The sequence below is a fragment of the Bidens hawaiensis genome, unplaced genomic scaffold (genome assembly GCF_021521415.1).
Source record: "Bidens hawaiensis isolate Kalapana, Puna unplaced genomic scaffold, B.hawaiensis_p1.1 tig00016935_1, whole genome shotgun sequence".
In the NCBI taxonomy this organism is placed as follows: Eukaryota; Viridiplantae; Streptophyta; class Magnoliopsida; order Asterales; family Asteraceae; genus Bidens; species Bidens hawaiensis.
This window is the reverse complement of record NW_027492562.1, coordinates 93,239-381,596: the sequence shown is the minus strand read 5'-3', so window position 1 is coordinate 381,596 and position 288,358 is coordinate 93,239. Positions and strand designations below refer to the sequence as shown.

Genomic DNA, 288,358 nt, shown 5'->3' with positions numbered 1-288,358 from the left:
GGTGTTGAAAGAAAGGAAGACCTAAAGTGTTGATGGAACCATGGTTAGGTTAACTTTATGTCTTTGTGTGTATGTGTGTGTTGAAAGAAAGGAAGACCTACATTGTTTACGCCATGCTTGCGGTGCGCGCATATAATGTATATATGTGTGAACCCTCGGGTGGGCAAAAGTAAAATTGCACTAATTTTGACGTTATTTTACTAATCTCGTGAAAATAACGTTAAAAGTGGCGGAAGTTTAATCAGGCATCATGTGGTGGCGTTGATAGCCGAAAGACAATGGCACATGCACCGATCAGCCGGTGTCCCGATGATTGAGTGCTATGTGCCTTATGTCCAAGGCTTGATGCAAAACTACTATCGAGCCGGGGGTCTCATCAGAAGCAGCCTCTCTATCCCTATGGGATAGAGGTAAGGCTGTCTACATCTTACCCTCCTCAGATCCTACCATAGCATTGCTATTGGTGGGATATACTGAGTACGATGATGACGACGACGACGATGGTGTGTGTGTGTTCACAAAAGTCCAAAAGTTGGACTAAGCTTTGACTATTATTTTCACTTTTCTTAATATGATGCTAATATTAATAGGAAAAAAAATTTAATATGACTCGATCTTGTTTCTTTTCAAGATTTCATAAATTCTTTTCAAAATTCATCGGTGCAAACAAGTTTTGAATCAAATCCGTTTATTTCGGTGAGATAGTTTGAGCCAATCAAAACCATTCACTTGTTTCAAATACGTCTAAGTCGATGAATTTTGAACGAAATCTATATTGGACGACAATTTTTTAACCAAACTTAGTTATTCTCTTTTTTTATATTTAGTTTTTATAATTAATCTTACTCATATTTAGTTTGTCTTTTATAACTTTTAAAATATTATAAGATTTTAAAAACATTCGAATGTCGTTGAGACGAACATATTTATATATACGTGTCGATAAAAATTTTTACTCAAAATCAAGTTAGGTCAGATTTATGTTGAAGCATTCAATAAAAACTTGAGCCAACTGGATTTTGAATAAAATTTATGTCGGCACGCATATAAAAGTAAGGTATATTCGAAATTTTATAAAACTTTATATTTCAAAATTATAAAAGAAAAACAAAATACAAATAAAACTAATTATTATAATATAATATTAAAATAAAACTTTTGAAAAGTCTTGTTGGAATTTGAATTTGGTTCAAAAGTTATTGTTTAAGACTGATTTCGTTCAATACTTGTCTTCGCTAACTTTTATTGGAATTTGAATTTGGTTCAAAAGTTGTTTTCCAAGGCAGGTCTCGTTTAAAACTTGTCGACGAAGACGGATTTGAAACAAGTTGTTGGTTTTGATTGGCTCAAACGAATTTGGTTCAAAACTTGTCTCCGCTGACGGGTTTTGAAGGGACTTTATGAAAATGTAAAAAAAAACAGGGTTATTTTGAGAAAATCTCTCCTTAAATGGACTATTTTTGAGAATTTTCCTATAATATTCATAATAATATTAGGTGTATTTGTGTTTTTCGACCTTGTATCAAACACTAACATGTTACACATGACATGATATCTTTGTTAGAGTCTTGGAGAAAATTAAATTCATTTGTAAATTCTATAAGTATTGTTATAAATTCGTTTGTAAATTCTATACTGCAATATAATTACTCTAGTTGTTTTTTATGATATAGTGTAATATGTTTTTTAACATAATTACCAAAATGCCACCACATAGTTTTGCTTTTCAAGTCGTATAGTTCGCACGGGCTTGTGAGTTTGCACGCTAAAAACTACTTACCCTAACAAAGCGATCCCAAAACATTATTCGTTACAAATGACTACATAAAATAGTAAAATACGACATTAGGGTTTTTTTAAACAACCAATTTTATTAAAAACAAAAAGACTAGCAAGAAACTAGCCAACCAAACACCAAAACACCCGCAAACAACACACCCGATAAATACAACATTAGGTACCCCAGTATCCCTTGTGAAACTATTTTATTACCCATATAAAAACCAAATTATAATACAGACAAAATCTATACGTATTCAGTTTAAACACAAATTCTTTTGTTAGGCTGTGTAGGGTACGGATAATTTGGTCAAGTGTTTTGAAATGTATGCAAGCAAATGATTCAACAAGACAAATTACAAGTCAAACAAAAATAAACAAATACAAGTTAAAAATAATATCTTTTCCGCACAAATTCAGTTTAAGAATATAAACATACAAAATGAGTTTTTATATTTAACGATGAATATATACCACTAAAATCCAACTAATGTCAAATTTTTGGGGCTTAAACCCGTAGAATAAATACTTTCAATTTATGTCTTTTGTTTAAAGTTGATTTTGGAAATGCTTGTGACGCTATCATAGAAGTTTATTTAAGATTACAAAACAAATGAACTTCGCCCGTGAGTAGAGCATCGGATTTTAGGGCACCTCCAATCGGGTGTGCCTCTATGCGTGTTAGTTCTCCAACTTTCGAATTTTAAATTAAAATATTAGTAAGACAAGATAATAAGCTTCTCCATTTATAGTCATCTTAAAATTGGAATGTCACAGTGGTTCTTTACCGTCGCATGTTATAGAGGCTCATATTTACACAAGTTTGGTTCTCTCCAATAGTGGTCCTTTTAACCGTCCATGTTAGGGTTGTGGACGATATTATCGTCATAGGAAAAGCTCTTATTCTATTTTGTGTAACCCCACTAACATTCTTAGGTGCTTTCATATTGTAACAGGTCTTTAGGTGATAAAGATCTGAGATGTTTATCGATAAAGAGGTGATAAGGATTTTTTTTATTATTATTAAAAATAAGAGGTGATAAAGAGATTATTATTGACCACTTTTATAAAATTAAATTAACGCAATATTTTAAAATAAACTTTAGGGGCCGTGACTATATGTAAAATAAAAAATTGAAGTAAAATGGAAAAATTCAAAAACAAACGACGCCTGAGAGATTCGAACTCTCGCGGGGAAACCCCATGTACTTAGCAGGCACACGCCTTAACCACTCGGCCAAAGCGTCGTTGTTGTTTCCACACATAAATTATTCTTTTAATTATCTCTGTTTTTTATTTATTTCAACATCAATGCAGTACCGAGTCAGTTTATTTATATCATCTAGGATAAACATAGTCAAATAGATACAGTCTTATTTTTCTCAACTTTTAGTGTTTTTTATTCGGTGGAAATGAACAACGTTAGCGTCTACCACGATTGCAGTAAGTATTCACGACTTAAAAGATGTTGGATCAGTTCGGTTTCATGTTGATCAAGTTTTGACCAATTGGCATATTGCCTAATAACTGGACCAAATAAGATTTCGGGGTCTTCGGGTTTGGTTGGTTTCGGCCTTTCAAGCTCAATAAAGTAACCTATATAAGTGAATGGGCTCGATAAAGTAACCTATATAAGTGAATGGGCTACAATACAATATGTAACAAGGCACACATAATCACATTGATGATTGAACCACAAACTTAATGGGCTAAACATTTCATTATATCCTTGTATCATTATCTTGGCATAAGCCATAATCCATTGTTTTGCTTAAAGTTTAGAAAAAAAAACAAGTAAATACATATGCTCTGCCTTGGGAACTAACCTTGAGGAAGCTTGAATATTTTTTATTTTTTAACTCTTGATTAAACACGAATGACAATATTATTGAGAAAAGTACAAACATTTAATCGACAACCGTCGTATGTGCGCAAGTACATAGCATATTTACCTATTTCACGGTTTCACCTCATCATAGTATTGATACCAACCATACTTAAAAAAAAATACCGTGTCAGCGTGTCTGTAGTCACAAACTGTGCATACTGGATACAAGTGGCGTGATCACAGTATCGACTCCAACTGCTTTAAGTTCGGATCTAAGTTTTCCGGTGGATAATCTTCTTCCGGAGTATTGTATGCATCAGCTATAGCCTTCCCCTTTTCCAGTACATCAGTTGGAACGGTCTGAAGTAAGCTGCATTTTTTTAAAAATGCCAATCAAACAGTTTAAAGACACGGATCACAAATCACATTTTTTTTTCAATTGCATAATTAAAAAAAAAAGAAGCAAACCTGTTTAATGCATCAACAGCTATGCCGATGTTTGACTTCATTGACTTAACCGAAGCTCCGGGCTCATTTCTTGATGCGTGTAGCAATAGTGAGTCAAGTTCTTCCAACGCTCTTCAAGGAAGAAATCCATTAGTCGGGGAAAAAGTGTGAAAATTATATATACATTAATAAATTTATGATAAAACTGGTACCTGAGACATTGATCCACATCATTGGAAGCTTTTTGATCATTGCCAACTTCATTTGCATACTGTGCTACCTTTACATTCATTACACACAAACACATAATCATCCACATAGTATTTGAATTTATTTATTGAATTATTTGTTGGTTCACAAAGGTTTTGACATACAGCTCGAATGTTCATACGCAGTGATGCTGCTGGGCCCGCACGTAGCAGACTCCTGCATGCAGCGAACTCAGGACGATCTGTTTCCAGCGTTTTGCCTATAAAGTATACAATAAGAAGGCTTTTTTTCTTATAAATATTGGTGCAGTATCAATACAATCAAAATTATACTAACATTCAAGTGTCTAACATTAAGTCAAATGTCTAGTATACGCTTCCTAGGATGACATGATAGGGAAATATTGTTGAGTAGATTCAATGAAGCTAATATTATGTTATGATCAAACCATGAAGAAAGGTAACGTGTAAGTTAACTTGGAACATTTATAATAAAACAATGTACCAATTCCTCTAGGGAATGCTAAACTTATTGTCAGTCGTATACACGATTACAGAAATTATATTATATAACTTCACTATTAATAATTAATATAGTCTTTTCAATCAATCAATCAATCATGCCCAGTAAAATCCCACCGACAGCAAAGCTATAAGTAGGGTCTGGGGAGGGTGGGATGTAGGCACACCGTACCTCTATCCAAAGGAATAAAGAGGTTGCTTCCAGAGAGACCCTCGGCTCTAAGTACATGTGTATGAAGCAAAATAAAGGAAATCAAAGTTTAACAGTTATATAAAAACTACTACTAATTATAATAATATTAATAATAAGATCACAGTTTAACAGCTATATAAAAGCTAATAATAATAATAATAATAATAATAATAATAATAATAATAATAATATATGTAAGGGAAATACCATTATGGTATGTGACCTAAATAAGTTAAGTCTAAGCCCTAAGGTATTCAATTCTCTCTAAAAATCCTTAACTTTAATTCAACTTCTCCACAAATTCCTATCCTCAACCATGTCCTCGGAGAGGTTTAGGTCTATCAAATCATGCCTAATCCTCTCATCCCAAGTCAATTTCGGTCGTCCTCTACCCCTCCTCCCCTCTATAGTAATGTTTTCTACGGATCTAACAGGATTCGTCGTCTGTCTTCTCTTTACATGTCCAAACCATCTCAGGATTCGTCGTCTGTCTTCTCTTTATTCGTCGTCTGTCTTCTCTTTTTAAATTTGTAATATAGTCTTTTGAATAATATAATTTAGGAGGTCAATATACTAAATTTCACCTTGGACGATTTTCAGCCTGTTTTATTAAACCCATTTTAGAAAAACATAACCTAACTCGAAAAGGCCCATTCATAAGCTGAAGACAACTAACTAACATTACCTAATTCTTTAATCTGCAATTCTGTCAAGATGATAGCCGGCACGTATGACTCCAACGGTTCAAGCCTTTTTCTGGTTAACATATATTACAGAAATGATTAATATCAAACATAATTATTCAATTGCACACAATAAAGGTGAAAAATTGACTGTGTCAGTCGGGATTGAAATGAGTCAAACAGGTCATCTTTAAACGCAGGACGCCCAAGAAACCTTTTAGTTATATTTTCTTTATTAACTTAAAAATGTTAATAGGCGAAACATGATTACAAATTTAAAAAAAACTATCTACTACAGTTAGGGATGTGCAAGAAACTGAAAAAACCGAAAAATCCAAACCGAAACAAAAACCGACGATTTGGTTTTATGTTTTTGTAAAATCCGCACCAACGGTTCGGATTTGGTTTTGCATGTAAAAAAACCGAAAAAAACCGAACAAATTCCAAAATTTTTTTGTTTTTTTATATTTTTTATTAAGTATTTTATATAAATTTATTAAATATGTAACTCCAATATTTTTGATTAAATGTTTAACCGTCTATTTTACAATTAACAAAATTATTTATACCTAAATCAATTATTTTTTGCCAACTTTTTTTCAACCTAAAATTTTCAAGCTCAAATGGCAAAAACCGAAATAGAAACGTAACCAAATGACCCGTATTCGTTTAAGTTAATCTTTTGAGATTTTAACCTGTTTGACCATTTAAAATTGTAACCCAACCCATTTATAGGAAAACAGTCAAATAATATACATATAGCATAACCACATCCATCATAAACCTATACATATATTTCTTAATTATGTAATTTTGAAATTCACATCATATTAGTTACTAACTTACTACTATTGATTTTTAGGTATTTGACCAAAGTCAAAATCAATGTCCATTATTACCTTTTAACATACTTATCAAACGGACTGGCCACAGCATCTGCATCCAAATCCAAATTCAAATTCAAATTCAAATTCACATCTCAATTCAAATACTAGCTAACGATCAAATGTTGAGTACCTTTAGGGATTGATAAACAATGAAAGAGAACAAGAGAGAATGAAACCAATCGCCTGCTTTGCCTCTGTTCATCGGAGAACACGGTACACCTCACCGTTAACGCGTTCAGCTTCCTCGCCGGCGTTAACTGCCGCCGGTGAAACCTGTGGCTGGTGCTAAAATGCGCCTGGGTGGTGGTTGTTGTCGTCATCTCGTTCGCTCACTTTTCGCGGGAGTGATGCTCGATCTCTTATCCGTTTCTTCACTGTTGTGTGAAATTATAGTTTTACCCTTGGGAGTATTTGCATAGTATCCCATACCCCTTCTACCCGAGTCCTATACGGCTATACCCAACTCATTACCGGGTGTACATTTTATTTATCATTATAACTTTTATACCTTTTATTTATATAAAATTACTAATAATATATATATATATATATAAGTGTTACAATAAATAAGTAATATGATCATAATTTATATGTAAATTTTTATATGTGTATTTCGCAACCTACAAAATACAAAGAATATCAATAACTACATATTCCATAAAATTATTTTTTAAATCTATTTACCTATTAAAATGAAGGAAAAATATCATAAAAAACCAACATATTTTCTGTTTTTTTTAACAAAAGTCGCTCAATAATTTTTTCACATAAAATTCTCTGTACATGCTAGTTTTGAACACAATCATGAAAAAATATATATTATAAACTTAAACAAAACGTTAGAGAAATAATTTAATAACCAACTGACATATTGAGTATTGATTGATCGGCAAATTCGGAATCGAATAACCTGCTATAGAACCATATTTTTAACTCTAATGTTTCACAAGATTATAAATAGATATAAAAGCGGGTATATAACATCTCTTAGTTAATAATGTATTATATTGTATAATTTCAAAATTAGCTTATGTGGTATGATTAATATGTGTTTATTAACACATCGCAAAATCAATTTCTGCAGCATACTTTGTTCATACTAACAAATCGTGATTGAATAAGAACACATGTTTGCTTCATATATTCTTTTTGTTTGTTACTTATTTGATTCATTCTAATTTTAGCTGCATTTTATATTTTAGAATGATGTTTGATCATACATAATTAATCTCTTTTTATAACTTTGTGAAACATTGGAGTGGAATGAATATGTTTCTATAGCAGGTATTCCGATTTTAGAATTTGCCATCAATCAATATTCAATATGTTTGTTGGTTCTTAAACTAAGTCTCTAACGTTTTGTTCAACTTTATAAATTTCTTTTCATTATTGTGTTTAAAATTAACATGTATAGGGACTTTTTATGCAAAAAATTGTTGAGAGACTGTTATGAGAATAAACACAAAGTTTGTTGGTTTTTTTTTATGGTATTTGCCCTAAAATGAAGCATTAATAGTAGACAAGGGTTAGAAGGAAATAAAAATTAAAATAAAAAAATTTTCTGGAATATGGTTCGGGTAAACGGTAATGTGGTTTCGGGTAATCCGCCTGATATCATCTAATCACATACTCGCGAAAAGTTTTAAAGCATAATCTCATACCCGGCCCATGCCTGTAAGGTTTTGGGTATAACCGCCGAACTTGTGAGCATATAATCCATTAACAAAAGAACTAATTTAACTTATGTTTGGCTTATTTTTTTTTGTTGGCTGGGTTTTTCACTTCAGCTTTGGTTATTTACACAGCCACAAAACTGGTTTAACCGAACCAATCTGTTTCGTGAGATTAAATGGGAAAAGGGAACCGTATCGAATATGAAAAGTATGGAATTTGAGTTAGAGCAAATTGTTGGTGAAAACACGCTTAGAAGTTAGATCCAAATGATTATTAAGGAGAAAAGGTGTGGTAGATTTTAAATTTTGAAAATCGAGTGTATAATTGTTCATGAAATTTGTTAGGGTGAGCAAAACCGAACCATTACTGAATAAAACCGATGGTTAAGGTTAAGCAAGTATGATTAACAGACCATTCGGTTATGTTTACTATTAATGTGTCTCCATTAAACAATTTTTAATTTTAACAGAACCGAACCAAACCAAATCTAGCTTATATTTTTCCAAAAATTATATCTCCATTACAATCTTTTATACCTCTTTATCCAACTTCGAACATTTAAATTTGTGTTCTATAATATCGTTTGGAACCAACATATTTCAGATTCGAAACTTCATAATTGAGCTTGGAACACCATAACCGAACCAATTTCAACTAGAGCAAAGAAAGAAGAGCATAAAGATACATTGGAAAATTAACCGAAACCAACCCATGTCCGACAGTTAACCGACCATTCGGTTATGGTTAAGCAATCTTCCATAACCGATTACCCAAATATAAATTTGAAATATGTGACGTCCATAACATTTCCATTTGTACTATAGTGAATGCTATACCGTTTTCAAATTGATCGGTTAATGGATAACCTAAACCAACTTATCATAATACATATGTTTGTGGGTATTCAGATTTCAGACTATAGACTGATATGAATAAGAAAAGATCAAGAAATAAACATAACATAACATATAATAAACTTGATTATAAAACTAAACAATATATTAAATAGTTTTGATATGCTTAAATAACCATTATTGATAAAATACCATTGATTCGTAGCGAACTTGATCTATTATTGTTTTGATGAGTTGTGAAATTGGTTTATAGATGTGTCTAAGCTTCATTCATTAATATAAAAACTAATAACCATATACACGGAATTTTACAAGGAATACACGACACGTTTTGGGCTATCATTTGAACTCATACGCAGAACGCACATTTATCTACGAACACACGCAAAGAAAATGTTTTACACTATAGTAGTTTTGTGTAAGATATAAATTTAAGTAGAAGCTTCACTTAATACACTACAGAAAGTGAGTTTTTAGAGTGTTGGTTTCTATCTAGGAACTTGGTTTGTAATTGTTACATTGTTGTTAGAAACTTGTGTTTGCATGCTTGATGAACTTGCAGGTCCAAATTGACCATCTTGTGTAAAAAACCCTGGACGTTTCGGTTGCGGCAAACAACACTCACTGTTCAACATCATAACCACCATACACATGTCTGGTCTATCTTCTGGGATGCTTTGAACACATAGCAACGCCACATGGATTGATCGTGCCACTTCTTGTGTGAGGAGTGACTCGATCAATGACTCGTCAACTAGTTCCAAACTCTTTCCCTCCTTATAAAGTATCCACGCCTAACGACCAATAGTTAAAACTTAGAACCAACGCATCAAGACTATTAACTAAGGAACTAATTAACTTGATACTTAACATGTAAAGTATTTGCTTATCTTACATGACCAAGAAGGTTGTGATTGTGAGCATGACAAAAGAATTGTCTATTCTTTTTCCCACTCATAATCTCCAAAACTAAAACACCAAAGCTGAATATGTCTGACATCGTGGAGATGATTCCTTTTCCTGCGTACTCTGGTGACATGTATCCACTGCATTAAAAACGTAGTTAAGTAACTTAAGTGTAACATATTATATTGATAAAGATATAATTATGATAAAAGGGTGCTTGTAATGCAATCTTACTGTGTCCCAAGCACTCTTTTTGCTTTTGTCTGGGTCTCATTTCCACCGAAGCTTCTTGCAATGCCGAAATCTGATATCTTAGGATTCATGTCGTGGTCAAGTAAAATGTTGGCAGGCTTGAGATCTCGATGGATGATTCGTAGAATAGAATCTTGATGAAGATAAAGTAGACCCCGAGCAACTCCCTTAATGATGTGAAATCTTTGTGGCCAACTAAGTAAATGTTTCTCCGTTTCACCTGAAAAAGTCTCATTTGATCACTAGTTCAAAAGTTCATTCGATTTGCTTGGATTATGTTATGGAGCAACAAATATGATATTCCGTATTACATGAAATTAGATCTTACGAAATAGAAATATGTCGAGCGCTTTGTTAGGCATCCATTCGTAAACCAATAGCTTTTCTTCCCCTTGGATGCTGCATCCTAGAATCTTGACAAGATTCCGATGTTGAAGCTTAGAAGTGAAGATAACCTCGTTCTTGAACTCCTCAACTCCTTGTGTTGATTTCCTCGAAAGCCGCTTCACTGCAACCTCTCTTCCATCCTCAAGAAGCCCCTTAAACATTCACATACATGTTTACAATCATTATCCTACAACCATTGTAAGCAAAACTAGCAAGACGCTAGCACAACAAAACATAGTTGATACTTGTTCACTTTTGAGTCTTAAATTTAATTACCTTGTAGACCGGCCCAAAACCACCCTCCCCTATCTTGTTATTGTCTGAGAAGTTGTCGGTTGCCCTAAACAATGTCGGCAAATCAAATAATGGTAGGTCTGGAACGTTATCTTCCCGAAGTGGAACAAGCCCCCCTATAAAACAACAACAATGGATGGAGTTAAACGATCGATGAAACCCAAATGAAACTAAAGGCTAGGATAAAAGATTATCACCTTTTGCCTTTAAGCAATGTCCTAACAAAATGGCTAATCCGAGAATAAAGACAACGATGATGATCAAGACAACGATAAAGGTTATCACCATTTTCTTGCTTTTATAGACCCTTTCATGATCTTTTTCTATCAATGTAAACATACATCACCATAGTTAGAAATAAGTATACGACCATGTATACAGCGTATAGAAAATATTATGATTTTTTACGTACCTATTTTAATAGTAGCTATTCGTACATATAAATCTTGTCCATTGTCAGGAAATGTGTGAATATCGATCAATTCATTGTACACTAACAAACACCCGGTATCATATTTGATGTCCAAAGTCGTAAAAGCTGTACAATTACACTCCTTTCTACACTTAGCCGCACATTGCTTTAAGGTCATGTTCGTGTCAAACCATGACTGTCGCGTGACTGGTAGTTTTAGAGACGAATACTTTCGAAACCCTTCCCCTACACCACAATCCAACGGTGTATTTCTTTGCTCGAAGGTATGATCTGCTAGTGCATAGAAAGGAATAAAACAACACATGATGAAGAATATGGGAAATGCCTCCATTGATGGTGATAGTGTTCCTAAGGCCCCGTTTGTTTTTTTAGAGATTTAAGTCTGAATCTGAATACCACATCTGAATGTTAAGAAGTGGTTCAAATGTCTGAAATCTGAATCATTAAGAGGTGGAGGCTAGAGACGAACCTCTAGTCGTCGGAGATGGAGCCTAGTCTCCGGGTTAGAAGTTAATGGAGGCCGGAGACAAACGTATGTTTTTTTTGGGTTAAGAGGTTTTCAGACCCACTAAAAGCTCTTACTGGTTCAGATGCTATTAAGACACTGAACCTCTTAATGCCAGAAAAAAAACAAACAGCCCCACGTCTGATTACGTCTGACCGAATCAGACGTTTTCCTCTATTCAGAGAAAATAGACAAAAACAAACAGGGCCTAAGTGTTTGGATGATGGTTGGAGTACCAACATATTAGATTTGTTTTTATAGTTAAGGGACTGTCAAGAGTACCTTAAGAAAACATTTGATAATTTTAAGGTAGACATGTTCATGTATTCAGTGACAATGAAAATAAAAAACTGCTGAAATCATGGGATTAATATTGTAGTTTTTTGGTCAAAGATTTGATCCTTACCATTTCATTTACAATGAATCAACATTAGTACTTAACTAAAACTAGTCATTATTCTAAATTATTCGTATGCAATAAATCGTAAATGTGATTTTACAAAATAATACTACTTATTATTAGACAGAGTGTAGTGGTGGGGTGAACCCCCCCCCCCCCCCCAACACACACACACACTTACTTCTTGATTATTGGTTGGAAGTATGGTTGACCAAAGTCAAACCCACATTGACGCTTTCCACGAAACGTCCAAGACACATTTAGCCTTCAAAGCGCCCCACAAAACATCATCATCATCATCATCGTACTCAGTATATCCCACCAATAGCAAAGCTATGGTAGGGTCTGAGGAGGGTAAGATGTAGACAGCCTTACCTCTACCCCATAGGGATAGAGAGGCTGCTTCCGGTGAGACCCCCGGCTCGATAGTAGTTTGCATCAAGCCTTGGACACAAGGCACATAGAACTCAATCATCGGCTGATCGGTGCATGTACCCTTGTCTTTCGGCTATCAACGCCACCACATGATGCCTGATTAACCTTCCGCTATTTTTAACGTTATTTTCACGAGTTTAGTAAAATAACGTCAAAATTAGTGCAATTTCACTTTTGCCCACCCGAGGGTTCACATATATATACATTATATGCGCGCACCGCAAGCAGGGCTTAAAGCGCCCCACAAAACGTCGTAGACTAAATTTAGTGTGGAAGTACAACTATAGAAAGTTTCTAAAATAGTCAATTTGACCAAATAAATCTCTTTACATGGAATTTTCATTTTTTTAAGACTAGTCATTATCAATATAAGCCAATCATATATAGACACATAAGCTGGCCATTACTGCACAAATGGTCAAAGGCGATCGAATTTCGTGACCGAGATTAAAATTACTGCAAAATTAGCGGCCTAAACAAAATCGGTTAGGAAGGTAGCAACTGGGTTTTTTTCAGTCGTAAAACAGTTGCAGATTTAGCGATACACCTGTTATTTAGATGCCAATAAATACCACTATATATGTCTTTGTTATTGTGGGAGTCGAAGAAGACAACTACTTGAGGAAAGGCGAGGTTGTAAGTTTATCAGGTGTTTTGTTTAACGTTAATTTGGAATTATCCAAGTTAGCAGTTCTAATATGAAATGTCAATCGCCTATATTGATTTTGACGTTTCTTGCCTGACTCACTCGGGAACACTATCAAGAAGGAAACTCACTACTCTGTAAAAGCCTCATTGAGTCAGGTTTCGAATATGAGACCATAAAAATCCCAAGACTCAATACTATTATTTGTCAAAACTATTATTAAACCCAAAAATGCATAAGAAATTCAACATTCAACGTACGTACTTGGTGATTATCATGTCAACACATGTTTTAAAACCTATAGTTTTCCGTTATTTCTTATCAAAAATTGTCGGGGGGAAATACAACATTTTATAAAAACTGTTATTATCATACGACTTATGTTAATAAATATTTTAATATTATAACTTGTCTGAGAAAGGCACGACATTTATTTGGATGTTTCATAGTCATGCAAACCTGTTTGTAATCTGATGGTGACTTTAGTAGTAATAATCTTTTAAAGTTATGTATCAAATAATAATATTTACATATTTTGATCACTAATATATATTTGTTGCAAGAACGAAAAAAAAATTTAATAAATAATCCATTTTCTCAATTTAAAAGAAAAAATAAAATACAAGAAGACGGTTGAAATGTGATTTTATTCATTTCCTTTAACATTCTAAAAAATATATAAACAAAGTTCGTTTAATTAAGAACCTATATATGTGTAAATCATGTGTATGTTATTTCCTACACGCCTACACAACCTCGTACATGTTGTAGTTTAAAGTTTTTTCTTTAAGTACACAATGCAAACGTACGTAAGAAGTAAAGTTTTAAAAATATAAACCAATGATAGAGAAAAAAAAAGATTTAGGATTTCTGTTTTTTGTTCTCGCAAAAATTCAAGATTAGAAATGGAGAAGACCCATCGGTGTTGAAGAAAAGAGCGGAGGGGCAAAGTTGTCTTTTTAGTATTTTAAGTTTTTAACTCTCCAATTTGATTCACAAAATTACCAACCAAACACATTATTAATTTTAAATGATTTCATACCGATTTCAATTTTTTTTAAAAACATCATGCTAATCAAACAACCCCTTGTCTTGTCAAATTCCATTTAAGACTTTTAAGAGTAGAATGAGTTCGGCCGTTCGGGTAATCAGGAAGCTTTGGGTGATCGGTCAATATGAGTTCTGAGTAAAATGAGTTCGGGTAAAAACATTTCGTTTCAAAAACGTAACAATTTGGTGTGGAAGGTGACTTCAACTTCACAAAATACAAAATCAAAAAATATCATACACCAAAAACACAAACAGAAATAATCAACTCAATAGTTCATATATAGTTGTATCATGCATCTAGTTGTTCAACACTTTATCCATGCTTTACTCATCACTTCCTGAGCCCGTTGACCTTTTTGTACCGAATCTTTTCATCCATTTCTCTTGGGACGAAGTAAGACTCGATATTGAAGTATGAAACAACGAGCCCGTTTGGCCCGTTTGAGATAACGGGCCTTTTTGAGACGATTCTGTAGACGGAAGCTCAGCAGGAAGTGCAGAAGCAGTGCTAGTTAACGCGTTCAGCACAAGAAACGCAAGTATCGGAGAAAGATCCAATGTACCTCCAAGTGGCGGAATGACCCCACGAAAGATATTTAAGTACGGGTCACATAAAGTACCGCAGAACAAAGAAAACATTATAATCCAAAAAGATTGTAGCTTGATTAAATCAACTCGTGTTTAACAATTGTTATTATACCTGAGGGGATTAACAATGGCCGGAGGTGAGTTCGGGAACCAGGTGAGAACTAGTCTCACAACCAATAATGTGTTGTAGATGTTTAAAAAATTTAGAACACCATTAGAGACCACAAGCCCTGCAACTGAATCACCGGGAATAATGGCTGCAAAATTATGGTTTGGTAGAAGCCTTGAATTCTTTTGATTTCGGTAGTTAATCTGAAACAGTGAAGTTTAGGCATAAATGGGTTTGTTAGGTTTATGTTCGATCTGTAACGGGTCAAATGGATAAAACTATAAATGTTTTATTACAAATGAAATTGGTCGATCGGGTCAAAACTTTCGCGAAACGTGTATTCAAATGCATACAACCTCCTAATACAAATAGCTCAAACAAAAACTTATAAATTTAAAAACTGATAGGAATGTAAATGAACCAAACGTTCAGTGAACCGTTCGGTGAGAAGTTCGTTTAATAAATGAATGGACATGAACAAGAAACTCCATTCGATTAGCTAAATTAAAGAACATTAACAAAGTCGAGCTCATTTAATCATTTTTGTGAACATTCTCTAATGTGTTAGCTCGTTTATGTTTGTTAATGTTCGTTCATTTACAGTCGTTAATGTTTGTGCGTTTACATTCGTTCATGTCCGTTTGTTTATGTTTGGTCCTTAAAGATTTTATTAATTTTTAGTTTATAATATTAAGTTTAAGGGGGTGTTTGGGATTCCTTATTTTACCTCCTTATAACTTTTCAATTGGTTAATAACTTATTAACTTTTCTCTCTCACACTAAAAGCAACCCCAAACACCTTATTACTTTTCAAAAAATTAATAAGTCGTAAGTTGGTGAAAATAAGCAATCCCAAACACCCCCTAAGAATTTACAAATAAAATGAACAAAAACGAACATAAATATTTAACAAAATCCATCATGTTATGTGTTCATGTACCACCTGGTTGTCTGATAAATATTTGAAGTATAGGATCTTCACACACACTCGCCTATACGACTTGTATAGAGCTATACGGGCCATATATGACCTGAGTTGTTGAAGACCTATACGGCTTAATTGGGCTATACGGGCGGGCCGTATAGGCCGAAAAAGCTTCTTTTTTCTTGTGTCCCCTCCGTACACTTGTCAGTCATGCATGGTCTATACGACCTGCATAACCCTATACGAGCAGTGCAGTCACTATGGGGGTGGTGTGTGAAGATCACAATACATATTTAACAAAAATGAACAAGGTCTCGTCCAGTTCGGTTCGGTTAGGTTCGCTTACAGCCCTAAAAATCTGACATAAAAGTGATGGAGGGGCAATCCAATCGAAACTGTCATTGACCCGTTATCCAACCCGCCCACCCGACCCTCATATTTTGAACTAATTTGGGCATTAAATTACTAAAAATGAAGCCATAATTTAACAGAGACACAATGAACTAAAACTGCCCTAAATTATTACTAACTAATCCAACTTAAAGTGGTTAAATTGTAAATAAATTAACAGAAGCACAGGTAAAATAATAGTAATAATATTATTATTATTACCTGACAGAAGTTGTGGTATTCTGAGTGAAGTGAGTGCAATTTGGTAATAAAAGGGTTTTGGGAAGCAAAAATATGCAGAAAGTTGATGCATTTATGAATGTTGGAAATCAAAGTGTTGGAAGACTCAGTTACTAATTTTTGGATGTGATTTGTGGTTGTGGGTTTGAAGATTGATAGAGAGGAAAGTAGTAGACTTATTATGGATATATTATTGGTGGGCTTGACATTATTATTATTATTATTATTATTATTATTATTATTATTATTATTATTATTATTATATGGATCCTCTGTTGTTGAAGATGAAGAATGCACTGTGGTATGTTTCTTGTGTTATTGTTTGTGTTTTTTTTCTGGAGATTGGGAGATTGAAGATAGGATATGGTTGGAGCCAAAGTTGCACACAATCACATACAAATGAATTAAAAAATTAAAAAAATAAAAAGAAAGGAAAATTCATTGAATATTAAAAATAAGAGCATTTTCGTAGGATCAAATAGAAAACATATTTTTTTGGAATGATAAGTAGAATCAATTAGAATTCAGTTAAGAACTTAATTAAAATGGTAATTGTCATCGATCCTATTTTCATGGAAGAATTCGTATGCCCAGTTTTTGTTATCTTAATTCCTATTTTCATGCATCAATTAAACAATTAGTATCAAAAATCAAAGCATCACATTTATTATCCTTCTGCCATTCTTCAAACGTTTGATTTGTTAATCGAATGGATGAATAACTTTGCGTGGAATTCTTTATTAGTTATTGTAATTGAATTGTCGTGTTATGCTATATAGATTTATTTCACATGATTCAATTTTTCGAGTTTGTAACAACGGATGAAACAATGTTATAACAACACACACTCCAGTAAGAAATAATTAAATATATAACAACACCTAATTTATAAGCAAATGTTGCATAACAACACATATCAGTAGTAGTAGGAAATGAAAGGAATTAACAACACATAGGTGAATGATATAAAAGCAACACAAACAAATGCCTATAACAGCACCGAAAAAATCAACACATTAAGGTTTATTAACAACACATTTTAAAACAGCACCAAAAATGGTGGATTTAAGCGAACTAGTACCAATAACAATGAAAAAATAAATTCAAACAACATAAAACCAGAGCATTTGGACTTTAAACGTGTAAACGATTTCAGGTTGATCTTGAATTTGGAAGTCCGATAATTATTCCATTGTTTCTATTGTGACTGACGTAGAATTCGGATGGATTAATGGAGGTTTCTGAATTTAAAAAACATATTTCGACGATTATGTCAGGGGAAAACATAAATAGTCAATAATGCTTAGTTGGCACATATTTAACCGCTAGATCAAATAATGTGTGGCTTGGATTTATTTCTATCATTCTCACCCAAAACTTGTTTTCTACCGGATCCATCCTCTTCTAAGCATTCCCAACAAACTTAAAAAACAAAATTATATTATAAAATAATCTAATTAAAACAAAATTAATCGTGTGTTAGATAAAAGCATATATCCAACAATATAAATAACAATATAATTTGTTTGATCTAAGGTCTGAACTGAGTAAATCATTTAACTGGGTCCGTGTTATAGTGGTAATCTCGTTACATTATTATTGGTGTTTATGATACACAACGAGCTATTTTAAATTATACACATATACTAGCCTTAGAACATTTGTGATGCATGGGATGCTTAAAAATAATAAAACTAAGCAATAAAAATTAAGTGGTTAAATTAAAAAAAAAACTATATTTTATCAAATTAAATGATTTTTTAAGTTTAAATTATATTTTCTAATGGAATACTCATACGAATACGTGGTGTATTCTCACACAATTTCTTCAAAATAATGAAATAAATACACTTACTGGTTTTACAGGTTGTAATTATATCTTTTAATGAAATAGCGAATTTTAACAAAAAAAAATGATAAGATGTTTTATTATGAATAACATAAAAAAAAAGAACCATCATATATAAAATAACATGAACAAAACATGATTTTGTATTACACTTTCGAAAGAGATTTATTAAAACTCCACTGATCCATTAGCAATTTCTTCTTGGATTTATCATCTTATATTTTTACCATATTCATCTCCTACATTCAAAAAGTGTCTTTAAATATTTTGATTATATTTACATAAATACCCGCATATTTTTAATCCATATATATTAAGTAATTAGTTATTTAATTAAAAAATATATTGATATGCTTTAATTAACTAACATAAATATGTTTTCATTAAAAGTAGAAAAATAGTTTGGGCGTGAAAATTATGTCAGGAATGAATCTACAAATGACATGTGTCTCGGTTTCTTTTTTATTTTTTATTATAGAAGTTATCTTCTTTCTTTGCACCGTTTCGTCTCTACTCAAACAAACCATGTAAAACAATCATAAGGGTCGGTGTCAAAATTAAATCGTACATACAACAAGAAATACGAAAAATTAATGTGGTGCAGGCGACCTTTATGCGGACCACTTAGGCATGCCCTTGTTTTCAAGTCCTTTTGATTAAATGAGTAGGGATGTTTATTGTTTTGGGTTAAGTCCTGCAAGTTTAGTTGGCCTTATTTATGTAAAAGGAAATAACACTTAAATCCAAATTTCTATATGAAAACGACACCCCTGCCAACCCTCTTCGTCGATCATAAAACACATGGTGTAGTTTGTCCCTGCCATCAGTTTATATGAAGTTTTATGGTAACTCTTTTGTCCTCTTTCATGGTAGCTACTCCTTTTCCTCTTTGATATTAGGTTTTGTCCGTCCAAATGTTGTTGCTTGTGAAATATGAACTTAAATTTGAGTGGAATGATGATACGTTTAAGGAGTTTATTAATGTGTGCTTGCTTGAACATAGAAAAGCGAATAGACCCGACACTCACTTTAATAGGGTTGGGTGGGAAAGCACAACGATGCGTAAGACATAATGAAATTGCGAAGAGGAATGTAGTATGACATTATTTTATTATTATTGTGCATTTTGTTTTTTTAGTAATCTGAACGTAATATTATTATGGTCTAGTCAAAAATTATAAAATATGTAAACGAATTTTATGTTATATATTTCGTAATTTCTTTTTTCAATATGCAGAGATGACAAAAGGTATTAATAGCATAAATAAATAATCTCAAACACTTTTTAAAAGACAACTTATTGACTTATTAATGATTATTAATTTTGGTCATCTTACATGCATAAGCTAAGCCAAACACTTTTTAAACTTATTGACTCATTTGCTTATAAGTAAATCCAACCATTTTTTTAAAAACTCTATTTTTTTTTTGGTAAAGTTAGTTATAAGTCATTTTCACATAAAGCCCTTTTGGACTTTAAATAATCAAATCCCAAACACCCCTTTAATATGTGTTGTGTTCAGCCATTAAACGACATTGTCTACTCTCTATTTCTTATTTCCACCCTCCCTTTATTTCTTATTATATCTTATTCATCTATGAAGATCTTAGATCTGAGACTTAATTACACCATAATTGGGTGGCCGGAGATGGTGTGTTGTATTACAGTTGATATTTTTTTAAAATTTTTTTAAGTATAACAGAAGAGTTTAACCTTTTCTAAATGTGTTATTCTTTTTACAGTTTTGTCTTCATTTAAAGACACGCAAAATATAAGAATTCATGGTGGTTCTATGATAGTTGAATTTGTTGGAATGAGTGGTCTCGGAAGGAAATTTATAAGGTAACATTTTGTTCATTTTTATTATTTTCAGTTGACTTCATATTCACTACCACTATATCGTTACAACTTCATTGTATAATTTATTGACACAAACCAAGCTAGATTATGGTAGTTTATAAACATTCTTAGAGAGTGTTTGACTAAGCTTTTAGAAAGTGTTTATTTATTTACTGGCTTTTCAAAATTCCAATAAGCCCAATAAGCTATTAGGTATCATAAAAAGTGATTTCGTTTGTGCTTTTTGTTATGGGATAAAAAGTGGTTTTTGAGAAGCCACAAATCTTGGCTTTTATTTTTGTCTTGAACTTTAAGAATACCAAATTACATATATATCCACACTAATCTTTGCTTTCATTACTCACCACTTTACTTTTTGTCATTTAACAAACATGTAACTCAACCTAAATGTTTAATTATTAATTAGGGTTGAATGAAAGTCTTACTGGATTCCTCAATACTGGCAAACGATAACGACACTTACGGGGCACACACGTATGGTATTTTCTACTTAAAATACCTCCTTCGAGCGGGCGACAAGAAATGACCGCTAGCCCAGGTTCCTTTCATGTGTCCCGGTAGTTGGAATTCATCTACAAGTAAATATCAACAACTATATGAGTATCTCAATGATAGATTCATAAATAAATGTAAAAATAAAATAAATTATTCCACTATTTGATTGAATAAAATGCAAGGGACTACAACCATGAACGGTTTCATTAATTTCAGTTCATTGGCTACTCGACAGGGAGGCCTGTATAAAGAGAGGCCGTTGTCGATGATATTATTCATTGTCGGGACAGTCTCCTCAACCAACATCACCGACTTGCCCATTAAATGGCTAGGAAAAATCACATACCAGCATATCGACGAGTCCACATTAAGCCGATCTAGCGATGCTTTTGCATATTCTAGAACAAATTTTCTAGAAAAAATTGTAAAGATCTATACGCCTCATTAGTGATGAGCTCCATAGACACCCAGTTTGCAATGACGACATCCAAGCGTTTTCAGCAAAGCTTTCAATGTTTCGCCAAGAAGCGTTTAAGCCTCTCCATTGTAGTGTTCGATACCTGTATGTAAAAATTTGCAACATTATTGTTTCACGGTATGTAAAAATAACATATGAGTTACCGCAACCAAAAATGTTGCAAGTTAAACATATTTTTATTAAGTTTTGTTTTATACCTGTATGTAAGAATAACATATAAGTCCTTAATAATTTTATTAAATTCGATACATGTATGTAAGAATAACATATAAGTAACTATCAATTGCCACAACCTATAATGTTGCAAGTTAAACATATTTTTTCTCACTGCTCTTATTTCACCATTTTCTCCTTTGTAATATAACTTTACAACTTGCAAAATTAAAAATAATTTTCTTTATTTAACAATTTCTCTATTCAACCCGTGTAACATACTGGTTTCTAACTTGGTTACATATATATTCGCATTTCCCCCTTAGTTAAATACTTTCATCTCTAAAATAGGGATGTCAATGAAACCTGAACCCGATGGGAAAACCCGAAACCCGACATAAATGGGACGGGTAATACCCGACCCATTAGGGTTTGGGACGGGTTTGGGATTAGTTTTAAAATTTTTCGCGGGTTAGGGATTTCTAATATACCCGATTACCCGACCCTTTTACCCAATAACATAAACCCATTTGCCCGATTATATACCCGATGTACCAAATATAGCTTATTGTATTATATTATAGGGTGCAGTTACTGTACGCTAATGCCTTAACGTACGCTAGGTACACGAGACGCTCAAAGACAAAAACCTAAAACGCTCACAAAACTTAAACGCTCATCAAACGCTCAAAAAACGGTCTTCGTGAAAAAGTGAAAAATTGATTAATTAACCATCCAAAACTATTTTTTCGGTGAACAAGTGATTGATTAGATATGTATTGACGATTCCGAGATGTTTGGATGTGTTTTTATGGATCGATTCGTGAAAAAATGCATTCGCGTACGTAATGTACGTTAAGGCATTAGTGTATTGGATCTTTCCACTTATATTATATATACATATATATATATATATACTATATTCCAAATATATTATTTGTCGAAACTTGTTTGTGTTAATTATTTGAGATATTTTATCTTTATGGTAACCATCTTTTAAATCGATTAGTTATATTTTGTCAAAACCCGGCGGGTTTTGTGCCGGGTATACCGGACGGGTATTTTATCAAAACCCAATAGAAAACCCGAAACCCGATGGGAAAACCCGAAGCCCGACGGGTAATTACCCGATTAAAACCCGACGGGTTTGGGATGGATTTTAATAACCGGGTATGGGTTTGAAAATACCTAAACCCGACCCATTGTCATCCTTACTCTAAAATAGGTAGAAAAACATATAGTTTTTCACTTATGTAACTTTCACATCTCATTCTTCATATGCATTAGAGAGTGTAAGAAGAATGATTTCTAGGAAGCTTTTGTTATTGAAAGTTGAGAAGATAACTTCCAAGTTAGGGTATTATGTTGTGGATAACTTTGATCAATATGCATTGGAGATAAAGCTAAATAAATAAAAAAAGAATACCATTTAACAACGAAGCAATACATAAACTTCTTGGTATGCTTGTGGAGGTATAAAATTAGGTGAGGTTGGTAAGCCTAAGGAATGTGATCGAATACTAAACCGATGGAAAAATAGATATCCGAGTGTTCAAATAGCTCATTCTCATATTTTTAAAATTGATTCACCAAAATAAATATGTGGAGAGAATAATGCTTAAAGTAGATTTTTTATGTTGTTTTTATTACTATGGTTGAGAGTACTTTAAATGGTAAATGTTTTAACTGTAAAGATACTAAATTAGAAGCGTGGTGATAAAATTTGAAACATCGTTTACAAGTTAAATTTTGACCTCTAATCGAACCACAATGCTACATCCTCATTCATAATTTGATTGTTAAGTAATAGTTGAATGATTTTTGTTGGGTGTTCATAAATTGATACTTGTATAATTAGGAAATACGTACTTTACCATGCAATGTTGATGACAACTTTATTTTTGGTTACTTCTCACGCGTTTGTGGTCTTGTATATACACGGGTAACGTAATTAAAAATATTAACTAATAACTTATGGAAAAACATAAATTATTGATAAAAATGTAGTCCAATCTTTTAAGTTACTGTAAAAGCTATATTATATAAATCTACATCTCCTATAAAAAATCAAATTTAAAGTTACTGTAAAAATGCTATATGTACAAGAAAAATACTAGTAACAAATCAATTTTTTTTATATAGTTAGAAAACTAAAAAAAATTTAATAAAATAAAACAATATATATATATATATATATATATGTATCTCAAAAAATTACATATATGTACATTGTATGAGTTATATGTATGTAACTTCGTGAGCTAGGTATTTTTTTTTAATCTTTTTTACAATTTTCTTTTTGTTTCTTTAAATTTTAAGGTTAGAAATTTAATAAAAAAATAATAAAATATGTAACTATGTAGCTCACCAAGTATTTATAGTGCATTCCAGGTCAGGCAAATATTATTACAAGATCTAACATCTACAAGGTGCATATTCATAATTGAGTGAAAGTTGAAAATTTATGTGTACACATGATCTGCTTTTTACAAAAAGAGATTTATCATTTATGGTGTATTCCAGCTTTTTTGCAGGGTAGTAAATGTTTTTACACTTTGTTTGTATTCAGAAGCAGGTAGGAAATTAGTGTAACATGCTTCATACATATTGTTCAATGATCTGGACATGGGTCCATAGTTACCATACAAACATAAGGATGTATTTGTATTCATCATTGAATATTTGAATGCATGATTTATTATTCAAAATTTATAGTTAAATTATTGATTAAAAAAAAGGTTTATTGGTTTTGAATATCCCAACTATCACATTTTGGTCTCGGTCTCAACTAACGAAATGTTTGATTACGACGGTCCACGACTAACGGAAGCGTAAATCCGTTAGTCTTCGATCACCGGAAAAACGTTTTTCGCTGGAAAACTCAACATGAACACCACTAATCACCACCACTATCTGAACACCACCATCGACGGCAGTTATAGGGTTCTAGAGACCTTAATAATTGGGGCTTTTACTAAAATTGTTTCTAAATGTCCGGTCTAAGGTTACAAATAGGTTTAGGACGGAAAAGTTGAGTTTTCTGGAAAAAAAAGAGTTTTCCGGCGACCACCGACGACCTCAATAATTGAGGTTTTTAATAGAAAAAGGTTTCTAAAGATCCAATCTAAGGATTTAAAGAGGTTAGGGATGAAATATTGAGTTTTCTGGCGAAAAACGTTTTTCCAGAGACCGGAGACCAATGGAGTTACGCTTCCGTTAGTCATGGACCGTTGGAAGCAAACATGTTAAAAGGTGAGACTGTTACCAACCATTTCATTAGTTGGGACCGACATCAACAAAAGCATGACAATTGGGATCGATTATTTAAAATCAATATACCTAAAAAAAATAGTTATTACGCGACATAGAATCACAACGCAGCAATAACTCGAGCTGTACAACACCATAAAACAGTAAAACACATTACAAGATTAACTCATACAATGGTTTTAAAAAAACTATCTTGATGTGATTATATATTCATATATGGCTTTAAAAGTGACTACAAATCTTGGATAACATATCTAAGTTGTTTCATAACATACATATATATGCCTGCCTCATGAAGTGTGCAGGAGATTCTAAATGCAAAAAAAACAGCTTCAAAACATAGAATCCAAGCTACAAGATGAGACCTTTAATCACGTTTTTCGTGCTATTATTTGGTGGGCCCGGTTATTGTTTCCGGATGATGCAGATGAACCTCTTGGGGAAGAAGATTGCATTTGATCTTGAGCTCTTCAAATACTTTCTTCAGCTCCAAAACCAGTTCACTTCTCCTCACATTTTTTTCACCAAAATTTTGAAAATTCATCGTGTGCGTGAAATACATCGCCATAATTATCTTGTTCACGTTTTCAATCCCCTTTACAATGAAACTGTGACCCGAATACCATAATTGAGGATTCTTCTCCAAATACCTAACCATAAGTAACAATATTATTATTATTATTATTATTATTATTATTATTATTATTATTATTATTATTCATGTTCATATGATCATTCAAGTATGAATGTATGATGTATTTAAAGTGCAAACTATTGCATGTTAAACTTACACTTTCATCTTTTCTTTCATTTGCGCAATCTGACTGGCGGTTGTTGCAAAATCAATAGAGAATTCCACACCATCTCCCATATCCGGGCTTCTACGGAAATTGCTAATGGGCTTTGTCGACAAAACCGAATTCGGGTAATATATCTTCTCATTATCATATCTCAAGAAAACCGTCGTTAAGATATTCATCTCTTCAACTATCAACTGTCAAGTAACAAATAGTCCAACATTTAAATCAAATAAGAAATATAGTACATACGGGACTCCAAATGGAAATAAAAGGCACGGTTCTTACGTGAACGCCATCAATGACACAACGATCACCAACATCGAACGGATGCATAATGAAAACGAAGACAATAGCTTCAAAGATAGTCTTGCAAGTGTTTCCGAATATAAAAGCAGCTACAACAAGCTGCGATGACATTAAAACGAGTACTTTGGTTGTCGCAATTTCTGTTAGAAGAAGCCACACAACGAAAACTACAACAATCAACACAGCTGTAACAAGCTTGTCCAACTGTTTTACTGCTGTTTTTGTATCGCTTAACGCATGTGCCAATGCTTTTCGGCCATTGTGAACCTTTACCTGCATAAAGTAACAAAGTAACATGAATCTCATGTGGGATTTGTGAAAGTTTGTACTAATTTTATATCTTTTTTTCGGTCGTATAAATGAGATAAAGATTCTTACCACCCATTCTGTTAAAGTTTTCTTGTTAACTTTTCCTTTATCAGCGACGTCGATCAGTGGAAACACAATATCCACCTCTTCCTTAATCATAAATCTCCTTAAATCCTCTTCTTCAATGTACCTACATTGTAAACAGACAACGCTAATTAACAAATTTCCAACAAACTAAACATATCTAAAGATCTTGCCGATGTAGACGCTCTTACGTGAAACCGGGCTGAGCAACATTATTAAAAATTTTAATAGCAGCATGGATTGCTTGCATCTCGGTAGAAATTTGCTTATCTGCAGATTCACTTGGCCTATCATAAGCACTTTCTTCAAGCTCACCAGAAAACGTTGTGAGCCCGGAATTCGATACCACATCAACCAACATTTTCATAGTCCAAGCAGACACTTTTTCCTTTTTCATTTGATGAAGTTTGCCTACATCGATCACTTCTTTTGTCTTTGCGTCTTTCCCATTTCTCTTCACCTGTAAACTCAAACGGCTTGTGCTTGTACTCGCACCAACAGCCTGTGCAGATTCCATAAGTGGCGGGCCCGACAGGGTTAAAAGAACATACTGTTCAAAGAACGATTGTTGAATCCGATCAAAGAAATTGCTGACGTGGAACGACGTCGCCAAGATTTTAAGCAACAAAGTCTTTAATACCCACAGAAACGAACCAACCAATAAGGAAACAATAGTCCAAGTAATATAGTCCAAAACCCGAGTGGCGGTTTTTGATCTTTCAACATGTTGGCCGTTAAACAACGACGTCCAAGTAACAAGAACAACACTCAACCAAATGAATACTTGAACACTCTTCTTTAACCCGTGAACGAAATACAACACCTTTTTTCTCAATAAGAAGTTTAATTCGATCAACAGCACGATAAAATGCATAAGCTTTTTCGTGACGAGCATACCGCAAATGATGACCGTTACAAGCACGAGCCATTTCCATAACTCCAAACTCCAGATTTTGTATAGCTTCAAGTCTTCAACCGTGAAACTAGCAACTACACAACTTAACAGGAATAGAAACACCATCCATTCAAATAAAACTTTCATCTTTACTCTCCTAATCTTCATTTCATTCCTTATATTCACCTTCTTGTAAATCTCTTCATCCTCATCAACTCCCCCTGAATCTGCACCCAAACCGAACATTCATGAACTATTCGGCAGGAAGTTTGTCTATGTTCGTTTATTTAATACACAAACGAACATGAAGACGATTTTTTTCATTCATTAATCAACGAACGAACATGAACACGCCTTTTGTTCGTTCGTTTAAACTTTAACAAATGCATAAGTAGTTTTAGTTACATAAATATAAATATATATAATCGGGATCATGTGAGAACTATTTTGAAATTGAGAACCATTCTAGACCACAAAAAACCCAAAAACTAAAAAAAATCATAAAACATAAAAAAATGAAAAAAAGTAATAAAACCAAAATTCTTATTTATCATCCCGGTTTCATAAAAAAAACCCGTCTCGGTTTAGCTAAATTATACACATATGTATAATATGTACATGCATGTTTTTTTATACACATATGTACAATTTAAGGTAAATGATAATATACATATGTGTACATTACGTAACTAAATATTAAATGAAATTATACACATTTGTATAATACGAAGTTTTTTTTTTGTGAAACCGGAATGAAATATAAGAATTTTGGTTTTTTTACATTTTAAAATTTTTTTTTTGTTTTATATTTTTTTAGAGATTTTTTTATGGCTCAAAATGGTTATCAAAGTTCTCAATTTCCAAACGGTTCTCTTATGATCCTTACCCTATATATATATATATATATATATATATATATATATATATATATATATAAATTTAAGCCAGTACTTTAGATGTGATTTTTGGCTGATTTGTGATGTATCAAACTTGTTCGTTTATGTTCATTTACGTTCGTCAACTGCTCGTTTAGGTTTTAACCGAACAAACACGAACAGTAAACATCAACAAATAAATTCGTTCCATTAAATATTTGTTTTCATGTTCGCTTATAAATAAATAAATGAACACGAATATAACCCCATTTGTGTCCGTTTACACGCCTACCTCCGGGTGATGCCATGAACGGAGTTTTCGGAGTCATGGAAATCGTCCTTGGCGTCTCCTTAAACGATGTACCATTTGGAGACGCGGTAGTGTTACTAGCCACCCTCGGTGAGGCCCGGCTCGAGTTCGAAGCCTGGGCGGCTGGTTCAAGCATTTCATCGAGCAGTTGGTGGTCAATCAAAGACGGTTCACCAAACCTTGATTTCGGCTTCGAGTAAACCGATCTTGCCAAGGATTTACGTCTTGTTAGTGTTTCTGGATTGGGTATTCTTGGTGGCCGGTTAGGACTCGGCATAAAAGCTGCATTTTCTGAATGTGAGTCAACCGATTTCCGGTGAGGTGACTCAGTCACGGCGGCGCGTGTACTTTTAAAGTCTTTTTCTTCGCCGGAGATTGTGACTGCCACGTCAGCACCTCTGTTGGTATCCGTCATGCATGTCTTCAAAGTCAAAAGTCAATGTCCTAGAATTTACAGTGTACAGTCAACGTTTGACTTTTCAAACAAATTGAAGCAGATAATATTTCAAGCTCAACTGGTTTTGACTTACAACAGCTCGAGCTCAAGCTAGGCTTGTTTCAGGCACCTTTTTAAAAAAGTTTGAGCTTAGCTGGTGAGTCGTTTTTTCAAGCTTTGCGCTCGACTCGTTTATTAATTATGAATTAATTATACATTGTATTAATATTAATTTGAAAGTTTTTAATTATTTCATATGATGAGAAAAACTTTAAACGAGTGTAAGCTCGGCTCAAGCTCGTGTAGTCGTGTGCAGTACCTTAAGCAAGCCAAAGCTCGGTTGTGGAGTGTAAGTTAATGCACAGAAGTTCAAAAGAGTTAAAACTTACATCAACTTGAGCTCAATGTCGGCTTCTTTCGAGCACTTTCAATGAAGTTCGAGCTCAGCTAGAGAGTCGTTTTTCAAACTTTGTGCTCAACTCGTTTATTATTTATTAATCAACTTACATACACTTTTTATTATTTTCATATGTTGAGAAAAACTTTAAACGAGTGTAAGTTCGGCTCGAGCTCGGGCGCATACCTTAAGCAAGCCAAAGCTCGGCTCAAGCTCGGTTGTGAAGTGTAAAATAATACATAAAAGTCCAAAAGAGTTAAAAACTTAAAACATACACTAGGCTCAAGTTCGGGATCGATAACTAAATGAGCTTTTATTTGAGACTCGGGCTCAATATATAAGGCTCGAGTCATTTAGAGCTTTTTATCAATCCGATCTCTAACCGAAAGTTTTCATCAAACACACACAAATTTAAAATGACAAGAAACATGAAGTGGATAATGGATTACCTGAAGGTGAGTTGAGCTTATTGTTTCTAGAGAGAAAGAGAAAATAAGCAGCTTTTAGTTTGTGCGATTCATTTATTTATTAAGTAAGTAGAATATCAAGTGACTAAACAAAAGCATCTAGAAAGTGTTTTTAATAATAATAATAATAATAATAATAAAATGAGAGTGGCAGCCTTATGAAAAAGCAGACGCACGTGAAGAACTCCGGTATAATGTGGTGGCCGGAGAAAACTCCGGCGACAGAGAGAATCTTGAATGTTTTAAGAACAAAAAGCGGTGTTTGCCAGTGTTTGTGTTTGTTTCAATTAAATAAGGAGAAAGTTATCAGACTTTTATCAACGTACCATGAAACAAAGTGATGATATATATATCTTTGATTCGTTTTTATAATCCACCTTCATAATAATTTATATAAAACTAGTGGTCTTCCCGGCTCGTTGCGTCGGGCAAGTCGGTAAAACCGAGCGATGGTAAAACCCAGACGCGGATGCAGTAAGTCGACACGAGTTCAGTCAATTTCGGTTACGTGTGTCTTTGTATCGGAACTAAGACAAAACTACTATAAAAATTGGGATGGACCAATGACGTAGCGTCGGTAGGTAAAGCACAGTCATTGATAAAACCCAACCGTTATTCTCGGACATTGAGGCAGTGAGTCAACGCAAATTCGTCAGTTTTCGTCATGTTCGTTATGGTACTGGAACTAAAACAAAATGCGGTTAGTCTCGGCGAATTCAGTCGGTTTTCTTCACGTTCGTTACGGTACCGTAACTAAAACAAAAATAATAAAAGGAACAAAAAGAAAATTGACATTCGGTCAGTTATCATTTGTTAATTACAGACCGAAACTAAAAAAAACAAAAAAGTTCCACCAATTTGGTGCCGCAAAGTGGCCCAATGGAAACCTTGCAACACCAAAGTTGTAAATGTTATATATAATAATAATGGTATCCGGTGAAAGTTGAGGCTTAACATCTTTTCTAGTCCTGGAACGATTGACATCCTGTTTCATGATACTTTGATTTTTCACATATACAAATACATATATGTTTATATAATCAAATGCAAAGATTGTATCAGTGTGAAAACATTAAGCTTTTATAAAAGGATATATATGATCATCATTTTGTTTGAGACAAAATAAGTATGTGTGATAGAACTTTTAAATAAAATAAATAGATTTAAACCAGCATTTTATTGTTTATAAGAAAAGGACATTCCTTGAAACAGAAAGTCCCATATAAGTGAGAGGTGGGCCACCTACTTTTTAATTTTGCTTATGTATTGTTGAAACATTATTTTTTTTATTATTTAAAAATGCCCTTGAAAAGAGTTTTTTTTAAATATTATTTGAAGCATGTTAAAACAAAAAACAATGTACTGATGGATTGGTTGGGTTCTTTGCGTTTCAAAGTTGACGAAAAATACATATAAATACAATAATTAAGTTATTCGTCTCTCATACTTGTCAGCTACAAACAAGTGGATCTACGAAAACCACAACCGAAGCATGATCTTAAAGCTATATGAAAGTGTAAATGTTATGAATTATGATAAACAACATTGAAGAATAATAAGAAAATGTCAAAATATATAAGCATTTATGGGTAAAAGCCTAAAAGGCAACTTCCAAACTTGCAATCCATGGATTATTTGGCCATCAATGAAGTAGGTAGTATATATTGAGAAACAAACAATTTAGGCATACAATCAATTGTCTAGTACAGTAGCACTCTAGTTTCAGATGAATTTAATAACTGTAACATGCCCTTTGTAATTTGTATGGTCTGAACAACAAGTCAATAAGTTAAATTCATAACATGTTTATGCAAGGCAATGTCATTATTATGATACATCATTGTTTACTCACTACCATTAAATTGCGATAGTTTGGTATAATAGTTATGATGGTGCATAAAGGCAGGGTGACTGGTGTAATACCTTACCCGTAGCCAGTGGCGGACCCAGGATTTTCATCCAATTGGGTCCCTTTTTTTCGGTGTACATTTTTCACCACCCAACATTATAATTTTTGAGGCAGTCGTCATTCCGGTTGGTTGAGAGAATATTGTTAAAAGAATATAAAGACTCAAACTTTCTTTCTAACTTATCTAAGTTTTCGTTAAATTGTTTGTTGATTTCTATAATATTATCTTTGATGAATTGTTTTTAAACCAAATAAAACCTTAAGTTTAAATTAGAATTTAATAAAAAAAAACACAAAAAAGAATTGCTTTTAAACCAAATAAAACCCTTAGTTTTAATTAGAATTTAGAAATCTCAATAAAAATGTAGAAAAACGAAAAAGAATATTTGCTTTTAAACCAAACAAAACACTATGTTGAAAAACAAAATAAAAATGTTGAAACCACCCTTAAAAACACTATGTTTAAATAAAAATTAGAAATACAAAATAAAAATGTTAAACCCACCCTTAGTGAGGCTTGAACTTGTGACCTTTAAGTTGGAAGAGAAAAGGTATGCCACTACACCAAAGAAAGCTTTGATACAATGGGTTCCACCTAAGTATTTTTATGGGGTCCTTTAAAAAAGTAACCTATTGTCTCTACTATATTTTTAAAAAAGATTGGTGTCCCGGGACCCCGATCTCACTAAGATGGGTCCGCCCCTGCCCGTAGCTTGCGGGAAATAGATATCAAGTGCGGCGCCAAGTAGAAACACTACCAATAGCAGCCATACGAATTGCCTTCCCACTCGTGGAGAATTCCCCATAAATCCTTTCCATGTTATTAATACCATGAGAAGATTTCATTATTTCATTGTCGTATTTGTGGTGTTCTAGTCGTAGTGTTAAATTTTTTGTTGTATGGACTGAGTGGATTAAAATCCTCTTCTTTACATACAAACGTTTTTGTTTTATCCCGAGCTACTAAGTTAGCTTTTGACTAACATGATTTGTAATCTTGTTGACTTTAAAAAAAAATACCATGTGAGGAAAGTAGTATAATAAGTGGAGTGACTAACATGTGAAATGGTGTAAAAATTTGTTAATCAAATTTTATGAGAAAAAAGTGTATGTTGCCTTTTGATACGTAAAAGATTCTTAATTAAGAAATTTTTTTGAAAAAAAAACAGAATGTGTATTAGTTCTTTATAGTATTTTTTCTATTATATTTCGTTAAATACAACACTAATTGATTTTGAGTTCACTGAATGTATCTTTGTAGTTTAGCATTTTAAAAAATAAAATAAAATAAAGGCACTATATTTTGCTCTATTTTTGCTTTCTATTCTTAAAACATAAAAATAAATTATTTGAGAAATGACGATGTATACAGATTGAATTTTATGAAAGTTATTAGAGAATAGGTTAAAAATGCAATTAAAATAAATGCTATGTGATCATCTAAAAGCTTAACCAATCAATTAATATAAACATAGTCCTTTTTAAGAATGTTTCTATGATAAGTTTTTAATTTATTTTATATTAAATCTACACCAAAACCACTAAAATAAAATATTCTAAAAATGATTGTTAACTTATGAAATTATGAAACATAAGTAGCCTGTGACTTTTAAATTCCAACTAGCCAGGTAGACCTTGACACCTTGTAGTTATTTTGACTCTCAATTCGTTAATAACATTGTGTGGCCTTTATTTAGAAATCATTAGAATACAAAATGTCAAACCTCACAATCAGAAGATTTTAAAGAGGTGATGTGTATATTATAAAACTAATTTATACATTATCAAAATACTTGATTATCACACATGCCACTTAATCGCATTAAAATGACTACACATGAGCCTATGTTTAATTTCAAACAACTTTATTGATGATCTATAGGTTAGCTTGCTATCAAATATGAAATATCTTAGCTTTAGTGGGTATAATATTCGTGACGTTATGGCATTTGTAGATGATTTTTTTGTATTTAGGTTCCCGCTGGTATTTGTATTAATTAATTTTTGACATTATTTTCAAATAAATTGGTTAAAGTATTATCGAGGCTTATAGAAATACAAGTTCCCCTTTCACAAACAACATACTTGAATCTAACTAAATGTTCCCGTTTTATTGGCTCCTTGCGTCTACTATCCGAATAAGCACAACTCGGTTTAATTTTTAAACGATTATAACATTTTCACACGTTAATTTTTCATTTTTTATAATTCAAACCACAAAATCAAGAATTATGTTCTCTTTAATTTAAGTATTTATTGCTACAATCTTACATGAATATCAATGTTTGTGTTTCCCGTCACGACGTGCCCACCACTCTAGTAATAGACTAATAGTATTACAATCCCACTGCCAAAAATAGAAAACAAAATATATATATATATATATATATATATATATATATAAACTAATTTGGGCAGAATTATTATTGTTATTTCTTTTTTCTGGTGGGTCACGAGTATTAAAATTGGCCCATGTATAGGAGGCATTAAGCATTTGATCGAATAGCATGCGAGCGTACGGTAGAACAAACACTTGGGAGTAGTCTTCACCACTAACTTAAGCAATCCTACCGACACCAATAACACCACTATTCCAGTGAATGGCTCACCACCCATAGTAGTGCATGTGCCATCCAAAAGAGTTTGCCGGTTTAAGAGGAGAAGCAGCAATTATGGGTATAACTCATGCACCGGTTAATCATGCATTGTCACGTCATTTGTATATTCAAGTACTCATAAACCATAAAATCATTGGCAGCACATACCCACAGCTCCACAAGTACATAATAACATTTTGTTATTTTTTAAAATTTAAAATTAAATTAAACACAAAGTAAACGTAGGTTGGTTAAGTGGCAAAGGTTTATCATATAGGTTTGAAACCATGCATATCCACATAGGTACCTACAATGTTACCACATGGGCTTGAAGCTTGCCGTGGGGTGCCCCGTCCCCTCTAATGCCCCAAATAAATTTTTAACAGTTGTATACACACACATCGATCCGACTATCCCTATGCCTATATCCAAACTAAATCTACTCTAATGTCAAGTTTTGAACCCTGCTGTTCACTATCAAATGTAAACGCAGACAGTGTCCCAAATACGTTATCTGATCGAATTGTGTGATGGGTGCCAGTTTTCTATAGCCATTATATAGAAAATAAATATTTTCAAGAAACATAAAAATTAGAAATAAGTTATGTGTTACTAACTACACAAATAAATTACTTGGGTGTAGCCCAATAATAAGTTAAAAAAAAGGTGTGTTTTTTTTTCTTAAGAAAAGGTGGTGTTTTCAAAACAATGCATAGTTTATTGAGTTTTTTTTTCTTTAGAACGGGTAAGAACTGGTTGTTGGGTGATTTCAAAAGGCTTACCGCCCGCATACAACCCACATTACCCGAGTTCGAATCCGCTTTACAGTGACGTCTATATTTTAGAACGTGCACATGAGTCATGAATCGAACTTGGGACCTTCCGGACATAAATCCCACATGGCGGCATGAGTGGATCAACCTTCCCGCCTCACACAAGTTGGACTGGACATCATTGGCATGCGTTTATTAAGTGGAATTGTACTTCTATTCAAAATGTGTGGGGTGAGATGTAAGTCTAATAATAATGTGGTCTCTAGAAGTGGTATTTCAAAAATAACGAATCTGTTATATTGCACCATACGTTTATTAAGTGGAATTGCTTTGCATCAGTACTAGTACTGTTATAAATGGCCAATGGGAATTTTATGAAAGAAACATATATGGCTAAATATAGAACTTAGCGAATGAGCATATTTACTAGTCACTTTTATATAAAATAATAATATACTAACATAAAAAGTTTTGGTACTTTCGTATGCTTTTTTTTTTCTTTTTAATAAGACATGAGTAATCTAATCGGCTGGATCGCATATGAACTATTCGTAAGGGTCACAATTAACTAAAGTCTCGTAAGACCTAGCATATAATGAAGGTAAACTGAATTTTAATAATTCAAACTATGAGCTATTTACCGATAATAATTCGTACTTACAATTTGACCATGAACACTCGTAACTTCACTTTCGCTACCAACAATAATCGCACTAGCATAATTATCATTTTATCGGAGATTTATACTCGATTTCGCTTGTATGTTTCTCCATTTTGTTCAAAATAATTATTAATAGAGACGTTGAGTGGAATCATGTATAAATTCATGCTAAGTATATTAATGGGATTGTTCGTGACAATACAAATTAAAGTTATGAATGCCATAAATTAAACTAAAGGTTGAATTATTAAAACTAGTTTTGTTATATTAGTTGATAGATGATGTTAACAAACCACAATAACAAAGAGTGACTTAGGTTGTGTTTGTTTTTGTTTATAAGGTCTGTAAGAAGCATATGTCTGTGGACGCGTAAACATAAGCTTTTGAAGACTGTTTAACAAAAAAAAAGATCTAAAAACTCCTTTTATGGTCTTAAAAAATAAGGTAATATCTCTATCTTTATAATTCTTCACACTTCTTAACATCATACCAACAACCAATGTCCAACACCACCACCACCCACTGTCCGCCACCGCCACCACCGCCACCCACTGTCCGCCACCACCACCGTCAACCACTCACCACCACCACTGTCAACCACCCACCACCACCCCCGTCGGCCACAACCACCGTCAACTACCACCACCACCCACCGTCCGTCGCCACCACCATCCACCACCACCTACCACCGCCACCACCCACCATTCGCTGCCACCACCACCACCACCCCGCTACCACCACCCACCGTCCGCCGCCACCACCACCCGCCACAACCATCCACCACAACCATAGTCCACCACCCACCACCACCGTTCATCACCACCACCACCCATTGTAGGCCACCATCACCGTCCACCACCCACCACCACCAACCGTCCATGACCACCACCCACCGTTCACCGCCTACCACAATCGTCTACCACCACCCGCTTTCATAGTTCGTACACCACTACCAATTATTTTAGCAGTCTACAAACGTGAAATGAATTCTATCTAACTGTAATATATATTATAGGTAACTAATTTTCAGCTTATGCAGACGATATACAGTTTATAAAACAAACAGTATTATATTTTCAGATTGCAGACCTTCAAATCATATCTTCAGTTGCAGATATTAAATCAGATGAAATCAGATTGCAGACAATTTTTGTCTTAAAAAACAAACAACACCTTAGCCACCGAGGATATCTTTTTCAATCACGTGTGTTTTTTTTGGTATGCTTTTGTCCTAGGGGCGTATTATAGTCAAATTACTTTATCGAGATTAATGTTTTCCTATAGGTTACCTTTATGTAGCATATAAATAATACCGAAAGTAGTGCATTCATAATCAATTATTATAAAATTATAAAATATATCCCGTGGGGTGCTCAATTTTTAATGATTAATGTACAAATTATAATTATATAGGCACTTATAATTTTTAATTATTAAAGCGCTCGGGTAATTCAGGTTTTCGGTACATGGTCTCAAACCAATGGGGTAGTGCAATTGGGAAAATATTTTGGGTTCATGAACCTGAGTTGTTTGCCGAAGAGTGATGTTGTGTAAGGGCTTTATATACGTTGGATATTGTCGTTACGCTTTATTTTTTTAAATAATAAAACATCTTCATCTAGTGAAGTGTTTCTTGTTTAAACTGATTGTCGAATAACTAGATGAACACGTGCAATCAAAAAGATTAGCACAAAGTGAATGGACAATATTTTTGTCATGTGCCGTGTACATGTGCTTATTCAATAGAAAAAAGCAACGTCATTGAGCTCTGAGACGAAACTAACAAGATTTAGCATAGGAAGCAATTCAATGGCAATTAGTCTAAATTCGAAAAAAAAAACATTTTACTTCAATTTTAATAATGATATAAAAACAAATGAACATAAGACCATTCATCCAATCCGGATGAAATTAATTAGGAATTTAGGACTGGTGATATGCTATAAATTTATTATATACTAAAATAAGCTAGCTCACTAGCCGAGCTAACATGTCCATGCTCGGCTTGTTTACAAACATAACCGGGCTGACACCACTAATCTAGAACCAAACTAATTTTGAGCGAGCTTTTGAAGCACCGATACTGCAAAACTACAAGCTATTTGGCCATTAGTTACATGATATCATTCGAACCTCATGTAAATGTTGTTATTTCAATAACTTTTTTTTCTTTAATTAACCCACGTACGTGTCAAATCTACTATACTCATTTTATTATAATTTAATAAATTGCATGTAGTTAAATAAGAAATAGACTTCTTTTTTTACCCTTATTATTATAATATTAATCTAGTATTATTCAAGTAAAGCTAAAATAAAATAGACACGTACTGAAGAAACACTAATCGACTCCGGGCAGATCACGAATAATCTGGGGGTTAAATAGATGTTTCCCACAAGGGTTAGGTCCGGCAAGATGGTTATTCTTCTGATGACCTGCAAAACAGACACTGTGAGCTCGTCACTGAGAAGGGGGGGTACCTCCTTGTGACCACCCTCCGGCGTGAGAATCAGACTAGATTGCTCTTGAATATAAGTGTATATTAAGAGAAATGACTAGAGCAGATATCAGATAATATATGAAGATATAAGATAATGATACCGTTCCAAGGTGTTGGAGTATTTATAGCCGAATGTAGGTTTCCAAGCAGGTACAGCCGGCTGAATAGTATTCCTTTTCGACCAACTGTGGGCTACGCACATGCCATGCTAGTGGTTGGTGGGTAGGCAGCGGCTGATAGTGACATGGCCGGCTGTGTACTATTCCTTTTCCACCAACTGCAGGCTATGCACGTGCCACGACAGGGGTTGGTGAGTAGGCAGCGGCTGATAGTGACATTAAGTACTAGAGCGTGCTGTTCGTCGTACTGTTGTCAGTGAGCTGTCGCAGCTTTGGTCAGATCTTTTGTCCATATCTTGGCAGGTATAGTACAAAAGATCCTCCAGTAGCGTACGGACTGGCTCATTTGGGCGGGAGTTTTCCCGGCTTTGGGCGGGAGTATTCCCGGCTTGCTCATTCCCTCTTCAGGTGACATTACTGAATTATTTGAGAGTTAGTGCCTTGTGCGTGTAGCCTTGCTGTGCGGGTAGCCTTCCCTGATGGCTAGTATCCATAGCTGCGGGAACAGGCGGAGTACGTCACCATTGGGAGGCTTTTCCTGCGGGAACAGCTTGCGTACTGCGCGTAAGGACGTCGCGTCTCTGAGCATGGTTGGTCATGCGGATCCAGTTGGTCTTTGCGCAGACGTCCCTCTAAGGTGTCTTGCGAGTTCAACTGCGCAGACGTCTCTCTTCGAGGTGAGTCTTGCGGGTCCAACTGCGCAGACGTCCCTGTTTAAGGTGAGTCTTGCGGGTCCAACCGCGCAGACGTCCCTGTTCAAGGTGAGTCTTGCGGGTCCAACTGGGCTCTGCTGGGACCTACCTCTTCAAGTCCCCCCAGTCCAATGTTCTTCTCATGAATTGTTAATAAGTGAGGTGAACTTTTGGACTTAAGCAAGGGGTTTTGAAAAGGGTTTAGTTTTAAGGTTTTCCATGGGGATTCTTCCCGCGGAAGTCCTAATGTCACGTGCAGAAATTCCCGACTTTTCTGCTTGATCTTTGGGTATGATGCGGGTAGGTCTGTAACCTCCTCGCAAGTCAGGAGCGTTGAGTTCCACTTGTGTAGATTCTCCATGAGGTTTTGGTAGTTTTAAACATAGTGATCAATTATGTTAAACAACCAATTCCATCTTGGAGCTTCAAACAATCTAGTTCTCAGCGTTCCCGCTATGCGAAGATGTTATTTCCGTTTCCGCAAGCATGGCCCAGAAGATCCTTCTTGGTTTCAATTCCCTGCGGAGTGCTAAGTATGTGAAGGGTTTTGCCTTGACACTGTACCCGCACTCGTCTTATAGTTACTTTACTTCCAAGGTATTCCTGGCGTCAATTCCCTGCAGGTGCTAAGTATGTGAAGGGTTTTGCCTTGACACTGTACCCGCACCCGTCTTATAGTTACTTGGTTGCCGAGGTATTCTTGGCTTCAATTCCCTGCAGGTGCTAAGTATGTGAAGGGTTTTGCCTTGACACTGTACCCACACCTGTCTTATAGTTACTTGGTTGCCAAGGTAAGGGGGTAAAGTCCCACTTACTTTTGAATCTTTTTGAATCTTTTTTAAATTCGAAGAGTTGGTGAAAGGATAAGAACGGTCCAACTGTTGAAGGGACGTCAGCGTGGTCTGACGGTTTCTTCTGACAGTTTCAGGACGTGCATGAAGTTATGGCGACGTGACAGTATATGGTCATTCCAGACGCTTTTTCAGGCGCGTGGGCGCGAGTTTTCGGGCGCGTGGCCGCGAAGTTTATGGCGCGCGTCCTGTCGACAGTTGTTGACAGCTTGCATATTCCACGTGTCATAGTTTCATTACACCTGTGCTTTTCCGTCTCTCCCGCATTAAATTCATCGCATTCATTGCGATGAGTATATAAAGGGAGTAGAGGATGCATCTCAACTCACAGTTTCACTTATTCTTCTAAGCGATTTCCGGCGAATACTCTAACTTTTGTCGAGCATTCTCCTGAAATCGTTCTTTCCATCTTCCAAATCATGTCTTCCATTCGTGATCCTGAGGCTATTGCCGAGGAGTCCGAAGTATACACCGAGAATCCGATGTCCGCGTCTGATAAGGATGATAAGAGTACTGCTGGCGAGTGCCAGTGTGCTATTTCCGTCGACCTGTACCAGTACATCGTCAAGAAGTTCATGCTCGAGCCTTTCGAGCCTGAGTTTCCTGAGTTTCACCAGACGGTGTATGATGCCCCCAAGGGCAAGATAGGGGTGTATGCTGCATTCTTCGTCTATGGGAATCTGAGGTTCCCATTGACGAAGTTTGTGTACCGTGTTTTGGAGAGACACGGTGTACACCTAACGGAGGTGCACCCGATGGCGATCGCAAAGGTTCGCCATTTTGAACGGGTGTGCCATATTCTGGGCGTTGAGCCCCGCGTCGACCGCCTGATGACCTTCTATTCCTGGAGGTGCATCCAGGGCTGGTATACCTTGGTCAATCGGATCAAGGGTTTGAAGATCTGCGCTACCGAGCGCAGTCTTCGTTCTTGGAAGCGGGAGTTTTTCTATGTCTCCGCTCGCGTCGTCCCCATTGCGATGACGTTTAAGAACGGGAGGGCGCTCCATAGCCTTCACGCCTCCAATTACCAAGAGGCGGAATGGTTCGCCAAGATCTCCCAGATCCAGACTCCGGTTTACCGCTTTGCGGAGTCTGGGATGAGCCGGGTATGGAAGGATGCTGGGGCAGAGGCGCCACAAATTCCCATCGTCCTCGAATACGGTTTGAACTCTATCCCTTACGGTATGCTTCATATCTTTTTGCTGAGTTAGGGTTTTTCTTCTAACTGCTTTTCTGTTTATTTTCAGAGGGGAACAATTTGCAGTCGCTTCTGCAACCGCGTGAGAGCGGTGGTCCCGCTCGGCTGGGTACTCGTGCTCTCGACGATAACGAGTTGCCCATCTTGGAGCAAACGGCCGATAGGTTTGTGGAGGTCTACCCGCCGGGCCACGAGATTTTGAGCGCCACGCGGCCAGGTAAGGGTTTCTTTAACCCCCGTCCCCTCCATGCTCAAACCTCTGCTGGAATTCCTCTAATTTTGTCATCTTCTGATGAGGAATCTTGTAGGTTCCCAGCCGGATCTACACGAGATAGCTTGTTCTACGTAGGTGCGGAATCCCTACGTAAGACGTTACGAGCGTAGAAGATGATACGATTAAACACACGTTACAATAAACACAAACACGTTGTATTGCAACCGGAAACACGTGATACAATGATCACTGATTACACAAACTCTCTGACTCGTTACACGTAAACTGAAACTCGTTGAATAATGAAAACTTAAGCCGTAACCTAAGTTTATATAATCACGACAACTTCGCCTGGCATGTTCAGGCGAAGTTGTCACTAACTTCGCTTAGTTCACAAGTTCGCCTGTATCAACGAACTTGTGAGCTAACCTCGCTTACATACAAAAACACAAATCTAACAAACTCGATTACAGACACTTGACACTGAACTACTGACATCATGTACCAACAGACTCCCCCTTGGCAGTAGCTTCATATCTTTATCTTCAAACACGTGTCTTGTAATCTTCAAGAATCTTGAATCTTCATCTTTAAGCATGAACTCCTTCACGTACACAAACTGATACAATTCTTTGATATTTCTTCGCTTCGTCTTTCCAAGCAGGAATATAAAATATTTTCTTCTCATTCAGCACCTGCAGATCAGCTTGCGACAAGTTCACTAGATGCATCGGATCATAGACTCTCAGCAGCTCTTGTTCATCTTCGTCTTCCATCACTGCTTCAGCTGTCTCACAATCTACATACCACCACTTCAACTCTTTGAGAACATCCTTGGGCATTTGTTTCATCGGCACTTCTTTCAAGCACCGGATCGGCTTATACTTCATAATCATCCAAGGCTTGCCATCTGCTCTCAATCCTCTATCTTTGTCTTCGATAAGTTTTCCCTTCTGTGGTTTCAACAGCTCGAACTTCTTTTCCTTTATACTCTCCTTCCATACTATCTTCCCGATGACTCTAGCCATATTATCATCACTTCGGTTTATCAATCCCAATCTGGCTAAGTCTTTCACCTCACATTCTGGCAATGTATTCAATGATCTCAACAATCTTTTGAAGTACTGAACGCCATCATATCTCTTAATCACAAAGAACCTCAACTGCTCATCATATATCCAGCAAATAATCCCCTTTCTCGCTTCAGCATAGCCTCTAATGTTGTAACTCTTCTTGAACATTGTAGGGACCGCCGGTTTCTTCGTTTTTACAAACCATTGAGCATAGCCTTCTTTCCATCTAGGCTGCTCTTCCCATTCAGTCTCATCATTCCCAATCTCTTGACTCATATCTACGTTCTCGACTTGCGGTATCTCATGCTCCACATTCTCCTCTACTATCTCTCCCTCTTCAATATCATTATCAATCACTATCTCTGCACCAATCTTCTCTATCTCATCCACCGGTAATACATCATCATCACCTATATAGTCATCATCCATCTCCTCAACCTCCACAACCACCACATCATCACCACCAGCTGCACTTGTCGACTCCCCCTGAGTTGTGGAAGTCCCAAGAGCTTGTACAGTTCTTGGCAACTCACCACCTGCACCTTTCGATGCATTGGGATCATCGTCTCTATCATTACGCTTCTTCGTCCTCAACTCATCGCCTTTACAGCTCGTCTCCCCCTGAGATGCCAAGAACTCCTTCAAAGCATCTATGATTTTGCCATGTTCTACCAGCAGGGACGACTGCATCTGATTCTCTGCAACTAGGCGTTGAATAGCCTGGGTCTGGATAAGATTTATCCTTGATTGTTCTGCCACGACCCGTTCAAGTGGTACTATTCGTTCTGAGTCTGATAAGGTTGCATCGAAATCAAACCTCAGATGTGATATATCTTGAGTGTACTGAGGAGGGATTTCCGATGTAACCGGGACCTCAGAAGTAGGCAAAGACGTAACCGCAGGTGGTATCGTCACCGATAACCCTGCAGTGGCCACAACCGTCGACTCAATAAAATGTGCCACGACCTCCGTTGGAGTAAGAGTTGGAGGTGGCAACGATACGATTTCCGGAGCCGAAAGTTGGAAAGTAGTTGGTGGGAGGCCAAAAGATGATGAGGTAGCCACCACGGGAACGTCCGTGGCGCTTGGCCTTGTAACCTGTAATGATGAGGGAACACTAGTCATACCGGACAGTGCGGGTGGGGTGAAACGTACCACCCTCGAGCTCTCACCAGCTCCCGATCCTTCACCTGCCCGTTCCCTTCTTGATCGACGAATCAACTGTTGCACTTCTTCTTCATAGTCTGACTCGCTGTCATCATCAGCTCTCTTTCTTTTCCCATGAGTCCGTTCATGTGTTACCAAAATCCGTCTTGCTTCGGCCAATTCATCATCAGAATCTGAGTCAGCCACTGTTGTAGCTGCCCTAGTAACATTCACACCCGAAGCTCGTTCAACCGAGACCTGTACATTCTCCTCTGGATCAACCCTATCCATGTCAAAAAATCCTTGACCGCCAAACTCTGCGTCAAGGTCAACGTTCTCCTCCGGTGACACAACAGGAGCAGCAGGTATAGCTTGAGGTGCTCCTGCCTGTTGTGGTGCCGGGTCCCGAAACTCGTCCCCTCGAGCAGGCACATACCCCGGGTTGATCAAGTACCCGAATAGTGGAGTATGTCGAGGACGGAGCTCAGGTTTGCTCCTCGCACTGGAGGATCTGCATTGGGCGAAGATCCTTTTGCTCACACTTTCTACGTATCTGATTGGGCGGCGCTGAGGTAGCGTTGGAGCAACATGATTCAAGATCATCTGAATGAATCTTGGATACATGATAAATCTCTCACGCGCCACCGCTCTTCTTTGTCGATCTATCTCGTAGAAGACCTTCTGACTAAAGCTGTAACGCTTATTATAAGTCAGAGCAGTCATCGTCGACTGCATGGTCGCGCCCATGCCATCAGTGCCCACCTTTCTCCCTGACATGCATACAATCATGACATGCATGAGAAAGCGCCACTGGTCAAGTAAAAACCCTTTCCTTCTCTGAGTATCTCCCAGGGGACCAGAGTATCCCATCCTCAGAAACGCTCCATCACGGAAAGGAGCCACAAAATCTGTCGGGTCATCCCTCGTCTCATCTCCAAGTCGTAAAGCCGCCCGGATCTGTTCAGATGAGAACTGAACAATATGATTGTTGACTGTTGCTCGCATCACCGGGGGCTCGACCCTACAGTCATATTCGTCTGTCAAAAATCCTCAATGTTTGGCAAGGATATTGGCAGTGTTGTCGTAATCGCGTGGAATATACGCGAGCGTAGTAAGAATGTGATGATTTCACGGAAATCATCAACTCCGCTCGCCTCCGGGTCTAATGTTATATACATGTTGTGACCCGGGAAGAACTGTCTTTGGTTGTCTCCACTGTCATCACCGCCTGCACCACCTACAGCAGCCATATCTGCATCAAACAGACTAAGTTAGATAAACGTCAAAGCAAATCACAAGGTTGCCTGTTACCATGAGCGAAGTTGTGATTTATTCTGTATAGGCGAAGTTAGAGGTGGGGCGAAGTTGGGAACAACTTCGCCTCAACTTGAACTTCGTCTGTTAACTGTTAAGTAAAAAGGTCCAGGCGAAGTTAATGATAACTTCGCCTAACCACAACATCGCCTCATATACTGTAACCTAATTAATTGTCAGGCGAAGTTATGGATAACTTCGCCTAAACTGTAAGTTCGCCTGAATATGAATCGGCAACAGATAGACGAATCAATCGACGTGTTGTTGGTGAAATTGGAGATTAAGGCCTCCGTAAAACATGTTTTTACGAAGTTCTAGACGACCAAATTGATTACGACCACGTAATAACAAGTTTGAAATCGGGTGTTTAATGTTTCGAAAGACGAGGTCGAGAATCGGGTCAATACGACCTATGATTAACACCCTATGACAAAGATTATACGATATATAGAACCCTACACACCTTTAATCGGATTAGAATCGAAGAAAGAAAACTCAGATGAATCGAGATCGATAAGTTCGCTTAGGGATTCGAAGATAAGTTCGCTGGTTTTGAAATAATGAACATGTCTGACCTTAAAACTTCTTTATATAGGGTTAAAATTTGACAGGCGAAGTTATGGATAACTTCGCCTATTGCAGGCGAAGTTATGGATAAGTTCGCCTATATATGAAAATTTTCAAAACAAACCCCTATAATTGAACAATTTGCAATTAAGTTTTAAAACAACCTTTAAAGAATTAAATGATACGATCAAGACCAAGTAACCAGGTATAAAATCAAACAACTACATAAGCAGAAAAATTTTAGAAATAAAATACACGGGATCAAATTTCAGTCTCGATAGGGACTACCATGTTTTAGAAAAGATCCGAACATGAATCATACTAACTATGTGACTGTCACACAGATCCGTGTTTAGCTGTATTATGACATAAAGAAACAGGTTGTAAGCAGGTAAATAACTTAGAATGGTTTTCATCGTTTCTGTGATACAGGTTAGGTTCAATTAAGCTCAAAATTTAAATGGGCAACAACTCAGAGATTATGATACCTCCTATCTATTCTCAAAGCGTATTTGGCTTTCCCCAAGTCACCCCGAGTTGACCTCGACCCGTAGTGTCTGATTAAATAGTAAGTACTCTTCGATCTTTAAATTTTGCTTCCCGTTTTCTTTCTTACACCTTGATTGAGAAGTATAAATATTATGAACTCTAGAATGTCTCAAATTTTTCTTTTCTTTTTTTTTTTAAGTATTTACACAACTTCAGATAAACTACTGCAAGTCCCGAATCTGGATCACTGCAGTTTCTTGACACGCTATCTTCACGGGAATCAGAACACTCACGGGCTCGTGTATGACTGGGTAATCGCTTTTCTGCCTATCATTCGGAAAGATATATATGGAGACATGCACAACTCATAAGAAGTTTCCACATAAAATCGAGTAGATTTAGTTAGTATCACTTCTACTTTTACGCACCATAAAAAGCTACCATGACATACAATGACTGTTCTAAAGTCTTTTAGACCTGATAACTTCACTAGTTAAGCACACAGAATCAGTATATCTATCACTTTCCAAGGTTGGATCAATTTTCTGTTAAACATAGTAAAGGAACTTCTTACGAAGTAGTAGACTTGAAAAATAATTTCATCTCCCGTAAAAAAATTTTAACTTCAATCTCCCCGATCAAGTCAAAGTCTTCAGGTAAACAGCTATCCTGAAGATCCCATGGATCAGCTGGACCGACCACATAAAAGTATGCGTCCTTCTAACTAAGTATGATCGACTAATTTTCAGCGAAAGAATAAAAACACATCATAAACTGCCCCGGTCACTTTCAGTCATCTGGTTAATGGCTATCCTCATATTCTACAAGAAGAAATGAGGACCAAACATATCCGAAGACATGTCCTTCAAACTGAGGCAACCGGCATAATTCTAAGCGATAGTGACGTTTTTTTTTTTTTAACACTAAGACAAAAAGCAGGGTTACTCGGGATTGATCATCCAATTCAGCTCAACAAGGTTTTGAAATCTAGTTTTGTCAAACTCTTTCGTAAACATGTCAGCGAAATTATCTAGCGTATCAACCTTTTCGAGCACAATCAGTTTCTTCTCAGCACAATCCCGTATAAAATGATGACGGATGTCAATATGTTTAGTTTTACTGTGTTTTACGGGATTGTTAGTTACTGAGATAGCAGCAGTGTTATCAATGCAAATAGGAGTATGAGTGAAATTCAGACCGTAATCGCACAACTGTTGTTGAATCCAAAGAACCTGGGATCAGCAGTTAGATGCTGTCATGTATTCTGCTTCACAGGTTGAAATGGCGACTGAGGTCTGCTTCTTGCATTGCCATGACACTAATCTACCACCAAGAAACTGACATCCACCTGTTGTTGACTTCCGACTCTGATTGCACCCTCCATAATCAGAATCTGTGTAGGCGACCAACTCCAAGTCTCCTCCTCTCGTGTACCACAACCCCAGCTTAGGCTTGCCTTTGAGATACCGTAGAATCCTCTTCGCACCCTTCAAGTGAGATTCCTTTGGGTTTGCCTGAAAGCGAGCACAAAGACAAACTGCAAACATTATATCAGGCCTAGAAGCAGTTAAGTACATTAAAGAACCTATTATTACCCGATATTGGGTTGGGTCCACGTCTGCATCGTTGTCTGAATCAGCACCCAATTTGTGGTTGACGCAGACTGGAGTATCGAATGGAGTGCTGTCCTCCATCTTGAAGCGTTTGAGAACATCATGGACATACTTAGTCTGATGAATGAACATCCCATGTTTCTTCTGATCAACCTGCAGTCCTAAAAAGAAAGTTAGTTCACCCATAGCACTCATTTCAAATCTCTTCTTCATGACGGCCTCAAACTTCTGACACATGGCGACTTTTGATGCAGCAAAGATGATGTCGTCCACGTAGACTTGCACCAGTAGAAAGTCGCTCCCTTTTCTCTTGAAGAACAAAGTGCTATCACTCTTTCCCCGTTCAAACTCATTCTCAAGCAAGTAGTCGGATAGTGTGGAATACCAGGCACGAGGGGCCTGATGTAGCCCATACAGTGCTTTACTTAGCTTGTATACGTGATCAGGAAAGTCTGGGTCGGGAAAACCCGGAGGTTGCTCAACGTACACAACCTCATCGACTTTACCGTTAAGGAAAGCACTCTTCACATCCAACTGAAAAACCTTCATCTCCTTATGTGCAGCAAATGCCAAAAACAAACGAATGGCTTCCAATCTTGCCACAGGAGCAAACACCTCATTGTAATCAATCCTCTCTTGCTGATTAAAACCTTTTACAACCAGCCTCGCCTTGTTCCTGATAATAATCCCTTTCTCATCTCTCTTGCATTTGAAGACCCATTTTGTGCCAATCGCATGCACATTCTTTGGTTTTGCAACCAAGTTCCATACCTCCATCTTCTTAAACTGGGCTAATTCTTCTTGCATGGCTTCGACCCACGAGTTGTCCTTGAGAGCCATTTGATAGTTCTTTGGTTCAATCTGGCTGATGAAGCAGGTGTACCAGCATTCGTTGATTATGCCTGAATCTTTAATGCTTGTATAAACACAGGTGTGCTCATTCAAGCTTTGTCTTGTTTGTACACCGTCGGACAGATCACTTATCACATTCTCCAATGGGTGATTTTTGTGAACTCTCGTAGTCGGAACCGCACTGACTTGCAGATTGTCTTTCAGATTCGAAGATAGCTCATCAATGGGTGATTGTTGTTGAGAGTGAAACGGATTGAAAAATTCCTCTTCAGTAGAGGCAGCAGGGGTATCGACAGCATTTGAAGAGGAAAGCTGACATTCATCATATTTCGGTCGTTGCACATAATTGTCTTCCTCATAAAAAATCATCTTCGAAGCAATTCTTTCATCTACTTCTGCACAATCCAAGTAAGGTATGTTAAAAGATTTAAAAAGTCTATCATAGTCGAAAACCCCAGCGGGACCCGTGCTTGGTTTTGGTGATTTGTAACTTGTGATATCAGTGTTACACACCACCTCAACCTTGCTGGTCGATGTATTAAAGACACGTCTGTTGGGAGTCCCAACAACATATCCGACTAAAATTCCTTCGTCGGCTACTTCACCAAATTTAGAATTTGTCTTTAATATCGAACACGGGGACCCGAATGATTCTATACCACTCAAGTTGGGCTTTCTCCCATGCATAAGTTCATAACATGTTTTATTTAATCTTTTAACGGTTAACACTCGATTAAGGATATAACAGGCTGTTGCAACAGCTTCAGCCCAGAACACCACAGGAAGTTTCGAATCAGCCAGCATGGTTCTGGCTCCTTCAATTAACGTTCTGTTCTTCCTCTCAGCCACTCCATTTTGTTGCGGAGTATACGGAGCGCTGTACTGGTGTTCGATTCCTTTCTGTAAGCAGAAGAGCTCCATCTGATAGTTCTTGAACTCAGTCCCATTGTCACTCCTGATGTATTTAACTCTTTTTCCCATAATGTTCTCAACTTTGGTAATCAAATTTATTACCATCTGAACCGTTTCATCCTTTGACTTCAGGAAATATACCCAAGAGTATCGAGAGAAATCATCAGTGATCACCAAGCAGTACGATGTTCCCCCTAGACTTTTTACATTCACGGGACCGAAGAGATCCATGTGAAGTAGGTCCAGGGTACTGACTATTGAGTTAACCTTCTTGGTGTGATGGGATTTTTTGTGTTGCTTTCCCTTTTTGCATGATAAGCATTGGTCTTCAAAGTTGAAATTCTTCAAGGGAACACCCAGCACAAGCCCATTCTTGACAATGTAGTTCATTTTCCGAAGATGAATATGCCCCATTCTCCTATGCCATAATTCGGACTCCGATTCAGTTGCTTTTGACAGAAGACAAGATTCTTCTGTTGCCATTTCAGTCGACCTCATGTCCATTATATACGTATTCTTTTCTCTTGGAGCCTTCATAACAATCCAATCCTCTGGTATCTTGAAACCAGGATATAGCACGATTGCTTCATTCTTGGTAAAATGTACGGTGTAATCTTTGTCACAGATCTGCGAAACACTCAGCAGATTGTGCTTCAGTTCTTCAACAAAATTTACTTTCTCTAACGTCATCTTTCTGTTAGTCACAGTCCCAATTCCTGTGATCCTTCCACCGCTCTCTCCAGCGAAACTCACTCTTCCTCCTTGAACAGGTTTCCATTCGTGTAACAAGTTCTTGTTACCCGTCATGTGCCGGGAACAACCGCTATCCACAACCCATAGATTGTTTGCAGCCCTGTTCAACTGTTCCTGCACGATTAAAGCAAATGATTAAAATCTGGGGACCCAAGACCTATTGGTCTTGGGTCGATACATCCCGTACCTTGGCTGTCCAAAGTTAATATCAGAATAATTTCTGTAAGTCCTAAAAGGATAACTTCTTGGAGATTGACTATGAGGCCATCCAAACCTTCGTGAATTAAATGAATTATTACTTATGGTTTGGTTGTTAGCAGTGAAAAACTGAGATCTTTTTCTTTGAAAACCTGAATTAGTCCAATTTCTGAACTTTGATGAGTTTTCAGTTTTACCACTATTGTAGTTACTATTAGTTATGTTTTCAGTTTTTGAAGGCCTCAAACCTCTGAATCTCTGCTTCAGAGGGCAATCAGCAATTAGGTGTCCTAATTGATTACATCTGAAACAACTCCCGTGTTCAACTTTCTTTTCAATAGTTGTTTTAGATGATGAGGCTGCATTACTGCCCGTTTGTCTCACATATGGTGGTACATACGGGTTTAGTGGAGATTTCTTTTCAGTTGTTTTATGTTTATCTCCACTTTTTGGTAACACTGCCTTTTCTTTTGTCTCACTCGACTCGGATGACTTGTCCGAGTTTGATGAGACAGGACTAGGAACAGAAATCTTCACATTAGACACAGGTTTACTCGTTTCGCCTTTACTAACTTCTGGATCTTTAATAGTTACCTTAACCGGAACTGTCTGACTATAATCAACATCAACAGATTTCTGATTACTAGGATCATAAGTGTAATTATGATTGTAAGGTGGTGGAACTTCATGATATCCAATTCCTGCCCTTTTAACTGGGGAACCTTGATCACTAACAAGGTGATCAAGTATAGCGGTGGAATTTCTGAATTTCTCAAGTTTCCTGTTCAGTTCCATCACTTTCACCTGGTGATCACCTATCTGTTTATCCCTTTCAGCTATTAGTTTGGTTTTCTCTTCTAACACTTCATAGCTAAGATCAATTACTTGAATTTTCTCAGCTAGATTTGCTTTAAGACTTCTAATATCTTTTTCACTAGCTTTTATTTTTACCTTGTAACTATTTTCTCTAGCTTTAGTAAAATGATGATCTTCTTTTAAGGTTTTAAATTGAGCATCCAAACTAACAAACTGATCAGTTATAGTTGTCAATTGTTCAGACAGATTTTCACATTTAGTGCAAGGGAGTTTAGTACTTACCTCGGTGAGCTGGTCTTTCACATCTGCCATGTAAGCTTCATTTTGAGCTTCTGCCATGTAAGCTTCACTTTCGCCAGTCTCTTTCTCAGTATCTGCAGTTTCGATGTTCGCCAAATTGGCCTGTTCGAACACTTCTTCAACATGCAGATTCCAGTTATACTCCCCGTTTTGTCTGGAAATCATGGCTCTATTCTCATTTCCACCCCCACTCTGTTGTGTAGACCTGTTTTGACTGCGTTCTACACGTTCATTTGTGCACTCCTTCGCAAAGTGGCCATTCTGTTGACAGTTGTAACACCTGACCTTCGACTTATCGAACCCTGGTCTTTCACCAACAAACTTTCTACCTGTCTTTTTCATAAACCTCCTAACCCTTCTCACAATCATCGCCATCTGCCACTTCAGATCCATCTCTTCCAAATCATCAGCATCGATCTGATCATAATCTTCATCCAAAGCTGCAGGATCAACAATCTTACCCTGAATGTAATCTTCATACGAGGCAATGAAAGATGCATAGAGAGCAAACTGCTGTTCAGCAGATTTATCACTCATGGGCATCTTCGTGTAGTTGTTGTTTGAAACACCTGGGGAAAAAATTCCCTTGGTCGCTTGAGGTTTAGAAGCATTTGATCCTCCAGCTACAAAGCACACATCACCATTCATGTTGAGAGATACATGACCTTCATGTGTTGAGTTAGCGCCCGACTCTCCCTTTGAGTAGTAAGCAGACGAATCAGACTTCGAACTTGAACTTGTATTAACCTTTGCACCATACATTCCTGGATCTTAAACCTGATCAGTAGGTGTCTCTTTTCGAACCATGTTTAGTTCAAAAGTTCGTAGCTTGTTAACTGCTGTTTCCAGGTCATAGTCGGCAAAGTCTTTGTCTTCTCTCATCAACACAGTGTACATCTCCCATTTCGGTGGGAGAGCATCAAGAAGCTTTTCAACGATCTCATCTTCTTTGTAAGTAATGGAATAGTTATTGAGTTCGGTCATCAGATGATAATATCTAGTGATGATATCATCAAGTGATTCATTCTTCAAGTACTTGAAGACCGAGAACTGGGTTTTAAGTAGTTTAATCTTTGAAGCACGAATTCCCACATTACCCTCAAAACGATTTTCAAGCGCTTCCCAAAGCTCTCTAGCAGTTTTATACTTTATGAAGGTGTGTAGAATCTCTTGTGGAAGAGCCATCGTTATCGCTGCATGAGCTTTGCTTTCAGCCTCATACATTTTCTTTTCTTCTTCTTCCATCTCTTTGTATTTCTTAATCTGATCACGACCCTCATACTCAGCAGTTGGCGGAATGTAACCATTTTAAATGCACACCCACATTTTAGCGTCTTGGTACTTGACATATTGTTCAAACCGATCTTTCCACGCTACATAATCGGTTTTCTTAAGCATCTTCGGTGCCTTTGTAGCTGAACCCGCTTCCACTTCCATCTTTACCAGTTCCGTAATATTGATTGAAGACATCTTTAACGAAACACAAAGAAACCCGAAAAAATAAAAATTTTATTTTTAACAGTACTGTAGGCGAAGTTGTGGATAACTTCGCTTAAGTCAGAACTTCGCTGATTCTGAACTTCGCTTCCTTTTTAAATTCGTCTGATTCGGCGAAGTTGTAGATAACTTCGCTTGAGATAAGCGAACTTGTGAAGTAGGCGAAGTTATGGGTAACTTTGCTTGAGATAAGCGAACTTGAGAAGGTAAGCGAAGTTGTGGATAACTTCGCTTAACCTTATATCTTCGCCGAAACCCTACGAACAGTGACAGCAACTTCGCCTGATGAACACGAAGTTTTTGCAGGTTTGATTTCTGGATTTTACGAGGTTTGTGAAGGTGTAATGGGTTGTTTATGATGGTAGGAGGTGAGTATAACACAAAAACTCGATAAACACATCCCGCGAATAGTCGAACGGAACGATTTCTACACCCGCGTGATAATCCCGAACCACACAATCACGAGCAAATGCTCTGATACCAATTGTAGGTTCCCAGCCGGATCTACACGAGATATCTCGTTCTACGTAGGTGCGGAATCCCTACGTAAGACGTTACGAGCGTAGAAGATGATACGATTAAACACACGTTACAATAAACACAAACACGTTGTATTGCAACCGGAAACACGTGATACAATGATCACTGATTACACAAACTCTCTGACTCGTTACACGTAAACTGAAACTCGTTGAATAATGAAAACTTAAGCCGTAACCTAAGTTTATATAATCACGACAACTTCACCTGGCATGTTCAGGCGAAGTTGTCACTAACTTCGCTTAGTTCACAAGTTCGCCTGTATCAGCGAACTTGTGAGCTAACCTCGCTTACATACAAAAACACAAATCTAACAAACTCGATTACAGACACTTGACACTGAACTACTGACATCATGTACCAACAAATCCGCAAACGGTCCTTTCTTCGTGAGGAAGAAGGCAGCTGGCGCGAAGGGCAAGGCGAAGGTTGCCTCCACCGCCGATCAGGGGAACCGGTCTGACTCGGAGACCGAAAGTGAGGAGGTGGCGGGGAACCCTGGTGGTGGTGAGACAACTGTCTCGGAGGTTGAGACAGCTGTCACCTCCGATCCGCCCCGTACGACGACGGTGACCGGCGTGAAGAGGCCGGCTCCATTGGGTTCGTCCCCGCCTGTCAGAACCTTCAAGCTCAAGAAAACTCATAAGTGTAAATTAATCTTACCCGCAATTCTTTCCGCCATTGTTTTTAATATCTCGTCTTCATGCAGGCGTGGATGCTACCGCATTCCAGAGTGGAGCGGGGAGGAGCGTCTCTCGACCCATGACGGTAGGTTTGGTCAACCTACCCGAGGCGATGACCCAGGCGGCCGCGCCTGTTTCAAGTGTTGGTTCAGTTGCTCACCGGTTGAGGCAACTGTTCCAATTGTGACGTCATCTCCGCCGGTTGTCAGTGCCATCTTCACTGCATCATTTACTGAGTCGGCGGTGATTTTTTCTGCGGGCTCCTCCGCAACGGCGGCCACGGTTGTGAGTTCACCTCCCGTGAGTTCACCTCCGATGGTCTCTACCGCGGAGGCTTCAACCGTGCCTCCGGCACCAGTGACTACCTCGTCTCCCGCCGGTTCAGCAGGTATGTTTGGGGCTTCTAGCCAATCTCTGTCTCCTTCCCATCTGCCTGACCTCTTGGATGGATATCCCTTAGGTTCGGGTGATGGGTTCGGCGGCTACCAGCCTGTTGTCGACCCTACAGGTGCGTAGGGTTATTTTGGCCTCTTTTTTTTTTTTTTTATATCATCTTTTCCTAACTGTTTTTTGTTTTTGCAGTGTCGGATTCGAATGAGGTGTATGTTCCACGGTGGAACATCCGCCGGGGAACGACCCTTCGGACGGCTGTGGACTGCGTCGAGTGGGCGCGTCACGCGGCCCCAAGTGGCGCGTTGGGGGAAGCCATGTCTAGCTACCAGGAGGGTAGGCTGACAAATGAGCTTCGGATTCTCCTTGCCCATATGCAGCCGCGCGTCGAGTTGCTTTGTCGTGAAAACGACAAGTTAAAGGCTGCGCGTATCCAAGAAGTGGCTCAGGCGCGGGCTATCCGGGAGGAGAACAGGAGACTTTCCGCAATTGCTGCGGAGAAGGAAAAGGCCTTCAAGGCCCTCGAGGTTGAAGTGCAGGCCCTGCTCGAGGCCCGTTCCAAGGCTACCCAAGCTGTTAACGAACAGCTTCGGTTGGCTAAGAAAACTGCGCGGAACGCGACCGAGAGGGCCACCAAGGCTGAAGCCGTTGCTGAACCTCTGCGCGCCGAAAATGAGGAGCTTAAAGCCAAACTAGAGGGGCTTCAGCAGGCTCATGATGCTTTAGCTATGGAAGACGCCAATAAGCTTCAAGAGATCTTGGATCAGAGGGGTATGCTTGACCACACTAAGCGTAAGCTAAAGGGCGTTGAAGAGGCTGCTGCTAAGAAAGTGTTGCTTGCCAACCTTAACAAAAATGAAGCCGAACGCGCCCGTAACCAAGCTCAAGCTGCCCTCCAGGAGGCTTTGATCACCAAGGAATGGCTTCTACGAGAAGCGTTGTCGCAGGTATGCGTAGCTTCATAATATCTTTACGCTTTTCTTTGTACTTAGAAAAGGTTTTGATGCTTTGTATTTTTTCTTGTTGTAGGTTGTGCATCGGATCTTCACGAACACATCTTATGACGATGCCATGAGCGCAGCCCTCAACGCTTCCCATGAGGATGGGGAAAAGACTGGTTTTCTGCTTGGTCTGGGGTTTGTTGAGAAGGGCATCCCGCCTTCCAACTTCCCTCTTTATGATGTGGACACCGAAGCTGCCTATGACCAAGCAGTGAACCAGTATGCTGCCTTCCCGCATCCGGTGGTGGAGAAGGTGAACGAAATTGCTGCTGCTGATGATGGGCTAACCATTCTCAAGACTTTCCTTGAACCGCCACAGCCAACTGATGGTGCGGGTACAAGTGGGTTTGGAGGGAGTGGTCCTGAAGTTTGAACCTTGAGATCCTTTCCCACCGTTAGGATAGATTTATATTTCTGTGGGCGGATAGATACCCGGCCATTCTTGTAATGTTTGAATTTTTTATGAAATATAAATGTTTGTGCGGGTAGGACCGCCAATTTCACTGGATGACTTGCTTTATAAACGTTATATGACTTGCTCATGCATATTATAGCTTAATTTGGCACTTGTTTTGCCGCATAAACAATATATGATTCGCTCGTGCATACTTTAGTTTAACAGCAATTTTCCAAGTGTTTTGAATAAGTTAACCGTTCGACGCGCGGTTGTCAGTAGGTTAGTGTTCAGTTTCCTCTATCATGATTGTGCGGGTAGGACCGTCACTTTCATTTAGTGGGATGACCAGTCTTCACCTATAACTGACCTGCGTGAAGGTTTGCCGTTTTTTGTGTTTATGCGGGTTTTGCCGCCGTCCACACGCAACGACGTCTCCACTTATTTATGCGGTGAATACCGGCATATCAGTGTTTTGAATAAGTTAACCGTTCGACGCGCGGTTGTTAATAGGTTAGTGTTCAGTTTCCTCTATCATGGTTGTGCGGGTAGGACCGTCACTTTCATCTATTGGGATGACCAAACTTTACCTATAACTGACCTGCGGGAAGGTTGTCCTTATTTCTTAGAAATTTTTGCCGTTTTTTGTGTTTATGCGGGTTTTGCCGCCGTCCACACGCAACGACTTCCTTTCACACTTATTTATGCGGTGAATACCGGCATATCAGTGTAGAAAGTTCATAAGTATAAATGTAAGACCATCAGCGTCAATGTGATAAGGAGAATCATTTCCATTAGAAGTGGCTCTGGGCCTTTTCTTAACAAGTTTAGAATTGATCTACATGCAACCTGTGTAATTGAACTCCCTTCCATGTTCTTGGGATGGGGGTGTCATCGAGCCTTTCGAGCCGATATTCACCTGGTTCGGAATCTCGTTGTTTACGCAGTATGTAGTCTCCAACATTGAAGCTGCAGTTTCATTCGTGTTTTCCCCAACTGGGGTTCTACACGCATTAGCCTGCTCAGCGTTCATTACGCCACGAGGTGCGTGAGCGTTCCTTGGTTTGAAGGTTTCTTCGAAATTCCTTTTCAGTTGGAAGTCCGCTTCCTTACGCTTCCCTTTCGCCCTATGGCGAGGGTTTGCGTCGGTGTCGGATTCCTCCGAGTACTCGCACTCACTACTCATGTTGAGCTGTTGAGTGCTTCCAAATTCGTCAGCCTGTTGGATGGAACGTAAGCGTTCGTCCAACTCAGCTTGGAATTCCTTCTGACGTGCTTCCGCCCACGCTTTAACTTGTTCAAGTGTTTGGCGGGGGAACCTCGTCTGTTGTCTTTCCACCTGGGTATCAATGAATCCCAGGGGATGATTGTTTACTGCACTTGCCCCGGCTTGGGTAACCAGGGTAGTGTTCGTAAAATTTACTGCACTTGCCCCGGCTTGAGTAACCGGGGTAGTGTTCGTAAAATTTGTGTACTCGCCGGTGTTCCTCCCAGTAGCTGGGGATGTGATTACCGGGGTTTCTTGGTCACTCGCTGGCCTTGGGACCGGAGTAACGTTAACCATCTTTCCAGAAGTTTTGAAAAAAACTGAAAAAGATTCAAGTTCTAGCTTTTATGCACGGATGGCGCCAATGAAGAAACACTAATCGACCCCGGGCAGATCACGAATAATCTGGGGGTTAAATAGATGTTTCCCACAAGGGTTAGGTCCGGCAAGATGGTTATTCTTTTGATGACCTGCAAAACAGACACCGTGAGCTCGTCACTGAGAAGGGGGGGTACCTCCTTGTGACCACCCTCCGGCGTGAGAATCAGACTAGATTGCTCTTGAATATAAGTGTATATTAAGAGAAATGACTAGAGCAGATATCAGATAATATATGAAGATATAAGATAATGATACCGTTCCAATGTGTTGGAGTATTTATAGCCGAAGGTAGGTTTCCAAGCAGGTACAGCCGGCTGAATAGTATTCCTTTTCGACCAACTGTGGGCTACGCACATGCCATGCTAGTGGTTGGTGGGTAGGCAGCGGCTGATATTGACATGGCCGGCTGTGTACTATTCCTTTTCCACCAACCGCAGGCTATGCACGTGCCACGACAGGGGTTGGTGAGTAGGCAGCGGCTGATAGTGACATTAAGTAGTAGAGCGTGCTGTTCGTCGTACTGTTGTCAGTGAGCTGTCGCAGCTTTGGTCAGATCTTTTGTCCATACCTTGGCAGGTATAGTACAAAAGATCCTCCAGTAGCGTACGGACTGGCTCATTTTGGCGGGAGTTTTCCCGGCTTTGGGCGGGAGTATTCCCGGCTTGCTCATTCCCTCTTCAGGTGACATTACTGAATTATTTGAGAGTTAGTGCCTTGTGCGTGTAGCCTTGCTGTGCGGGTAGCCTTCCCTGATGGCTAGTATCCGTAGCTGCGGGAACAGGCGGAGTACGTCACCATTAGGAGGCTTTTCCTGCGGGAACAGCTTGCGTACTGCGCGTAAGGACGTCGCGTCTCTGAGCATGGTTGGTCCTGCGGATCCAGTTGGTCTTTGCGCAGACGTCCCTCTAAGGTGTCTTGCGAGTTCAACTGCGCATACGTCTCTCTTCGAGGTGAGTCTTGCGGGTCCAACTGCGCAGACGTCCCTGTTTAAGGTGAGTCTTGCGGGTCCAACCGCGCAGACGTCCCTGTTCAAGGTGAGTCTTGCGGGTCCAACTGGGCTCTGCTGGGACCTACCTCTTCAAGACTCACCTTGAACAGGGACGTCTGCGCGAATAATCTGGGGGTTAAATAGATGTTTCCCACGTACCTATCTATTTTAACTTAGTAACTAGGCCATCAAGACTATATTGTTTTTTAACAATAGATCAAAAATTTATAATGAAATCAATCATGTGTCTATTCTTTTCTATATAACATTAGCATACATATGGAAACCATTATGCAATAACATTATGATGTGCAAAGCCCATTATATGACTGAAAAGTCTGATATGAAAGCAAGTACAACTTCGTGACAGCAAATACACCTTCATAACATCATGCAATTGGAGTCTTTATACATTCTTTTTCTATAAATCCAAATATCTCCCACTCACTCAAATTAACATATCATCAAGAGTTTATAGCCCCACTCAGCATATAGTATACTGCCTCGAAAAAGACTAGGGCGGCGTATGAACCGACGTAGCGCACTAGGGATGAGCGTATAGACGTGAAAACTGACATATTGTACAACATTTATAATGACATTTAGGAGACCTGTGATTAATATAAAACTTTGGAGGCAAAGCAAGTATTAAAAATGGGGCCTTAAGTAAAAAAGATCACATATCGACGATAATTGTGATTAATATAAAATTTGACATATTGTTCTACCAGCTATGTGTACCAAAACAATGAAACACAAATATAATTAGACATGTATAACCTACTTTTAATAATTTGACATTTAAAAACGTGATAAAGTTGATGACTACTTTAGGAAATTTTAACTTTTTTTATTTTTGTTTCAACAACAAGAATTTAAAATTAAAGGCTTGGAAATATAAAAGAAATAAATAGGTTTAGACAAAATAAAATTTGTTTTGGTCCTTTTGGACCTTTTTCATTTGGACCATAATTGAGGGGGGCCTTTCCCACACTAGTTTTGTTTTGAGACCAACTTTTGTTATGAAAATGAAAAGTTAATTTAAAAAACTGGTGATGCCAAGCATATCCATCTGAAAGACATCACTAGGATTTTATTATTTGGTTTGCATATTATATATATTTATTCTTTTTATACATATATTTCAGAAACTTCAAGCCCCACCAAAATGGGCCCGGCCCCTACACGACGGCCCACCCAGCAGAGCCCAACATTTGACGCAACTCATAATTCAAGTGTAGTTTCAAGTTTCAATGTAACACAACTCAAGAACACCTTTGAATTGAACATTTGCATGTATGTCATATATACAACAGCTCTAATTTTTGTTAGTAATAAGCTAATGTAGTCACATCCTCAAATTTGATATTATTATCTATTATTATTTATCTGGTTCTTCACATTGTTACTATTCCTTTATTTTTTGTTTAATTTGATTTTATCATATGCTTCTTTAATATATACTTGGAAGTTGGATGTCGTTCATTTGGATTGTACATATTCACAGTTAATTTACAAGCTTTTATTGCATGCTATGCTATGTATTTTAATTTTCTTGCTTATAGTATTAATAAAAGTATAAAATGACACTACGGTTTACTTTTAATTTTAGTAAACCCTATACTTCATATATTTATTTAACCATTATTATTATTATTATTATTAATTCCAACATGCTTTAACAATGTTTTTTAGCGTTTTGACTTTGCTATCCTTTTCTACGACCATATTTAACAATCGGTCTAAATTTTGCCAGTTAACACAACGCAACGCCATGCCTTGTCTAACGTTTTTACGTCTATTCTTTGGTCAGTCTAACTGTCCGCCACACACAATTTATATCATTTCCTGTAAACCGTCAATTCATCACTACGCTTCGTTTTAATATTAGCTTATTAACGCGCGTACATAGTCCAAAATATTTACATCTACTTTTAGTTCGGTTATTAGTCCCTTTGCAACACTATCCCTTCTTTTCATTTGCGTATTGAGTAGTATTAAGATTTTCATATAATAACGCGCACGTTATAAAAAGAAACTCATCTTATGTTATTATTTTATAATCATTTGCCCGGTTAATAATTTGTCATAATAACAATAATAATAAGAAGCTGGCCGTTTTCACATCTTTACTTTCCATGCAAATATTCAAATTTTAGGTACGTACGTACGTCAATGGCGATATCGATCATGCATATATGAATTTATAGGTACAAATAATTTTCTCCTCTATTTACATTCTTCTTCGTAGATTCGCAATCACGTTTCTCGCTGATTATGAATCCGTAAATTGTTGTTCTTCAAATCTCCATTGAGGTTATAGTAATTTCTCTCGATCTACATTTACGTGCTATTGTTGAAATATTAAATTAGGTTATATGCAATTTCTATGTGGAATTGAATTTATCGTATAATATTAGGTTTAGCGAAAATTAAACATGATGAATGTTTGGAAATTAGCAAATCTGCATCAATTGTTTGTGATATGCAAATGATTAATGTGTCAATGCATGTCACAATTTGGCTCAAACAAATTGTTGTTCCGTGAAAACCTCGTTTGGAACTATAATTCTAAAGCTTCAGCTTGGCTCGTTTAATATTTATTTATTAATATATATATATATATATATATATTTATAATTATATAGTTATCATTATTATACATATTATAACAGTTAAATGAATAGTTATTAAATATTATAGATAAAAGTTATATCAATCAAGGGCTCGTTTAGGTTCGCGAGCTGGCTCGAGGTGCAGCTCTGGCTCATTTAGTAAACAAGCTTATTTTTAGGCTCGAACTCGGCTCGTGAATAGTTTTTCAAGTTGGAGCTTGGATCGGGCTCGTTTGTTATCTATTAATTAACTTATATATATATATATTTATAACTGTTTTTAGGTATAATTTATATTTATAACTTTGTATAAAACACAAATTTATTATTTATTGTTATCATAATTTATATATAATAATTATTATTAGATAAATAGGAATTCAATATAAGTGAAGCTTGGGCTCGCTTATTAAGCAAGCTTATTTTTAGGCTCGAGCTCGTTTAAGCAAGCATCAATTTGAGCTTTTTACGAAGCTCGCGAGCAGCTTAACTCATTTACACCCCTACCTACAAAATCATATGTACATGCATATGTCCTATATAAGACATTGCTGGCTTGCAGCATTTTATAAGTAATTTTCTGCCTGTTGCAAAATGCTGAAAAATATTTTGATACATTTTTTTTTATCAGGATAACTTCAATTGATCATGGAACCACCTGTAGCAGCAGAAGTAGAAACCAAATCAGAGAAAACAGATGAAACAAAACAAGCTAAAACCTATGATTGTGGACTTTGTGACACTGAAGTTGTCTACAAAATAGCCCAAGAACTCCTTCCAGGATTAGCCGAAACATGTGTCGACACCACGACTGGTGGCATCTTCAAAACTGCCGGCTCGGTAGTTGTTGATATGAGAAATGAAATGACTGATTATCTAACACAAAGAAGCGAGACGTACGTGGCTGAATTCTTATTATCGAAAAACGCTGCAAATTCAGAGTTATCCGAACACCCTTATGATATAATATTAAATCTCATTGATGACTTTTCATCCTCCAAAACAAATATGTTCAGTCGCGTTTCTGAGTTGGTTTTAACCGACAGAAGAGAAGATAGGATCGACGATTTCGTTCAAGAAATGGAAATTAACGGTTTTTGGTTGTTAGATCGAAGAGAATGTGTTGCGTCGATGCTGCTAAAGAATGTGGATTACAAGAACTTATTTCATTGTAACATGGTATGTAACTCCGAGGAAGAACTCGCTAAACATAGATCAGAATGCAAGTTTAGACCAATGGATTGCACTAATGAGGGGTGCACAACTACACATTGTGCAGCTCAAAAAGAACATCATGAAGCGGTTTGTCCTTTTACGATACTACCATGTGAACAACAATGTTCGGATGCTGTTATGAGGCGTGAAATGGATAGACATTGTGTTACCGTTTGTCCAACGAAGCTTGTACATTGTGCTTTTTATACAGTGGGATGTGAATCTTGTATACCGAGGTGCGATGTTCAACAACATAATATTGATAGTCTTGATTCGCATTTGCTGTATATTATCAAAACCGCTTATAAAGAAGCGAGCGATGAAGATCTTAAACAAAGGGTTAATCAAATCAAAAGTGTGAGTTTTTATTATTATTTATTTCTTCTCTTTTATTTTCATATCAAGGAGCAACTTCTAAATTTGGTTTTTGACAGCTGTCAAACATCGAAAAGCTGGCAAGGGCACGGGATACTCGAGCTTTGACATACTTGATCAAGGATGCTGAAGCACAGCTTGGACCGTTGGATGTCAAAACCGAGCTGCATGCTGAGTCAGCTAGCCTCATGGGCTCAACCACAAAAACCGAGCCATCAGTGGTCAAAGACGAGGTTGACCCGAACAAGAAAACGGAAGAGAACCAAGATTTCGAATCAGCCAGGTCATCAACTGAAAAACCTGTTATAACAGAAGATGACACCAAGTCAAACACCAATCAAGTGCACACGGAATCACCCACGAAAACCGAGTCGTCAGCGGTCAACGATGGGGTTGACCCGCCCACGAAAAAGGAAGAGAATCCAGGATCACAATCAACCGAAAAACCTATCATAACAGAAGGATCACCCACGAAAACCGAGTCATCAATAGTCAAAGACGGGGTTGACCCCGACAAGAAAAAAGATAGCCCAGGATCACAATCAGCCAGGTCATCAACTGAAAAACCTGTCATAACAGAAGATGAAACCAAGTTACCAACCAAACAAGTGCATACAGAATCTCCCACGAAAACCGAACCATCAGTTGTCAAAGACGGGGTTGACCCGCCCAAGAAAAAGGAAGAGGGCCCAGTATCACAATCAGCCAGGTCATCAACTGAAAACCCCGTCAAAACAGATGACGTCAAGTTACCCACCGAACCAGTAGTACAAATGCACACAGAATCACCAGCATCTGCTGACTCGTCAGTCAGAACAGAGGAAAGCAAAGATAAAGACGAGTCGTTTTCTTCACCGGTCAAATTAGAGGAAAACGCAGATATACACGAATCATTTTCTTCACCAGGAAAAACAGAGGAAAGCGTAGATATGCACGAGTCATTTTCTTCACCAGGCAGAACAGAGGAAAGCGTGGATACACATGAGTCATTTTCTTCACCAACGGGAGAGCATGAACACATTGAATCACCAGTGAGAGATGAAGTATTCAAAGATTTACATGACGAAGATGGTAACGAATTAGCAGCCATAGAACAGTCAACAAAAGCCAATGAGGAAATGTCAAACACCGTGAGCGAAAAAATCGAATAGTTATCCAGTTATGATGAAAAGGAGTCAACAAAGTAAACCGAAAAGGAAACAGTCAAAGAATGACATAACAGTATATGATCATATTATGTTCTTTCAAATGGAATCTTACTATCCACTTTTATTGTTGTATTTTTGCATATGTATAACAGAAGCTATCTTTATGAGTTTATGCGTGCGTGTTTTGCTGTTCAAAAGTTTGCTGTTAATCACTGCTGCTTCTGCCTAATTCTTTTTTTTTTCTTCTTTTTTTTTGCATTTTAATCCGTTAATGACCTTTAATAACAAAAGAGACGTTTTTCTTTCGTCAGTATTACACGATGCATGCTCAACTTATTGCTAGGCTGACGTTTTCGTCTTGTTTATCCCGCGATTGTTAACCCCAAAAGCCTCATACAGCTCATTTAGGTGTTAAAGAGTATTTAGTCAAGAAAACACTAGTAGAAAACAAGACCTTTAGGAGCGGTTTCAAACCGCTCTCAAAATGGGCAAGTTAATATCAAATTCAAGTTAAACAAACTGTGACAGTGTTCAGATTTGACCTGCAAACTCACGAACACGCACGTCATGTAAGGTTCATGTATCTACAATGTTTTAACAGCAATTATTTATGGGAAAGCTTCGATAGATAAACCGAACCCCAAGCTTCACCATAAATGACTGAACACATAATCAATCAATCTTAATATTTTTTTCATCAAAGAAGCTCAACTGTTACTCATAAAACATGATTGATTCATCAAAATAAGTCACATGATCCAAATCACAGTCTCTTGTTAAAGTTGCGAGTAACCAACCATAAAGTTAAGATACTACCAGGCAACAATTCAAGCATTTTATTCAAAGTCTAGACCGCAATTCATGCATGACCTCTATTCTCACTCGCTCTCTATTTGGGGGTGTACTTCTCCATCAACCGAGTCAACTCAGCATCGAACCCTTTCTCCAACTCGATCTCTTCCTTCCAGTGCCTGCTCTTCATCTCAACCTTCTTTTCTTCATGCATTTTCACTAACTTCTCCCTCTCTTCTTCAAATTCTTTCATCTCTTCAAGCTCCGAATTTCTGCATAATTTTTCAGTAAATTATAACAATAACAATAACATAAACAAATATGTATTATGACATACCTCTTCTGAGGATCCATAGCTGGAAAAGATTGTTCAGCACGCCTCAAATTATCAAAACGATCTTCTTTTTCATTCCTGGCCTCTTGAATTACCTTAAGCTGCTCTTTGAAAAATTGCTCTTGCGAATCCATCTAATACCAACACCACATGAATGAATGAATGAGAAAACAAATTATTATACAAAAGTAGTAAATTGCATAGCAATATTTTGTAAAAATACCTCTTCCTTATTTTGTTCATGATACAGTTGTGTCCTCTCCCTCACTATACGATTCGCTTCTTCAGTCTTCCTCAGTTTCTGAGACACATATCCGTATGACTCTTCAAGTGCCTTAACATTCATCTGTTCTTTCACAACTCGGTTCTTGTACCAATGCAGTTGTTGATTATCTTCATTCATTTGCTTTAGCTGATTCACAACTTTTTCTTGGTAAGAAACCATATCAAATTTCAGCTTCGTTTTCCCTAAAAAACACAAAAAGAAAGTCAAATGCATTTTAAACGATTGAAAAAAGGAAAACAAACACAAAGAAAGAATAATCCCGACCTTGAGAGTGCTGGTTAAAGAAATCCATGTCTTGTTTAGTAGTCATGTAACCATAAAGCTTGCGTTTACCGCCAGGGTAAAACAAATTAGGGCGGCGCTCAAACGCATCTCGGTCTGTTCCTTCATCTTCAAAATGTTTACTCAGACGTTCAGCCTCAGTGTATCCAACGGCTGAGGATTCAAATATCAGCACACTCACACCCCTGTGCCCTCTTGGCCCGTATGCGTGGCGGGCCCTCAGTGCTTCATATGACCCAAAGTAATCAAGAAGCTCTTGGTTTCCCATCCCAAGCCACTGCAATTAGGATTTCAGTTTTCAATTAATTAACTCGTTTATGTAATATAGAATTAAAACAATTTTTAATGAATTAATGATATACCTTTTCGTTTTCATCTTGTTCAAGCTGTGTGTTCCGGATGATAACCATTGGCGGCCAAACAATCTCTCTATCTTTAACAACTTCACTCAGCCCCTTCCACTGACCGTACGACTCACCAGCTGGATTAACTGTCGCACCCTTTCTTCTTAGCACTTCTTCCAAAAGTGCAGCAAGGTCTCTGTGAATCTTGACTCGTTTTGACCCTTTAGTTTTAGCATGAGTTACAAGAGATTGCAGACTCTTGTACCAGTCAATGGCACCAGGCCCGTTCCGGCACGCAGGGCAATGCCACTGCCTCGTCGGCTCATTGACCTGGTCAACAGTCAACGTGTCCAAAGTCTTGAAAAACTCAGCATACCATCTGTTCTTCTTTTGCTCCTCGTGACTTTTAGGCACTTCATCAGAATCATACTCGTCACTAAGCAGCTCGTCATCAGACTCTTCAACCTCCTCAGTTTCTTCATGATCTTCTTCAGCATGTTGTTCTGATACATTTGGTTGGTTATTTCCACCATTGTTTCTTCCCTGCCCAGGCCTCAAGTTCCAATTCCACCCAGTCTGAAGCGGTGGAGCAATTGAATTCTGGTTACTCTCATAGTATCTATTCACCGGCAGGCCATTCGCACCACCGCCGCCTCTGCCACCTACTTGACCCGCTCGTCCGCTGTTCGGAGCCCTGACCTGTCCATTCCCACGTCCACCGATTCTCTGACCATCAGGTTGACCCCATGGATTAGGTTTAGAACCACCACCCTGTGAAGAACCCCATTGTTTAGCAGCAGCACTGTTTCCACCTTTATTTTTGTTCTTTTTCGAGATAACCCCCCAACCGCCATCTTGACTCGTATCCAGGTTCACATCCTGAACCGCCTCACTCAACTGGTCAACATCATAGTTTGGCCTTCCAGCAACACCTTTACCTTTATTATTAAATTGACCACCTCCATTATTTGAACTCATCTGCACACAAACGCTAAAAATTAAACCACTAGTATCTAACTATCTATACAATAACCAGTTAACCAGCCGAGTTGCTCGCAAGCTACTAGAGATTGGCTCGTGAGCCTAAACAAGCCTGTCATTAATATAGTTTTTATAATATATATTTATATGCATTTAACAATTATAAATTTACTACATAAAATTATGAAAAAATAACTAAATAATATATATCACGTACACATACGGTTTGGATCAAATACAAATTGCGAATCAAGTAGTGTAATTATATATACAACTTAGTGTAATTACAGCATAGCATAGCGTTATTACACTACGATTTAATTACATAACTACACTATGTTGTATACTTGATTCGTACAGGTAGAACGTTAATTTAGTTTGTACGTTCACATTCCCCTATACATAAAATTATCATTGAAAATACAAATACAAAAATAATTATAAATATACAAAATAAATTCAGAAATACTAAACGAGCCTCGAAAACAATTCACGAGCCGAGCGCAAGCTCTGTGTAAGTTAAACGAACCAAGCTGAGCCGCTCATTTGCACCTCACAAGCCCTAGAAACTTACGTTGCCGAAATTCAAAAACCCTAACTAACAATCATTACGATAAATCAACAAATACATTCAATAATTAGTAAAATGAATGTTAGATCGTCGTGACTAACTAACAAAATTAAGGATTGTACAATTCATTACATCAGTTCGTTGAGATTGAAGTAAAAAACCTAAAAATTAGGGTTTGGAATGCACGCATCTCATAAAATGGATCGAACACAGAATCATGATCGGGTGAATTTGAGTTGATAATAATAAGAAGAAGAGAAGGCTTACCGGAGAAATCGAAGTTTGCAGTCGGAGCGTTATGAGTGAGCAGGTGTTGTTTGTTTTTACTCAAAAGCACTTCTGTACCTCTTTTGTCTGCACTGAGAAGAGGACGCGCTGACGTTGGGCTCTGCAGTGTGTTTGTTTTTCCGAAGACGTTTCATTAAAAAACGTCTGCACGTCCTCTTCTCCTAGAAGCATTGTTCAACCCACTTCTCACCTCTTCTCCTCTCTTTCTTATTTTTTTCATCATTGTTCAAGCATATTTCAAAGCACTTCCAATCAATTAACAATAACAATAACAATGGCTGCAATCAGTTGTAGGTATCTTTCACTAACCTGCACAGCAACACCCATCGATCAACAAGACTCCAATTCAGCCACTTTGCCGACCAAGATAATCTTGCCCAACAAGAAGCCCCGGAAATGGTCCACCGGCGTTGCTCCGGGAGACTACGGCGGACCACCCACCACCAAGCTCCGTAAGTACCGGGCACCAGTGTTGCTCCGGGAGACTACGGCAGACCACCCACCACCATCAAGCTCCGTAAGTACTGGGGCGGTGAAAAGGAAGACCCTTTAACCTCCGATGAGTTGATCTGGAACAATGATTTCATGCCTCACATGAACGATTGATTGGAGATTCGAACTCGGACCCGACCATGTCCCCTGTTCAGGTTTTAACTTTTAATCCCAATTCAGTATTATTATTATTATTATTAAGAATTATATTTATATAATAAAAATGACATTTTGATGAGTTACCATGCATTTTGATGATTACCATTAGTTTGTTCGATTCGGTTTGTTTAAAAACACTCTGTTTTATTTTATCAGTTTGCAGACGTTAAAAACAAACAGTCTATTTCTTGCAGATTGCAGAGGTTTGGTCCACCTCTTCTGCTACAGATGCTTACAGATGTAGTCCGCAGACTGCAGACGATTTACCTCTTAAAAAACAAACAGCACCTAGTAAAGCAGACGTCAAAATGTGTTGGGTCGTTGATATTAATATTTATAGGAGTATTTATATTAATACTAGACATCATCATCATCATCGTACTCAGATATATCCCACCAATAGCAATGCTATGGTAGGGTCTGAGGAGGGTAAGATGTAGACAGCCTTACCTCTATCCCATAGGGATAGAGAGGCTGCTTCCGGTGAGACCCCCGGCTCGATAGTAGTTTTGCATCAAGCCTTGGACATAAGGCACATAGCACTCAATCATCGGGACACCAGCTGATTGGTGCATGTGCCCTTGTCTTTCGGCTATCAACGCCACCACATGATGCCTGATTAACCTTCCGCCACTTTTAACGTTATTTTCATGAGATTAGTAAAATAATGTCAAAACTAGACGGGTATGGTATTTGAACTAAGACACTATCACGTAACAATTTGAATGTTTATAGTTCGGTTAAAACTTTGAAATCGTTTAAATCGGTCATTGGTTCGCCTTCTTTTTTCTATTTCTTTTTTTCCTTTCGGTTAGTTGGTCGGTTTCAAAATTTTCAAAACGTAATGAACGACTGGTTCGCGGTTTGTACTGGAAACCAGTCATAGAAACCAGACCAGACTGTAAATGTTAAACACATTTTAATTTTTTTATTATTAATTATTATATATGTTTTGTTATATATATTAGATATATTTAAAATGTAATTGAACATAATCTTTTTAATACACATAACTTGACTATTACAACTTTAAATTAACCTAATTGCAGTATAATTGTTTTTGTAATTATTGTTGTTATTATTTCGCGTCGTAGGTCTTCAATTAATGTTTACCCATTTATCAGCTAAAACTATAATTTTATATTATGATTCTTTCAAATATCATATTATGTTGGTGTTTAGTTAAAATTGATGGTACTGATAAATTAACAATTATTTTAAACTAAATTTATTATTAAAGTTTAAACTGTAAAACCAAACTGGAATCAGGCCATTGGTAACGATTCAGTTTTAACTTTCAATGGTTCATTTTGGTTTTGGACAACAAAAAATCGGTGTTAACGGTTGGTTTCACAAGCTTAACTTAAAAACCATCAAACCGACATTGAACAACCTTACCTGACATATTAATTTATTTAAACTGAAAAAAAAATTATAACAGTATCATATTCAAATTAAAGAGAATAAAATGTCCGTTTTTATGATATAATTTTTTTTATAAAAATATTAACGTATGAAAATGTTATAGTCGTTTAAAAATTGTGGATGAAAAGTTAGTTACTTAGCTTAAAAGTTAAATTAAAAACATAATATGGTTAAAAATAAGGGAACAAACTTGTAAATTAAATGAATTGTGTTTAATAGATAAGTTTACCCCTACTAATACATGTACGTTATGCATTAGTATTTGAAAAACTCTTAAAATCAAGTGTCTTAATTTGACATTGTCTGATGTATTATATATAGTATAGATTAGTACTAGCATTATTATTGACGCTTTGTAGGACTTCCTTCTACAATAAAACTTTGTGTAATTTTATATATTTGCTTCGACAATTATAGAAGAAAAATATAATATTTTTTGCTATATATATTTGTTTGTTAGCATAGAGTTTCAGCAGCACCAGTTAATTATGAAAGACTAGACGAGTATGTGGCGTTCACTAGGTCACTAGACGAGTATAAGCTGTCAAAAACAAATTTTAATATTACTTTAAACATGTCCACTAGGCCACTACCTTATCGAAATTTTTAGATAGCAAGTTTTAATGTACAACTTATTGACTTCTCGTCTTTGACTTTCTTTAAGATTACTTTAAACATTTTAACGTGTTCTTTAATTATTACTAGTCATAAACATAACCGGTAGGTTTGTTACTTAGTTTAGCACGCTCTTTACTTAAAAAGCAAAAAAAAAAATTAAAAAAAAAATAACGTTTGGCACACTACTGTCACATAGGCATAAGACTCTTACCACATCACAAAAAGATGTAACGATTTAAGAATTTACCTAAAACGTAATTTTTAAATATATTTTAATATAAAATGATAAAGAGGGTGAATATTATTGGTTGGATTTGTAACAAGCCCCACACACTTATAACCTTGTCTAACAGCAGGCATCCAAGTAGACTTGTTCACTTGATAACCTTGTCTAACAGCAAGCATCGAATAAAACTCATTCGATATTCGATTTTGGCGCTTTTATGGTTTAACCGGCATACATGGCTTTAGCGCCCGATATTTGATTTTGGCGCTTTTATGGTTTAACCGGCATACATGGCTTTAGCGCCCGCCACAGTCAGCATTAATGTTATTCCTCTTAAAACTTTATAGCATTTGGTTTACAAGAACCAAACCATTTTTTCTGAAGTGTAAAAACTGGAATTAATTACATTTACAACACATTTGCTTTCAGTTCCTTTATTAAGCAAACAAAACAGCAAAATTCCTCCAACCAAACATGTCAAAAGGTTTAACAAGTTCAAAATTACCATTATCTCAAAAACAAAATTTAAGGCATAATCAAAAAACACACTTGCAACTTATGTGATACTTGGATCACTTAACAGTCATAACTAACAATTCAAGCACAGAAAGATAAAAAGGTCTAAAATTGTTTTCCTCTCACGAAATTCGTTTAAAAAAAACAGTGACTGCTTTTGACCCGAACGCCTTACCTTCCACTAAGCACGAGCACTCCGGTTCAGACTCACCATACGATTCGAACCATCCATCTGACCACCTCTAGCTGCTGAACCACCATAGTTCCGCCCTGCACCTGCACTGTCTTGATACCGTGTGCTCTGATATCCACCTCTAGTTTGACCAGCCCGGTTTTGATAGCTCTGACCAGGACCATACGGCCGACCACCGCCGTACCCTGTCTGCTGCCATCCCAATGAGTAAGACTGGTTGTCCTGCCACTTGTTACCGCCAGCAGCCGCTGCATAGTCCTGACCCTCCCGCCGCCTTGGTAGTGACTCCAACCCACCACCGCCTAGCCTAGCCTCAACCGCCCGCTCATTGCTTTCAGCAAGGACCGAAAGCTTTTCGGTTAACTGGAAAGCTAGAGTCTGTAACCGGCTATGTTCAACTTCATGGAACACAATGCACTGAGTTGGTTGGTCCCAGCCTGCATGAAGCTCATCATTAATCATCATCTTGCTAACAATACAATGAGTCTGACTCTCTGAAAGGTCAAACATCTTTGCCAGCTGTTCTAGTTTCAATGTCTCGTATGATGACGAGAAAGTGAAAAGATAAGTCCTCAAAGCTTCTTCCTTGATCTTGTTTTTTATCATTAGCAGAACTGATTCACGGTTTTTAAGAAGCTTCCAGACATCTAGTGAGTTGATGACATCAAAGGATGTTTGAAAGTCGCCTTTGCTAAGAGCCCGGGTTGCTGCCATTACATGGTCCTTAACGTTTTCAGGGGGTCCAGTGAATGTCTGCCTGTCACTTATTTCTAATAAGCGTCTTAGTGTCTTGCTTATGACTTTGCGCCTTGCATCATGGCTGTTTGCTGCCATGTTGGGAACTTCTAGTAACATTGCACATATTAGGTGTACTGATTCTAGAAGCTCAAGGTTAATGTGCATGTGGTATGGCATCTGCCTTCTCCTTTCCAGGCGTTCCTGTATATGTCAGTGAATAGATATTAAACGTACAAACAGGCATATTACAAGTTGAAACATATCACACTTAAGTGCAGATCAAACGAAAAGGATTAAGTTGGGTTGACCCACCAAACACCTTTTGTCCATCTTTTAATCATAATCAATGTTAACTATGATGACAAAAACATTGAATAAGTGTGGCCAAAATTCAAATCCACTAGTTAATTCAACTTGCCAAAACTTACGCTTCCGGTTTCATATGAATAAAGGTGGTAAACTTGCAAATCAACTAGCCAATTCAACTTGCCAATACTTAAGCTTCTGGTTTCATTTAAATAAGGGTCGTACAAATGCACATCATCAGCATGTAAAAGAAATCAGCACATAACCATGACTCTCAAAAACGCATATGTAATAAACCAACAATCGCTTTCACTCATGCTTTAAAGTGCCATTTGTCTCGAATCAATATAAAGACAATAAGGAGAAACCAATCTTTTTACAAAAGCTAGTCAGTAACAAAGCATATAGACGATCCCACATGCCACAAACAAAAAACCAACTTATCAAAGAATTTGAGAGACGTAAAGATATATTGCACATCAAAAAGCTTGGTATGAACATATTAAACCCTCCCTAAAACAACTTTGTGAAGACAAAACAGTTTGAACATGGCTTGCTGATAAACACTTTACATCATCACTCATCAAATATCATAATGATAAAATAAAATTGTTTTTCAAAGTAAACACGCACTCAGATAATAAACACATCTTGTTAGCACACATCACCAAAATAACAAATAAATAGAGTGAAAACTTTAAACAATCATGCATTAACACTACAAGGTAATGGTCATTTCGTATTGCTTAGATAATGTAATTTTAAAAATAATTCAAAGTCAAATACCTGTTCTGGTGTCTTCTCATGGTAACGACTTTGAGAGACACCTTGTGCAAGAAGCTCTTTCACCCTGCCACCTGAATATAATTCAGAAAGACAGCCATGTCCATCAGCAATAAGCCCAGCCCTAAAAGCCGACAAACCAAGCTGAGCCATTGATCTGTTATAAAGTATCTGAGTTGAGATATCCATATGCTGAATGTTATCCTGCAAGTGACTCATAAGCAACAAATCACGAGCCACAGAAAACTCATCCAAAATTGCATGGTGATAAATATCACACAGCATTGCACGAGCCTTTGTCCTTTCATCACCATGTTTGTATATAAGAGAGACCAGTATATCCATCAGTTCCCTACTACTTGCTGGAAAACTAGGTTTTCGAGGCACAATTTCAGGTATATTCACAAAAGCAGGCGGTCCCCCTTTTGATTCATTACCCGATTCCTCTCCATCTTCAGCTTCTGCTTGGTCAGCCAAATTCCTCATAGCACTATACACTTCTTGAGGTTTGTAATACACAAGTTCAACAAGCTTTAATGCAACCTTTGCTGCAGCTTTGTGGGAACCAACACGCTCAAGATATGATTGAACATTTTGTGCAAGAACAAAGAACAAAGGTTCATCTTGAAGCCTTTCTACATACTCACGTGTGTGAGGATCAATACATTGCAGACTCTTGAAGAATTCAACGTCTATCTTTTCAAGGAAAGCAGCAAGATTTCCCCATATGCGTATGGTATCCTTATAATCAGCTCCTTTCTGAGTTTCATTCTCATCAGGCTCCTCAGTGTCATCAACTATAATGTTAGGATACTGCTCGAGGATATCAAGTATCACAAGCATATTCTGGACACATTTCTTCCACACGTTTATAGGCATGTGACCACTTAAACCAGGGTTAACATCAAACTGTGCAGAGACCACACTGAACAAGATCTCAAGCTTCTGAGCAGGAGTTTTAGCCACTTTGGTTAAGAATGTAAGCTGCTCAACAAGTTCGAGCCTTCCGGTTCCTTTTCTACCACGAGCAGCAACAACCTCCTTAAACTTCTTGTTGACTGTATCCCAGGTCACCTGGTTTGGATCCTTAAACTGCTTTTCCAGTAACTTGTCTTTCTTGGTCATCTTTCTCTCCCAACCAGGTTGGACATCCTCCTTTTCTGACTCGTCGTCATCATCTGACTCGGTTTCTGCTTTTGTTGGATCGTCAATCTCTGATCCAGTGTCAGTATCAGCATCCGAATCATCTGATTGTTCCTCAGGTTCTTCTTCTACTTGATCATCAAAGCTTTCAGGATTCTCTCTACACTTGATAATCAAATCCTCATACTGTTTATTATTCTTCTTCAACTTTTGTCTCATAGCATTCAATGCCTTAGCATTGCTACTGCTCATCTTCTTCTTTGCCTCCTTATTCGCCATAGCTTGATTCAAAAAGTCCTCCAACATCACCAACGCCTTGATGTAATTGTTGGGAGCCCTATCAGATTCAGTGACCCTCATCACCTTCTCAAGCTGCCTGTTAATCTTGTCAAAACTCTCCTGCAGGCTGACCCAATCATTGATCTTCATCGCATTCTTCATCTGATCAATAGTCGTAGACAACTCTTCAAACCGCTTGTCTTTCGCAGACTTAATAACACGCTTATGCATGTCCGAATCATCACTGTCACTATCACCGTTGTCGAGATACTTGTTCCTATCCGGTGCATTACCAGCATCATCTTGTCCATCATTAACATCATCTTGCTCAAAATCACTAACTTCAGATTCACTCTCACTGTCAGTCTGTTAACATGTACAAATAGTTAATACATAAATAGTTCAATTAAACTTATTTGTGCATTAATATAACTTAAAATTAAATTACAGCTGTAGTGAAAAAAAAAACCAAATCAAACAAAACCTTGTTCATGTTCGTCCATTAAGCTTTTATTGGACACGCAAACGACTACCGATCACCTAACCGAACAAAATTTCTCGTTCGTGTTGGTTCATTACAGAAATCAACTTGTTTGTGAACGGTTCACAAACACAAACGAACAAAAACAACATTTTGTTTGATCTGGCTAACCAAGAATAGTCAGTATCAACGGTTTGGTCCGGCTACAAAATTCGTGTTGGTATTTTATTCAGCATTCATATTCATATGTTAATTTACATACTAATAAATCACATAATACACATAAATATTTTTGTTTTGTACTTAATAATTTTTGTGTAATCTAACTAATAAAATTAAAAAATTCATTAAAATATTTAAAAACCTTAACAAACAAACACTAACCAACACATTACCGAACGTTCCCAAACAAATTAACTGAACACGCCCTCCGTTCGTGTTCGTTCGTTTAGTTAATCAAACGAAACGAACGAACATAAACGAACAGCGTTTGGTTCGGTTCGTTTACAGCAGCGACAATTATATTCAATCATAAAACATAAACTAATCCATAATTATCATATAAACGAAACAAACCTGGTTACTCCAAAATTTCGACGCCATCTTGTTCAATCAAATGTTAACCTAAAGCTGCACAATAACACACAACATTAAAATAAAATAAAATAAAACCTAACAGCAAGCATCAGATGCAATATACTCAAATCAATTTCTCGTATAAATAAAATGATAATAACCTAAATCTATTACGGAGCGAAAAAGTAACTGATATTATGCGCTCGATTCAGCGGTAAACAGGTGAGGTGAATCGGAAACACGATTCGTATGGATCTGGAACAAATTGATAGGATAAGAAGGTGAGAGTGATGATTGAGATGTACCTGTGTGTGCAAATCGGTGAGTGAAGAAGCAGAGGATGAAGACGGCGGTTTCAGGGTTTCGAAAAAGAAGATGCGACTGGGGTAAGGTTATCGTGACCGGTCTAGTGGGGTAAACTTAATTTAAGGGGAATAATAATAATAATGTCGAAAAACGTTAAGAGGCGGACTTAAATGTTAGAAACGGGTATATTTACAGGGTATATTTACAATGTGTATACAAATTTACGAACAAAAAAAAGGGTTAGTTTTAAACTATTTCGTAAAAGAAAAAAAAAACTGGGGGTGGGGCGGGGACCACCCTTGACCCTCGATAAGCTTCGTCTATGATAATAATAATTGGTTTTGTATTTCTCCAGGTGTTATGACGAAAATTCAAACGGTATTGGTTTGATTTGTAACGGTATCGAATTCATGATACCAACGAACGAAAGAAAATTCAAAAAATAAAAGTTATGATGCACTGAAAGGGTATTGGCATGTGTTTTATATCGATCGAAAACCATATAAGACTTATACTGGTAATCGTTTCAAATGTATTAATATTGGTATCAATGTTGTTCGACCGTCACGGCATCGGTATGTTATCATTTACCAATACTAGTTTTAGCTTACAATGCAAAAGAAATATAATTTTAAAATACAACTGTGTAATCAACATTTTTTTTCACCGGAATTGAGACGAAATTTACACTTGAAACCCAAAAAAAATAATACATGTACAGTTGCGAAAATAGTCTAGATGGTATCGTTTGTTTTGTCATTGTAAAGTACAGATAAACTTTTATCGTTTATGTTAGTTTTTTTTTATATACTTTTATCTAAACGTAGAACAAAATTAGTATGTCGCATTGGTATATATGAAAATTTATATAACATAACATTATACTATTAAAATAACAAAAAAGAAACTAATGTGAGATAGATTTTCTCCGTCTTGTCTTTTGTGATATCAAACTAGTCTCGGCCCTGCCCATTGAGTTTTGACCTCCTTTTGCCTCAGCCTCAACCCCGAACCCCCGCCCCAAGCCCCTCCAATTCCCCCTTATGTCTCGGCCTCGGCTCCAACCCCTGCCATGAGCCCCTTCAATGCCCTATCCTCGGCCCAATATCCTACAATGCTCTCTCCATGGCCTCACACTTCAGCAGTGCCATCTCAATTGTTCGTTCATTTATAACATTCATCATTTTGTGAAAGATGCAACAAAAAAATCTCTGAAAGTTAATAAGGTATGCCAACTGGCGAAGCAAAGGTCGAAACCAGGGTTTGATCCATCTTTAACAATAGATTAGGGACCACGTCTCATTTTCTTAATCTTAATCTAGATATATAAAACCATGAACTCATTACATGGGTGGGGCATAGACAAAGAGCTCTGAATCATTCGCTCATGCTCAAGTCAATATTGAATTTCATTTGCGTCTTTACAATTGAAAAACGAAAGAAATATGTTTTGTAAGTATGTTACTTGAGATAGAGTTTTTGGCTTATTCTATAAATATTTTCGGGTTTCTCTCACAATTTATATGTAGGTTGGTCTTATTGGCCAGTTTTTATTGTTTGTTTAGTAATTTGTATAGTTTTTTTTTTATTCTTTTTATGTTTGACACAAAAATCAACTACTAAAATTTTTTTACTAGATATTTCATAATCAACAGATTCGAATACTTTTTAAATGATAACGGATTGACTCATCAAATAAGAAAGAGTGTGTCCGCTAATGTACTACTATATGCTATATGTATATATAAAAAAAATTACCAGGTTCAACAGTACCCGATCAACAAACTGTACCTCTGCAACTGCATGCAATGATCATTGTTAAAAAAAATTAACAATATCAAAAGAAAAGAGAAAATTAGAAAGAAAAAAAAAGAATTATATTCTTCAACCAATTCTGTGATATCAATCACCAGTTGAAAAACTTCACTCGAAAGATGTCATTTGAAGTAAGTAAAATAAGTTAAAAACTGTAAAAAGGAAAGGAAAAAGAAAAAAAATACGTTAAAGTTCTAAAACGATCGAAAACAATGAGGTCCGAAGATGGCTAACAATTGTGTCCCGTCTTTCGGTTGTTGTCCATGTTTGTGAAAAGGGTTCTCAAAAACAATAAACACCCCAACCAACATAGACATAGTAATTTATTGCGTGATTATGAAAAATATCACACCCCATCTATATTTCTTTCAAAAGTTGTATATTTCTCATATTAATAACACATTCTCTATTCATCACACATCAACTAAGTTTTTCAAAAAAAACCGCATTAGCTTCTTTATCCTCATCACATCTCAACGAACACTTACGATATATGATTTAAGAAACAAATAGATGTTGTTTGTAATAAAAATTGATATCAAAAGCGCTTGTTGAATCTCACTGGTCGAATTAATATATACTAACTTATTATCCTTATCAATTAAACAATAAACTAGAGATAAAATACAAGCTTTTCCATAGCAAGCTGGTACAGAGCAAAACGAGAGGAAATTCACATTGCTTGAGAATATGGATGGGGATGCTGGGAGATCCCAAATCAAATGCTTTGAATAACAATCTTTCATACCATATTCAATACATGTCCAACGGGTTACCACCTAATTCATGTGTTTTTTTATTTTGATAAAAAGCCCGAGTTGAAAGTGGCCCATTAGGGTTAAGCCCATCATAGTCCTATAAATACACGAGTATTCTTTAACATTCATAAACTTTGTTCTTCTTCCCAACCTCTCTCTTCACTTCCATTTTTACTGGGAAATTCTCAAAATAACTCATTAGAATTAGAAAAGATAGAAGCCTTATTTGACCCAAAATCATGTGACCTTCCAAAAATGTCCCTTCCAAACAGGGTGCAAACAAGCCAAGCTGCACTCACAAGCTACTCGAGATCGGCTTGATAAAAAGCTTGATCAAGCCCGAGCCCAAGCTTGAGCCTAAAGGTAAGCTCGTTTAATAAACGAGCCTGAGCTTCACTTATCGAACTTGAGCTGGCTCGCGGGCTTAAAGAGCTTGTCCTTTGTATAATTTTTTAAAATATATATTTAATAAATATTAATATATACATATATATATATAATGTTATGTAAAAATAAATAAAAATAACTAAACAATATATATTATTTTATACATCAAATTGTAATAGAAAAAATATATAATAATAATTATAATTATAAAAAAATAATTGATAAATTGTAAACGAGCCGAGCTTGGCTTGGCTCGTTTGCACCCTACTCCTAAAAGTCACGGAGTAGACACATATGTCTTTGTGCAGATGGTTTTTCTTAGCCATTATATTATGCCACGTGTATCTTGTCTGACCCACTGTGACATTTCAAAGAAAATTCGTCTGACCCGTGAGTTTTGTTACCAAAATCGTCTCCTTGAATACCATCTCCTCCATGATATTTCATCTTGTTTCATCTCCTCCGTAAGTTTTGAAAAAGTTTGAATATCCAAATACACTTAATTGTTATGGGATACCATGCAGTTATCTAGGACTGCACTTTACTTTTTTCTCATCAACGACATACAAAAGAAGATTAGCGGCATGCAATTCTCGCGTATCTTGTGAGTCTAAACTCAAGGAAGTATGATATGTATAGTTGATGTACACTATAGCTTACAAAGTGTTTTGTTGCGATGTGTTGGAGATGGTCTAGATTAGAAAGGAAGATAACATTGAAAGACTAAAAAGGGAGGAGGCCGAAGAGGGGAGGTGGCTGGAAGGGCTGGGCAGGGTTCGAAGAGGAGGCCGAAGAGGGGGGGGGAGGCGGCTGGGGTAGGGGTAGGGGACAAGGCAGAAAAGGATGATCGATGCAAGTGACGGATCCAACCTGACCAAATTCATATTTCTAGTTACCGTACAAATATTTGTTTTTAATACTTTGTCCATCTGAAACCATGGCTTATATTATAAAAGTAGAGAGAAATAAAGAATAAATCATAAATTTTCCTGTGGATATGTGAGGGTCTAAAGAAGTTTATTATGATGAAACTAATTTAATGAGGACTAATTATGTTCATTTTATTTCATGTCAAAAAGAGCGGGAAAACTTCCATATTCACGGTGTTAACTGTTCCTAACATCCCTATGTACGAACAGGGGCGGATGTAAGGCTTGGAGAGGGTGAGCCGGCCGGTGCCCACCGTTCGCCGGTTGGAATGTCATGTTTGTGGGTTCGCGTTGGTATATTATGAGTCAACAAACAGGCAGTACCCACTGTCGGACTTCAACAAAGTGCCCACTGTCGGACGCCAACGGCGGATCTAAAGGAGTATATAAAGTGTCGAAACAAATGTAAATGTAGATTCGCCGGAATTTTTTTCCGACAAACTGTATAGTTTCATAGTTGAAGATAACGAGACTAGTTCTATTATTATATGTATTACTATTATTACTTGAATGATATTCTCGAGACAACATGTTATTGCACTTTTAATAGATTTTTATTTGTCTTTTGTTTGTTTTTTCTTTTTCATATTAATTAGCATTTCACTATCTCTGTTGAGTTTTTATTATACTATTATTAGTTTAAATTTAAGAAGTTTATAATAACATATTTATATTGGTTATTACTTAATTAAGTTGATTTTTTTTATCATTTTAAAATAATATATATATATAATAAAAAAAAAAGCATGTCATTTATTCTTACATAATAATGTTTCGATAAAAATATGTATTACTACGTAACTCCAACCAAGATGTTTTCGCGTGAATAGATAATGGAATAATTTACAATGATTTTAACGTACAAGGACTCAAAAATTGCAATTATCTGTTGATACATTAATTGCTAAAGAATGTAATTAATGCCCTCTCACTCTAATATTATAGTTTAGCCATTTCGTCAATTAACGCGAGTTACGGATTAAATCAGAGAACAAACATAAATAGTGGTTAATGATATATTATCTTGATTAGTGAGTCGGTTGTGCGTCCAAACTTTGATGAGAAGATGGAGGAATAAGAAGATGAATATGGCTTTGTTTGAATTAATATGTTTTAATTGTTTATATTATATGTATAACATAATATGTATTTTAAAACCTAAATGGTGGTGTGCAAAAGATCAATTTACCCTTTCATGTGTCTCGAAAGTTTATTCCACTCTAGGCCTCTAGAATGGTAGGGGAGTCATGTTGTCACACCCCGATCAAAGGCGGCGGAACATGTCGGGGTGCAACGGATTGCCCAAGAACACAAGACACTATTAAAGTGACAATATTTAATCAACTAATTTAAATTCATAACATCATAAAGAGTCACATAACATGTTCATACAATAACCAAATTCAAACATAGCAAATAATATATTGTTCGTTTTGCTAATATCCTAATAGTCTTGACAACGTTTTCTCTTCAAGTCCTCGAATCAACCTAAAGTCAAACCTGTAACATTGCATAAAATAATATTTGTCAGCACAACGGTTGGTGAGAAATTTCATAGTTTTGAACAATAACTATATAATAGGAAATTCCACAACTTGTATACAAAAAAATAAATAATAACAACAATTTAGATAATGAAATCGTTATAAGAATACGTTAACGACACCTTTCTATAAGGGGATGTCAAATAGACTTGGATTTATATGAAATCGTTAATAAGAATACATTAGCGACACCTTTCTATAAGGGGATGCCAAATATACTCGGATTTATGAATCAACCAACCAAAAGCGGTATACACATTAGCAATTTAGCATGTAAGCATATAACACTAAATCGAGCATTTATTTAAGTAATGTATACAATAAAGTTTGTGGTTTAAGACTCAAGTATAAAACATTTAGTTTGAATAGGTATGCAATATCACCCCAAAACGAAAGATGGAAAAACGGGGGATGAAAGTACTCACGTTCAAGTAATAAACTTGATTGGTAAATGACGAGTAACCGGAAGGATGAGGTTTAACGAGCAAAGCCTAGATGAAAGAAAGTCGTGTATTAGAAAGGTTGTCTAAGAAAGTCTTTAAATTAAATAAATGATAAGACATGCAAACAATCTAAAGTTTAAGGTTTAAAAATATAAATGTTTGAGAAATTATATTAATAGTCTTTTAAAACTATAAGTTTGCTCGAACCGGGTTAAAGTATCTATCCCTTAATATTTACTCAATCTATGTTAAGTAATAAGGTGGGTAAAAATGCAAGAATGCAAGTCCCTTTATAATATAGATACTAAAACGGGTTTTAACGAGTGTTGGGGTTGTTGGTTCGGGTCTTGGTAATTGGTCAAACCCAAAGTCAAATTTCCAAAATAATGAATGTTATGAGATAACTCAATAAAATTTAATAAGACTTAACCAAGTATGTAGTTCTATTGTTTTAGAATTAACAACGTCCGTTAAGCGGGTGTTCGGTTTTGTTGGTCCAAACCTTGTTAAAATATCAAGTTAGGATTCAACATTTCAAGTACTTTAAGAAAATAATTAAAATCAGTTTATAAAATATTTTTTAAAGAAATATACAAGTCTTGATAGCTAAAAACACACTTGTGTGTCTTAAACGAGTGAAATCGGTTAAGTTCGTTTTGGTTCGGTTTCCATCTCGGAATACGATAAAAAATGGTTACCACATGCCCAACATCAAGGAACTTGTATAATATTTATAAATGATGATACTTAAGTTTTACAACCAAAATGTCAACAATAAAGTCTTTAAACGAAAGTTTGGTTTTCGGTTCGGATCTTGTTTCGGGTTAAGACCGATATTAGATTCTACAAACCCATAACAATGAAACTCATAAAAATGAATTTAGAAACTTAAATCTAACATAAAACATGTTTATACAATTATTTAACAAAAACTAGTAAACAAAGTTCGGTTTACGGTTTGGAGCTATTTACGGTTAAACTGAGGCTAGTCTCTACAAACCCATAACCATAGAACTCAATAAATAAGCAAGATGAGTAGAAGTTAACCATGGTTAGTAAGCATAAACAAGTTATATAATTATATATATATAAAGGACCACGTGAGTCCTCTATGAAGCCTTGCCTTACGAGGCCCGACACTCCAACGACTGAGACTGGAGAAGTGACCACCAAAGGTAACAAGGGGTGTATATTATATATGTGTTGTATAATAAGCTTCAATTATTAATAAGACTTAACAAGTTAATTAAAATGAAAGAACATGGTCAGTTTAACTTTGGAAAGTCAAATTGCCAAGAATTCATTAAGAACAACCTTAAGATCTTTGAATTTGAGAGAGAATTTGGAGTATGAGCAGGTGTAAAATGAAGGAGATGGTCATGTATATATAGGGTAAGTTGAACAAGCTTTTTTATAAAGTGTTATGCATAGAAATGGGTTGGTTATGAGCACAAGAAAACATAAAAAGCCAAAAAAACGAGCTGCTGGTGTAGACTCCCCTTCGCGCGGCGCTAAGGTCATGGAGGGAAAAATCTGATTTTCAACTTTGGCAGTTTTAGTCCCTGAAGTTCGTTTTAAGCACTTTAAACGCATTTTAGGGTCCGAAAAGGGTGTTTATGAGACCCGACAAGTATAAAACAAATATATAACATAAAATCCATCATTTTGATTATATCGAAGGTTTTGGTTTACAAAACGGGTCGGTTTACATGATAAACGAATACAAAATGGACCCGAAATTGACGAATGTCACACATGTTCTCTTTGACCCGACCCCGTTTTAACCCAATTCATTTTGTGCCCACCGTAGCGAAAATTTCTGGATCCGCCACTGTGTACGAACAACCGCAATCCACCTGTCACACAACTTCGTCATCTCCATCTCCAGCTAGCTAGCACCGCCTACATCTCGACGGAACGAAAACTTCTGTCTAACGCCGTTAACGGTTTTCTAACGTCCGTTTGTACGTAACGGCGTTAATGGTTTTCTAACGTCCTTCTGTCCGTGTGTATCAATCATTATCACCGCAACTATGTTATCTTCATCTCCATCTCGCTTATAGGAGTCTCATGACGAAAACTTCCGTAACCGCCATCACTCACGCAATGCTCTCTCCATGGCCTCACACTCCAGCAATGCCATCTCAATTGTTCGTTCATTTATAATATTCATCATTTTGTGAAAGATGCAACAAAAAAAACTCTGAAAGCTAATAAGGTATGCCAATTGTTGAAGCAAAGGTCGAAACCGAGGTTTGATCCATCTTTAACAAGAGATTAGGGACCACGTCTCATTTTCTTAATCTTAATCTAGATATATAAAACCATGAATTCATTACATGGGTGGGTCATAGACAAAGAGCTCTGAATCATTCGCTCACGCTCAAGTCAATATTGAATTTCATCATTTGTTAATTTAAGTATAACAATACATAAATAGGGTATTGGGAGGAATAAGAACCTCCATGTGTGTTATGAAGTATCATTATGTTTATAATAGTCTGGTGGATATAACCCTAACGGGTATGACGAAGAGAAAACAAAATATGACCATTTTCGGTTGCATAGATGGCGCTAATGAAGAAACGAGGTTCAAATGCAAGAGGTATGATCCATCTTCAACAAGAAATCAGGGGCAAATATCGTTCCCCTTCATCTTGGATCAGGAAAACAATGAAGAACTCATTAGAGGAGTAAAAAACGAACTCTCTGAGCCACCCTTGAACTTATGTTGGATTTTATCGTTTGCTTAAAAGAGTATAAGAGTATACAAAGAGGGTATCGAAAGAATAACCTTTATGTGTGTTATGGAGGAAGATTTAATTTACAATGGTCTAGTTAATTTAACCCTAGTGGTCCACATCCACTTTGGCCTCGCCAGGTTGGACCTATATGGACTAGCTAAGACCATGTGTAATGGTCACGTTGTGGCCTGCGTTGTGGGTGAAAACGCGGGGGTACACCGCCCCCCCTGCGTTATGTTAATTTTTTTTGGTGCGTTGTATATAAAACGCGCAGGAATGGCGCAAATATCAAAAAAAGAGCCGTTAGTTAGTTAGTTATGGAGGAGGAGGAGGAGAAGGAGGAGGTGGTGGTGTAGCCATTGACGGCGACTTTTCCGGCGATGGTTGATTTACTCGGTCACCGGAAAACTCGCTGGAGCTTCAGTTACAGCCGGGGACGACTTAATTGGACCAAATTGGGGGTGAAATTGAGCAATTGGAAGAAAACATTGAGTGTAATTGAGTGAATTAGAAGTGGGTTTTGAATGGAGTGTGATGAATTTGAAGAACAGAGGAATTAAGGTTTTGTGTGTGAGAATGAGAGTGTGTTTGGGTTTGAATTTGGGGGTGAAAGTGTGTGGGTTTAAATAGTGGAAGAGTGTGACCCGTTGACGGAGGATCTTGTTTTGAAGATGTTAGTTTGTTTTAGTCAAGAGTTAGTTTGTTTTGAAGATGAGTTAGTAAAGAGTTAGTTCGTTTTGAAGATGAGTTGGTAAAGTTAATCAAGTGAATAGCCGAATAGGTAAAGAAAATGAAGATAAGATTGGCTTTTGAGCATATCAAACAAACAGGTGTATAGAAGCATATCAAATAAATATTATTATTATTTGATTATTTTAATAAAAAATAAAAAAAATTAATAGTGATTGGGCGCCACGTGACGCATAACCCCTGGTAGTGAGCTTTATGACTACAGCCTGTTTTTGTAAAAAACCATAACTCTGACTGTGTGTCACGTGGCGCATAACCCCTGGTAGTGGAGCTTTATGACTACACATGGTCTAACACACGGAACTTTGGTGTACCTCTACGCTTCACATGTTAATTGTGTGTGGTGTATTGTAGTGTGGCAACACACTCAAATGATGTTTACCCCTATCGTTATTTATTATATGCATATATATATTTTTTTTAAATTTTGAATTTACCATTGCGACGTCCTTATATCTACACACGTGTAAATTTCGTTGAAAATGATATTGTGTTCGTAATACAGTATCATATTTGTATCGTAAGCTATAGCAAATGTTGACACGATACTAATATTGTGACGAATTGAACCGATACCATCCCAACATTATCTCTATTATCGAAATTGTTATTGATATTTATATGTATGATTTTTATCGATGTAAAGCATCTCTCGACATCCTTTTTGGCATATCACATTATGTTTTTGGCTTATCCATTTCAGTTGTTAAACGACAAGGGTGTGCTATCCTTAGGGCCGCACCCCCTTTTTGCTTCGCTGTGTATAATTTCCTATTTTCGTCTGAAAAGTTTTATACGTATTTAGCCCCTCTCCCCCAGATTTTTATTCGTATTTATCCCATCTGGTTTGTTTTTCAATTATAAAACCATGTTGTTTATTTTTTTATAAACCACTCTCATTTTTATAAGTAAAAAGGTAATTTAAGATTATAGCTTCATCTTCATTACATCACCTTATTCTTGGACCATCGACCACTGGCCACTGCAGCATTGCAACATGCTAGCACCGGCCACCACTCGAGTCTCGACCCACTGGTTGACCCTCGTTTATTTGGGTTTGAATTGGACGAATTTGGGGCTTCTAGACGCAAGGTAATCACTTATTTTTTGTTTCTCATCCACCATTGTTGAGTTTTTAAACATTTTATTGCATCTATGGTGATTATTGTTTAAAGGATTATGAGATCAAGGCTCATAATGATAGAATTGGGAAAGATAATCAACCAAGGAAGAAATTGGTATTGTATAGCAAAATTGTAATTTACTATAAACTTACAATAATCGGTTTTGTTTTTGTATTTCGGAGATTATTTTTTTAAAAAGGTTATCATATAATAAATCTGTATAATAATTATTAGTTAAAGTATTTGCGTCTTTACAATTGAAACACGAAAGAAATAAGTTTTGTAAGTATGTTACTTGAGTTAGAGTTATTGGCTTATTCTATAAATATTTTCGGGTTTCTCTTACGATTTATATGTAGGTTAGTCTTATTGGCCAATTTTTATTGTTTGTTTAGTAATTTGTATAGTTTTTTTTATTCTTTTTATGTTTGACAAAACAATCAACTACTCAAAATTTTTAACTAGATTTTTCATAATCAACGGATTCGAATACTTTTATATGATAACGGATTGATTCATCAAATAAGAAAGAGTTTGTCCGTTAATGTGTTATTGTATGCTATATGCATATAAAAAAAGCCGTTTTCAACAAAACCCGATCAGCAAGTTGTACCTCTTCAACTGCATGCAATGATCATTGTTAAAAAAATCAACAATATCAAAAGAAAAGAAGGAAAAATAGAATTATATTCTTCAACCACTTCCGTGCCATCAATCATTAGTTGAAAAACTCCACCCAAAAGATGTCGTTTGAAGTAAGTAAAATAAGTTAAAACTGTAAAAAGGAAAAACAAAAAAAATACGTTAAAGTTCTAAAATGATCAAAAACAATGAGGTCCGAGGATGGCTAACAATTGTGTCCCGTCTTTCGGTTATTGTCCATGTTTGTGAAAAGGGTTATCAAAAACAATTAACACGCCAGCCAACATAAACTTAGTAAGTTATTGCGTGATTATGAAAACATCACACTCCATCTACATTTCTTTCAAATGTTGTATATTCCTCTCCTCATATTAAGAACACATTCCCTATTCATCACATATCAACTAAGTTTTTCAAAAATACCGCATTAGCTTCTTTATCCTCATCACATCTCAACGAACACTTACAATATATGATTTAAGAAACAGATAGATGTTGTTTGTAATAAAAATTGATATCAAAAGCGCTTGTTGAATCTCACTGATTGAATAAATATATACTAACTTATTATCCTTATCAATTAAACAATAAACTAGAGATAAAATACAAGCTTTTCCATAGCAAGCTGGTACAGAGCAAAGCGAGAGGAAACTCACAATGATTGAGAATATGGATGGGGGATGCTGGGAGATCTCAAACCAGATGCTTTGAATTATAGTCTTTCGTACCATATTCAATACATGTCCAATGGGTTAAACCTAATCCATGTGTTTTTTTTATTTTGATAAAAAGCCCAAGTTGAAAGTGGCCCATTAGGGTTAAGCCCACCATAGTCCTATAAATACATGAGTATTCTTTAACATTCATAGACTTTGTTCTACTTCCCAACCTCTCTCTACACTTCCATTTTTATAGGAAAAATTCTCAAAATAATCCATTAGAAGAGAGAAGCATTATTTGACCCAAAATTACGTAACCTTCCAAAAATGTCCCTTCTAAATAGGGTGCAAACGAGTCGAGCTGCTCGCAAGCTACTCGAGATTGGCTCGATAATAAGTTTGTCGAGCCCAAGCTCGAGCCTAAAGGTAAGCTCATTTAATAAACGAGCCTGAGCTTCATTATCGAACTTGAGGCCGGCTCGCGGGCCTAAACAAGCCTGTCCTTTATGTAGTTTTTTTAAAATATATATTTAATATATATATATATATATATAATGTTATGTAAAAATAAATAAAAATAACAAAACAATATATATTATTTTATACATCAAATTGTTATAGAAAAAAAATATATAAATAATTATAATTATATAAAAAATAATTGATAAATTGTAAACGTGCCGAGCTCGGCTAGCTCGTTTGCACCCTACTCCTAAAACTCAAAGAGGCGACACATATGGCTTTGTGCATAGATGGTTTTCCTTAGCCATTATATTATGCCACGTATCTTGTCTGACCCCTTGTGACATTTCAAAGGAAATCCGTCTGACTTGTGAGTTTTGATACCAAAATCGTCTCATTGAATACCATCCCCTCCATGATGTTTCATCTTGTTTCATCTCCTCTGTGAGTTTTGAAAAAGTTTGAATATCCAAATACACTTAATTGTTATGGGATACCATGCAGTTATCTAGGACTGCACCTTACTTTTTTCTCATCAACGGCATACAAAAGGAGATTAGCGGCATGCAGTTATCGCGTATCTTGTGAGTCTCAACTCAAGGAAGTAGGATATGTATAATTGATGTACATTATAGCTTACAAAATGTTTTGTTGCGATGTTTTGTAGATGGTCTAGATTAGAAAGAAAGATAATACTGAAAGACTAAAAGGGGAGGAGGCCGAAGAGGGGAGGTGGCTGGAAGGTCTGAATGAAAAAGAGCGGAAAAACTTCGTTTTAACACCGTTAACTGTTCCTAACGTCTCTACAACCGCAATCCACCCGTCATCATCATCATCTTCATAATAATAATAATAATAATCATCTTCATAATAATAATAATAATAATAATAAGCTTCATATTTCGCCGGAACTCACCGATTAACTAAAATTACCAGATGAGAGAGAGTGAGTGTACCGTGTGACGTGAGTACGATCAACGAATTCTGTTGCAAAAAGTTTCCAAATTATTTTGATATTAATATATTTTATATATATACAATTAGCCAGTTGAGTATGCAACAAGGTTTGTAGGTTTGTACTTTGTGCTTTAGTAGGTTGTACTCATTTTTGGGTTTTCTTTTATTGTTTTTTTTAATTTATAATTAACAATTCAACTCAAATATTTTTCACTTTCAATTTTGGTCATATGAACTTTCATCTTTTACAAATTTTGTGTTTACTTTTTGGTCACACGTTCTAACGTATGTGTGTGGCTCAACGATTATTAAGTGCATCTCTTCAATTTAATGGCTAACGGCTTACTCGCAACGCGCGGATCTTAAATCAACTTAGTTATTGTTTTCTTTTACGTTTCGTGTGCGTATTTCAACGTTTTCACATCTACTTTTTCTTCGTTTTTAATTTATTTTAAGTTTTTTAATTCATTTTTATACGAGTATTTTTCGTTGTTTGTGGTCGATGGCGGTGGTGTGGCATGGGTGCTACTTTGCATAGTTGTACGCCCCCAGCCGCAACGCGGTGAGGCTTGATACTAGTTCTATAAATAAAAATGATGATATTTATTTATTTTTATTTTATTTCAACTAATTAAAATATTTAACAAATTATATTTTAAACACTAAACTTGGACAGGTATCAGTTTTACATGTTTTGTATGCCGGTTAAACGATTTTTTTAAACTTTGATTTCATTTTTTTATAGTTTGTCTTTACAATAATGTTACGGTTTATTCGAGACAACCGTCAATCTCTCAAGAATATAAGAGAAGAAGAGAAAATAAACCCAAAATAATAATTCTTTCTTATTATTTTTCTTAAAAGAGATTACAATATATAGAAAAACAAAAGACATAAAAATAGAAAAAGATAAATAATAAGGAAACATAATTTGACTACAGTAAGAAACTAAATAAAAGATAAACTTTAATAATAATAATAATAAGATCGTATCAATTCCCGACCCCTTGAAAACGTCCTTGTCCTCAAGGACGGAATGTCGTTGCCATGGTGGTCGCCACTCGAGTCGTACAACGACAAGTGGGGTGGTCTCAACGTAGCACCATGGTGGCCGCCATTCGAGTTTTCCGGTGTTATTGAAGCCAATGTCAACGGACCACCACAAAGAGTGCAACACGGATCGCATTGTTGCACTTTTTAACAGTGTCGGCGCCAACGAACTAATTGTATTGTTGTAAATTTGATTGACATCTTTATTAATCATCAACTTACAATCTTGTTGCTTATATTTACCAATTGCATGCCCACCTAAGGTTACATCTTCCAATCCTTGAGTAACTTCCTCATTAACAATGGTTTCATGATCAGACTTGGCAACTGTATTGACGGAACTAGCGTGGAATTGAGTAAGCATTGTTGTAGTGAAATCATCCCAGGTGAGGAAGTCTGAACTCCGAAGCCAACCATTGAACCACCAAAATGGTTCATCATCGAAGGATTCAATGACATAGGGAAACCGCTCGTCGCCAAAAAGAAAGTATCGTTCTGCTTGAGAGATCCATAGGGCGGGATTAGATCCAGTAAAAAGAGGTAGTTGTGGATGCTCCCGCAAGAGTTCTTCCAAAGCCATCTAGGTTAAGGCAAATAACCAAACTTTTTTCATGTTTTAAAAATATATCATTGTAGCATGGTTTTATATCTGCGTTTCAACGTTTGATATCTCGCATTTAAAATATGTTTTTTTAGCATACTGATTTATGTGATTTGGAACTCCTTTTTCTTTCTGTTCGATGGTCATGGATAAATGTGATTTAGATGGGTCGGGCTGCCCCCCCTCTGATCAATTTTTATTTCACCCACACTTCTTTTTGTATAAATTTCTTTTTCAAGTGTATCCCTTTTATGAGTCTTCCAAGTTCCAATGCCTATATTGTTTTTTTTAAGCTTGATGTTTATTCATATGAAAGTAAGATATTAGTTGATATGCATAAGGTGACCCTAAAATCTTGGAGATCTACAAACTATATCTCAAAGAACATTTTGTATTAGACTTGACTTTAGCTAGGGTGTTCTTAAATTGCCGTCATTTAGAGAAGTAGACAAACATTTTGTTACTGTTGGAAACTTAAACCCTTGCCTTAACCTTTGTGTAGTTTATTGTATCTGCTTACGTGTTGACCTTTGTTAACTTTTGTAACTAACTACTTAAAATCTTATGGTACACAGCAATTAATGTTAATTTTATGTAAAATGTTTTGTAATTATGCTATAATTCCATGTGTTACCTTGGCTTGATCTGCCTTCCATAACGACCGGTGTTGCCAACTAGTTTATTTGTTTAAATAGAATAAGATAAAGTACCATCAGAATTATGATCAAATGTATAGTTATAGAGTAAATCTAATTCAAGATTTAATCTAACTTTGTGTTATAATTAGTAAGAAATTAGCTAATCTAATAGTAAGTGACATCTTCTTTAGTTTTTTTAGTTGACTGATTTGACTCACTGTTTGCTAAGACCCTATATTTAGGCTTTTAGTTTAATTGTCATATAACTCATCTATATAATAGGAAATTGAATGGAGAGGTGATTTTGATGATTTTCTTAAAGTTTGTCATAAATTATATGGTTTGACAACTTTAAATAATAGGTTGTGAATGCTTTAATGGCCTTTTAATCTCTTTATCTCTTTCTTTGATCGTGGATATTTGCTTGATTTTTAAATAAAGGTTCTCATTCATTTGACCTGAATTCATGGGTATGGGTCTTACCAAACCTAGATATTCCTTAAACATGTTATAAAATCTCATTAAATAAAAAATTATTTTAATCAAATTATTGATGTAAAAATCCTATAAAATAGGATATACTAAAAATTACTATATGATTTTTTTAAATATCATCTATAATTAAAAAATAATTTTATAACAAAAAAAAATAAGCGGGTCTTGGGTCTTACCAAACCCATATAACTTTTAAACAGGGCTATAACATCTTCGTTATTTGTGAAACCTTTTTATCATCGAACTCTAAGTATATTATAAATTTCATTACAATAAATAAAAAAAATATATAAATATTAAAAACGAGTAATATAAAACAGCCCCCGTAATACGGGGATAAAAAATTAGTTATATTATTAAGTATAAGTTGTTAAGTTTTATAAACAACCTTTAAGGTTTCTTGAACCTTTTGGTTAACCAATCGAGTTTGAGGCTTTTATAATTAAACATTCGTTTTCTTCGTAAATCTATCTCGTTCTCATCAAAGCTCGGTCCATATTCCGTTAAACACTCCGAGGGTAGCAGGGGCATCTTCAAGAATCGTTAAATTTTTTAGGTTGAAAACGAAATTTTTTTGGGTCTCAATCAAAAAGGTTTTTTATTGGGTTTAAACAATTAAAATATTATATTGGCTTAACTTGGTTATGATTTAGGTTGTGAAAAATGGGCTTAATAGGGTTGAAAAATCGTTGCCTCGGTCGGTGGTAACAATCGACGATGACAACATATGTCCCCACACCGGAGCGTTGCCACAAAAGACGATGACAACACCAACCAATGCAAAACGATGCGTAAGCAGCATGTGACATTTGTCAAATTCGAGTCTCGATTGTATTCGTATTCGTGTTGTTTTATGTTGTAAACCGACCCGCTTTGTAAACCGAAACTCATGATATATAAAATATTGGATTTTTATGTTACCGAATCATTCCCATTTGTTTAACTTGAAAACCCCCTTTTACGGATTCGAAAACGTCCTTAAAACGAGCAAATTACATCAAAAATGAACTTCCGGACGTGCAACGAACCACAAAAGACGAGCTGGGCCAGCCCCCCTGGGGCACGCCGCGTCACGCGACCAGAGAGAAAGGGGAGGCCGCGCGGCGCCTAGGGACCCCTGCACACATATTTCGGATTTTTCTTATGTTTTGGGCTTTGCTTGTTTGTTTAACCAACATATTCTCATATAAACATAAAAGAGAACCTTGTAAATAAGCCTTAGACTCTTACCCTATATATACACATTCATCTTCTTCATTTTACTCTTGCTACATCTCTAAATTCTATCTCAAACTCCATAGATTCAAGGTTGTTATTTTCTTAGTATTTTGAAGTTTTGACTTCCAAATGTCAAACTAAGTTTAATTTTTCTTTCTAACTTGTTCATCTAACTTTACTAACACTTATTTATGATTGTACAACATATATATTTTAATAATACCCCTTGTTACCTTTGGTAGTTACTTCTCCGACTCCGGTTGGTTAAGTTTCGGACCCCGTAAGGCAATGCTTCATGGAGAACTTCGTGTTCTTGATATATATATATATATATATATATATATATATATATACACATATATACTTATATAACTTGTTTATACATACTAACCATGTTTAACTTATGTTCTTTTTAGTTTGTTTGTCATATTTATGAAGTTCCATGGTGGAGGTTTGTAGAGACTAACCTCGGTTTAACCGTAAATAGTCCAAACCGTGAACCAAACTTTTGCTTATTAGTTTTGTTAAATAATTGTTTTAAATATGCTTTATGTTAGATTTAAGTTTCTAAAATTCATTTATACAAGTTCTTGGTTATTTGGGTATGTGGAGACCATCGAGGAACGTATTGTGAGATGGAAACCGATCCGATCCGATTTTTACTCGCTTAAGACACACACGTTTGTTTTTAGCTATCAAGACTTGTATATTTATTTAAAAATAGTTTACAAACTGAATTTAATTATTTTCTTAAGTACTTGGAAATGTTGGATCCGACTTGATATTATAACAAAGTTTGGGCCGACAAAACCGAACATCCGCTTAACGTACGTTGTTAGTTCTAAAACAATAGATCTACATACTTGGTTAAGTCTTATAAAGTTTTATTGAGTTATCTCATAACATTCAATATTTTGGAAAGTTGACTTTGGGTTTGACCAATTATCAAGTCCCGAACCAACAACCCGAACACTCGTTAAAGACCCGTTTTAGTATCTTTAACCCAATGGAACTTGCATTTTAGCATTTTTCCCACCTTATTACTTAACATTGGTTAAGTAAATATTAAGATTAGATACTTTAACCCGGTTTCGAGCAAACTTGCATTTTTAAAAGGTTATTATTCTAAATTCTTAAATAGTTACATTTTAAACCTTGAACTTTATTTGTTTACTTTTTGCAACAATTATTATATTTAAAGATCTACAAGGTAACTTTTCTAAATCCAATACATTCTTTTATTCAGGCTTCATATGTTAAACCCGTCGTTCCGGCAAATCTCCAAATTATCAACTTTTCAAGTTTATTACTTGAACGTGAGTACTTTCATGCACCGTTTTCTATCTTTTATTTTGGGGGTGACATTTCATCTTATTTAAACTAAATGTTTTATACTTGGGTCTTAAACCACAAACTTTATTGTATAATTTACTTAAATACTTACTCGATTTGGTGTTCTATGCTTATATGCCTATGTGTTTATCGTTTTCGTTTGGTGGAAGTCTATAAATCCTATACCACTTGGCATCCCCTTGTAGCAAGGTGTCGTTAACGTAATGCAATTAACGATATTCTATTAAATCCTAGACTATTTGGTATCCCCTTATAGTTAGGTGTCGTTAACATAATTCTATTAGCGATTTTATCCAAATTATGGCTTTTATTTATTGTTTCTTATGCTAGTTTTGTGAATCTTTCTTACTATATATCTATATGTTCAAACTTATGAATTGCTCACCAACCTTTGTGTTGACAAACTTTATTTTATGAAATGTTACAGGTTTACATCTTGGTTGATTTTGGATGCTTGAAGAAAACGTCACAACTACCATTAGGATATTAGTAAAAAAATGAATAATATTTGATTTGCTATATTTTGTTATATTTCATTATGACTTGTTATGAATATTGTTATGTGACATATTCGATGTTGTGAAATGAAATGAATTTATTAAATATTGTCGATTTAATAGTGTCATGTGCTTATGGGCAATCGTTACACCTCGGCATGTTCCGTCACCGTTGATCGAGGTGTGACACAACACATACGCATTTTACAATCACAATGCAATTATGTTACATAACCTTGTAATTTGTTGTTATAAAAATGTTAACTTATAGTATTAATATCTAAAAGAAAAAAAAAGCAATATGTGAAAAGAACTTCTGTATCAAACGTGGGTTCACGATTCTAATATGATTTTCATGTTCAAGTAGAGCTGTCACTTTTACTCGAAACCCGAAACCTAACCCGAGAAAACACGTACCTGAACCCGAACTAACCCGACCCGAAAAACCCGAACCCGAGAAAAGACTAACCCGAACCAAAGTAATTCAGGTTGGTTATTGGGTTTGATTTATAAGTTTCGGGTCAACCCGAATAACCCGAATAAACTTTTAATTTGAAATTAAATGTATTTTATGTATAATAGACTTAGTCTTAGCCACTAACATTTTCAAAATCTAGTCCTAGTAAATTGTTCTCATTACAACTATTATAGATCGATTGTATATTGATAATTTATGTTTTCCATTTATTACTAATAGAAACAGTAATCGAACAATCAAATCATCCCCGATTGAAGACGATTATGGTTCAAGTTAGTTTTACTCTTCTTCTTTTGGATTGTTTTATCAAGTTATGTTGGTTTATTATTTGATTATTTGCTTATGAGCAAAAAAATAATATGTTGTTTTAATTTTAACATTGTAGTTTTTTAAAATTTTTTTCTTTTTTGTTTTGTTTTATAGGATACTCGAAACCCGATTAATCCAACCCGATAAAACCCGAACCCGACAAACCTGTAAGAGATTCAAGTTGGGTTTCGGGTCAATATTTAAAACTTTAAAACCCGAAAAACCCGAAATCCAAAAAATAACCCGAAGAAGACTACTGGGTTCAAGTTATGTCAAACATTTGCACGAATTACGAAAGCCTTAAAAGGCACGAGACTCGGGTCTTAAAACAGTTAAAACTCGTAGCAGTTTCACTTTAGACAAACCAAACAAATCTAGGGTTTCTTTAACGGGCCAAATCCAACCCAATTTCAATCCAGGTCAACCAATTTCCCCCAAATTCATTCAAATTCTTTCAATTCCTTCATTAACCCTCTAAATTATTGCTTCAATTTGATTCCAGGAACTCGTTCCGTACAGTCAATTGACGGCAGATGGACGGAAGTCAACCGTACAACCCACGCACTGTTGAAGAGGTTTTCAGAGACTTCAAGAGCCGTAGAGCTGGCATAATTAAAGCCTTAACTACTGGTTAGTTAATTCTGTTTAATTATTCGTTATTTTCTATTAACAGTTGACTTAATTTTGTATTGTTTTGACTTTTTTGGAACAGATATTGAAGAGTTTTATCAGCGGTGTGATCCTGGTTAGTTCAAGTTTCTTACTTTTGAAGTTAATTCCGTTCAATGGGCCGATGGGTTATGTCAAAAACTACCGTTAACTTGAAAACTTGTGAAAACTAGGGGCGGTAACTGTTGACACGACCGAACCGGATGAAAAAAAAGGTTTTGGGTTGACTAACTTGCCCGGTTTAAAAAACGGGTTGGGTTCGCGTTGACCCGTTTAAGTAACTAAAGTAAACTTTTATAATTATATTTTTGTTTTTTTATTTTTCCGTTTATTACTTTTTGAATATACTCTTCCAAGTTCCAATCAAATTTCATGGTTTTTAATTTTTTATAAAAATAAAAGAAATTCATATTTACTTATTTTGTCTAATGGCTGTAATTTATATCCATTTTATTTTATTTTAAAAAATCCTTTATTTTTTTTGGTAAATGGGTCAAACGGGTTGTTTTTGGGCCGACTTGAATTTTTGTGTGTGGGTTAGGGTTGAAATCTTTGACACGAATAATAATATTGGTCATGTTTAGGTTGCACAGTTCAACCCTCCAACCCGACACAAACCATTTTTAAACACTATTTTAAAAAAAATTAGTGTATATATATGTTATTAATCTTTGCGAAAACCAAAAAGAAATAAAAAAAATATGTGTATTGCGGGAGTACTTATCTGTGTTTAAAAATATATGTACTTTCACAAACTACATAAATTTTATTTTTTGGTTTTGGTAAAGATTCAGAACATATAATAAGTATGAAAAATTAAAAAGTTATAAAAATTACTATTTAAAAGTGGGTTTTCCGAGATTTCACTCTATCTGTGCAGTTAAGGTTTAACAAAAGGAGTAGTGTATCATTTTTGAAAATTTGTATATTATGTAAGTTTCATGATAATTGCTACTTTGGATTGTTTTGACTAAAGTGGAGAAGAATTTTGTACGGTCAAACCAGTTGTATAATCTTAATAGGGTGTGAAGTTAGAAGTTGTTGCCATATTTCATCTAGACATCCAAAAATGGGAACTTTTGCGCATTTGCTCTTTGTTTTTGAAGTCTTTTTTGACTTTTTGTATGTATTTAGTAAACCGACAGCATGGAGTCTTTGTTTACTATTGTTTTAGATGTGGTGGATATAATGTGCATTTGAATGTTAACAGAAATTCAAAACTTGGAGCTTTCAAATCAAGGATTTTTTTTTAAAAATGATATAAGTGTAATTTTAGACCAAGTTTTGCAATTTATAGCTGCAGATCGACAGATTTTACATTCTAGGTTAAAACTGCATATTGCAGTGAGTGGGCGTATATATTGTAATAGTTAGTTGACAGACTTCTTGTTCCCTCATTTTTATGTTATTACTAGTTATATGATATTTAACCAAGATATTCAGTTTGTGGTTTATAGTCAAAATACTTGAACTAAAAATAAGCAATAGAATACGTGGTCATTTCATTTTATTTGCATTTATGGTGTATTTGTATTCCTTTTCAGTTTTGCAATAAATCTTTATAATGGTTGTGTGCGTGCGTGTCTTTTGTTTCTTTCTTTTATTATAAATTCTTAAAAGGGGCTTAATTGTTTCTAGCATTTAGTGTGTCAATATATTTCTGACGGATTTTCTTTTATACCTAGAATTTGCTAGACTGTTTTATTTATTTTGGTGTCATAGACTGTGTTTCTTTATTCTTCAACCATTCCAGTGTTGTTCTTGCTTTAAAATAATAAAGTTTCTTGCTATTAAATCTTTGTGTGTACTTACATTTCCATGCAACTGTATGAAACATTATGAATTAAGTTATTAAACACTTAAAAAGTATTGCACTTGAACATTGCTAAATTATGTTTGCTCGATTACAGAGAAGGAAAACCTATGTCTGTATGGACTTCCTAATGAGCAGTGGGAAGTGAATTTGCCTGCTGAGGAAGTACCTCCAGAGCTTCCGGAACCCGCGTTGGGAATCAACTTTGCTAGAGATGGCATGCCCGAGAAGGATTGGTTGGCTTTAGTTGCTGTTCATGGCGATGCATGGCTTCTCGCTGTTGCCTTCTATTTCGGGGCTAGATTTGGTTTTGACAAAACTGATAGGTATTCTCTTCGGTTCATTTTATTTTTCATAACACGGAAATTAATAAAACTTATACTCGAATGTAACCGTTTATATTTCATGTTGACCAGGAAACGCCTATTTAACATGATAAATGATCTCCCAACAATTTTTGAAGTTGTGTCAGGGGCCGCTAAGAAGCAAGTGAAGGAGAAGTCAACTGTCTCGAACCACAGCAGCAGCAAGTCAAAGTCAAACTCTAAGGTTTGTCTCTATTTCATTTTTTTTTAGAGTTTTTCTCTAGTAACATCAGCGTCTAAGTGTTACGCTACTGAAAATGAAAAAAAAAGTGAACAAAAAGGTGACAATTTCAACACGAAATTTCGTTTAGAAAATTGTTTGGTTTCGGTTTTACTATGGCTGCTGTTCGGTTATGGGTCGGTTAATTGTTTTACTTTGGGCTTAAAATGTTTGGCCTAAAATAATGAGTTTGGTCTCCAAACTTTTGGCCAAAAGTATTTGTTAACCACTTATTAATGAATGTGGGCCTAAAACTTTTGGCCAAATAATGACTTTGGGCGAAAAATTTAATAACAAACGTTAGAAATAAGTTCGGTTTTGACATAACTGAAACCAAAACCTTAATTTTTGGTTTTTCAAAATACCATAATCGAACCGTCGGTTATCATTCTGGGTAGGTTATTTGGTTCGCTTTTGTTGTTATTTCGGGACGGTTCGGTATTGTAATAATATAAAATTTCTGTGATCATATAATCATATTTACCCTGTAAGGCTGTAATAATATAAATTTCTGTGGTCATATTCAGTCTGACCTGCTAGTTTTACGCGCTATAGATTTCATGGTTAGTTGCAAGGTGCTGACTGCTGACTTTTTAAATGTTTTGTTTTCTTGAAAGGCAAAGGAACCACAACCTAAATATCCAAAAGCTTCAACACAAGATGACGACGAAGAGGGTTTGGATGAAGAAGATGAGGAGGAACACGGGGACACATTATGTGGTTCGTGTGGTGAGAATTATGCAGCTGACGAGTTCTGGATCTGCTGTGATATTTGTGAGAGATGGTTCCATGGTTTGTGTGTCAAGATAACACCAGCAAGAGCCGAACACATCAAGCAGTACAAATGCCCAGACTGTACCACCAATAAAAGGGCACGTCAATAAATGTATTGCATCGTCGGTAAGTTAAAGACGAAAGAATGTTTAAGTTGTTTTAATGTGGTTCAGTTTGATTTAACTAATCGTTAGTTATGCAAAAAAAGGTGGAACTTGAACCCGTCCTGGAGACGGGTTGTAGGGGCTAAATGTGTATTTCATTGAAATTAGTGTGACAGGTTCTTGATTTTAGTTTTTAAGTAGAAACTTTTATTTGTTATAATGGAAGATTGTATTTTAAGGGCTTTTGAGATTCGGTGCACTTGTTTCGTTCAACAAATTGTATGCGTTGAGATCGCTTCGTTAGTGACATAGTTGTGCTTATTAGGGGTGTTTAAAAACTGTTAGTGAACCACTGGCTTGGTTTATGGTTTGGAACCGGTTGCCAAGCTTGAACAGGCTGAAATATTAATATACTCATATAGCTTCTATTTTAGTCAAGTATCCGAATCCAACAAATCTTGTTTAGTTTTGCAAAAAAGTTTCTCATTTTAGCTTCAAGTTGATCGATAATGTTACAAGACACTTTGAAAAGGGAGAAAAAGTAAGTGCGTAAAGTTTCCATTGCCGCCTTGAGTAACGTTAATCTACCCCCGACCGATACACGGAAGCCTTCCAAAGAGAAAGGCGTTTATCAAAGGCTTCTAAAACCGAATTCCAATTAGAAATGCGATTCATGTTTGCACCAGTAGGAAGACCCAAATACGAACATAGCAACACGTCTAGTTTACATCCTATCAAATTGGCCAAATATGAGACCTTCGGAGTAACTTTAACACCAATTAGTTTAGATTCGCAAAAATTTATGTGCAGCCCCGAAACTAAATGAAAACACCTCAATAAACGAGTAATGTTGCGAACGTTTTCTTTTGACCATTCGCCCCCTAAAATGGCAACATCGGTGTATAAAAGATGCGAAATAATAGGGCCATTATTAGGTAATGATATGCCACGAAAAATACCCTTCTCGGTTCTATAACTATTTAATTATAGTTTTCTCTAATGATTCAAACCACTTAAACATCTGTTCCTAATTTGATTCTAAACGAAAGAGATAAAGGTGTTTAATTATTCCCCATTATGAGAGAGAGTTGGTAATGGCACGGTCTGGAAGTGGCGTTGGTAGCGGTCGAACTTATCCCAAAATGAAGCTAGAGAATTTTCGGAATGTTTAAATCTGATGCAACAAGTTTCCTTTTTATAACACTCTGGATTGTTGGGTTTGGTAGAACGATCCCTCAAGAGTTGTTTCAATGGATTATATGAAGAAGATTTTGTTCAAAATATCCAACTCGTCTGTTCCATTTATTTTGTAGTGGAATAGTTGGGTTTCAAAAAAAGTAAACATACATGCTTGGAAAGTGGAGATAGATCGGCTCTCGACCCTAGTTTCTTTATCTAAAAGAAATATCGAGGTGGGTCCAATGATATGTAGATTACGCGGAGACTATGAATAGTATAGTGATCATCTCATGTCTTGTTACTTGACACAAAAACAAAGTCCTAAATGGCATTATTCTTACGGAGTATTGGTGCATTTGGAAGACTAGAAGTGAGACCATTTTCTCTAACAAGCCGGCTTGCCTTTCAAAAACCGTTAAGGAAATCAAATCGTTAGGTTTTCTTTGGATTAAAAGTCGCTCATTTTTCAAAAACTTGTTGTGAAAGATTGGTGTAACTTTCGTTTGTAAATTTTTTGTTTGTTTGTTTGGTTTTTAGCTTTTTGATAGTTGTTTTTTTAATGAAATTCGTTATTAAAAAAAGTAAACAAGCAGAAACAAATGGTGCCCATAAAAAGTGCTACTAATAATGGTCCAAATGTTCTTATCACACATTAACCCTCACATGTTATAATAAAGATGGTTTGTGATATTTACATCCACATTGGACTTTAACAATTATATTAATTTTGACGTTATTTTTTAATATTCTCGTGAAAATAACATTAAAAGTGGCGGAAGGTTAATCAGACATCATGTGGTGGCGTTGATTGCCGAAAGAAAATGGTACATGCATCAATCGGCGGTATCCCGATGGGTGAGTGTTATGTCTTATGTCCAAGGCTTAATAGGATATACTGAGTATGATGACGATGATGATTGAACTTTAACAATTCTAATTTTTATCTAATGTCTAAGATTAATTACAGCCTAGTATATATTTACATAAATTCAAATTTTAAATGTATTTTTCTTCAACAATCATATACTAATTGAAAAGTAATCACGTTAGCCTTTTGATGACGTGAAAAATATATATAAAATTGCTAGAATAAAATACGTTTAAAGTTAGAAATATCAATAAACATTTTCTCAGTATGGATTAACCTTGAGTCCTTGACCAATAAGTATAAGTTGAGAGTATTAAAACTCAATAACCCAGTCAGTTTTGACATACTAAACTAAAAATAAATCCTCACTGGTTATTAGTTAACCCGAACTCCATGGATAAACACGAATTGGAAAGCTAAGACGGGTATAAGATTGTGTATGAGATTAGTTACTTTTTTTTACAATTATAATATTTTATGATACCCAAACCGGTTACCCAAAAACGAACCAAAATTTTATAAAAGTATTTTAAAATAATATTCTAATTAAAAGTATTGTTTCCTGTTACCGAAGCAGCCGGTAACCGGTAAAACTTAACCGACACGTGTCAATCACTCATTGATCTGCCAAACCGTCGTTCCGATTATCCATTGCGCCGCCATTCATCTTATAAATCAACTCACTCACTCACATGGTTGCCGGCAACTCACCGGTGATACTATTTCCGACCGCCGTCCACCAATTCGATTTTATTATGATTTCCCACGAGTTTCTGGATTAGGGTTTTGTTAATTTATATTGTTTTGATCTGTTTATCAGTTGTTAATTGATTGATCTGATAGTGTAGGTAAGGTGTTTGTGAAAATGCCTCAATAGGGTCAGTGTTGTTTTTATGTAGGCAAGGTGTTTGTGAAAATGCCTCAATAATGTTAATATTGTTTTTGTGTAGGTAAGGTGTTTGTGGAAATGTTTCAATAGGGTTATTGTTGTTTTTGAGTGTTGTTTTTATTAAAGTTGTTTTTAGTAAATTAACGGGGTCGATAAAGTGGCGAAGATGAGTTTGGGTGCGACCGAGGATGATTCGGGGACGGAGATTCATCTCCCAGCTGATATTGACTGGGAGATGCTCGATAAATCGAGGTTTTTTTTCCTCGGTGCCGCATTGTTCTCGGGTGTTTCGGGCATGTTGTATCCGATTGTGGTGTTGAAGACACGGAAACAAGTGCTTGCGAAAGATATGCCTTGTGGGAAGTTGGCGGTTGAGATTATGAAACATGAAGGTTGTAAGGGGTTTTATAAAGGGTTTGGTACGTCTTTGATGGGGACGATTCCGGCTCGGGCTTTGTATATGGGCGCGTTGGAGATGACCAAGAGTAATGTTGGTTGTGTGACGGTGAAGATGGGGTTTTCGGAGGCGAAAGCTGCGGCTATAGCTAATGCTGCAGCTGGGTTGAGTGCAGCCATGGCTGCACAGTTGGTGTGGACGCCTATTGATGTTGTGAGCCAGAGGTTAATGGTTCAAGGTGGAAACAGTTGTCACAGTGCGGTTAGATATAACGGTGGTATTGATGCTTTCAGGAAGATTATTCAAACTGATGGTGTTCGTGGGTTGTATCGTGGATTTGGGATTTCAATACTGACTTACGCTCCGTCTAATGCTGTGTGGTGGGCGGCTTATTCCACAGCGCATAGGGCGTTTTGGGGTGGGATTGGTTGTTATTATTTGAAAAAGGAAGGAAATGGCGGTGGTGGAGCTGGAACTGGAACTGGAGTTGGGTTTACACCGGATTCTAAGGCGGTGGTGGCGGTGCAGGCGGTGAGTGCCGCCATGGCTAGTGGGTTTTCGGCGGTGGTTACAATGCCTTTGGATACAATTAAGACAAGACTGCAGGTTTTGGATGGAGAAGGGAGTAATGGGAAGGCGAGTATTGTGCAGACGGTTAGGAATTTGGTGAAGGAAGGTGGATTGAGTGCTTGTTACAGAGGATTGGGTCCGAGATGGGCCTCGATGTCTATGTCTGCAACTACAATGATCACCACCTACGAGTACCTTAAGAGGCTTTCGGCCAAGAATCAAGACTTTCATGCTTTGGGTTGAGGGGTGTCTTCAAAAAAAGGTAACAAAACACTACCTTTGATGACTTGATTTGATTTAGAACAATGGTTTAAAAGATAAAACCAAAGAAACACTGCAAATGTATATAGTTATATACTGTAGATATTTAGGTGAAAGCTGTTATATTGTTATCAAGGTTCATGTTAATGGTTAATACTTAATAGTTTAATCCTCTTTTTGCATGGAATAATAGGATGAACCATTATGCACATTCACATACATATGACTGTGTAAATACCTTAGAATTTACAGAATCAAGATCAACAATGGTCTCTACCAAGATAGTTATCACAGAAGAATGCGAGATGGTTACATGCTTGCACCATGGCTCGAGCCGGATGGAGTTGGGTTTGCACAAGCAATGTTTTAGGGGTTAGAAAAGAGTTGTGGTTTGACATCAAACTGGCATACTTGTTGCCATAATCTGTTGTGTACTTTTTAACACTTTATTTTATACACCACTGAATTTTAACATGAATGATACGCAAATGCTTGTTCTACGTTGCACCGGCTTACATATCATATTTTTTTCTCGTACATAAGACTCTGATCCTGTAACACCGCTCACATCGGAAGCCTACTCTTGGTGGTATTTAACTGACAAATATTAATTATTTACGCAATCATGACTCGTGTATAGTCCATTCTTATCATATGCCTATATTGGTAATGACATAAACCTACATGGCTATATGTACACTGAGCGCACATGCTATGTGAATATGCGATGCATGGGAGGTTGTTAACATGATGACATAAACTTTCTTTTGCTATATAAATTCACGAATAAAATAGTCAAACCCGTCATTTAAAACAAACAAATAACAGACGCGACGACGCATAATAACGATAGAGAAATTTCTAAGAGAAAGTTCTCTACTATGTTTGTCGACGAATCTTGAAAAGAATTGAAAACATACGGGCTTTACCGTCTATCAGTGTTTTCTTCATTACTGATATGCGTAAGTTCTAAATTCTAATCATATCATCCTCACCGTAATATTTTGTTTATGATCAAGATTGTAGAGTGCCGTAAACTTAACTGTTAGTTGACATTTTCATGGTTCGATACAGGATAACGACGTTTCTAATCAATGACGAAATAAAAGAAAAACACGCCGTTGTCTGTAAAAACCGATATAATAAACAAGCTTAAAAAACTGGATATATAAAAGATTGCAAAGTATCATAAACAAGCTTAAAAACCGATATAATATAGTCATATGAGCTACCAAACCAAACACTTAACAGCATTCAATAAAAACAAGACTCAATAACAAACGAGATTGCAAAGTATCATAAAAGTTGCTTTCCTATCAAAATTATCATCTTAAAACACCAAAATTGCAGGCCACAAGAAACCACATGAGGCTTTCAACAAAATTATCATCTAAACCACAAACGTAAAGCACTTAACCACTCTAACGCATATTAAACAATTGCACGGGCAATTTTTGTTTCTGACCATCAAACCCAATAGCCGTAACCTCCAGTGAAATGTCAATGCTACGATGTTCAACACCACGTGCAATACTGATGCGAGCGTTAATTTTTGCTGCCGGGTTGACTTCACTACCAACCATTGAACCACTCTTGGTTGTCAACTTCTTGGATGTTAATGAAACTGGTTCCCGAAGAGTCAGTAAAGTTTGAGACCAATGTGTTGGAGGGGTATATGGTGATGTTGACAAAACCGTAGGGGCTTCTTTGCAAAACCTGCTTGTGAATGAAGTATCGAACCATAGAACTACTCCATAACACTTTGTTATGGTTGACAATGCCTCTTTTAACTTTTGTTCTAATTGAACAGATGCAGTGAAATCAACTTCATCCGGTTTCATTGTCGCCAAATCAAACTCCTAGTACCAATAGAATAACAGACATTAAACTACATTACATAATCTTTTATATTATTATCATTAACAAGAAAATATATAATTTAACCAACCTGCAGAAGAGCAGTATCTGTCACCAAATTATTTGCATCCACCACATCGACAATAGGAATATGAGCAGCATCTTTAACCAACTCGTTACCGACTGAAGACATGTTGAATCCATAAACATTTTCCCAAAACGGGATACTTGTAGCCCCTTTTCCAAATCCAGCAACAAACTATAATATAAATGATAAAAACATAATACTTAGTAGTTAGTACACATCGCACTAAATCAAAGTTCATTAGTTCATTAGGATTAGGTGTACAAACCATGGTAGCTGTATCAGGAAGCATGGCACCACCGGGCTTTAACCAATGGTCACGTGCAACAAGCACCGAGCTGAGCATTGACTCATAAAGTAGACAATAACCCATCCACTCACTGACTAGCACATCAACACTTTTAGGCTTAATTTGACCAGATTTAACAAGATCTTCAACCATACTATTAATAACTTTAACTACTCCAGTTTCCTGTTTGGTATTTCCGTTTGAAGCTTCATTATACAACAGACCATTGTCTTTTGCAATCTGCAGGTATTGAAACAATAAAAAGTTTGATTACAGGACGACATGCTACTCGTTAAAGGTGAAGATGTTAAAAGCAATAATTATATGAGTTACCTGAGAGGCAACTGTAGCCATTTTATCACTTGCTTCAACTGCATTTACTATTTTGGCCCCTCCTTGGGCTGCAAATAGACTAATAAAAACAAAATTTTATACAAAATAGTTATCATTTTGTAGACCCATGTATAATACATGCTAAATAAATGAAGACATAAATATTACTCCAAAACAACAGAAACTCACCTTAGTATTCCTGTGCCACAACCAACATCCAAAACAACAGCATCCTTAAAAAGAGAAGGATTGTCTACAATGGCTTGTCTATAAGCATCTGTTCTTACCTACATCACATAACAAATTATTTATAAATTTCACTTAGATGATTAGAATAAGTAAAAATGTAAAACAATACCTTATCACTTAACATCTCTTTGTGTATACCAAATGAGCTATACGAGCCAAAATAGTCCTTATTCACGATCATAACATTACGGTCAACAGCACTCAAAGAAGATTCATTTAATCTTTTACCATTTGAGCTCTCCCCATTACTTGCAGAAATAGAAGTGTTTCCATTCACTTGATATGATTCCCCGTCAGAATTGTCATCAATGCTCATCGTTTCTATACCGTCTGTATTTCTAGCCATATCATCATCATCATCGTCATCAGCTTCATCTTCATCAAAACTAAACAAAAGATTATCTTCTTCCATATATGGTTTAAGATACATGGCATCATCCCATGGAAGATTGCTGCTTCCAAAACCAGATGGTTCATGTAAATGATCTTGTAGCTCTTTCCTAGACTCACAGGTACTTCCACAGCTCCAACATCTATTCTCCGCCACCTGGTACAATCATTAAATAAATGAATAACAGTGTTCCAAAAATCGAAATTAGTTGGCGACTAGTTACTGAACGGTGGCTTACCGATTCAATTTCAAGTAATTAGGCCCTATAATCAATATTCGGTCAAAGCCGGCCAAAATTGGTGAAGACTGGTTAAAATAGGTTAAGGTTCAATCAAAATCGGTCAACATTTTTGAAATATTTGGAAAAAGAAAAATACTTATCATATAAAACTATAAATTTTATTATGCAAGTAAATATATAAAATTTTGATAAATTACATATAAAATTGCAATCCAATTAATCACGATAAATACGTTTTAATCGCTAGTCGGTATCCCACCACCCGACCAAGGCCTCGCAATAGGGGTGCAAATGAGACAAGCTGCTTGCCTGCTTGCGAGCTACTCAAGCTCGTTAAAAAAGCCTAGATTTTTCGAGCTCGAGACTCAACTAAAGCCCGTTTAGTTATTAAGCACCGAGCTTGAGCTGAGCTTAGGCTCCCTTAAGATTTTCTCAAAATATATAAAAATAATAAAAACGTATAAAAACCGTTCAATAAAATATAAAAAGCCGAGCTTGAGCTTTAGAAAAAGAGCTCGAAACGAGCCAAGCTCGAGCTCAACCTCTCGTAAATCAAAACAACCCAAGCTGAAGCACAGTCGAGCTCGGGCTCAGCTCGTTTACGCCCCTATCGAGTTCTACAACAAGAATAAATAAACAGAACATCAACAAAAAGCAATTAAAACAATCGGTGTGTAAAACACTAACCTTAGATCTAACATAATTAATAAGCTTAAAACAGCCATAGAAATCCAACTTCAATGCCTCCTTAATCCTTGTAAAATCAAACCGGTGACTCGAACCACAATGTTCAAATAATAAACAAGTTGAAGTGAATTTAGATTCACAGAACAGACAGAGCAAATTTAGGTCATCATTATTATCATCTTCTCCATCAGCAGTCCAATCATCCCAAATCTGTTCTTCTTCATCAATATCAGTGTCTTCCATGCTCTGCGTCTCTTGTTCTTCAAGGTTATCGTGAAGTGGCGCCGCCATTGGTGTAATTAGGTTAAACTGAATTGGAATTGAAGAAATTGAAGTTAATTAAGTTGTTAACGATAGGTTAAATTAAGGAAATAGAGTGAAATTATTACCTGCAGACGAAAGCAAATTGAAGAAATTGAAGCTGCTGCTGCTAACAGCAAGGGTTTTAGACAGACTAGGGTTTTGATAATAATAATAATAATAATAGTGGAGGAGACAATGGATGTATCATGTATATATTATTGGTTGAACCGGTTATCTGGGCCGGGTTTACCCGGTTTGAAGGTTTAATCTGATTTCAATTAATAAATTTAATTCATAAAGAAAAATAAGCGAAACTAATATTACTATTACGCTATTTAGGTAAAAGAGCCAAGCTACTTGAGATGACTCGTGAAAATGCCCGATCGAGCCAGGCTTAAATGAGCCTGAACCCGAGCTCAAGCAAGTAAGCTCGTTTAATAAATGAGCCCAAGCTCAAGCTTATTCGCTTGTCGAGCTTGAGCCGGCTCACGAGCTTAAACGGGACTATAATATAATTTTTGTAATGTATATTATATTAATATATTTAATAATCATTAATTAATGTATATAATACTATGAAAAATAACTAAATAATACTTATGCTATATATAAAAGTGATTATAAATACATAAAAACTAATTAATAAATAGTAAACGAGCAGAGCCTGAGCCGAGCTTTGAAAACTACTAACAAGTCGAGCTCGAGCTTTAAAAACTACAAACAAGTTGAGCTCAAGCTTTAGAAATAGAGATCGAAACAAACCGAGCTCGAGCTTTAAGTAAGTTAACAAGTCGGGCTCGGCTCGTTTGCACTCCTAATGCTATTCTTATATAAATATAATAAAAAAAATGTTACTCGTAGTTTTAATGTTTGTTCGATTATATTATTTATACATATCTAACCATGAAGTAAAAGTGGCTCTCGGATGAAAGTAATTATTGAAATCATATGAGTGTGGGTATAAAGAGTTTATATCTATTGTCTAACCCCTTGTTTGTGCCGGGTACTCGGGTAGTTTTATATATTATGTTGGAATGTTTTAAGGCCTTTTTCCGCCATGGTGACATGCGATTCTGAAAATAAATGCTATTCCGTATGGAGGTTTGCATCATATTTGCTTGTTGTCTTGTCGATGCCTACTGAAGAGTCGGTAAAACTCGACAAATGATAATAATCGAGAAGCTCTACTCAAGGTGGTGTTTTGTAAGTCATTATATATAGAAAGGTAACAAGCTGTTTACTGAACCTGTTGTATAGAGTGAGAAAATGGTCACAAAAACATTGTTCACTTCATACTAATAATGTTCAAGAATATAGAGAAAAATAGTGAATAATCCTGACATGATACATAATTCCAACCTTTGGGAGAAAACAAAAGTTGTCAAAATTGTGTTCTAAACAAAACTGAGAATCACCATCTGCAAATCATTGAATTTCTGTGTAGATACAACCTAGAAAGCCTTGTATACGGAAGATATCTTACTAACTTATTCTGGCGAGGACGTCTTTTAACAGCTTCATCTTTCATATCATCCAAAACAGTCTCGCTTTCAACTTTCTGAGAGCTTTCTGGAGCATGAGTGGTGTTTCTTGTAAATAACGCGATAAAGAAGCCCTCTTTATCCTCCACAGGATCGGTTCGAAGAAGATGTTGTGCTGATTATCAAATACAAAAAACAAGAAGATTGGAAAACAAGATGTTATATGTAATATTATAAAGTGGAAAACTGGATTTGAACCGTTTTGAGATAAAACAAAAGTGTAATAAGACTTACATCCTTCAACAACCGGGAGGCCACGGCGGGCCCACTGTGGAAATGGAGTTGACAGTTGAAAACCATACGATGCAGCGAGAGGTAAGACTGATTTGACGACATCTTCATTTTCAATTTGGTGAATAGAACATGTGCTGTACACTACTCTCTCCACTGCTGGAACTAATTAAAAAGAAAAAGAAAGATATCATACAAAACAATATTATTTCCGAGATAGTATCAAATTTTAACTTACAAGACAATGCGTGACTTAGAGCCTGCTTTTGAAAAGCGGCAAGTTTAACGAGTCGGCCTTCATCACCACCATCACCGTCACCTTCCCAACATAATTAAGATTGGAAAAAAATGTATTAACACACAAATTTTCAGAAAGAAAAACTTAAAAGTGATAAAAATGTTGACAAGAAATTTACCAGAAGTATGTGACGGGAGAAGATAATCCAATCTATCAGCAACGGTCCCAGATCCAGAACATGAAGGGTCTAACAGTATAGCACGAACCTACAATGTATGCAACAAAAAGCATATAAAAAAATCCAGAAACCAGAAACCGACAGTTGATGACAAATCAATAAATACCTTAGAATATGACTGATCTTCAGGATTCAAGTTCAAGAAGTTTCCATGTAAAACTTGCACGTCTATATATCATGTCAGGTCTACCAAATCACACATAGATACAGATACTATATACATACATAAACATGTGTACAAGAAACTATAAGGATACTAGATGCACCCGCAAGTTTAGTGGTTTGTTCCAATCGTTTAACTCGGTCTTTATTCAGTTCACAAGCAACAATTTTTCCCTCTCCTTTCATAAGAGCAGCAAGATGTACTGTTTTGTTTCCAGGTGCAGCACATGCATCAATAACCTTTAACAAGGAATCGCATTAAAGATTTGCAGATTACTGAAATTAGAGAAGAATCTCTAACGGTTAGTTAATATACATATATATAATCCGAATAATACAAACCTCCCATCCTGGTTTGGCCCCAAGGGCAGCTGCTACCATGGAGCTTGCCTTACCCTAAACACCGTAAGTTATATTAATGATTTTATGTAATAATACATCAAAAGTAATAAAGAACTAAAAGAATCTTACTTGCATAAATACACTCCCATCTGTGACCAACGGATGATTGTGCAAATCAGTACCTGGTGGGAGCACCAGTAAATCGGGAATCAAGTCATCCTTCTGAACCTTTAAAAATATTAAGCAAAAGATGTAAGCAAGCAGAATACGTTGAAAAATAATAATGATGATAGTAATATTCATATAATCATATGTTAAATAGGTTACCTCATTCTCTTTTCCCAGTTCAGACATAGCAGTTTCAACATCCAGTTTCAGAGTATTAACACGAACATAGCGAGGCTTCTTAACATCTGCAGCATGAAATCATAAATTCATAATCTCATGTCATGAACATCGAAGAATATAAAACAAGTATGCAAAAATAAAGAACTTAGAACACAAACCATAAATCTGATACTGAGCCATCAAATCCTCTATACGTTTTGCTCCCTTTTTCACCAAAATCTTCGCAAGAGCGGACTGTAACGGACTTTTCCTGAGCAAGAGATACCTTTCTGCATCCCCTGTTAGAGATGCATCCTATCAAGCATTGAAATCACAATATTCAATTTACAGAAATGAATTATTTGGCTACATATTCTACTTTATCAACTGCAAATGCTGAAAAACAAAAACAAAGGATTATGCTACCTGTCCAAAAAGAATGTCATAGATAATTATGTACACCAACTCCTCTTGCCTCTGCCATCAAAAGAACAATAAATTAGTTGATATTAAAGGTTTTAAATAACAGGTTATACAAATAACGTATGTTTCACAAGTTTTACCTTCCATTTGCTGTTTAATACATTAGCAGTCTCCATTACATCCTTAATGATCGGAAGATCTGCGAATATGAAAACAAATATCATTTTCTAATTCTTATTGCTAGGCCTGTAAACGAACCAAACGTTTAGGAAACCGTTCAGCGGAAGTTTGTTCATTTAATTAAACGAACGAACATGAACACGCGTTTTTTTCGTTCACTTATGTTCGTGAACTGTTCGTTTAGGTTTTGAATGAGCCAACACGAGCATGCCCATTTTCTTAATGTACGAAGTTGAGTCATGCAAGTTCAATTCAGTTCGGCTATTAGCCTAAACCGAAACCAAAGTCATCAATTAATCGATTTTAATAACCAGTCGGTTTTCGGTTCGGTTAATAACCCAAACAAAACTTGAGCTAAAATTTTGCTTAGATTTACATAAAACGGAGGCATAAAAGCAAGAAACATATGAAAATATGAATGGTTCGGTTCAGTTGATTTCGGCAAAAAGGAAACAGTAACCGGCTTTCAGTTAATTCAGCTTTCGATTAATTTAGGTTCGGTTCCGGTTAATGGTTCGGTTATTGCTCACCCCTAGACCACGCACATAAAAAAAATGTTCGATTATATGTTCGTGTTTGGTCAAAGTTAAATAAACTAACATGAACATGAAATCATTCGTGTCCATTCGGTTTGCTTACAGGCATATATAACACGAAGTGGAGGTATAAGTACATGAAATGGAGCCATGGAGATATAAAAGCTAGAAATATATGAAAATATGAGTGATCCGGTTCAGTTATTTTCAGTTAACCGATGGTACAAAAAATAACCATAAACAGATTTTCAGTTAATTTAGGTTCAGTTACGGTTAATGGTTCGGTTATTGTTCACCCCTAGACTACACACATAAACAAAAGAATATGTATAATTATATGTCTGTATTCGGCTAAAGTTAAATGAACTAACACGAACATGCCTCCGTTCGTGTTCATTCGGTTCGTTAAATAACTAACTAACTAACTAACTCTAGGGCTTGTTTTCAGCTACATTTAATTACAACAACTTAAAAAAAATAATAATAATAAACTGAAACTCACTCACATTTAAGTGTTTGACAGACAAGAGCAAATGTGGCCTTCTTATTCCTGACGGTAGGACTATAAACTAGGGTTTTAATTGAGCCAACGGCTCTACGGTTAGCGTCTCCGTGCAGTACGCTTCTCAACACCTTAGCCGCCTCACGCCGAGCGAAGTATGAAGACCGTTCTATGTTAACCACACGCCAGCTCTTCGGCTCCTTAGCCGCCGGTTGTTTTTTAGGCTGCACTGCCTTCTTAGGCGCCATGGTTTACTGTTCTTTGATTGCAGTCTGACGAGCTGCAGACTTTTAAGTTAAACCTGAAGGTAATAGGAATGGCTAAAAAGAATAAATGAAAAAACCAAGCCGGTGACTCAAAGCATTCGGGACAGGTATTCTCGAAGCATGATAAGCTCAGGTTTAGGCTCAGGCTCAAACTTGAATGAGCTGGCGCGAGCTCAACTCGTTTACTTTATTGAGCTGAAAATTTAAGCTCGAGCCGAACACGATAAAATGTTTAATTATTTATTTTTATTTATTATTTTACAGATTAGATATATACAAAAACAAAATACAATATTAACATACATATTATTTAAAATTTATAAATTAGAGAATTAAAAGTGTTGTGTATTTTTTTTTGTGTTTTTATCTATATAATGCTTAAAAGATCGAGTGGTATTTATTTATTTATTTATTTTTCATTTTGGTTTGCTATTTTATATACACGCACATTAAAACTTAGGGTTTAATCTAGCCGAGTCTTATAAGTTGGTTGTGGCTCAATGGTAGAGCACTCACCATACAAGTGAGAGGTAGGGGGATCAAACCTCACTACCACCAACTTATATGGGAGATATGAGGGATGACCCTGGCTTGCCACGGTTCAAGTCCTGATCTCACCCGGTTTTACCGGCTCCTCGCTGTCGTGCCGTTTGGCGGGCGTGGGGGTCGGGTTTTATCCGTGAATCCCTTGATAACCGTCGTTTGAGTCAATCAAAAACCTAATTAAACTATCTAGATAGGATAAGTAGGATATCGTATCCACCAGGAGTATGTGGTCAATGTGATTCGTGTAAGCAACTTTAATATTATGAAGTAACAGATTTAGTGCTGATCACACAAGCAATTATTTAAATTTAGAGTTAAACAAGCAAACGAGTAAACAAGTTTCAATCAATTAACAAAGCAAATCACACTCGGGAATTCAAGTAAGCAACCTATAGTAATCTCATGCAACCTAACAGATTAATTATTACTGGTTAACTACAGACTGATCAATCAGACAAAACATTAGACATCAATAATTGCTTTACACACGGCACTGGTTATCAAACGGTCCTTGCCAGTGTGACTCAGTTAAGGGCAATTATATGTTTTATCGTATTTAATCTAATCAAACAATCATATGATCAATTATCTAGCAACTGGTAACAAATCGTTCAGACCAACGTAAACCTAAACCGACTGAACACACAGAAATACTAAACATCAGTAATCATATATCAACCATAAACAATTATACATAGTGTTCTTAATCACATGAGAAAAACTGTAAAAGTTACAAACTATACATCCCGCGTATGATTCGGAGAAGACTAGCCGAGCATCGTAATCGATAGATCTTCAATTATGATGAGGAAGACCATTAGTATTGATCAAGAGATGATTGGTAGCCCTGGAATTCACCCAAAATTGCCTAATAGCTGTTGCTGGTCGTCAATCCTGATTAGGGTTCGGAAAATAGAAGATATAGGTCAAAATCCGTTTTTTCACGTTTTTTAAGACCATCGCGTATCGCGATGGCCATAGACCCTACTCGTCGCGTACCGCGACCTAAGAAAACCTCATATTTGGATTCCTCTCGTCGAGAAACCCAAAATTCATATATTGTGGCTCCAGTAACTCATTTTCTAGCTCAGGATATGCTCGTTTTACTTCAAGGTCGCATTTTGTCAACCCATCTTGTTCAGTTTTAGCATTGGCTTATGATTTCTCATCCATACTCTTCCCGAATCCTTATAACACTTGCCAAGACATCAAATTATGCTTCGGTCTTCCCGAGATATCATTCCATGCTCGTACAGGTCTCGCATTTAGCATCTTTAACGATCAATTACCTAAAATACAAAATCACGTATAAAGTACCAAAGTTCTAACAATATACTCAATAAAACTACATAATTAATACACTAATATATATACAAAATACCGGATTATCATCCCTCAACAGGTGGACCGCTAGGAGCTCCGTCCGTCCGGAGTAGTGGCCGGCTCGGGCTACCTTTAGCCAATGGGGCCCGCGTACGGGGTACCCGGCGTTACTTAGTTGGCCGTTCAAAAAAAAATCTAGCCGAGTCACCCTGGCTCGAGTTCGGCTTGTTTAGAAATCCAACCTAGCCAGCTCATTTAGAATCGAGCTTTCTTTGAGCCGAGCAATTTTCAAGCTTATTTTGAGCAAGCCACAGAAAAAATTTTGAACAACCCTAGGCTGATCGAAGGACGAGTATGAGATTGGTTTTTAAAATTTTTCATGAGTATGAGGTTAGGTGATACCTGACATGATGACCCGAAACCACATGCTCGTTTACCTTATATACATGAATCATAAACCCAAGAATTTTTAATTTTAATTTTTATCTTTTTTTAACATTTGTCTAATAATGTTTCATTTTAGCAGGTTTACAGGAAACACTAATTTTTATGTTTGAGATGTGTATTTAATGAGTGTTTATAATTATATATGTCCATGAAGTATATACATAAAGTTATATTAAAACTATGATGATAGTATGAATTTATGATAACTTTTGTATGCATTAATGCATGTAATGTATCATATATTAACTTGTACTCTAATTCAGGTAACCAAATAAAGATGTTATCAGCTCGCGTGATTCCATACTTAAAATTTGTTTTATACAGAACACGTCCTATGAATGTATCTATAATAATAATATATATAAACGAAAACCCAAAAATCCTATGTGTCGCGATGTGGTCGCTTCCTCCTTTTTGGGAGTCACCAGATTTGCTTGATTTTTAAATTGAGGCTTCTCATGCATTTGACCCGAATTCATGGGTATGGGTCTTATCAAACCCATATATTTCTTAAACGGGTTATAACATCTCATTATATTAAAAACTAATCTCACCAAATATTTGAAATAATAATCCTATAAAGTTGGGATATACTAAAAATTAATATTTGATTTGTTTAAAAATATATATATATATTATTTATAATTACAAAACCAATTTGTAGTAAAAAAAAATAAACCGGTCTTTGGTCTCATCAAATCCATATCATTTTAAAACCATGTTATAATATCTCATTTATTTGTTAAACAATTTATCATCAAGCCATAAACAAAAAAGATCAAAAATAAATAAATATTAGAAACAAATAATATAAAACAACCCCCGTAATCAAACCCATATATTTCTTAAACGAGTTATAACATCTCATTAAATTAAAAACTAGTCTCACCAAATATTTGATATAAAAATCCTATAAAGTGGGATATGCTAAAAATTAATATATGATTTATTTAAAAAAAGATATATATTATTTATAATTAAAAAATCAATTTTATAGTAAAAAAAAATAAACGGGTCTTGGGACTCATCAAACTCATATAGTTTTTAAATCGGGTTATAACATCTCATTTATTTGTGAAACAATAAAAAAAGATATATATTATTTATAATTAAAAAAACCAATTTTATAGTAAAAAAAAATAAACGGGTCTTGGGACTCATCAAACTCATATAGCTTTTAAATCGGGTTATAACATCTCATTTATTTGTGAAACAATTTATCATCAAACCATAAGTATATTATTAACTTTCTTACGGATCCTCAAGAAGGAAGATCTACATTACGACCGGCCGATATACTTGTTTTTGGGTGGATAGGGAGAAGACACGCTTGTGTCGACCTCACAGGAGTGTCCCCTCTTGTTGGGATTAGGGACACTGGATTTGTAGCAGGCCAGGCAGCATTGAAGGCGGCATCGGGCAAGGTTGCTAAACACGAGAGAGCTTGTTTGGAGAATCAACACGTGTTTATCCCCTTCGCCTTTAACACTTTTGGTTTCTTAGCTCCGGATGCCGTGGACCTTTTGAATATGGTTCAGAAAGTTGTGTATAGTAACGTATCAGCCCATAAGAATCAAAACTTTGTTTTTAGTCGGATTGAGTTTGCTATCCAAAAGGGGGTTGCGGCGCAGCTTGTTGCCCGCTTACCTGCCACTTCATTGTAAATCCTTTGGATGTTTCTATGAAATATAAAAGGAGCCAATAAGAAAAAATTAAAAATAAAAAAATAAAAATTCAAAAATAAATAAATATTAGAAACAAATAATATAAAACAACCCCCGTGATACGGGGATAAAAACTAGTACTTATATATATGCGCATATTCCTAAACGAAGAAATAAATAAATAATAAACGTTAAATGGTGTGTTCCAAATACCAAACTATCCGTCGTATCATAGAACCACACCGTCACAACCGAACCATATGGCATATGCATTTCAAACAACGGACCAACACACTCGTTTCGATTTAAACGGTTTGATCAGTTTCAAGTTTGATTGATAGTTTTGTACATAGTTACACATGATGATAATGGTAGTATCAATGAATCAAACTCCCTTAAACTCTTCTTTAAGGTTTTCTTGTGCCCAGGAATTAAGTTAAATCATGTATACTTATTTAACATTCAATAAACACTCACCAAGGATAGAACGTCGTTTTCTTTGACAATTCGCATATACGAGACAGTAACACAAAAAAAAAATAATAACAATAATAATAATAAAGCACACTCCTATAGCGTGTAAAACAAGACTGCCATAACTTATAAAACTGTTTTACTGAGATAACACTACAAACTTGTGCTGTGTTGATGGCATTAATTACTAAAATCTTCTATATCAGGTACATTATTTCTTGGTAATGTTACAGTTCCAAAACGTTAACCAAATTGTGTGTCAAGAATTCGTAAGAAACATAAGTACTGATATAGTTAAGAACAGATTCAGATTCTGGACAGAAGATGGTTTCATCTAATCCACTCAGTCGATGTGTTGGCACGGCTGCAGAGACAAAGTTATCGTGTTAAATTCATCATTTTTACAAACCAAGATTATGGCAAAGGCCAAAAGCATAAACTGCAATAACAAAATTATAGACTATAGAGGTGACAAAATGGGTGCGCGGGTACTGGGTCAAACGTCAAAGACAAGTAGGCCTGTAAACAAACCGAACGTTCAGTGAACGATTCGTGAATTGTTCGGCAGGAAGTTCGTTTATGTTCGTTTATTTAATAAATGAACGAAGATGAACAAATGTTTGTGTTCATTTAATTAAAAGAACGAACATGAACACATGTTTCGTTCGTTCATTTATGTTCATGAACGTTCGTTTATGTTCATTTTTGTATAAAACTTTGGATAAATCATTTACTTAGTGTTTTATATTTGTTCGTTTATGTTCATTTAAGCGTGTTCATTTATGTTCATTATGCTTATTTGTGTTCATTTACGCTTGTTCGTATATATCTGTTTATCTTTGTTTTAGTTATGTTCATTTATGTTCGTGAACTATTCGTTTAGATTTTAAATAAACGATCACGTTCAATTTTTAAACAAACGGACATGAACATAAATACTTGTTCGATTAAGTGTTCTTGTTCGTTTACAGGCTTGTGTTTGGCCCAACAGACTCCAAGAATTGCAACTACTATGGTTACAAACATCATAGTATTTCAATATAAATCCAATATTAGGAGCAAAATACACTATAAGCGACTTTCACACCATTTCCCGTTCTCCTATTTTTTTTTTTTTTTTTTTTTTGTGTGTCTAAACTGCCTTATCTACAGAAAAGAAAAAACGACTGCTAAGTTGGTGATTGCAAGTGTAATACTATAACGACTTGTCTTATATAGACGTATGCAGTAAAACAAAACAATTTCAAAAACTTGTATATATTACTCGTGGAGATACATTAATGACATAACATCATCACAACATGAATCTTTTAACCAATTGTTAGGTATTAAAATGTAGATGATCAAAGCTATGAGTTTACTCCTCGCTAACATTTTAACATTTCATTTATATTTTTTTAACAAGGCAGGCCAACAAGTTTACACAAAAAGGTGTCGGTGACTCAACTACTTAATGCAACAAGTAAAAAAAAGATAATATAAAGAAACATTCTAATGATGTAAATGGTTACGTTTTAGGTTTTCGTATCATTAAGTAAGTGCATATTGATCGACACACTTTATCAAAAACAATCAACCATATCCTACAGAATACAGATTTAGACAAGCAAACTTCAAACCAAACATTTTCAATAAGAAACTTCAAAAGCAGAACTTACCGCTTTATATAAAAAACAAGCATGACTCATTTAGGAGTAGCAGCAGGTATTCTATTCTGCCCTTCCGCTTCCAGAAAGCGGCTCAAATTCTTGTCTTCTAAATGTTTCTGAAACATAACATAGAAAGATAATTTAAAAGAGAGCATACGAAACTAACAGTTAACACGTATGCAAGTGTTCATGATTTCACATCAAACTAGAAACACATAAATAAAATATTAACCAAATTACAGGCCTCGAAATGCAGTCAATCCCCAAATTCGACCATAACCAAACAAAACTGTGAATTTGATTAAACGACCATTTGGTTATGGTTACGGTTAACGTGTCTTCGTTAACCGACTTTAACGAAACCGAACCAAACCTTGTATGTTTGTAGTTTTCCAAATTTCAACTAGAACAGAGAAAAAGAAACACATTGGGCAATTAACTAACCTTAACCGACCTAAGGCTAACTAAATGTTGCATAACCAAATAGAACCGACTGTGCACACCCTTAATTATAATGATTACAAGATGACACTACATGTTGCATATCCCCAAACTAAAGGCAATAACTTTGAAGTCATATGAGTTCGCTTACAGATAAACATTCTTTGTATTTGTGCCACTCGGAAACACATTCTTCTTTATCCCAGTGTCCCTTCAAGAACTTGTCAGAATACCACCTGTATAAATAATATACACATCATAATATTAATTAGGGCTTTTCACTATGAACCCTAATAATAATAATTACTTACTTGTTGAAACAGTTATGGTAAGCAGTTCTGAGATCGGCGCAAGGAGATGTGTTTGTTGATGATGATGAGTTTCGTCTGTCTCTTATGAATCCCATGTATATGTATGTATGTATGTATGTAAACTAAAAGATGATGATCAATTAGGGTTTATTGATTTGATTTGGGGATAAATTGATGATTTTATTATTTATTACAATTTCAATTTCTGTCTTGGATTTTCAAGATTGTTTTTTTAACCTCTTTCCTTTATGGTGAACAAATAGGAACAAAAGTTAAATTATTATTATTATTATTTATTTATTTATTTATTATTGACGGTCTCAACTCCCAACTAATATATTGGTTGCTGATGGTTGATGGTTTCGTCTTTTAATGTATTTATTCTCACTAATTTGCGACTAACAGAATCGTAACGTTGTTAGTTAGTTGCAGGTCAACAAAAAAATGTTTTTGGCTAAACCCGCATTTTGTCCACAAAACTCATCATTCTCGTCCAAACATCTTGTAACATTGGATCGGATCTTTAGAAACATTTTTTTCTAGTAAAAGCCATAATTATTAAGGTTGTCGGAACTCTGGAACCATTGTCGGAAGCAGTTAGTGGTGCTCAAGTGGCGGTGGTTGGTCAGTTGGTGGTGGTGGTGTTTAGGTTGAGTTACCTGGCAAAAAAATATGGCTTTTCCGGCCAAAAACATCTGTTCGGCGACCTGCAAATAACGGCGTTATGATTCTGTTGATCGCGGACCGTTGAGACCAAAATGTGGGACCGTCAGCAGCCAATTCATTAGTTGGGACCGGAGAGGACCAAAAGATGATAATTATGACTAATAAAACCCAATATACCTATAATACAATAAAAAATTTAGGTATTGAATTATTATGGAAGAAAATATATTAGATTTAGACAAAAAATAATAGCATCGAAACCTGAGTACGGATGTCGTGGTGGAGGGCGGGACAAGAGAAGACGGACCTGCTTACGTTGTGGAGCTCAAGTCCATGAGTGGATAGGGGAGTGGGCCACCACTCTCACATCACTAGATGCTCCAAGACGATTATCTCGTAACATAACATGTTTAGAAGAAAATAAAATGGTTACATCATAACATAACCATTTTACGTATCACAACTAAATATATATACACAAGTTATATGATTATTATAGCTGTAAATTTTTCATTTTTTTCCTTGACGGCGTTGAACAAAACGTTATTGTATGTTTTATTTACTACATCGTTTTATATCAAACTGTCATTTATTTGTATTTTAATGTTGATGCCCATTTACTATGGAATTCAACTCAATCCAAACAATCGGTTAACCACTTTGCCATTTCAAACCAAAATCAAACCAAGTACGTTTTTATCTTGTTATTTTTCATATTGACCAGTCACGAAGTGATGTTAGACCGGTCATTTGTTTCGGTTCGATCTTTTTTGACAATGACAAACATAAACAAATTTATCAAACATTGCTCTTCTCTTCAATCATGAGGCTTAATATGTGCATATACTTGACTACTTGAGCCAAGTATAGCATCAATCCTGATTTCAGTTCCTTTACTCCCCTTTATTCTTTTTCAAATTGGTATGTCCCAATATTATTTGACTTCACATTCAATTAAGCTATATAAGTTTAATGTGAATATTAAAAATAAAATGATCCAATTACAATAAAGAGGCAGGTAAGCGGGCAACATTCAATTATTTGCACTTTTCAAATGCTATTTTTTAACGCATCTCACGTGTAAACCTACTCCTTCATGATTATATTCAAAGACGATTTCTCGACAGCCGTGAGACCATGCCACCTAATGCACAGGAACCGGATAAAATCAAATCAATAAATTAACTCATTCCAATCAATAAATCTATAAGAGCCTTGTTTGATAAACTTACATATACTTAAGTAATGATTTTTATAATCCGTTACTTCTAAAGGAATTTTTGATGCCTAAAACTAGAGGTGCACAAATTTGGTTTTTCAAATACCCGGTTTCGAGTATGCAACCGGGTTCGGGTATCCGGCTATTGAAATATCGGGTATTAGCAATACCCAGATCGGGTTCGAGTTCGGGTTCGGGTATTGTCTCCAAAAACCATACCTTACGCATCGGGTTTGGGTCGGGTATAGAACCGGTTATTTGAATACCTATCTTCGGCTATTGAAAAAAACCCTATTTTCGGGTTTTTTCTAGCATTTTTCCAGGTATCTTTAAAGTATAGATTGAATTTTTTAAGGAATTGCACTTTTTCGGAGTATTTTCGGGTATTTTTTAAGAAATTTCGGGTATTTGAAAAATCTGGTTTCAGGTATGGAACCGGTTCTGGTTTTCGGGTATTACTGAGTATAAATCGGGTCCGGTTCCAAGGGCATACCCTATCCGTACCCTACGAATAGGTACGTGTTCGAGTATTAGAAACTCGGGTATAAAAAAACCGGTTCCGGATTTGGTTTTTTTTTGCACCTCTACCTAAAACCTTTGCTTCTCTCCTTTTTATTCTACTTTATTTGTCTATAAATCATTTTTAATGCAAGAGTTCATATCACTTGCACCATATACATGATCTATAACGAAAAGCTTACGCAACTCGTTAAAATAACTTCTAGCAAAGACAATCATTAATACTAGAGATCTTTACCTGCCAAAAGCTCACACACAATAATAGTAATAATAATAAAACAGTCAGAAATATCCAGAAAAATCTAAAAAAAAAAAAAAACTGCCACAAGAGAAGCCAAGTTGTTGACTTGTCAACCTGGGCAAACATAACACACAACCAGCCCTAGTTTACTACCCCTCACTTGGGCTTTTTATACTCTACTGTACACTTAATATTATGTTGTTTTTCAACTCCCACAGTGACCTAATATTGTGGATGGTCAATACTGCCCTCAAATCTTTGATTCAATACAACGAGTTCAAGGAAAGAGGCAGGCGTTTTAATAGAGAATGTAGGGGTAGCTTTGGTATTTCCCAGGCAACAACCTGATAATAATAATAAACAAGTTGTGCCCTCCGATTCCATAGCTAAGCTAACTATGGCAGCATCGAGTCGTTGACTGATGTCAGCATTTGTATGTCGCTTTCTTTGGTTGCTGCTTTTGTTGCATAATCCATCTTCAGTTCACCTGCTGTTATGTCAAGAAACGATTTTTATGTTATTAGGGAAAGCACAACAGAGGGCAAAATAGTCTTTTTGACAAACGAGTTCAAGAAAAGTAGAGAACACAAGGAAAAAACAGTCTTTTTTGTGAAAAAGCGTTCAACAAAGGGCAAAACAATCTTTTTGGCAAATCACGTTCAAGAAAACACAGCAAAGGGCAATTCCACAATAGTCATTTTGGCAAAACACGTTCAAGAAAAACACAAGGGCAATACAGTCTTTTTGACAAAACGCGTTCAAGAAAACACAACAAAGGGCAATACAATCTTTTTGGTAAAACACGTTCAAGAAAACACGACAAAGGGCAATTCAGTCTTTTTGGCACAACGCATTCAAGAAAACGCAACAAAGGGCAAAACAGTCTTTTTGCCAAAAAGACGTTAAACAAAAAACCATAAAAAGTTCGAGAATTTGAGAATTTAAAAATTCAGCTGAAATTAGTATATGCTTACCATATAAAGAATCACTAGACGCACTCCGCATGAGATCTGGTCAAAGTCAAACAAGACTTAGTAAAGATACCAATATATAAATATTATATAATAATCTCAACTAACTTACCAGGATTATCACGCAGTGCCTTTACAGCATCAAAGTTCTTGTACGTATAGCCCACAAAGTTCAAATCTTTATTATTCAACTGCTGCTGTATAATAATATTAAAAACACAAAGTATCACAACAGAAGCAGCCAAAACAATGGTTCATTATACAACTTTATATTAATATTAAAGAAGAACGCACCTTACGTGAGGGTCCTGAACCGGTTCTTCCAGAAGTTGGAGGGTTCAACTGATGAAGTTCAAAACTTTAGTCCATATTAAACTGAAAATTGTTAATGACCTCAAATGAAATAATGTATTTATACAAATACCTCATCAAACTTCATAAAATTTCGGGTGTCTAGTTCTCCGTTGACTTCAGGTTTGAAAGCTGCTTCCATTTCATATAATTTATCCCACTCAACATCCTTGAACCACGGGTGTGCCTGAAACAAGCAAAAGTTGACTATGTGATATTAGATAATCAGAATTCATTAATCAGCTCTAGGGGTAAATAGGTAAATTTTATACCTTTATTTGGTCGGGCCCACATGTACCGAGTCTATGTTCAACATCACAAAGCAGCCTGTAGATGAGATCCTTAGCTTCTGGTGACAACATTGTGTCTTCTGGAAACCTAAGATGATTCTTCCAATGAACAATCTGAAATATTCGCTTAATCAGCTTCAGATGAAAATCATAAAATAAAATAAAAATAAATAATTATTCGTGCTTCTGTAAGTAGATGCATGATTGTGTGATACCTTCCTGCATGTGGTTATTGGATCATTTGCATAAAATGGAGGATATCCAACAAGCATTTCATACATTATAGCACCTAAAGACCACCTGCAATAAAAACAGTTATTAACAAAACTCGTGATGTAAAATAATAAAAATACTAACAATAATAATTATTATAAGCAAAATCATACTAACCAGTCACACTCCATGCCATATCCTTTCTTCAACAAAACTTCAGGAGCAATATAATCAGGCGTGCCCACCGTTGAAAACGCCTTTTCACATAAAAAATGAACAAAAGTTAACATATTTATAACTCAAAATCATCGCCTGGAAAGACAGTGGCAAAGTTGTAAATAAAAACAAACCAGTTTTCTCCTGTTCATCTGCCAGTGCTGAAGCTGTTCATGTGCACTTTTCCATTTATGTCCATTTTCAGCATCGGGGATGCCATCAATGTCCATTGGTTCACTTATATTTTCATCAACCATAGCTTCATTTTCATTTAATGTAGATAATGTTCTACAATCAAGCGGCTTGCAGAGGCCAAAATCTGAAAGCTTCATGTGACCATTTTTGTCCAGTAGAAGGTTGTCAGGTTTTATGTCTCTGTAATATGAAAAAAAACAAAATAAAAGATTAATTTCAATTTCACTTCACCCTGTTCTGTTCTGTTATCCAGCTTTTAGATTAAATAAAGGTGGCAATTTTCGAATGAGTCTATTCAAGAAAAGAGAAGGGTAAAATGGGAACATGTTAAATAGGCAAAAATTCAAACAATCATCCTAAAACGAACCCTTTTCAACCCAAATAAATCTTGACTTGTTATCTTACCCGCCCATCTTGCCAACTCTACTAAAGTTACAATCTTGATTCAAGAAAAGAAAAGGGTAAAATGGGAACATGTTAAATAGGTGAACAAGTCAAGCGGCTCATACTAAAAGACGAATCCATCTCAGCCCGAACGAATCTTGACCCATTATCCACCCGCCCATCTTGCCACTTCTAATAAAGTTACAATCTTGATTATCTTTAGACAAACCTGTGAATGTAGTTATGTTTGTGAATGGACTCAATAGCCAAAACACTTTGAGCTATATAAAACCTAGCAACATCTTCTTTTAGTGTGTCTTCTCTCATTAATAAAGTCATCATGTCGCCACCGGGTAGGTATTCCATAATGAGGTACAAATACTCAGTGTCTTGAAACGAGTAATATAATTTCACTATGCAATGACTTGCCACTTCTGCAAGCAAGTTTCTCTCAGCCCTAACATGTTCCACCTGTAAAACAAAATATGAAATTTATTTAATTACAGTAAAAGAGAGCGAGATGCAGTTTGACTAGTCAATAAGAAGATATATTATCTACCTGTCCTCTAACAAGCATTTCTGACTTCTTTAGCTTTTTCATTGCATAAATATTGCCAGATTTTTTCTCCCGACATAACCGTACCTGTAATGAAATAAGATCAATTAAAAGTTCAAAAGGTCAAACCTCAAAATGTGATTCATGATTAAAATTGTTTTGTGTTTATTTCTAACCTCTCCAAAGGCTCCTCTTCCAATGATGGTCAAAAGTTCAAAATCATCAACGCATATTTTGTTCCGTTTAAGTCGCATAAACTCGGTTTCCTTTCTTTCTAAATCCTTAATCAGATTAATTTGTTCCTCTTTAGGCACATCCGAAGAAGCCAACTTCCTCTCCAAAACCCATCGCCTGCAAAATAAAAAGATCAACACAAAATTCTAAAAATACTTAGAGACGAACCATTAAGATCATTTCAATGAAACATTCTATTTATATAAATTTCTACTTCAAGCCGTATGACCGCTTTGCAAAAAAGCAAACATTTTTAACTTTATCCAGAAGTCTTTTCAATGTGACATCTAGGGATGAGCAAAACTACCAAGTTTTGAGTTTTCGGTACCTGTACCGGTATTCGGTACCAAGTTTTGAGTTTTCGGTACCAGTACCGGTATTTCCCAAATTTTGGCTTCAATACCGGTACCTAACCGAACATTCAGTACCTGTATCAAGAATTTGGGAAAATCGGTACCGTTACTCGCTCATCCCTACTGACATCCATGTATACTAAAAAGAAGTCAACATTTGAACTATGGGTGTCAATTTGCGTGCGCGTTAACTTGAAAAACAATAAAGAGTATATGTCATCCAAAAACCATAGATATCAATGACGACTGTCGAATCCATGATTTTCAACCATGGTATTCATATTCATAGCAAAAAATCTAAGGAGATGTGCTATAATAATGATTATTTTAACTTCCTTTTATCCACCCACGGAGACATCATTTGTTAACTTTTGTGACACGAAACCTAATTTGATTTTTGAAACCTCTCCTTAATATACGGTTAATACTAAAGTTCAAACCATAAAACTACATTGCCGGAATGCAAATTATCTACAAAAAACCACCACCAAAGATGCCAAAAATCACAACTTTTGGTAACACAATATAATACTAGTATGGTACACTCACCAATGATACACAACCATATGATTATATTATTTCTCTAAATAATACACAACCTAAAATTAACTTATATTTCCCAACAAATCACAACTTTTGGCAACACAATATAATACTAGTATGGTACACTCACCAATAATACACAACCATATGATTGTATTATCTCTCTAAACTCTAAAATAAACTTATGATTCCCGGCTGTCGGCGATACGAATTGGATGTCATATCAGCATTCTCAACTACCATTTCAAGCTAATTAAGAAACTTCTAACCTAAAAATCCAAGAAAACTACAACAACAATTCAAATCAACTACATGCATAATCTCAAAACCTACTAAACGTGGATCTATCCAATCTTTTAGCAGTTTTTCAACAACCAAGGCTAGATCTCACAGAACAATAAATGCAAGAAACAGTTTTGGTACCAGACCCAAATTCACCAGTCCAAGATTCTTCAATTAAACAGCATAAAACAATAAAGGGTGTTGGAATTAAGACTTGGATTCACATAAAAATCAAAACTTTATCAAAAAAATGTGACCTTTCAAACAATTTTGGTACCAAACCCAAATTCACCAGTCCAAGATTCTTCAATTAAACAACATAAAACAACAAAGGGTGTTGGAATTAAGCCTTGGATTCACATAAAAATCAAAACTTTATAAAAAAAAATGTGACCTTACAAACAATTTTGGTATTCACCAGTCCAAGATTCTTCAATTAAACAGCATAAAACAACAAAGGGTATTGGAATTAAGCCTTGGATTGACATAAAAATCAAAACTTGATAATAAAAATGTGACCTTTCTTTGCGTTCTTGAATGTTCTTCATCTGAGTCTTGTAGTGATTCTCTATAAACTGTTTAGCAGCAGCCACTTTCTCCATGGTCAAACTTGACCCTTGAATTTCATCATCTCCAGCTTTGACCACATCTTCCATTGTGTGAATGAATCTTGATGTGTGTTGTGTTTATCTTGGTCTGCAAACAATGAAACTGGAAGTAAAATGGAAAGCTCAAGAAACCCTTTATGGGTTACCTCAGCAGCAGCTGATATTAAGTGAGAAAGTAATTAATTTGTAGTGTATGTATGTATGGGATGTATGTGCGTATGTAATATGTATGTACTGTAGGGTTTTAATCTGGTGTATGCAAAGCCCAAAAACTAGATCGGTTATTTGTATGACAGCTGTTTTGATCTGTCTAATCTTGATATTAGGTTTCTCTTTCTTGTCTTCTTTGACTCCATTAAATGGTCAAACGCCACTATTTTTTATTTTTATATTATTTTATTTTTATTATTATTTTTCCTTTTTACTCAAATATATGGTTCATGTTTCTATTATTAAATTAGAGGTGAACAAAGCGGTTAAAAATTCAAAATTAGTTTGGGTCGAAACCGATTTGGTTTGGTGAATAAAAGTCAAAATCGGTTTATGATCGGTTTCGTAGGTTGAAACCGGTTTTTTAACCAGGTTATGATTGGTCTCGGTTCGGGTTATGATCATTTTCAGTTCGGGTTTTGACCGTTTTTTGTTCGGTTAAGCGGGTTGGAACCGGTTCAGATTCGGTTTTATTTTCAGGTCGGTTCGGTTAATCGGTTTATTCGCCCACCTCTATATTAAATAGTTAGTTTAAGGGGTGAGATTGTTTTTCTTCTTCTATTTAACATCTATTTGGATCATTGACGGGTTATGTTTCATCCAATCATCTTCATTTCCTCAAGTACGATATGCGGGGTCCTAGGATGACACGTCCCGAATGAAATCTTGTACATCAATCCTGAAGAGTCACTGCTCCATCCAATCTTATAGGTGCTATTTATTTGTCTCATAACAATTTTTTAATGTCTATAAAGTTCTGTTTTTATATCAGTTATTTAAAATAAGTATTTGAATTTCTTTTCACTTAGAAAGAAATTACTAGTTTTCTTAAAATAATTAAGTATCTTGAAAACAAACAATTTCTAAACTCTATATATAAAATAATTGATTTTCTTTTCACTTAATAACTCATTAATGTATCAATATCAATATCAATATCAATAAATAAGAATAAAGTAATACTTCTATTAAAGAATCCATATTCCCAACAATAATAAATTAATACTTTTATTAAACAATCCCAGAAGTATTTAATAACTATTTAAGCACAATTTAATACACGTATGAAAGCACTAATGATATTATACACACAAAAAAAAATCAAAATCAAAATCATTTTTATTTTTGTTTTTATTTATTTTTTTTGCAATTTTGGTGGGTTAGATTTCTAAGAACAGATATGTATTGGTTAAAAACACATCTAAATTAGAAAGGAATATTGGATTTTAATAATCCATATTGAATTGTATTGGCCGATAATAATCCCTATTCATTTTATCGTCACCGGCGCGGTCCCAAATTCAAAAAAGTTGGCCCCCAATGGTCCCCCGTTAAAAAGGACTTAACGACATTATACTTTTTTTCCGAATTTCAAGCTAACTTTTTAGGGCTATTAATCGGAAGAAAGATACGAGTCGAATGATATAAAACTTAACTCCAAACAATGATCCAAACGACTTGATTTTGGTTAATTGTAAGTTCAAACACCTGAATTGAAGCATTGTTTCGTTATTTTGAAGCACCGTTTCGAACTAAGTTTTACATCAATCGACTCGTATCCTCATAACGATCAAAAGCCCTAAAACATTGGTTGGAAATTCAGAAAAAACTATAACGCCGTTAAGTCATATTTAACGGGGACCATTGGGGGTCAACTTTTTTGAATTTGGGACTGCCAGTAACAATAAAATGAATAGGGATTATTATTGACCAATATCATCCCATATGGATTATTAAAATCCAATATTCCAATTAGAAAATAGTTTTTTTCTTTCTTCTAAATAAACATATATCAAAATTTGAATATAAGTATTGTGTTTTTAGGGATATGTTTTTAACCCTTGATTAACCAATAATATGGGGTTGTGATTAAAGTTTAAATCATTTAAAAAAAATTTATATGATTTACAACTATTGACCAGATTAAGAATATATTTGACGTGGTCTTTGGTCAAGGTTCTACTTGTAGCACCATGTGTCACACTCACACATCATCCCTTGTCATCACTTCTCTACTTTTTAGTATAGAAAAGACTACAATATTCTAAGTGTAGATTACAAACTTTACTCTAAATGATTTGTTAATAATTTCAGTTTAGTGATGTTAGGGTGTGTTTGCAATAAAGAATTGAAAGTGCTAAATAATATTTGGTGGGTTAGTAAACGAGTTGAGTCGTTTTTAAACTACTAATAATCGATTCATACAAGCTTGAAATAAGCTAATCTTAAACAAGTTTGAACCCGAACATAAATTGAAGCATGTTTAATAAGCAAGTTTAAGCTCAAGCTTTACATACTAAGCTTGATGGCTTGCGTGGCTAAACAAATCTTTATTTATTTAAATATATTTTCAATGTTGTATATATGTATATGGTCATTCTATAATTAAATAATAAATATGGTTGATGTTAAGTTACAATAAAAATAGCTAATAATATAAATATTCATGAATGTATAACAAATAATGTCAATCTCGAGCTGAACTCAAACTTTAAAACTATTAACGAGTCGGACTTAAGTTTTAGATATTGAGCTTAAAGTGAGACGAGCTCGAGCTTGGACTCGACTCCTTTACACCTCTATACGAGTATAACAAAACTAAATATATAAAAATACGGTATTTTATAACGACAAACTATCATACTCCTATAATCCACATAAACTTGCAATTTACTATATTTAAACCTCCACATTTAAAATAGAGGGGATACATCTTACCATCACACCATATCCCTTTTAGACGTCAAAGAGTGGTCTTATCACTTATGCAAGGTTTTAAGGAGCTCCTCATCTCCTGTCAATTCTTATAGTAACTTTATGCAAGGTTGTCAATTCTTACAGTAGCTTTTAGGTTTTTATTTTTTCGAACAAAGATATATCTTTCTTTTAACTATAAACTCATTTACAAATAATTGTGAGTTCTACCTTTTAATGATAGTCAAATCGCCTTTTAATTTTTTTTAAAGATCGATATCATTAAAAAATGAAAAAAGACAACAGATTATAATAAAAAATTAACAAAATTAAACTTGCGTCAATCTTCCCAATCCAAATTTACCCTCTTACTTCTATGTTTTATCCATAGAAATGATGTCGCTTTGATGTCATTAATCACCTTTGTTAATTGACACCGGCACATGATGGCATCTTTTAACAACTAAATCATTCCAAGCAACCAATTGATTTTTTAAAATTCTCGTCACCTCTTCATAGAGATCGATTTCAAATTAGCGATAACTTTCTTCGAGCCTTTTAACATTAACAAAACATTATAATAGTAAACTTCCTAGCACCCCTTTTCAAAAGCATGTTCATAGCGTTGTTATTTTTATTATCATTAGGCATGAGATTTTCATACACCACCTTAGATTTTTTACTATTAGACTTTTTATGTAACATAATTTATGTTTGGTACCTATTCATGATTTTGCTAAGGACCCTGGTTTTCATACACCCCTAAATTTGCATAGAAAATTGTCGCTTACTTTCGTATAACATGGTGTATGAAAAAAGGGCGCATTCCACGCTAATCAGTCCGGTCTTTCTGCAACAACAACCTTTATATTCATATTTTGTATGCATATGCTGTTCTTGACACCTGACAATATATTTATTCTGTTCTTTCCTCGGCTTTACAGAAACCAGACTTGTGCACAAGTAAACACGACATGTAAGTTTGACGTTCCGTGTTTCATTTTCGGTGTAAATTATTTTGAGCCATATGTTTTAAGTAATATAAGCAGTTGTTAGCCATCCCTTTAACTAATATGCACTGATACACACTTTGTTCTATTCTTATCTTCCCTTTACTCTAATATTATTGGTAACAATATTCTTGTTTAAATTATTAGTTGTTCAGTTTTCTTAGAATGCACAATGATAACCTTAAAAAGGCAGTTTCTTTAGACTAGAAAGGATGATGTTGTTGACTTGGCCTATTGAAGTAAGCCACATGGGCAGTGGCGTAGCTAGAAATTTTTTCCTACGGGGTTCGAAAATTTTTTAGGGACAAAAGACCGACTGTTTACCACTTATATTTGGGTTGTCTACGGGTTCGATGTCAAAATACACTAATATATAACACTAAAACAAAATTTTGTACGGGTTCGGCCGAACCCATTCCCCTAAGGCTGGCTACGCACCTGCACATGGGCACATAATGGCCAAAATAGTTATTATTCAAACTGATAATGTAAGCAGAAAAAGTAGATTTAAATATATGCATATGTATGGGACTATGGTCCTTGTTAATATAAAAATTCCCTACTAAAAATTCATTATTTGGCTGAATAAAGAGAGCTCTATAATTTGTAACTATGATAATGTGCAGCCGCGCAGACAAGTTCAACTACCGCATGATAATGCTCATTTTCCATCTCAACCGCTGCCTCGTAGGACTCATTACCCGTTCAACTGCCTCAGCTGCAGCGTGATATGGCCCATTTCCAAGGTAACTACAACTTTATATGCACGGGCTATATTTCGTTAGTATTTTTTAAGTTGAATGTATAGACACGCAACGTCTATAATGTGATAGTATTAAATTAAATTGAAGGACTAAAATTCATATTAGTTGTTGCTAAATGGATCCTTGAGATGGAGATCAAGATCATACAATAACTCAGGAGATGAACTAATCACACGTGGTCTTCTCCGTTTCATTTTCAACCTGAAGAAGCTCATTAGGAGTCCAAGGCCGAGGCGTCGGGACCACCCTCCGAAGCTCAAGTCGGTATAGTATTCGACGTGCTTTATTTCTATATGCATTAGAATAAGTGTAGGTATATTTCAGATAGGAGTAATTAGTGAAGAAGATACAATCTTAGTGACTAATGAGGATGAAAGTGCATCTTGTATTGTGTTGGGGGGGGGGGGGGTAGATGGGCCAGGGTGTTTATAGGTTCTTATGGACCTTATGTGATAGTCCTTATCCATTGGGCCAGGCCCAATTAAAGATATATTCTACACTAGTCAACTATTTTTTTGCTTTTGATTTGTTTGAAAAACTAAAGTGTTTTATATGCATACACACACACAGTGTTTGCACTTTGCAGATTACTAAATATATGTATTACTGTGAAAAAAAATCTTTTTTCTTAATGGTGAAAATAATTTTTTTAGAAAACTGCTTAGCAAGGCGCTATAGCAGCAGAGAGAACACGGTGCACGTACAGTTTTCGAGTACAACCAGATTTAAAGGATGAAACTAAACCACTCTGTTCAATCTCGTAAGTGCCTTTACTTTACCGCTATCTCGAATCCATATGAACGAATTTGCTTACCTCATCTGTAACTTTGTGAAGCTATAGAGGAAAGTTATTAAAGACATTATCATTGCAGACACCCCAAATAAACCAACATGAAAGGGAGAAAGAGCTCGCCATTTAAAACGAGGAACCGGTGGTGTCGTGGTGATAAAGAGACTTATGATAATAAAGAGAAAAAAGTGGTGTCTCAGGTGCAGACAGAAACACTTTACTTCAAATAATGAGATTCTTCTGTTTATCACATTCTTCATTTCTAGCACATGTAGTTTGTTTTGCCAAACCTTTTTAAAGTGCATTATGATTTGAATAACATAGTTATATAATCATACATTCATACCATTACTTCAATATATAACTATAAAGAAAAAACAATATTTAGTTTCCAAAAGCATCAAGAATAAAGAACAAATTAACAAACTGTTTGGACACATTCAAATTACAACTTGTGTATGCAACATGTCTATAAATCCATCCTAACATCAACAAAAACATTGTATAAATTCATCAAAACCTTAACCGGTTTCGGCCTTTAAGCCCTTAAAACGGGCCCGTGAGAGTAATCACATCAGTAAACCTTAACACATCTTAACAAAAACTTACATTCATATCACAAGAACGAAGTCCCAGCATGATTATGATGCAAAAGATTATGCGCCATCGCATCTCTCGCCTTGGCAGCAGCCTCAGACCGCAACGCAACTTCAGGAACCATCTCATCATCCACAACTTCACAAACCAACCCGGGTTCAATCTCCTCGCCTCTCAACTCACATATATTATGCAAAACACAACACGCCCCGAGCACAACCGGCAAATCCTGCAGCTTCATCTCAGTCCTCTTCTGCAAACAAGACCACCTCCCTTTCAACCTCGCAAACGCGTCCTTCCCGACCTTCAAAACCTCCCCAATCTTCTCGTTAAACGCGTGCTGCGTCCACGTCAAATGCATCTGCGTATACGGCACCAACACCCAATCCATCAACGGGTACCCAGACCCACCCACAATCCACACCCCCTTCAAAAGCCCACCACTTGCCCTTTGATACAATGCAGATTTTTCCAACACTTGGTCATCCGGCATCGACCCGGGCCACCCGATACACACGTCCGTAAACACCCCCGCGTGATCGACAACCCCTTGAACCGTCACCGAGTAACACGTCTTTTGCTTCCTATCCGTATGTCGTTTATTAAAATACGCCGAAACATTAACTTTAGGTGCTATAATTGGAACATGAGTAGTGTACATTGATCCTACAATATTATTTATCCCAGACATTGTCGCAAACTCGTTGCTAATTACTTTTACCGACGGATTACTCGGCCACTGTAAATATTTAGGCATTAATACATCTTTTATGGCGGAACAAACTTCAAGTACCAATTTGTGACAAGTGGATATACCTAATCCAAATTTAGTTGACATGAGTCTTAAAGACTCACCCGTCGCTAATCTGTAGACACAAACCGCCACTCGTTGTCGAACAGGTACAGCGTCGCGTAACATGGTGTTCTCTTTAGCGACGGAAGGAGTAAGTTCGTCGCAAATGAGATTAAACGTTTGTTTACTCATTTTGAATATTTTTTTGAACTCGGTGTCTGGGAAGTCTGATCGGTTGTGATCGTCCCACCAGTGTTGTGATCTGTTTTTGACCCATAACCGGCGGTATGGACCGTCGGTGGTGGTGGATGACGTGTCGCCGGAGTTGCTGGTGGTGGTGGTGGATAGGTTTAGATCGTAGCCGAGATTGGTGGCTTTACGCTTGCGTGGTTGTTGCATTGGTTTGTGTATTGATTTGATGAATTGGGGGTGAAGTTAAAAGTTGCAGGTCAAGTGTTTGACGAAATGCGTAAAAGAGATGTGAACACGGGATGGAAGGAAGATGGCGATTGGATGATTGATTGGCTGACTATAGATATTATTATTATTATTATTATTATTATTATTATTAGACACAGAATCAAGCAGATTTTATTTTTAACACAAAAACGGTGAGAACCAATTTGTTGTTATGATTAACTTTATTTTTATAGGTGTTTGCTGTTATTTTTTATTCGTATTTGCTAATTTTCAATTATGAGACGTTATAAGTATTTGCTGCTATATGCTGTTATTATTTTGTTCTTGATTTTGATTATTTTTTTGTAATTTTTAGGTTACTTTCTTTGTTATTATAAGTTATTGTTTATGTAGATTGGTATTGTGATTGGTATTGTTTCTTACGTTCGCATTTTTAAATAAATATACATTATTTCCTTCGTACTCATGTTAATATCAAAATGCACATAAACTTTCCCTATTATTATTATTAAAAAAAATAATATTTTTTTCTAACAGTGTTTGGAACTACCGTTACTCGGGTGAGTTTTTATAAGACGGGATGTAAACCATGTATACTGATTTTAACGTTTCATGTCTAGCTCGTCTAATACCACCATTAACGAGAAATTCACTGATGACGGAAAACCTCATTGAATCAGGTTTCAAACTTGATATTTTAATATTTGAAGTTTTAATGATCATACCGATGATAATGGACTAGAACGACAACTACTATTGTTGTTATAATTGGTATTAAATAATGGTTGAGGTGAAGTACCAAAGAAGATTCGGGGTTTATATATCACATGTGACAAAATAAGGGTTTCGGGGTTTTCTAATCTACGGTGGGTTTTCTACTGAAGGCGGTCTTAGCGTCAGGACTGATGGGTAAAAACTAATGTACAAGCTTTCATTCGGATATGTGGCAGCTTAGATTACAAAGTTTCGTACTAAAGAAGTGGAGAAGATCAGGTGAATCAGTGCACGACAGTGATCAAGGCCAACTTTTAAAGAGGGCAGGGTGGTCAATAAACCCTTACCCAATACCCCGTTAGGTCTTAATTTTTTTTTAAAAAAATTATATATATTTTTATGAAAAACAATATCTAAATTTAATGTTTAAACTCGATTACAAAACTACTAGCTTGATTTAGTGACAAGTAAGTATGACTCTCAACAAATTTAAGTTTATTTTATATAAAAAAGTTTTTTACACGACTCAAATCATATTAGGTAAACTTATTTAAAAACTAAATTGTTTAAAAAAAAATAAAAACGTTACTGATAATAATCCAAATTACCGTTACAAAAATAAATTTTAAGAAATAATAATAATAATAATAATAATAATAATAATAAAATGATATGTGGGGGACAAAGTGGTGTGAATGTGGTTTGATTAATGTTTTTTTAATGAAGGGAAAGTTCCAGGAAACCGTCACGTTTGTTGGCGTGGGCGGCGAGTAGAACAATAGTCGGCATTTGTGCCTTTTTTTAAATATTTTTATCCTTATTTTTACTGTAAGAAACTTAATAAATTTAAAACCTGTAAAAGGAAAAACAAAATTAAACACATGCTGAATTTTGAGTTTTTCGTTCATGTTTTCTTCCATGTTAACCACCCTCTATATTTATGGCTCACAAAAGTAAAAATTTTTAGTTCATTCGTACAAGAATAAAACGTTTTGTATTAAGTATAGACTAAAAACCAAATATAATATATAAAAAACTTTGAAAAACTAGGAATACAAACGAGTTAAGTCGTTTACGAGCTACTCATTGTTAGCTAGCTAAAAGCTCGAATCAAGCTAAGTTTAAGGACTCCAAATGTAAAAAAAGTAAGCTCATTTGGAAATATCGAGCATCACATTCTCGGTCAAGCTTAACGAGCCTATTATTTATTCAGATAACCTGTTTTTCAAATAATAAATCTACACATACTATTAAAACAATTATATGTACAAAAGTAAGCGATAATCGATTTTTGGTTAACTCGGTTATCATGTAACTTCAGTTTGTTCTTGTTGGTTTTTGGTTCGGTTTGGTTATTGCTCACCCTAATTATAAGCGATGGTTCTTATAACATGCTTATCGCCTATAAAACCATGAACCCTCGTGATTGAAAACTTTAACAAATAATATCTCATCTATCAATCTATCAAACATTTTGGTATCAAACGTGAGCCATCATGGATCTTTTATATATGATGCACATTTGAGGGTTTTTTTTGTTTTTGTTTTGTTTTTTTTATACTACTAAAGCAATTGTGTTTTCTGTAAAAGTAACCCACACCAACACCAAGCAAAATCAGCTTCAAGATGCTAGTCCTATTGCATAAAAAAAAACAAGAACACATTAAAAGAAAACTATTTTGTTGGTTATGTAGCAAGTAAAGGACCAAATAACCTTTTTTAATGATATTAAATGTTTGAACTTATCTTATGTTGTTTCGCACCAGGAAAACTTATCTTTAGCTCTCTATAATACGGCCAATATGTTAAAACATAAGAATAGTCGAATAGACACCAAAGTACAAACTTAAATTATATAATAACACAAACTCATTTGTGTTGGGAGTTAGTAGACAAGAGCTATGAAGAAACACGGATCCAATCCTCGGGTATGGGTCCTGGATCCAATGAATCCAAAGGGTAAAGTATGATAATTATGACTAAGATATGAGTGCAACTTCCCAAAGTTCAATGACCGGAACCTGCAAAACAGACACCGTGAATCTCGTTACAGGAAGGACAAGGGGGGGTCTTCCTGTAACCACCCTCCAGCGTGAGAATCAGTAACGCTCGTAAATGGAGAAAGTACTGAAGTAAACAGACTAAGTATAGTCAGAATGCAAGTGAGCGAATGAATACCTCATACCGTTTGACAAGGTATTTATAGCCGAAAGATGTAGGAATGTGATTAGACCAGCTGTCCTCTTCTAGAAGATCTTCGATAACCGCCTGGACGCGTGTCCTTTTATGATAGGTTGAGCTATACGCCCCATATGCATAGGTATAACAACCTTGGCACGTGTCGCCCAATGATAGGATGGCTTGCCTCCTGGCCATGTGCACGGTTATAACAACCTGGCCAGGTGTCCTTTGCTCATTGGCTGGTAGGTCACGTATTCCTCAAGTAACAATCGTGAATATTCTTCTAGGTGATAACCGGTTGATGAAAGTTGTCCCGTTGGCATTTCCTCCTGGTTGTTCGGGCGGGCTGATGTCCTGTCCTGCGGACGACTTCTGAGGGTGCAAGAATGCTTCCGCGCGTGGTATGAGGACGTTCCCCCTCTATCGTGATATGCGGGTGATCCGTATGCCCCGCGGGTGGCCTATTAGAGGTTCCTTTATGACCTGCGGGTAGTACTTAAGGGTATTTGGGTCTTTTTGGTACCCTACCTCTATAAGTCCCCCCAGTCCAGTGTTTCTTTCGTGTGAAGTCTTTATGCGGGTGAAATTCTGGACTTAATGTATTTTGGGGATTTTTGTTGTTCGGAAGTTAGGTGGAAAATATCTTCTGTTGGTATGGATAATCATGAAAAAAGGACAAGCTGACCACTCGCAGACGCGTGAACAGATGATGGAACGTTTTTGACGACTGTCACTGTACCCGACTGTGCAGCTTTTTCTCTTTTTCGAATTTCCCGCGTGACGTGGCAATTATTGATTGGGCGATGATTTTCTCTCTCTACTGTTCATATCCCATCGCATTAATTGCGATGGGTATAAATAAGGAGAGACTCTTTCTATTCGAAGTTTTATCGCTCTTTTCGTCTGATTATCTTCTTAATTTTCTCTGAATCTTTTATATAACTTTCTTCTATCTTACTCAATTTCATTGTAATGTCGAACGTACAGACTGAGGTCGACGAAATAGAAGTGTCGTGGGATTATTCAGAATATGAAAAATTATTGGAAACGTATGGAATTCCACCCGAATGGGGGCCGGAGTTTCCTTCCCCTGGTTCCATAGCCAGTTTCCCACCGCCTGAGAAAATGGCTGTGTATGCTGATTATTTCGTTCATGAGAATTTCCGTTTGCCCATAACGAGATTTCTCCATAAAGTGCTAACTGCCTATGGGATCCACTTATCTCAACTGCATCCCCGTGCTATGATGCGGATTCGTCATTACGAGTTTGTATGCATAGCACGTGACATGGTGCCACACATTGATCGATTTCTAGTTTTTTTACCGTCTTACTATCCGTAATGATTGGTATACATGTCAAGGGTTTTCTGATCGAAGTATCGGATATGAAGTTGAAAAGGTATCCAAAGATTGGCGGAATAAGTTTTTTTGGATTTCTGAGGACGTGGTATCGTTAAACATGGTTCGCCGCCCAGTGAATTCTGCGCTTCCTGACGTTGTTACCGCTGCTCATGAGGGTCAAGAATGGTATCGTGTACTCACGATGGAGCCAACGCCTATGCGGGCCTTGCCGGAAGAAGCTCTAGTGTGGGCAGGCATGAGCCGTTTGTGGCCAACGGAATTTATGGAGCCCATTTTCGTAGACTTGAATGAACGTAAGTTGCCTTTTACTGTCTCTTTGCTTTCTTGAGTGTTTTTATAATTAAACTCCTATCTTTTCAGGTCGGAGTTCTATGATTAACGCTCTTTTTGAGGACAGAGGGTGTGTCCGTGACGGGTGGTCCATGGGACAACCCTTAAATGATATAAAAGCCGTAAGAATTATGTTTTGAATAAGTTTATTTTGTGGAATTAGATAACTACGGTTTTGTTGGTGAATTGTAGGTTCAAAGATGGTTCCGGGGCTATTATGGTGGATACCGAGGCAACCGAATGGACCGAGAATGTGTGAGAGATTAAAAAATGAAGAAAACAAAGAGTTTTGGTTGAAGACCACCGTGACCCACGGTCCAACCGTGGGCCATGGTCCAAATAAAAAATTGAAACAGAAGCCACCGTACCGTGGCCTCTGACTGACACCGTAGCCTCAACCGTGACCCACGATTCAACCGTGGGCCACGGTCCAAAATTTTCAGATCACCACCGTGACCCACGGTTCAACCGTGGGCCACGGTCCAGCAATTCCAGAAGAAAACCGTGACCCACGGTTTGAACCGTGGGCCACGGTGCGCAGTCGTAACTGCTGTTTTATTATTGTTTATTACTCGTTTTTGGGAGACTTTTCATAATCTTTTCATCAAGAACTACCTAGGGGCGATTGGGAGAGAGCAAGAACGATATTTTGGTGATTCTAATTTTTTGTTTGGGTTTATGATTTGCTTGATTAACCTAATCGATATGGTGATGATTCAGACAATGTGTGGCTAGTCATCTTTATGTTCTCTTCCAAAGTAAGGTTTTCAATTAGATACTTGTGAATCGTTTATGTTAATTGTGGGATAGTCTTTTGATCTTATGAATATATTGTTTGATGATTGTGAGTTTGTATTGTAATTGTTAGTATTGTTTGATTTCGTGTTCTTGACTATCCGTTCTTGGTGCCATAGGCAATCGAGATTTAGTAGAAGAGAATTAGGGTTGATAATACTAAACTGATTTTTGAGTGACAACCTTGCGTTTGTGTAATCCAAGTACTTAGTCCTCGTTTATCACAATCAATTGAATTTTCACAAAACTATATTCGTGTAGTTTGTTCCATAAATAAACGTTAACTTGATCTACATTGGAAACCTGAAATTGGAAGAGAGCATTGTTTCTCTTATTATTTAAAAACTTGTTTAATTGCTTAAGTTCTTTTTATTAATCAAAACCAAACAACCAAAATACTTGATTTTAATATTTGCATTTAGTTTAATTTAGATTAATTATCAAACTACTAAGTAACGCATATTCCACAAAACTCCCTGTGTTTGATACCCGCTTACCGCTATCTAATTAGTTGTATTCGGTTTATTTTTGAGTGAGTCTTCGACCTCACGTCAGTCCGAAAAAGTATCCGCGAGTCGGGAGACCAGCCTATTCTTGAAAAGACCAGATCTCAATTTCTTTTTCCGAAGAATGTTCGAACTGAACCTGTAATTTCGGATGCTACCTTTGAAACAGGTGCGTATGTTCTAAACCCTCCTCCTCTTAATGCCATTACTTCCGACGGGATGGTCGCCATTCTACCATCAATCGATGACGATGGCGATGCTTCTGATTTTCCTGTTTCCGAAGAGGAGGAAGACTCTGACGAGGATGTCCTTAAACATTCCTCTGTCTCATCTTTATTGGCAGAACTAGAGAAAAAGAGAGCTCTAAGGAGTCAAACGGGCGCGGCGACTGCGGATGCTGAGGCGGGGCCATCAAAGAAGAAACGAAAAATTCACCGTCCTAAGAAGCCACAATATAGCCTTGCTGACCGTATTGACACTGTTGAAGGTACATATTAATCTTTTTAAGTACTATACTTTCATAAGATGTGTAGCTAAAAATAGCTTTTGTTTTTATAGATCCACTGATCTTTAGTGAAGATGTTCATGAGAAGTTGCCTACACCAACTCCTCAAACTGAATAGCAACCATCTCCTTCTCCAGAGAAGAATGTGGAGGATAAGCCCCCGACTCCTCCCAGCAATATTAACACGGAGGATCAACCATCCTCGCCTTTGGTAGAAGAAAGAGTGCCAACCCCTCCGATTGAAACTGCCGCTATGGAAGGATCTAACGTCCAGTCTCAAAACTGATACTCGTTTTGACTATCTTTTTCAGGCTGGGGGTGGTACTGGTGGTCAGCAAGACAGTCCTGCTGTTAATGAGGAGGGTTACAGAACTGAGGAATCTCCTCCTCGACCTCCTCCCCAACAGCCTTTTTCAACCCCGACTCGCCTTAAACCTTCAGGTTCCCGTTACTACGGGGACACGGGCCTGGGTGACAAACATGAATTGTTCGTCCCTCCATGGGGCATTACTAATGGGTCACGGTTCTCCCATCCTAGAACTTGTATGGATTTTGTTGAACACTGTACGCCACCCGCTGAGATGGCATATCAACGTGACCTTTCTCGCCGTGATCTTCACACAAACGTAGCTTATCACCTAGCTAATGCTTTGGCTGGTAGCCAAGAGGTCATAAGTGAGTGGCGTACTCTTGGTGGGAAAGTGGGAGAAGCTCGGCGGGCCACTGAAGCTGCTAAGAAAGAAGCTGAGGAGCATCGTATTGCTGCCCAAACTGCTAAGTGGAAACAGGCAGATGCGGAGAATGTCCTTAAGAATGAGCAAGATCGTAACGCTGACACTGCCCGCCGATGGAAAGAAGCCTGTGAAAGGCAAAATTCCATTCGTGAAGCTGATCGGGCAAAGGCTCAAAAGGACCGGGACGATTTAATCCGGACCCAAGAAGCAAATTCTGCGTTGGAAAATCAAGTGGCTCTTCAGGGTGCCCGGATCCATGATCTTGAAGCTGACCTAAAATTGCAGAAGGAGCGGGTCGATCTTAAGGACCAGAGTGCGGCTGAGATTCAAACTGCTTATGACTCTCTCCTTCAAACTCATGAAAAAGCAATCATGGAATCTGAAGAGCTCCAGATGCGAGTAGAACGTGCGGAGCAGGATCGACAGTGGTTCCTTACTCGTGGGGTTGATGCTGTAAGTTATACTTTGACGCTTGTTGTCTATTTCTTATTTTTGATAATGAAAACTTATGTTTCTACCCCAACAGGTCGTCCGCCATGTCAAGGGAAGTACGGAGCTTAATGACAGTTTTGCCAATCTCGGCTGCTTCTTCTTCACTTGGGCGTGTGGCGGGCTTTCATGAAGGGATGAATTATGGTCAGAGCAATTGTACATTTAAAGATCATCCGCTTCATGGTGTAAATGTTAAACAGGATCATGCAAATCGAGTTAAAGAGCATGATACTTTGACCTTCCCTTTACAAAATATGCTCCCGGAATTTGCTTCCGCAGATGAAGGCTTGCAACTTTTGAAGATCTATCTTGGTGAAGAGTCTGAGGACGATTCTTCAGAAGATATTTCGTTAAAGGCTCCGTAAGACCCATCGACCTCGAATCCTTAGAATAGGCCTAGATGTTTGTAACTTGTAATTTTTTCTTTCTCTTTTTGTAATTATTTGTTGAATAATTAATGAGAAAAAACTCTTTAACTTTTGCGGACATTCAACTGTTTGGAGAAAATATCTCTAAAAGATATTTTTTGAAATTTACAACTTTTTTAAAATATTTAAAAGTTTGGATAACTATGATGACGTGGCAGAGAGAGAGACTCTTTGAGGACAACTGACAAGACTTGGAGAATGCCTTTGACAGTCTGTTCACATTATCTTGAATTTACCGCCTGACGTATCAACCATCTGGCGGTCCGCGGTTTCTCTCTCCTCTGTCACTTTATGGATCGCATTAATTGCGATGGGTATAAATATAACCATTGTGGTTTCCATTTAACCTTTATCACTTTCAGATTTCTCTCAAACATACAAGACTTTTCATCATTCTCTAGATTTCTTCTTCTTTCTGAGATATCTTCATCTCTTTCGTTTTTCAAATGGCTAAAGAAAAGAAAAGTATTCCCACTATTAACGATGTCGTCGTCTGCCTTAAAGAAGAAGATTATAAAGATGTTGTTAACGTATACGGATTGACGACGGAGTGGAAGCCGGAACGTCCTGCTAGTGGTTCTATTGCCACTAGTCCTCCTTCGAATAAAATAGCTGTTTACGTAGACCATTTTACCACGGGGAACTTCCGGATTCTGATTACCAAATTTATCCAATCGGTCTTAACAACTTATGGGATTCATCTTTCCCAGATCCATCCCTTCAGGATGTTGAGGATTCGACACTTCGAATTTTGTTGCCAAACTCGCAACCTAGAACCAACTGTTGGCATGTTTGCCGTTTTGTATAAAATGACCTTTCGTGATGGATGGTATAGTTTTGCCTCTATCGAGAAGAGGACTATAGGCACGGAGTGGCTCCGTAGCCTTCATGGCTGGAAGCCAAAGTTTTTCTGGATTCACGAGGACGTCATTCCGTTCAAGATGTCGAAACGTAAAGCGGAAGCTCCCATGCCCGTGGTTCCCGCCACCGCTCATGAAGGTCTTTCATGGTTTAAGACACTGATGTCTACCCCGACTCCCCTGCGTCCCATTCACGAGGGAGTAATGGTGAGTGCGAAAATGAGCCGATTGTGGCCGTTTCCTGAGTTGGAACCATACTACGAGAAGACCGATAAGAGTAAGCTTGTCGATTACCTCTATCTTTTTCTTAATAAACTAGTAATTTCTGACTACTATAATTGCTTTGTGTAGGTGAGGGTTCTGTCTTCAGCACTTTGTTGGACCAAGAAGGGGGTATGATGGTGCGGCGTCCGATTGATCCAAAAGATGGTCCCTTTTTGGATCAGACGAGCAATAACTTTTCGTTCCCTACCGCCCTTCGTCCGGAACCATTGGTCTCCGAACCAATGTATGCCAAATGTGAGAAGTATGTTTCAGAAGCCATACTCAAAGGTGAGGGCATTCTATAACCCCGACCCGTAACTGCCATTACTTCTAGCGGAGTGATCGTACTCTTTTCATCTAGCGAGGAGTCATCACTCTGTGAAGAAGTATATTCGACTGATGTTAACAAAGTTGTGGACTCAATTGCAGGTCTTACCCGTCAACGAGCCACTTCTAGTCAGGCGGCGGGTCAAGATGACGTTGATACTGCTGCGGACGCCAAGGGTCCGGAAGCTGATAATATTACCGCTGAGGGTAAACGTCCGGTCGTTGATGCGGACGTTTCTAAAGTGGCCGGGAAGCGCAAGGTTAATCCGGTCACAATTACCTTAAAGAATAAAAAATCCAAGAAGGCAAATCCTGCCACCCTGGAAGCTCGCTTAGATCAACTTGACGCGAACGATCCCTCATTAGGTATGCAACGTCTTTTTACTTGTAAGCTGCTATGTATTAGAATTTTTCTAACCTTTTGCTAATGTTTTTCAGTGAACCTGGATAACCTTTCCAAAGGTATTTCTGGTTTGAATGACTCACCTCTTCGTCCGCCACCACTGCCTTCTAACACTGCCAAGGACCCGGTCATTGTGGCGGATGATTCTCCTGTGAAGGACAAGGGGGTCGACACGACTGATCATGCCAAGGTGTCGCCCTCTTATAATGTTTACCGTTTCAGGGATCAAGGGGGTATAAGCACGTTCCCTTATGCTTCCCAAATTTCTCCTACTCCCGAAGAGGAAGACCCTACCCCGCATCAACCTAATTGGACCTTACGTCGGAATTCGACATTCCGTGACGTGGACGTATGTTATGAATTTTTGTGGGAGAGTCTTCCGCATGGTGAAAAGAAGATACGTCGCCTCAGTATCCGCTATAAATTGCTGAACTCCCACTCTTACTATGTGGCAAATTCTATTTCCACTACCCATGAAATAACCAGAGACTGGCTGGCAATGAATGAGGAATGGGACGAACTGGCGGCCTCTGCTTCCGATGCCAAAGAAAAAGCCCTTAGGGCTATCAACGAAGCTAGGGAAGCCAACCAGGCCCTGGAGACGGAGAGGGTTGCTCGATGCGCTGCTGAGGAAGCGAGGGGTGTTCTCCAGAAACAATTGGACGAACAAGCCAAATTGATGAATGAACAAGCCAAGTTGATGGAGACTCTTCAAGCTGAATCAGCTTCTAAGGACAAGCGTCTACTTGACGTTAATGCCAAGAACCGTTCGCAGGCCTTGGAATGCGCTGGTCATAAGTTGGAATTTGTCCAAGCCAAAGCGGATCGAAAATGGCTACTGTTGGAAGCCATCCCCAAGGTATATATTTTATTCTTATCACAAATAATCTAAGTGTTGTAGAGTTACTCATGTATGATTGTTTCAACAGGTCATCGCCGATGTTCGGGCTGGTGATGAGCTTGGGAACTGTGTTGCTATCCTTCTGAAAGCTTCTAAACAAGCTGATCGCCAACTGGGTTTCCAAGAAGGTTACCAGTTTAGCTCAACTTCCAAGCGTCCAGAAGAGTATGTCTTAGCTGGTCAAGACACTGTTGCCATCCTTAAGCAGAAATCAAAAGATTTTGATTCGTTGAAATTTTCTTTGACGGATCAGATAATCGAGCTTGCTGATAAGGAAGACAACATTCAGCAGTTAAAGACTCTTCTTGAGCTTGATGAAGAGGAAGAAGATGCAGAAGATGTGGGAGATGCGGGAGGCGAGGATACAGAACACGAAGATGTCGCGCCATGGATAGATCTTTTTCTTTCTTTTTAATTAGGCTTCTCCACCTCTTGTAATCCCTTTTTGTATAAATAAAGAAGGTTTATTATTGTATCCGTCACACTTTGTTTATTTTTTATAATATAAGTGTTTTCAGAGGATCTTCTTTGTGTACGAATAAAGGATTATATGATAATACAAGTCTCAAATGACTGAAATGAAAGTTTTCATAACTAAAGCATAAGCCAAATTACAAGAAACGAAATTACAAAGGTTCTTAACATCTAGTTAGGCACGCAGGCCAAAAGTCAAACCCTCTAAATGTAGCATTTCATCAGTTGGGTCCCATTCCAAGTTCTAGGGATCTCCGTCCCGTCCAACCTTTCTAGTTTGTATGCACCTTTAGATAGAACTTTCTGTATTCTATAAGGTTCTTCCCATGTAGGGGCCAACTTGCCCGGAGGCTCTTGCCCTGAGGCTTCATTGCTGCGGAAGACGAAGTTTCCCGCGTCGAATTCACATCTTTGGATCCGCGAGTTGTAATATTTTTGCAACTGGCGTTTATAATTATGCTCGCGGATTGATGCCAATTCCCTTCTTTCCTCAAGGAGGTTAAGGTTCATCCGGAGTTCCTGATCGTTATCCTCGATCATGAGGACTCTGGCGGATGGGATCCCGATTTCGGCTGGAATCATGGCCTCTGTGCCATAAGTTAAACTAAAGGGGGTTTCGGAATTACTGGAATTCCTTTGAGTGCGGAAAGCCCATAACACATGGGGCAATTCGTCGACCCAACCCGTCCTTTTAGTTCCTAGTCTGGCCTTAATTCCTTCTTTGATGGTCCGATTGGTTCGTTCAACCTGACCATTCGCTTGCGGGTGAGCTACTAAGGTGAAGATTTGAGAAATGTGTAACTCTTTCAACCATTCTTGTAGCCCACTGTCTGCGAACTGTGTCCCGTTATCACTAACGAGTTCCAGAGGAAGACCAAACCGGCATATTATGAATTCCCACAGGAATTTCTTGACACTTGCTGCTGTTATGGAAGCAACCGGTTTAGCCTCCACCCACTTTGTGAAGTAATCAATGGCTACTATCAAGAATTTGACACGTCCAGGGGCTTCGGGAAAAGGTCCCATTATGTCTACTGCCCATTTCTGAAACGGCCAAGCTGAAGTGACTGGAACTAACTCGTTCTTTGGTCGTAGCGTGTTAGGGGAATGTCGTTGGCAAGAATCGCACTTTCTGATTTCATTCATAGTATCCAAGTGCATCCCTGGCCAATAGTATCCGGCATTCATTAATTTTGCCACGACCATGCGCGGGCCAGCGTGAAGACCACAAATGCCTTCGTGAACCTCTCTGATTAAATAGTTCGCGTCCTCGGCATCCACACATCGTAATAATGGTCCGAGGAAGGTACGTCGGTATAAAACACCGTCAAGTATTTGATAGTTCAAGGCTTTGTGCTTTATCTTCAGGGCCGCTGTTTTTCCCTCCAGAAGTGCTCCAGATGACAGGTATGCTATAATGGGTGTCATCCAGGATTCCACTCCCGTTTGGATCACTAAAACTTGATGTTGCGAGACAGACGGGCGGTCTAATATTTCGATGCTGATGTCTTTGGCAAAATGTTCAAAGTTTGTTGAAGCCAATTTACTGAGAGCATCCGCTGATTTGTTCTCGCTTCTCTTTATATGAATGACTTTGCAAGAAGAGAATTGGAGCATCAGATCTTTCGCTTGTGACACATATGAAGCCATGATATCGTTTTTTGCTTCATATGTGCCATTGATCTGTCCCGCAATTAACATGGAATCTACCCTGGCTTCCAAATGTTTGACCCCAAGCTTTTTGGCTATTCGTAAGCCCGCCAAGAAAGCTTCATATTTTGCCTCTTTGTTGGTACTTTTGAAGTCCAACTTTATGGCATATGTAAACTCATGGCCTTCGAGATTGACTAGCTTGAGGCCTACGCCACATCCCTCACTGCTTGAAGCTCCGTCCGTAAATAAGGACCAAATATGTCCTGATTCCGGAGGTGTTTGGGGTTGTTGCTCGATCAAACATTCTTTTTCCTTGTGATGCGGGACTTCCGTCACGAAGTCCGCCAGCACCTGCCCTTTGATTGCTGGCCTAGGTTTGAATTCTATTGCGTGTTCACCTAGCTCGATGGCCCATTTGACCAATCGCCCAGACAGTTCTGGTTTGCTGGGAAAGTTTTTAAGCTTGTACCCAGTTAAGATATGGATGGGGTGCCCTTGAAAGTACCTGCGGAGACGTCGTGCAGCATAGACCAGTGCCAAAACAAGTTTTTCTAGCATGGAATATCTTGTTTCTGGATCCGATAGTGTTCTGCTGACGTAGTAGATCGGTGTTTGAACATTCTTGCGATCTGTCAGAAGGACGGCCCCAATAGCAATGTCTGAAGCTGATAGGTATAACGTCAAAGGTTCTCCCGCGTGAGGTGCTGTTAACATGGGGAGTTCCATCAAACATTTTTTAACCTCCAAGAAAGCTTGTTCCGCTTCCGCGGTCCATTTAAATTGTGCTTTCTTGAGGCAATTCCTTAGAGTTGAGATAAAAGGATGAGACTTGGCTGCATGATTTGCCAAAAAATGATTCAAAGCAACCAGTCGGCCATTGAGTGTCTGCACTTCCTTGAGGGAAGATGGGGAAGGCATGCAGGCTATAGCTTGAACTTTATCTGGGTTAGCTTTGAAGCCCGCATCCGTGACAATCACTCCCAGAAACTTTCCTTCTTCCATTCCAAATGAGCACTTGGCCGGATTCAACTTCATGTTATTACCTTTCAAGGTTTCAAAAGTTTCTTCAATATCTCTCAACATCTGGTCTTCCTCAACACTTTTGATTACGAGATCATCCATATACATTTCTAAATTTCGACTGATTTGTCCTTTAAACGCTATGTCCATCAATCGTTGGTACGTGGCTCCCGCATTTTTCAGTCCGAAAGGCATCATTTTGTAACAAAAGGTGCCTTGATCGGTACGAAATGCTGTTTTGTCCTCGTCGCCCGCTGCCATGCGGATCTGATGGTAGCCTTTGTAAGCATCTAGGAAACACTTGAATTTGAATGGTGCCACGACATCAACCTTGAGATCTCTTTCAGGTAAAGGATAACAATCCTTGGGACATGCTTTATTTAGGTCCTTGAAATCGATACACATCTGCCATGACCCATTGCTTTTGGGGACAATAACTGGATTAGCGACCCAGGTCTGATAACGAATTGGGCGAATGATTCCAGCTTGTAAGAGGTCATGGACTTGCTCGTTCATTGCTTTTGTTTGTTCTGGACCCATCTTACGTTGTTTTTGAACAATTGGTGTAAACAACGGGTTTACCCTTAATTTGTGTTCCGCAATGTTCCGCGGAACACCGGTCATATCCGCGGGTTGCCACGCGAACACATCAATATTCTTTGATAATAACTGTTTCAAGAAGGTCCATACTATCTCGGAAATAGCAGGTCCTATTGTTACAGTTTGGTCAGGAAACTTTTTGTTCAAAACCCATTTCTCTTGTTTAATCTTCATAGTTTGTTTTGGAATCTTGCTAGGTTTTGAGCTCTCGGTTGCAAAGCAGTGCCGATTAACATGAATTATTGCTATGCCAGTGCAAGTTGGAACTCCTACTGCACCGTGTGCCGTGGACGGATGAGCATTAAAGTCACCAATCGCTTCTCGTCCAAGAATAATGTCATGTTTTGATGTTGCTGACAGAACCAAAAATTCGACCTCCTCGGTCTTAGAATGAATTCCGTCGCTTAGGGTGACTGGGAATGAAATTACACCTCGTGGATGCATTATTTCCCCTCCGAACCCAGATACTGGAGCGTGGATGGGTTTTAATCTTTCTTTGTCTTCTTCGTCAAGCTGTTCAAAACATTGTTCATACATAATGTCCGAAGTACTACCGGTGTCGAAGAAGACATACTGGGAACGATAGTATCCGAATAAGGCAGTGATGATCAAGGGGTTTTTGTTATTCGGCACCCCTTGATACGAGGAAAGATCACTGGCTCATTCTTCCATTCCTCATCATCAGAGTCCTTCCTCTTTTTCCTTGTATCGTATCCGCCTTGTATCATATGGACGTTTAAATCTCTGACTTGCTTTTTACTCGGACCCTGGATATCCCGTGCAGGAGCTTTACCATTGTCAGGTTTCCCACCTTTTACCAGGTGTCCAAGTTTTTCAGACTTTACAGCCGCTTCAATTTCATTTTTAAATGTTCTACACTCATTCGTATTGTGACCAATGTCATCATGATACGAACAACGCTTTTTCGGGTCAAGGAATGACCTTCTCGTTAGTGGCTGCGGTTTTCTAAAATTCACATTCTCCGTGGTGAGAATTTCGGTGGGAGTCTTTGAAAGAGGAGTCCAATTATTGGGACCTCGGTTCGAGGGTCCCGCTTTGTTTTTGTTGCCTATGAGGGATCGTGCATCAAATGGTTTTGGTGCTTCCATACTTAGCTGAAGTCTCGACCAGATAGGGCCTTTCGCCTGTCTATTTGGCCTCGGAGTTTGAAACTCGACTTTAAATTTTTGCTTTGAGTTACCACTTCTCAATGTTTTCTCAGTGTTCGTATACACTTTTGCTGCAGTCATGAGGTCGTCCCACTCTTTTGGCATTCCATCTCTGCCAGTAAGTGTGCGGACTAAATCATCACATCTAACGTTTTTGCGGAAGGCACCACGAAGCATGTCTTTGCTAATTCCACCGATGTTTAGGCTCTCGTCATTGAACCTGGTGATAAAATCTTCTATAGACTCGTTATCGCGACAAACGATATCTAAAATTTTTGATTGGTCTTGCGTATGTTTCTTCTGCTGACTGAAGTGTTGAGAAAATTTTTTCACCAGATCGTCCCAACTAGAAACCTCTCCCCGTCAGGTAACTTTTCAAACCATTCTCTTGCTGCCCCTGTTAGTGTCAATGCAAACATGTGACACCAATAGGGGAGCGTCCAACCACTAACACCTCCTACCGCTATAAAATTCTGGAGATGATCACTTGGATCAGTCATACCATTATATTTACCCACTGATGTAGGTATTTTAGCATTGACAGGAAAGGGTGTTGTGGCAATACTTGCTATGAACTTTGATTTTTCGGCGAAAGCCGCTGGGCGATATGGTTTGGTAAAGTCTCGTTCAGCATTGCTATGGTACTCGGTGTGGCGGACTATGTCATGCGGACGACTACTTCTCGCTTGTGAGCTCATCCTACTATCCCCGGTATACATACTGTAATCTCCCGGGTGGTAAGGTGAATCGTAACTATCAAATTCGTCCAAATAAGATGGTATCCGCATGGACGAGGGCGTAGCCTCGGTAATTCGCCAAACTCTGGCTCCGCCTGTTGGCTGTAACGAATCTGACTTCCTCTCACTATTGGTGGAGGGGAAGGGGATCCCCTAGGGGATTCCTCATAATCCAAAGTGCGAGCGTGAAGTCGTTCGTTACGTTTTCTACGCTCGTATTCAGCCACCAAACTTGCTGTTGCACGTGGAGCCACTCTTCAGGAGTTAATGCTCCTCTGGATCTAGAATTACGTTGATGAGATCTCGCCATGTCAGAATCGCCTGAATTATTTTCCAGATCCAATTCTGGCCGTTTCTGGCGAGTCTCTTCCGTAATTCGTTTTTGATTACCTAAATTGGAACCTTCTGGTGCCAAGACACGTCCCATGTTTGTGGGAGTGGGACCAGTTGGTTTTATAACATTTTCTAGGGTAAAACCCCCAGGTGTTACCTCAGTGATTCATGACCCCGGAGCAGGACACGTTCGAGAGCACGACCACTTGGAGTCGTGATACGTGCAAAAACACGAAGACCCGGAAGTGCTTCTGTGTTAGTCACACGTGAATTGGGTGCAGGAGTTCCCGTTGGCCATTCAGAAAGTTTACTCATATTAAACGAACCAAAAAACCAATGGAGAAAAAATTATGCAGTTCTAACACCAAAAACGGATGGCGCCAATGAAGAAACATGGATCCAATCCCCGGGTATGGGTCCTGGATCCAATGAATCCATAGGGTAAAGTATGATAATTATGACTAAGATATGAGTGTAACTTCCCAAAGTCCAATGACCGGAACCTGCAAAACAGACACCGCGAGTCTCGTTACAGGAAGGACAAGAGGGGGGGTCTTCCTGTAACCATCATCCGGCGTGAGAATCAGTAACGCTCGTAAATGGAGAAAGTACTGAAGTAAACAGACTAAGTATAGTCAGAATGCAAGTGAGCGAATGAATACCTCATACCGTTTGACAAGGTATTTATAGCCGAAAGATGTAGGAAGGTGATTGGGCCAGCTGTCCTCTTCTAGAAGATCTTCGATAACCGCCTGGACGCGTGTTCTTTTATGATAGGTTGAGCTATATGCCCCATGTGCATAGGTATAACAACCTGGACACGTGTCGCCCAATGATAGGATGGCTTGCCTCCTGGCCATGTGCATGGTTATAACAACCTGGTCAGGTGTCCTTTGCTCATTGGCTGGTAGGTCACGTATTCCTCAAGTAACAATCGTGAATATTCTTCTAGGTGATAACCGGTTGATGACAGCTGTCCCGCTGGCATTTCCTCCTGGTTGTTCGGGCGGGCTGATGTCCTGTCCTGCAAACGACTTCTGAGGGTGCAGGAATGCTTCCGCGCGTGGTATGAGGACGTTCCTCCTCTATCGTGATATGCGGGTGATTCGTATGCCCCGCGGGTGGCCTATTAGAGGTTCCTTTATAACCCGCGGGTAGTACTTAAGGGTATTTGGGTCTTTTTGGTACCCTACCTTTATAAGCTAGAAGCCCCATATGGAATGAAGACTGAAAACATTACGTTACAAATTTAGCCTTGTATGGAATGAAGACTGAAAATATTACGTTACAATTTCTTACAAATTTATAGATGTCTTATATTTCAATAATTTTACATTTCTTTGCTCTTAATAAATTTCTAAGAGCACACAAAGTCATCCCTGACTCCCATCTCCCCCGAATTTGGGGAAGGGGGGGGGGGGGGGGCTTTTCCCTGGATGAAAACCCCGCGAAATTATCCGAACTTCCCAATTTTTTTCTTAGCTTTCCTCACATTTCATGAGAAATGCATTCCCTGGAAACCAATGAAAGGTGACTTGGGGGCGATGTTCCCACCCAATACTGGTTTGATCCATACTCCCTCATGGCTCTAGCAAAAGTACATTTAACTAGAGATGAGTAAAACGAGTACTGGTACTGATTCGGTAACAAGTTTTGAGTTTTCGGTACCGATGCGATACCGCTATTTTCCGAATTTGCTTTCAATGCTGGTATCGAACCGAACTGACCATTTCAGTACCACTACCAAGAATTTCCAAAAATGGGTACATGTATCAGTAATTCAGTATCTGTCGGTACCGGTACATGCTCCGAGACGCCAACTCGCCCGTAGTAACAACTTATCGAAACTTAAAGGACGTTTGAAGTAAATTCATGTATCTAATTATCTATCACTACTCACCTCATTTTTATCATCCAAACACCCAGTGAACGGATTAGCCTAGGGTTTCATAAACAATGGGTAAGCCGAAGAAGGAGCTGCTAGCATCGGCGCCGTGGCGCGCCGGCGCCGACGACCAGCGTGACAAGTTCAAAGACGCCAAGCTGAAAGTCGCGGCTCAGCCAGGTAGTACACCTACTATGCACGTTCCTGGTAAACGGAAGCCTAAAACCGTTGCTGCTGAAGAAGACGAGTCGCTTGCAATTGATCCTGAACTCCGGTACAGCTTCCAGCGTAATTGGCAGGTGAAATTGTGTTCTCGCTTTGTCAGTTGTTGCATTTGGTTTATTTGGTTAATTTTCACTTTTCGGTTTGGTTAATTTCGGTTAATAACTAAAACCAGATTTGAGTAATTTTTTTTACTTAGAATTGCATGAAATGGATTCATAAGTACATGAACTGGAGGTATAAATACATAAACTGGTGGTATAAATACATAAATTGGTGGTATAAATACATGAAATGGAGGTATAAAAGCTAGAAATATATCAAAATATGAGTGGTTTGGTCTGGTTAATTTTGTTCGGTTCATCTCGGTTCGGTTTTTGGTTTCAGTTATTGCACACAGGATTTGCATATTTTGCAGCGATAATTGCTAATAGAGGTAGTTGATTGATAATTAGAAGCGAAATTGGATTCTGGTAGCACAGGGGAATTTTACTTACTTATATTTGATAATTAAGGATGAACGAATATAGTAAGGGGTGACCAAAAACCTAACCATAACCGAAAACTGAAATTAACCACAGTTGAACAAAACTGACGGTTATGGTTGCGGTAATGTGCTTTCGAGAACCAGCTTTAACCGAAATCGAACCAAAGAGAACTTAGCGTGTTTGTGTTTCTCTAAATTTTCTCTCTATTTTTTTCTTTTTTGCCTCTGTATTCCAGCTTTGAACTTCTAAATTACTTCTAAATTTATGTTGAAATTGTCTATAAAGAAGCTTGGAACTGCCAGCTTTGAAACTTCATATATGAGTATGGAACACCATAACTAAACCATTTTCAACTGAATTGTAGGAGAAGAAAAAAAATACACTGGACATTTAACCGAACTTAATTTAAACCGATCTGTAATCGACAGTTAACCGACCCATGGCTAACCTACCGTTTAGTTATTTTTATGGTTAAGCAATTTGCCATAACTGAAGCTCATGTATGGTTAAGCCCCCATAACCAAACCGAACTGACTTTGCGCACTCGTCATTAGGTTTGAAGGTCAAATTTAGTGGAGTTCTAGTGGTTTCTGTAAGTTTTATTCTTTTGTCTCCAGTTTTATCTTGTTTTTCTGTTTGAGTTTTTGTTTATCCAGAATTAGTGTTTGATTATAACCTTTTATTGTTTATATTATTCTTTAAAACTGAAGGTATGAGTGTTATGCAAGTGATTTGTGCAACATTGCTTTGAATTTGATAACAATCGTACCAGATTCCCGGAACACTTATATTAATAACAAATTACGGTCTTTATCTTTATGCCTTATGCTGGTTCATTTTATTTACATATTTAGTGAATTTGTATATCTTTCATTTGAATGCAGTTCTTGCAGCGGGTGTTCAGCATTGATACGGTCGTGAAACCTCTACCTTATTCAATGCAATACAATGTTTCTCGCAACCTAAGCTTTTTCACTCGCATCTTTACACAGTTTTATGGTAAGTATGCATGAAAATGTCAATTATCTAACCACTTGTATGATGGTGTCATGACTCATGAACAGGTTCTTCTTGTATTAATTTATTCGTGTTGAAACATGGTATTATCTTGGCAGATCCTCAAGGTATTGCAAATGCTCAAAAGTCTCTTGGGTTAGGACAAGAAGACAGGGTCCGCAACGTCCGCTGATTAAGACGAGTGTTTCGAATTTAGGCGTTTTTGTATTAAAGTGACTGATGTATGATCATGTTACACTTTCACATCTTGTTATTACAGCAAATGCCAAGTTTATTATGTTTTGATGTTTACATACATTACATGTACATGCTCTGCGCTCTAAAGCACTAATTTGAGCTTTTAGCTAGCCGATCTCGAAGAGATCACGTGTGGTGTGGCTTGGATCGTCTACACCGTATCTACATCCTGGGATAGATCTATGTAACGTGGGTTTATGTCCTATCGATTCTTCATCTTTCTTTTTCATAAGATGAACTTGGTTATGGTATCCCAAGCTTAAGCTTAGTTATAGATGATTGCAACATAAATATAGATGCTCGAAATTGTAAAAGTTGAAAATGGAGGTATGGAAATACATAACATACAATATTCGATTGATCGATTCGTTTTGTGTTAAAGTTCTATTAATTGTCAGATGTATTTATTATGTTTTTCTTTTTTATAGTCCTTTGTTCTAGTTGAATTTGTTCGGTTATAGTGTTCCAAACTCAATTATGTGGTTTCAAAGCTGAAATATGTTGGTTTCAAACTTGGTTATAACATTTCAAGCTATACTACAGATAATTGCAACATAAATCTAAACATTAAAAGTTGTAAATAAAGGTATATAATTTGAAAATAAACATAACACACAATGTTCTATTCAGTTTTAATAAATAAAATCGGTTAATGAAGACACATTAACCATGAAAATAACTAGGGGTGTGCGTGGTGCGGTTCGTTGCGGTTTTTGACTAAAACCAAACTTTCGGTTTCATGATTTTTTAACACCGTCCGGTTTCGGTTTTGGATTTGGTTTTGCTACTCAAGTCGAAACTTTTTTGGCAAAAAAAAATTTGACCAAAGATATTGAGATTGTGCATGATATTTTTTTCTTTAAACCAATAATTAACAAAATATTGAATATTTGAACATCAAATATTAAAAACTAATAAAATATACATTTAAAATAAAAATTAAAAATACCAATATTATTAGTTATTAATCATATGTAAAAACCAAATATATCTGTTACTAACCATATGTTAAGACTAAACAAATAGTAATCGGTAGATTTTGTTTTAATGGTTACGATTAAGATATTATGGTCATTTTGATTTCTTTTTAATTTCGGTGCAGTTCGGTTTTTTCGGTACTTAACAATTCAGTTTTTGCTAAAGTTCAAAACCAAACCGTCGGTTTTTAATTAGGTTTATTTGGGTTTTTCGGTTTTCGATTATGTTTTTTCGGTTTTATACACACGTAACCATAAGCAAGCACTTGTGTACCCCCTACGACGGTACACGTGTTGTGTCAATCACCGGAACTGTCGTGATTCCGTCATCCATCGGAACAAAATGAACGGAAACCTAATTCGCAGTGTTCTAAGAAGATCATTTTGCACAGCGGAAAGTAATATTCAGAGTTCTAGAGTCCACATCTTCGATCGTCACCTCAAACGCAAACAAGTTAAGCTCAAATCCTCGATTTCATTTCGTAATTTATACACACTCATATGTTACTTACTGTATATGCCACATGTTTCACAGCTACTTCAAACTTGTAATTAATTTGTGGATTTTATAAGTTAACTGTTTCAGTTTTGATCTAGATCCCCAATATTAGAGTGTTAGGTTATAATGAGTTTGGATCAAATACAAATTAATTTAACGTGCTAACTGTGAGAATCAAGTAGTGTAATTATACTTGATTCGCACAGTGAGCACGTTAATTTAATTTGTATGCTAACTTTAGGTTATAATTATGCTTTAATATTTGAAGAAATATTATAGAGTTATGCATTTATGCTTAAGTGTTTAATCACATTCTTTAATAGTTCACTGAATATATATATATATATATATATGCATTGGTGAACTTGAACTATTTTTCGGTTGTCTTGAGTAGAGGTGGGCAGATAAACCACTTACCCGACACGAAACGAAAATTGAACTGAAACTGATTATACATATAGAAACCGTAGCTTAGGAACTGGTTTGTAATTCTCTCTACCGAAATCGTTTAACCGAACTGAAACTGGTTAAAAACTGATCGTAAACTGGTCAAGAAACCAGTTTTAACCTGGACCAAAACCGATTATGAACTGGTTTTGACTTATGTTGACCAAACAGAGCCGGTTTCACAGTTTAGGGTTTGAAACGAGTTTGTACAACTCTAATTTTGAGTATTTTTTTCGTAATGTAATGTTATATTTACTTTATGACAGCGTGATCGGGCTGCGTGGTTGATGAATCGGAAGGATTCTTTGGTCAATACCGTGGCTGATAACCTCATTGATCGCTTGGAGGTTACAATTTTTTTTTTTAATTTGTATTTCTGTATCTGTATTCTGTGAAATAAGTTTTAATTCTGTGGTTAGCTTTCTTTTTGCAGGATGTGAAGAAGACATTTCCTAGTGCATTATGTTTGGGAGGTTCGTTGGATGCAATTAGGCGTTCCGTACGTGGATGTGGTGAGACTATAATCGTTTTTTGTTTTTCTTGGAAGATTTGTTATTCTGAAACATTAAGATTCATATGATTAAGCAATGTGACGGTATTTGATGTATTAGGTGGCATAGAAAAGTTAATTATGATGGATTCATCGGATGACATGGTGAAATTTTGTAAAGATGCTGAAAAGGATTTATCTGGTGATAACATTGAAACTTCATTTATGGTAGGAGATGAAGAGTTCTTACCTATAAAGGAAAGGTATGCTTCGTTCTTCTGTTATAATCTTCATGTTCACATATCATAAGTCTTGGTTTTTAAAACTTTTACTTACTTTAATTGTTATTTGTGGATGTTTAGTTCTGTTGATTTAGTTATAAGTTGCTTAGGCCTCCACTGGACAAATGATCTTCCTGGTGCAATGATACAGGTTCGTGCTTCTTTAGAAATGTAACATTTCCATTTTTGGTTCTTTAAAAGTTAGTTGCGTTTTTTTATCCTTAAGACAACCTATACGTGTAACAGAGTAGATTGGCATTAAAACCTGACGGCTTGTTTCTGGCAGCTATTTTCGGTGGAGAAACATTAAAGTTAGTTTTTTTATTTTATTTTTTTTAAAGTGATAATTTTTCCATCATGTGGTGTCTAATTCTGATCGATTTGTTTTAGAGAGCTGAGAATTGCATGCACTATAGCACACATGGAGCGTGAAGGCGGTGTGACTCCACGAGTATCACCATTAGCACATGTATATTATTTTCATAATATTGTTTTTGTAATCATTATTAAAGCATAAACCTGTCATTACAGTGACTTTATTTTACAGTTTTTGTTGTTTTCTTAGGTGCGGGATGCAGGCAATCTGTTGACTAGAGCAGGGTTCACTCTTCCAGGGGTCGATGTTGATGAATACCAGGTTAGATATAATAGCGGTGAGCATTTTTCTCGTATTCTTTTATTCTTATGTTGTAATATTAGTTTTCAAAACTTCAATTCCAATATCTTATGTTTTCGTTTCATGTTTTAGCTTTGGAGCTAATAGAGCATTTGCGAGCAATGGGTGAAACTAATGCTCTTGTAAACAGAATCAAAGTAAGAAATTTTTGTCTTTCATTTCTTATTTATTTTCAATCATGTAGCGGTTTATCTTATTATTACATTTATGTATTCTATTATTTTGCGTGAATGTCTTTAGCTCTTGAAAAGGGATACTGCTTTAGCCACTGCAGCTATATATGAGTCCATGTTTGCAGCAGAAGACGGAACCATCCCTGCAACTTTTCAGGTATTTTTTTATTCAGTTCCTCATTATTATTGAAAATATATATTTTCTTTGACTGATTATTGCATTTTGTGACGTGTTTTGGGTCAGGTGATATATATGACTGGATGGAGGGAACACGAGTCTCAACAGAAAGCCAAGAGGCGCGGATCTGCTACCGTGTCTTTTAAAGACATCCAAAAGGAATTTGGCGGTCAAACTTCATGAACGATGACATGGCAGTTATCTGCAAGGTCTAACGGGCTTTTGGTTCTTTTAGGAGTTCTAGACAGACATCCAAATACCGTTTCTTAATATCTAACAAACAATTGAAAACTGTATTTTGATATTAAGAAACAATGTCTTTATGTAGATCTGTTAAAAAGACATTTCGAAACGTAAACTGTAATAACTGCATGAAATCACTTCATAATAATAACCTTTTTATTTAGTTCAGTTTGTTACAGAATCATCATTTCTTGCCACAGTTACACTTTCAAGCCAAATAGAAAAGTTTAAAGCAACATATTAAAGTTGAAAACCTTGTGTTACAAGAAATAGAAGTAAAAAAGTGTGTTACTTTGGTATCTAATACCTTTTTTCTTTATTTATCTGTCTAGTAGGGGTGTATGTAACAATAACATTAACATAATCTAACCAAAATGTCACTTTAATACTATTGTATATAACATAAGATTGATTGTGCAGAGAGAAAGGTATCAGAAAAGAAGTGTTATAAATCACTCAAAACACCCACAATTTGCAAAAAGAAAGTGAAACAACTTATCAACTTATGCAGTTATGGAACAATTCTTTTTCCTGTTGATATTCATCGTAGTGACAGTAGCGGTGGACGACTTTACAGGTTCATTATGCAACACCTGCACCCCCGTATGCTCATCACCGCCATCTACCACCACCAAGCCACCACCGTCTCCACCTGTGGTCACCTTCAAAACACCACCATCTCCAACCACGATCACATTCAAACCACTGCCATCACCACCTGCTGTTCCATCCAAGCCACCTCGCTCTCCAACTCCGGTCCACAGTGGGCCACCGCCACCACGGTTTTACTATTTTGATTCACCTCTGGGTATAGCTCCACCGCCACCAACGTACATTTCATCCGGTGGTAGCAACCACGGTCCACCATCTCCTGGATTCGTGTACTTCCCTTCGACGCCGGCTGCTGCTGGTTTGGGACAAAACAGTTATCCATATCCTTACTACATGTATGATTCAAAGGCTGCTGCCTGTTCTGCTGGTATTTTGTGGGGTTTAACGTTGTTAGTATGTATTAAAGTGACACTGTTCTAGTTCTTGTGAGACCATCACTCAGAATATATTATTTTGTATTTGTTTTTGGTTGCAAAACAGGATTTTATCATTGTAATCTGTCTAAGTTGTTAGTATATTGCCAGTTTGGGTGAAGGGCCAATATTTATTATATGTTGATATCTTTCATTCACACATAAATGTTAATTTTTTCTTATATCTTTTTAATTTGAAGTATGTTATATAAATTAAAACAGTCATTATGATATATATATATATATATATATATATATATATATATATATATATATATAACCAACATTTCGATGTAAATTTTACAAGAAAATCAAGTTTGACAAATTTTACTGTCTCTCAGAATGAGGGGTTTCGCCTCCTCTACAATAACCCCGCATCCATCACTCTCTTCGTTAGATTTCAAATACATTTTTTTTTTCAAAAATTTTGATCCTTTTATATATAACACAAACCGAACTACATCTGGATAATGGGTAAGCGAGCAACAAGCTGCGCCGCTATCCCCTTTTGAATCGCAAAGCCTATTCTACTAAATATAAATCCTTGGTTCCTCGGGCTCTGCGAGTCACTGTGGACCACCTTCTGCACCCGCTCCAAGAAGCGAACCGCCTCGGGAGCTAGGGATCCAAAAGTGTCGAAGGCAAATGGAATGAACACGTGCTGATTCTCCAAACACGATGTCTCATGCTTAGCAACCTTCCTAGACTCCGCTCTCAAAACCGCCTGTCCCGGTACGAAGCCACTGTCTCTCAGCCCCACCAACGGGGACACCCCAGTGAGGTCAACACACGCATGCTTACCCCCTGCCCAGCCAAACACAAGAACATCCGCAGGACGCAGATCTTCCCTCACGCGGATCAGTAAAAAAGTTAACAGGTGCTCTTTCTTGGCTGAGATCCCGGCACGTCTAAGCACATCCCATAACACATCTCTAACCCAGTCATGACGATACTTGAATCCCGGCAATTCCTTACAGTAGAGGGCATGCTCACCGAATCTATCCAAACAAGCTTTTTTACAAATTGGGCATAATTCATCTTGAGGGAAAAGGAGAATCATAAGCCGGTATTTAAGGATGGCTCTGTATTCAACTGCCGACATCCGTTGCCCAAGACCTTCAATGGGCACAACAGTCAAAAAATCCTGGGCATGAGCCCCCTTGAGACAAGCTAAAACTGCCTTTTGTCTCGGGGTCATATCGAATCGCTCCTCCAAATCATGTACGTGTTTGCCATAAAGAGCACTCGCCAAGGTTTGTTGAGGTTTCTTGGGGGCGGTCTCCTTATCAGTAAAACCGCCTATATCAAGGTTCGGGAGAGTTGTTCCCATATTACCAAGTGCAAAAGAGTAGTCAGGATCTACCCCCGTACAAACCCAGGTTCGGGAGAGTTGTTCCAATATATCAAGGTTCGGGAGAGTTGTTCCAATATTTCAAATACTAAACACGAAGCAAACAAGGCCTACAAGTACAAACCCAACACAAGAAAGTACCTCAAACATCGCTAACTCTCATGAAGCACCCCCCCAACCCAATCTCGTATCGACGACGAGGTGTGACCCGAGGACCGCCTAACCGAGAAAGAGCTTTTTAGGTGGTTCTTTATAGTTCTTGGCTAACACTGGTTCATAAGATCAGAGAATGCGTTGATAGGTATCTTGTTTTTGTTATCACTATTGTCTTGGTTCGTTGGCTCCATCTTCACAGTCGTTCGTACAAGCTGTGATTGTGGACACATGCGTCGGTTTAAATGATTGGCACATTGGTTAATGATAACCCCGTTAAGTGAAAACAGAAATGACATTTTTCAGACAAACAAACGGAAACTCAAACGGAGAAATAGAAATCACAAAGAGTAAAAGAAGTCTTTAATGAGGGACTCACCTCCTTAATCATCCCATGAGTCCCTGATAGTGCCGTTCAACGATAACAAAATTCTAACATTTGCTGCTAAAATTGTTCAGTGAAATAGAAGCGACAGTTTTCAAACGAACAAATGATAGCCCAAATGAACAAATGGAGACCCCAACGAGTAAAAGACGACTAGAATGAGGTAATCACATCCTTAATCATCCCATGAGTCCTTGAATGACCCGTTCAGTGAAAAAAAAAGGCCGACAGACGCTGCTAGCCTTGTTCAGTGAAAACATAAGCGACTGTTTTCAAACGAAAAAAATGAAAGCTCAAACGAACTAATGGAGGCCAAAATGAGTGAAATAAGACTAGAATGAGTGAATCTCCTCCATACTCATCCCACGAGTCTCTAATAACCCCGTTCAGTTAATACGAAAGCCCAACAATCGCTTCTTGATGTACATAAAGAGATACATCTTTTTACAATCAAATAATTTCTAAAAACTGCAACTTCTATCAACTAATATAGTTCAGAAGGCTATTTATCACATTAAAATACAATTTCAGGTAATCCCAAGCCTTAAATAAAGAAACAAACGAAAAGACGAAGAAAAACGAAAGAAAACCTAAGAAAATCCCCAGACACGCCCCCGTGCTTCTGAACATAAGAAAAGACAAAAATCTGCAAGAAAAGACAAACACTGGACACAAATGCACGAGGCCGTGCTTTAGTAAGCATGGGGCCGTGGTCACCTTTCAGATAATGACAAAAGAAATATAACATGTCACCAAAAGCACGGGGCTGTGCCTGCTTCCCCAGGCTGCCTATAAATAGAGGAACATGCTGCATTAATCAAGTGTGTTTGAAGAAAAGTTTCATACGGGTTTCTCTTATAAAAACGCTAACATTACACTCATATTGAAGAGTTTGAAGGCTTGTGAAAAGTTCCATACGGTTGTGAGTGAAGGAGTTATATACCTTCCCCAAATATCACAATCTAAAAGCTCAAAACAACTTTGGGTCTTTATTGAACTTATTGGAAAAGGTAATCAAGTAAATTTGGCTCTAGTGCAAGAATCACAAAACGTACCCTTTTTCCGAAAGAGCTGTTTAACAAAATGTAAAAGACAAAGCTTTCCATGTGAAGCATGTCGAAGACGTTTATGCCATAAATCACTAGCAATTGCCATTGCTTTTCTCGCAATTGCCACCATGCTCATATGATAAAGTCCTTGCTTGCATTTACCTGCCCCAATCAACCTCCTCGAGTTCAAGACATGCATAACACAAAATTCAGGGAAAAATGATACAGCGCACTGCAAATCATTCGCTAAACGACTGACAGATAAGAGATTGCAAGTAAATGTTGAAACGTGTAAAACCTTCTTAATTCGTATTCCATTGGGTATAGTAACGGGCAACTCACATGTGTTTTTCAAATCATTATCAAACAAATCAACCCTATGAGTTATGTGATCAGTAGCACACGAATCCACAACCCATTTGTCACTAGTGTCAAATTTACCTTGTATGTTGGCCATTGGTGGGACTTTAGCTTTAACCGTGGCACCTTCGGTAGTAAAAAATTTAAAAAATTGTTCATATTACTTGTATAAACTAGGAGTAGGACTATTCTTGACTTTATTGTGACACATTTTGTCTCCCGTCCTGTGATGTTTGTTTTTATTAAAAAAGAAGAATAAACAATTATAACAATCCTGTCAATAATTGGAACCTCTGCAATCTGCACAAGAGTCCATTAATGACTAGGCATTTTAACTTCAACAACAGATAAAGTATGTAAGCATAGAGAAAACATTTTACAACTGATGTAACTTTTCGACACCTGACTTTGTTTTTAGTAGGATTGGGTTTGCTATCCAAAAGGGGGTTGTGGTACGTTTACCTACCACTCCATTGTAATCGTTTGTAAATATGTATAAAATATGATCAGTTTTCGTTTATCTGACTATGTAGAATGAGGAAGAGAATAAATTTTACAATCCTAAATAAATAAATTCTTCACAAGTGTCTTCTTAGTCTCTTCAGTAGCAACATGAGTAACTAACTGAAGCTGACATGACAGCTAGAGGAACGGGGTTAATTTGTGTGGCTTGAGGTGTAGTGATGGCAGCATTTGGAAGATGTGTTGGTGTTTTTGGAAGTACATTGGTGATAGGCTTTGGGAGAGTTGCTGAAACATACGACATTAATCGCGAAACCTCATTCTGTGCTTCAAGGTCGGCTGTAGCTGAATGAAACGACTCACAGATCTCACTCATGGTTACAACTTGTATTTTTCTTTTTTGTGTTAACACCTTGATGAACAATTAATAAGCTTTAAATAAGGAGTGTAAATAAGCAACTGACCGTCGATCTCTCGACCACCTTAAGTAGCAATATTAATCTAATCATCCACTCGCCAAATTAATATAACACTATCAGTTGAAGTTGCAATGTACACTTCAATTCGTTTCTTTCTACCCACGTTCAAGTGTGGTTTCATCCAAATCATTGCCTCATTTAGGAAAAAAGCATCACTTTTGTTTTGTAGTTGATTAAATACTAGGTTAAAAACCCGTGTGACACACGGGTTGGATAAATAATATTGTGATTTTAGATGGGTCAAGATGTATTATAAAGTCTTATAAGTTAAAAAAAACATTATCGAAAAATAAAAAAAATTCAGGTGTATTTATTTAGAAGTTGAAGGTTTACTTCTTTTGAATATAAAAGCCAAATTGTAATAAAACAAATGATGCTTATAGAAAATTATCATCACAAAGGTAACAATGCACTAATTTCAGAAATACGAAAAGAACTCATATCAAAAGTAGGAATCTGTAAGAATTGCCTTCACTCACTGAATAAACTTTTAAGTGTAACCCCAAAATAGCCCAAAGTACCTACAAATATGTCGAAAAGCTATAAACCCCTGCATGAAAGTATGAAACCATGTTAACTAAAATGACCAATATACTTATCCACAAATTCAATCACCTTGTACCACCTCAACTTGTGTTTTGGGTCAGATTTGGTTTGCTTGTCCTTGCCATCTTGTGGCCATGTATCTGCAAAAAGAATTTAGCCCTCATCTTTCTATACACAACAACAAATGACACCTGATAGCAAGAAACTTGAAGTTTCAAAAATCATAACATACAAAGAATATAAATGGCACTTGCACTCTAATTAAATTTAAACAAAAGCATGCAAGTAAAGAGAGATTAGCTAACATGCTCCTGAACTCAAGTTGTGATTCTACTTCAAGTAATTGATCTTATTCATCAGCGGTATCAAGAAGTCGCGCATACGAATGCTAGTGCCTATGATACTTCAAAATCTGCATAATACCATATTAATATAATGGGTTAGGCATCATCCATAAACTGAAAGATTATAGAACCAACAATAAACAATAATTTCAAGATACATATATTAAATCCGAAATCTAGAAGTAGAAAATTTCTAAATGATTTTCATATACTAATTTTACAGTTAATTTGACAAAGTTGCATGATTAGTTACTTAAAGTAACACGTTTCTTTAGTTATGTTAATGCGAAGAATGAAAAAGAAAAATAATTAGAGCTGATGTGCCAATCACTGATCTGGTCAAACTTCGAGGATAAACGTCGAACAAACATATTTAAAGTTGATAGGATTTCAATATAATTTATAACGCATATCTTTTATAACTTACAGTACTATAATAAAACTTTGATGTTTCTTAACATTCAAATTTTGAAAGAACAAATGTTGGAATTTGATACATGACATTAATAATCAGTGACTAAAAAGGTCAAACCAATATAGCTTTTGACATATTACTATCCATGCTAAACTTTTGAGGTCATAAAATACAAACGTAGCTTTAATTTTAAAGGCCTTGAAAAATTTGGTCAGCTTGAAATGCTACTTTACCAAAATGCCATTCATGGTAATACGTTGAAGTCGTTAGACAAAACATGGATAGAAACATGCATATCGAGGCGGTGATCATCATACACTGGCCATTATGTAAGGCTATTCAAGGCATTTGAAAGATAATGACCCATTCACACTTTCCTAAAACTACATACTCAATCAAATGTAATTAATATTAATGGAAAAAAGGTATAATTTGTAGATGTTAACCAATGAATTATCTAAAACAATAAAATTGTTGGATTCCATAATGAATTTCAAAATGGGCCGATTCCATATATATTCGAAAACTTGCACAACATCATATCAAAAAACTTAATACTCATATCAAACTATAACCTAAGAAGTTAATGCGGAAAAATATCGGATATCGGTCAAGGACCGATGTCTGAGATATCGGTTATCGCAGTGAGATATCGGTGATATATCGGTAATTTTAATATCATGTAAAATTCATATGTAAAACAATTTAACACTAATAATTCAGTATAGTTTCCCACCATTAACAAAGTAACCTTTTGAAAATTTCAAAAACACTAACAATCGTAGCAAGTACGAATTGTTTAAGACTTATAACACTAACGTTGAACACTAAAAGTTGATAATGAAGACTTAAAACACTGATATTGGGATTATCGGTCAAATATTATTACAATATCGGTCAATATCATTGATATTATCGGTACCGATATTCCGAACCAATATTCTGATTTATATAACGCCATGGGACCGATAACCGATATATCACTGATATATCAGTGATATATCGGCGACATTGACTGCATAGACTATAACAGGTTCACTACACCCTTCTCTTTTCCAGTTACACTCAAAACTCTTATGCCCATATGCAAGAATTAAGAAGAATATAGATGCCATAAATTGGAAAAAAACGACTATTATTAAAGTAAGATTATTTGACATTCATTATTAAAAAAACTATCTTAAAAGGGGTTTTCATATATACGCCTCCTGAATAATTTGATTGAAAAAAACGACTATTATTAAAGTAAGATTACTTTTATAAACATAAAAGTTTTGATATTATCGGTACCGATATTCCGAACCAATATTCTGATTTATATAACGCCATGGGACCGATAACCGATATATCACTGATATATCGGTGATATATCGGCGACATTGACTGCATAGACTATAACAGGTTCACTACACCCTTCTCTTTTCCAGTTACACTCAAAACTCTTATGCCCATATGCAAGAATTAAGAAGAATATAGATGCCATAAATTGGAAAAAAACGACTATTATTAAAGTAAGATTATTTGACATTCATTATTAAAAAAACTATCTTAAAAGGGGTTTTCATATATACGCCTCCTGAATAATTTGATTGAAAAAAACGACTATTATTAAAGTAAGATTACTTTTATAAACATAAACCAGTTTTTATCCCACTTATTTGACATTCAATGAGTTGACTCTTCCTACAAACAACATAAAACAGACTCACAACCATCCAATTGTTTTATCATTTATATGAAACAAAACCCGTTTACTTAATATTATAGTTGTACCATATCATCTTGGTTTATCTGACACCAAACAATATGGTCCTAATAAAAACTCAAAACTTGTAAAAGATACAAAAGGCGAACCTGTTCATCTACATCCACAATATCATGTCCAAGACTTGATGAGTCTCCACACCTGAAAGAAAATACATCGCCATGATTTTCAATTAGTTAAGAAATAAGAACTCTTTGTTTGCTTTACTTTCTATATGTGAAGTTAAAGCATGATTAATATAATTCTTTATTATCAATAGTTTATTCTCTAAAGATTCTAGCCTTGTTTTTGTGTCATAATGTGGAAGCTTAACTATTAAGATAACTTTATTGTCTTGAAGTAAGCATGAGCATTATTTGTAAATTTTACTTAAAGAATTTTTTAAAGTAAGCCTTTGTTTTATATATTTAAGGATTTAAGAGGTAAACTAATAAGACATATGCAGCTTGAATAACAAACTCCTAAACTGATAACAAAAGCAGATAGAGATAATCAATTTGCCTCTATCCAAACACTTAAATATGCAGTTTTTATAGCATTGCTAATTGGAAAACTCTCACATCAAATTGCAGCATTTTGAAAAAAAAACTAAGTGTACCATCTAATAATGTCGGCTCAAGAAGCATAAATGGGGCATTGTGTGTTGGATTAAATATGATTCAATTGGCTGGCTCTCTGCCAAAATATATCCTAATAAAAACCAAAACAACAAAAATAAAAATTTGTAAATCAAATAGTACCTGTTTTTCCAAACAAAAGTATATAAAATGATCAATACAAGTGAATATAAAAACAAACAGAGAAATAAAACTCTAAAACCCCAAAACCAGATTGTTTTTAATCAAGGCCCATTGGTAATGGTTGTTAACATTAACCAAAACCTCAATAAACACGTAACACATTTTTGTCAATCAGATGTAAGAAACATGACGCATCCATCATAAATACAATTGCTGATGTGGTTGTGATCTCCACCACATCACTGGAATAAGAAGCCAAATAATAAAAAATCAGAAAGCATCCAGTAATTTTCAATATTAATCATATAGTTTTTACCTAACACATATCAAAAGTCAAAACCAAAAAATTAAAAACGTTGTGTGAACGAACCTGGTTTGGAAGAACAATTGTAGAAGAACGGACACCAAATCGCTGAGAAAAGAATCGATCCGAAGAAATATTGAATGCAAAAAGATTCAAATCGCCAAGAACCAAACTTGATTTGAATAGTCGGAATTAACATCATTAAATCTCCAAGAACCAAAACTCATCTGAGAATTTTGAGATTAGGGTTTAAAAAAAACAAAGAAAATGAAGTTATAGGATTGATGAATTGAACATGTGAATATAATTAAAAAGATTGAACCTGATTTAAACTATAATGCGAATTTGAAGAATTGATTGTATAAGTGATCTGGATTTGAATTGGTTTGTAAAAGTTACCATCTGGAAGATGAATTAATTGGTTGTTAAACCCACGTCAACGGGAAGATTTGGAAGTTGAAAATATTTTGAATTAAATCTAATCAAGAATTAAGGAAATTTTGATTTGTTTTGAATGGAGGAACTTTTTAATGAATTACATTAAATTTAAAAGTGATGCTTTTTTTTCCTAAATGAGGCAATGATTTGGATGAAACCACACTTGAACGTGGGTAGAATTGAAGTGTACATTGCAACTTCAACTGATAGTGTTATATTAATTTGGCGAGCGGGTGATTAGATTAATATTGCTATTTAAGGTGGTCGAGAGATTGACGGTCAGTTGCTTATTTACGCTCCTTATTTAAAGCTTATTAATTGTCCATCAAGGTGTTAACACAAAAAAGAAAAATACAACAAGTTGTAACCATGAGTGAGATCTGTGAGTCGTTTCATTCAGCTATAGCCGACCTTGAAGCACAAAATGACATTTCGCCACAATTAATGTCGCCTGTTTCAGCCACTCTCCAAAGCCTACCACCACTGTAATTCCAAAAACACCAACTTATCTTCCAAATGCTGCCACCACTACACCTCAAGCCACACAAATTAACCCAGTCCCGTTAGCCATCATGTCAGCTTCAGTTAGTTACTCATGTTGCTACTGAAGAGACTAAGAATACATTTGTGAAGAATTTATTTCTTTAGGATTGTAAAATTTATTCTCTTTCTCATTCTACATAGTGAGATAAACGAAATTTGATCATATTTTATACATATACAAACGATTACAATGGAGTGACAGGTAAATGTACCACAACTCCCTTTTGGATAGCAAACCCAAGCCTACTAAAAACAATGTTAGGTGTCGAAAAGCTACATCAGTTGTAAAATGTATTCTCTTTGCTTACATACTTTATCTGTTGTTGAAGTTAAAAGGCCAAGTCATTTATTGTCTCTTGTGTAGATTGCAGAGGTTCCAAAGCTTACATATGGCTGCTCTGAACAAATAAGACGCTTTGTATCAAACATCTTTTACTACAAAGTCTATTTTAACTATAAGACTGCGAGAACCGTTAACTATTTCCTTAATTGTGATACATAAGTTGGTTATGTAATTGTATAGCTATAAAGTATAAACCGATCTATCTCTTCTTTCTGGCCAACAGCAGCAGCGGTTAGTGGCGACGACTGTGGTTGAAGGGCATTGCTTTTAAGATGTCCAATACATTCTACTTTGATATTTTTTTGGAATCTATAACTTTCACCCACCAGATTATAACAGTGAGTAGTCACAAATCAAATGAAGTAGTTGTCTACTTACCTATATGTCCAATACATAACACTTAAATATTGTTTTAAAGCCTATAACTTTCACCCACCGGATTATAAAAGTGAGCAGAGTCGTGAATCGAATCAACTTAACTATTTTGTCCAAAAATAATAGTTTAAATGCTTATATTTTTTAAAAATGTATATAAAATAAGTTATGTATCTTACGTAGGGCTGTTCACGACCCGAACCGAACCGAACGCGGACATGCTCATACTTGGTTTGGATTGAAAGCGAGCCGAACCGAGCGGATTGAATTTAAAGAAACGAGCGATATCTTTATGCTTGAACTTGGTCCGGTTTGAAACCGAGCGGCTTGGTTCGGCTTGGTTTTGCTTGATTTCGAACAAAGTTTCCAATTTTAAATTTCTAAAACTTCAAAATATCATTAATTCAAGGCTTTCAATTTTAAACTGTCTAAAGTTCCACCTTTAAAATGTATAAAACTCAAAGTTAACAACAAAACATATATAAAACTAACGGCTATAGTTTAAATTTGAACTTTGAATTCAACATAAAAGATTGAAATTTCAAAAACTTTAAAAAAATAGTTTACTTTTATATATATTCATAAAGTTTATATATAAAACTAATAAATAAAAAATAATTCGAGCAAAACAAACCGAACCAAACCGAGCGAGGCTTTGCTCGTGCTTGGATTGTTTTTAAACCGAACCAAGCCGAACAGCTCACTTCCAACCCGAGCCGAAATCGAACGAGCATTTTTCGAGCAATTTTCGAGTGAACGACGAACAAGCGGCGAGCGACGAGCATTTTGGACAGCCCTAATCTTACGATTGTGAATGTTGTTTATACAGCCACCAATTTCTAGGAAGAATGAAGCATCATACTAAACATAAGATGCCACATGCCTTTTTATGGGTTCAAGTTACTCTATAAGGTAATGTGTAGTGGGCGTGGGTTAGGGCGATTTTCGGGCGCGAATGGGCGCGAACACCGCCCCCTCCCCCCCCCCCCCCGGCGATTTTTGGGCGAAAAGGGGCGGGGGCGGATTGTTATTGTCGCCCAAGTTGTTTAAAAATAATTTGACCGTTTGACAATATAAACATAAACCTTCTTCTCCATTTCATATCCTTCTTCTCCATTTCACATCTTTATAAACATACATCTTCTTAAAAAAATATAGCAAATTGAATCATAGAAACCAACCGAATTCCGTGAAACTCACCGCTACCATGAGAGAAATCATCAAAAAACACGAAAAGTGTGTCGAGGAATTCAACGATGTCATGAGAGAAACTAACAAACAACACGAAAAGATTGCCGCTATGTTGAAATTGCAGGATAATGAGTAAATAATACGAATCTCTCAAAGCGGCCGGGTTACACGAAGAGGCGACATTATTGCAACGACAACGAATTGAAAAAATGCGCGAATATTATGGATTTAGTATTTTTTTAGTTATGTATTTTTTTAATTTTTAATTATGTATTTTTTTTGTATTTCTTTTAATTTTAATGCATATTTATTTAATTATTTAAATAAATTAGTTTTTATTTGTTTAGTTTAATTATAAAAATAAAATAATAAAAAAACATACTGTGGGCCCAAGTTGTAGCTCCTACACCATTACACCCCAAAAACAAATTCTCACTCCTTGCCGACTAGGCGTCACGTAGGGATGAGCATGGGATGGTACCGGTACCGATCCCGAAAATTGGAAATTCTTGGTACCGGTACCAAAATATTAGGTTCGGTACCGGTACGAGGGTAAAAAATCGAGAAATACGGTACTGGTACCGTATCGATCCTGAAACTTAAAACCTTGGTACCGATTCGGTACCGACGGTACTCAATCGATACCGATTTCGGTATCGGTACCGGTACCAATCGGTATCGGTACCGATTTTGCTCATCCCTAGCGTCACGTGTCACAATTCACCCTTATTTGTAGCCCCTCCACCACGTATAGTATGACAAACTGAAAATTTTTCTTACTTTTTCAGACACTCATCACGACTTGACTCAAATTTTCGGGACGAAAATTCTTTAACATGGGAATGATGTGACAATCGTCAATTTCAGGTTAACTCCGTTAACGCAACTCCGTCAATTCAAACTTTAGATTTATTGAATCTATAACGCAAACTTCATTACATTTAAACTAGGGTTTAAATGACGCTTAACACTTACTACATGTGTAGTAGTCTTTCGGGATTTGCACCGAAACGCAAACGATTGATGAATAAATGAAACACACTAAAACACTAATTATGTGATAATTATGTGTTAGGATTATGTGTTATGTGATAATATTATTGTCATGTTAATTTAATGTGCAAGTTATGATAGAATGTTCTAGAAAAAGGAAATACTTAATGTTAACTTAAGGTGCAAGTTATGATAGAATGTTCTAGAAAAAGTAATACTTAGGAGTTGAGGGGCCAAGGTGTAACATATTAGTCTATAAATACATGATAAACCTAAACCCTAACTCCCATCCCTTTTCCCTAACCCCAAATCGGCCAGCCATCCCCTCTCCCCTCTCCTTGTGATCGATCAATATACACACACACACACTCAAGATCTTTCAAGTTTGATTGAAGATTAAGGTGCTAGGAAGGTATAAACAACTATTCTATGCATCCTCTATGTTTAATTGTTAGTTTTATTGGGTGTAATTGATATGCATGGATATTGTTTATGGAGTCTAGAGTGTTATGTGAATGCATGATAGTTCATAGATTGTTAAATTGTTGAGTTTGGATGCAAACAGTTTCTGGACAGATTGTGTTGTTGATGTTTGAATGACTGTAACGGGATGTTAAAGTGGAATTTGATTGAGATAATTGATATTACAGTAAACTAGGTTGAGTCTAGTTTCTAAAGAATATAAATTTGTAATTTTTGGACGTGTGAAAGTTAAATTTTATGATTTTACAAAAACGTGGTGCAAAGCTGAATTGTTAGACCTGCTGTTAGGTTGTTTTGTAAATGTTATATCTCATAATCTACGAGGCCAATTGGGTTGGTTACACTTCTGGAAGTTGACTTATTGAGTTAGGAACCTAACCCAAGTGGTCTTGCATTTATTGGATTTTTCGTTTAACGGGAATTGCAAATAACATTCTGTTGCGCATGAATCTGACTGATATGAGTTTGCTGTAGTGTTTTGATCATTATGAGAAATCTATGTGGAATAAAAATAAAATAAAATATGTTCTGGAAACCTAAGACATGTATGCTTCAGTGATGATTTTTGGTGAATTAATTGAGATGTTATGATCGGTGAAATAGTACAATCTTTCAAGTAGAAATTCTGTCTCGATGAAATTAGCTGCTGATTGTTGTGAAATTGCATGAAATGTGATAGTTGTTAATTGATTGTCATAAATTGACCAAGATGCCCTTGTGGGGAGTAATTGCTAATTAATTGTCGTATTTTGACTAAATTGCCCTTACGGGGAGTATTTGCTAGTGATGTACATTGTTTATACATGACACGAAAGTAATTGCTCACACACGTATTGTATCACAAGTGTACTTGTTTAAGTCACACACGATCCACAAAACGAAACACGACACATGTTATGTGCATAGGTATTATGTGCCGAGTCTAGAGACTCGTTAAACGTTCCGACACTTAGAAAATCTCTTTGTTAATTTAGAACGCTATAGAGAGTTCTACGACGCGCATCACTTGGTGATCTAATTTGGGAAATTCTTCGCAAACAGTGAGTTTCACTTACCCCGCTCTTTGAACTGTTTTCAAACGCTTTTCACTTGGGGGAGATAACATACTCCGATAAACGCATTTTTGAGATAAACGCATTTTTGAGATTTTGTTAATAAATTATATATCACTTGTAAAGGCTAAGCGGCAAACGTAACACTTGAAGTCCCACACATCGAACCGGTTAATATTGGATAATAGCGAGTCACTGTTGAGTAGTACTACTGGGTTTGACAAACCCCACCCAACGCTAAACTCGACTGGAGGTCGAGCGGGTGTAATTTTGGCTAACACTTACCATGGTCTGGATTGACCTGGTGACGGGCACTTGATAAACAGTCAGCTTCGGTTTCGAACCACTTAGTAATACTTGTTGTATAGATTAGCTACCTATCGATATATAATTTGACATAACACTATCTGGTAATGCAAAACGCTTAAACGCCGTAACGTGGTTACGCAAAACGCTTAAACGCCGTAACGTGGTTACGCAAAACGCTTAAACGCCGTAACGTGGTTACGCAAAACGCTTAAACGCCGTAACGTGGTTAGGCAAGACACTTAACGTAAAACGCTGAACGCAAACGCTAAACGATTTATTTTTATATAACTTGTGAACTCACCAACCTCGTGTTGACCCTTTTAGTATGTTATTCTCAGGTAGCCGAGGCGGGCGCGCGGTCTAGGAACATGCATTGTTTGAATCATCTTTATTTATATGGTTTACGCTTCCGCACTTATTTGCATTTAAACGTTTTTATGGTTTGATTATAACTAATGATTCCGATCCTGTTAGTTCACACCCTCTGACGGTAAAACTCCGTTAGTGGATTTTGAGGGTGTGACAGATTGGTATCAGAGCCATTGGTTATAGCGAATTAGAAGCTGCATGCATACTAGACTATAACCGCGACGACCCATTAGTTATAATGATACGCACTGCATAGGTTTGTGTAGTCTTTGTTGTCTTATCTCTTTACCTCTTTCACTCATACGCGCGCATACACGGCATACCTGTAGAGATGTCGACGCCATCCTCATCATCGTCCGATCCGATGACTCATGCTCACGGGAAGGAACCGCAATTACCTACCGCATTGCCACCCCGAGTAGTCCCGGAACTCGAAACACCCGCACCAAAGAGGTACCGCCTATCCGGAGGCATTTACGAAAACGACGTTAGCTGGGATTGGTACCCTAACATGATCAGACGTATGGTCTATCGTGAACAAGTTCCCCCGTTACCTCACCCGAACCACCCTGCTTATCCCAACACCCTACCACCCATAACCGAACCTGTAGAGAGAGTTCTCGCAGCTGTTGTCTCATACTTGGAGCGTGACGTGGGTTACATGCGCTATACGATGGAGAACGTTTCCAGAATGTTAAAAGACGAAACCGAGACTAAGGAAGAGATTTCCCGCATGGCAGCGGCAATGAAGGAAATGCGAGAGGCTAGTGATCAGCAAACGAAGGTTATGATGAAGATGCAAGCCGAGATGATAGACTTGCAAGAGCAACTCCAAGAAGCAAGGACCCGAACCGAGATAGCTCGAGAGCGTTGCGATGTCTTACAAATGCAAATTGCTCAGAACGCAGCCGAACCTGAGGCAGAGCCTGAGGCAGATCCCGAAGAGGAGCCTGAAGAGGAACCTGAGGAAAATCCCGATGAGGAACCCGAAGAGGAACCGGAGGAAGAACCGGCTGAGCCAGAGGCACACTCAGAGGTGTCCCCAGACGATGTGCAGATGTGAAAATTTTTGGATTGGAACTGGCTAACGCGATGAACTGGGAGGAGTTCAAGAACATGATGCGAGAGGAGTACTGTCCGAGAGAGGAGATGTCGAAGTTGGAGTCAGAATTTTGGTCGTTGAAGATGGTGGGTTCGGAAATCGAAGCCTGCACTACTCGTTCGCACGGGTTGGCTGTGATGTGTCCGCGGATGGTGGATCCGCCGAGCAAGAGAATAGAAATGTACATTGATGGATTAGCACCGCAGATTCAGGGCATGGTGACGTCTTCCAGGCCAACCACGATCCAACAAGCGATCCGTTTAGCTCACAAACTGACGGATCAAGCTGTGACCCAAGGTGCGTTACCACCTAGGGGTTCGACCACTAAAGCCCGTGACAACCCGAGTACTGACAGCAACAACAACAGCAACCCGAGCATCGGAAAGAGAAAGTTCGACAACACCAGATCCTCATTCTCGAACCCCCCACAGCAGCAACACTACCGAAAGCCCGATTTCACCCGGAGCTTCAACAATCAAGGTCACAACAACAATAACAACGGTAGCGGGCAGGGTTCGAACGGCTATGCTGGGAAGCACCCGAAGTGCAACAAGTGCAACTATCATCATGCTGGCCCGTGTTGTGACATCTGCCCTGATCCGACCCGACCCAGGTACCCGTTTCTCTGACCCGATCTCTTTCTTTTATGATTTAATATTTATTTATACTTATATTTTACTTTTAATAATAATATATATATATTTTCCTTCCCGCCTCTCTCTCTCTTTCTTTCCGCCGTCCCATCCCTCTTCTCTCTTTCCGCCTTCTGTTCCCTCTTGTCGCTGTCCCGCCCTTAAGCCTTGTTTCCTCTTTTTCTTCTAACTCTTTGCTTGTCCTTTGGTTCTTCCCGCCTAAGGATGTCTGCAGCTCCACGCGCCAGACTCCTTACATAGGAAGCCTGCGTGAAGACATCTTGTTCCTGCGATGCGTGAAGAGAACTCTTCTCGCAGCGCGCTAAGAATGCATGTTCTTCCCGCAATGCGCTAAGAATGTATGTTCTTCCCGCGATGCGCTTAGAATTCTTGTTCTTCACGCAGCACGCGAAGGATTTGTGATTCTTCCCGCAGTGCGCTAAGGATTGTTGTGCCAGCCTTCGCGCTCGCGCACTCAGCCTTCCCGCGCTTAACCCTTTGAGTTTTTCTTCTGTTTAATCTAGCCGTTTGCTTTTGTGTTGTCTTATCTTTTGTGTTGTTGACCTAATCTGCTTTATGTCTGAATAGTTACTTTCGGCGCAGCATGCGCACCAACCCCATTGGTTGGCAGATAAAGTGACTGACATTATCTTTTGAGATCTGCTTTTGCCATGCTTGACCAGTACCTTTATCTGACCTGCCCATGCCTTTTTACTGTTCGCTGTCAGCTTTATCTTGCCCCCTGCAGCTGCCATATCTTTTGATATCTTTTGCTTTTGGAATCTTTTGCTTTTTGAGATCTTTTCCCCTTTTCCTAGGGATTGTGTTCCCTAGGGTTTCTCTATAAATAATAACATTATTTTTTCCTAACACTACACACACAAAACACTTAATCTCTCCTGTTCTCTTGCTCCTTGCTCTCTCTGCCGTCTTCCTCTCTGCCTCCGTCTTCCTCCTTGTTCTTCCTACTTTTCCGGTAATATATATTATAATTTACTTATTAATTATGCTAACTTATAATCAAGACTTAAAACAAATCATTAAAACAATAATCTTATTTATAGGTTAACTTGTGCTTGTTTAAAGTTGGTTCTTGCTTTATCTTACACCGCATCGTTTATCAAGTGAGTTATCTCGTATCTAATCCCTTTTTATTTTAAATGCTTTGGGATGTTCATGTGTTCATACAAAACTTGAGTCTTAAACTGTTTATGAACTTTAGTCGCGCAGTATCCCATGTGTTGAGGACGTAGACTTGGCTGTTTATTTGTATGTGTGGATCATTAACCGTATTGACGGTCTATTCCGCAGTTTTCATGGTACCATTAGATGAACACGGGAGAACATTCGTTTATGATTTTCTCTTTTGTTACACTTGCACAGTTAGTCTTGTTTGTGAGCTCAATTGTGAGCACTGGCAGTCTTGTCTCTTAGAGTTGGTCCCGATCAGATTACACCCTTGTTGAAAACCAGACATACACATGTTGCGCGCAGATTTTATTGTTATCTATGTATTGTATTAAACTTGATTTCTCACCAACACGCAAGTGTTTGACGTTTATTTTAACACATGTTCAGGTTTGCAGTAGCTGTTTTGGAGCTTGTGGACACGTAGGACGTTTTTACTTTTGGACCTAGAATTAAAATGTATCAAGACAAGTTAATGTTGTTTGAATGTTATAATTTATAATATATTGATTTATGTTTGATTTATGTTCTTTATTTTCCCCGCTGCGCGTGCGCGATAAAATGTGTATTAATAAATATTGACACCAATAGTGTCACGAGTAATGAAACAATATGTGGCGCCCCGATGTATAATCCGCCTTTGGTCGGGGTGTTACAGATTGGTATCAGAGCTCGTTGACTTTAGGATAGGTGGTTAGACGTAACGGCCTAGAATACCTAAGAGTCCCTTCTCGCGCATGAGAGAAATCTCATGTTTGCGCGCTTATTGTTAATTACTCGTTATTTATGAATATGCTCGCACTTGCGCAGTATATGATTTTATGTTTTATTTCGCGATATTTCGATTTTTGCTGAATTTCGATTTTTATTGATTTTACTTACATATTCGTTTGTTGGGATTGAAAATCCGAAAGGTCATGGTGATACATGAATAGTTGATTTTCAATTTCCATTTACGATTATGTTCTGAGGTTGGAGACTTGAAAAGTCATGGTGATACATGAATTGTCAACCTCCAATACTCATTTTCTTGTATGTTTTATATTGAAGATTGAAAAGTCATGGTGATACATGAATCGTCAATCTCCAATGCTCGTTTGCTCGTATATTTTAAATTGGGAATTCGGAAAGTCATGGTGATACATGAATTGTCGATTTCTGATTCGAATTTGTTACCTTTATTAAGTCTGCATTTTGGGTCATTTATTTTACTTTAACTTTTGATAGCATCTAACTCCGTGAAACCAAGCTTTATAAAGTTATACTTTGCGATAAAACCAAGATATTAACTAAAATTAAAACTTTTATAGAATGCCTCCGCTATCTCGCCGATTTCAGAGAAGAGAAGCCTCGCGCATGCGTAGACAGCAACGTTCCCAGGAAATGGCCGCCGCAATAGCCCAAGCCTTGAGCCAAAACAATACCAATACCTCCAGTTATAACATTAAATCCTTCAACGCGGGTAACCCTCCAAAGTTCACAGGTCTCGAAGGAGCCACCGTGATGCTCCAGTGGCTCGAGAAGATAGAAAACACTTTCCTTCACACCCAATGCCCCTCAGAAAGACGAACCCTATATGCTTCCAGTGTCCTGGAATCCAGAGCGCTTACATGGTGGAATGGAGTAGCCCATGCGCGTGGCGCAGAGGCTGCTTCTAGCATGACATGGGAGGAATTCAAGGAAATTCTTACGCGAGAATTCTGCCCTCCCAACGAAGTTAAGCGCCTGGAGGAAGAATTTTGGAACTTGAAGCAGTACAGCGGTGAAGCGCGCGAGTACGCGACGCGCTTCCACGAGCTAAGCTTACTGGTCCCTCACCTTGTTACCCCTTCACGCCGAGCAATCGAGAAATTCCTTGGGGGTCTCCCCATGGAAATTCAAGATTCTGTATGGGCCAGAAACCCAGTTACCCTCTCTGACGCCATCGAGTTGGCCGCTGTGCTTAGCGACAACCATGTCAGAGCAGGAACCCTGTTCCTGCGGGGAACTGAGAAGACCAAAACCACCAAAACTGTCCCTGAACCCGCAGAAACCAAACCAGAACCCTCAAACCGTAACAACCTCAAGCGCAGGCGCAAGGCCTATGCGCTTACCAACCCGCCCATTGTCCAGCAACCCGTTTACCAACCCCCAGTTTACGCGCCTAACCCTCTGTCAGCCTACCCAACTCCCCCTGTAGTTCACAACTATGCCCTAACCAATCCAGCACTCCCTGCCCCGCCTCCTAAGAAACCTTACACAGGAAACCATCCCTTTTGCCCAACCTGTAGATTTCACCACCCAACCCAAACCCCGTGTCGACTTTGTACCCGATGTGGCCGTACTGGTCACACTGCTGAGAACTGTAGAGTCCTTCCCGCCAATCCAATTGCGCCAACACCACCAGTCTACCCGCAGAACCCACAATCAATCTACCAAAACCCACGACCCAGGTCGTGCTATAACTGCGGTGATCCCAGTCATTTCCGGAACGCGTGCCCGAGACTACAAGTTCAGATTACGCAAGCGAATCCGGTGAACCAGATTTCAAACCAAGTAACGCGTGGACGAGCTTTTAACATAACCGCGCACCAAGCGCAAGCGAATAATGACGTAGTTAATGGTACATTTTTGCTTAACGGATTTTATGCTTCTGTACTTTTTGATACTGGCGCCGATCGAAGTTTTATCTCTCGCGCCTTCGAGCAGAAGCTTGCGCGACCGCGCAACATTTTAAAAGAAGATTTTTCAGTTGAATTGGCTAACGGTGAAACTGTTTTAATTAACTCGGTGATTAAAGATTGTACGCTTAATCTTAACGAAAACGATTTTCTGATCGACCTCATCCCTATGCCTCTTGGAAGCTTTGATGTTATTATTGGTATGGACTGGCTCTCGAAGAATCGCGCCGAAGTTAATTGCGCCAAGAAGTTGATTCGCATTCCTCGAGAAAATGGTGACCTTCACATTTACGGCGAAAAACCCTCCAGTGGTCTTAAACTTATGTCTTGCGCCGAAGCCCAAAGACTCATGCGGAAGAAGTGTATTGCATTTCTAGCCCATGTGGTTAAACCCGATGAAGGAAAGAAGCTTCGCGATATCCCTGTTGTGCGTGATTTCCCTGAAGTTTTTCCTGATGATCTTCCTGGTATCCCTCCCGCTCGTGAAGTCGAGTTCCGTATTGATCTTGTCCCTGGTGCTTCCCCCGTGGCTAAATCTCCTTATCGTCTTGCACCCGCTGAGATGCAAGAATTGGCCAGCCAACTTCAAGAGTTGACTGCTAAAGGATTCATCCGCCCTAGCTCTTCGCCCTGGGGTGCTCCGGTGTTGTTCGTTAAAAAGAAAGATGGATCGTTTCGCATGTGTATTGATTACCGCGAGTTGAACAAACTCACCATTAAAAACCGGTATCCCTTACCGCGTATTGACGACCTCTTTGATCAACTCCAAGGTGCCTCTTGTTTCTCGAAGATTGATCTCCGCTCTGGCTATCACCAGTTGCGCATCCGCGATGAAGATGTTCCGAAGACTGCTTTTCGAACTCGTTATGGCCATTTTGAATTCTTGGTCATGTCCTTCGGTTTAACCAACGCACCCGCCGTTTTCATGGATCTAATGAATCGGGTGTGTAGGCCTTTCTTGGATAAATTCGTGATTGTGTTTATCGATGATGTTCTGGTGTATTCTAAGACCAAGGCCGAGCACGAGCAACATCTTCAGTTGGTGTTGCAAAAGCTTCGAACCGAGCAGCTCTATGCTAAGCTTTCCAAGTGTGAATTCTGGTCTGATGAAGTACAGTTTCTTGGTCACGTTGTAAACAAGATGGGTATTCATGTCGACCCATCCAAAATTGAAGCAATCAAGAACTGGATTACGCCATCCTCTCCTTCTGAGATCCGTTCCTTTCTGGGCTTAGCTGGTTACTACCGGCGATTCATTTCGAACTTCTCGAAGATCGCTTTGCCTTTAACAGCTCTGACGCACAAAGGTAAACCGTATATTTGGGGCTCGAAGCAAGAAGAAGCCTTTCTAACGCTCAAGCGTTTGTTGTGTGAAGCTCCTGTTCTTGCGCTACCTGAGGGTAATGATGATTTTGTCGTGTATTGCGATGCATCCAACCAAGGTCTCGGTTGTGTTCTTATGCAACGAAGCAAGGTTATCGCTTACGCATCAAGGCAACTTAAGGTTCATGAAAAGAATTATACAACTCACGATCTCGAACTTGGTGCAGTTGTTTTTGCCTTGAAGATCTGGAGACACTACCTTTATGGTACTAAGTGTATCCTCTACACTGACCATAAAAGCCTTCAGCATATCTTTGATCAGAAGGAACTTAACATGAGACAACGCCGATGGAACGAACTCATCAGCGATTACGATTGTGAGATCCGGTATCATCCTGGTAAGGCTAATGTGGTAGCCGATGCGCTCAGCCGAAAACCCTGCCAGCTTAACTGTATTTGCCGCGCACGCAGCTTCACTTTGCGCCGATCCAAAGCAACCTTGAATCGCGTATTCGTGACGCGCAGCGCGCATCCATCAGTAATGGTAACCTTCGCGCCGAGTTAGCGTGTGGCGCGGAAGCGCACTTTGTCCCTAATCTGAGTGGAATTCTCTGCTATCTCAATCGCATCTGGATTCCCTTTGATGAGAATCTTCGCGCAGATATCCTGAGTGAAGCGCACAAATCTCGATATTCTATTCATCCTGGCGCTGATAAGATGTACAAGGATTTGCGCATTACTTATTGGTGGCCCGGTATGAAGAAGGATATTGCTGTGTTCGTAGCTAAATGTCTGACTTGTTCTAAAGTAAAAGCTGAACACCAACGCCCATCTGGTTTGCTCGAACAACCAGAAATTCCTACGTGGAAATGGGAATGTGTAGCGATGGACTTTATTACCAAGTTACCTTTGACAGCAAGCAAACATGATAGCATTTGGGTAATAGTGGATCGATTGACTAAGTCTGCTCACTTTCTGCCCATTCGTGAAAACTACCGTGTTGAGCATCTCGCGCAGCTTTATGTCAAGGAAATTGTCTGCCGCCATGGTACTCCTTTGAGCATCATATCCGATCGTGATGGCCGTTTTGTATCTCGCTTTTGGAAATCTCTCCAATCTGCGCTAGGAACTCGCTTGGACATGAGTACGGCATATCATCCTCAGACTGACGGTCAGTCTGAGCGAACTATTCAAACCCTTGAGGATATGCTCCGATCTTGTGTTCTTGATTTTGGAGGTAATTGGGATTCGCACCTGCCTTTGATCGAGTTCTCTTATAATAACAGCTATCATTCCAGTATTGGTATGGCCCCATTTGAAGCACTTTACGGTCGTAAGTGCCGCTCCCCGATCTGTTGGAGCGAAGTGGGTGGAACTCAAATCACAGGACCCGAACTTGTTCAAGAGACAACCGATAAAATCGCCAAGATCCGTGATCATCTGCTGACTGCCCGAAGCCGACAGAAGAGTTACGCAGATCGTAGGCGAAAGCCTCTCGAATTTCAAGTTGGTGATCTTGTTCTCCTCAAGGTGTCGCCTTGGAAAGGTGTTGTCCGCTTTGGGAAGAAGGGTAAGCTTGCTCCTCGTTATGTTGGTCCATTCAAGATTCTCGCGCGTGTGGGAAAAGTTGCCTACAGACTTGACCTGCCGCCCGCGCTCAGTAATGTGCATCCAACGTTCCATGTATCCAATCTCAAGAAGTGTTTAGCTGACGAGAACCTTCACATTCCACTTGATGAAGTTCAAGTTGATGAAACTATGCATTTCGTTGAGAAGCCTGTTGAGATTATGGATCGCGAGGTTAAGCAAACCAAGCGCAGTCGTATCCCTATCGTGAAAGTTCGTTGGGAGTCCAAGCGCGGAGCCGAGTTTACATGGGAAAGGGAAGATCAGATGAAGATCAAGTACCCGCACCTGTTCTCTGCGCAACCTACTTCGAGATAAATTTCGGGACGAAATTTCTTAAAGTAGGGGAGACTGTGACATCTGCCCTGATCCGACCCGACCCAGGTACCCGTTTCTCTGACCCGATCTCTTTCTTTTATGATTTAATATTTATTTATACTTATATTTTACTTTTAATAATAATATATATATATTTTCCTTCCCGCCTCTCTCTCTCTTTCTTTCCGCCGTCCCATCCCTCTTCTCTCTTTCCGCCTTCTGTTCCCTCTTGTCGCTGTCCCGCCCTTAAGCCTTGTTTCCTCTTTTTCTTCTAACTCTTTGCTTGTCCTTTGGTTCTTCCCGCCTAAGGATGTCTGCAGCTCCACGCGCCAGACTCCTTACATAGGAAGCCTGCGTGAAGACATCTTGTTCCTGCGATGCGTGAAGAGAACTCTTCTCGCAGCGCGCTAAGAATGCATGTTCTTCCCGCAATGCGCTAAGAATGTATGTTCTTCCCGCGATGCGCTTAGAATTCTTGTTCTTCACGCAGCACGCGAAGGATTTGTGATTCTTCCCGCAGTGCGCTAAGGATTGTTGTGCCAGCCTTCGCGCTCGCGCACTCAGCCTTCCCGCGCTTAACCCTTTGAGTTTTTCTTCTGTTTAATCTAGCCGTTTGCTTTTGTGTTGTCTTATCTTTTGTGTTGTTGACCTAATCTGCTTTATGTCTGAATAGTTACTTTCGGCGCAGCATGCGCACCAACCCCATTGGTTGGCAGATAAAGTGACTGACATTATCTTTTGAGATCTGCTTTTGCCATGCTTGACCAGTACCTTTATCTGACCTGCCCATGCCTTTTTACTGTTCGCTGTCAGCTTTATCTTGCCCCCTGCAGCTGCCATATCTTTTGATATCTTTTGCTTTTGGAATCTTTTGCTTTTTGAGATCTTTTCCCCTTTTCCTAGGGATTGTGTTCCCTAGGGTTTCTCTATAAATAATAACATTATTTTTTCCTAACACTACACACACAAAACACTTAATCTCTCCTGTTCTCTTGCTCCTTGCTCTCTCTGCCGTCTTCCTCTCTGCCTCCGTCTTCCTCCTTGTTCTTCCTACTTTTCCGGTAATATATATTATAATTTACTTATTAATTATGCTAACTTATAATCAAGACTTAAAACAAATCATTAAAACAATAATCTTATTTATAGGTTAACTTGTGCTTGTTTAAAGTTGGTTCTTGCTTTATCTTACACCGCATCGTTTATCAAGTGAGTTATCTCGTATCTAATCCCTTTTTATTTTAAATGCTTTGGGATGTTCATGTGTTCATACAAAACTTGAGTCTTAAACTGTTTATGAACTTTAGTCGCGCAGTATCCCATGTGTTGAGGACGTAGACTTGGCTGTTTATTTGTATGTGTGGATCATTAACCGTATTGACGGTCTATTCCGCAGTTTTCATGGTACCATTAGATGAACACGGGAGAACATTCGTTTATGATTTTCTCTTTTGTTACACTTGCACAGTTAGTCTTGTTTGTGAGCTCAATTGTGAGCACTGGCAGTCTTGTCTCTTAGAGTTGGTCCCGATCAGATTACACCCTTGTTGAAAACCAGACATACACATGTTGCGCGCAGATTTTATTGTTATCTATGTATTGTATTAAACTTGATTTCTCACCAACACGCAAGTGTTTGACGTTTATTTTAACACATGTTCAGGTTTGCAGTAGCTGTTTTGGAGCTTGTGGACACGTAGGACGTTTTTACTTTTGGACCTAGAATTAAAATGTATCAAGACAAGTTAATTTTGTTTGAATGTTATAATTTATAATATATTGATTTATGTTTGATTTATGTTCTTTATTTTCCCCGCTGCGCGTGCGCGATAAAATGTGTATTAATAAATATTGACACCAATAGTGTCACGAGTAATGAAACAATATGTGGCGCCCCGATGTATAATCCGCCTTTGGTCGGGGTGTTACACGTGTGACCGAGTCAAGTGTCTAAAATGCGGAAAGAGGGGTCACCAAGCAAAGGAATGTAGAGGAGACCTTGCGGCAAAGGATGCTCCTAAACCACCTGCGACGACTAAGGGATGTTATGAATGTGGTCAAGAGGGACATTTTAAGAAAGACTGCCCTAAGCTGAAACAGAATAACAACAATGGAGGTAATGGAAATGGCAGTGGTGGTGGAAACAATGGAAAAGGAAGAGCTTTTGTGATTGGGTCAGGTCAAGCCCGCAATAAGTAGCTTTTGAACTTGTTTAAACTTGTTTAATACCATAAAAACATGTCTTGGTTAATAAAAATCATTCCTTACACGGTAAGGAACCTGTTAAGTTCCCTGTAAACGATTGTTTTGCTTCTGTGTGGTTTGATACTAGAGCTAATAGGAGTTTTGTGTCGAAAGCCTTTAGCCAACTCTTAGACCTAACTCCAACCCCGTTAGACGCTAAGTTTCCTGTTGAACTAGCTAACGGTAAAACTATAGCAACGACTCATGTACTTGCATTTAAACGTTTTTATGGTTTGATTATAACTAATGATTCCGATCCTGTTAGTTCACACCCTCTGACGGTAAAACTCCGTTAGTGGATTTTGAGGGTGTGACATATAGCCTAAAGGGGGAACAAAAATGAGAATGATGTCAAGGATTTGTAGCAACATAAAAAAACCCCTAAAAAAATAAAAAAAGATTAATAAAAATATTATAACTCAAAATTTAATAAAAAACGAAAAAAGTAAAAACACAAAGACGATTCCACCGTGTTTCTCGTTCTAAAAAAACACAATGGTGAATAATAAAATCATTGTGCATTTTTGTTTATCATTGTGTTTTGTGTTTATTTTCGTCATTAATTGTGTCTTTTTTTCTTAATATTGTGTTTTTTTCTTTATATTGTGTTTTATTACTTAACATTGATTATATCTTGTTTGGCATTGTCTTATATTTGAGATATATTGTATCTTTTTTAGTTATAATTGTGTCTTCTGTTCATTTTCGTCATTGTGTCTTTGATCTCTGCATTGTGTCTTTTCGTCAATTTTTTTTAATGAGAATGATGACGGAATCATTTTAGTTTTTATTTTTTTTTCGTTTTTTATTTATATTTTAAGTTATGATTTTTTTGAATTCATTTCTAAATAGTTTTTCTTAATCATAAATTATTCTCACACTTATCATTTTTGTCTATCTTTATATTTTACTTTTACACTCTTTTTTATTTCTATATCAATGACTCTTTTATCTACAACATTGTTGTAGTTGGTTACACATGAGACTTTCTTTTTAATGTGTCAAATTTATGATTATATCATATTAAATGCTTCATAGTCTTTCCTTCCACGCTAATACTTTCTTCTTACAATGTTGTTGTAGTGCGATACATGTACGATCCATATCAAAAGATTACGATAAGCCAGGTCGACCGTAACCCTTTTAAAGCAAGTCCTCAAGTTTACCTCACTCTCTTATCAATTCATTTTTTGGAAAATATTAGATTATAAAAGTATATTCTTAAAATAATATTAACTAGTGAAATAACTTAAAATAATAATAATAATAATAATAATAATAATAATAAAAAATTAAAACCGGCCCGTTTATAAGATGGGCCAAAACCAGTTTCTCTAAACCACTCAAACTCCGTCAACGTAAGTTCCTCAAAAACCCTAAAATTGCAAAATTATGTTAATTGCTATTACTTTAAGTTAATTTGAATGCTGTATTTGTTTCATTTCACACGCAATTGATCGAATTTGATTGCTTTTGGATGTGTGATTGAATGTGGAATTGGTAACATGTTTGTATCGAATCGTATTGGTAGATTTAGGGTTTTATCGAGCAAGTTTAATCTTGCTGGATGGTTTGTTCTTACTCCTGTTGTTGATTATTGTTGCTAGGTGTGTAAATGAGCCAAGCCGCTCGCGAGATACTCGAGATCGGCTCGCAAAGTAGCTGCCGCCATTAATCCTATTATAATAATTATTATATTTATAATAATTATTATTTTATAATAAATTAATATATATAAAATTATGATAAAAAAATAAAAAATAACTAAATAACATATATCTGTTATATACATAATTTATATTTTAAATATGTATAAATAATTAATAAATAGGAAACGAATTGAGCCTGAGCCTAGCTTGAGCTTGAATAATAGAGCTTGAAGAGAGAGAGAGGCTTGAGCTCTCTGTAAATTAAACGAGCCGGCTCGAGTTTAGTTGAGCTCGGGATCGTTTACATCCCTAATTGTTGCTTCTTCAACAGCTGACATAATTGTAACTGAACTGTGATTTTGAATATGTATCTGTTAGCAGTGCTTTGCGAATGGCTTCGTACGCGTCAGACAACACCCTGCAGAAACCAAAGATACAAATATATTCTACGCAAACTGATGAAGTCACTCAGGAACCAAAGATACAAATATATTCTACGCAAACTGATGAAGTCACTCAGAAACCAAAGATACAAATATATTCTACGCAAACTGATGAAGTCACTCCTTTCTGGAAAAGTACCTTTCTTGTATAGATACATTAAGAACTCATATGATTGCAGGTTGGTGTTGAAGGTTCGTTTGTTCTAAATTTTGAGTTGTTTTTGATAGAGAAATATGAAAAGGACGCTCAGAAATATTGGGATATTTTCTACAAACGACATCAAGATCGGGTTTGTTTTGCTTTTCCCCTTCATGCTGTAATTTAACTTGTACATTGTTATGACTTCTTGTTTTCTGTTCATGATAATTTCAGTTCTTCAAGGATAGACATTACTTGGATAAAGAATGGGGACACTATTTCTCCGTGAGTGTACGTAGTGTTTACTTAACTCTTATTTTAGGTTTAATGATAATTTAAATTTATATGTATTGAATGCCCATCTCTCTATATATAGTGGTGGATTAAAATGAGAACCACTAAATATATGAGAACCATTCGGAAGCAGTTTATCACCAATGAGTAACCTATAGTATGTTAATCGTTCTAAAAATACTTCATTCATTGATGAAATGCATGTATTCAGTAGAGAATAAAATGGTTTGTAATGGACCAATGGTCCTCATATATAGTGGATCTCATTTGAACCCAATGGCACCCGTATACATGTAAACATATATGCACATGACTACATGAGCACTAGAAGGTTGTAAGAAGTCTGACACATTACTTGCTATTTCAGGATGCGGAAGAAAAGGTTGTTCTAGAGGTAATTATTTCTTTCCATTTTTGTTATGCCACTATGGATCCGTTATCATGCGATTTAAGTATTTACTATCTGAAATGATGTTTGGAATAATATTTGCTTACATTGATTTGTAGGTTGGATGTGGAGCTGGAAACACCATCTTTCCTTTAGCTGCTACCTACCCTGCTTTATATATCCATGCTTGTGACTTCTCACCTCGGGCCGTTGACTTGGTCAAGGTTGTTTATTTTTAGTGTTCTTCGTTCACATATGGTTACACTTGCTCAAAATTTAACATGTAACAAGTTTTTATATTGTGCTATGTACATATACTTGCAATAGGCACATAAAGACTTTAACGAGTCAAAGATAAACGCATTTGCGTGTGATTTAACAAGTGATGACCTGCTGAACCATATACCACCATCTTCCGTTGACATTGTTACTATGGTATTGCATTTCGACTTTTTAAAGCTTCTTGTTTGTAGGGTCAATGTTAACTTAGCATCTGACTTGTTAAATAGATATTTGTCTTATCTGCAGTATCACCTGAGAAGATGCCTCTGGTATTGCAGAACATCAAGAAAATTTTGAAAGTAAGTTATGATTATGTTTTTTTAATATAATGATTTGAATCTTTGCCTTCAAGGCTTCTTTGGACTAAAAATTTTAAATAAATTGTTATCTGCAGCCAAATGCTTATGTTTTATTCCGTGACTATGCTACTGGAGATCTTGCTCAGGTTCTTCTATATTTTAATATTTAAATTTATATTCGATTATGTGAACATACTGTTCTGAATAACTAATTTTATTGCTTAATTGGTACAATCACTCAAAAGAAAAGGCTTACTTGCAAGGATCAGAAGATCAGTGAGAATTTTTTTGTTAGAGGTGATGGAACTGTAAGTTCAATTTCCAATTTGGGATATTTGAGCTTTTTAACAAAATTTATTTTTTACACTATTTTTGTTGCACATAATGTTTCAGCGTGCATTCTACTTCTCTGAAGATTTCTTGAAAAGTTTATTTCAAGAAAATGGGTTCAGCACTGAAGATTGTGGCGTGTGTTGCAAGCAAGTAGAAAACCGTTCACGTGAAATTGTGATGAATCGGTAAGTAATCTTACATTAAAAAAGATAATCAAGGGTAATTGAAGTTATGTATGTTTTTGTGTTCTTACTGGTTTGAGAATGTAGGCGATGGTTACAAGCTGCTTTCCGTTTAAACAATAATAATCTCGAGATACCTAAAATCTCAAACGAGCCCGAAGACGGATGTGATGTTGATATATCTGAAGGATTTGCTTTTGATATGTTTGGCATTTCTTCATCGAGGGATGAGGTCAGCATTATCCTTTGACTCCAATGATCATCAAACCATAAATTTTTTATATATTTAATTATATTCCAATGTAACAGATTATGGAGTTGAAGCTACAAGACTGGAACTTTAAAATCAAATTACTTTCCAAAGAATTCCAACACACCTGCAAGTCAACCGGTTTAATGTTATGGGAATCATCTCGACTCATGGCCTCGGTTCTTGCTCTAAACCAAACCATCGTTTCTGGTAAAAACGTTTTAGAGCTCGGTTCTGGTTGTGGAGGAATCTGTTCAATGATTGCTTCTGAAACTGCCCGCCTTGTGGTCCCCACAGACAGGGACGGCAAAGCACTAGAACTTCTCAACGAAAACGTCACTTTAAATCTCGATAAATCTTTATTATCAAAGCTACATATCAAGAAACTAAACTGGGGTGATAAAGAACATATAGAATCTGTCAAGAAACTAGGTGACAACAAGGGTTTTGATGTTATTATTGGAACTGATGTGACTTATGTTGCTGAAGCGATTATGCCATTATTTGAAACCGCAAAAGAGTTGATTTCAAGTAGTCAAGGTGATGAAGTGGGAGTTAAACCAGCGTTTATATTATGCCATATTTTTCGTCGGGTTGATGAGGAATCTATACTTTCTGCTGCATCTTGTTTCGGTTTTCAGTTGGTTGATACATGGCCAAACAACATGATTAACGAAAACCCGTATTGTGGCACAATTAATAAATGGTTTGAGGGTAGAATCAAAGAAGCTGACATTGAAAATCCAGCATTAAACATCATGTACTTCCATGCTAAGTGAGCAGATTTAGCATATTTTTGTTGTCTTTTACCTTCTTCCAAGAAAGAGTTTAATTTAATTTTTTTAGAAAGGATAATATATTTTTATTCTTTCATATCATATTTGTAATGATGTATTGGATTATTGGTGTTATGGATTATGGAAGGATCATATACAAATTTCTTGATTGGCTTGTAATGGATCATTGATATGTTATTATTGTTATTGGTTTTCAAATGATACTTGGTTGTAATAAGATGCAAAGGCCAACAACATATGAAGGGAAAAAATAACACCTAAGAGATATGCACCCTCCCTTAAAAGTCATTAACATTAATCATACGTCTTAACGAACTTCTCTCCTTGATCATGTCCTTAGAAATGTGTAAGTTTCTCAAGTCCTTTCTAATATGCTCATCCCAGATAAAACTAAAGATAATAAATGATCCTTGATATATAAGAACTGTTTGTGCTTTCACATTCTTCACCAACAAAAAGATATATTTTGAAATTGAAGGTCACTATTGTTTTCAAAAGTGGCTCATAGAAATTGTCTTACATTCACTATTCCAAGAGTCTAACCTTCTTTGTAGTGCTCTTTTAGGTAGAACACGAGTCGTTTAACAAGTCATACATCTCATTAAACGCGTAAGCTCCCGATGGTTAGGCAGAGACGAACCTATATACAAGGTATGAGGCGGGTTTCCTCCATAAAAGAAAAAAAATATTCTTTTAAGTCCACCACTATGTAGGTTAGGATAGACTGTTAGCCCATATATTGGTGGAGTTAAACCCCGGATTCGCAGGGCGTGAACATCATTACGGGTGAAAGGGACACTTCCCTATGAAATGTGAAGCTCTTCGCGGCCCGGGTGTGAGGGCACAATCTTTTATATATGATTCTTTTATTAATTAATAATTAATAATTAACAATTAATAGATACTAATTATTTATCTTCATCTCACCCCACCATCACACTTCAAATATCACCCCACACATTCTTGGGTGAGAAATTTAAAACCTCCCACCGCTTACATGACGTGTTTTTTCCTTCTTACTTTTTTTTCTTTTATTTTACCTTTACTATAATGGATAGTCTGATAGGTAGAAATAAGATAAATAAAAATATAATAGTTTAACATATTGGAAATATTTTATATTGGAGGTTAAAAGGTGGTTAAGAGTTAGAAAAAAAATTAGAAATTAAAATTTGACAATGACTTTTAATATCACGTATAGGATGATGGTAAAGCCTCTTTTAAGAGTTTATATGCTAAAAATGTGAAAAGACAAGTATTTCTCTGGTAAATAAAGGAAGAAATGTTGGCTCACTCTTTCGCACATGTCATGGACGATTGAGATATATTAATATGACGTTTTGATAGCGCATTTGACACCTCGCATACACTCGTAATGTTGACTTTAAATTTATAATCATAATGTTGACTTTAAATTTTGTAATATAATGAATAAAAAATTTCAAGGTGAAGGAAGCAGTAGGAGAATATTTTCTTAAATGTCAAGTGGAGCACCATGAAAGATATGACATAGATAAATAGTTAGGGATTTAGCATATTAAACATTAGCTTAGGGTTCCATTAGAGTTTCTTAATACATAATCATATTCTTATAAATTAAATAATGAATGATCATTGTAGTACAGAGTACCTATTAGGTTTTTATTATTCTATAAATTTTTATCCAATGACAGGAAAAAAATTGCATTGAACACTAGTGCATTGTGATTCTAATGTAGGAGACACATTATCCATGTTGTAGCATCTTTTATAATATGATATTGCAAATTATTGCTTGTGGGAAAGTTGAAATCTAAATGGATTCTAGAAAACTAAATTATGCCATTTGACCTTAGAAGTAATCGTATCTTCTACTACTTCTTTTCTTTGTGAAACAAGATATATGATCTATTATATACAAAATATGTGGTGAAGAATATGGAATCAAAATGGTGATGATGTAAGCACTCTCCTCATTCTCCACTCTTCTAGGATGTTTAGGGCTACGTATGACAATATAATCAAGTCCACATATATAGTTGCAAAAATCATGACTAGACATCACAAGTTAATTGTTAGGTTTCACCCACCAGCCGACAAACGATTACTACAACACTGAACGCGCATAGCTTTTTTTATTTTTTCTTTTTTCGGATATAGAAAATAGTAATTAAAAATGTGGATATGGTTGCCACATCAGCTCCCAAGAAACAGTTTCAACACATTTCCATGAGCCTCAAGTACCATGGATTCCATGGTACATATATGAGAGACAATCATGTAGGCATCTTTTACATCACTAAACCTACATAATGGGAAAAAAAGCTGACAAGAGTTAACTTCTGTATAATTATTTTCATAATATAAGGACATTTTGAACATACTTATGGTTTTATGTTAGTTTTGTATAATTTTATGATTAATTCAAGGACTTTTTTCAAAATAGTTTAAAAATAATAACTAAGGATCGATATGTTTGTTTTTGAGTTTAATAATTAAAAAGTGATTTACAAAGTAGTGATTTTATTGAAACAAAAGGTAAGTGAGCAACAAGCTGCGTCTCTACCCCTTATTGAATTGCAAAACCCAATCTTTTAAAAACAAACATACCCTAACAGCATGATGAGAGACACTTATAACGTAGTCATCATAAACTAACATACAATGCTTAAGATTAGATTTCTAGTTCGTGGCTAGGGACATAACTCTCTTATACATGTACTGATCATACGAATGTTCTCAAGTACATGGCCTTGTTTATAATGTATAAGGCCATACTACAATGCCGTATGCATACGTTACACATGCATTTATGGCCCAAATGTTGAGTACGATTGTGTCCCATGCACAAATGTGTTCACAAGTATTCAATTAGTCAAGTCCATAGAGTATATGGAACTGGAAGGGGTCAGGATTCAAACCAGTCTCACGCGAGTGAGGAGAAGTACGTGACGCGGACTAGTGAGCTATCCGACACTATTGTAACTTATTAATTGCCAATTTGCCTTGTGTTTAAGTGGTTGTATCAAATGAATAGTAATTATGTTGGTTGCATATATATAGAAGTTGCTAATTAATATAGATATACTTCAAGACTATATTATATATTATCATTGAGAATAAAGCATATGTAAAGTGACCAATATGGTAAATGGGAACTCATAAATACAGGAATATAAACAATTAAATAATTTATCACCTCTCCCTCCATCTTAAACTCATTGATATGTGAAACCAAAACAATATATTATACATTTAAAAAAAGAATCATGAGATAAGCCAACATTTATTCCCAAGGGCATGGAATGCACTTTGAAAAGTCTATATATAGGATGCCAAACTCCAATCTATAAACTGCAAAGTGAATTCCAACACAATGAAACAGTACCACCACAACCAAAATAGCTATAGTTTCCATTCCCTCAATGGGTTATGATCATTCATGTCTAGCAACAGCAAATACGCGTATTCTTTCTTTCGTCTATGTTGATACGATAGCACACAATTACGCTATAAAGGTAAATTAATGGGTGGTGACAGAAGAGAGTGAGCACCCATGGTCTTCGTGCATATGTGTATGCATAAAGCAATGTGTGCTCACCCTCTATCTGTCATCCCCAATACTCTCTTTGTTAGGATACAAGCACAAATCTTATTCAAGAAATTAATATTCTTTATTAAATACAATAGTAAATCAGATTGATGAACATATATATGAAAAACTGATCTTTGTCTAGTAGGTATATATTCTATCATGTTAGCATACATGTTGTATTAATTAGTTGCTGTCTTGATTTTTATAAGGAGAAAGATAATGAAATAGCATTGAAGGAATAAATGAATGATCTAATTAATAAACTTTCATTTTTTCAGTTATTTGCCTGTATTTTTTTCATCATTTATTTTCCCAGTTAGTATTCGAACCCACGTATGACCAATTGATTAACAGCCGACCGCTCTACCACTGAAGTGACAATCTAATCGTATGCCTTTTTAAATGACCGTGTTTGAGGTTGCACCGAGCGGCCATTTAGGGCTTTACACAAAGAAGAGTATCAGAGAAATAATGGAGGTGTTGCGAAGAAGATGCTAGCTTATTTTTTATATTATGGATCTTATTTTGGGACGAATGTTAGCAAGTTTAAACATGCTGTGAAGTCTATTATAACGAGACAACTTCATCAATGGTGTTATTTTTAATTATTGTAATTTCGTGACTTAACTTGATTCTGATTTTTGTATAAATTTTCATACTTCGTATTAGTTAAATTTCCATATTTGAATTAATTGCTATAATTAATATTAAAATTTTTGTATATTTGAATCAATTTCTATAATTCAAGTTAATTGTTTAGAGTTTGTATTCATTTTGACAATTTGTATTAAATTTCCAGAAAAATATAAATGAAATTTATTTCACATTTTTATTTGGAATTATATGTTGCCAATGGATTTGTAGAGAGAGTTTTCGTCTTTTTGTTATAAAGCAATATGTTGATGAACCGTTGGTAATCATATTGGCTTCGCCGAATGGTCCATGTACTTGTTAGCCATCGGACATGCAACCGTTGGCAATCTCTCGCTAAGGGGTCCCTCATAAATCTCTCGATGAAATCCTCAGTAATTTATCACCATAGGCAAATAAAGATACTCATGATCATATCCCTGTCAGACCTTCACCAACAGATTCTCGTCAGTGATGACTATTGCATATGGATTTTAGCAGTGTTTTTCTTGCAATTTCTACTCGTTTGCCCCTGGATGTTTACTTATATGTATGTGTAGGTAGTTAAAGCTCAAGCTCCATGATTATTGTGTTAAGATTTTATGTAGTTTTCACCAAAACTGACAAAGATTTGTATTAGGGTTTTGGGTCTAACTATATAAGGATATGTCGATAAAGTTGTCATATATGTCGGTAAAAGTGGTTTTGGGTCTTAGCTATATAATGGTGTCGATAAAGTTGTCATATATGTCGGTAAAAGCGGCCTTGATCAATTAAAACAACCACTTTTAAAAAAACGGTAGTGGCCTTGAATTAAAACGACAATATTTTTGGATATATAGCTTAGCGACGGAATACCGATAGATTGTACACTAGTAGATTGCTTTATGTTTACCAATTAACTTGTCTTGGTAAATTGTTGGTAATGATAATTTATCTAACAGAATTTAACCTTTAAGATTTTATAAATTTCATGTGATGTGTAATAAAAATAAAAGATAAATTCTGAAAATTAAAATTTAGATATATTTTATTTGAAATATAATAAAGTTAAATACAATAAGTTTGTATACAAAAATGTAAAAATATCTAGATAAGTAAGGGATGGGGTCCAAAGGTTCTCTATGAAATTAACCCTTTTGACTTTTTATTTTTAAATTGTTATAGTTTTGTTGGGATCTGTCGGGATATCGTTGGTAATTACCATAACCGTTTGAACCGTCCGATTTACCACATGGGCCGATTGAACCGTCGAATCAATCGATCTGGCGGCGAGACCGCATTTCAAAAATTATACTACTTTTGGGCTTTTGGCTCTATATTTTATTTAGGTAAAAATCATATTTTCTTATAATTCTACTAGCTTTTATTCCCGTCTTATTGCAGGGTTGTTTTATATTATCCGTTTATAATATATATGTTTTTTTATTTTAATTTTATTTATTGTAAAAAAATTAATAATATACTTAGGATTTCATGATAAAATGGTTTCACATATAAATGAGATGTTATAACTTGGTTTAAAAGCTATATGCAGGGTTTGGTAAGACCCATGACCTGGTTATTTTTTTACTATAAAATTGTTTCTTAATCATAAATAATATTTTTTTTAAAAAAAATCGGATATTAAAATTTAGTATATCCTTATTTTATAGGTTTTTCTATATAGGATTTTCATATCAAATATTTGATGAGATTAATTTTAAATTTAATGAGATATCTGTTATAACCCGTTTAATGGCTATCTAGGTTAGGTGAGACTTATACCCATGAATTCAGGTTAAATGCATGAGATGTCTCCATTTACAAATAAAACAATCTGATAGCTTGAGAAAATGTAGGGACGTTTCGTTTATATATATTTGAAATAAAAAATTTAAAATAAATTAAAACTTACGTCAATCTAAAATATATTCTATATTTTATATTGATGTAAGTTTTAATTACAAGACTAGCTCATTCACAACCATCTCAAATCAAACTAGTTACTTCATGATGTACATGTTAATAAAAGAAAATTATATAAAAACTATAATTAAGAAAAAAACTAGCAGATAAGGTTTTGATGGTTGGGGTGTACACAGCAATATAATTAAGAAGATGATCATTCTGGAAGTATCAAGTGGAGCACCATGCAGGAAAGTATGGCTGAAATTGAGATGAAGATTGAAGATAGGATAAGAAGGGAATGCAAACCCACCATTGGGGCCATCATATCAATGATGGGGAAAAAAGTAAATAAAGTATGCTTATGCAATCTCATAACATGAACAGCCCAAGATTTATTAATAATTTGCTGCCGACCTCAAAATATAGAAACTAAATTATAAATTCTCTTCATGGTTCATTTGATTAGCAGAATTTGTTTAAATGGTTTATTTAGTTTAGGGTGATTCTAATTTGTTATGCATATTAATCAAGTAATCAGTACAACATGGGTAATTTGAATTTGTAGGAAATTTATCCTAGAGGTGATATTTTTGTTACCGACCTATAATTATTGGACGTAATTCCCTCTCGAATACAAGATGGTGTTGGCTTGGTCAAGTGATCACCCGATTTCAAGGTATGGACTTGGGTTATTAAGTTTAATCAATTAGTGGTAAATTAAATGAGTTGTAATTAATTTATGATAACTAATTAGTACGTAGATAAACATTTGAGTTTTATTTATTACTCCGTATTTATTATTTTATTAGGAGTGCGAGTTCATCTCTAATTGTACCAAGTTATGGTATATATAACCAAATCTTTTTCAAAGTTTTGATTATGGTTTATGAGCTTATTATTAGTTTTTAGAGCTATATTTTGTTGGTTATAAGGTTGAGAGTTTTCAATCCAGATTCATCGTGTGCATTCCCGTTTTGATGAGCTATATCAATTCGTTCTTGAATAAATTTATTAATGACACATGTGTGTGAGATTTAAACTCATTAATTTCATAAACGAACATTTATTTCAATTTACTAATGACACACAGTTGTGATAATAATTAACAGAGACATTATGTATCAAACTATCTACATATAAGAAAAAGACAACAAATTAAAATAAAGGGAAATAAAGAACAAAAATAAGAATCTAAAGATATAAAAAATTGATGGCTGGGGTGCATGCAGCAAGATAAGAAGATCATTCCCAGATCAAGTGGAGCACTTGGGAAGCTGCACGATGAACATGCATGCTGCGTAATGGCCGAAAGTGAGATCAAGAACATGGCAAAAAGGAATACTATCCACCATTAGGGCAACTAAGAAAAAGAAGAAAGCTGTAGTTGTAGGGTACCCATTAGGGCATATTATTATCTTGGATTCTTACTGGATCTTTCTACTTTGGCAGACTTGTATAATTAACTATTAACTCTAATCCGGCGATCTTTCGATAATGGTGACTGAACAAAGATTATAAAAATCATAAAGTGCATAGGTTATATGATCTTAATGATATGATCAACATGATCACAATGATTTAAGGCTTAACCTTAACACCTTTAAGGAGGTAACTAATGACCTTAATTATGAATCTGATTGGTTGCATTTGAACTTTACAGTGGGCAGGTAATGATGTAATATGTGCCCATTAAGGAAACTAATTAACTTAAGGTTAAGCATCATGATGATGCAATTAATATTGCATTATTAATACATAAAGCATATATACTTTAGGTTACTTTACTGCATGCTCAAGATATATATTCGTTTCTTTCATCACCATATTCCTTCACACTTTTTTGACTTACTTTTTGGTTTTAAAGATGAGGGAACCATCCAGTACCATACCGCATATGCATACTTAATTTCCTTCAACTCTTTAATTAAGTTCAAATCCTTTTATATGTTTTTTTATCCCTTGTAGTTGTGGTATTAATTAGCACTTCTGATCCAACTAATCTAATGGGCCTTACCTTGAACTATGATAAGTGATAACAACTTTTTTCTAGTATCACCAACCAATTAAAACAACATGTTTTCAATCAATCAATCAAATCCAGTAAAAATCTCATAAATAGTTAAGCTATTACTAAACAACATATAAATCCCAAGTCCCGAATTGATACGAACACAAACAAGAAATTCGATAACTCTCAAATCTTTATTATAACCAAGAATATATAACTCAAAACATGATTACAAATATAGGTACTCTAACCGACTTGTTTGAGTCCTAGTATATCCAATTCCGCCACCAACAATTGTGACTCATGAAATTAAGCTAGCCGCCGACAAGACACAATGTTAGAGCATTCCGATATATGTTATTTACTAAATCACTTATCAACTTCACTGTTAATCATTGGCTTAACCTTAGAGGGATCATCATATTGATTAGGTTTTTTTTTGTACTCTTATATTTAGTTGATAAAATCATGTAATATCTATGTTAAAGCCTTAGAGTTCTTGCCTGTTTATTTTACCTTCTTCTCCCTAATATCTGTCTTCGGTTTGTCGCTACTGCCACTGATCTTGGTTTAGTCTTCAGCCCTCCTCTTTTTGTCCCGTTGCACGACAACTTTCATTCTCTTCTCCCCGCTCCTGTCATAGTGTCATGCCCCAAATTTTGTTTACGTTTATATACTCTTCTTGTCTCTTTGTCGCAACAATCATAGCTCATATTACCATAGCTTTGCTATGATCATACTTCTTGCGGCCACAACTATATATGACCTTTAATTTGTCTCCGTCGTTTCTCACAAGAAGTTTTTTTTTATTATTATTTCTATAAATTGTATGTTCTTATTACCACATGTACATTGCTTTTCACTTCAGTATAAGGATCTAATTTTCTCACACTCTGACTACATGAGAGTATTAGATAGAACATTAGAACATATCAATTAAGGTTTATTGTAATATCTTTACCATAGTTAAGATATATAATTCAATTGGGTTTCATTTGTAGTATAGTTATCATCAATTTTTTTCTCACATATAGTTATTAATAATACACAACTCACAACACATTATGATGATTCCATTATTTTATAAATCATTGTAGTTTATTAATGTAAGTCGAAACATATCGTCTTGGATCTGATCCTGACTTGGAGTTGTCACTCAGAGGCGAGAATTGTACGTTGATTGAAATAAAAATGCGATCATTGAAAGTTCAGTCCCACCAAGTAGTATCCACGGTGTGATGCTGCTATAAGGAATCATCGAGGCCATGATTTAAACACCCCAGAGGGATACAATGACATATAAACCTCTTCATCTCCACTCTAGCTAGCCTTAGTTGAATCACGATCGAAGTCAAGGTTCAAGCTCCGGCTCAATAGTTATAGTGTGTCATGTCTAATGCTGTGTTTGTGGCCGTTTAGAGGATGCTGTGATATGATGGCTACCAGGGAGAAGAAATGAAGAGGAAAGGGTGGTTGATTGTAACATCCCGAATTTTATATTAGTAAATAAAAGAAGTCCATGATTTAAAAACGAGTGTTAATATTTAATTAATATTAAATATAGAAAGAATCATGGACTTGGGTAATTACATGGATTAAGATGGTGGATGGGCCTTAGGTCCATGGGCTTTAAGGGACATAAATACCCTTTAAACCATCCTAAAACCTTAACTTCCCATTCCATCTTTCCATATTCCCTACACACACCCAAAACACACACAACCCGAACTAAGATCCGGAGACGAGAATCCGAGCTTGTTGGTGCTAGATCGTCGTGACGGACCAAAGCAACATCAAAGACCAGCTCGTGTTCGTAGTTCGACTCGTTTACGGTACGTTTATATCGAGAACTTATTCGTTTAGGTTTGGATTAGTATAGAAATGATAGATCGGTGTTTGTATGGTAAAAACGAATCCTACAAAACTAAACTTACTGAAAATGGTTAAGATTTGATGGGTTAATCGATTGATAAAAGAACCCGTAACCTATATGCCTAAATCGCACCTCTTAAACATCGATGTTAGGCCGATTTGATGGTTGGGGTTTGTAGGCGCTGGTCAGACGATTCCGTTGATACCTAAATCGAGTTACATGGTTAAGAAACGAAGACGATTATGGGATTTAAGAATAAACAGTAGCTGCAGCTGGACAACTTCGCTGCAGCTAAGTTCGCCTGATGAGAACTTCGCCATATGCTAAGTTCGCCTGATGACAATTTCGCCATATGCTAAGTTCGCCTGATGACAACTTCGCCATATGCTAAGTTCGCCTGATAAGAACTTCGCCATATGCTAAGTTCGCCTGATGACAACTTCGCCATGCTAAGTTCGCCTGATGATAACTTCGCCATATGCTAAGTTCGCCTGATGACAACTTCGCCATATGCTAAGTTCGCCTGATGACAACTTCGCCATATGTTAAGTTCGCTTAATGATAAGTTCGCTGGAATTAGAAAATTAGAAAAATAAATTAAAAACCTAATGAAAAATGTGTTAAGATAGTTATTGGAAATAAAATTTTTCCAAGCTGACCTGGCAGCTCGACCCCAGCCATGGGCTCTGCCCCTTGGACCCTGCTATGGGCTGCCGCCCCTAGAACCCCGCTGCCAGGGGCGCTGCCCCCGGACCCCCGTTCGTTGTGGGTTATATAAAGATAGAAATACAACATGAGTAGTAGTTAATTGATACATGTAAATATTATGCAGTTAGCCGTGCACAGCTCAAGAAGGGAATAACGATTAACGGATAGCGTAACAAGATTCAGGTGAGTTTCTAGCCCCATTCCTTGTTATGTTTTCGGGGCTGTGTGCATACTCGATGTGTTGTTAATACATTTATCCTAAGTGATAAGTGTATGCCATATGTGATATATGTGATAGATATGAATGATTGCTTGTCGGTACGCGAACGATCTTCGGATATTGCGCGTACTGTTAGGTTAAAAATAAAGGTACGAATATTATATATGTATGAACATTACGAATGAACACTTGTCGGGGCGTGAACGATCTTCGGATATTGCACGTATCGACAAGGGGTATTGTTGTTAAATGAATGATGTAAAGAACGCCTAGAGTGTTCTTATGCTATAATGTAATTATTGTATATGTGAAGTATGTGTATACAGGTACACTAATGGTATGTGAGTCCTACGTTCGACATAGTAAGTTAGGATGACGAATCCCTCTAACTTCTGTTGGACATAGACTTGGCAGGTGATGCGTAGTTAAGGACTGCGGGCCTTATACGTGATGTAGATGATAGATGTAAACGTAGATAGGGACGGTGGGCCTTATACGTGTTGTAGGAGATAGACGCCAACGTAGATAAGGACTGCGGACCTTATACGTAATGTAGATAGGCGTCAGCACAGGAAAGGACTGTGGACCTTATACGTGCTATGTTTGTGTTGTGGTAGCATAGAGGAAGACTGCGGACTTCGTACGTGCTATGGTTTAGGTTTCAACATAGGGAAGGACTGAGGACCTTGTACGTGTTGTCAATATAGGATGGTACAGGGAGGGACTGCGGACCTTGCACGTACCATAACTGGTGAACATAGGTAAGGACTGCGGACCTTTTACGTGTTCACGATCTTGAGTACAGGTATAGATGGCGGACTATGAACGTACTCTTGGTAGACTGAGGTTAGTGATTGTAGATATGTACGTATGTATGTATGGTAGTAGGGTAACGGATTAAGTATGGATATGTATCTTCGGTTATGTATGTATGTGTATGTATTGTATGGCGTCCGATTAACTAGAACTCACTCAGCGTAGCTGACTTTTAGTATGCACGCAGGTGAGTAGATTGAGACAGTTAGCTTGAGCGGGCACATGGTGGGCGAATAGGAGACTGGCATCTGAAGACTCAAGATGTTTTAATGTTAATTGACGTTTATTTTGAAAGACAAGAATGTTTAATTAAGGCAAGTTTTGGATTGTTGTAATGTTTTATGAAAGTGTTTATATTCCGCGAAAGTTTTAATTAACTCTGATTTGTAAGAACTGTGTTTATTAGTAAATCCGACGCTAAAGTAGGCTACCGAGAATAGGGCCTTACATTGATTTTTTATGAAAAGATAACTCTAGCTCATTTTAACACTAATTTATAAAATCTAGCAGTGTTAAAAACTAAAAACTAACAATTAATAGAATACCAAACAATATATATTTCATTTCCTACTTATATTGTTAAGAAATAAAATCTAAACTAGACATGCTCAAATCAGTGTGTCTTGAATCATCCATATAATTAACTAGCGTTTTACCTGGCTCGTTGCGCCGGGGCATGTTAGTAAAACCCTAGCGTTATCGGTTGCAATGGTTGAGGCGGTAAGTCGACACGAAATTGGTCGGTTTCAGTCACGTGTGTTATTGTACCGGAACTAAAACCAAAATAAAAACAAAAAATAATAAAACTTGAGGTGGACCAAGTGGAGACGGCCGGTAAAACTCGATCGTTGGTAAAACTCTACCGTTGTCAATCTCGGACGTTGAAACGGTGAATCTACGCAAATTCGGTTGGTTATTGTCACGTTCGTTACGGTATCAGAACTAAAACAAAAAACAAAATTGGCATTTGGTCGGTTTTAGCTATATTTGTTACGGTACCGGAATTAAAACAAAACAAAATTGACATTCGGTTGGTTTTCGTTACGTTTGTTACAGACTGAAACTAAAACAAACTTTAAAGGACCTATAAGGTGTCGTAAAGTTGCCCGGTCGGGACTTTGCGGCACCAAACTTTATAATTATATTATATAGTAATTTAGTGTAATAATAATAATAATAATATTATTATTATTATTATTATTATTATTCTTGAAACGTGGTGGAAGAATATATAAAGCTACTCTACATCTATCGAGAAGGGAATGGAAAGTGGTTTTGAAGAGGCTATATAAGGGTCACAAACCTCCACTTCTAACTCACACATCAAATGATCATTCATAAAATATATGTTTAGTACATTATGAGGGTACATGAGTACCACCAATCCAAATATCTTTATATATATATATATACACACTTGTACCACATCTAGCAAACTAGGGTTTCCTTCTATGGCAGCAAGCAACAGAAAACAGAAGAATGTTATATATGATCACATAAAAAGGTAAAGGTTGGTGACAGAAGAGAGTGAGCACCCATGGCCTTTCTTGCATATATATATATATATATGCTTGAAGTGATGTGTGCTCACCCTCTATCTGTCACCCCCGATCTCTTAATTCTACGATCTCATCTATGGCTGCAGTTACATTAAATTACACCAAATCGATCAATCTTATATATTTCTCAACATTTTTATGCAAATTACTTTTGAATCTTTACACTTAAACATGTGAAAAACGCGTTCACGCCCTAAAAACATATAGGAATTGTTTGAATCATTAAACGTATGATATGAGTCTTTGTTAAATCTCAAAGTTTCCAAAATTCTTTAATTAGTATGGACATATATTATCTATATATATATATACTAGTTTTTATCCCCCGTATTACGGAGGTTGTTTTATATTGTTTGTCCAAATATTTATTTATTTTTTAATTTATATTCTTTCTATTGTATGAAAGTTAATAATATACTTATGGTTTGATGATAAATTGTTTCACAAATAAATAAGATGTTATAACCCGGTTTAAAAGCTATATGGTTTTGATGAGACCCAAGACCCGTTTATTTTTTTTACTATGAAATTGGTTTTTTAATTATAAATAATGTTTATAAAAGTTAATAATATACTTATGGTTTGATGAGACCCAAGACCCGTTTATTTTTTTTACTATCAAATTGTTTTTTTTAATTTAAATAATATATATATCTTTTTTAAAATAAATAAGATATTACTTTTTATTATATTCTATTTTATAGGATTTTTACATAAATAATTTGGTGAGAATATTTTTAATTTAATGAGATGCTATAACCCGTTTAAGGAATATCTGAGTTTGGTAAGACCCATACCCATGAATTCGGGTCAAATGCATGAGAAGCCTCTATTTAAAAATCAAGCAAATCTAGTGACTCCAAAAAAGGGTTATAACCCGGTTTAAAAGCTATATGGTTTTGATGAGACCCAATACCTGTTTATTTCTTTTACTATAAAAAAATATTTTTAATTATAAATAATATTTATGAAAGTTAATAATATATTTATGGTTTGATGAAACCCAAGACCCGTTTATTTTTTATACTATAAAATCGGTTTTTATTTTAAAAATATATATCTTTTTTAAAATACATAAGATATTAATTTTTAGTATATCCTGTTTAATAGGATTTTTACATCAATAATTTGGTGAGAATAATTTTTAATTTAATGAGATGTTATAACCCGTTTAAAGAATATATGGGTTTGGTAAGACACATACCCATGAATTCGGGTCAAATGCATGAGAATCCTTCATTTAAAAATCAAGCAAATCTGGTGACTCCTAAAAAAGGGGAAGCGACCACATCATGACACGTATGATTTTTATGTCTTCGTTTATATATATTATAGATGAGTAGGATTAAAAGAGTATTTCATTAAATTTATGCAGTTGCTTGCATAAACCCTAAATAGTAATATTTTATCTGGATATATACAATATTATGTTGTAGTGTTTCTGTTATTTGCTTCATAAGTTCATGTTAATTAAGTAAGCGGTTGTAACTCGAGTTTTATTTAATTATTTGCGATATAACTTTTAGGAGATGAAGATATAAACTAAGTCTGCAAGTTTTGGGGAAAAAAAGAAAGAATTCAATTCATATTTGGCCATTTGGGTGGATTTCTTGATAAATATGTATTAGATAATTAATACTCCCTCCGTCCCATTATAAGTGTCTTAGTTTGATTTTGCTAGTCTTTCTTGTTTAACTTTGACCGACAATATTTTTGTTTGTGTTATATAATACTTGATGTAAAATATATGAATGGATTAAGTTTTAAACGTATTTTACATTGATATAATTTTCATCAAGTATTATATGACACGAACAAAAATATTTACGGTCGACGTTGCAATAAAAAGACTTGAAATTCAAACTATGACACTTATAATGAGACGGGGGGAGTAATAATTAAAGATCTGAACATTTCACACTAATGGATGTAAATGGAATAGTTTTTATTGAATATGAAATTTTGTATATTTTTCAATATAAGCTGAATTGAAACTTAAAACGCTTTCACATTTGAATGTCACATGATTTTTAAGTGTCAATTTTCTGACAATTAAATGATATTTTGACAAACCACATGGATCTTTGTAAAAGTTATAAAGAAATTATAATTACTCCATCATACTTAATTACTTCGATGGTCCATTTTGTTTACATGTATTGCATATTTGGTCTAAGTATCATAATTTGCACGAGTTTATTTTTTATTTTTTTTATTAAAGAGGTATTTTAGTCTAAACAAAAATGTATGTAATCGATATGATATGTTGACGTCTGTGGAGGTTAGGGGCGTGAATTTTTTAAACGACGTGAACCTAACACGCATTTTGTGGTCTGAATCTAGGTTAGATTCAGTCAAACCCCACGCAAACCATTTATCTAAAACCGGTTGTTCATGTTGAACACGGTACTTGAATTGGGTTCACAGGTTACCCATTTATCTCAAAAGATGTATATATGTTGTATAAATATATTTGGAGTTATAGCCTATGTGTTTATTATGTTAGTTAGAAACCTAATATTAGCTAGGTGGCAACAGGGTTTAGATTAGAAAGAATTTACTCAGACCTATATATCATATCGAAATTCGACTTTTCAAGTTCTTCCATCAACTCTTCTTTCCGCTACGAGTTTCATCAGGCTGCAAGTTCCTTCTGAGTTCCTGGTGGTTATGTTCGAGCGAGATGAAATTGAGTGATGATGATAGGTATAACACATAGGTAATTTATTGTTATGTATTTTTGATTATATGTTGTTTTATGTAGGTGTGTCTATTTTACGTTGTTACTCTTTAACTGCTTCTTTTGTTGTTGGTAGTTTTGTATTTCTATAGCTTCACTTATATATGTTTGTACGCATTTGTAACTTGGCTTCCATTTGTCAAATATTGAAAGTCATCTTCACTGTTGGCCCTGTCATTTTAATCGGTGGTGGAACTTGAACATTTGAGGTTAAAATATATTTTAATAAATCTGATAATTAATATCTGCTTCTTCAGTGTAAGAAGGTATGTGGTCGATGTTAGGAGAATTTGAGATGATATACTTTTGTGCAAATAAGGAGAAAATGATGTCATCTCTTATTATTACTTTTGCATTTACACTCTTTTTTAAAACATGTTTGACACGATTTACAGAGTTATAAATACTTAATATACATATATACATGTATCCCGCTCATAAATCCGGTTCAACTGGTCCAACCAGTGAACCAGTTGGGTGTCAGATTCAATGTCTGACCTGGTTATGAAAACATTGATTGATATAGAAAAAAAAGGAGTGTAAAGTTAAAATATAAAGGGAGACAAAAATGATAAGTGTGAGAAGGATTTATGACCACACAAAAAACCACTTAAAAATAAATTTAAATAAAATAATAAAAAAAATCATAACTTAAATATAAATAATAAACTAAAAAAAAATAAAAATAAAAATGTTTCCGTCATCATTCTCATTCAAAAATAATAATAATAATAATAATAATAAAATGACGAAAAGACACAATGTCGAGATCAAAGACACAATGACGAAAATGAACAAACGGCACAATTATACTAAAAAAGAAACAATATATAACACAATATAAAGAAAAAAACACAATGTTAAAAAAAAAAGACACAATCAATAACGAAAATAAACACAAAACACAAAGATACAATGATCTTTTTCACTCACTATTGTGTGCAATGTTTTCAGACTCGGCCCGAACGTCGACCCTGAAGCCTTACCGGGTCAAAGGTCGGACCGACCCGGGAGGCGGACCAGTATTTGACCCTGATGATGTCATAAATAATTTAAATATATATATTTATTTATATATATAATTCATATACATATAAAAAATAATTATAACAAAAAATAATAATAATAACAAATTTTAATGTTTGTTTATGTTACATTTTTTTTGAACGACGAATTTTCATAGTTAAGTTAGATCGCAACTCCTTAAAGAGGAACCCCACCACCCAACTCAGGCCAGACTATGTTGTCTTAACCAGGCCCACGCTGGCATCCGAGTTTGGCCTTGGCGTTCCTCGAAAAAATTTTCAGCCACCTGTCACATGACAGATGTTGTACCCTCCACACGAGTAGCCTCTCTGGAATAAATACACTGTAACAGAAAACTCGGGGGCTACAAGATTCGAACATGGCCCCTCAAAGTGGGTAGGCACTTATCCATCTTTAGCATAACCACTCCACCAAAGGTTGCCTTTTGAATATATATGATTTATATTTGATGAATAGAGACATCAAGGAAACTTGGTTGGTTGGATACTAGGTAATTATTAAAGTTTCTATCTACAAAGCCCAAGTTCGAATCTCATCATCCACATTTCATTTTGGTTTTAAGTAATATATAGATTTTACCGGTTGACCCGTCGGATCACCGAGTCTAGGCCGACCGCCACCTGCAATACCCGGCCGGGTTTTTAGAAAACGGCCCAAATACCTCGACCCAACCCGATTTAGAGACCGGGTCCCGGTCAGACCGGTCGTGCCTGGTTTCAAAACACCGATTGTGTGTGTGTGTGTGTTTGTTGGGAAAATTACCAAAATAGGCAACTTTGACCAGAATTGTACCAAAATAGACATGCATATTTTAGCCTACATCTCTCCAATCATTGCTTTTTCGACCAATAAAACAACTGGCACGTCATCGAAGCTGGCTAAGCCTTAGCTGCCACTTTATGGACACAAAATTTTATGAAAAGTAAACGGGGCCCGCGCTTAGCCAATAAAAATTCGACGCGTGTCAAAGGCGGCTAAAATTATCCTACATCTATGGTTATTTAGCCGGCATCCTTGACTCTTAGCCGGTTCAAAATATTTAGTTGGCTCCAACTCGGCTTGTAAGCTAAGGCTTCATTAGCCGTACGTCTTCTTTTTTTTCATTTAGCCGTCTAATTTTAGCCGCCAAAATTGAATATTTTACCAACCTTACCAATCCTATTAAATATTTTGTCAACTTCTATCTTTTTATCTCTTAGCCAGTGTAAATTTAGCCCTCAAATTTTAATACTTTTACCTACTCAATTAAATATTTAGCCGATTTCTACTTTTTTTTCCTCTTAGCCGACAATAGTTTTTCTCCTAGTCGGCATGTTTTAGCCATCAGGAATAAATACATTTACCTACCTAAATTTAATTTTTCACCAACCATTCTTATAACACTATACAACCATATTCACTCCATCTTAAAGAACCATACCCTATCCAACTTTTTTACTTTCTTATCACAAAAGATCCTCATTTTTTAAAAATATGTTTGTTAACGTCGTCGTTTACTCGGCTTGTAGGCTAAAGCTTCACCTAACCGTATTTTTTTTCATTTAGCCGTCTAATTTTAGCCGCCAAAATTGAATATTTTACCAACTTTTTTTTTAAAATGAAGAAATAGATATGGTATAGTTAAAAAGTAAAAACCTTTGGTAGGGTGAAGATTGTTTTATATCTTTAATAAGATAGGGTGAAGATGGTTTTATAAACTTTATAAAAATGGCAAGTAAAAAAAATCAAACCCGATAAGTAAACACGTATTTAAATAATGAAAGCGAGCCAAGTGTTTTATTAGGTAAGTAAAAATATTTAACTTTGACGGCTAAAACATGACGACTAAGAGAGAAAATCAAGACGGCTAAGAGAAAAACAAAATGTGAACCGACTAAATATTTAATTTGATAGTTAAAGTATTTAATATGGCGGCTAAACGAAGATGACTAAGAGAGAAAAACAAGAAAGTCGACTAATTATTTAATTGGTTTGGTAAATATTTTAAATTTTGACGGCTAAAATTAGACGGCTAAATTTTATATAGTTTTATAAGAATGGTTGGTGAAAAAATAAATTTGGGTGGGTAAAGTATTTATTTCTGATGACTAAAACATACCGGCTAGGAGAATATATATATATATATATATAAATATAAATATATATATAAACCGGCTAAATATTTAATTGAGTAGGTAAAAGTATTAAATTTTGGATGCTAAATTACACCGGCTAAGAAGACGACTAAGAGATAAAAAGATAGAAGCCAGCTAAATATTTAATAGGGTTGGTAAGATTGGTAAAATATTCAATTTTGGCGACTAAAATTAAACAGCTAAATTAAAAAAAAAAAAAAAAAAACGGCTAAATGAAGCCTTAGCCTACAAGCCGAGTTGGAGCCGGCTAAGAAGGAATATTTTGAGTCGGCTAAGTGAATAGACATATATCCCGAAGCCGGCTAAGAGTCAAGGATACCGGCTAAATAACCATAGATGTAGGTTAAGTTTAGCCGTCTTTGACACGTGTCGAAATCTTATTGGCTAAAGGTGGGTCCCGTTTACTTTTCATAAAATTCCGTGTCCATAAAGTGCCAGCTAAGGTTTAGCCGGCTTCGGTGACGTGTCATTTGTTTATTGATCGAAAAATTAATGATTTGAGTGATATAGGCTAAAAGAGGCATGTCTATTTTGGTAAAATTATGGTCAAGGTTGCTTATTTTGATAATTTCCCCCATTTTTTTAGAACGAGAAACACAGTGGAAACATTTTTGTATGTTTTACTTTTTTTTATTTTTTTATTAAATTTTGAGTTATGATTTTTTTTATTAATTTTTTTGTTTTTTACTAAGAGATTTTTTTTTATATCTACAAATCATTCTCATCCTTTTCATTTTTGTTCTCATATATAAATAACTTAACCCATAAAAAAGCATGCGGCATCTAGTATGATGCTTCATTTTTCCTATAAATCGGTGGCTGTATAAACAACATTCACAATCGTAAGATACATATCTTATTTTATATACATTTTTAAATAAATAAGTATTTAAACTCTTATTTTTGGACAAATAGTTGAGTTAATTTGATTTATGACTGCTCACTCTTATAATCGGGTGGGTGAAAGTTATAGGTTCTAAAAATATATTTAACTATTATGTATTGGACATATAGGTAAGCAGACAACTACTTCATTTAATTTGTGACTACTCATTGTTATAATCCCATGGGTGAAAGTTATAGATTTCAAAAGAATATCAAAGTAGAACGTATTGGACATATAGGTAAGCAGACAACTACTTCATTTAATTTGTGACTACTCATTGTTATAATCCCATGGGTGAAAGTTATAGATTTCAAAAGAATATCAAAGTAGAACGTATTGGACATCTTAAAAGCAATGCCCTTCAACCATAGTCGTCGCCACCAACCGCTGTTGTTGTTGGCCAGAAAGAAGAGATAGATCGGTTTATACTTTATTTACATACCCAACTTATGTATCACAATTAAGGAAATAGTTAACGGTTCTCGCAGTCTTATAGTTAAAATAGACTTTGTAGTAAAAGATGTTTGACACAAAGTGTCTTATTTGTTCAGAACAGCCAGATGTAAGCTTTGGAACCTCTGCAATCTACACAAGAGAGAATTAATGACTTGGCCTTTTAATTTCGATAGATAAAGTATGTAAGCAAAGAGAATACATTTTACAACTGATGTAACTTTTCGACACCTAACTTTGTTTTTAGTAGGATTGAGTTTGCTATCCAAAAGGGGGGTGTGGTACGTTTACCAGCCACTCCATTGTAATCGTTTGTATATATATAAAATACGATCAATTTCCGTTTATCTAACTATGTAGAATGAGAAAGAGAATAAATTTTACAATCCCAAAGAAATAAATTCTTCATAAGCTGACATGATGGCTAACTGGACTGGGTTAATTTGTGTGGCTTGATGTGTAGTGGTGGCAGCATTTGGAAGACGTGTTGGTGTTTTTGGAAGTACAATGGGGGTAGGCTTTGGGAGAGGGGCTGAAACAGGCGACACTACTTGTGACGAAAGGTCATTTTGTGCTGCAAGGTCGGCTATAGTTGAATGAAACGACTCAGAGATCTCACTCATGGTTACAACTTCTTGTATTTTTCTTTTTTGTGTTAACACCTTGGTGGACAATTAATAAGCTTTAAATAAGGAGTGTAAATAAGCAACTGACCGTCAATCTCTCAACCACCTTAAGTAGCAATATTAATCTAATCATCCACTCGCCAAATTAATATAGCACTATCAGTTGAAGTTGCAATGTACACTTCAATTCGTTTCTTTCTGCCCACGTTCAAGTGTGGTTTCATCCAAATCATTGCCTCTTTAGAAAAAAAAAACATCACTTATATTTTGTAATTTATTAAATACAAGGTAAGATGCTCAACTACATATATTACTAATACAAAATAAATTGAATAATAGTATAGTAACAAATTTTAATTAATTCATTTGACAATGATATAACAATTGATGAGTGATGAAAGTTTTATGGTGAGGTAAATTTACATTAATGCCTCTATTTCCTTATCATCTTCTCTATAAACTTTCTTTGTATTTCTTTGTCATCAATTTTCTTCTTCTTCACATATTAAAAAAATAAGTTATGGTGAATCCTTATTGTCCACTTTTTTTCCATTTTCTGGACCACCTAGCTCGCCTCTGTTAACCTTCATCACTGCACCGGCCGGAAAACATCATCCAGCTTCAAAACCTTTGTTTCTCAGAGATGTGTAACCTGCTTCTAAACCTAAAAGCAGGGGGGCCATAGCCCCTCCCCGCCCCGCCCCGCCCCTTAAATGGTCCGCCCTTGATTTTAATACTTAGGATTTGGGAACCAACGCGTAAGTACACTATAAAACCAATCATCTTCACTATATACCCACATCTCTATTGTAATTGAATCATTTTATTTAATATATGAAGAAAGTCGATTTATTTATATTCTCGGTTTCACGTGTCGGTTCGGAACCGGTTTGTAATTTTCTCCACCGAAAACGATCAAAACCCGAACTGAAATCGATGAAAACCAAAAGTGATCGTGACCTGGTTAAGAAACCGGTTTCAACCCAAACCGAAACCGATCATAAATCAATTTTGACTTTTGTTGACTAAACTGATTAGGTTTAAATCCAAACTGATTTTAAATTTTAAATCAGTTTATGTACTTGTAGACTATAATACCAAATTACCAATTTATATTCTTCATTTCTCACGTGTGGGTTCAATGAACTGTCACATCTATACAAAAGATATTTATTAAGTCACTTCACTATTCCAAATTTACAACTATTGTGTTGTGTCACATGTGTGGTCGTTGACCATTACCAGCCTCCCAATAACGACTTCAAAGCCTCCAATAACGGACTTTTATAGTTTTATCTCATCATCAAAACTTATTAACTCCCATTTCTCTCAAACTCCACATATCCACATATCCATGGCTGATTACAAACCAAGATCATACGACTTCACTGATCTAAACAACATGCAACTAGACACATACAACCCGAAAATGGCCGATTTTCGATCATACAGTGTTTCGTATCCGTCTAGTTACGAAATCCCTCAAACGAATATGGACATCGTCGTGGCGAATGATTTCAAGTTGAAGAAAGTGAAGTCGACTAACGGATCAGCCTCCAAGTCTTGGAGCTTTCGGGATCCTGAGTTCCAGAGGAAGAAGAGAGTTGCGGGGTATAAAGTTTACGCGGTTGAAGGCAAACTTAAAGGGTCGTTTAGGAAGAGCTTTAGGTGGATCAAAGATAAGTATCTTAATGTTGTTTATGGATAACCAATTTGTTTTATATATATTCATGTATATGTATATTTGTATGAGATCTATGGATTCTGATTACAGCAATATATATGTGATATTTGATATATTTCTTATTTGTTTTAGTGGTAGATATTAACTTGTCACTTTTGGTGTATACTATATGAATCAGACTCGAAAAACTCAAAATTTTAATTCAGTTTCGAACTGGATTTTGTATATTAGAAGTTTTGAATCGAATTCAAGTTCGATTTGAATTCAGTAATCGAATGAGAATTTGTGACTTTCGATTCGAAATTGTTATTAGGCAACAATACAAGGATCCAGTTACAGTAGAGAGACAGGTAAGCAGGCAACATGCTACGCTGTTTTTTTATTATTATGCACACACGCGCGACTTCTAAAGGATTTCTATGACTTTATGTTCTGACGTTCAGGTTCGGTTAGGTTTTTCAGTTATAAGTGTGTGCAAAATCCAAAGTGAACTGAAAATTCGGTTTCTATGAAAATATAAACCAGCCCGTCGGTTTTTGTTTGAGTTTGGTTACTTTGGTTACATATTAGTTTTTTCGGTTTGGTGTACACCCCTAGAAGCTAGTTCACAAAAGCCTTTATTGAAAAACAATAACTCGATTTAGAGTCTATCTATTTGATTTCGAGTTAATTTAGACCCTTTAAAGTTTTATCATATTAAAGTCGAAAATCTTGTCGTAGTTTGTCAACAACCCTGATCTATGTTGTTCAATATTTGAATAGGACTCATAAAACTCAATTTGATTCGCATTAAAATGCCATATCCGAATTCGAATTCAGTAACTGAATTTCAACCCAAGTTCAAATAGTTAAGTTAATCCATGTATTCAAAACTCGATTCGTTGAACACTGAGTTATGATAACTTAAGAATGTCTTGTAGCACTTAAAACAAACAGATGACACATCAAGTTAACCTTATGCTCGATATTCATATAAAGATAATAACACCCCCAAAACCCGAAGGTCTTTTCTACAATTCAAGAAGAGAATAAAACTCAGTCCGGACCAAGTGCACACGTCAAAATGTGCATAAACTAACCAATAATCATATGTAAAAAAGCACCCAAATGCTAAAAATAGCTTTGAATATGACGCGCATATGACTTTTTGGGACCCTTATTTACAAAATGTTGAAGAAATCAAACTAGAAACAGAACACCGAGCTTTCGAAGAACATATTGGTTGACTCGAGTCTACACTTTCAATGCCAACTTCTGTGCAGCAAGTGCCTCAGCCTCAAGAGTAGGCTCCCACAAGATTGTGGTTTCTGCAAGTAATCCAGTCACTGTATACGGGTCCATGTTTGATGCAGGACGCCTATCTTCCAAGTAACCTACACGTTTTTAACATTAACCGAATATTTAAAAATCGGTTATAATTATTTTTTTTATGAATGTTTGAATTAATTTAAAATGAATTGAAATAAAATTCAATACCTTTGCCAGCCTTCTCGGTGTCACGCCCCACACGGATTGAGCAACCACGGTTAGCAACTCCCTGAAAGTTGACCAAAAAAATTATGAAACATTGACTTTTTTAACACAGTTTAGTAGAGTGTGTTTTATATATATATACCCATGAAAACTGGTTGATGCTGGCGGTTTCGTGCTTCCCAGTCAATCGTCTCTCGTTTCCTTCTCCATACGCACTGATGTGCTCCTTGTGGCGAAGTGAAAGGTTCAAAATCGCCTTTTTAATGACCTCAAATCCACCATCTTCTCTCATGGCCTTTGTACTGCAAATTGTTAAGCAAATGTTTTTTTTTAATATAATGTAATAAAAATTGAAAAACACTGGAAATATTGGTTTTAAATGTTTAATCGTAAATCGTACCTATAGTTAGTGTGACATCCTGCACCATTCCAGTCTCCCTGTCAATACAAAAATAAAAGTTAAAAAATTGTATAGTTAAATATAAGATCACTAAGAGTGAGTAGAGGTGGCGTATTCAACTCATTAACTTATGAATAGAAGTTACCTCGATCGGTTTAGGGTCAAGTGTCAGGACAACACCGGCTTGCTCGGTAATTCTCTGTTTAAAACCAACTGATATAAAATAACTGCAGAAATATTGCATAGTTAATAATATTGATGATGGATAATATTCAGTACCTCAAGGAGGTATCTTGCACACCATATATGATCTCCGGCTTCTATTCCAACGCTAGGACCAACTTGGAATTCCCACTGTGAATAATAATAATAAATGTTTAGGTGATATGATATTTCTTCTTTTAATTTACTAAAAATTAATGAAAACGAGTAGGAAAAACACCTGCCCGGGCATAACTTCACCATTGGTTCCACTGATGTTAATTCCAGCATACAAACAAGCCTTGTAATGTGCATCCGATATGTCTCTTCCGAACGACTTATCCGCTCCAGCACCGCAGTAGTATGGGCCCTGTGGACCAGGGTAACCTCCTGTTGGCCAACCCAAAGGCCAGTTAACATTTGGCTGAAGTAGAGTGTACTCTTGCTCAATTCCAAACCTATAATTAGATTTTATTAATAAAATGAATTATTTTGAAAGGAGATGTGTGTTGACTTATAAAGTCAAACATACCAGGGTACTTGAGATACAACTTTAGGATCACTGAATATCTCAGCAGCCTTAGCACGTTTGTTTGTAGGGATCGCCACGCCTTGTGGTGTGTATGTGTCACATATAACCTTTCAAAAAAGATGTCGGTTAGAGTTAATCAAATCAAATCCATAATATCATTTTACTTTGCAACTTTTATATCAAAAAGTTGCTTAAATAATTAAACTCACCAAGATGTTGTTACCACCACGGAATGGATCCTTAAAGATCGCCTGCGGGCTGAAATATTGAAATTTAACTACGGTTAATTCGTATGAAATGAGACTTATAAGTGTTTATTAATAAATAAGACTTACTATAAGATAACTTCACTATCTTCTCCTGGTGCTTGCCCGGTACTTGATCCATCATAGTTCCACTTTGGAAGCTCGGAAGGATGCTCAACCGGTTTTGATAATGTCTGCAATAAAAAAATTATTTAATAACATATGATCCAATAATTTCATAGCATCAAAAGCCAACATACCCTCGATTTGCTGCGCACGTCGGTCCCAGAACCTCCAATCCTATTTCAGAACATAACAAACCTTGATGTAAATACTTATGAATATACAAAATCTTTTATTCTATGAAGAGTTGAGAATATACCAAATGTATTCAGCAATTATCTTATCAGTGTAAGGAGACACATCCAAGTTTAGTAAATCTTCAATCCTGTTAATGGTTCCATTTGACGATGCGCATATTCTAAATTTTGTGGCGGTTTTGAGTGCGCTTTTCTTGTTTTGCTTCAAGGAAAAAGAGTTGAACATCTTGGATGTCATTGAGCTTGTTTCCATTGAGCTCTTTGTTAACCTCATTTGCCATTGCACTGAAGGAGCCAAACATTGTGCCATTTTCACCTAATCATATTATTAACATTAAAATCAAAGTCAATAAGAAGATAAAAAGTCAACCATGCAGGTTGTTGTGCCCATAGCAAGCAAATCTACTTAATTGAGATCTATAATCAAATTAATATAAAATATTTCCATTAATGCTTATATATATATATACATATGTATATATATATACTTATTATGGTCCTACCACCACAATCAAGCACTTCTAGTGCTACCAATCAACTGTAACTTATTGAAATCTGTTAATTTAAGACTTTATATTCATTTGTTAGAAATGTGTTAATTTAAGGCTTTATATTCATTTGTAAATGACATACTTTTCCCCTTACTTTATATAAGCTTTATCCAAGACTTTTGGGATTAGTTTCTTGGGGGTTTCAAATAAACACTAGCTTTTTATATTTTTATTATTTTCATTTTTTTTACGTTATTAATCTTTATCATAACCAAAAAGAAATAAAAAAAATATATATGTAGTTTGTGAAAGTACATATATGTATCTCATACGAGGTAAATATATGTAGATTACGAGCTACATATATATTTTTTTTATTTCTTTATGGTTTTGGCAAATGCTAGTAACAACATATAATAAGAATGAAAAAATAGAAATTTAAAAAGTTAGTGTTTATAACTTATAAGTTATAAGTGGTGTAACAACTTTTCGAGTTAAATGTGGTTTTCGTTTAACCGTACCCTAGTTTCCTTAACTTTATCTAATTTAAATATGGCCTAATTTAAACAATTTTCTAGTAACTAAAAAGGAATATCAGATTCAAAAAGGCAAAAGTAATATGCATTGTGATGCAATCTACTTATTATATGATCAAGTTAACATATTCTTGTCACTTATACAAGGGCATTTTGGTCTTTTTATCCTCATAAGCACATGAAAAAACAAGTGAGATGCATGTAAGAATAAAGCAAGAAATGCTGTGAGTTGTTAATATCATGCAATTATTAATCAAAAACATGTCTACAACTTTCTTGTCTTTCTTAAGCAGACAAACAATGGATCCTTAAAAACATAGAGTTCATTTAACATATTATTAAGCAATGAGGTACTTACCGGAGAAGTGGCCGGAAAGTGGTTTGTGGCAGCAAAAGAAAATGAGAAAAAATGGAAGTTGTAAAAAGGAATAAAATGGTTATTTATTTATAAATAAATAAAATAAAAAAAGGAAAGAGTTGATTGGCCTTTGAAAATGAGATAGGGGTGTGACTATGGGTGGAGGAGATTATGTTTTAAAGGTGTTAAAAAGAAGGTTACTCAGTCTCATGCATGAAAATGGGATAAGGTTTTATCACCATCCCAACATTAGTTATCAACAATTCAATAACTTTTAAACGTGTTAATTGTATATAAATACTTGTATATATTATATATATTACTTTCAACACAATGGATTATATAGTGATTTTGTTTTTTTTTACTTAAAATTAGTTGTGTAATGAACGTGTCGATGTTACAAAATTCAAATACTTAAATAAACGCGTCATATTTCGTCTTAATAGAGGATCATATATTGAACATCTTATTAAAAACATTAATTACTCATAGTTATATGCTAAATGAGTTGATTGATTATCCTTTAAAACCTCATACAATATTAATTATTAATAGCTTATTTTTAGTAAGTTGATATAAAAATAGAATATATGTATGGAATTAGAAGACAACCTTCAATCACCCAAAGTCCATATATATGATGTTATTGCAAAAGGTTTTCAAATCAAACACCAACTCTTGTGTTTACCTAAAATTGCTATGAGAGTAGTGAGGCAAATGAGGAAATGACATCATAGTTTTATGTATGCACCATGTTTGTAGGCAAGGGTGAGAAAATATACATATGCTTAAGCTGGCATTTTAGTTATTTATTACAATTATATTTAATTTAATATTTGTATATATCAATCCAATAATTTCGATCAACAACTACAATCTTTGTATTAAAATTGTTTATTTTGTTCATAAATGATCAAATATACATGTTAAATGAACAATCACAATTCACAAGCATCATAAATGAAACAATCTCAAACAATGTATGTACATAATTACAAATTGTGTTATGTATATATTTATTAAAACAATATAATCAACACTACAACTTAAGATCGTTTTTTTAATATTATATTCAAATTAAAGATAATAATTTTTTTTAAATCTGTAGTATAACTATAAAAAGCACGGAGTAATTAAATACAATAAAAGTTATATGATTTTAACAATATGGTGAAACAAAAAAGGTTTTCGTCTAGCGGTATAACCGGTATTGGTTGCTCGTCTGTCTTAGGAGGATGAGAGTTCGATCCCCATTATGGGACATTGATGCACATGTGAGATCGTATTCAAATGGCTTAATTAAATTAAAGAGAATGATCAGTTGATCACAGTCAAATGTCTGAGTCGACATGCTTAATTAAGCTTTCAATATATATCACAATACCTCATAAAAACTACCTATCTAAACTAAATAAACAATACAAATACTAAAAAAAGAGATGGAAAGAAAAATAGCAAAAGTTATAAAAGCAAGAAAAGATGAATATGTTTCTTATCTTCGATATCATTTCTTCTTCTTGGAATGGAAGATTTTGATAAATCTTCATTATTCTGTGGGAAGCCCAAAAACAACGGCCCAAAACATATGTCTTGCTTTGTATATGGTTCGAGACTTTGAGGTGCAAGTATCATTTAACCACTTTTGACAATATTGGTTAATAACATGTTATTAGTCAGACAGTCGATACTACTTATTTTCAATAACCGGTTATGGTTTCTAACCGGTTTTTGTGTGAAAACCACTAACTGTTGTAACCGGTTAGGTTTGTCTAATAACCGGTTAACCTTTTAACATGTTAATATTAACATAATTACATTATTAACACTAATCTTATTAACCTATTACCGGTTAGACGATTCCTATGTAGAAGAAACTTCAGCTTGTTCCTAACATACTGTTAATATCGATTACAAACCGATTTCTACTATACCACATGTTTCAGTTTTGATTCGGTTAAGTTGCTAGGATTTACACCTCTAGTTGTAATTATTTATTACAAATTATATAAATATATAAATGCATATGCTATTGAAAATAATAATGTACTTTATTTGTAAAATTTGTTATACTCACCTGTGTCTTGCTTCTGGTAATCGACCCTTACCAATTACCTTTGGTGATTTCCCTGGGTAATATGTCGGCAATCAAATTACCAAGGCCCTTATTAGTAACAAACTTTCACTGTTTCACCAACGGATACTTGTTGGTAATGACTTTCATCGACATATTTTAAAGGAAAATGTTTGTCAGTGATACTCATTTGTTTAGTAGTGCATGCCATTAAATTAATTTTTGCTCAGTTTTAAATATCTCTAAGCTAGTTGTGAAGCTCTTTTCAAGAAGATTATAAACCCATTAATTACTAATAATATTAACAACCACATATATGTTTAAAGTTGATGAACATCATATGAATATACTTTCCAACAAATATATTCATTTGTGTTTAAAGTTGATGAACATCATATGAATATACTTTCCAACATATGATGCTCCGAAACTATAGATTTGAAAATGAAACACGATGTGCTTCAACTTAGTGGAATGTTTTATGCTCAACGTCATTAAGGAATTAATGTGTCCAATGTAACTTCACGTTAATTGGAAGTATGTGTTCAATGACATTCAACTTTAAAGAATGTATAAACGTCCAATGTCACTTTGACTTAAAGTGGTATTCGGTTGTGTCACCACCATGATATTGAAAAATAAAACCGAATTATACACACTCATTTGTTAAAAAAATGATGATGTTCATCTTCATTTATATTTGATGGTTAGTACTCTAAGCAAATCATGAACACAAACAAACATAAATGGACAATGAGCCCGATCAATATGCTTTTGGAATTATATACTATGGAGTACATAGGATTATGCAAAACATACGGGTTCTAAAATATTAAAATTAACTCATGAACTCATACTATTACGAAAATTAACCAAGAGGGTTATAAAATCACATAGGTATACTTAGACTATTTAATTATTTAATATCTACACAACCATATGATCCACTTTATTTACATGTTAGAGTATCCATAACGACATAACATTACAATTCCAATTTTCCCACAAACAAGCCTAACTAGCTATCATATAAGCTTTTTATCCTTTATTTAATTTTTTTTTATTTTGGCACAAACTCATGCTACATCCAACACTAAAAACATCGTACATTTACACAACATCATCATTTGTACAAGTCATTGAAACACTTATACAATTAGTGTATGCTGGTTTGATTAAAAAATGAAAAGGAAACCAAACATGCAGCACATTTTGGGGCGTATGACTATTTATGGTGGACGTACAGCCCCAAATCACTTTGTGTTAAGAATAACCTATTATACATATTCACAAAACTATATATAAAAAAAGCGAGTATTAAAACAAACAACCCCTTCTAGTTGATGGTTCTATACAAAAAGGCAACGTTATAAAAACCGGATTTGGCTCATAAATGTTACAACTAGTTGTACATGGTGTAGCAGACAGTTCAACCGGATTAAGTAGTTAACAATATAATTCCATAAAAATTCAACTTCAAGTCAATTAATAATCTAAAAGTACATGATTCCACGATAAAGGAAAAACCACTAGGCCTGTAATAACGGTTAAACCGGATGTTAGGCAAGTGAAAACGGTGCATTTTAGCCTGAAGGTTTAACCGTTATTACATGCTGTTATAAATGTTGTAAACCGATTTTTAAAACGTCACAAAAAGAAACTTTTGTAAAATAGTTTTCTATAAAAATGAACATAAAAAATATACTTTGAATAACTTTGATGACATAAAAGCATATATCTCCCATCTGGGAAAATTTGGTTACAAAAATAAAAAAGAAACAATAACCCATCGTTGACATTATTATTATTATTATTATTATTATTATTATTATTATTATTATTATTATTCACATTTCACAATTCTTTCTTCCAACCCAAAATCCCTCTTTACCAAATTAATCTTTTTCTCTTTCCGATCAAAAACACTCTAATTTGTCTTCTCAATTTTCAAATCGGAGTACACTCACTCATCTATGACTTAAACAAGAACAACCCACATCTATTATTATCATTATTATTATTATTCATCTTGGGATCTTGAAATTCAACCCAAAGATCCAATCTTTATCTATGGAACAGCTCATCAACTTCATCATTCGTCCACCCAGGTTATTATTATTATTATTATCATTCAATTTTACTTTTTATCCCAAATTCTGATCTGGGTTTTTATGGGTTGTCTTCAAGATTCCTAAAGTCGGCTGCTTTATTCAACTTTTGAGCCTTTTAGGGTTTTTTTTTGTACTGATTTTAGCTTTTTTCAATTGGGTATTCAGGGGTTTTGTTTATTAACTTGATAATTGATTCAATGGAAGCAGTTCTTGTAGCGTGGTTATGCTTGTTATGTACATGTTATTATACCTATAGATTTATATAATTCAAGCATGTTTATGTATAAATGAGCATAATTTATAGTTACATACATGGCATGATATATATATCTTATTTGATGGCAGAGCTGAGTATGAGCCAGACAATGATTTACTAGATCAAGAATTTATGCTTAAAGGAAAATGGTTTCAAAGGAAAGATATAGAGGTAACATTTGTAACTTTGTTATATGTTGAAGTTTTTTTTTTCATAGGAAAATGGTGAAAGGTTTTTTGTTTTAGATGCAAAGAAGATGCTAAAGACGTGTATTATAAACGTTGTTTAAAAAAAAATAATTAATTTTGGTTGTGGTTATTAAGGGTTTTTATTTGTAATTGCAGATTGTAAATAGCCGAGGAGATGTTCTTAAATGTAGTCATTACTTGCCTATTGTTAGTCCTGAAGAAAAACCATTGCCATGTGTAATATACTGCCATGGAAACAGGTTAGTGAAATACAAGTTAGCCCTAAGTTTTTACATGATCTTCACGGTTAAAAGTTCAAAATCTGATCTTGAATCTAAATGTAGTTCAAACTTAACCTTTTATACCTAGAAGCTAGAAGACATGAGGAAGAATTCTAAAAATGGTATAAGTAATTTGAAGAAAGAATCAACGAAGCCCATATGATGAATAAAATATACCAGAAATGTCAGTAACTTGTTACAACATCCAAATCAATAGAAACACCACCAAAAATATATATATATATGTAAACATATGATTCTCAAATTTAATATATGCTATGATGATGACATGCTACCAAATATGGATATGCATCTTTGTTTGTATCTGGAAGACTACGTCTGGTGGAGTACATTTTTGCATTTCTCTGATGTTGACCAAGAACTAATTCTAATTCACTGAACATCTAAATGTGATGACATGGCAGTGGAAGCCGAGCCGATGCTAGTGAAGCTGCTATAATATTATTGCCATCAAATATTACTGTATTTACACTTGATTTCTCTGGCTCGGGATTATCTGGTGGAGAGCATGTCAGTCTAGGGTGGTATGAAGTAAGTGAATTCATAATATTATTTGCTCTCAAATAATTATTATCTTTGTTTTTTCTTTATATTTTAATGTAATATTTGTTATATTTTTAGAAAGATGATTTGAAATCCGCGGTAGATTATTTGCGGTCTGATGGAAATGTTTCACTAATCGGCCTTTGGGGACGATCAATGGGTGCTGTCACAAGGTAATATAAATGTTTTACAGTCTTTCACAGAGATAAAAAAACAGTTAATGACATTTAGTTGCATCAAATGTCAAAGTTTATGACTTTAACAAGTCAAAGATACAAATATGCTAAATTTTAAATAGAACTGTTGACTTAGAATGTTGATGATGTCAGCCTGATGTATGGAGCCGAGGATCCTTCAATTGCTGGAATGGTTCTTGACAGTCCCTTCTCGGACTTGGTTGATTTAATGATGGAACTCGTGGACACTTACAAAATTCGCCTTCCCAAGTTTACTGTAAGATTATTATTAATATCTCCTGTTTTTACAAATCATAGCGATACGTCACACAAATTAATATTATGTTGACTATTTTTAGGTCAAGTTTGCTATTCAGTACATGCGAAGAGCTATTCTTAAAAAGGCAAAATTCGACATTGTGGAGTTGAATACAATAAAGGTTACAAAGCATATTTTTATTAAACTGATTGTTTGTGACAAAATTACTTATACGAGTATTTTAATTACAGGCTGCAAAATCTTCTTTTGTTCCCGCTTTGTTTGGCCATGCTGACGATGATGATTTTATACGACCGCATCACTCTGATCGTATTTATGAAGCTTATATGGTAATTTACTAACTTGCATAAATTACAGAACTTTTACATTCAAAGTTTTATTTATTATTATTATTATTATATCTTGACAGGGTGACAAGAATATCATCAAATTTGAGGGAGATCACAACTCTCCGCGTCCTCAGTTTTATTTTGATTCTATAAATATTTTTTTCCATAACGTCTTGCATCCTCCGGTAGATGAAATCAAAGGGAACTTCTTTGATTCGTCTCTTGATTACCTTAGCAGTGTATATATTACCTCTCTCTATCTTCTCTCTCTGTGTTTTTCCCTGCAAATCATGATATTTAAAAGCTTTAATCGGTGTATAGTTGCAGGAAATTCATGGAGTTGGATATGAAGACGGCTATTTAGTTACACCTCAAGGTATCTATATTGAGTTTGGTTTGATTTCATATATTTAATATAAGAAAACTTAGTTAATCTTTTTCGCAATATGTATATCATGCAGCATCGAGTAGCACAGAGGATGCAATCAATCAGCTCAGGTCTAAAAGGCCAATGAGCAAGACTGAGGTAATATCGCATGTGTTTTTTCGTCTTTTTGACAATTTTCTTTTTCGGTTCTGATGGAATGTTACTATAAATTTCTATCAACTTTTAGGTCCCTTCTGATATCCCGTCAACAGATAAACAAGGCAATTCGGAGGTATAATTTTTTAATTTTATTGTTATTTATTTTACAGTTTAATTTACTGATCATTTTCTGATGTTCGGTTAGATAACAAATTATTCTTTTTAAAAATTGTGTTTTTGCAAATTAAAAGAATGCGTTTACTTAATATTATTGTTTCTTCAGGATGAAGGAACTGCAGCGGGACCTATTCCGTCATCTTCTAAAATGATCAATTTTGAGTTTTCTAATGGCCATGCTTACAATCCGTCACCAGCAGATGAGCAAGAATATGTGGAGTACCCGCTTCAACATATTGAAGGCTTGCCATGCAATATTGAGGAAGAAGAAAGGGTAAGTTCTTTTTAGCTATAAGGGTCGGGTCAAAGTTGATACTTTGTAAGACGGGCCAGGTCAAAGTTGGTGTTTTTTAACACGGGCCAGGTGAAAGTTGCTGTCTTTTAACACAGGTTGGGTCAAAATTGGTACTTTTGAAGACATGTCGGGACACAGTTAGTACTTTTAAACACGGGTCGGGTCAAAATTGGTACTTTTTTAACACGGATCTGTCAAAAATGGTACTTGTTTAAGTTGGTACTTTTTTAACAATGGTCGGTCAAAATTGGTATATTTTTAACACGGGTCAAACCGGTGGGGTTTACTATGAAGTATTCTTTTTGTTCTTGGTTTATTTTATAAAACACTAATCTTTTTATACTTCTTTAGATGCTCATGGAAGCCGTACTCCTGTCTTTAAAAGATTTAGAACCAAAACAACCGTCTGTCGATCAACCGCCAGCTGGCAACGACAAGTCACCCGTAAACAATGACAGCCCACCTATAAAAACCGATCCTACTACACGTGCTTCAACAGCAAGCAGCAGCAGCTCATCTGAACAATCATCAAATACGATTCCACTTGTTGGTCCATCTGACGCTGCTGACATGGCAGGTCCGACCAAAGCAGAACAACTATCAGCATTTGTTGTTAGTTCGTCTGATGCTGACATGTCGGATGGGACCAGAGCCACAGTGACGGTTGAAAGAAGCCCGTCTAGTAACATAATGGACGGGTTCTTAAAACGTTGGGATTTTAGCTTCTTTAAGAATAGATGATGATTTGTTTGTTGGTTTGGTTATAGGATGTGTTTTAAGTTGATGATTATAATTTCTTTTGATTTTGGTGGTGGTGTGGTGATTTGTTGATATAATATTATTGGAATGTGATAGAAATATAGGAGGCTGGTGTAGTTTGTTGTATATAAAGATTCAATCCAATGGTTGTGTTTTATTATATATGCAAATCTCTATGTTTTTATTGTTATATTATTAACCTAATCATGTTTGTTTATTTTGAAATAAAGTAACCTTTAACATTTGTAATGAGAAAAAAAACAATTTCTATAAAATTATTCTATAGTATATAGCCATGATCTTGATATTATGTGAGTGGGAGAGTGTCCTTGCTGAGACAAGAAACGAGGTGAAGCAATGTCCTCGATAAGTGGGGTCACATGGAGCCAATTATGCAACCGTCAGGTCCATAATCAGGCGTCAAAACATCACCATTTTCCGATGTAGGTATGTATAGCCCGATTTCCTTGAAGAGCCAGTACGCCGAATTCTTCTATTTCTTAAACCGGTCCCAAATAATTCGTAAAAAATGTACTCATTCTTGACTTTTAACATAAGTAACTTGTACATCGTGCATTAATTGTGGCACTACGTGACCGGCTATTGGTGATAAAGACATTTTTAACATAAGTAACTTGAACATCGTGCATTAAGATACACGTTTGAAATCGGCCAGAACGATCTAACAGCTGGCTATCAGCTTAATATGTCTACCGAACAAGTTAAAGCCTATGTTCCCGATGTTATATCCGAGTTTACTACTACCATTAAGGTGAGGGTCAAAACATATGAACTTTTTTATTCTTATGTATTTTTTTAACAACTAATATTCTACTCCTACATGTACTGTAAAATTTATTAACTCGTTTTGAGGAAAAAAAAAAACAGAACATGTATGCTCTTGGCGGGAGAGCGTTTTGATACACAACACAGGGCCGGTTGGATGCTTACCTATAATTATGGATACTCAGGTGATCATGGCGGCACAGGTGGATAAACATGGTTGCGCCGCTCCGTTTAATGATGTTTCACAATATTTTAACAAGAAACTTAAGGAAGCCATAATCCAACTCCAAAAAGATCTTTATTTGGCTGCAATCACCTATGTTGATATTTATTCGGTTAAATATTCACTCATTGGCCAAGCAAAAAAGCTAGGTACGTTTATGTTTTTATTTTAGTGATAATATCATGAAATAGTAACCAAGTTTCAATACTGTTACGGCCCATTTTTTCTCGTTCTGGCCCCAAAAATATTGATACACCTTGATTAGTTGATTACGTATTTACCAAAAGAAGATATAATAAAAAAAAATATCTCTACAACAAATACACCGGTATAAACAACCAATCAATCAACCGTATCCAGTATAATCACATTCATAGCAAACCTATTCGCATGGTCTGAGAATAGTCTGACGGGTGTCTTTATTATTTAAAGATTTCTATAAAAATGTAAAAAAAAATAAAAAGAATCTCATGCATAAGGTTGGATGATGACTTTTAGAATTTTGACTACTGTATTCAACTTTACTTATTATTATTATTATTATTATTATTATTATTATTATAAAGCTATTCATACTATATTAACAAGATGAAAATTCAAACACATCTCCTTCTTGACTTGTAGTTTTTGCTTTCTCAATTGCAAATATCTCTCAACTCACCAATTGAAATGGAACAATTATGTAAGCTAATACTTTATGTTACATTATTATTATTACTTCCAGTCTCTATATCATCTTTGCAGGAGTGTAACTTTCCGGCCATATTTAACTTTGGTGATTCCAACTCCGATACCGGAGCTTTAACGGCGATGTTTGGACAGCCGGCCTCTCCTCCGCCCAACGGAGAAACGTTCTTCCATTCTCCGGCTGGCCGTGTTTGTGATGGCCGTCTTCTAATCGATTTTATAGGTCTGTTTATGTTCGTTCATTTAACTTTAAACATATGAATATGAACATTTAAATGGACAGATTATATCATTATATTGTTTATGTTCGTTCGTTGAGAAAATGAACGTGTTTATGTTAGCTAGTTTATATTATAAAGGAATATATATATATATATATATATATATATAAGAACGTTGATGAACAAACATAAGTGAATGTAAATGAACACAACTAAAGAATATTAAATGAGCGAAGAGAATGAACGTGGTCTTGTTCGTTCGTTCAATTCGTTTGTTGATCATTTATAAATAATAAATGTATATGTAAATAGACGAACGTAAATAAAAAATATATTAACAAATGTAAGTAATCCAACGCAAAATAAACGAAAATAAATGAACGAACGACACATGTATTCTTCAATTAATTAATATTCCAAAACTTTGTGTTCATGTTACTTTTGTTTATAAGCGCGCATAAACTAACTTCTTGTTGAACGGTTCTTCAATGACCGTTCGGTTCGTTTATATTGCTACAATGGCATAATGCTAAATGTGAGAAAATTGAAATCAATTTCTTTATTTTAATATTTTTCTAAAATTTTAAAATTTTCAGCTGAAGGGTTAGGTATACCTTATCTTAGTGCATATTTGGATTCTATGGGTACAAACTTTACCCATGGCGCCAATTATGCACCCATCGGGTCCACAATCCGGCGTCAAAACACCACCATTTTCCAAAGCGGGTATAGCCCGATTTCCTTGGATATCCAGTACGAACAATTCTCCTATTTCTTAAAACGATCCCAAATAATTCGTCAAAAAGGTACTCGTTCTTTACTCCTTAACGTAAGAGACTTGTACAACGTGCTTTTATTTTGGTACTACATGACTGGCTATTGGTGAAGGAGACATCTTTAAGTACATGTTCCCTGAAGAGTACGAGTTTTCAAGCGCGTTGTACACGTTTGACATAGGCGGGAACGATCTCTCCGCTGGCTATCAGTTTAATATGTCTATCGAACAGGTTAAAGCCTACGTTCCTGATGTCATATCCGAGTTTACAACTACCATTAAGGTGAGGGTCAAAACATATAGCAGCTAATATATTACTCCTAAATCCACCTAACATTAATTGACGCGTTTTGAAAAAAAAAAACAGAACGTGTACGCTCTTGGTGGCAGAGCGTTTTGGATACACAACACAGGGCCGGTTGGATGCTTGCCATATATTTTGGATACTCAGGTGATCACGGCGGCCCAGGTGGACAATCATGGTTGTGCCGCCCCGTTTAACGAAGTTTCACAATACTTTAACAAGCAACTCAAGGAAGCCATAGTCCAACTCCAAAAGGACCTTCACTTGGCTGCGATCACTTACGTCGATATTTATTCAGCCAAATATTCACTCTTTGCCCAGGCAAAAAAGCTCGGTACGTTTAGGTTTTTACTCCAACGATAAAACTATGAAATAGTAACCGAGTTCAAACTAATAAAGTCATTGATACTGAACTCGAACTCGCAGGATTTGGTAATCCGTTCTTGGTGTGTTGTGGGCATGGAGGAAAGTACAACTTCAATAATGCAATGAGATGCGGTTGGACGAAAATGGTTAATGGTAAAGAAACTGTGCCTGCGCAGTCTTGTGAAGACCCGTCATCACGGGTCCTTTGGGACGGGATTCACTTTACCGAGGTGGCTAATAAATGGGTTTACAGTCAGATTGCGGATGGCGCATACTCTGATCCTCCTACGCCACTAAAGATGGCTTGCCACAAGATGATTTAAAACTATTGTATTTGTAACTGAACCATAAATAAAGTAATAAACCATTCATACCATTCCTATAACCTATTTACAAGATAACTTTGTGAACATAAATCAATAAGCTTCATTAGACAGTAATGATAACAACAAAGAGATAATTTTGTAAATTGAAAAATTAAAGTTTAAACATAACATGTTTTTGTTGCAGAAACAAGAAACAAAAAAACAAATTAAAAAGATCACCTTAACAGATAATATCACAATAACACCGGCAGCCATCGAGTACCAAACATTATGTTTTTGTTGCAGGCCTCACTAACCCTAGACCCGAACCGCTTCCTAAATGCTTAAAGTCTTTAGCTTCAAGATTATCCCCATGACCCGCAAACCCGGTCCCACCTTTCTCCAAATTAATCAAGTTCCTTTCCTTGCAGGCCTTATTACAAACTAAACAAACCTTATCAACCGCCATAAACTTATCCGCACACTTCTTACAAAACACATGCCCGCAAGAACTTAAGGCGATAAGTGATAATGTGTTGGTTAATGTCACCTTACAACTCGGGCATATATATGTTTTATCCAAGGTTGTAGCTTTCTTTTCACCATTTTTATCCTCGGTTAAGTGAATAGAGAAAAGTGATTTCATTTTAAGCTTTTCTTTACCTTCCGGGCACGTTGTGGAGGTGGTTGGAGCGTTGACTTTGACTGGAGCTTCGGGTGTTGCAGAGGGTAACCAAAATGCTTTCATGGTTCTTAGTGCTTCTTCTTCAAAAGCTGTGGTTTTAACACTGTTTGCTCCATGAAAACCGTTTGTTTCCCGGTTGAAGTGTTTGTCACTGTATTGTGGTAGCGCGCCATGGTTTTGTTGATCGAATGCATCCAGTTCTCTAGCCTTTTGTAGCGTTAATCTCTCGGCTTCTTCATCTTTTTCTTGCTTTAGTTGAGATGTGTGTGCAGCTAGCTTCCTGAGAGAAAGATATATAATCAAGAAAAAAGGAAATTATACATGTTTTCTGATAGGAGTATGCATGAAACCAAAAATACCAAAGTTGAATAACGGAACTGAAAGTCTGAAACAAAACGACAGTTTGGTTTTATGTTTCGTAAAAACTGAACTGTTTCAGTTTGGTTTAGGTTTTGCGTGTAACTAAAACCGAACCGAGTTTGAAATTTTTTTTTAAATATTAAGTAACTTATAATAGTTGAATTTTTAGTTTAACTCAAATATTTTGAAACCCAAATGAATAATAATCAACTAATTATTAAGTAACAAAAAATTCCAAACCCCAATTCATTACTTAGTCTGTTCTCTATGGTGGGGGGCATCGAAGCCCCTCCACAGTACCACGTCATCGCCACGTAAGCACGGGGGGCATCGAATCCCCAACCTATAACGCACCACTGTGGTTTAAAGCCCCTTGGGCGCCCCTATTATACATATATAGATATATATATGTAGATATATATATGTATGTGTGTGTGTGAGATTGAGAGAGCGAAGGCGCCCGGCGTTCCAAGGCCGCCACTTCTCGCCACCCCCAGGCCGCCCTCTTCCACGACCATAGCGACCGGTCTTATGGCAAACTTTTTTTTTCGGCCCGAAATTTTCAATCCCAAATGGTAAAACCATAACCAAACCCAAATAAAAAACCGAAACTGAACGGTTTTCAAGAACTCAAAAATCGATATTTCAGCATTTGGTTCGGTTTTAGCCCAAAACCGAACCAACCCATGACCCACAAAAACCCCTAGTTTCTGAATTAAGAAGCTACCACCCACCAAAATTAGCCATACAAGTAACAATCAAAACCCCAATTAAAGTCAATTCTAACATGTTAAGTTCAATTAATTCACCAAACAAGCCAAACCCTAGCCCTAAAACAATAAAGCAATTACCTTTGGATGTCTTTCTTTTGGGACAACAAGCACTCGAGTATGCACTCTTTACAGAACACATGGCCTTTCTGACAGCACAAGGGATCGATGAAGGGTTTCAAGCACAGCGAGCAAGCGTCAAAGGGTTTAATGGAGTCTCTACCAAGGCGTTCCTTCTGAGTACCGTAACCCAGCTTCCGCTTCTCGTCATACGTGAAGTAGGCTAGATCGTTGTTGTTCTTCGAGTGTCTCTGAGGCATGGTTTTGATTATGATGTTGTTGTTGCAGATCGATTCAAAGATTGAAGAAGATAAAAGTTTAGACTTCAAACCCTAATTTTATACTCAATTTTAGGGGTGAAGAGGAAGACCCACCCGACTCGGTTATTTATTATAGCAAGGTCGGTTACAATTTGGGTTTTTTCTAGCTGCTCGTTCGTCGTTCGCTCGAAAATTGCTTGAAAAATGCTCTTCAGTTTCGGCTCGAACTGGAAGTGAGCCGTTCGGCTCGGTTCGGTTTAAAAACAATCCAAGCACGAGCAAAGCCTCGCTCGGTTTGGTTCGGTTCGTTTTGCTCGAATTATTTTTTATTAATTAGTTTTATATATAAACTTTGTGAATATATATAAAAGTATACTACTTTTTTAAAGTTTTTAAAATTCCAATCTTTTGTGTTGAAATCAAAGTTCAAATTTAAACCATAGCCGCTTGTTTTATATATGTTTTGTTGTTAACTTTGAGTTTTATACATTTTAAAGGTGGAACTTTAGACAATTTAGAATTGAAAGTCTTGAATTAATGATATTTTGAAGTTTTAGAAATTTAAAATTAGAATCTTTGTACGAAATCAAGCAAAATCAAGCCACTCGATTTCAAACCGAACCAAGTTTAAGCATAAAGATATCGCTCATTTCTTTAAATTCAATCCGCTCGGTCCGGCTCGCTTTCAAACCAAACCAAGTATGAGCATGTCCGCGTTTGGTTCGGTTCGGTTCGGTTTGTGAACAGCCCTATACCCGATGCGGGTATGGATACGAGTTCAGGTATAACCGGGTATTGAAACAAATCAGGTATTGGTCATACCTAAGTTGGATTCGCGTCCGAAAATCATATCCTATATATATGTGGTTCGGGTCAAGTATAGAATTGGGTAATGAAAAAACCCAATTTTTGGTATTTTTCGGGTATAAATTGGGTTTTAACGAGGCTGCACTTTTTTGAGTTATTTTTCAGATATTTGAAAAACTTTGTTTCGTGTATTGGAAAAACTCAGTTCCAGGTATGGAACCGATTCTGGTTTTCTGTTATTACCGGGTACAAATAGAGTCTGGTTCTGAGTACGGGTTTTGGTACTAAAAAAATTGCCCTATTTATACCCTACGAGTAGGGTCGAAGAAGGATTCAGGTAGTAAAAACACGGGTATAAAAAACCCGGTTCCATTTTTTTTTTGGGTCAGGTTCTGGGTTCTAGTTTTTGTGCACCTCTAGTTCACAGGTCCTAAAATACCACTAAACGGTCCAGTTTGCGTGTTGCAGGTTTGACCATTTTCTCTTTATATAAACCAGGTAAAACTCGTGAGACTTTAACCGACCAAATCTGGTTATTTATGATATGGTCGGGTCCAGGGTCTTGAGAATACCACTAAACGGGTCCAGGCCAAGTCGGGTTTTACATGTTTGACTCGTTTACGCACCCCTATTGAATTTTACGTTTAAAATGGTACTTGCAAGCATTAAATATATAAAAATATATTGTTTTTTAATATTGTAGATTAGTTAAAGGTAATTATTTTTATGACCGGTTAAATAAAAGGATTAGCGAGTTGGGTTTGTGGATTGTCGTGTGATATGATGCACTCCAGGGCAATGTATTGATACAAGCACAATCAATACATGTTAATTCATTATGTCCGTAAATTCATATACTAAACAAAATGATCCAATTCCAATTACAATTTCGTAAATTGACCTAATTTTTTTTTGTATTTGTCATGTGCCTTATAAATTGAATACCTAATTGGTTTATATGATTAAGTGAAAATAACTTTTCGCTTTTTCACCTAAATCAAGAACTATTCCAACAATTTAAATCACGAGAACATATGAATATCACGTAATCCGACACATGAACATAAAATCAACAGTGTCACACATTTTATTAGACACTAGACGTACATTAATATATTCAAACACACACTCTTTTATTGCGTGATTAAGGTTTTACACATTTGTCTAAAGATACTTCTTTAAACAATCCACAAGATCCTGCTGAGCCTCTTCTGCACTTTTCACTTCCGCTGCATCGTCATCGTTATATCTAGTGGTCCAACCATGGTTGACACCAGGATATATTTTCACAAAGTGATCAACCTAAAAACATAATCATCAGTTGCAATAGATGTAGATAATACTATAATAGTGCTTGGATGTGCTCATAAGTTTTATATACTTCAAAGTTAGTTTCTTTTTTTACAAATTTGATAATTCAACATTGGCTAGAAATATTACCTTATTTGCAGCTAGAGCAGCTTCATATTCTTTTATGAGTTCAGGTGGATTCATTTCGTCCAACTCTGCACTTAATATCGCTATAGGGGCCTTAACCTCTAAAACCATGATATAAATCAAACAAAAGATTAAAAAATTCTCAGAATTTTCTAATCCAAAAGTCTTAAAAAATGAAAGCATAACACACACAAAGAAATAAATAAAGAAATAGTAATAATAATAAACCCACATTATACCTTTGATATCATCTAAAGTGACATATGTTGGATGCAAGATTGCTGCAACTTGTATTTCAGCATCCTTTGCTAACTCTACAGCAACCTTAGCTAAAAAATAATAATAATAAAAAAAAATAGTTGAATCAGCCAATTTTTATTCAAGTAATAACATTATGGACCAACCAATTTAAATTCTTACCTCCCCAACAAAAACCTGCAGCCCCAACTTTGGTTATACCCTTATCTTTAAGAGCCTGTATAACTGGTCTAGCATATTCAACAACTGCTTGCTCCTATAGACAAAATAATAATAATAATAATAATATAGAAATTTATAAATGGTATTTAATTTTCTGTTAAAATGGATTAAAATAATTTAGTTGATAACAAGATGTGGAATAAAAATATAACTAACAGGTGCATGGTTTATTATCCAGTCATCTATCTTAGTTTCAGCAGTCATGGGGTCTCCATTGAGGAAATCAGGAACAAGTGCATAATATCCAGCAGATGCAACTTTGTCTGCAACTTGCCTGCAAAGTTAAATTAAACAAACAAATAAACAGCATGTCTAATTTTAGATTATCAAAATTAGTTGAGCTAAATTTAAGAAGCTGTTCTTGATACAGGAATACCTCAGTTTTGGAGCTTCATAGCCTGCACCATAAAAAAAAAACCCCCTTTATTAACATAAGTGTTTCAATGAAGTTAACAAAAAATTAGGGGTGTAAACGAGCCGAGCTGCTCGAGACCTTATCGATAAAAAGCTCGAAACAAACTGAGCATTATTAAGCTCGAGCCGAGCCTGAGCTTCATATAAAGCTCATTTATTTATTGAGCACGAGCTCGAGCCTTGTATGGGAAAATCATTTAGGCTCATCAAGCCTTAAATGAGGACTTCTATAATTCTATGTATTAATTACATACGTACTATACAATCGAGCTTTGGGTTGTTCAAGATACTGCACACGAGATCGAGCCAAGATTAGGTTTGTTAAGGTTTTTCTCAAAATATATAAAAATAATTAAAAATCTATATAAATTAATTAATAAATAAATGAGCCGAGCTCGAGCGTGAAAAACGACTCAAGATCTCAAAGCGAGTCGAGCTCGGCTCGCCTATTTTATGCCCTTAGTCTTGGCTAATGGATTAACGAATCGAATGAACAAGGATGCATTCATTTTCTTTGTTCGTTTTTATTTGTTGGTGTTCGTTCATTTACGTTTGTTTTGTATTTGTTCATTTATGTTCTGTTAAAATATGAACAAACAAACTTGATCACATTAAGATAACGACAAACATGAACAAGAATATTTAATAAGGTGAATAAAATAATTCGATTAATACCAAAAACATCAGACACGAGAATCACGGCAATTTTTGAATCAAGCTTGCCAGAAACGTAGGAACTGAGTGATGCAATTTGCAAGACTTCACCGGATTCCTCGCCTGTTTGGATTACCGGAGGATTTCTGCAGCACTCGGGTCCAGACATTGTAGGTACACTTAACACGTTCTGGACCTTCTGGTAAACCATAATAATAAAGAGTTGGGTTAGAACATTTATTGCACACTGCTACCATGAGGATATATATGTGCTTCAAAATCATACACGTTTTGAGATCATTCATATCATGATCTAGGAATTAACTCGCGGGTTCCATCACTCATCATCATGGTATTGGAAATCAAAGAACACAGATTGAACGATTTGTGATAACAACAATTGATAAACTAAGATTCTTGTATTATTAACTTAAGATCAATCTTGGGTGGGTTAACAAAGGTGTCGGTCCTCACCCTTATATACAAAAGATTTTGGCGGTTTAACTGTCAACTAACCAAACCGTTATGATAGTTATAAATAACTGTAATAATTGTCCAGATAACCGTCATTGGTTGTGACAAGTTAACCGATAATTACCTATGTAATAATAATGATAATAACAATAACCTAAGTACTAATGTTTATTTACAAATGCCAAGAGAAAATATATTCTAATAATGTTTATAGTTCTAATACACTCCCCTAAACATAATTAGGTTTAAGGGAGGTCTTGTTCTTTGGTAGACTTTGAAAGGCTTCATCCAGAGCAATCTTGGCAGCATCGAAATTTATTTTTCGTTTCTTGTTTTCTTCATTTCGTTTCTTGAACATCTTCTTTGCACCGATCCAGTCGTTTCCCATGAATAGGGCATATTCATGTGATTCCTTTAGTCTCCTATCCATTTCATCATTTGCATCTGATTCATTTGGTGCATCATCATCTTTGCTTTCCAGATTTCGGCTTGTGGCTTTGTTATATCTTCATTTTCTTTATGACTCCTTCCTGTTTCTTCTTTGTTTGTATATAATCTGTGTTCAAACACAAATACATCCAAATATCTTGCATAGATTAGTTTCATAACATGTCCCTCATACCACTCGAAACCAATGTCTTTTGCAACAATTGTCCACAACCCTTTTTCATCCACTCTCTCATGTCCTCCTTCTCTTTTTATAACAATGTATAGATCAAATAATTCCACCTTTTTGTTTTGGTTGTTGTAAGGTGGCACTAGTCGATTTAATGAAAGATGATCATTAAGAAACCAATGTATCATCATTTCAAACTTGCTTCTTAAAAGTTCCTTATATTCAACGACAAACTCCGAATCATCGATTAGATTTATGAGGGCAACACAATCTTCAAATGTTCTAAATTCTAAGGCATGTATGATTGCTTCATTCCAATTAAACCTTTCACAATCAAGACTTATGTTCTTCATATAGTTTTCTAACAAACTCCCATTATCTTTCTTCACAAACTTTCCCTGTACCTTCGATGTATGTTTCTATTCCAAAGGAACTTTTGATACAACTAAACATTGATAAATTACCCGATATATGATGTTTGACAGTGTGGCTTATATACCACATATTTACCCATAAACCTGTGTCTGAACCTGCAACCAATAGATCTTCGTGATGGTTTTCTGTGTTCCTATGAATTCTGATTCCCACATCTAAGGACTGATTTATTAATTCCCGGGCCTCATAATCTTCTTTAACCGGACAATAAGCGATGAAGTGCCCAAGTTCTTTGCAATAATAACAACGTTGTTGCTTCCTCCTGCCCCTTCTCTGTTTGATTTTCCGTTGCTCGATGATGCAATGTTGGCAAGACATCATGATAATAAACAAATTGTGAGGATTGAATTAAATGTGTGTAGGGGGATTTGATAGAAGATAACCGTGGCTCTGATACCAGATTATTGCAAATCAAAGAACACAGATTGAACGATTTGTGATAACAACAATTGATAAACTAAGATTCTTGTATTATTAACTTAAGATCAATCTTGGGTGGGTTAACAAAGGTGAAGATCAATCTTGGGTGGGTTAACAAAGGTGTCGGTCCTCACCCTTATATACAAAAGATTTGGCGGTTTAACTGTCAACTAACCAAACCGTTATGACAGTTATTAATAACTGTCCAGATAACCGTCATTGGTTGTGACAAGTTAACCGATAATTACCTATGTAACAATAATGATAATAACAATAACCTAAGTACTAATGTTTATTTACAAATGCCAAGAGAAAATATATTCTAATAATGTTTATAGTTCTAATACATTGGACAAAAAAAATAAAATTTGTCGTACGAGAAAGAAAATGCAAAGAGTTTAACATTAGACCTTAATATCTTCAAACACACTTTATTATTTAGTTATTAATTAGGATCTTCTCATCTCAAACATCTGCACCACTCCTTTATTACATTCTTATGGTTTTACTGATTTATTTAAACACACTTCTCAAACCAATTCACAAGATCTTGATGAGCCTCTTCTGCATATTTAACTTCTGCTTCATTGTCGTCTATATATCTAACGGTCCAACCTGTGCATGACCAGGATATATTTTTACAAAGTTATTAACCTTCATACGTGTAAAACAACTTTGGATGTACGTCTTTCTTTTGGAAGTAGGGACACGAAAGATGTCATGTGTATTCATGTTTTAGTAATACAAACACAATCAAATGATCAATGCAAGCCAGAAGATACGTTATTGAGATATTTGAGTGTTTTAAGTATAGATGTAGAGTCTTAATGTGTTTTTGTGACTTGCATTTTGTAAAATCACAGGTATGTTGTTTGTTTGTTTAAAGGAATTTCGTATATTATATTGCCCTGATTTTTCTTTGTATTTATCATGTGAGTTTGAATATGTAGTTGGTTTATGCGGATAAGTGAAAATATTTTCGATTTTCCACCTAAATCACGAATCACACTACTAAAAAACTGGATGTTTTCTGACAAAAAAATTCATACGTAAATTGTCGGAAACGTTGATTAGCGAGAAAATATCGATGAAAGGCGTTTGTCGGAAAAACCTCCTAAGAAAAACTTTTCCGAGTAATTTCCCACAAGTCTTCTCACCAAAAATCGACAATTATGGTTTGTCGCTACTTTTGCGACAGATTACCGAGGACAAGATTTTTACATTATTCCAATCATTTAGCAAGAAACTAGCCACAAAACATAAGTTTATTAATCATGATAACTAAGTCATAATAACAATTAATTTTATTTTATTTTCAATGATCTTTCAACAAATCATATTAATTAAATATAAGACAATTTAAAATGTACATACCAACTTCTGACAAAGAAATTATTTTATTATTTTTTTTTGTTTTATTTGTACAAATGAGTTCTGACAAAATTTGATTTTTAGTTTTTTTTTTTTTCTGGCAAAAAAATTAAGTTATTTTTTTAAAATATCTAATAAGAAAGGTTAAAATTCCATAAAAACAAAAACATAATTTAAATTAAGTAAATCTTTTACAATGACCAAACAAAATACAATATCATTTGTTTTAACGGACCAAAATACCAAACAAAATAAACTACATATCTACTTATCCGGCAAAAATTTTCATAATTTCTTCAATCTGTTTTGCAGTTTCTCGCATTCAGTCCGCTCTTTTTCGCGTTCAACCCGCCCTTTTTCCAAGTCTCTTTCCATTTGTCTTTGTAGCCTCTCACGTTCAGCTCGTTCTGTTTCCACTTCTCTTGCCATTACTGCAAAGCCGTTTTCCATGTTTTGTCGAGCCTCTGTTTCTTGTTCTAACTTGGCTCTAACATCTTTGACTTATAAATTGTTAAAAGCATATATAATTAATGCATAATATATATATATATATATATATCAATTTACAAACTGTAATGCTAATCAAAATGTTAACGTGTCATTTTAAGTCATGATCCATTGCCATGCTAATTAAATGTTAGCAAAATCAACCAATTTTTAATAGACAGTGAGTGTACTTATTATTAGATGGAATACACAATAATCTATCTATGAATTTGATATTGTAGTAAAACAAACAAGTGACAATGATGACCCCAAATTAAACATCAAATTAGCATGGTGCCCCTGGTTCATTTTATACAACATATCACTATGGTGTCCCCAAATTACACCATAATTTACCAAAAATGTCTTACCAAATACTATAAAACAAGTACCAAATGACTAAAATAGGTGCATGTCAAACCTACACTATGCAGGTAACAAACTGAGATCATGTTCGTTTAAATAGGTGCATGTCAAACCTACACTATGCGGGTAACAAATTGAGATCATGTTCGTTTGACCAAAAATGTAAATAAAAAAAGTTCACACATACCAAAAAAAATATGAAGACAAACCTAAAATGCCTAAACTGAAAATATGTGACTCAACAACAACAACAATAATAATAATAATAACCATACCTCCTGTAACTATCGAGAAACTACAAGAACACGCAAGTGTCACATAATCCGGCAACTGAACATAAAATCAATCTAGATATAACTACATTAGAATTTGAAATTAATTTCTCAAAGGTTCAAAAATTTCATATGTTTTTATTAAAATGTAACCTAATCAGCCGTACATGGAAATCCAAGCACCAACATCTAATGCCTCCATTATGTTGTTGCCAACAACTACCACTATTTTTGGTTTGGCTCGTCCAAATCATTCATGCGGGAGATCCGGGCCCTTTTCTATCTAATCCTTTAATAAAGGTTCATTCTCTTCATAAGAAATATAAAATAGAACCAACATTGTATGGAATCGCAAATCAATTTGTCTTTGAAGAGCGGATAAGAAAGAAAAAACAAATCCCATAACAAGAGGCGTAGATTGTAATGTCGAATACGATGCAACGCTCAAAAATTTGTCAAACATATGAGTAGGAATGCAACATGTGTCCTCACGTGATGATACAAACACAATCAATGTATGATGATTTATTTAAAGGAATGTCATAAATTGCCCTAATTTTCTTCGCCTTCGCCACGTGTCTCAAAATTTGAATAGATAGTTGGTTTATATGATTAAGTGATCACCTAAATCAATAATTAATTCAGCATTTTAAACAACGATCGAGAACATATGAATATTACATAATCCGGCACATAAACCACATAAACATAATAAAATCAATATAGATATCTTCTAAATTAGAGTTTGAATAAGATTCTCTAAGGTTCAAAATTTGCACAAATTTCTATGTTATTTTCTAGTAATGAAGAATAAACCAAAACATCCATACACGAAAAAACCAAAAGCAATATAAGAATAAAAAATAGAAAATACAAAACCAATGAGCCTCCACCTTTAGAACCGGTTTTCTTAGGGAATATTCTTAAATGCAGTTTTTTAAAAACCGGTTCAAACTGGCTGGTTGAACCGTTTAAACCGAATTTTGCACAACATGTCGGTATTTTGAGTCCGGTATTTTCCACCTGGTTGCTTGAACATCTACCAGCGGTTTTTGTCTCAAATACCGGCTTTACCGGCAAACCAGTTCTAAGTCGAGAAATTTTTGATTTTTGCGGCCCATATTTTTTCATAATTATTTTTAACCCAACAATTAACATTTAAACGTGTAAACTTTATGACTATATTTTTAAAATTAAGTGATTTTGCATTATTATTTTTACTATGGATTAACTTTTAGATTATTTTTTGTTATGAAATCATTTAGTTTTGGGTTATCTTTGAATTAAAGTTACATTTATATAAAATTATAAGGTAAACTATTCAACCGGTTGAACCTCCCGGGCCGGTATAACTCGGTTCAACCGGTTGTAGCATTTTTTTAGTCCAATCCGGTACAAGAAAAATACCGGTTTTTAAAACATTACTTAAATGACTATTTTGAAGAGAGATAATCCCCCCCCCCTAAAGATTCCATGAATGTCTCTATCAAACTCGCCGATTCTGGCAAGTTATGAACCAAATCCGTTGACACCTACAACTTTGGTTTGTCCAATGCTTATACGACACGTTTGGTAAACTGTACGTTCCTACATATTTTGAAAAAAACCGTCGACTCCAACAAGATTCCTGCATTCTTTTCGTAGTCCTCGCCTGGTTTGGAATAAAACTCGTCGACCTTCCGTCGTTTCCCCACATTTAACGAAGTTTTGAAGTATTATTGTAATTTATATTTTGGAAAATTAGATTTAGATAATCCAAACTATTAACCGTTGATTAATATTAATCCCTACTACCAATATGAGTAGTGGCAATCCCAACTTTGAAGTTTATTACCCATAATAATCCTAGTCTAACAAATCGTTAATTCGGTTAGTTAAGTTCTTTTAAATTATTGTCAAATGACCTAAATAGAGGATAAAATGACGGAAGTGACCACCGACTAGTTTATTAGGGATGTTTATGAAATTTAAAAACACGTAGGGTATAAAATGTGGTTCTCTCTCTTCCTTTTTTTAACATCTCTAATTGCTCACCATCACAAATACATTCAAAATTTATAGGGTTTTAGCTAGCAATAGCATCATCATGTCAGACGATTATACCATTTGAACTCCAAGACATAATCATGAAACTGCTTCCTGTTAAATCACTCATCCGGTTCCGGTCAGTCTCGAAGACCTGGAAGTCTTGGATTGACAGTTCTAGTTTCGTTCATACCTATACCCGTAAACAGACTCCTCATGTGTTGGTGAGTTGTAATGCCCCTTTACTTGTTGGTTACAATGCACCTCTTTATAAACAAACCTTCATCTCAGTTCCTGATGATGACTCGTTCTCGCTCAAGCAAGTTACCCTCCCTTCGTTTCACAATAATCTAGAGTTTATTGGCAGCTCTCATGGTTTGCTGTGTTTCCATAAGCCGTCATTTAGCTCCGCTATCTGGGACACTGCCGTAATCTGGAACCCGTGTATTAGACGAGCGTTTCAGATTCTTGTGCCTGCACCCGCCCCCACTAGGCATAGTACTTATTACACCACCGTTTTAGGTTTTGGGGTTTGCCGTGTGACCAATGATCCCAAGATTGTCAAGATCTTTTACAATAGAGTTGTTGGAGTTTTTCAAGTTGACTTGTATACGTTGAGCACGAGGGCCTGGAGAAGTCTAAGTCTAAGTGAAAGTGATAAACTTCCTCGTAAATCGGTTCGATTTCCGTTTTTAACCAGGACCAGTTATTCGGTAGCTATAGATGGGTTTGTTTATTGGCTTGCGACTGATGAGACTACCGTGCGCAGGCTGATTGTTTCTTTTGATATGACAAGTGAAGAATTTGGGGAGGTAAGCCTCCCAGATAGGTTAGCCCGGTCTCAACACAAGCTTCACATGTCTAAGCTAGGGGGGTCCCTTGTTCTTTTAGAACATGTTGACGAGCCGGATAGATTGGTGTACAGTGTGTGGACGATGGAGGGTGGTTCTGGTTTGTTTACACAACTATACACATTTAATTATGTTAACACACCCGAGAATGTCACAGTACTGGGATTCAGACTAAGAGGTGATGCTATAATTGAGATTACAGACAATGGGATTACAGAACTTGTTGTTTATGAGTGGCTCTCAAAACCGATCAATAACCTAGGATTTAGTGGGTCATGTGAATTCTTTTCTGCGTGTACCCGTACATGGAAACACTGTTTCTTCATGATCATCCAGATCTTACATTTAATACTGAAGCGGTTCGAGATAATTAGGTTTGATCAGCTGTACTGTTACTATGGTGGAATAATATTTATGTGCTACTGGTCTTTGCTTTGGATGTTATTGAAAATTTCCTTTATTTTATGTTGGACTTAATTGATTGTGAAATCATGTTGATAGTATATTGATTAATGTTGTTCACCTGTTCTATGTGCTTTAGGAAGGATTTCTACATATTTGATGATAAAAGTGGCCAAAAAGTAGGGGATTCAAAGCCGTTGAAACGGATTGAACTGTTAAAACTGAAGTAAAAATTCGGTTCACGGTTAATGGTTCGGTCCGGTGATCATTTAGTTTCATAGATTTACAAACGGTCCAACCATGTCCATCTGCAACACCAGGAAATATTTTTACAAAGTTATTAACCTTCATACGCGTAAAACACAACTTTGGATAGATGTCTTTCTTTTGGAAGTAGGGACACGAAAGATGTCGGGTATGTTTGGTCAAACCAGCCGGAAGCTGGTGGCTGATGACTTGAAGCTGGTAGCTAGCTGTTAGCTGTAGCTAGTAACTGGTAGCTGTAGCTTTTTAAATATATTTAGATGTTTGGCATAGTAGAATAGCTGGATCTTTTCATAAAATGTATAAAAATGACCGATATGAGTATAACTAAAAAATATAATAGTAAATGTATTTATTTTGAAAGATTATTTAAGTAATTTAAAATACTAAAAGCTTGTAGCATTTTTAAACGCTACTAATAGGAGCTTCAAGATTTAAGTTTTTTTCTCATAACCTAAAAACTTTAACCTCCTTGAACCAAACAAGGCTTTTATTAAGTATAAATTATTTTTTAAAAGCTTAAAGCTAGAAACTCATAAAACTCATAAAAGCTCTCAACCAAACATATATGTCATGTGTATTCATGTTTTAGTAATACAAACACAATCAATTCATGCTAGAAGATACCTTATTGAGATATTTGAGTGTTTGAAGTATAGGTGTAGAGTCTTAATGTGTTTTTGTGACTTGCATTTTGTAAATCACAATATGTTGTTTATTTGTTTAAAGAAACGTTGTATATTGCCCTGATTTATTTTTGTATTTATCATGTGGGTTTGAATACGTAGTTGATTTATGCGATAAGTGAAAATTACTTTTCGCTTTTCCACCTAATTAAATCCCGAATCAATATGTATTATCAATTACACGAACACGCTGTTGTCACATAATCCGGCACATGAACATAAAATCAATCTAGATTTGATCAAAATTTGAATCAAATTTCTCAAAGGTTCAAAAATGGCATAGGTCTTATAACACGTAAGCTAATCACTCGTACATGAACATCCAAGCACCAACATATCTGAAGCCTCCATTATGTTGTTGCTAGCAATTACCACTATATTTTGTTTTGGCTCTTCCAAATCATTCTCACAAGAGATCCAGACTCTTTTCTTTCTGATCCTTTAATTAAAAGGTTCACTCTTTCATAAGAAATCGAAAATAGAACCAATAAAATCAAGAATGCAAGGGATCGCAAATCCCAAAATTGTCTTTGATGAGCGGATAAGAAAAAAAAACAATCCCCATAACAAGAGGTGTAGATTGTAATGTTGAATACGATGCAACGCTCAAAAGCTCATCAAACATACGAGTAGGAATCGACATTTGTATTTAAAAGAATTTCATAAATTACCCTAATTTTCTTTGTAGTCGTCATGTGACTCTGAATTTGAATAGATAGTTGGTTTATATTTTATATGATTAAGTGAAAATAACTTTTCGCTTATTCACCTAAATCAATAATTAATTCAGCATTTAATAAAGATCGAGAACATATGAATATTACATAATCCGGCACATCAACATAAGAAAATCAAAAAATATATATATACTAGTTTTTATCCCACGTATTACGGGGGTTGTTTTATATTGTTTGTTCTAATATCTATTTACTTTTTTATTTTATATTTTTTTTATTATATGAAAGTTAATAATACACTTATGGTTTGATGATAAATTGTATCACAGATAAATGAGATGTTATAACCCGGTTTTAAAGCTATATGGTTTTGATGAGACCCAAGACCCGTTTATTTTTTTTACTATGAAATTGGTTTTTTAATTATAAATAATATTTATAAAGGTTAATAATATACTTATGGTTTGATGAGACCCAAGACCCGTTTATTTTTTTTCTATCAAATTGGTTTTTAATTTAAATAATATATATATCTTTTTTTAAAATAAATAAGATATTATTTATTATTATATCCTATTTTATAGGATTTTTACATAAATAATTTGGTGAGAGTAATTTTTAATTTAATTAGATGTTATAACCCGTTAAGAAATATCTGGGTTTGGTAAGACCCATACCCATGAATTCGGGTCAAATGCATGAGAAGCCTCCATTTAAAAATCAAGCAAATCTAGTGACACGTAGGATTTTTAAGTTGACTTGTATACGTTGAGCACGAGGGCTTGGAGAAGTCTAAGTCTAAGTCTAAGTGAAAGTGATAAACTTCCTCGTAAATCGGTTCGATTTGAGTTTTTAACCAAGACCAGTTATTCGGTAGCTATAGATGGGTTTGTTTATTGGCTTGCGACTGATGAGATGACCGTGTGCAGGCTGATTGTTTCTTTTGATATGACAAGTGAAGAATTTGGGGAGGTAAGCCTCCCAGATAGGTTAGCCCGGTCTCAACACAAGCTTCACATGTCTAAGCTAGGGGGGTCCCTTGTTCTTTCAGAACGTGTTTACGAGCCGGATAGATTGGTGTACAGTGTGTGGACGATGGAGGGTGGTCCTGGTTTGTTTACACAACTATACACTTTTAATGTTAACGCACCCAAGAATGTCACAATATTGGGATTCGGACTAAGAGGTGATGCTATAATTGAAATTACAGACAATGGGATTACAGAACTTGTTGTTTATGAGCGGCTCTCAAAACGGATCAATAACCTAGGATTTAGAGGGTGCTGCCAGCTATTTTCTGCGCATCCGTACATGGAAACATTGTTTCTTCACGATCATCCGGATCTCACATTTAATACTGAAGCGCTTCAAAATAATTAGGTTTGATTAGCTGTACTGTTACCATGATGGAATAATATTTATGTGCTACTGGTCTTTGCTTTGGATGTTATTGGAAATTTGACTTTATTTCATGTTGGACTTACTTAATTGATTGTGAAATCATGTTAATAGTATATATTGATTAATGTTGTTCACCTGTTCTATGTGCTTTGAAGGATTTCTACATATTTGATGATAAAAGTGGCAATAAAGTAGGGGACTCAAAGCCGTTGAAACGGATTGAACTGTTTAAACTGAAGTAAAAATTTGGTAACGGTTCGGTCCGGTGATCATCTAGTTTCATAGATTTACAAACGGTCCAACCATGTGCAACATCAGGAAATATTTTTACAAAGTTATTAACCTTCATACGTGTAAAACACAACTTTGGATGTCTTTCTTTTGGAAGTAGGGACACGAAAGATGTCATGTGTATTCATGTTTTAGTTATACAAATTACAAACACAATCAATGCATGCCAGAAGATACCTTATTGAGAAATTTGAGTGTTTTAAGTATAGATGTAGAGTCTTAATTTTTTTTTATGACTTGCATTTTGTAAAATCACAGGTATGTTGGTTATGTTTGCCCTGATTTATCTTTGTATTTCTTATGTGGGTTTGAATATGTAGTTGGTTTATGGGGATAAGTGAAAATTAGTTTTCGCTTTTCCACCTAAATCACGAATCAATATGTATTATCAATTACAAGAACACGCGATTGTCACATAATCCGGCACATGAACATAAAATCAATCTAATTTGACTAAATCAGAATTTGAATCAAATTTCTCAAAGGTTCAAAAATTGCATAGGTTTTTATATTGTTTTCCAGTAATAAAAACATAACCTAATCACCCATACATGTAAATAACACGAGGTGAGAATGTGGTCACTAGTCTCCTCGTAATCACCACAAAGGCGACAAGTCGACCCCACGTAACATTTCTTTTAGCGAGAGCCACACAAGTCGGAAGCATGTTCATTTTCGTCTTCCAAGCAAGACAGTTGACCTTAATCGGAACCCAATTGTTCCACTTTATAGTAAATGGGACAAACATGTTGGAGTTTTTGAAAAGAGTTTGTTTCATGTAAGCAACAATGAAAGTACCCGCTAAATCGTTAGCCCAAATCCAACTATCCGGAGGTTATAAACAATAACCGACCGCAACATATTTAAACATGCCGGCAGCTCGCTGGTCTTAGTTTTATTAAGGCTCGAACGTTTCCACCTCCATTTCCAAACTATATTCCTATCAACAACCTCAAAACAAGATTGAACTAAACACATTTTATGCTTTACGATAAAAAACAGATTTGGGAAAACTTCTCTTAAAAGGGACGGGAGTGAGTCACGGGTCTATCCAAAATCTAATTTTATCCCCCATACCCAAAACTCTTTTAATAAGACTGATTAAGGTTGAAAAAAGCAATTTGATTTTCCATTTTTGCAATTGTGTTCCACGTACCAGGCAGTTTACTCGAGTGCGGTAAAATAGGCCAAGACCTATTGGAAGTGTAACGAAGTGACCACCTTTCTACATAACACTCTCCACCACCATTTGGCGAGGAGAGCAATATTAGCGGCCCTGGGCGAGGTAAGACCTAGACCGCCCGCCTTATTGGGAATAGTAACTCGATTCCAACTAACCAAACTTTGTGACGTCAACAGATTTGGTTCAAAACTTTATGGAAGTGACGAGTTTAATAGGGATATTTATGGAATCCTAAAAAAAGGGGATAAAATGGTGTTCTCTCTCTTTTCCTTAATTTTAACATCTCTAAGTAGAGCCGACAGACGAATTGGGCATTATTACAATAGTTGCAAATGAAACCATCATCATATCTTGTCAGACTATTCTAGGGTTTGGTGAAAGATTTGAGATATAATCAGTTTCTTTCAGAGGTAATCATTCACAATCACAAATACATTCTAGGGTTTTAGCCAGCATCATCCCATCATGTCAGACTATTTACCATTTGAACTCCAAGACAGAATCATGAAACTGCTTCCTGTTAAATCACTCATCCAGTTCCGGTCAGTCTCGAAGACCTGGAAGTCTTGGATAGACAGTTCTGGTTTCGTTCATACCTATACCCGTAAACAGACTCCTCATGTGTTGGTGAGTTCTTATGCCCCTGACCTTTTTGGTTACAATACAACTCCTTATAAACAAGCCTTCATCTCAGTTCCTGATGATGATCACTCGTTCCAATTCAACCGAATTTCCCTCGATTCCATCCGTCACTGCTTTCCGCTTCACAATCTTCTACAGGTTATTGGCTGCTCTCATGGCTTGCTGTGTTATTTTTCTTATGAGATATTAAACTACAGTTTACTGGGCACTGCGGTAATCTGGAACCCGTGTATTAGACGAGCGTTTCAGATTAATATTGTGCCTACACCAATCGGCTCCACTAGGCACACTATTTATAACACTGTTTTAGGTTTTGGGGTTTGTCGTGTGACCAATGATCCCAAGATTGTCAAGCTCAGTTACAATACAAAATCAGATGATGTGCTTTTTGAAGTTGGCTTGTTTATGTTGAGCACGATGGCGTGGAGAAGTCTAAGTGAAAGTGATAAACTCCCTCGCAAATCGGTTCGATTTGAGTTTTTAACCATGACCCGTTATTCGGTAGCTATAGATGGGTTTGTTTATTGGCTTGCGACTGATGAGATCACCGCGCGTTGGCTGATTGTTTTTTTTATATGACAAGTGAAAATTTTGGGGAGGTAAACCTCCCAGATAGGTTAGCCCCGCGGGCTCAATATAATTTTCGCATGTCTAAGCTAGGGGAGTCCCTTGTTCTTATAGAATGTGCTGACGAGCTGGATACATCGGTGTACAATGTGTGGACGATGGAGGGTCGTTCTGGTTTGTTTACACAACTATACACATTTAATGTTAACACACCCAATGGTATCACAGTATTGGGATTCAGACTAAGAGGTGATGCTATAATTGAGATTACAGAAAATGGGATTACAGAACTTGCTGTTTACGAGCGGCTCTCAAAACGGATCAATAAACTAGGATTTAGTGGCCGGTCCTGGGAAATGTTTTTTGCGCATTCGTACATGGAAACATTGTTTCTTCATGATCGTCCGGATCTTACATTTAATACTGAAGCGCTTCAAGATAATTAGGTTTGATTAGCTGTACTGTTACTATGGTGGAATAATAATAATAATAATAATAATAATAATAATAATAATAATAATAATATTAATATTAATAATAATAATAGGCCATATTTGCTAATTGATAATCAGGTTAATTTTATGTGCTACTGGTCTTTGCTTTGCATGTTATTTGAAATTTGACTTTATTTCATGTTGGACTTATATGATTATGAAATCATGTTGTTAGTATATGTATATTGATTAATGTTGTTCACCTGTTCTATGTGCTTTAGGAAGGATTCTACATATTTGATGATAAAAGTCGGGGATTCAAAGCCGTAGACACGGATCAAACTGTTTAAACTGAAGTAAGTTGGCCGATTTGAAACCTAAACAATTCGGTTCACGGTTTAACGGTTCGGTCCGGTGATCATTTAGTTTCATAGATTCAGAAAATGTAAAGAGTTCAGCATTAGGCCTTAATATCTTCAAACTCACTTTATTTAGTTATTAAGGAACTCCTCAAACATATGCATGATACCTTATTACATGATTAAAGTGTTACAGACTGAATTATTAATTGTCTAAAAACACTTCTTAAACCAATCCAAAAGATTCTGATGAGCCACTTATGCTTCACTGTCGTATTTATATCTAACGGTCCAACCATGTGCGACACCAGGATATATTTTTACAAAGTTATTAACCAGCATACGCGTAAAACTCACCATGTAAGGCAGTATTCGGATGTACCTTGTTTAATATGATTATGCTATACTGGATAATCAAAATTATCATTGGCTAGATGTATTACCTTATTTGTAACTAGCACAGCCTCAAATTCTTTGACGACTTCTGGTGGAGATCGTTGGTCGATCTCGGCATTTAGTATCCCTATAGGGAAAATTAATACAATCTCAAAATTTATAATCCAAAACTCTAAACAAAAATAAAACCAAAAAATCCAAAGAAGGAAAGCCTACATTAAAAGAACCTACAAAAAATGATTAAGAAAATGCTGCAGAAACATAACCTAAAAGACATTGAGCTGGCTCATTGACAAATACTAGTTTTTATTCTTGAAAAATTTTTGTTACACCCTTATCTTTAATAGCCAGTAATCAAACCGAAACCTAACACCCGTACACGAACAACCCAAAACCAACATAAGAATTAAAGAAAGTTAGAAGTTCCAAAACCACAGGGTATAATGTGTGTGTGATTTGTAATTTTCTGGATAATATATATGAATCATGTAACACATTTTATTAGACATTAATATCTTCAAACACAATTTATTTAGTTATTATTAAGTATCTTCTCAAACATCTTCATCTCTCTTTTATTGCATGATTTAAGGTTTTACACATTTGTCTAAAGATACTTCTTTAACCATTCCACAAGATCCTGCTGAGCCTCTTCTGCACTTTTCACTTCCGCTGCATCGTCATCGTTATATCTAGTGGTCCAACCATGGTTGACACCAGGATATATTTTCACAAAGTGTTCAACCTAAAAATATAATCATCAGTTGCAATATGTAGATAATAGTGCTTGGATGTGCTCATAACTTTTATATACTTCAAAGTTAGTTTTTTTTTTTACAAATTTGATAATTTGGCATTGGTTTGATATATTACCTCATTTGCAACTAGTGCAGCTTCATATTCTTTTATGAGTTCAGGTGGATTTACTTCATCCAACTCCGCACTTAGTATCGCTATAGGAACCTTAACCGCTAAAACCATCATATAAATCACACAAAAGACCAATAATTCTCAGAATAAACAAAACAAAGAAATCCCTCGTTAATTCAACTAACTTCTTTGAAATATACTGTAATACCCGAAAATTTGTTAAACAAAAAAAATAAAAAAATTGATTACGTTAATAATTAAAGTGTGTATATTATTATTAGCTACTACTAATAACAACTTATGCCATATTTCAAATAAAGTATTTTGAACGGATGTAATTTTTGATTTAAAAATAAAAGTAATATTAAATAATTATCCAAATACTTGAAACATAGCCTAATCCTATTCTTGTTGGATGTTTCCGTTTGAACGAGCCTTATCTCGAACAACTAACATGAGGGTTTTGTGTTTCACCATTATTATCAACTTGGGTTATACAATTCCATATAAGGCTCGATTGAAACTCACAAAAATTATGTTATACAACACCGCCACCTCCGCCTCAGTTGGAGCTATCGCCGCCTCCGACACCTTTCAAACGCCACTCAAATCCATCGCCGCACCCACCCGTTACAGCCACTACGGCCGCCGCGTACCGTCACTGTTGTCCACTATTTGACGTCTTGATCCGCTTTTCGGCCACCAACACGCACTGTGTTCTCTTTTGTACTTATACGTTCGCTATTTTTCGGCAAGTGAGGTAATAATTCCGAACCTCCACTTCTGGTTTGTATAGGTTTAATTGTGTTCCAATACGGTGTGTTTCCGGCGACCAACACATACAATAATATGAGATTTTCATTTACAAAGAGAATGGTCACACAAACAATTTATAGTTCTGTTCGTTTGAATTGTCTGATGAATATTCATATAATTATTATAATATTATCCCACATATGAATACTCATACTAGTTGTTTCTACAATGGCCAAACAACCAGTAAAATAATTTGTTAAACTAGTTGTTGGGTGGGCCACCTTCTTATATTAAACATAATATAATTTTGCCTCAATAGACCAACATAAATTAGATAAATATAAAGTTTGAATAGGTTATGCATTAGTGGCAATCAGATTTAGGATTTAATATAACTAATATATGAGTATGCTATATATTTAATATGTAATTACAATTGGAATACGAAAGTAAATAAATCAAGGTTCGTGGGGTAAATAAATCTGTTTTGTGTAAAATCGTCATAGGCTAACTACATAATTTTGGGTAAAATAAATAAGTTATGTTTGAGCGTTTTTAATAGAAAGAGTTGTGTTCAAGTCGCCGGGGGTCATCGATCAGGAAGTAAAGTGTAACATAACATAAAGTAAATCTGATTTAAATAAATGAAATGTAGGTGTTAGTACATCGTAACACGTCTTGACTTTACTTGCTTGCGTATCGACTACTAAGGTACGGTTTCTATTTTTGTTACTCTTATTATTAATTATAGTCCGTTACTTCGTAGTACGGTTTCTGGTTTCTGTCACTCATAGTATAAACTATATTATGTTACTTCGTTACGGTTTCTGTTTCCGTTTACTCATAGTATAAATTCTAATCCGTTACTTTGTAGTACGGATTTTCGTTATATATAATATATTTTTGTAGCATGCAATATTTTATAAATTTTTGTACTCATTATTGCATGTTCCGTTAGTAGCATCTTCGTTGCATAATTATATGGAATTAGCTTTTGTACTCTGTCATCCGAGCATGTCTGAAATGTCGTATGGGCGTCAACGGCATGCACTTATCGTGACAGTGCGTAATAAAAGTTTACGGCGTCTCTAGCTGGTGCTTTCGTAGCACTTTGGCCCCTAGAGGCGAATAAATCGATCTTAGCTCTGAGTTTGCGTTTGTTTTGTGGAGATCACTATCTCATAGGTGCATGGACTAGCTAGCTGTGTACCAGTCTGTTCTGTTTTGGCTCGTGGGTGCTTCCGTATCACATGACTTTGAGTTTTGATATGTGTAGTCACGTGGTTTGATGTGTGTATCACTACTAGAAAAAAGGCTTTCAATGACACGTATTGTGTGTCATTAATGGGTACTTATGACACACAAATGCGTGTCAAGGAAGCCCCCGTCATAAATTGAACATGACACGCTTTTCACATATCATATTTATTGACACGCATTAATAACACCCATTTGTGACACACCTTTTTGACATACATTTATGACGCGCTTTCAAAACTAGTGTTTACGACACCCATTAACGACTATGCGTGTCATATTACAAATTTTTTAAAAAAAAATGTTTTTTTATAATTACTAATATTTACATTAATTACTAAAAATATAGAAGCAAAGCTACGCATTCCATTTCTAAATTAAACAAGCTAAATCAAAATATTACATATATTCCCTAAGTTAACAAAAGTATCGGTTAATATTTAATATCATACATATCACTAACAAAATATAAACTTTGTCGTATACGCGGACCATTCTTCTCGAACCGCATCGAAATCCGCATGCGTGTATTCGTATTTGCTTCCCCAAACCTAAGATGAAAATAAACAAAGAAAACGTTTATATATGTATATATATATATACTAGTTTTAGAACCCATGTATTACACGAAATGCTTCAAAAATATAAATAAAATTAAACGTTAGCAATGGGTGCATACTATGTGAAAAAGAGTATTACATTAAACGTAAACAAATCCATCTAACATGTGGCTTTCCCGGAATACATGTGTTATACAAATCTTTATTTAATTAATAACATTGGTACATATATCATACATGTTGCTTTCTAAATACCAATTGATTTAATCGCATCACTTTGCATGTCCCTCCAAAACATGTATACATACCCCAGCATATTTCCATACTCTACTATATATTCAAAGAAACACACTTTTTACTTTCCAAATACAGAGAAGGAAAATAGACACAGAACATGTGAGAATGTTTAATAGTCCCAGTGTTACATATTTCAAAATGACCATTTTACCCTTTCAAACCTTTTTAGTTTCTAAATTATTTTAAACACACTTTATTTCCGGTGTCATAACCTTTGAACTTCTTAATGCCGATGTGTTAACTACAAGAACCTCAATATCCTGAATCAAACTTCTCCAATATGCAGGCCTAATAATATTAAGTAACTTATGTATAAATTTCAAATATATGTATTAATTGTTACTATTAATAGCAAGTGTCATTAGGATTAAATACTGACATATTTCGGCGCGCCAAGAACAGAATCCTGGAAGTTATTTTGTTCGGCAAGAATAGACCAATAAGTTCAACTGCCATAACTGTATTTTTACTCTGCAAAATCTCATTCCGCTTTGCACCGTAGCTACCGGACACGTCTACTTCCATATCTTGAAGCACATTCCATTTATGTTTTCTTTCTTTAGTAAGTTCTTGAAGCCCCTCATCTTCTAATGCTGCTTCAACTAACTGCCAAACAACTGAAACTATATACTCTAGTAATATGCTGCCAGGATCATTCACTTTGATGCCGAATATTTGAGAAAGATTAAGAACATTGTCTATTGTATTCATGATCCTGCATTAACAAATCGTTAATCGACAAGAAACAACTTAAAATTGGTTAACTTGTTAAGAAGGCTTACGCTTCATAGTTTTTAAACTCTACATGTGGTTTGAGTTTAAACGCGTGTCGCTTTAGGAGTTCCATGTACAGTCGAAATGCTGCAGGCTGAGTATGTCGCATCGGAATAACCCTGTTTATAATAAGTTATATAACAATTTAGGAAAAGAGATCCAAGAAATAGAATTGTAACAAATGTATTTTAGCATTATTTCATACAAGTTAGTAATCATGTGTGTTACTTGAATTTTAGTTACCTTTTTGTATTGTACTTTATAAATGTGTTTTGTAACATGTATGATGATGAAAGTAATGGTAATAAAAGATAATGATAACCACCACCCCACCTCACTAACCACAAATGTACCCCACCCACTTAAAACACACAGAAAATGCCAAAAAAAAAAATGCATATTATTCTAACTAATTTTATAAACCTGCCTCTATTTCTATATTCCACTAAATGTGATTATCTTCCACTGCAATTAGAGTTGAATTCATTTAAAAAAAATGAACTCAAAATAAATAAAAAGAAACAGAAACAGACTACAATGAATCAATGGAGACTTGGTTCTTGAAATGAGTAAAAAAAATGTTAGATTTAAGTTTATGTAAAAAGATCCAAGAAAAAATGAAAATTTTGGATTTTAAGAAACTGTTTCATGAGGGGCCCACATAATATTAATATCCAAACAAATCAGAATCAACTCTTACAAACTAAAAATTAATAAAATAATGATTATAACAATGTTGAAATCAAGAACATTAAGCAATAAGCCCATGACAAGATCTTCAAGAAACCATAAATCAAGAACATTAACCAACCTTCCAAAAATAGAAACTTTTTGCAGAAATAATCAAGCCCACATGCCAAAAACTTGTTATAAATCAAGAATTAACCTCTTTTAATAAAAACAATCAAGAAACACACAAAAAGATCAAAACTTTATTGATAAAAAAGTGTTGAAAACAATCAAGAAACACATAAAAAGGATGAATTCAAGAACCCATGATCCAAAACTTGATATGAAGAATAGAAATGAATCAAACTAACCTGGTGGATAGAAGAGCAAGAACAAGCAAAGGTGGGACTATGTTAAAGATCAAAGCTTTCTCCAAAAACTTCCAAGAAGTGGGATTATTATTATCCCAACAAATGTGAGAAACCAAAAGATTTGCTAATTCTGGTGAAGGAAGAGTTACACCAGCTGAGTTCAGTTGTGATGAAAGATGTATTGCCCATATCATGGGATCACTACCCTTATCTTGTGACTTCTTTGTTGATTCCAACACACTTTCCCATAATCTCAGGGTCCCTAAGGACACAGCCATTGATGTATGTCACATATATGTTGGTTATGTTTATGTTTTGATGAGAGAGAGTAAAAGAAGATTGCAAAGGGCGGCTATGTGTGTAAAATGGTCTGAATTTATGAAGTCAAAGTTGAAGGCAAGAGGTTAGCAAGTGTGCAAGTGGTGGCAGACAAAAGTTAACTACTTAAATATATAAAGTAGATAGGCAGCAGAAAATGGTATTGTAACAGAAATATATAGCATCTCATCTTTCAGATGCCACCTCTAAATAAGTAAATACCATATTTGATTCATGTATCCATTATGAGTTTCTGGATCATGCGTAAATGCGGGAGCCTAGTACATCAGATACGTCTTTTTCGTATTCTGTCAATTAGCTAGTGGTGGAGTGATAAGGGGAGATTTTTGTTGTTTTATATGACCTCAGGTTCGATTCCTGCTCCCAGTATTTAGTTTTAGATGCACCGGGGTGATGATGAAAGACTAGGCGAATATGTGGCTTTCACTAGTTGGATCCTTGAACTGGATGGGTTTTATCTCACCGCATTGTCGTGTATTTGAGCGATTGTTCATGTGCGTTGGTCTTAGTTGAGGGTTATTTCCGGATAAAAAATGAGTGTATCCCAATGTAGTGAATCTAGCCAGTAGCTTATTTGAAGGATTTGTTATCCGTTAAAAAAATAAGATTATTAGTATCCTTATAATTAAAAGGGTCAATAGATATAGGGAAGATCATAAAAATGTCCATTTTAAACAATGTAGTCAAGCTTTTGTCTATCATTATCATATATTTCTCAAATGTCCATTACCAATAATCTTGGCTCCTCCCTCAAACTTCTTTAGACTCACTTATTTTAAATCAGTAGTTACTTGCCATGTGTGATATATATTGTCGACCTTACTTATATACTGTCGGAAGATGGTATATAGTGTCGGCCTCACAAATATACCGTCGGATCTTAACTTAATAATTTCTTTTGTAAAAAAATTTAGTTCTTTAAATCATTTCCTAAATTTTTGCAAGGCCGACGGTATATATGAGAGTCCGACGGTATGTATGACACATGGCAAGTAGCTACTGATAAGTGGGTCTTACAAGTTTAAGAGATGATCCGCTTGTATTAATCATGGACATTTAGGAAATTTATGATAGTTATGAATAAACCTTGATCACCTTATTCAAAATAGACATTTTAGGAATTTTCCCATATCTGTAGATGCCTGATCATCAAAATTTATCGAAAGTTTTACGCGAAAAATAAAGCTTGACCTCTTAATTCTCTTCAAATAAGAAATTTTATGATCACAATCAACCAAAAAGTTCAAGTTTTGTGTCACGGTCTAGTCTATAAAATATTTTTATTAGTATTATTGTTGTTATTATGATGTACTTATTATCATAATTACCAAGGCTTCAACCTTTTTATAGAGAATAAATATATAAAATAAGAAAAATAAAAACAATATGACGAATTCATGAAATAAGAAATGACATTGTGAGCACATACATATAACATAAAAATGTCGTTTTGTCATTTTCTATAGGGAGCATAGTGTTGTCACACCACCACCTTAAGAGTTGTGTACAACTTAAGATATGTTGCATAATTGCATAAACTAGAAATAAAAAATAATATCTTTAAAACTAGAAATCATCATTAATAAATTATAAAGTTAACACAAAGAAATTTTGGACTTACACACATGTTTTTATTGGGTTTGTAAGTTACTTTTCATCCAACAAAGCTTCCGAATGGATGGTGTTTATATAATTATTATAATAAAAATAACAAATAAAAATCAAGACTTTTTAAGACAAGAGATTATATCTTATTAACAACTATTGGGTTTAGTCTCCATAATATTAAAATATTACAGATCCAAGGACATGTATCATGTCATGACGCTAAACATCACGTTGACTAGATAATTTGAGTATTTATATGATAGAAAGTGACTTTATTAGAAGTAAAATGTGTCGGGTTGGTGGGTTAACGGGTTATGAGTTAACAGGTTGAAATGTGCAAACCGAACCTGGCCTATATTATTATTCGTGTTAAAGGTTTCAACCTTATCCCGCACACACATAAATTCGGGTCTACCCGAACTCGACTTATTTATCCCATTTATAAAAGAAATGAAAAACAAAATTGATAATGTAGATTCGGTTGTAAATGAGTAACATAAATAGGAAATCACATGTGTATCTTCAAAATAACGGAAAACGGAAAAAAACACAAATAAAATATAATTATAAAAGGTTTTATTTAAATAATTAAACGAGTTAACGGGCCAACATGCTTTAATACATGTCGTGTTAGTAGATCCAAATTATTATTTTTTTGTGTCGGGTTCGGGTCGTGTCAACAATTATCGTCCTAAGGGATGAGGAGTATTTTGAAAACACAATCTTCGATGCACAAGTAATTGCTTGATAAGGTCATATTTGATACATGGGGTGTGAATCTTAAATAAAGTCAAATTAGAAAGAATGCTTGCATAAAAGTATTGAATGAATTTATGACATTTTAGGGACCAGCATCAATATTCGAAATTTTGTTCTTTTGCAATTATGATAGTTGGAGAAAATATTATAAGGGACCTACTGTGGATTTTGGTAGACCTTTTTGAGTTATTTTGCACATTAAATCAATTGGAACAAGCTAAGGTTTAAGACCATATAATCCAATCATGTTCCTTAATATTGTATCATCCTAAGTTCACCATAAAAATCCTATCTTTATTTTTTAAATAGAAAGTAAAATAAATAATTGTCATTCAAAGGTAATTAACATTGTCGTTTAAGAAATGAGTCAGATTCAACTACAAAAAATATCTGCTATGTAACAAAAGATGAGATAGACGTCTACATAGACAGATCTATGAAGAAAGTTGAGATGGTAAAACACCTTTAAAAATTAGGTATGATATCAACTTTTCTTATTAATGTCGTTCCTTTTATTTAGTGTGAGAAGTCATAAATTCAAAAACCAGATCGTTTTGATTAGCTTAATTAAGCTTAAAAAGCAAGAAAAGTCAAGTTGATTTAGACGGTTACCTTGATTTGAATAGTAACACGTAACGTTTGAAACTCATACGATCAACACTGAACCTAAGTGATTTATCGTTTAAAATGTCACATTTTTTAAGTAATACCAGATAGTTTTACGCTGTTTTTCTAGGTTTTTCTGCTACATTTTAAAATTATTGTTTTTACCCAACTTGTTTCACCCAACCGACATGCTTTTAACCTAGTCCTTATCATAGACCCGTCACTCCTGCTAGCCCCCAATGTTATAGAGAGGTTCTAGGCTTATGTTCGTTAGTTGAAAGACTTCGGGGCATTAATGCGTAGGAATACAACATCGTCATATGTGAAATTTACATAACTAAGTAATTTTTTTTCCAGTGAAGTTAAAAATTACTAAGTATTTTTTTTTCTAGTGAAGTTAAAAATTTTAAACTAGTTACCTTTCTGAAAAAGACTTTTGGTAGAAGCTAGTATTGAATTAGAAAGAACAAAATGTAGATTGGGATAAGTTAGGTTAATTAACATCAATGAATAGGATAATGCTATATTTGAGAATTTATCAACATGAAGCAACATGAATTTATCAACTAGTTACCTTTCTACATAGACAGATCTATGAAGAAAGTTGAGATGGTAAAACACCTTTAAAAATTAGGTATGATATCAACTTTTCTTATTAATGTCGTTCCTTTTATTTAGTGTGAGAAGTCATAAATTCAAAAACCAGATCGTTTTGATTAGCTTAATTAAGCTTAAAAAGCAAGAAAAGTCAAGTTGATTTAGACGGTTACCTTGATTTGAATAGTAACACGTAACGTTTGAAACTCATACGATCAACACTGAACCTAAGTGATTTATCGTTTAAAATGTCACATTTTTTAAGTAATACCAGATAGTTTTACGCTGTTTTTCTAGGTTTTTCTGCTACATTTTAAAATTATTGTTTTTACCCAACTTGTTTCACCCAACCGACATGCTTTTAACCTAGTCCTTATCATAGACCCGTCACTCCTGCTAGCCCCCAATGTTATAGAGAGGTTCTAGGCTTATGTTCGTTAGTTGAAAGACTTCGGGGCATTAATGCGTAGGAATACAACATCGTCATATGTGAAATTTACATAACTAAGTAATTTTTTTTCCAGTGAAGTTAAAAATTACTAAGTATTTTTTTTTCTAGTGAAGTTAAAAATTTTAAACTAGTTACCTTTCTGAAAAAGACTTTTGGTAGAAGCTAGTATTGAATTAGAAAGAACAAAATGTAGATTGGGATAAGTTAGGTTAATTAACATCAATGAATAGGATAATGCTATATTTGAGAATTTATCAACATGAAGCAATGGAAATTTTGGCATAGAAATTAAAGGTGGTGGATATGATTAGGTGGTGAGCTTTTGGAGTTGGGGGAAGTTTGGTAGTGGAGTTTGGAGTAGGTAGATGAGAATGAGAGGTGGGAAGAGAAAATGTCACATCCATACTAGAGTTGGTGGATTGTTTCTTTAGAATTAACTTTTTTATTTGCTTTAAGGGTCCATAATCATTTAACTACACAAGTATATGGTATTATCTTGTGTTGTGTGATTCACACCCCACCCTTCTTTAATTTTTATTTTCAAAAAATTCTATAAATATAAATATCATTTCATTGATGTGTATGATGAGTTATTGGATGTGCTAAGGGTGAATTTGATTTGATTATATAATATTGAAGGTTATGAAAAAAAAACTTCTGAATTAATTTAATCAAGTAAAAATGTTATATCTTTGTAAAAAGAATCTTTCTGGTTATTATTTTAATCATGATTATAGTAAGTGTCAAATTTAAAAGAAAATAAAAGAGAGAAGAGAGATTTTTTTTATCGACGATTTCGATTTCTAAGACTTGAATCTAGAACATTTAGATTATTAAAACCTTTAGATAATTAAAAGACTGTTTTTTGGTTACCAAGCCCATGATATAAACTTGTGTAAAAACATAGGATGCATTTATATGTTTATACTTTATAAGATTAGAATTAAAATTTTAAATTATCATGAAAAAACCAAAGCACTTGAATGAAGTTAGTTGACCCTTTCTTGCATAAAGTTAAAAGTCATATCCATAAACCTACTGATGGTAGTTAATGCATTGACCCCACACGTGGGTCTCTTCAAAACAACTCTATCAACAAAGTTTTACTTGTGCTAAAATGAAAGTTTATTCCTTTAAAACTTTAAAACAAAGAAAAATCTTAATTCACATCCTATTAGAATGGAAACAAAGAAACAATCACTAACTTGGTTTAATAGTAAAAATGTAAAATGGTTGTGAGTAAATAAGATAGAAAAAAATTAATTGTTAAAAAAAAGAATAGAAATAAAGAAAAAAAAACATAATAATAATAATAATAATAATAAATCACAAGGACGCAAATATAAGATTTATTTTAGACGAACCTACCGGTGTTTTTTTCTTTAACATAATATAGATTTCAGCTTTTACCGGTCGGTGATTCACATGATTATTGTCTCAATTTAGAAAGTGTTTGTAGGGGTATGGTACTAAACCCGGTTTTACGACCCTAAATTTATTATGTTTGGCTTATTTTATTATATGGACTAATACAATGTTATTGGGCTGAGGGAGTTTTGTGGAGGTAACCATAACTGGGCTAGGCCCATTAGGGTACCATGATGGTGGCCATGAGGCTCCCTATATAAGGAGGTCTCCACCTCCTTATTAGGGGTGGGTCATTCTCAATAAGAGCCACCACCATATTTTTGTGTCTGTGAACAAGAGATCCTGGAGATTTCTTAGCGGTCACCTCCACACCCCCAAAAAGTCATTGCAGATCCCAACCAGCCGGAGAAGAAGATCAAGACGTGGTTCGTTCATCTTGAAATCCGTGGAAACATCGTCATGGATCAGGTCAGATACATCTCGTGCTTCGACATTGGCGCCATCCGTAGGACGGCAATGAACCACGCTTCGCTTCTCGTCTCGGCCCTCCGATCTGTTCATCAATATCTCGGGTCTACGGTTTCTTCTTTCAGATATGTTCTATGGAAATCCAAAAATCCGTAGATCTAAAAAATACTTCCAGATCTGGAAATACACAGGAAGAAATACCACCGAACTTTTGGGGAAAACCCTTAAATCTGTGTTTTTTCTAAGTGAAATATACCAAATCTAGTTATGATTTTTTCAGATCTGGGTTCGTTTGAGCAACAGTCACACTCCATATTCATAGATCTATAAATCCTATTAGATCTGTTGGTTTTACATAAAACCTACCTGATGTGGATATTCAAAATCTCTAGATCGTGCGCGCCACCGCGGATCCAAATCGCTCCCTGTGGATCAACTTCGGATTCCGCATGCGCGCTCCCGGCGATCACTCTAAGCCACAGCGGGTCGCATGCGCGCTCCCGGCGATCACTCTACGCCACAGCGGGTCGCATGCGCGCCCCCGGCGATCACTCTACGCCACAGCGGGTCGCATGCGCGCCCCCGGTGATCACTCTACGCCACAGCGAATTGCATGCGCGCTCCCGGCGATCACTCTACGTCACAGCGGGTCGCATGCGCGCTCCCGGCGATCACTCTACACCACAGCGGGTCGCATGCGCGCTCCCGGCGATCACTCTACGCCACAGCGGATCGCATGCGCGCTCCCGGCGATTACTCTACGCCACAGCTCACGCATATCACAAGCTCATGAAGACAGCCAAAACCTATGCTCGTGGCGCATATCACATGCTCACGCATCACGCATGCTCACACGCATCACGTATGCTCACGCATATCACATGCTCACGCATCTCATATGCTCACGCATCACATATGTTATTGGGCTTCACGTACGCTCATGCATATTAGATGCTCACGCATCATGCACGCTCACGCACCACATCTGCGCGTGAGAATAAAGGAGACATTGCGCAGGCCGCGCGTAAGCGACATAACAAATGAACAGTCTAATCCAAATCAGGATAAGAACAACCATGATTGTACTCATATGGCTACGCGCCATACTTAAAGGTTGGGAATCCTCATAATATCCCATATGGCTACGCGCCATACTTAAAGGTTGGGAATCCTCATAATATCCCATATGGCTACGCGCCATACTTAAAGGTTGGGAATCCTCATAATATCCCATATGGCTACGCGTCATACTTAAAGGTTGGGAATCCTCATAATATCCCATATGGCTACGCGCCATACTTAAAGGTTGGGAATCCTCATAATATCCCATATGGCTACGCCCCAAACTTAAAGGTTGGGAATCCTCATAAACCCATAGGCCACGCGCCAAGCTTAAAGGTTGGGCACACCTCATAATTTGCCCGAGGATGGGAACCATGCAATACATCCACTTTTAGTTGACATGTTTTTGCAGGTTCGGCTACGAGCCGCACAAACACCTATGACATCATTACTATTATCTGGCCATTTGTGCCTCCATTATTATTTTGAAAACATGCCGGGATATTCATCCTGCGCGGAGGAGGCCCTTGTGGGCCAGTCATTATCATCATTTTATAGCTCGTAAGTCGCCTCGCGCGCAAGCTTTTATTATTCTTATAGCTCGTAAGACGCCTCGCGCGCAAGCTTTTATTATTCTTATAGCTCGTAAGACGCCACGCGCGCAGGCTTCATTATTCTCATAGATCCGTAAGTCGCCTCGCGCGCAGGCTTCATTATTTTTACAGCTCGTAAGTCGCCTCACGCGCGCAAGCTTTATTATTCATATAGCTCGTAAGACGCCTCGCGCGCAAGCTTTTATTATTCTTATAGCTCGTAAGACGCCACGCGCGCAGGCTTCATTATTCTCATAGATCCGTAAGTCGCCTCGCGCGCATGCTTCATTATTTTTACAGCTCGTAAGTCGCCTCACGCGCGCAAGCTTCATTATTTTTACAGCTCGTAAGTCGCCTCACGCGCGCAAGCTTTATTATTCATATAGCTCGTAAGACGCCTCGCGCGCAAGCTTTTATTATTCTTATAGCTCGTAAGACGCCTCGCGCGCAAGCTTTTATTATTCTTATAGCTCGTAAGACGCCACGCGCGCATGCTTCATTATTCTCATAGATCCGTAAGTCGCCTCACGCGCGCAAGCTTTATTATTCTTATAGCTCGTAAGTCGCCTCGCGCTCAAGCTTTTATTATTCTCATAGCTCATAAGTCGCCTCGCGCGCAGGCTTTATTATTCTCATAGCTCGTAAGTCGCCTCGCGCGCAGGCTTTTATTATTCGGCGTGCTATATCTTATTCATGCTAGTGCACCATCATTATCATAAAAACCACAACACGTCACCATCATGAAGAAAACCCCCCAAAACTCAAAGACAATAAAGATAAGGCCGAAGAAAAGGGAAAAAACCGCCTCACGCCCTAACACACCTCATAAAGTCCAGCGCTCCACCTAAACGCTTGCGCGCCCAGGAGCAACGCTGGACTTGGGGGGGCTTGTAGGGGTATGGTACTAAACCCGGTTTTACGACCCTAAATTTATTATGTTTGGCTTATTTTATTATATGGACTAATACAATGTTATTGGGATGAGGGGGTTTTGTGGAGGTAACCCTAACTGGGCTAGGCCCATTAGGGTACCATGATGGTGGCCATGAGGCTCCCTATATAAGGAGGTCTCCACCTCCTTATTAGGGGTGGGTCATTCTCAATAAGAGCCACCACCATATTTTTGTGTCTGTGAACAAGAGATCCTGGAGATTTCTTAGCGGTCACCTCCACACCCCCAAAAAGTCATTGCAGATCCCAACCAGCCGGAGAAGAAGATCAAGACGTGGTTCGTTCATCTTGAAATCTGTGGAAACATCGTCATGGATCAGGTCAGATTCAAACTCTGGAACAAAATCAATTTCTAAGGCTTAAGCTTACAATATCTTACATCGAACTTTACCTTTAAATTCTAGTATGTTCTATTGATGACATCAAAAGAAAGAAACAATTGATACTTGCTCCTGTGACCAGCTAAAAGGACCTAAATGCTACCTTGAGGTGGGAAACACCACATGTTGAAGACCATTTTATAAAGTCAACGTATCAACATAAATAGGCTCTATAGTCTATATGCTTCTTTACATCATGGGTTGACTTAAACTTATACCCCATCATAAAATTCTCACTTGATAATACAAAAAGTTACTTGGACAAGTTTAGTTTTTGTTCAACTTTATGTTAAACCATCTAAACATATACACATATGATGTCCTAAGGCTAATAGTCACGGGCTAACGATGGTGGCGCCGCCTTTCCGAGTCAGCAACACTATTGAAGGTGGAGGGTCACCGAACACCGTGCCAGACGGACGGTAAGGGCGGGGCGGTAAGGAGTTCACGCTCGAAGGGGGCATAGGGGGTAGGGTGATGGAGACTTGGTAGGGATGACCAACATAGATGGTGATGGTGTCCCTAGGGCTGTAAACGAACGGATCAAAACACGAACAAGGCCTTGTACATGTTCGTTCGTTAAGAAAATATTGTGTTCACGAACACTTACCGAACGAGATTTTATGTTCATGTTCGTTCATTAAGAAAATTAATGTGTTCAAGAACGGTTCACGAACACAAACGAACAAAAATAAAATCGGTAGAGGCTAGAGAATAAGACCGATGTATTCATCAATGTGAATATTGAAAGCCCGTAAATGAATCGAATGAACACGAAAAATGGCATATTCGTGTTCGTTCATTTAACTTTATAATTAATCGAACAAATATTTATGTTCATGTGCGTTTATTTAAAAATTGACATTTGTGTTTGTTTAAGTTCGTTTGTTTAAAATCTAAACAAACATAACTAAACAAAGATAAACGAACATAGATAAACATATACGAACCAATGTGAATGAATACAAACAAACATAAACAAACTTAAATCTGAAAACACATAAATGAACACAAATTAACAAATATAAAACCTTTAAGTAGATGACATATCTAGATAATATTTAATTATTTTTTATTAATACATAAATGAACGTTCATGAATATAAATGAACGAACAGAACATTTGTTCATGTTCGTTCATTTAGTTAAACGAACACAAATTTTGTGTTCATGTTCGTTCGTTTATTAAATAAACGAACATAAACGAACTTCCCGCCGAACAGTTCACCGAACGTTCGGTTCGTTTACAGGCCTAGGTGCCCCTATTGTTAATCTGTAACGGACAGTCTAAATATAAAAGTCTCGGTTTCCATGATTCAGATTAAGTTATGCATAAATATACAAGTTATACTAGAAGACTTATATTATATATTTTCTTTTTCCAAAATAACCCTCTAAATCACACCGCTTTGGAATTTGGATATGGAATGATAAAACATCAAATATTGAGTTGTTGGTTGATGTTACCATAATTTTTATCTTTTGATGAGTGTATCTTGGTTGGTAAGCATGGGTTACCTTTAGGCCTTTATGGCTTCCAACCCACAGGCCACACGGCCACACACCTATGGACCACCATCTTATCCCTCCTACTCTCCCTCATAATTCTTTTTTCCCCATTTAGAAGTGTGTCAATTTTGTGTTTTCACTTTCATATGTTGGTGGATTGTCACTTAATACTCTTCCCTCATTATTAGAATTGCTCCCTCATATATATTATATGGTTTGTATGGATCAAAACTATATAAGAATAATTTAAAATAATCCCTTCCACCTAATAAAATCCCAACATTCTAGAAGATCTAACACAATACCTATGCAATGCATTAGAGAATGTTTAAAAAAGATAAAAGATATTAGACTGAACTACAACAGAAAACACGACTAGTCATAATTGTTGCAGGAGACTCTCCGCCGTTGCTGCGGAGAAGGAGAAGGCCTTCAAGGCCCTTGAGGTTGAAGTTCAGGCCCGTCTCGAGGCCCGTTCCAAGGCTACCCAAGCTGTTAACGAACAGCTTCGGTTGGCTAAGGAAACTGCGCGGAACGCAACCGAGAGGGCCACCAAGGCTGAAGCTGTTGCGGAGCCTCTGCGCGCCGAGAATGAGGAGCTCAAAGCCAAACTTGAGAGGCTCCAGCAGGCTCATGACGCCTTGGCCATGGAAGACGCCAAGAAGCTTCAAGAGATCTTGGACCAGAGGGGTATGCTTGACCATACTGAGCGTAAGCTAAAGGGCGTTGAAGAGGCTGCTGCTAAGGAAGTGTTGCTTGCCAACCTTAACAAAAGTGAAGCCGAACGCGCCCGTAACCAAGCTCAAGCTGCCCTCCAGGAGGCTCTGGTAACCAAGGAATGGCTTCTACGAGAAGCGTTGTTGCAGGTAAGCTTAGCTTCATAACGTCTTTACGCTTTTCTTTGTACTTAGAAAATGTTTTGATACTTGGTATTTTTGTTTTGTAGGTTGTGCATCGGGTCTTCACGGACACATCATATGACGATGCCATGAGCGCAGCCCTCAACGCTTCTCATGAGGATGGGGAAAAGGCTGGCTTCCTGCTTGGTCTAGGGTTCGTTGAGAAGGGCATCCCGCCTTCCAACTTCCCTTTATATGATGTGGATACTGAAGCTGTATATGACCAAGCAGTGAACCAGTATGCCGCCTTCTCGCACCCGGTGGTGGAGAAGGTGAACGAAGTTGCTGCTGCTGATGATGGGCTAACCATTCTCAAGACCTTCCTTGAACCGCCCCAGCCAACTGATGGTGCGGGTACAAGTGGGTTCAGAGGGAGTGGCCCTGAAGCTTGATCTTTTAAATCCCTTCCCACTGTTAGGATAGATTTACGTCTTTGTATAGATTTATATACTTGTAGGCGGGTAGATACCCGACCATTCTTGTAATACTTTGAATTTTTATGGAATATAAATCTTTGTGCGGGTAGGACCGCCACTTTCACTGGATGAGTTGCTTTATAAACGTTATATGACTTGCTCATGCATACTTTAACTTAGCAATTTTCCAAGTGTTTTGAACAAGTTAACCGTTCGACGCGCGGTTGTCAATAGGTTAGTGTTCAGTTTCCTCTATCATGATTGTGTGGGTAGGACCGTCACTTTCATTTAGTGGGATGACCGATCTTTACCTATAACTGACCTGCGTGAAGGTTTGCCGTTTTTTGTGTTTATGCGGGTTTTGCCGCCGTCCACACGCAACGACTTTTCACACTTATTTATGCGGTGAATACCGGCATATCAGTGTTTTGAATAAGTTAACCGTTCGACGCGCGGTTGTCAATAGGTTAGTTCGGTTTCCTCTATCATGATTTGTGCGGTTAGGACCGGCACTTTCATTTAGTGGGATGACTGAACTTCACCTATAACTGACCTACGTGAAGGTTGTCCTCATCTGTTTTTTGTGCTTACGCGGGTTTTGCCGCCGTCCACACGCAACGATTTCTTCACACTTATTTATGCGGTGAAAACCGGCATATCAGTGTTTTGAATAAATTAACCGTTCGACGCGCGCAATAGGTTAGTTCGGTTTCCTCTATCATGATTTGTGCGGGTAGGACCGGCACTTTCATTTAGTGGGATGACCCAACTTTACCTATAACTGACCTGCGTGAAGGTTGGCCGTTTTTTGTGTTTATGCGGGTTTTGCCGCCTTCCACACGCAACGACTTACTTCCCCACTTATGTATGCGGTGAAGACCGGCATATCAGTGTGGAAAGTTCATAAGTATAAATGTAAGATCATCAGCGTCAATGTGATAAGGAGAATCATTTCCATTAGAAGTGGCTCTGGGCCTTTTCTTTTACAAGTTTGGAATTGATCTACATGCAGACTGTGTGATTGAGCTCCTTTCCATGTTGTTTGGATGGGAGTGCCATCGAGCCGATATGCACTTGGTTCGGAATCTCGTTGTTTACGCAGTATGTAGTCTCCAACATTGTAGCTGCAGTTTCGTCCGTCTTTTCCCCAACTGGGGTTCTACACGCATTAGCCTGCTCAGCGTTCATTACGCCACGAGGTGCGTGAGCGTCCCATCTCTGACAAATGCTTCGACGATGTCCTTCAAGTCTAAGCATTCCTCGGTGGTATGGCCTCTTGTCCTGTGGAAGTCACAGAATTTGCTCTGATCAGCGTTGTGACGCTCTCGGATTATTGGAGCCTTTGGCCATGGGAGCCTCTCGGTGTCAAATATTTCGGTGACGCTTTTGGTGAGTGGCGTCCATCTGGAGTTCCGGTTCGACGACCGCATGTTATCCTTTCCGCCTAACCGAGGGTGCGAGCCGGATGAGGTGTCAAAGTTTACCCTTGACTGCCAAATACCTAGCTTCCTCTTTTTGTTTAGTCGGGCGGTAAGGACATTGTTTTCTCTTGTTTTCTGGGTGTAGAGGTTTGTGCTCTGGGGAAGATCTCTACCCAGTTGCTTTTCCGTTTCCGCGAAGCGTTTAGCTGCTGTCATAATGGCATCCCATGTGGTGGCATGCCATCTTTACCCGTTAAGGTGCGGATGAGCTCTGGGTCTTTCGCGCCCTGGATGAAAGCAACGCGAACAAGATCTTCGCTAATATTGCCCAGACTTAGCTTCTTTGAATTGAAGCGCGTGATGAAGTCTAGTAAAGACTCATCTTCCTCTCGGATGCAGTTGAGGATTGTCCATTGCTCTTCAGTGTACTTTCTTTGTTGACTGAAGTGTTGGCTGAACTTCTGTTGGAAGTCTGCCCAATCGTAGATGTGGTGGACCGGTAGACGGTCGAACCACGCTCTGGCTGCTCCAACCAGCGTCATCTGGAACATATAACACCACGTGGGTTCCGTCCAGTTGCTGACGGTTGCCCCCGCTATGAATCTGTTCAAATGATCGTCTGGGTCGGATATACCATCATAAGTGCCGATGTTGGACATCTGTTTGGCACCTCTCGGGGCGATTGCTTCCGCAATGTCCCTTGCAAACTTGGACCTTTCCGCATTTGCAGCAGTTGGTTTAATGGTTTTGGAGAAGTCACGTGGGTTTCCCCCCGCGCTCCTTGGTTTGAAGGTTTCTTGGAAATTCCTTCTCGGTTGGAAGTCCGTTTCCTTACGCTTCCCTTTCGCCCTATGGCGAGGGTTTGCGTCGGTGTCGGATTCCTCCCGATCATCGTCCGAGTACTCGCACTCACTGCTCATGTTGAGCTGTTGTCGAGTGCTTCTGAATTCGTCAGCCTGTTGGAGTGAACGCAAGCGTTCATCCAACTCAGCTTGGAATTCCTTCTGACGTGCTTCGGCCCACGCTTTAACCTGATCGAGTGTTTGGCGGGGGAGCCTCGTCTGTTGTCTCTCTAACTGGGCATCGGTGAATCCCAGTAAAAGATTGTTTACTGCACTTGCCCGGCTCGAGTGACCGGGGTAGTGTTCGTAAAATTTACTGCACTTGCCCCGGCTTGGGTAACCGGGGTAGTGTTCGTAAAATGTGTGTACTCGCCGGTGTTCCCCCCAGTAGCTGGGGTTGTGGTTACCGGGGTTTCTTGGTTACTCGCTGGCCTCGGGACCGGAGTAACGTTAACCATCTTTCCAGAAGTTTTGAAAAAACTGAAAAAGTAGTTCTAGCTTTTATGCACGGATGGCGCCAATGAAGAAACACTAAGCGACCCCGGGCAGATTACGGATAATCTGGGGGTTAAGTAGATGTTTCCCACGAGGGGTTAGGTCCGGCAAAGATGGTTCTTCTGATGACCTGCAAAACAGACACCGTGAGCTCGTCACTGAGAAGGGGGGGGGTACCTCCTTGTGACCACCCTCCGGCGTGAGAATCAGACTAGATTGCTCTTGAATATAAGTGTATATTAAGAGATTGCTAGAGAAGATAAGATCATATATGGAGATATAAGATAATAATACCATTCCAAGGTGTTGGAGTATTTATAGCCGAAGGTAGGTTTCCAAGCAGGTACAGCCGGCTGAATAGTATTTCTGTTCTGCCAATTGTGGGCTACGCACATGCCATGCTGGTGGTTGGTGGGTAGGCAACGGCTGATAGTGACCAGGCCGGCTGTACTATTCCTTTTCCACCAACTGCAGGCTATGCACGTGCTATGACAGGTTGGTGAGTAGGCAGCGGCTGATAGTGACATTAAGTAATAGAGCATGCTGCTCGTTGTACTGTTGTCAGTGAGCTGTCGCAGCTTTGGTCAGATCTTTTGTCCATACCTCGTCAGGTACAGTACAAAAGATCCTCCAGTATCGTACGGACTGGCTCATTCGGGCGGGAGTTTTCCCGGCTTTGGGCGGGAGTATTCCCGGCTTGCTCACTCCTTCTTCAGGTGACATTACTGAATTATTTAAGAGTTAAGTGCCTTGTGCGTGTAGCCTTGCTGCGCGGGTAGCCTTCCCTGATGGCTAGTATCCGTTGCTGCGGGAACAGGCGGAGTACGTCGACCATTGGGAGGCTTTTCCTGCGGGAACAGCTTGCGTACTGCGCGTAAGGACGTCACGTCTCTGAGCATGGTGGGTCCTGCGGATCCAGTTGGTTTCTGCGCAGACGTCTCTCTTCGAGGTGAGTCTTGCGAGTCCAACTGCGCAGACGTCCCTCTTTGAGGTGAGTCTTGCGGGTCCAACTGGGCTCTGCTGGGACCTACCTCTTCAATAACCTATCACGTTTCATCCACGAGAACCGGCACTCGCATGCGCATTGGTCATTCAATCCACTTTCCCAAACGGCCCAGCCCTCTTTCACCCCAACTAACTTTCTTTAAATTTAAGTAAAAGGGTGTGTGTAGATAAGTTTAGTCAAGCTCGAGCTCAAGTCTAACTCGTTTAACTTAAGAAGTATTTAGATCTGATCTCGTCCTGCATAGTTTATCGCATAACTTTGTAAAAATATATCCTGGTGTGGCACACGGTTGGACCGTTAGATATAAAGACGATGTTGAAGCAGAAGTGAAATGCGCAGAAGAGGCTCATCAAGATCTCGTGGATTGGTTCGGGAAGTGTTTTTAAACAAATGATTCAGTCTGTAAAACTTTCATTATGTAATAAAGGAGTGATGCAGATGTTTGAGTTGTTCCTTAATAACTAAATAAAGTGTGTTTGAAGATATTAAGGTCTAATGTTGAACTCTTAAGGTGGTGGTGTGACAACACTATGCTCCCTATAGAAAATGACAAAACGACATTTTTATGTTATATGTATGTGCTCACAATGTCATTTCTTATTTCATGAATTCGTCATATTGTTTTTATTTTTCTTATTTTATATATTTATTCTCTATAAAAAGGTTGAAGCCTTGGTAATTATGATAATAAGTACATCATAATAACAACAATAATACTAATAAAAATATTTTATAGACTAGACCGTGACACAAAACTTGAACTTTTTGGTTGATTGTGATCATAAAATTTCTTATTTGAAGAGAATTAAGAGGTCAAGCTTTATTTTTTGCGTAAAACTTTCGATAAATTTTGATGATCAGGCATCTACAGATATGGGAAAATTCCTAAAATGTCTATTTTGAATAAGGTGATCAAGGTTTATTCATAACTATCATAAATTTCCTAAATGTCCATGATTAATACAAGCGGATCATCTCTTAAACTTGTAAGACCCACTTATCAGTAGCTACTTGCCATGTGTCATACATACCGTCGGACTCTCATATATACCGTCGGCCTTGCAAAAATTTAGGAAATGATTTAAAGAACTAAATTTTTTTACAAAAGAAATTATTAAGTTAAGATCCGACGGTATATTTGTGAGGCCGACACTATATACCATCTTCCGACAGTATATAAGTAAGGTCGACAATATATATCACACATGGCAAGTAACTACTGATTTAAAATAAGTGAGTCTAAAGAAGTTTGAGGGAGGAGCCAAGATTATTGGTAATGGACATTTGAGAAATATATGATAATGATAGACAAAAGCTTGACTACATTGTTTAAAATGGACATTTTTATGATCTTCCCTATATCTATTGACCCTTTTAATTATAAGGATACTAATAATCTTATTTTTTTAACGGATAACAAATCCTTCAAATAAGCTACTGGCTAAATTCACTACATTGGGATACACTCATTTTTTATCCGGAAAAAACCCTCAACTAAGACCAACGCACATGAACAATCGCTCAAATACACGACAATGCGGTGAGATAAAACCCATCCAGTTCAAGGATCCAACTAGTGAAAGCCACATATTCGCCTAGTCTTTCATCATCACCCCGGTGCATCTAAAATTAAATACTGGGAGCAGGAATCGAACCTGAGGTCATATAAAACAACAAAAATCTCCCCTTATCACTCCACCACTAGCTAATTGACAGAATACGAAAAAGACGTATCTGATGTACTAGGCTCCCGCATTTACGCATGATCCAGAAACTCATAATGGATACATGAATCAAATATGGTATTTACTTATTTAGAGGTGGCATCTGAAAGATGAGATGCTATATATTTCTGTTACAATACCATTTTCTGCTGCCTATCTACTTTATATATTTAAGTAGTTAACTTTTGTCTGCCACCACTTGCACACTTGCTAACCTCTTGCCTTCAACTTTGACTTCATAAATTCAGACCATTTTACACACATAGCCGCCCTTTGCAATCTTCTTTTACTCTCTCTCATCAAAACATAAACATAACCAACATATATGTGACATACATCAATGGCTGTGTCCTTAGGGACCCTGAGATTATGGGAAAGTGTGTTGGAATCAACAAAGAAGTCACAAGATAAGGGTAGTGATCCCATGATATGGGCAATACATCTTTCATCACAACTGAACTCAGCTGGTGTAACTCTTCCTTCACCAGAATTAGCAAATCTTTTGGTTTCTCACATTTGTTGGGATAATAATAATCCCACTTCTTGGAAGTTTTTGGAGAAAGCTTTGATCTTTAACATAGTCCCACCTTTGCTTGTTCTTGCTCTTCTATCCACCAGGTTAGTTTGATTCATTTCTATTCTTCATATCAAGTTTTGGATCATGGGTTCTTGAATTCATCCTTTTTATGTGTTTCTTGATTGTTTTCAACACTTTTTTATCAATAAAGTTTTGATCTTTTTGTGTGTTTCTTGATTGTTTTTATTAAAAGAGGTTAATTCTTGATTTATAACAAGTTTTTGGCATGTGGGCTTGATTATTTCTGCAAAAAGTTTCTATTTTTGGAAGGTTGGTTAATGTTCTTGATTTATGGTTTCTTGAAGATCTTGTCATGGGCTTATTGCTTAATGTTCTTGATTTCAACATTGTTATAATCATTATTTTATTAATTTTTAGTTTGTAAGAGTTGATTCTGATTTGTTTGGATATTAATATTATGTGGGCCCCTCATGAAACAGTTTCTTAAAATCCAAAATTTTCATTTTTTCTTGGATCTTTTTACATAAACTTAAATCTAACATTTTTTTTACTCATTTCAAGAACCAAGTCTCCATTGATTCATTGTAGTCTGTTTCTGTTTCTTTTTATTTATTTTGAGTTCATTTTTTTTAAATGAATTCAACTCTAATTGCAGTGGAAGATAATCACATTTAGTGGAATATAGAAATAGAGGCAGGTTTATAAAATTAGTTAGAATAATATGCATTTTTTTTTTTGGCATTTTCTGTGTGTTTTAAGTGGGTGGGGTACATTTGTGGTTAGTGAGGTGGGGTGGTGGTTATCATTATCTTTTATTACCATTACTTTCATCATCATACATGTTACAAAACACATTTATAAAGTACAATACAAAAAGGTAACTAAAATTCAAGTAACACACATGATTACTAACTTGTATGAAATAATGCTAAAATACATTTGTTACAATTCTATTTCTTGGATCTCTTTTCCTAAATTGTTATATAACTTATTATAAACAGGGTTATTCCGATGCGACATACTCAGCCTGCAGCATTTCGACTGTACATGGAACTCCTAAAGCGACACGCGTTTAAACTCAAACCACATGTAGAGTTTAAAAACTATGAAGCGTAAGCCTTCTTAACAAGTTAACCAATTTTAAGTTGTTTCTTGTCGATTAACGATTTGTTAATGCAGGATCATGAATACAATAGACAATGTTCTTAATCTTTCTCAAATATTCGGCATCAAAGTGAATGATCCTGGCAGCATATTACTAGAGTATATAGTTTCAGTTGTTTGGCAGTTAGTTGAAGCAGCATTAGAAGATGAGGGGCTTCAAGAACTTACTAAAGAAAGAAAACATAAATGGAATGTGCTTCAAGATATGGAAGTAGACGTGTCCGGTAGCTACGGTGCAAAGCGGAATGAGATTTTGCAGAGTAAAAATACAGTTATGGCAGTTGAACTTATTGGTCTATTCTTGCAGAACAAAATAACTTCCAGGATTCTGTTCTTGGCGCGCCGAAATATGTCAGTATTTAATCCTAATGACACTTGCTATTAATAGTAACAATTAATACATATATTTGAAATTTATACATAAGTTACTTAATATTATTAGGCCTGCATATTGGAGAAGTTTGATTCAGGATATTGAGGTTCTTGTAGTTAACTCATCAGCATTAAGAAGTTCAAAGGTTATGACACCGGAAATTATGCTTCAGTTAATATCGGATGATCATAAAGTTGTTACCAAAGGGAAAAAAACAAATTATTTACAAGAAATCCACACGATAATGTCGTCATCTGCTAGTATGTCTCATAAAGTTAGTGGCTCTTCACTGTGGATTCCTCTTGATCTTGCGCTTGAAGACGCCATGGATGGTTCACAAGTCGATACAACAAGCGCCATTGAGACCATCACACGTAATTCCCAACTATCTTTTAATAATATTGTTAATAATAATATCAAATAAAGATTTAATGTACTCTTGTTATAGGTCTTGTAAAAGCTCTGCAAGTCTTATATGGAACCACTTGGCACGAGTGTTTTCTCGGTCTTTGGATGGCGGCTCTTCGTCTAGTTCAAAGGGTTTGTATTTCTCTTAAATTTAATATTTTGTGTTTATGAGTGTATCCAAACAATTTTTTTGTTTGTTTTCAGGAAAGAGATCCGATTGAAGGTCCTATGCCTCGTTTGGATACGCGTTTATGCATGTTATTATCAGTCACAACTCTAGTGGTTTCTGATTTGATTGAGGATGAGGAAAGTATGTCACACAATAATAATAATAAAGAAAACCGGCGTATGGAGTTGGTTTCAAGCTTGCAGAGTTTAGGTGATTATCAAAGCTTGTTGACTCCGCCTCAGTCGGTGATTCCTGATGCCAATCAGGCTGCTGCAAGAGCATTGATGATCATATCCGGTATTAACGCCGGTAATAGTGCATACTTTGACCCGATCAACATTAAAGAAATAGCAAATAACATATGTAAGTATTAGTAATATTAATATACATGATCAAATCAGTTTCGAAAATAAAATGTTGTTATTAAATATTAACATTATATGTTCATGATTTGCAGCTGGAAACTTGCACCATTTGATAGTCGAGTCTTGCATCGCAAGAAACCTGTTGGACACATCAGCATACTACTGGCCCGGTTACGTGACAGGTCATATTAACCAAATCCCACATGGCGTGCTAACTCAAGTCCCGGGCTGGTCAACGTTCATGAAAGGCGCGCCGATCACTCCAGCCATGTTGAATGCTCTTGTTTCTGAACCTGCTTCAAGGTAACATATATAAATTCACTATACTTTTTAAGAGATTACGCTAATTATCGGGTTTTAAGACGAAAAGGCAACTGAACTTAAGCTAATGGATTTGATGGAAGCTTAGCAGAGCTTGAGAAGGTTTTTGAGATTGCAGTCAACGGGTCGGACGATGACAAGATATCGGCTGCAACTATTCTTTGCGGTGCCTCTTTGAATCGCGGTTGGAATGTGCAGGAGCATAGTGTTTATTTCATTACCAGATTATTATCACCGCCACTGCCTGCGAATTATTCAGGCAGTGACAGTCATCTTATTGCTTATGCACCCATGCTTAATGTCCTTCTTGTTGGCATTGCACCTATTGACTGTGTTCAAATCTTCTCATTACACGGACTCGTAAGTAGTTCATATTACGATATAACATATTGCCAGACTACTTTGGTTGTGTCTAAACTCGGTTTTGATTCGTTATTGCAGGTCCCACAACTGGCAGGCTCTTTGATGCCAATATGTGAAGTGTTTGGATCATGTGTACCAAACACATCATGGACTTTAACAACTGGAGAAGAGATATCTGCGTACGCGGTGTTTTCAAACGCGTTTGCGCTTATGTTAAAGCTGTGGCGGTTTAACCACCCGCCTTTGGAATATGCGGTTGGTGACGTGCCTCCGGTTGGAGCACAACTGACTCCTGAATACTTGTTATTAATGAGAAACTCCCAGTTAGTTGATTCTGGTAATGAGGACCGGAACAGAAGACGGTTATCAGCAGTGGTGAAAGCATCATGTCCTAATCACATATTTGTTGACTCGTTCCCGAAGCTAAAGGCGTGGTACCGACAACATCAAGCGTGTTTAGCATCAACACTTTCGGGCCTTGTTCATTCGCCGGTTCATCAGCTTGTTGATAGTTTGTTAAACATGATGTTTAGAAAGATAAACAGAAGTCAACCGTTGACTTCTATATCGGGAAGTAGTAGTTCATCCGGGCCTGCAAGTGAGGACGTTTCTTTACGTCCTAAGTTGCCTGCTTGGGATATTCTTGAAGCGGTTCCTTTTGTTGTCGATGCAGCTTTGACCGCGTGCGCACATGGCAGATTATCGCCTCGTGAGCTATGTACAGGTATCAAGACCTATAATTTTAAGGTTTAAATTAAAAATCTTAAAACTTTTAAGGTTTTGTGTTTTGAGGTTTTTGCCTGCATGATGTTGTATTTGCAGGACTTAAAGATTTGGCAGACTTTCTTCCTGCATCATTGGCGATCATAGTTAGTTATTTCTCGGCTGAGGTGTCACGTGGCGTCTGGAAACCAGTATTCATGAATGGAACCGATTGGCCGAGTCCAGCTGCAAATCTTTCTAATGTTGAAGAACATATCAAGAACATCCTAGCCGCCACTAACGTTAACGTCCCTCGCCTTTTCGCAGGTTCAAACGACATTTCACGCGCTTTTTAACAATGTTTGACTTTTTTCTTGACTTTGACAGTTGACTTCTTTTGCAGGGATAAGTTCACCATTTACTCTTCCACTGCCCTTAGCTGCCTTATTGAGTGTAACCATAACTTACAAACTCGATAAAGCATCACAACGGTTTCTTGATCTCGCGGGCCCGGCCCTGGAATCACTAGCAGCTGGGTGCCCATGGCCGTGTATGCCAATCGTGGCGTCTTTATGGACCCAAAAGGCGAAAAAATGGAGAGATTTTCTTGTATTTTCGTCTTCACGTACGGTTTTTCTCCAAGATAATGATGCAGTATATCAGCTTCTTAAAAGTTGCTTTACCGCCACACTCGGGTTGAACAACTCGCTTGTGTCAACCCATGGTGGCGTTGGAGCACTTCTCGGGCACGGGTTCGGGTCAAACTATTATGGAGAGATATCTCCGGTTACACCCGGGTTTCTATATTTACGGGTTTATCGGTCCATTAGAGACATAATGTCCTTAAGAGAAGATATTATATCTTTACTGATGCAATGTGTGAAAGATATAGCTTCTAATGGGGTAACACCTAAAGGCAAACAAGAAACAAAATATGGGCAAGTTTCACTTGCCACAAGTTTGACCAAAGTCAAACTAGCCGCTCAACTAGCCGCTTCAATATTATGGATGTCCGGAGGTCAAGGTTTGGTTCAGTCGTTAATAAACGAGACGTTACCGTCTTGGTTTATATCCGATCATCGAGAGGGAACGGGTAGGCCGGTTTCGATGCTATCCGGGTATGCTCTCGGGTATTTTACAGTGCTTTGTGGAGCATTTGCATGGGGGGTTGACTCGTCCACGTCAGCGTCCAAGTGGCGTCCGAAGTTTCTCGGGTCCCACATGGAGTTTTTGGCAAGTGCACTAAATGGGAAGATAACACTCGGGTGTGATCCGATAACGTGGCATTCGTATGTGACGGGTTTTTTGAACTTGATGTTGGGTTGTATGCCGGATTGGGCAGTGGAAGTTGATTTAGAGATTTTGAAGAGATTGAGTAAAGGATTGAGGCAATGGAATGAGGATGAACTTGCTCTTAAGTTACTGGAGTCTGGTGGTGTTGGTACCATGGGTGCAGCTGCTGAACTTATATCTCAGGTTGATTGATAGTATATGGTTTTTGTTATGAGCTAAAGTCTTGTAAAGGTTATAGATTTAGATGTACATTAGTTAATATATCAGTGTGACTTAATTCAGAACTGTTTCATTTAACTTGTAATATGTAATATAGATATGATAATATTGAATTTGGTCAGTAAATGATTATTTTTGGTGCTCATCATAAGCTAGCTAGAAAATGGTATGGTACCATCTTTTTGTATAATCTTCCTTTCAGGCATTCAGCAAACACCTCGTGTGCAGCGCCAACAAGTTTACAATACTTGAGTTTTGAAACATTCCTAAAACAATATTGCAGTTGAAAATCCGATAACACGTTGATTTGTCGCACATATGCAAACAAGAACACAGCAACGGTTTTAAACATTAGACACCAACAAGATTTGCGTCTTTCAAGTTATCCAGGCTTGTTTGCCGCTAGTCACCTCTGCTGCTAAGGCCAACGCCCTCTGTTGTTAACGCCATTTCTCCTCCTTACCACTAACCGCCACAAAATATATAGCGTGTGAACTCTTTTTCTTTTAATTTTTTTGTAAAACGACTCATTGTAACTCAAGCCGGTTCATTTTGCAGAATTTGGATAGCAAATACAAGTGTACTAGTGTGGGTATTTTTTATCCATGCTATCACCTCTTCCACCCCAATGACACTAATTATTAACTAAAATGTTTCAATGTTTATTCAAGATTAGTTTGGTATACCAGAGGCACCTGGTTTAAATTAAAGGATCTTTTTTTCTCTAGCTATAAGTTTAAACAACTGTTCTGTCCAACGGTTTTAAGTTATCCAGAAACAAGTATCAACACGTTTTCTGGAAGGGTAATAACAGTAATAAACAAACAAGAAAAACCGGTGAGATGAACGCTCCTGATTGCTTTCTTAAATATCGACCATGATTTCATCCACTCAGACTCAAATTCCTGCCAAAAAAAGGAAACTTTGACATGTTAGTATGGTTGTTTATACAAATAAAAAGGTGATTAAAATGAATACCTAGTAAGATAAAACAGATAATAAGTCATCTCTGCAACCATACAGCTCATAACACAAAAATTGACGAGTTTACATACACTCTAAATGCATATGTTGTCAAAATCAAAGCAACTTTGGTTAACCATAAGTCCACAAGTATCAGTACTAACTTGAACTGAAGCCCGTATGTGTGTTCAGAAAAATTAAAATCACAAATGTCATACAACATGTTTGACATGTTTCAATCATGGTATCAAACTACGGGTGTCATCGAGTCAAAATGAAACAAGGATTGTGCCTAAAGAAACACCATCCACACACGACTGACATGTCATATAAAAAAATGTGCAGCCCGTACGCGCAGTATGACAGAGAAAAAGGTCAAACGAGTCGTATGAGGGGCAAATCACACGCCTGTATGATGTTTAAACTCAACACTTGATTTGGCCAGATCACTATGCAATATTAAGCTTACACAAGTTAACACTATTTAAACTTTTTAGTAAAGTGGTTAAGAAGGTTTTATGCAGTTAAATGCATCTCTAATGACCATCAAGCTACTTGGCCCGTACGACCCATCTGACATGTTTCTTATGCAGTTAAATCCATTTGACCTATTACAGATAAAACATAACTCATTTCAACATAAATAAGTAAATGATTCTTCGAAACTAAGACCCAAGCAATGCAAACTACTGGACTTGCTAGCAGCTGCCATGAATATTGAAAATACCCACAACTCTTGAGCCATTCAGCAAGTATAGATGATAAAATTATCAAATAATAGCAGAGTTCAACTTCAAATTATCAAAGAACAGAAGTTGAACAGCTAGAAAGTGGGTAACTCTTTGCTAACTTACTGATCATGTTGTTGCAACAGTCGAAATCAATGTAAAATAAAAACACAATGTAGTGTATTATAAGTTAGAATTTATATGTATCAGCAAACAAACACTACTTCACATTGATTTTTTCATATCTTTTAAAATGACTCAAAATCCAACCAAACATAACAGGTATTAAGGCTACTTAAGTCAACAGCAAACATATTCTTACATATATACCTAAGCAATTAATGTGGAAAAATATCGGATATCGGTCGAGGACCGATATTTGAGATATCGGTTATCACGGTGAGATATAGTGAGATATCGGTTATTTAAATATCATGCAGATTTTATATATATAGCACTTTAACACTAACAATTCAGTATACTCTCCTACTATTAACAAATTATCCTTTTGCAAATTGCAAAACACTACCAATTGTAGCAAGTAAGAACTGATTAAGACTCAAAACACTAACATTAAACACTAAAAGTTGAAAATTAAAACTTAAAACACTGATATCGGGAATATCAGTGATATATCGGTCAATATAGCAGATATTATCGGTACCGAGACCAATATTTCGCACGAGAACCGATAACCGAGATACCACCGATATTGACTGCATAGGTTGTGTACTATACAATATAATATAATCATACAAACAATGATAACACAAACATTAATGATGATTATGATGATGGCAATAATTATAGTCGGGTCATTTTCCAGAATAGTAACCAAGCTTCGCTCAATCCTTTTGTCTATCTAAATAATTAAATCACTCAAGCTCTATTTCCTTTTCCATTCTTATGCAATTACCAAGTTGCCATTTTTTATTTTATTATCATTAATGTTTATGTGAATTAAATAATTAGTGATTTGGTGTTTCAATTACAAAATAATTTGAATTAACAAGAAATCAATCGACAATCTGTCCCCAAAACCTGTTCATGATTTCAGTCAATTCAATGATGCAAACACATATCTAGTCAACGTTCACAAACCTTCGGCCAACTTCAATAGGTTCAATTTCCCCGAACCCTTTTTCAATATCTTCATAATCGAAGCACTGTGTGTAATGGAAGTAACTTTAAAATCAAAACTTCGGAATATTTCGAGGATACGTAGGAGGATTGTGTTTTAGGAAAGGTTGATGTCGTACAATGATAGAAAATTAGGTATCGTTCCATTAAAAATAACCAATTATATAGTGACATGTGTAACTTATATGGGAAACTATTGGCTAACAAAACCATTGTTCGGCAGTGGCAAAGTAACACTTTTTTAACTTTGCAGAAAAGGGTTTGAAGAAATTGAATATACTGAAGTCGGACAAGGTTTGTGATTGTCAACTAAATCTGTTTGGAAGAATGAATCAACTGAACTGAAAAATAAATTTTTGAGAAACAGATCACCGAACGAATTTCTTGTTAATCCATAAAAAATTATTTTTTTAACTAAAATGGTGCATCACTAATTATTTGATCCACATAAGCATTAAAAATTAAAACAAAACGTTGTGACCTAATAATTACACAAGATTGGTACAGCAAATTTTACTTCAGTTACTTTAAAGAGAGAAAAAGATATTAAATAACTTTAAAGGATCACCTGAAAAACTTGATTACTATTCTATAAAGTCTTCCTTTAATAGCCATGAAATCTACATATAACAGTTAAAACATAACCGAATAAAGATACCACGAGACCATCTTAACCTAAACTTATGTGTCTAATAAACTCAAATCAAGACACCTTGTTGAACATATATCAATCACTGAAATGTTACTTTGATCACTAAACATCACATCTTCTAGACCTTTTTTTTTCAATTTTCGTTTAATTCCAACCTACTCACAGAAAAGGCTACCACCACACAGTTCTTCTCATCAACTATGTGATTAAAACTTAAAAGCCCTTCGGGCGCGTAGGAAAAGCGCCTCGCTAAAAAATCTCGGCAACATTAAGCATATGCTAGCACACTAGTCCGAAACATCCGAAAACGCCTATGACCAGCTTAAACATGCCTAAACTATAACATGCTCAATAACCATAATAAATGATCACATCAATAAACTATAAACCTGCACCGAATAGTCTAAATCCACACACCTAATCTAAAGCAAGCAAACATATGAAAACCTATTTCGCACACAACTAAAACAAGAAATGCGTAATTAGTTACCAAACTATGAGCACCTAATTTAATCATCCAAAGCAAGCAAATATATCAAAATTTAATTCACACACAACTAAAACAAGAAATTCATAATTAGTTGGGGGTTGTTTGGCAATCTAGTGTTAAATCAATAAGAGGTGTGACTGATTAAGAGGTGGCCTCTTAATTGTTCAGCATGTCTCTAAAACGTAACCATTAAGAGGCTCCATGAGCCATTAAGGGGCTATATTTTGTAGCCTCTTAATGATTCCTCTTAGCCTCTTAATGGTTAAGCTTCAGAGATATATTGAATGATTCAGAGACTACCTCTTAATCAGTCACACCTCTTATTGGTTCAACAACCCCTACAACATGTAACCAAACACACTCTACATCTGACCGACTCAAAGATTAAGAGGCTACCAAAAGCCCCTTACTCAACTATGAATACCTAACCTAACTACCCAAACCTACACCGAATCCACACATATTCATATACAAACACCTAACCTAATTACCTAAAGCAAACAAATACCTCAAAACCTAACTCACACGCGTAACACAACTAACAAAATATATACACAACTAGTTACCAAACACAAACACAAACACACTCACTTCTTATTCCTCCGCCCGCGCTTCGGCCCCCACCCTTCGAGCTTCGCGACAGGACACCCACACTTCAACCTAAACAACAAAACAGCACGTCCATTAACCGGCGCCATCTTCCTCAACTCGGTCCTCAAACACTCGTAATCCGGATTCGCCTCGCTCCCTCCCTTCCACGGCAACTCATCCACCGCCTCCTTCACACCAGATCTCAACATCTCCTCGGTCTGCAACTGCAAATCAAACTCCATCGCCTTCTTCATTCCCTTACATCCTCTCTTCCCACACTTCCTACTCCTCGCTCCACAACAGATCTCGAGAGTAATAATCGATAACACGAAGAAGATGAAAAAACCTAAAAAGTAAATTGAGGAGTAATCGATTAGGATTGAGAGTGAAATAGGCAGGAGGATTAGGGATAAGGAATGGAAGATGTAATGGAAGTAGGATAGGATAAGGAAAGTGCCGGAGAAGAGGACGAGGATGAGGATAAGGATGTCTAGGGTTGCGGATGGAGAGTGGTGGCAGGTGGTGGTGGTGTTAGGGTTTGGTGTGGTGTGTTTTTTGTGGTGGTTATTGGTGGACATTGGGGTGAAGATGATCTGGCGCATGTTAGTGGTCGTGGTGTGTTGCTGATACAAAGAGTTTTTTTTTACAGAGTATCGGTGGGATGGAGAGTGCGTAGGTTAGCCGACACGTTATATATATATATTTTTATACACTTTTTTTTTGTATTTGGTAAATCATAAATGCGAAATGGCGTTGTCGATAAGAAGCTGTTGTTGGAGAAGATAAGTTGAACCGAACCACGCGAACGTAAAGAAGGAAAACGAATGCTCCTTCGGATGTGTTGTCGATTGGAAGAGTGAGTTGTTGAGATGTTATCGAAGAAGATGAAGAATACGGAGGAGAGGACGAGGCTCAGGAGTGTAAAGTATATTAGAGGCGTAGGATATTATAGAATATGTTAATAGACGTTGGACGACAAAGCTTGCTTGCGTTGGGTTGTTGTGTCGTGGCTTGTGGTATAACGGTTCAGAGAGAATCAAACGGATTTTCGAAATGCATTTTTGAAAAAGGCGCTAAATGTTCAGGAAATTTTAAAAAAGGCAGAGGTTATAGAATAGAAATATCCTTTTATTTATCCAGCTCGTCATGCACGTGTTTAATTTTATTTGGAGCTATTAGAACATGATTCACTTTTTGGAATTTGTGAGTCGAGGTTTCTGGTGTTTTAGTCGCCTTATAATGGCTCCCTTAATGATGTGCGAGGAATTGCCTAATTGATTAGATTATTATATTGTTGCCGTAATTAGAAGATTGTATTTGATTATATTTTATTGGGTTTGGATCAAATACAAATATAATTAACGTGTTAAACGTGATAATCAAGTAAAGTAATTATATATACAAGTAGAGTAATTATGTAATTACATAATAGAGTAATTATCATAGTGTAATTTCATAATTACTCTATTTGATTCTTACGTTTAGCACGTTAATTTCATGTCTATGTTAATCTTTCCCTATATATATGTATATGTATATGTATAAATGGGTTATGTTTTTCTACAAAGAAAAGACAAAAATAAGAATGATGTGAACGATTTGTGGCCACAAATAAAAAAACACTAAAAAATAAAAGAAAAATAACAACTCCGAATTTAATAAAAAAATGAAAAATGTAAAAACACAAAAATGTTTCGACTGTCTTCCTCTTTATAAAAAAACACAATGTTGAGGAAAAAATATCGCTGTGTCTTTTTATTTATCATTGTATTTTGTTTTTATTTTCGTCATTAATTGTGTCTTTTTTCTTTGACATTGTGTCTTTTTTTTCCTAATATCGTGTTATGTTTTGTTCAGCATTGTGTTATATTTTACGATTTATTATGTTTTTTTAAATTTATTACGGTGTTTTTTCCCCCGTAATTGTGTCTTTTTTGGGGCATTGTGAACTTGTGTCTTTTCGTCGTTTTTTAACGGGAATTACAGGGGAAACATTTTTTAATATTTTTTTTTATATTTTAAGTTATGATTTCTTTATTCTTTTTGGATTTTTTTAAGGTTTTTTTTTTATCACAAAACATTCTCACACTTCTCATTTTTGTCTCCTTTTACATTTTAATTTTTCCCAATATAAATGCACTTCAACTTTATTTGAATATATTAAACTTCTTAAAACTTGTCCAAATGCATATGTTCTAAAACTTTTCAAAAATAATAATTTGTTAACTTTTAATATGATCAAAATAAAATGATATAATTTTTTGAAGAAAATCTTGGTAAAAATAAAATGGTGTATATATCATACATAATATTTCTAGTGGTAATATAGGAGCTTAATGATACATTTATGATATTGTTAATATTTGGTCTTACATATTAAGGAGAGCCTGTAAATAAGTGTGACATTGCTTAATTTAGAATTAATATTCTCGTGTTAGCATCAATTATGGTTGCACTAAGTAAAGATTTTAATTCAAACAAAGTACATTTTGAAGAGGTTATAGAAACAGGTAGTTAGGCAAGGCAGAACAATTATAATATATTAGTTTCATGTATATGGGTTCATTTGGGTCACCTCAAACTATACTACGAGTCAACTTGGGTCCATTCAAATTAGTCAAATGGGTCAAAACGGACAACTATTCTAAACAAGGGTCCAAATGGGGTTAACACAACCCATAACCGTTTTTTGTCTCCACTAGCTACTCGTTGCCGCCACCGCAACACCACTGCCAATCCACCACCATTGTCGCAGTCTCCACCAAATTGGCACATTTCAACACAACTTTGAATTGGCTAGAACCAGTTTTGATCCTAACCAAACTGATACTTTTTTTAAACGGCATGTTTGGGCCATAAACAATCTAATGGTTTCTTAAAACAATCTGTTTTGACCCAAACGAAATTGATAGTTTTTTGAAAACGACGCGTTTACCGTATGTTTATGTACCTTATGCACTAATGTTCGTGTTTTGGGTTAGTAATTTTTGAATGGAAACGCAAGAATAAGAGATAAGTAGTAGTTAACTGTTGAATCAGAATTCCATGTTGAATCACAAATAGTAGGCATATATTGTAGGCTTCTGTTTAATAGACTTATGAAATAAAAAATGTGTTAATTCAAGAACATCATGCATGAGATGTTTTCAACATCAAACTTAGTATTTGAGGTGTATTAATATTACAAGACTAATAGTTTTAAAGCAAGAGGTTTTCCATAAAGCATATAGAACCCACTTGGTGGACAATGAACACACAAGAAGAAGATACTACACTTTAAGCATTATTATCGGTTTGTGTGATCCCAAAGCTAATATCACTCTCATTGGCGATCTCAACATAGGTTTGTCTCATTATTTGAATTAAAAAAAAAATAAAAAAACAAAAATATATGGCGAACGGTTTGGTACAACAAAATAGTTTGTCATCTTTGGGTTTGCCACATGTCACCACCTGAATGAACATGTTTTTAGTTTCTTTTCTTTTTTCTTTTCACACTAATTAATTTTAACGTTTAACCTTGGTTTATTCTAATAACTTTTAATGATTAAGTTTTTAAAAAATCAAAAAAACATAGTCTTGTTTAGCTTTTTTTTATTAACACACCGATATAAATTTTATAAAAAGCTGAGTTTGTTTAAAAATATACCTTTTAATATAAAATAAATATTAATCGTTAGCAGACTTTTTTATTTGATTTTAAATATTTTCAAATTAAATTTATATTGTTTATTTTACATAAATAAATTATTTTTTTTATTTCTAGTCACTTTTAATAAAAGAAACAACAATTATAATTTTTATTTATTTAATCAAAAGTAGTGAATGTTGGGTTGCT

The 288,358-nt window shown here is 36.2% G+C and overlaps 26 protein-coding genes, 1 long non-coding RNA gene and 1 other non-coding gene across 34 annotated transcripts; 10 read left to right on the top strand and 18 right to left on the bottom strand.

The window, feature by feature from the left end:
• Positions 1-2,944: 2,944 nt before the first annotated feature.
• TRNAS-GCU (transfer RNA serine (anticodon GCU)) lies at positions 2,945-3,026 on the bottom strand. Its single transcript has one exon. It is a non-coding gene; the product is annotated as a tRNA-Ser (tRNA).
• A 617-nt stretch (positions 3,027-3,643) lies between these two features.
• LOC143552470 (uncharacterized) lies at positions 3,644-6,890 on the bottom strand. Its single transcript, XM_077042682.1, has 7 exons — positions 6,679-6,890; positions 6,561-6,597; positions 5,664-5,734; positions 4,429-4,523; positions 4,267-4,334; positions 4,076-4,186; positions 3,644-3,977 (listed from the first exon to the last, which is right to left on the bottom strand). Exons 1-7 carry the CDS (start codon positions 6,866-6,868, stop codon positions 3,845-3,847), a joined length of 705 nt encoding a protein of 234 aa, XP_076898797.1. The 5' UTR covers positions 6,869-6,890; the 3' UTR covers positions 3,644-3,844.
• Positions 6,891-9,564: 2,674 nt separating this feature from the next.
• Positions 9,565-11,505, bottom strand: LOC143552477 (G-type lectin S-receptor-like serine/threonine-protein kinase SD1-1). Its single transcript, XM_077042687.1, has 7 exons — positions 11,328-11,505; positions 11,113-11,238; positions 10,898-11,031; positions 10,563-10,773; positions 10,217-10,454; positions 9,972-10,122; positions 9,565-9,870 (listed from the first exon to the last, which is right to left on the bottom strand). Exons 1-7 carry the CDS (start codon positions 11,503-11,505, stop codon positions 9,565-9,567), a joined length of 1,344 nt encoding a protein of 447 aa, XP_076898802.1.
• A 3,019-nt stretch (positions 11,506-14,524) lies between these two features.
• LOC143552475 (ylmG homolog protein 2, chloroplastic-like) lies at positions 14,525-21,209 on the bottom strand. The gene is made up of 4 exons (XM_077042686.1): positions 21,188-21,209; positions 16,619-16,932; positions 15,086-15,284; positions 14,525-15,004 (listed from the first exon to the last, which is right to left on the bottom strand). Exons 1-4 carry the CDS (start codon positions 21,207-21,209, stop codon positions 14,709-14,711), a joined length of 831 nt encoding a protein of 276 aa, XP_076898801.1. The 3' UTR covers positions 14,525-14,708.
• Positions 21,210-24,976: 3,767 nt separating this feature from the next.
• On the bottom strand, positions 24,977-28,813 carry LOC143552495 (mechanosensitive ion channel protein 10-like). 2 transcript variants are annotated; one of them, XM_077042709.1, is made up of 6 exons: positions 28,298-28,813; positions 26,433-27,363; positions 26,227-26,347; positions 25,828-26,121; positions 25,534-25,736; positions 24,977-25,392 (listed from the first exon to the last, which is right to left on the bottom strand). In XM_077042709.1, exons 1-6 carry the CDS (start codon positions 28,734-28,736, stop codon positions 25,131-25,133), a joined length of 2,250 nt encoding a protein of 749 aa, XP_076898824.1. In that variant the 5' UTR covers positions 28,737-28,813; the 3' UTR covers positions 24,977-25,130. The 2 variants fall into 2 exon arrangements, with proteins under 2 accessions (XP_076898824.1, XP_076898825.1); XM_077042710.1 differs by having other exon boundaries at positions 28,304-28,812.
• A 35,564-nt stretch (positions 28,814-64,377) lies between these two features.
• LOC143552493 (protein SUPPRESSOR OF GENE SILENCING 3-like) lies at positions 64,378-66,679 on the bottom strand. Its single transcript, XM_077042708.1, has 5 exons — positions 65,720-66,679; positions 65,340-65,634; positions 65,013-65,257; positions 64,793-64,923; positions 64,378-64,727 (listed from the first exon to the last, which is right to left on the bottom strand). Exons 1-5 carry the CDS (start codon positions 66,677-66,679, stop codon positions 64,553-64,555), a joined length of 1,806 nt encoding a protein of 601 aa, XP_076898823.1. The 3' UTR covers positions 64,378-64,552.
• Positions 66,680-70,940: 4,261 nt separating this feature from the next.
• LOC143552492 (eukaryotic translation initiation factor 3 subunit C-like) lies at positions 70,941-75,883 on the bottom strand. Its single transcript, XM_077042707.1, has 4 exons — positions 75,782-75,883; positions 75,477-75,530; positions 73,001-74,785; positions 70,941-72,109 (listed from the first exon to the last, which is right to left on the bottom strand). The coding sequence occupies exons 2-4, from the start codon at positions 75,501-75,503 to the stop codon at positions 71,159-71,161; spliced, it is 2,763 nt and encodes a 920-aa protein (XP_076898822.1). The 5' UTR covers positions 75,504-75,530; positions 75,782-75,883; the 3' UTR covers positions 70,941-71,158.
• Positions 75,884-95,937: 20,054 nt separating this feature from the next.
• Positions 95,938-262,372, top strand: LOC143552491 (PHD finger protein ALFIN-LIKE 3-like). Of its 2 annotated transcripts, XR_013138663.1 has the most exons (7): positions 95,938-96,054; positions 96,138-96,265; positions 96,348-96,380; positions 98,215-98,443; positions 98,534-98,666; positions 99,320-99,712; positions 262,358-262,372. XR_013138663.1 is itself a non-coding variant. In XM_077042706.1 (6 exons), exons 2-6 carry the CDS (start codon positions 96,169-96,171, stop codon positions 99,584-99,586), a joined length of 759 nt encoding a protein of 252 aa, XP_076898821.1. In that variant the 5' UTR covers positions 95,938-96,054; positions 96,138-96,168; the 3' UTR covers positions 99,587-99,831. The 2 variants fall into 2 exon arrangements, 1 of the variants encoding a protein (XP_076898821.1); XM_077042706.1 differs by lacking the exon at positions 262,358-262,372 and having other exon boundaries at positions 99,320-99,831.
• Positions 102,210-104,188, top strand: LOC143552490 (uncharacterized). The gene is made up of 2 exons (XM_077042705.1): positions 102,210-103,745; positions 103,988-104,188. The coding sequence occupies exon 1, from the start codon at positions 102,683-102,685 to the stop codon at positions 103,724-103,726; it is 1,044 nt and encodes a 347-aa protein (XP_076898820.1). The 5' UTR covers positions 102,210-102,682; the 3' UTR covers positions 103,727-103,745; positions 103,988-104,188.
• Positions 105,064-108,337, bottom strand: LOC143552489 (putative protein arginine N-methyltransferase 3). Its single transcript, XM_077042704.1, has 7 exons — positions 107,877-108,337; positions 106,667-107,104; positions 106,498-106,595; positions 106,309-106,387; positions 105,955-106,215; positions 105,693-105,860; positions 105,064-105,603 (listed from the first exon to the last, which is right to left on the bottom strand). Exons 1-7 carry the CDS (start codon positions 108,165-108,167, stop codon positions 105,166-105,168), a joined length of 1,773 nt encoding a protein of 590 aa, XP_076898819.1. The 5' UTR covers positions 108,168-108,337; the 3' UTR covers positions 105,064-105,165.
• Positions 109,274-113,184, bottom strand: LOC143552469 (25S rRNA (cytosine-C(5))-methyltransferase NSUN5-like). The gene is made up of 13 exons (XM_077042681.1): positions 112,904-113,184; positions 111,822-111,880; positions 111,685-111,735; positions 111,438-111,573; positions 111,259-111,344; positions 111,061-111,159; positions 110,932-110,985; positions 110,685-110,829; positions 110,534-110,595; positions 110,368-110,455; positions 110,190-110,270; positions 109,955-110,116; positions 109,274-109,835 (listed from the first exon to the last, which is right to left on the bottom strand). Exons 1-13 carry the CDS (start codon positions 113,145-113,147, stop codon positions 109,591-109,593), a joined length of 1,512 nt encoding a protein of 503 aa, XP_076898796.1. The 5' UTR covers positions 113,148-113,184; the 3' UTR covers positions 109,274-109,590.
• Positions 117,714-120,183, bottom strand: LOC143552467 (uncharacterized protein At4g33100-like). Its single transcript, XM_077042680.1, has 4 exons — positions 120,021-120,183; positions 119,861-119,945; positions 119,278-119,384; positions 117,714-117,983 (listed from the first exon to the last, which is right to left on the bottom strand). Exons 1-3 carry the CDS (start codon positions 120,113-120,115, stop codon positions 119,304-119,306), a joined length of 261 nt encoding a protein of 86 aa, XP_076898795.1. The 5' UTR covers positions 120,116-120,183; the 3' UTR covers positions 117,714-117,983; positions 119,278-119,303.
• Positions 122,604-128,109, bottom strand: LOC143552487 (uncharacterized). Of its 3 annotated transcripts, none has more exons than XM_077042702.1 (13): positions 127,773-128,109; positions 126,018-126,192; positions 125,845-125,928; positions 125,515-125,756; positions 124,841-125,081; positions 124,668-124,747; positions 124,493-124,577; positions 124,260-124,391; positions 124,061-124,174; positions 123,931-123,978; positions 123,749-123,830; positions 123,640-123,675; positions 122,604-123,155 (listed from the first exon to the last, which is right to left on the bottom strand). In XM_077042702.1, exons 1-13 carry the CDS (start codon positions 127,907-127,909, stop codon positions 123,061-123,063), a joined length of 1,551 nt encoding a protein of 516 aa, XP_076898817.1. In that variant the 5' UTR covers positions 127,910-128,109; the 3' UTR covers positions 122,604-123,060. The 3 variants fall into 3 exon arrangements, with proteins under 3 accessions (XP_076898817.1, XP_076898818.1, XP_076898816.1); XM_077042701.1 differs by having other exon boundaries at positions 122,606-123,155; positions 123,749-123,833; XM_077042703.1 differs by lacking the exon at positions 123,640-123,675 and having other exon boundaries at positions 122,605-123,155; positions 123,749-123,833.
• On the top strand, positions 153,820-155,832 carry LOC143552466 (uncharacterized). The gene is made up of 3 exons (XM_077042679.1): positions 153,820-154,111; positions 155,407-155,521; positions 155,638-155,832. The coding sequence occupies exons 1-3, from the start codon at positions 153,884-153,886 to the stop codon at positions 155,709-155,711; spliced, it is 417 nt and encodes a 138-aa protein (XP_076898794.1). The 5' UTR covers positions 153,820-153,883; the 3' UTR covers positions 155,712-155,832.
• LOC143552465 (putative methyltransferase At1g22800, mitochondrial) lies at positions 157,026-159,722 on the top strand. Its single transcript, XM_077042678.1, has 11 exons — positions 157,026-157,207; positions 157,966-158,046; positions 158,133-158,211; positions 158,311-158,452; positions 158,552-158,621; positions 158,717-158,781; positions 158,861-158,939; positions 159,036-159,123; positions 159,219-159,283; positions 159,387-159,476; positions 159,564-159,722. The coding sequence occupies exons 1-11, from the start codon at positions 157,097-157,099 to the stop codon at positions 159,678-159,680; spliced, it is 987 nt and encodes a 328-aa protein (XP_076898793.1). The 5' UTR covers positions 157,026-157,096; the 3' UTR covers positions 159,681-159,722.
• On the bottom strand, positions 165,351-168,396 carry LOC143552464 (uncharacterized). Of its 2 annotated transcripts, none has more exons than XR_013138662.1 (3): positions 168,164-168,396; positions 165,620-165,962; positions 165,351-165,525 (listed from the first exon to the last, which is right to left on the bottom strand). It is a non-coding gene; the product is annotated as an uncharacterized LOC143552464 (long non-coding RNA). The 2 variants fall into 2 exon arrangements; XR_013138661.1 differs by lacking the exon at positions 168,164-168,396 and adding an exon at positions 167,341-167,534 and having other exon boundaries at positions 165,620-166,884.
• Positions 187,619-191,511, top strand: LOC143552486 (uncharacterized). Its single transcript, XM_077042700.1, has 13 exons — positions 187,619-187,665; positions 188,338-188,534; positions 188,628-188,689; positions 188,773-188,829; positions 189,200-189,226; positions 189,340-189,444; positions 189,548-189,655; positions 189,730-189,801; positions 189,897-189,947; positions 190,047-190,109; positions 190,195-190,319; positions 190,404-190,548; positions 190,626-191,511. Exons 2-13 carry the CDS (start codon positions 188,348-188,350, stop codon positions 191,343-191,345), a joined length of 1,722 nt encoding a protein of 573 aa, XP_076898815.1. The 5' UTR covers positions 187,619-187,665; positions 188,338-188,347; the 3' UTR covers positions 191,346-191,511.
• Positions 213,883-214,236, top strand: LOC143552474 (uncharacterized). Its single transcript, XM_077042685.1, has one exon. It carries the CDS (start codon positions 213,883-213,885, stop codon positions 214,234-214,236), a length of 354 nt encoding a protein of 117 aa, XP_076898800.1.
• Positions 215,305-218,933, bottom strand: LOC143552485 (glutamine synthetase, chloroplastic). Its single transcript, XM_077042699.1, has 13 exons — positions 218,769-218,933; positions 217,446-217,699; positions 217,324-217,363; positions 217,154-217,257; positions 217,028-217,076; positions 216,819-216,925; positions 216,528-216,744; positions 216,365-216,439; positions 216,231-216,284; positions 216,086-216,123; positions 215,828-215,987; positions 215,689-215,749; positions 215,305-215,585 (listed from the first exon to the last, which is right to left on the bottom strand). Exons 2-13 carry the CDS (start codon positions 217,691-217,693, stop codon positions 215,446-215,448), a joined length of 1,293 nt encoding a protein of 430 aa, XP_076898814.1. The 5' UTR covers positions 217,694-217,699; positions 218,769-218,933; the 3' UTR covers positions 215,305-215,445.
• LOC143552484 (uncharacterized) lies at positions 222,744-226,971 on the top strand. Of its 2 annotated transcripts, none has more exons than XM_077042698.1 (14): positions 222,744-222,947; positions 223,296-223,377; positions 223,551-223,654; positions 224,101-224,227; positions 224,318-224,412; positions 224,569-224,692; positions 224,775-224,855; positions 224,926-225,024; positions 225,105-225,263; positions 225,352-225,400; positions 225,486-225,550; positions 225,639-225,683; positions 225,834-226,001; positions 226,374-226,971. In XM_077042698.1, the coding sequence occupies exons 1-14, from the start codon at positions 222,910-222,912 to the stop codon at positions 226,761-226,763; spliced, it is 1,626 nt and encodes a 541-aa protein (XP_076898813.1). In that variant the 5' UTR covers positions 222,744-222,909; the 3' UTR covers positions 226,764-226,971. The 2 variants fall into 2 exon arrangements, with proteins under 2 accessions (XP_076898813.1, XP_076898812.1); XM_077042697.1 differs by having other exon boundaries at positions 225,346-225,400.
• On the top strand, positions 228,379-230,502 carry LOC143552463 (GDSL esterase/lipase At3g26430-like). Its single transcript, XM_077042677.1, has 5 exons — positions 228,379-228,700; positions 229,295-229,504; positions 229,587-229,756; positions 229,841-230,111; positions 230,204-230,502. Exons 1-5 carry the CDS (start codon positions 228,460-228,462, stop codon positions 230,464-230,466), a joined length of 1,155 nt encoding a protein of 384 aa, XP_076898792.1. The 5' UTR covers positions 228,379-228,459; the 3' UTR covers positions 230,467-230,502.
• LOC143552483 (E3 ubiquitin-protein ligase CSU1-like) lies at positions 230,587-232,632 on the bottom strand. The gene is made up of 2 exons (XM_077042696.1): positions 232,345-232,632; positions 230,587-231,413 (listed from the first exon to the last, which is right to left on the bottom strand). The coding sequence occupies exons 1-2, from the start codon at positions 232,581-232,583 to the stop codon at positions 230,738-230,740; spliced, it is 915 nt and encodes a 304-aa protein (XP_076898811.1). The 5' UTR covers positions 232,584-232,632; the 3' UTR covers positions 230,587-230,737.
• LOC143552462 (endo-1,3;1,4-beta-D-glucanase-like) lies at positions 234,526-236,555 on the bottom strand. Its single transcript, XM_077042676.1, has 7 exons — positions 236,397-236,555; positions 235,684-235,705; positions 235,464-235,581; positions 235,248-235,341; positions 235,067-235,156; positions 234,831-234,928; positions 234,526-234,692 (listed from the first exon to the last, which is right to left on the bottom strand). The coding sequence occupies exons 1-7, from the start codon at positions 236,542-236,544 to the stop codon at positions 234,555-234,557; spliced, it is 708 nt and encodes a 235-aa protein (XP_076898791.1). The 5' UTR covers positions 236,545-236,555; the 3' UTR covers positions 234,526-234,554.
• Positions 242,424-247,100, top strand: LOC143552471 (putative F-box protein At5g62660). Its single transcript, XM_077042683.1, has 3 exons — positions 242,424-244,077; positions 244,233-244,319; positions 246,650-247,100. The coding sequence occupies exons 1-3, from the start codon at positions 242,942-242,944 to the stop codon at positions 247,098-247,100; spliced, it is 1,674 nt and encodes a 557-aa protein (XP_076898798.1). The 5' UTR covers positions 242,424-242,941.
• On the bottom strand, positions 251,318-252,041 carry LOC143552460 (uncharacterized). The gene is made up of 2 exons (XM_077042675.1): positions 251,867-252,041; positions 251,318-251,738 (listed from the first exon to the last, which is right to left on the bottom strand). Exons 1-2 carry the CDS (start codon positions 251,975-251,977, stop codon positions 251,601-251,603), a joined length of 249 nt encoding a protein of 82 aa, XP_076898790.1. The 5' UTR covers positions 251,978-252,041; the 3' UTR covers positions 251,318-251,600.
• LOC143552473 (mediator of RNA polymerase II transcription subunit 33B-like) lies at positions 254,916-257,145 on the bottom strand. Its single transcript, XM_077042684.1, has 4 exons — positions 256,548-257,145; positions 255,516-255,626; positions 255,113-255,448; positions 254,916-255,021 (listed from the first exon to the last, which is right to left on the bottom strand). Exons 1-4 carry the CDS (start codon positions 256,823-256,825, stop codon positions 254,916-254,918), a joined length of 831 nt encoding a protein of 276 aa, XP_076898799.1. The 5' UTR covers positions 256,826-257,145.
• An 11,707-nt stretch (positions 262,373-274,079) lies between the features above and the next one.
• On the top strand, positions 274,080-280,058 carry LOC143552481 (mediator of RNA polymerase II transcription subunit 33A-like). Its single transcript, XM_077042695.1, has 11 exons — positions 274,080-274,659; positions 275,581-275,691; positions 275,759-276,094; positions 276,186-276,490; positions 276,565-276,656; positions 276,729-277,056; positions 277,151-277,361; positions 277,463-277,739; positions 277,821-278,466; positions 278,565-278,771; positions 278,848-280,058. The coding sequence occupies exons 1-11, from the start codon at positions 274,382-274,384 to the stop codon at positions 279,927-279,929; spliced, it is 3,873 nt and encodes a 1,290-aa protein (XP_076898810.1). The 5' UTR covers positions 274,080-274,381; the 3' UTR covers positions 279,930-280,058.
• A 428-nt stretch (positions 280,059-280,486) lies between these two features.
• On the bottom strand, positions 280,487-285,132 carry LOC143552459 (uncharacterized protein At5g19025-like). The gene is made up of 2 exons (XM_077042674.1): positions 284,521-285,132; positions 280,487-280,861 (listed from the first exon to the last, which is right to left on the bottom strand). Exons 1-2 carry the CDS (start codon positions 285,120-285,122, stop codon positions 280,840-280,842), a joined length of 624 nt encoding a protein of 207 aa, XP_076898789.1. The 5' UTR covers positions 285,123-285,132; the 3' UTR covers positions 280,487-280,839.
• Between the last annotated feature and the right edge of the window lie 3,226 nt (positions 285,133-288,358).

Coding starts and splice junctions, on each gene's coding strand:
- LOC143552470 (XM_077042682.1), bottom strand. CDS start 6,868: ATGACGACAACAACCACCACCCAGGCGCATTTTAGCACCAGCCACAGG. Junction 6,598..6,678: donor TTGTTTATCAATCCCTAAAG/GTACTCAACATT, acceptor ATTTGGATGCAG/ATGCTGTGGCCAGTCCGTTT. Junction 5,735..6,560: donor TTTGATAAGTATGTTAAAAG/GTAATAATGGAC, acceptor TATGTTAACCAG/AAAAAGGCTTGAACCGTTGG.
- LOC143552477 (XM_077042687.1), bottom strand. CDS start 11,505: ATGACCTTAAAGCAATGTGCGGCTAAGTGTAGAAAGGAGTGTAATTGT. Junction 10,774..10,897: donor GTTTTGGGCCGGTCTACAAG/GTAATTAAATTT, acceptor TGAATGTTTAAG/GGGCTTCTTGAGGATGGAAG. Junction 9,871..9,971: donor ATCACAACCTTCTTGGTCAT/GTAAGATAAGCA, acceptor ATTGGTCGTTAG/GCGTGGATACTTTATAAGGA.
- LOC143552475 (XM_077042686.1), bottom strand. CDS start 21,209: ATGTGGACTCGTCGATATGCTG. Junction 16,933..21,187: donor GTGGACTCGTCGATATGCTG/GTATGTGATTTT, acceptor AACATACCACAG/TGCATTCTTCATCTTCAACA. Junction 15,005..15,085: donor GGCCATTGTTAATCCCCTCA/GGTATAATAACA, acceptor CTTTGTTCTGCG/GTACTTTATGTGACCCGTAC.
- LOC143552495 (XM_077042709.1), bottom strand. CDS start 28,736: ATGACGGATACCAACAGAGGTGCTGACGTGGCAGTCACAATCTCCGGC. Junction 26,348..26,432: donor GTTGCTCAGCCCGGTTTCAC/GTAAGAGCGTCT, acceptor TTTACAATGTAG/GTACATTGAAGAAGAGGATT. Junction 25,737..25,827: donor GTGTCATTGATGGCGTTCAC/GTAAGAACCGTG, acceptor GTTACTTGACAG/TTGATAGTTGAAGAGATGAA.
- LOC143552493 (XM_077042708.1), bottom strand. CDS start 66,679: ATGAGTTCAAATAATGGAGGTGGTCAATTTAATAATAAAGGTAAAGGT. Junction 65,635..65,719: donor AACAAGATGAAAACGAAAAG/GTATATCATTAA, acceptor TCCTAATTGCAG/TGGCTTGGGATGGGAAACCA. Junction 65,258..65,339: donor CTTTAACCAGCACTCTCAAG/GTCGGGATTATT, acceptor TGTGTTTTTTAG/GGAAAACGAAGCTGAAATTT.
- LOC143552492 (XM_077042707.1), bottom strand. CDS start 75,503: ATGGCGTCGAAATTTTGGAGTAACCAG. Junction 74,786..75,476: donor CGAAATTTTGGAGTAACCAG/GTTTGTTTCGTT, acceptor ACATGTTAACAG/ACTGACAGTGAGAGTGAATC. Junction 72,110..73,000: donor ATGAGAAGACACCAGAACAG/GTATTTGACTTT, acceptor TGACATATACAG/GAACGCCTGGAAAGGAGAAG.
- LOC143552491 (XM_077042706.1), top strand. CDS start 96,169: ATGGACGGAAGTCAACCGTACAACCCACGCACTGTTGAAGAGGTTTTC. Junction 96,266..96,347: donor AATTAAAGCCTTAACTACTG/GTTAGTTAATTC, acceptor TTTTTGGAACAG/ATATTGAAGAGTTTTATCAG. Junction 98,444..98,533: donor GGTTTTGACAAAACTGATAG/GTATTCTCTTCG, acceptor CATGTTGACCAG/GAAACGCCTATTTAACATGA.
- LOC143552490 (XM_077042705.1), top strand. CDS start 102,683: ATGAGTTTGGGTGCGACCGAGGATGATTCGGGGACGGAGATTCATCTC.
- LOC143552489 (XM_077042704.1), bottom strand. CDS start 108,167: ATGGCGGCGCCACTTCACGATAACCTTGAAGAACAAGAGACGCAGAGC. Junction 106,216..106,308: donor TGGCTACAGTTGCCTCTCAG/GTAACTCATATA, acceptor CAATACCTGCAG/ATTGCAAAAGACAATGGTCT. Junction 105,604..105,692: donor CAGATACTGCTCTTCTGCAG/GTTGGTTAAATT, acceptor TATTGGTACTAG/GAGTTTGATTTGGCGACAAT.
- LOC143552469 (XM_077042681.1), bottom strand. CDS start 113,147: ATGGCGCCTAAGAAGGCAGTGCAGCCTAAAAAACAACCGGCGGCTAAG. Junction 111,574..111,684: donor ATGACATTCTTTTTGGACAG/GTAGCATAATCC, acceptor AATGCTTGATAG/GATGCATCTCTAACAGGGGA. Junction 111,160..111,258: donor AACTGGGAAAAGAGAATGAG/GTAACCTATTTA, acceptor ATATTTTTAAAG/GTTCAGAAGGATGACTTGAT.
- LOC143552467 (XM_077042680.1), bottom strand. CDS start 120,115: ATGGGATTCATAAGAGACAGACGAAACTCATCATCATCAACAAACACA. Junction 119,946..120,020: donor TACCATAACTGTTTCAACAA/GTAAGTAATTAT, acceptor TTATTTATACAG/GTGGTATTCTGACAAGTTCT. Junction 119,385..119,860: donor AATACAAAGAATGTTTATCT/GTAAGCGAACTC, acceptor GTTATGTTTCAG/AAACATTTAGAAGACAAGAA.
- LOC143552487 (XM_077042701.1), bottom strand. CDS start 127,909: ATGGAAGATGTGGTCAAAGCTGGAGATGATGAAATTCAAGGGTCAAGT. Junction 124,392..124,492: donor CAATAACCACATGCAGGAAG/GTATCACACAAT, acceptor CGAATATTTCAG/ATTGTTCATTGGAAGAATCA. Junction 123,979..124,060: donor ATTTTATGAAGTTTGATGAG/GTATTTGTATAA, acceptor GAACTTCATCAG/TTGAACCCTCCAACTTCTGG.
- LOC143552466 (XM_077042679.1), top strand. CDS start 153,884: ATGGGTAAGCCGAAGAAGGAGCTGCTAGCATCGGCGCCGTGGCGCGCC. Junction 154,112..155,406: donor GCTTCCAGCGTAATTGGCAG/GTGAAATTGTGT, acceptor ATTTGAATGCAG/TTCTTGCAGCGGGTGTTCAG. Junction 155,522..155,637: donor CATCTTTACACAGTTTTATG/GTAAGTATGCAT, acceptor TTATCTTGGCAG/ATCCTCAAGGTATTGCAAAT.
- LOC143552465 (XM_077042678.1), top strand. CDS start 157,097: ATGAACGGAAACCTAATTCGCAGTGTTCTAAGAAGATCATTTTGCACA. Junction 157,208..157,965: donor GTCACCTCAAACGCAAACAA/GTTAAGCTCAAA, acceptor ACTTTATGACAG/CGTGATCGGGCTGCGTGGTT. Junction 158,453..158,551: donor TTCTTACCTATAAAGGAAAG/GTATGCTTCGTT, acceptor GTGGATGTTTAG/TTCTGTTGATTTAGTTATAA.
- LOC143552486 (XM_077042700.1), top strand. CDS start 188,348: ATGGCTTCGTACGCGTCAGACAACACCCTGCAGAAACCAAAGATACAA. Junction 188,690..188,772: donor ACAAACGACATCAAGATCGG/GTTTGTTTTGCT, acceptor TGATAATTTCAG/TTCTTCAAGGATAGACATTA. Junction 188,830..189,199: donor GACACTATTTCTCCGTGAGT/GTACGTAGTGTT, acceptor TTGCTATTTCAG/GATGCGGAAGAAAAGGTTGT.
- LOC143552474 (XM_077042685.1), top strand. CDS start 213,883: ATGGCTGATTACAAACCAAGATCATACGACTTCACTGATCTAAACAAC.
- LOC143552485 (XM_077042699.1), bottom strand. CDS start 217,693: ATGGCACAATGTTTGGCTCCTTCAGTGCAATGGCAAATGAGGTTAACA. Junction 216,926..217,027: donor GTGGTGGTAACAACATCTTG/GTGAGTTTAATT, acceptor CTTTTTTGAAAG/GTTATATGTGACACATACAC. Junction 216,124..216,230: donor TTGACCCTAAACCGATCGAG/GTAACTTCTATT, acceptor TTGTATTGACAG/GGAGACTGGAATGGTGCAGG.
- LOC143552484 (XM_077042697.1), top strand. CDS start 222,910: ATGGAACAGCTCATCAACTTCATCATTCGTCCACCCAG. Junction 224,413..224,568: donor TCAATGGGTGCTGTCACAAG/GTAATATAAATG, acceptor TGATGATGTCAG/CCTGATGTATGGAGCCGAGG. Junction 224,693..224,774: donor TTCGCCTTCCCAAGTTTACT/GTAAGATTATTA, acceptor GACTATTTTTAG/GTCAAGTTTGCTATTCAGTA.
- LOC143552463 (XM_077042677.1), top strand. CDS start 228,460: ATGGAACAATTATGTAAGCTAATACTTTATGTTACATTATTATTATTA. Junction 229,505..229,586: donor CCAAATAATTCGTCAAAAAG/GTACTCGTTCTT, acceptor CTATTGGTGAAG/GAGACATCTTTAAGTACATG. Junction 229,757..229,840: donor AGTTTACAACTACCATTAAG/GTGAGGGTCAAA, acceptor AAAAAAAAACAG/AACGTGTACGCTCTTGGTGG.
- LOC143552483 (XM_077042696.1), bottom strand. CDS start 232,583: ATGCCTCAGAGACACTCGAAGAACAACAACGATCTAGCCTACTTCACG. Junction 231,414..232,344: donor CAAAAGAAAGACATCCAAAG/GTAATTGCTTTA, acceptor TCTTTCTCTCAG/GAAGCTAGCTGCACACACAT.
- LOC143552462 (XM_077042676.1), bottom strand. CDS start 236,544: ATGTCTGGACCCGAGTGCTGCAGAAATCCTCCGGTAATCCAAACAGGC. Junction 235,342..235,463: donor GGATAATAAACCATGCACCT/GTTAGTTATATT, acceptor TTTTGTCTATAG/GAGCAAGCAGTTGTTGAATA. Junction 234,693..234,830: donor CTGCTCTAGCTGCAAATAAG/GTAATATTTCTA, acceptor TTATGTTTTTAG/GTTGATCACTTTGTGAAAAT.
- LOC143552471 (XM_077042683.1), top strand. CDS start 242,942: ATGAAACTGCTTCCTGTTAAATCACTCATCCGGTTCCGGTCAGTCTCG. Junction 244,078..244,232: donor ATAATTAGGTTTGATCAGCT/GTACTGTTACTA, acceptor TATGTGCTTTAG/GAAGGATTTCTACATATTTG. Junction 244,320..246,649: donor ATTGAACTGTTAAAACTGAA/GTAAAAATTCGG, acceptor GACCGTGTGCAG/GCTGATTGTTTCTTTTGATA.
- LOC143552460 (XM_077042675.1), bottom strand. CDS start 251,977: ATGATGGTTTTAGCGGTTAAGGTTCCTATAGCGATACTAAGTGCGGAG. Junction 251,739..251,866: donor CTGCACTAGTTGCAAATGAG/GTAATATATCAA, acceptor TTATATTTTTAG/GTTGAACACTTTGTGAAAAT.
- LOC143552473 (XM_077042684.1), bottom strand. CDS start 256,825: ATGGCTGTGTCCTTAGGGACCCTGAGATTATGGGAAAGTGTGTTGGAA. Junction 255,627..256,547: donor CTTGCTCTTCTATCCACCAG/GTTAGTTTGATT, acceptor TATTATAAACAG/GGTTATTCCGATGCGACATA. Junction 255,022..255,112: donor TTCTTGGCGCGCCGAAATAT/GTCAGTATTTAA, acceptor TAATATTATTAG/GCCTGCATATTGGAGAAGTT.
- LOC143552481 (XM_077042695.1), top strand. CDS start 274,382: ATGGCTGTGTCCTTAGGGACCCTGAGATTATGGGAAAGTGTGTTGGAA. Junction 276,095..276,185: donor TTCTTGGCGCGCCGAAATAT/GTCAGTATTTAA, acceptor TAATATTATTAG/GCCTGCATATTGGAGAAGTT. Junction 278,467..278,564: donor GCCTCGTGAGCTATGTACAG/GTATCAAGACCT, acceptor TTGTATTTGCAG/GACTTAAAGATTTGGCAGAC.
- LOC143552459 (XM_077042674.1), bottom strand. CDS start 285,122: ATGCGCCAGATCATCTTCACCCCAATGTCCACCAATAACCACCACAAA. Junction 280,862..284,520: donor CGCGGGCGGAGGAATAAGAA/GTGAGTGTGTTT, acceptor TTTTTTTGGCAG/GAATTTGAGTCTGAGTGGAT.